Below are 288,358 nucleotides of genomic sequence, written 5' to 3'. Positions count from 1 at the left end.
GACGGTTTTAATGCCCCTCGGAAAAGTGGTAGAGGTCGCAGTAGCTTAACAAGACGCTTTTAATGCCCCTCAGAAGAGACGTGGAGGTCACAGTAGCTTAGCAAGACGGTTTTAATGCCCCTTACAAGAGCCATTCGGTACAGCATCTTAAAAATATTATTCCCATTATTGGGGAGTGGGTCTCCCACAGTCTTTGCTTATGCCTTCCAAGCAAAAGCTGACAAAAAAAAGGACGGAGGTACTTTCAATAATGGCAACACGGACCACGGTCACCCTGGTGGTATAGTGGTGGTGGAGGCTGAGGATAATGAGAAGAACATAAAACAGCCGAAATGAGGAAGCGTATACCCGTGTGTGGGTGTGAAGCGGTGCATGTGAATACACCCCCCGAAATAACACAGTGGATTTGACTTTATGTTACTCTGCTGTCATTTGGTGGTGATGAGAAGTCTGGCCCAATCCAGCCCTTGTTCATTTTGATAAGGGTCAGCTTGTCAGCATTGTCAGTTGACAGGCGAGTGCGCTTATCAGTTATAATTTCCCCAGCAGCACTAAAAACACGCTCCGATAACATGCTAGCGGCAGGGCAGGCCAGGACCTCCAAGGCGTACAGAGCGAGTTCATTCCAAGTGTCCAGCTTGGATAACCAATAATTAAAAGGCACAGAAGAATCACGGAGGATGCTGGTACGGTCGGCAAGGTACTCCCTCACCATCTTTTGAAACTTTCCACTCATTGTCAGAGTGTCTGTCCGAAGGGAGGGTCTGAGAAAACAGTCTAAGAACGTTGACAGTGTTCCCCTGTCTCTGCTGGATTGGAGTTGCGTCTCTCTCGCATGTACGCCTTGGTTGGGCAACGAACTGTGACCTCTGCCGCTAGCGTGTTCAGATGGGAATTTTTTTAACAGTTCTGCAGCAAGGGCCTTCTGGTACTGCCCCATTTTTGTAGACCTCTCCACCTCAGGAATAAGAGAGTGAAAGTTCTCCTTGTAGCGGGGGTCTAAAAGTGTCACCAACCAGTAATGACTGTCACCCAACATTTTGACAACGCGAGGGTCACGGTTAAGGCAGCGTAACATAATGTCAACCATGCATGCCAGACTGGTAACGGGCAAGACTTCCGTGTCCTCACCAAGATGACTGACTATGCTCTCCTCCTCCTCCTCCCCCCTGTCCTCAGGCCACCTACGCTGAACCGACGGTATGACAGTTGTACAGGTACTACCGTCTACAGCGCATGATACAAGCTCCTGTTCTTCCTCCTCCTCCTCCTCTCCCTCATTGTCCCCCGATGCACGTTGGTATGAGATGAGGCTGGGCTGTGTGTAATCGACCGCTACGGCTTCTTGATCCATCTCATCATACTCTGGCTGCAATGCCTCCTCTTTAATTCTCTGCAGAGAGCGTTGCAAAAGACAGACAAGTGGAATGCTGACGCTAATGATGGCATCATCGCCACTCACCATCTTGGTGGACTCCTCAAAGTTTGTCAAGATGGTACATATGTCAGACATCCAGGTCCACTCCTGAGGTCTTATGTGTGGAGTCTGACCTGAATATCGATGGCCTTGTTGCAGCTGGTACTCCACAACTGCTCTCTTCTGCTCACAAATCCTTTGCAACATGTGGAGGGTAGAGTTCCAACTTGTGGGGACATCACACACCAGTCGGTGTGACGGAAGCTGCAAACGCTGCTGAAACACAGCAAGGGCGGCGGAAGCAGTAGCAGACTTGCGAAAATGAGCTGACAGGCGGCGTACTTTGACGAGCAGATCTGGCAACTCGGGGTACAATTTAAGAAACTGCTGAACCACGAGGTTAAGCACATGAGCCAGGCATGGTACGTGTGTGATCTCGCCTCGCCTCAGAGCCGCCACCAGGTTACGGCCATTGTCACGCACGACCATGCCTGGATGTAGGTTCAGCGGTGTCAGCCACAGATCTGCCTGCTCTTTCACAGCTGTCCACAACTCACAAGCAGTGTGAGGTTTCTCACCTAAGCTTATGAGTTTCAGCACAGCCTGCTGCCTCTTGGCGGAGGCAGTACTGCAGTGCTTCCAGCTTGTAACTGATGTGGTGATATCTGAGATGGAGGCTGAACATGAGGAGGAGGAGGCGGATGCGCAGGAGCTGTACACTGTGGGGGCAACTCTGACTGACATAGGGCCTGCAATCCTCGGTGTGGGGAGGATGTGTTCCGTCCCAAGGTCCGACTGGGTCCCGGCTTCCACTATGTTTACTCAGTGTGCCGTCAGGGAGATGTACCGTCCCTGGCCACAAGCACTTATCCACGTGTCCGTTGTCAGGTGGACTCTCCCAGTAACTGCATTTTTGAGGGCACGGCAGATGTTTTGGGACACGTGCTTGTGTAGTGCGGAGATGACACACCGGGCAAAATAGTGTCGGCTGGGGACCAAGTACCGAGGGCCGGACACCGCCATAAGGTTGCGGAAGGATTCAGTCTCCACCAGACTAAAAGGCAGCATTTCCAACGCAAGCAGTCGTGAAATGTGCGAATTTAGGACTGTGGCCTGTGGGGCGTTGGCTGCGAATTTGCGCTTTCGTTCAAAGGTCTGGGATATGGACAATTGAATGCTGCGTTGGGACGTGGACGTTGATGCTATTTCTTGAGAAACTGCCATAACAAGTGAAGACTGAGAGGAGGGGGCATCTTTGCATGCAGTATGGACAGGGGATTGCCTTGCACACACAACAGGGGGTTCTATTGCATGCACAACAGCGGAAGAAGCAGGGGTGACACCCGCTGACACTGGTCGTGGACCCTGGGGTTCACCCCACAAAGTCGGGTGCTTTGCTGCCATGTGCCTGATCATGCTGGTGGTGGTCAGGCTGGTAGTTTTGTCACCCCTGCTGATGCTGGCATGGCAGGTGGTACAAATGGCCTTTTTGGGGTTATCAGCAGAGTCTTTAAAAAAATTCCAGGTTCTGGAAGACCTACAGGTTGTACTGGCAACGTCCCTCGTGTTGGTGTTACGGTGAACTGTTGCCTGCCTTCTGTGTGCGGCCACCACACTGCTTCTTCCTGCCTGTTGGGGTACTCTGCCTCCCTCACCCTGTGTGCTGCTGGCCTCGCTCTGCATGTCCTCCTGCCACGTTGGGTCATTTACTAGATCATCCACCACCTCCTCCTCTTCCACTTGCGCACCACGATCCTCCTCCTCACTCCCTGGCAATTGTGTCTCGTCATCGTCAACCTCTTGTGACAAATTGCCAGCGTCAACTTCCTGTGGCTGTGGCTGTTCAAATATTTGGGCATTGCTACATGGGATCTCCTCTTCCACCACTTCAAGCGGAGCAGGCGAGGGGCACAAATCTGGAAATGGACCAGTGAACAGCTCTTCAGAGTGTCCAAGTGTGGGATCAGTTGCTGTCTGACGACACTCGGCATGGTGGGAGGAAGGAGCATCAGGGTGAGGAGGAGTATGCGGTCGAGACTCATGGCTACTAAGAGTTGAACATGTGGAAGACAGACTGGAGGTGGTGGTGCCCAGGTCACTGAAAGTATTATCTGCTATCCAATTAATAACCTGTTCACACTGATCAGTTCGCAATACTGGTGTTGTTCTGTGCTTCCCTAGTAATTCGGTCAAGAAGTGGGAGCGAGAAGATGTGGCTGTTGGTTGTGGCACATTTTCACCTTGCCCACAGCCCCGTCTTATGCATGCACCATCACCAGAACATCCAGTTCCACGTCCCTTGCCACGCACCTTGCCCATTGTAAAGGAAGTAAAATAGCTTACACTCGCACTATCAATGGAAATAGGGCAATAAAAAGTAGATTAGAACCGTGGAAGAGGAAAACCACAGTTCTATTTCTCTGGCCTACACCCGACTATTTTAAACAATCTGAACAATCAGGGAGAAACTATTACTGTTTTTCTTTACGGAAAAAATACCAAAAGCTGAATAATAGAGATTTTTTACCGTGGAATGGCAAAACCACAGTTATTGTTTACTGGGGTATACCAGACAATTTTAAATAGATATATTTGCGGCTGAACAGTGAGCGACACTATCAAACTGTTTTTTTTTAGGTAAAAATGGCCCAAAAGTGGATAATACAGAGGTTTGAACCGTGGAACTGCAAAACCACACTTCTATTTCTCTGTCCTTCACCAGACTATTTTCAACAGATATATTTGTGTCTGAACAATCAGGAGACACTATTACTGTTTTTCTTTACAGCAAAAAATGGCAAAAGCAGGATAATACAGAAATTTGACCCGTGGAACTGCAAAACCACACTTCTATTTCTCGGGCCTACACCAGACTATTTTCAACAGATATATGTGTGTCTGAACAATCAGGAGACACTATTTCTGTTTTTCTTTACGGCAAAAAATGGCAAAAGCAGTATAATACAGAGATTTGACCCGTGGAACTGCAAAACCACACTTCTATTTCTCGGGCCTACACTAGACTATTTTCAACAGATATATTTGTGTCTGAGCAATCAGGAGACACTATTACTGTTTTTCTTTACGGCAAAAAATGGCAAAAGCAGGATAATACAGAGATTTGACCCGTGGAACTGCAAAACCACACTTCTATTTCTCGGGCCTACACCAGACTATTTTCAACAAATATATTTGTGCCTCAACAATCAGGAGACACTATGACTGTTTTTTTTTACGGCAAAAAATGCCAAAAGCAGGATAATACTGTTATGATCTGCTACAAGAACTAAGGAAAGATAGGAAAACTGTCCCTACAATAGGACTAAGCTGATTCCCTACAATGAAGCGGGCAACCTGTTCCTTGTGAACAGACCTGCCTTCGTCCTCAGCTAGTCTGAACGCAGACCTATAGATATAATGGAGGGGTCCCTAAAAGTACTAAGGACTGGGACAAAATTGGACACCTCCTAGCAGAAATTGTAGTGGAGCAAAAAGACAAACAGACAAAAATACTTAGAGGTCCAAGGACCAAGCAAACTATAGAGATAAGTACAAAGCACCTGGCTAGATTAAGAGTCAAAGTAACACTGACGCCCAGCAAAGCCAGAAGGGCGGAGCTGGAATAAATAGGCAGCAGGTCACGTGACCACAAAATAGAAAAAAACTAAGAGGAGGGTTGTAACAGTACCCCCTCTTCTATGAGGATTCTCCGGATTCTCCAGGCCCAGGCCTATCAGGAAACCTCCTGTGAAACGCTCTGATAAGTCTAGGAGCAGAGACATCATCTGCCCTTACCCAGGAGTTATCCTCAGGACCGAAACCTTTCCAAGCGACGAGAAACTGCAATCTCCCTCTATGCCTTCTGGAATTCAGGATACGAGAAATTTCATATTCACCGTCTTCCACCCCCGGAGGAACTGTGACAGTGGCATCCCTATCCGATACATCAGCTTTTTTCAACAAGGAAACATGAAACACCGGATTAACCTTCCAGGAGGAGGGAACCTCCAACCTAACAGCAGACTGGTTAACAACCTGAAGCACTTTAAATGGTCCCACAAACTTCGGACCCAATTTCTTAGAAGGAATCCTCAACCGCAGATTCTTTGAGCACAACCAAACCATGTCACCAACCGTAAACAAAACCTCTTTACATTTCCTGTTAAAATACTTCTTAGACTTATTGTTAGCCTCTTGAAGGTTACAACGTACATTAGTCCAAACTCTCTCCAAATCACCGGAAAAATTCTCCTCCTCCGGGACAGCCGACACCAATTTGGAGAACGAACCAAATGACGGATGTCTCCCAGTACAAAAAAAAACGGAGAACACCCAGCAGAAGAGGATGTATGGTTGTTAAGAGCAAATTCAGCAAGTGGCAGAAACTCAGACCACCCCTCTTGATTGTCTGCCACAAAACAACGCAAAAACTGCTCAACATCCTGGTTCTTTCTTTCTGTCTGTCCATTAGACTCAGGATGATACCCAGATGAAAATGACAAATAGACTCCCAACCTGTCACAAAAGGCACGCCAAAAATGAGCCACAAACTGAGGTCCCCTATCATAAACAATGTCGGTGGGAACGCCATGGAGTCTGACAATTTCCTTGACAAAAGCCTTAGCGAGTGTCTTAGCGCAGGGTAGTTTAATGAAAGGAACCAAGTGACACATCTTGCTAAAACGGTCCACGACCACCCAGATGACAGTGAAACCCTCGGACACAGGAAGGTCAGTAATACAATCCATTGCAAGATGCGTCCAAGGTGCTCTAGGAACCTCCAGAGGGCAAAGCAACCCCGCAGCAGGAGCATGTGAACCCTTTGATCTGGCACACACCGTACATTGACGCACCCATTTAATGATTTCCTTCTGCCACCCAGGCCACCAAAAACTGCGACTGATAAGTGTCTTAGTCTCAGAAATTCCTGGATGACCTGCCAACCGAGACTCATGATACTCCACAAACAACTCTCTCCTAAAGGTGCTAGGTACAAACAACCTCCCATGGGGAGTGTTAGACGGGGCATCCTCCTGGGCTTTCAGAATCCCATTTTCCAAAACGGAGTCCAATGCTGCTATCACAACTCCTTCCTGTAAAATGCTCTCCTCCTCCTCGGTACCAACTATGGGAGAAAAGCTGCGAGATAAAGCATCAGCTTTAACATTCTTAGTACCCGGGATGTAAGTAACAGAAAAATTAAACCGCGAAAAAAACAGTGCCCACCTAGCCTGACGAGCATTCAAGCGCTTGGCAGCATCTAGATAGATCAGATTCTTATGATCAGTGAAAACCTGAATGGGAAATTTAGCACCTTCCAAGAAATGACGCCAATGTTCAAATGCGAGTTTGATAGCCATCAATTCCCGATTACCAACATTGTAATTAAGTTCGGTTTCAGAAAATTTTTTCGAAAAAAAAGCACAGGGATGAACCCCATCCTTGTTCTCCTGAGACAAAACCGCACCGACCTCCACCGAAGAAGCATCAACCTCGACCAAAAAAGGCTTGGTCTCATCAGGCTGCATAAGGATGTGGGCGGAACTTAACCTCTCCTTGAGATACACAAAAGCTTCAATGACCTCAGTAGTCCACTGGACCGTATTCGCAACTTTCCTGGTGAGATCGGTCAGCGGCTTAACAATTATAAAAAAATTCTGAATGAATTTTCTGTAATAATTGGCGAAGCCCAAAAATCTCTGTATCGATTTTAAACCAATAGGCCTAGGCTATTCCTGCACAGCCTGAACTTTCACCGGGTCCATCTCAAAGCCCTCGCTGGAGATAATGTAGCCCAAAAAACTAATTCTCTGCACAGCGAACTCGCATTTCTCCAGCTTAGCAAAAAGTGAATTGTCACTTAATAACTGCAATACCTCACGTACGCTCTGCCAATGAGACTCCAGATCTGGCGAATAAATCAAAATATCATCCAAATACACCACCACATTCTTACCAATCAAAGGGCTCAGAATGTCATTAATAAGGTTCTGAAAAAACGCTGGTGCATTGGTAAGACCAAAAGGCATAACCAGATTCTCCAAATGACCCACCGGAGTGTAAAAGCACTCTTCCATTCATCACCCTCCTTCATTCGCAACAAATTGTATGCCCCCCGGAGATCAATTTTGGAGAACCACTTGGCCCCCACTAACTGGTTAAACAAGTCAGGAATTAACGGCAGTGGGTAGGAATTGTGTACGGTAATTTTATTAATTTCGCGAAAGTCCAGACATGGACGTAAACCACCGTCTTTTTTTTTTTACAAAAAAAAATCCAACAGCCACAGGTGACTTAGAAGGTCTAATGTGACCAGCAGCCAAGCTCGTCTGTATGTATTCCTCCAAGGCTTTTCTTTCAGGGATAGTGAGATTAAATAAGCGACTCTTGGGAAGAGTAGCTCCAAGAACAAACTCAATGGTGCAATCATAGTCCCTATGAGGAGGTAGAATTTGCGACTCCGCCTCTGAAAAAACCTTCCAAAAATTCTGAATAGGTACAGGTAATTCCCCTCTTTCCACAGCAGCAATGCGACCATTACAACATTTATCATAACACTTAGGACTCCAAGATTTAATCTCATTAGTAGACCAGTCCAGTAAAGGATTGTGCAGTTTTAACCAAGGCAAACCTAACACTACTGGAGAAGGTAAATTATTTAATACCACTAAATCAAAATTCTCTTGGTGAATACCATTAATAGTGAGGGGAAATTCAAAAACCTTGTGAGTAACACATTTCAAAGGAGTGTTATCAACATCAACCACAGAAATAGGAGATGACAAAGGTTTAGGTTCCAATTTAAGTTTTTCCAAAAATCCCTTATCAGTCACATTCAGTGTAGAACCACAATCCACAAAAACCTGAAGTTCAATCAACTCCTCCTGCAATGAGGTACTCCCTGAAAGAAATACTCCCTTAGAGTTTAAACAAGCAATATGGGCGTAACTGACCTTTTTTTTTCTTTGTTTAACAGGATCTCACAGTTCTTAACAAAATGGTCAGATTTACCACATTAAAAACACAATCCCTTGGAAAACCTGCTGTCTTTTTCCTGAGAGCGGAGTGGCATCTCCCCAATCTCCATCGGTTCTCCGTCGTCCGAGCAAACCCTCTGATGACTAGGAGCTGCCATAGCAGGAGTTTTCTCCTCATTAACCCTGGCACGCAGTCTCCTGTCCACCCGTATAGCTAATTGCATGGCTTCTTGCAAGTTTCAGGTGCAGGGAAAGCAATCAGCAGATCCTTAACCCTTCCACTTAGACCAGCAAGAAACAAACATTTTAACGCCGAATCATTCCATCTCACTTCAGAAGACCACCTTCTGAAGTGTGTACAATAATTTTCAACATCACCTGACCCCTGCTTTAAACGTCTCAGTTGTGTCTCAGCAGATGAGATTCGATCAGGATCGTCATACAACAACCCCATAGCAGAAAAAAAATCTTCCACTGATCTAAAACACGGATCATTAGGTTGGAGAGAAAAGGCCCATCCCTGTGGTTCCTTGCGCAAAAGTGACATGATAAACCCAATGTGCTGTGATTCATTCCCAGAGGACCTGGGTCTCAAACGAAAATATAATAAACAAGCATTTTTAAAGGAAAAAAAATCTTGTTGTTAACCATAAAAAAAATCAGGCAGTCCTACCTTCGGTTCAACAAAATACGCTCCAGGACAGCTACTCACGTGTTGCTGGAGCTCGGCCACCTCAGAGACAATCCCTGTAGGCGTTGAGCCAATTCCTGAACAGACACCATGCTGATCTCCGGATCTCTATACTTAGGATTTTTTCTTTTGATTTTGGGCTGGACTTACTGTTATGATCTGCTACAAGAACTAAGGAAACATAGGAAAACTGTCCCTACAATAGGACTAAGCTGATTCCCTACAATGCAGCGGGAAACCTGTTCCTTGTGAACAGACCCGCCTTCGTCCTCAGCTAGTCTGAACGCAGACCTATAGATATAAGGGAGGGGTCCCTAAAAGTACTAAGGACTGGGACAAAATTGGACACCTCCTAGCAGAAGTTGTAGCGGAGCAAAAAGACAAACAGACAAAAATACTGAGAGGTCCAAGGACCAAGCAAACTATAGAGATAGGTACAAAGCACCTGGCTAGATTAAGAGTCAAAATAACACTGAAGTCCAGCAAAGCCAGAAGGGCGGAGCTGGAATAAATAGGCAGCAGGTCACGTGACAACAAAATAAAACAAAAACTAACAGGAGGGTTCTAACAAATACAGAGATTTGACCTGTGGAACTGCAAAACCACACTTCTATTTCTCGGGCCTACACCAGACTATTTTCAACAGATATATTTGTGTCTGAACAATCAGGAGACACTATTAATATTTTTCCTTATGGCAAAAAATGGCAAAAGCAGGATAATACAGAGATTTGACCCGTGGAACTTCAAGACCACACTTCTATTTCTCGGGCCTACACCAGACTATTTTCAACAGATATATTTGTGTCTGAACAATCAGGAGACACTATTAATATTTTTCTTTACGGCAAAAAATGGCAAAAGCAGGATAATACAGAGATTTGACCCGTGGAACTGCAAAACCACACTTCTATTTCTCGGGCCTACACCAGACTATTTTGAACAGATATATTTGTGTCTGAACAATCAGGAGACACTATTACTGTTTTTCTTTACGGCAAAAAATGGCAAAAGCAGGATAATACAGAGATTTGACCTGTGGAACTGCAAAACCACACTTCTATTTCTCGGGCCTACACCAGACTATTTTCAACAGATATATTTTGTGTCTGAACAATCAGGAGTCACTATTACTGTTTTTCTTTACGGCAAAAAATGGCAAAAGCAGGATAATACAGAGATTTGACCAGTGGAACTGCAAAACCACACTTCTATTTCTCGGGCCTACACCAGACTATTTTCAACAGATATATTTGTGTCTGAACAATCAGGAGACACTATTAGTTTTTTCTTTACGGCAAAAAATGGCAAAAGCAGGATAATAGAGATTTTTTACCGCGGAACAGCAAAACCACAGTTATAATTTACTGGTGTATACCAGACTTTTTTAAACATATAAATTTGCGGCTGAACAGTGAGCGACACACTCAAACTCTTCTTTTTTAGATACAAATGGCCCAAAAGTGGATAATACAGAGGTTTGAACCGTGGAACTGCAAAACCACAGTTCTGTTTCTCTGGCCTACACCAGACTATTTTCAACAGATATATTTGTGTCTGAAAAATCAGGGAGACACTATTAGCTTTTTTTTTAAGGCAAAAAATGCCAAAAGCAGGATAATAGAGGTTTTTTTTACCGTGGAACAGCAAAACCACAGTTATAATTTACTGGTGTATACCAGACTTTTTTAAATATATATATATTTGTGGCTGAACAGTGAGCGACACACTCAAACTGTTTTTTTTTTTATATACAAATGGCCCAAAAGTGGATAATACAGAGGTTTGAACCATGGAACTGCAAAACCACACTTCTGTTTATCTGGCCTACACCAGACTATTTTCAACAGATATATTTGTGTCTGAAAAATCAGGGAGACACTATTAGGTTTTTTTTTACGGCAAAAAATGCCAAAAGCAGGATAATAGAGATTTTTTACCGTGGAACAGCAAAACCACAGTTATAATTTACTGGTGTATACCAGACTTTTTTAAATATATATATTTGCGGCTGAACAGTGAGCGACACACTCAAACTGTTTTTTTTTTTTTTTTTAGATAAAAATGGCCCAAAAGTGGATAATACAGAGGTTTGAACTGTGGAACTGCAAAACCACACATCTGTTTCTCTGGCCTACACCAGACTATTTTCAACAGATATATTTGTGTCTGAAAAATCAGGGAGACACTATTAGGTTTTTTTTTACGGCAAAAATGCCAAAAGCAGGATAAAAGAGATTTTTTACCGTGGAACAGCAACACCACAGTTATAATTTACTGGTGTATACCAGAATTTTTTAAATATATATATTTGTGGCTGAACAGTGAGCGACACACTCAAACTGTTTTTTTTTTAGATACAAATGGCCCAAAAGTGGATAATACAGAGGTTTGAACCGTGGAATTGCAAAACCACACTTCTGTTTCTCGGACCTACACCAGACTATTTTCAACAGATATATTTGTGTCTGAAAAATCAGGGAGACAGTATTAGTTTTTTTTTACAGTAAAAAATGCCAAAAGCAGGATAATAGAGATTTTTTACCATGGAACAGCAAAACCACAGTTATAATTTACTGGTGTATACCAGACTTTTTTAAATATATATATTTGTGGCTGAACAGTGAGCGACACACTCAAACTGTTTTTTTTTTAGATACAAATGGCCCAAAAGTGGATAATACAGAGGTTTGAACCGTGGAACTGCAAAACTACACTTCTGTTTATCTGGCCTACACCAGACTATTTTCAACAGATATATTTGTGTCTGAAAAATCAGGGAGACACTATTAGTTTTTTTTTACGGCAAAAAATGGCAAAAGCAGGATAATAGAGATTTTTTACCGTGGAACAGCTAAACCACAGTTATAATTTACTGGTGTATACCAGACTTTTTTAAATATATATATTTGTGGCTGAACTGTGAGCGACACACTCAAACTGTTTTTTTTTTTTTTTAGATGCAAATGGCCCAAAAGTGGATAATCCAGAGGTTTGAACCGTGAAACTGCAAAACCACACTTCTGTTTCTCTGGCCTACACCAGACTATTTTCAACAGATATATTTGTGTCTGAAAAATCAGGGAGACACTATTAGCTTTTTTTTTACGGCAAAAAATGGCAAAAGCAGGATAATAAAGATTTTTTACCGTGGAACAGCAAAACCACAGTTATAATTTACTGGTGTATACCAGACTTTTTTAAATATATATATTTGCGGTTGAACAGTGAGCGACACACTCAAACAGTTTTTTTTTTAGATAAAAATGGCCCAAAAGTGGATAATACAGAGGTTTGAACTGTGGAACTGCAAAACCACACATCTGTTTCTCTGGCCTACACCAGACTATTTTCAACAGATATATTTGTGTCTGAAAAATCAGTGAGACAGTATTAGGTTTTTTTTACTGCAAAAATGCCAAAAGCAGGATAATAGAGATTTTTTACCGAGGAACAGCAAAACCACAGTTATAATTTACTGGTGTATATCAGACTTTTTTAAACATATATATTTGCGGCTGAACAGTGAGCGACACAATCAAACTGTTCTTTTTTAGATACAAATGGCCCAAAAGTGGATAATACAGAGGTTTGAACCGTGGAACTGCAAAACCACACTTCTGTTTCTCTGGCCTACACCAGACTATTTTCAACAGATATATTTGTGTCTAAAAAATCAGGGAGACACTATTAGTTTTTTTTTTACGGCAAAAAATGCCAAAAGCAGGATAATAGATATTTTTTACTGTGGAACAGCAAAACTACAGTTATAATTTACTGGTGTATACCAGACTTTTTTAAATATATATATTTGCGGCTGAACAGTGAGCGACACACTCAAACAGTTTTTTTTTAGATACAAATGGCCCAAAAGTGGATAATACAGAGGTTTGAACCGTGGAACTGCAAAACCACACTTCTGTTTCTCTAGCCTACACCAGACTATTTTCAACAGATATATTTGTGTCTGAAAAATCAGGGAGACACTATTAGTTTTTTTTTTACGGCAAAAAATGGCAAAAGCAGGATAATAGAGATTTTTTACCGTGGAACAGCAAAACCACAGTTATAATTTACTGGTGTATACCAGACTTTTTAATATATATATATTTGTGGCTGAACAGTGAGCAACACACTCAAACTGTTTTTTTTAGCTTCAAATGGCCCAAAAGTGGATAAAACAGAGGTTTGAACCATGGAACTGCAAAACCACACTTCTGTTTCTCTGGCCTACACCAGACTATTTTCAACAGATATATTCGTGTCTGAAAAATCAGAGACACACCTCGTTTTTTGTTTTTTGGGGGGGGGACGGGGACACAAAAACGTTAATAAGACGTGTATTGGTACAGTGTGAAGGAGGAAAAAAAAAGAGGATTTAGATGTAAAAAAAAGGATTTTTCCTGGCCCCGAGACCTGGAGCTAAGTCCAGCAATTTCAGCAACAGGATCTCACAGGACTGTAATGCAGCGTTTGCTGGTATAACCACTGCGTCTCCTATACAGCCTGCCTGCTTGCCTGATATCTGGGATGGATATTAGTCCTGAGAAGGACTGTTTGTTTGATCTGGCTGCCTTTACAGACCCTACACTAACTATTTTGCAGTATATATCTCTCCCTAAATCAGCAGCGATGTCCCTACACTGTCTGATCCCAGCCATCTGTGTCCAAGATGGCGGCGCCCGGTTTTAAATACTCGAGGTGACGCTGTGTAGCCAGCCAATCAATGTAATACCCACAACCAACATGGCTGCGGCATTACAGTGACTGGCTGGCAATCCCTGCATGTTTATTGGCTCTGTAAAGAGCGCCAAAGATGCAGGGCGGAGACCCGAGCTCCCGCCCGAGTAACCCGGAAATGCTCAGTGCTCGCTGAACATTCCGAGTAGCGTGATGCTCGGGCGAGTACCGAGCAGTGTCGAGCATGTTCGCTCAACACTACTGGGTACATTTGTCCATTCATCCTTTTTTCAATCATATGAAGTTTGGCAGTGCCGCATGGTTCAAAACAGTCCCATACCATGATGTTCCCACCTCCAAACTTCACTGTTGGTATGGTGTTTTTGGATTGATATGATAATGCCTTTTAGCCTCCAAACATGATGTGTGTTATGGCATCTAAAGAGTTCAATTTTGGTCTAATATGACCAGTCTATATTCTCCCAGTATTTCACAGGTTTGTCTAAATGTTGTTGCGCAAACTTTAAACATGCTTAAACATGCTTTTTGTTCAGCAATGGAGCCTTGCATGGTGAGCGTACATACATGCCATGGAGATTGTGTGCACTACTTATAGTTTTCTTTGAAACAATTGTACCTGCTGATTCCTGGTCTTTCTGTAGCTTTCCACAGGTGGTCCTTGGCTCTTGGAGAGCTCTTCTGATAATTATTTTCACTCCTCTGTCTGAAACATTGGGGGTCACCTGGTTGTGGTCAGTTTATGGTGACATTATGTTCTTTCCACTTCCGGATTATGGCCTCAACAGTGCTCACTGGAGCCTTCAGTCGTTTACAAATTCTTCTGTAACGAATGCCATCAATATGTTTTGCAACAATAAGGTTGCGAAGGTGTTAAGACAGCACGCTGGTTTTACCCATCATGAGATGTTTCTTGTGTGGCAACTTGGTAATGAAACTGTTATGACCTGCAACATAAACTAGGGAAAGAAGGGGAGAGCTGTCCCTACAGTAAGACTAAGCTGAGTCCCTACGTTGTAGCGGGCGACCTGTTCCTTGTGAACAGACCCGCCTTCGTCCTCGGATAGTCTGAACGGAGACCTATAGAGAAAGGGAGGGGTCCCTATAAGAACTAAGGACTGGGACAGAAACTGGGACACCTCCTAACAGAAGTTGTTGCAGAGCAAAAGATAAACTGACAAAAGTACTAGAGGTCCAGAGGACCAAGAAAACTAGAGATAGATAGGCACAAAAGCACCTGGCTAGAAAGACAATCTAAACAACACTGAGGTCCAGCAAGGCCAGAAGGGCGGAGCTGGAATATATAGGAAGGTGGTCACGTGACCGCAAAACACAAGATAGAAACAAAAACAAACAGGAGGGTTCTAACAGTACCCCCTCTTTTATGAGGATCCTCCGGATCCTCCAGGCCCAGGTCTATGCGGAAATCTCCTGTGGAAAGCTCTGACAAGTCTAGGGGCAGAGACATCATCCGCCTTAACCCAGGAGTTATCCTCGGGACCGAAACCTTTCCAAGCGACGAGATACTGCAATCTCCTTCTACGCTCTCTGGAATTCAGGATACGAGAAATTTCATATTTGCCGTCTTCCACCACCGGAGGAACTGTGACAGTGGCCTTTTAACAAGGAAACATGAAACACAGGATTAATCTTCCAGGAGGAGGGAACCTCCAACCTAACAGCAGACTGGTTAACCACCTGAAGCACCTTAAATGGCCCCACAAACTTCGGACCCAATTTTTTAGAGGGAATCCTCAACCGCAGATTCTTTGAGGACAACCAAGCCATGTCACCGACAGTAAACAAAACCTCTTTACGTTTCCTGTTAAAATACTTCTTGAACTTTTTGTTAGCCTCTTGAATGTTACCACGTACATTAGTCCAAACTCTCTCCAAATCACCGGAAAAATTCTCCTCCTCCGGCACCGCCGACCCCAATTTGGAGAACGAACCTAAAGACGGATGTCTCCCAGTATAACAAAAAAAAGGAGAACACACAGCAGAGGAGGATGTATGGTTGTTAAGAGCAAATTCTGCGAATGGCAGAAACTCAGACCACCCCTCTTGATTGTCTGCCACAAAACAACGCAAAAACTGTTCAACATCCTGGTTCTTTCTTTCAGTCTGTCCATTAGACTCAGGATGATAACCAGACAAAAATGACAAATGGACTCCCAACCTGTCACAAAAAGCACGCCAAAAGTGAGCCACAAACTGAGGTCCCCTATCAGAAACAATGTCGGTGGGAACGCCATGAAGCCTGACAATTTCCTTAACAAACGCCTTAGTGAGTGTCTTAGCGCAGGGTAGCTTAATGAATGGAACCAAATGACACATCTTGCTAAAATGGTCCACGACCACCCATCCATTGCCAAATGCGTCCAAGGCGCACTAGGAACCTCCAGAGGGCAAGGCAACCCCGCAGCAGGGGTATGGGAAGCCTTTGACCTAGCACACACCATACATTGATGCACCCACTTGATGACTTCCTTCTGCCACCCAGGCCACCAAAAACTGCGACTGATAAGTCTCTTAGTCTCAGAAATTCCTGGATGACCTGCCAACCGAGACTCATGATACTCCACAAACAAATCTCGCCTAGAGGTTCTAGGCACAAACAACCTCCCATGAGGAGTGTTAGATGGGGCATCCTCTTGGGCTTTCAGAATCCCTTCTTCCAAAATGGAGTCCAGTGCTGCTACCACAACTCCTTCCTGTAAAATGCTCTCCTCCTCCTCGGTACCAACAATGGGAGAAAAGCTGCGATATAAAGCATCGGCTTTAACATTCTTAGTACCAGGGATATAGGTAACAGAAAAATTAAACCGAGAAAAAAAAAAGTGCCCACCTAGCTTGACGGGCATTCAAGCGTTTGGCAGCATCCAGATAGATCAAATTCTTATGATCTGTGAAAACCTGAACAGGAAATTTAGCACCTTCCAAGAAATGACGCCAATGTTGAAACGCAAGTTTAATAGCCAGCAATTCTCGATTACCAACATCGTAATTAAGTTTGGTTTCTGAAAATTTTTTCGAAAAAAAAGCACAGGGATGTACTCCATCCTTGTTCTCCTGAGACAAAACCGCACCGACCCCCACCGAAGAAGCATCAACCTCGACCAAAAAAGGCTTGGTCTCATCAGGCTGCAAAAGGATAGGGGCAGAACTGAACCTCTTCTTGAGATACACAAAAGCTTCAATGGCCTCAGTAGTCCACTGGACCGTATTCGCACCTTTCCTGGTGAGATCGGTCAGCGGCTTAACAATTATAGAAAAATTCTTAATGAATTTCCTGTAATAATTGGCGAAACCCAAAAATCTCTGTATTGATTTCAAACCAATAGGCCTAGGCCATTCCTGCACAGCCTGAACTTTCACCGGGTCCATCTCAAAGCCCTCGCTGGAGATAATGTAGCCCAAAAAACTAATTCTCTGCACAGCAAACTCACATTTCTCCAGCTTAGCAAAAAGTGAATTATCACTCAATAACTGCAACACCTCATGTACGCTCTGCCAATGGGACTCCAGATCTGGTGAATAAATCAGAATGTCATCCAAATACACAACCACATTCTTGCCAATCAAAGGTCTCAGGATGTCATTAATAAGGTTCTGAAAAAACGCGGGAGCATTGGTAAGACCGAAGGGCATCACCAGATTCTCAAAATGACCTACGGGAGTGTTAAAAGCAGGTTTCCATTCATCACCCTCCTTCATTCGCAACAAATTGTATGCCCCCCGGAGATCAATTTTAGAGAACCACTTGGCCCCTACTAACTGGTTAAACAAGTCCGGAATTAATGGCAATGGGTAGGAATTGCGTACGGTAATCTTATTAATTTCATGAAAGTCCACACATGGACGTAAACCACCGTCTTTTTTTTTAACATAGAAAAATCCAACGGCCACAGGCGACTTAGAAGGTCTAATGTGACCAGCAGCCAAGCTCGTCTGTATGTATTCCTCCAAGGCCTTTCTTTCAGGGATAGTCAGATTAAATAAGCGACTCTTGGGAAGAGTAGCTCCAAGAACAAACTCAATGGTGCAATCATAGTCCCTATGAGGAGGTAAAACTTGCGACTCCTCCTCTGAAAAAACCTTCCAAAAATCCTGAATAGGTACAGGTAATTCCCCTTTTTCCACAGCTGCAATGCGACCATTACAACATTTATCATAGCACTTAGGACTCCAAGACTTAATCTCATTAGTAGACCCGTCAAGTAAAGGATTGTGCAGTTTTAACCAAGGCAAACCTAAAACGACTGGAGAGGGTAAATTATTTAATACCACCAAATCCAAATTTTCTTGGTGAATGCCATTGATGGTGAGGGGAAATGCAGCAACCTTGTGAGTAATACATTTCAAAGGAGTGTTATCAATTGCAATCACAGAAATAGGTGATGACAAAGGTTTGGATTCCAATTTAAGTTTTTCCAAAAAACCCTTATCAATCACATTAAGTGTTGAACCACAATCCCCAAATACCTGAAATTCAATCAAATCTTCCTGCAATGAGGTACTACCTGAAAGAAATACTCCCTTAGAGTTCAAACAAGCAATACGGGCGTAACTGACCTTTTTTTTTCTTTACTTAAACGAAGCTCACAGTTCTTAATCAAATGGTCAGATTTACCACAATAAAAACACAATCCCTTGGAAAACCTGCAGTCTCTTTCCTGAGAGCGGAGTGACCTCGCCTCAACCTCCATCGGTTCTCCGCCATCCGAGCAGACCCTCGGGGAACTAGGAGCTGCCATTGCAGGAATCTTTTCATCATAAACCCTGGCACGCAGTCTCCTGTCCACACGTATAGCTAATTGCATGGCTTCTTGCAAGGTTTCAGGTGCAGGAAATGCAATCAGCAGATCCTTAACCCTTTCACTTAGACCAGCAAGAAAAAAACATTTTAATGCCGAATCATTCCATTTCACTTCTGAGGACCACCTTCTGAAGTGTGTACAATAATTTTCAACATCACCTGACCCCTGATTCAAACGTCTCAGTTCTGTCTCAGCAGATGAGACTCGATCAGGATCGTCATACAATAGCCCCATAGCAGAAAAAAAATCCTCCACTGACCTAAAACACGGATCATCAGGTTGGAGAGAAAAAGCCCACCCCTGTGGTTCCTTGCGTAAAAGTGACATGATAAACCCAATGCGCTGTGATTCATTCCCAGAGGACTTTGGTCTCAAACGAAAATATAATAAACAAGCATTTTTAAAGGAAAAAAAATCTTGTTGTTTACCATCAAAAATATCAAGAAGTCCTACCTTCGGTTCCACAAAATGCGCTCCAGGACAGCTACTCACGTGTTGCCGGAGCTCGGACACCTCCAGAGACAATCCCTGCAGGCGTTGAGCCAAATCTTGAACAGAAACCATACTGATCCCCGAATTTCTTTCCTTAAAGTTTTTTTTTTGTTGTTTGGGCTGGACTTACAGTTATGACCTGCAACATAAACTAGGGAAAGAAGGGGAGAGCTGTCCCTACAGTAAGACTAAGCTGAGTCCCTACGTTGTAGCGGGCGACCTGTTCCTTATGAACAGACCCGCCTTCGTCCTCGGCTAGTCTGAACGGAGACCTATAGAGAAAGGGAGGGGTCCCTAAAAGAACTAAGGACTGGGACAAAAACTGGGACACCTCCTAACAGAAGTTGTTGCAGAGCAAAAGATAAACTGACAAAAGCACTAGAGGTCCCAGAGGACCAAGCAAACTAGAGATAGATAGGCACAAAAGCACCTGGCTAGAAAGACAGTCTAAACAACACTGAGGTCCAGCAAGGCCAGAAGGGCGGAGCTGGAATATATAGGAAGATGGTCACGTGACCACAAAACACAAGATAGAAACAAAAACAAACAGGAGGGTTCTAACAGAAACACCTTTTATAGGCCATCAGTTGAACCAGCTGATATTATTTTTCACTAAGTAGCGGGATTGCTTTCTAATTACTGATATATTTCAGCTGGCATCAAGACTTCCCAAGGCTTTTTTATGTGTTCAATAATTTTTCCTTGTGTCATTTCTCATGATTATGCAACTTAATTTATTGACGTCTACAGTTTGACTTCTTTGGCTCCGTGGATTGGATGGGTTGTTACCAAAATCTGCTGAGAATTTTATGTCAATAGCACTTTTACAAATATATTTTCTTAGAAATATATTTACTTAGAAACATGGTAGTATTTATACTTATTATATATTGTACTCTTGTTATAAATCGCACCATCGCTTATTACATGGTGTCCTCTCTTATTATGTACATATAGCATCAACCTTTACATAACCTTTTCCCTTATTATGTATAGCGCATCCCTCATTACATAGCGTGCTACCTAATATATACACTAGTATATTAGTATTTACCGTATTTTTCGGACTATAAGAGACATCTCAAATTTTGGGGTGGAAAATAGGAAAAAAAATATTTTTTATAAGATGGGTGTATGGGTAATTATTTTCATTCCTGTGTCTGAAATATTGGGGGTCACCTGGTTTTGGTTGGTTTATGGTGAAATTATGTTCTTTCCACTTCCGGATTATGGCCTCAACAGTCCTCACTGGAGCCTTCAGTTGTTTACAAATTCTTCTGTAACCAATGCCATCAGTATGTTTTGCATAAATAAGGTTGCAAAGGTGTTAAGACAGCACACTGGTTTTACCCATCATGAGATGTTTCTTGTGTGGCACCTTGTTAATGAGACACCTTTTTATAGGCACGGCTCTTCCAGCTCTCAGTAAGAGACTTTCTTACATAGGCCATCAGTTGAACCAGCTGATATTATTTTTCACTAAGTGACAGGATTGCTTTCTACTTACTGATATATTTCAGCTGGTATCATGACTTTTTCACCTTTCTTTCTATATCTGTTCAATATCTTTTCCCTGTGTCATTTCTCATTATTACACATAACTTAATTTATGGACATCTATAGTTTGATTTCTTTGGCTGTGTGGATTGGATGAGTTGTTACCGGCATCTGGTGAGAATTTCTTGTCAATAGCACCTTTAGAAATATATTTACTTAGAAAATTGGTGATGTGTTCAATACTTATTTCACCCTTTGTGGTTACTCATTTATTATGAATAGTGCAACCCTTAGCATATATTGTACTCTTGATATGTATCACACCATCGCTTATTACATGGTGTCCTCTCTTATTATGTATAGCATCAACCCTTACATAACCTTTTCCCTTATTATGTACAGTGCCATCCCTTATTACATAGCGTCCGTCCTAATATATACATTGTACAGACGTATATATACAGTACAGACCAAAAGTTTGGACGCACCTTCTCATTTAAAGATTTTTCTGTATTTTCATGACTATGAAAATTGTACATTCACACTGAAGGCATCAAAACTATGAATTAACACATGTGGAATTATATACTTAACAAAAAAGTGTGAAACAGCTGAAAATATGTCTTATATTCTAGGTTCTTCAAAGCAGCCACCTTTTGCTTTGATGACTGCTTTGCACACTCTTGGCATTCTCTTGATGAGCTTCAAGAGGTAGTCACCAGAAATGATCTTCCAACAATCTTAAAGGAGTTCCCAGATATGCTTAGCACTTGTTGGCCCTTTTGCCTTCACTCTGCGGTCCAGCTCACCCCAAACCATCTCGATATGGTTCAGGTCTGGTGACTGTGGAGGCCAGGTCATCTGGCGTAGAACCCCATCACTCTCCGTCTTGGTCAAATAGCCCTTACACAGCCTGGAGGTGTGTTTAGGGTCATTGTCCTGTTGAAAAATAAATGATGGTCCAACTAAACGCAAACCGGATGGAATAGCATGCCGCTGCAAGATGCTGTGGTAGCCATGCTGGTTCAGTATGCCTTCAATTTTGAATAAATCCCCAACAGTGTCACCAGCAAAGCACCCCCACACCATCACACCTCCTCCTCCATGCTTCACGGTGGGAACCAGGCATGTAGAGTCCATCCGTTCACCTTTTCTGCGTCGCACAAAGACACGGTGGTTGGAACCAAAGATCTCAAATTTGGACTCATCAGACCAAAGCACAGATTTCCACTGCTTGTTGCCTGTCCTTAGCAGTGGTTTCCTAGCAGCTATTTTACCATGAAGGCCTGCTGCACAAAGTCTCCTCTTAACAGTTGTTGAAGAGATGTGTCTGCTGCTAGAACTCTGTGTGGCATTGACCTGGTCTCTAATCTGAGCTGCTGTTAACCTGCGATTTCTGAGGCTGGTGACTCGTTTTTCTTTACTTAGCTGCTTTTTTCTTGCCATAATACAAATTCTAACAGTCTGTTCAGTAGGACTATCAGCTGTGTATCCACCAGACTTCAGCACAACACAACTGATGGTCCCAACCTCATTTATAAGGCAAGAAATCCCACTTATTAAACCTGACAGGGCACACCTGTGAAGTGAAAACCATTTCCGGTGACTACCTCTTGAAGCTCATCAAGAGAATGTCAAGAGTGTGCAAAGCAGTCATCAAAGCAAAAGGTGGCTACTTTGAAGAACCTAGAATATAAGACATATTTTCAGTTGTTTCACACTTTTTTGTTAAGTATATAAATCCACATGTGTTAATTCATAGTTTTGATGCCTTCAGTGTGAATGTACAATTTTCATAGTCATGAAAATACAGAAAAATCTTTAAATGAGAAGGTGTGTCCAAACTTTTGGTATGTACTGTATATCTATAATATATCTGGAGATGCGTGTCTCTGTCTGAAGCCTTTATAGACTTCACAAGCGCGACACGCCTGCGCAGTCTGGCTCCAGACAGAAGACCGCATGGAGCCGTTACAGATAAGAGGAGTGTATGGCGTCGGAGATCCTCGGTATGCGTAGACACTGAACGCATACCGCGATCTCCGGCCTCATACTTACATACTTACCTTACCGGGAGGAGTGTTGCCGTGGCGCCTCTCTTCGCCGGAGACCAGGGCAGAAGTGAGGCGTCGGAATCAGTGCATGCACATAGCGCTATCCGGAGCCATTTTACTGAAGACACATTTGCAGTGTGTCTTCAGCAAAATGGGGCCGGACAGCACGGTATGGGCATGTGCGTACTCCCGTGCCACTCTCCTCCTCCAGCCTCCAGCAGAACAGAACACAGCAGCGCTGGAGCACAGGGAAGAAAGGTGAGTATAAGTGTTTATTTTTTTGTACTGTATATGTGTGCAGCGTGAAAGAGCTGAGGGGTGCCATACATACCAGGAATGGGGGGTGAGGGGGCCACACATACCAAGATTGGGGGGATGAGGGGTACCACACATACCAGGATTGGGGGGTGAGGGGACTATACATACCAGGATTGTGGGGTGAGGGGATCATACATACCAGGATGAGGGGTACCACACATACCAGGATTGGGGGTGAGGGGACCATGCATACCAGGATGAGAGATACCACACATACCATTATTGGGGGATGAGGGGACCATGCATACCAGGATTGGGGGGTGAGGGGACCATGCATACCAGGATTGGGGGGTGATGGGTACCACACATACCAGGATTGGGGATGAGGGAACCATGCATACCAGGATGAGGGGTACCACACATACCAGGATTGGGGGATGAGGGGACAATGCATACCAGGATTGGGGGATGAGGGGACCATGCATACCAGGATTGGGGGGTGAGGGGTGCCATGCATACCTGAATAGGAATGTGGGGTACCATGCATACCAGGATGAGGGATGGGGTACCATGCATACCAGAATAGGGATGAGGGGTACCATGCATACCAGGATAAGGGATGGGGTGCCATGCATACCAGGATAGGGATGAGGGGTGCCATGCATACCAGGATGAAGCGTACCATACATAGCAGAATAGGGATGAGGGGTACCATGCATACCAGGATTGGGGGATGAGGGGTGCCATGCATGCCAGAATAGGGATGAGAGGTACCATGCATATCAGGATAAGGAATGGGGTATCATGCATACCAGGATTGAGGGATGAGGAGGCCATACATACCACGATTGGGGGATGAGGGGTTCCATACATACCAGAATAGGGATGATGGGTACCATGCATACCAGGATAAGGAATGGGGTGCCATGCATACCAGGATGAGGGGTACCATACATACCAGGATAGGGATGAGGGGTATCATACATACTGGGATGAGGGATGGGGTGCCATGCATACCAGAATTGGGGGATGAGTGGTGTCATGCATACCAGGATGAGGGGTTGGGTACCATTCATACCAGGATTGGGGGATGAGGGGTGCCATACATACCAGGATTGGGATGAGGGTTGCCATGCATACCAGGATAAGGGATGGGGTGCCATGCATACCAGGATAGGGATGAGGGTGCCATGCATACTAGGATGAGGGACTGGGTGCCATGCATACCAGGTTTCTGGGATGAGGAGGCCATACATACCAGAATTGGGATGAGGGGTGCCATGCATACCAGGATGAGGGGTACCATACATACCAGAATTGGGATGAGGGGTGCCATGCATACCAGGATGAGGGATGGGGTGCCATGCATACCAGGATTGGGGGGCGACGAGGCCATACATACCAGGATTGGGGGATGAGGGGTACCATGCATACCAGAATAGGGATGAGGGTACCATGCATACCAGGATGAGGGATGGGGTGCCATGCATACCAGGATGAGGGGTACCATACATACCAGGATAGGGATGAGGGGTACCATACATACCAGGATGAGCGATGGGGTGCCATGCATACCAGGATTGGGGGATGAGTGGTGCCATGCATACCAGGATTGGGATGAGGGGTGCCATGCATACCAGGATAAGGGATGGGGTGGCTTGCATACCAGGATAGGGATGAGGGGTGTCATGCATACCAGGATTGGGGATGAGGGGTGCCATGCATACCAGGATTGGGGATGAGAGGTGCAATGTATACCAGGATTGGGGATGAGGGGTGCCATGCATACCAGGATTGGGGCTGAGGGGTGCCATGCATACCAGGATTGTGGATGAGGGGTGCCATGCATACCAGGATTGGGGATGAGGGGTGCCATGCATACCAGGATTGGGGATGAGGGGTGCCATGCATACCAGGATTGGGGATGAGGGGTGCCATGCATACCAGGATTGGGGATGAGGTGTGCCATGCATACCAGGATTGGGGATGAGGGAGCCATGCATACCAGGATTGAGGATGAGGGAGCCATGCATACCAGGATTGGAGATGAGGGGGCCATGCTTACCAGGATAGGGATGTGTGTGTGTGGGGGGGGGCGCATGCATACCAGGATAGAAATGAGGGGTGCCATGCATACCAGGATAGGGATGTTGGGGGGGCCATGCATACCAGGATTCGGATGAGGGGCCATGCATACCAGGATAGGAATGAGGAGTACCATGCATACCAGGATAGGGATGTGGGAGGGCCATGCATACCAGGATTCAGATGAGGGGCCATGCATACCAGGATAGGGATGAGGGCTACCATGCATACCAGGATGAGGTATGGAGTGCCATGCATACGCATTCCAGGATGAGCGGTACGGGATGAGAGGTACCATGCATACCAGGATGGGGGTGAGGGGTGCCATGCATACCAGGATGTGGGTGAGGGGCCCATGCATACCAGGATGAGGCATACGGATGCTTTAGTCCAGGTCTGGGAGGAGATCAAACAGGAGACCATCCGCAACCTCATCAGGAGCATGCCCAGGCGTTGTAGGGAGGTCATACAGGCACATGGAGGCAACACACAATACTGAGCCTTATTTTGACTTGTTTTAAGGACATTACATCAAAGTTGGATCAACCTGTAGTGTGTTTTTCCACTTTAATTTTGGGTGTGACTCCAAATCCAGGCCTCCATTGGTTAATAAATTTGATTTCCATTGATGATTTTTGTGTGATTTTGTTGTCAGCACATTCAACTTTGTACAGAACAAAGTATTCAATGAGAATATTTCATTCATTCATTCAGATCTAGGATGTGTTATTTGAGTGTTCCCTTTATTTTTTTAAGCAGTGTATATATTTATATATATATAAATATACACACACACAAACACTCTAGCTTTTCCCATAAAAGGAGAGTGGCCCAGACACCCTGGGCCCCAGGCTGTCAGTGTCCATCCCTGACACAAGTCCTATAACCTCCAATTCAGTTTTGCTCCATATATGATCATTATATACACAAAATATGTTTCCAAGGGAGATTGCGACATATTACATGACAGCAAAAGTACGACATGTTCCAGATTCATTGGAAAATAAAATACAAACTGATTATTTTACAGTGGCCTCAGTGACTCTATTTCCGGAAGATCAGGATCTTTTAGATAAATACACCTGACTAGTTACGTTACACATTATCTCCGCCAGAATAAGTGCAAATTCACATGAATAATCTACTATGAGTAATGAGCAAATTCAGATATGGCGTAAATGATATGAGGTGGAGTTGAGTGTTAGCACATCTGACCTTTACACATTTGAATTATGATTTTCCTCTGTAGAAATCTTCCTAGTTTAATATTAATATATTGCAGTTTAAATTTGTGTCCAGGGGTTCACTCACTGCACACAGGATCACACAATGGAGGGTGACATTTTGTGCATGACTGGGGAGTCAATGCAGGCAGTGCCGCACCGGAGGATTGTTAGAAATAAAATCAGTGAAATCTGTACTACAGCTATGACTTTTATTGAGGCTTAGTCCGTATATATGAATGTTTAGTGGTGACAAGCTTCCTTTAAAGCAGATCTGTCACCAGATTTCACAATACAAGCCACATACTAAATATATTTTTGTCTTGATGAGTCTAATGTACTTACTTTGAAAATCCATTTCAGTTTAATTCTTTATTAAAGTTTTCCTCACTGATAGTAAGATAAGTATATTATTTATCCATCTACGGCTAGACAAGCTAGATGTAATGCACACGCCCGGACTGACTGGCGTGTGCGTGTATATGTAGTGATTCCACTGGACCGTACCAGAGAGTGAATGCCTGGAGGGGCGTAACTAAGTATCCACCCGATCCGACCAAGGTCGCACGACGGCATACGACGCCAGTGCACCCAGGAGGAACCGAGCAGAGGGACCAGGTGCTACTCCAGGTCAGACCCCGGACACGGCTGTTGACCCACACCGGAGAATACAGGAACAGGCAGGTTAGGCTGGCACACAGACTGGTGGGCATAGGCAGACACGGCTGGTATGCAGACGGGTGGATGCTGGCAAGCACGACTGGTATGCAAACAGGGCGGTACTGGCAGGTACGGCCGGTATGCAGGCAGGTGGATTCTAGTAAGCACGACTGGTATGCAGGCAGGGAGGTACTGGCAGGTACGACAGGTTGGAGCACAGAGTGGATAGGTCCCAGTACAGACTGGGACTCAGGAACAGAACCGCAGATGCGGTGGACAAACACAGCAGAGTGAGGCCGCCCGGAGCGGCGAGCAAGAGCAGAGCAAGACGAGACCGCCTGGAGCAGTGAGCGAGAGTAGAGCAGGAAGAGGCCGCCTGGAGCGGTGAGCAAGAGTGAAGCAGGACAAAACTGCCGGAGCAGTGAGCAAAGGGTCAGAGCAGAGCGAGACTGCCGGAGCAGTGAGCAAAGGGTCCGAGCAGAGCGAGACTGCCGGAACAGTGAGCAAAGGGTCCGAGCAGGCAGAAACCGCCGGAGCGGTGAGCAAGGCAGAGCAGGCAAGAACCGCCGGAGCGGTGAGCAAAGGCAGAGCAGGCAAGAAACGCCAGAGTAGTGAGCAAAGGCAGAGCAGGCAAGAACCGCCGGAGCGGCGAGCAAGGCAGAGCAGGCAAGAACTGCCGGAGCGGAGAGCAAGGCAGAGCAGGCAAGAACCGCCGGAGCGGAGAGCAAGGCAGAGCAGGCAAGAACCGCCGGAGCGGTGAGCAAGGCAGAGCAGGCAAGAACCGCCGGAGCGGCGAACAAGCAGAAACCGCCAGAGAGGCGAACAAGGCAGAGCGGGCAGAAACCGCCGGAGCGGCGAACAAGGCAGAGCAGGCAGAAACCGCCGGAGCGGCGAGCAAGGCAGAGCAGAGGGGACAGGGCTCTGTTCACACGGAACAGACTGGAAGGGAAAGGCAGAACCAGATACCCACAGGGTACTTGCAGTGAAGTAGCGAGTGGACCACAAACTCACAAACGTAAGTACAGTTGTAGCACCCTGAGGATTCGGCTGCTACAGGGGTATTGCACCTCAACCCAGAGGTGTGATATTCCACTCCCGGGTAAGGATGGAGTGTGGAACTGAGCTCAGAAAGCTGCATGCACTACACACATCCCATTTCCGAGGAGCAGACCAACGGTACTCCCACTTAGAAATGTGCAGGTACGACCGAGTCTGTTCCTGGCTGGAGTGGGAGGGGGGTGGTACATCCCAGTAGTGTAGGGGCAGATAGGGGGAGCAGCCTGGGTAAAGTTAGGAGCTCATTGGGTGCTGGTCACCTGAGCTCACACATAGAGGGAGTATATAAGGTGGGCACCATCTTAGGACAGGGTCTTTTGCAGAGAGAGGTCAGTCTGTGAGAAGTCAGAGGAAGAGAGCAGAGGAGCAGAGCAGCCCAGAGAGAGAGAGGAGAGCAAGAAAGACCCAGAGGGGGAGACAGAAGGAACTCTGAGACCCCAAATACAACCCTAGGGTGAAGAGTTGGCAACAGGGTACCGGATCCCAAACTGGTGGGGGCTAAAGCACACCTCAGCCAGAGACCGGAGGCCGTGGGCAGGATCTGCCACGGCTGCCACGGCCACCCACCACATCCACCCTGAAGGCAAACCACGTTTAGGGTCAGGGAACCCAAGGCCAAGGGTCTCCCAACAGAAGGCCCGAGGGAGCTGGACCTAGGTGGATCCCTGGTGGGGACGGCCAGAAGAAAGGACAAGAAGGAGGGCTCAGGGACACGCTCCGGACTTGCTTGGGGGTTGGCTGAATCCAGGACCTGGTGGATGCAGCACGGCTCGGGTGGTCACTCAAGGCCGGAGTGACCGGAATATCTGCAGTAAGTAAACACCCTGAACTGCACAACCCGACTCTGTCTTTAATTATCATCTACGCTGCACCACCACAACCCCCATCCTCTGCACCTGACCCCCTGAGGCCATACCCCTCCCGTTGGGGGTTATACTATCCAAAGCTGCACCAACACCATCAGCCTCAGCGGACCCTGCTGCAGCGGCGGCCGTAGTGACCGCAATCCAACGGGTGGCGTAGTTGACATAACGAACTTTGTAACATCTGTAGGACTGCCACATACTCTGAGCTTGACACCCTGGGCACGGACCGGGTCACAGCCACTCGGAGACTACAACCCCCATCTGATCCGGCTCCGGGTATTCCCCTAAAGAATATGGCCCAGGGGGCGCGTCAACTTTGGCGTAGTCGGCAGGATTACGTGCCCGCAACACCCGAGTACTGCGTGCCTGAAGAAAAGAACAAGTTTACCTCAAAAAGAAGTCTCCTGCCGGTTCCGGAGGGTCCCCGCCATCGGACTCCATCACAGGTCGATTCCCGCCGGTTGTCCGCCATTAACAGCTTTTTCCCGCCATCTGCAGAGTTTCCCGCCACTGGGAGACGATTCCCGCCATTTCCAAAGGTTTCCCGCCTTGGAAGAGCGGACGCCATTATGGGCGTGCCAGAGGGTGGCAAGAGGCCACCTCCCATCGTGGGCCAGGACCGAAAATGGCGCCAAAAGTGGAAACCGCCCCCACCAACAGAGACTGTGATGCTAGAGGTGTCTGTCAGCGTGAAAGAACTGCCCCTGGAGCTGACAATCACCAAGTGGCCCCGGGACCGCCCTCGAAGTGGGAGGACTGAGAAGAAGAGAACAAAGATGGGTGTCGCCTGGAGCAGTCTGGAGAGAGCGCACCCGGAGACAAGAAGCCTAGAGCTGAGTCCAGAAGAAGCTTACCCGGAGATGGAAGAAGAGCAGAGCAGCACCGGCCCGCTGGCCAGGAGCCTGCTGGAGACAACGGAAGGAGAGCAGAGCAGCACCGACCCGTTGGTCAGGAGCCTGCTAGAAACAACGACCCCACTAGGCTTAGTGGAGGTCTTGGCACAGCTCCCCCGAGATCGGGAGTGTGCACAGACCGCGCTGGAGGGCCTCGCACGGAGGATGGCCCGGGTGCAACGAGAGACGTTGGCGGAGTGGAGCCGTGAGATGGCTCAGCAGACAAGAACTCGTCAGCGGAGCACGCCACCCGAGACGAGGAGACAGACCGCCTCTGAGGATGGCGCAGGAGGACTGAAGGCCGGAGACGGCGCCGAGAAGGGAGCCGAACGAAAGGAGGCAGGTAAAGGGGACGTCTCTACCCCAAACCGGGAAACCGCGTACCTGCCCCAGCTCCCCGTCGCAGAGCCCGAAGTACCCCCTGCCGTGCCCGTAACCGCAACGTCACCGCCACAGACTAGGCCTCAACCGGAAGCCGCAGCCGCGACCCCTGTGACGTCACACGCCTCGACCCCGAGCGTGACCAAGCAGGAAGTACCACCAGCCTGGTCGCAAGGCCTAGTACCCCCGGGCGCCGCAATACCAACAGCGCCCCCTACCTCCGCGGAGCCACCGGCCTGGTCGCAGGGCCAAGTAGCCCAGGGCGCCGCCGTCCTTACGGTGCCCTTCACTTTCCAGGTGCCCCAGGCCTGGCCGCAAGGCCTGGGCAACCCGGGCGCCACCACCACCGCGCCCATAAAACCAAGAGTGCCGCATCTGGGAGAAGATCTGTTCGCCCAACATACGTGCCCGGATGGGCAGCCCTTTATATGGCCACCGGAGTTTCACCATCCCCGACTCCGGAAAGAGAGACCCCTTGACGAGCCCCTGATTCCGGTTCCAAAGCCCATAAAAAGGACCTCGCCCCCGCTTGAGGAGGCACAGTTTGAGTGGGACCCCACCGGAGAAGACCTCATGGGGTTCACTCAGGAGACCCGGGCAGCTGCAGCGGAGCGTGCAGAGTGCTGCCGGCAGCAACTCGAGGTCTTTGAGAGGGAGCGGAGAGAGAGGCGGGTCCGGGAACAACAAGCCCAAATAAAGAGCGCGGAGCAGAAGAGCCGGGCCAGGAGGAGTCCCCGTGCAGCTCATGGTCCCCCTTCCACCGGGACTGTGATCAAGTTCAATATGCAGCACGGGTGGGGCTTCATCCGAGATCACCGCACCCCAGGCGACGTCTTCGTGACAAGAATAGACGTTGAGTCCCACCTACCGGAGGGACACAGAGGACGTGACCTGTATATAGGGGACGAGGTCACCTTCACCCGGCACAAGTGTGCCAAAGGACCCTACGCCCTCCATGTGCATCGCCTGACGGAGGAGGAGCTGCGGTGTGAGGAGGAGCAAGAGGACCCGGACGGGTCTGAAGCTAAAGGTAACCACAAAGAAAGAGCAGGAGGACGTCGTCGTTGAGTACAGCAGAGTACAAGCTGTATATAGTTGCCCGTCGGGGCACAGTGAACTGCTGCTAATATAGTCCCCGTTGGGACCAGAGAATTGAACTGTTACCCGTATTTCCCTTAATCCCTCTGACCGAGGACTGAGAGCGGTCATCCCTATTCCCATTACCTGGCCGAGGACTGAGAGCGGCCATATCCCCTTGTATATAGTTGCGCTTCCTAAAGCGCCCCCTACCGGTTTTCTAGAGGAACTGTTGCACTTTTCCCGGGCACACGTTGCACAGTGTCCGGAGGAGGAACCAGAAACAAGAATGTTAATATGAAAAGTTTTATGATGCTGCTAATATATGTTTTATATGTTTTTATTATGTTGTTTATGAAAAAAAATTGTATGTTGTGGATGTTTTATATCTTACAGCCCGAGGACGTGCTGTGATTTACCAGGGGGGAATGTAGCACCCTGAGGATTCGGCTGCTACAGGGGTATTGCACCTCAACCCAGAGGTGTGATATTCCACTCCCGGGTAAGGATGGAGTGTGGAACTGAGCTCAGAAAGCTGCATGCACTACACACATCCCATTTCCGAGGAGCAGACCAACGGTACTCCCACTTAGAAATGTGCAGGTACGACCGAGTCTGTTCCTGGCTGGAGTGGGAGGGGGGTGGTACATCCCAGTAGTGTAGGGGCAGATAGGGGGAGCAGCCTGGGTAAAGTTAGGAGCTCATTGGGTGCTGGTCACCTGAGCTCACACATAGAGGGAGTATATAAGGTGGGCACCATCTTAGGACAGGGTCTTTTGCAGAGAGAGGTCAGTCTGTGAGAAGTCAGAGGAAGAGAGCAGAGGAGCAGAGCAGCCCAGAGAGAGAGAGGAGAGCAAGAAAGACCCAGAGGGGGAGACAGAAGGAACTCTGAGACCCCAAATACAACCCTAGGGTGAAGAGTTGGCAACAGGGTACCGGATCCAAAACTGGTGGGGGCTAAAGCACACCTCAGCCAGAGACCGGAGGCCGTGGGCAGGATCTGCCACGGCCACCCACCACATCCACCCTGAAGGCAAACCACGTTTAGGGTCAGGGAACCCAAGGCCAAGGGTCTCCCAACAGAAGGCCCGAGGGAGCTGGACCTAGGTGGATCCCTGGTGGGGACGGCCAGAAGAAAGGACAAGAAGGAGGGCTCAGGGACACGCTCCGGACTTGCTTGGGGGTTGGCTGAATCCAGGACCTGGTGGACGCAGCACGGCTCGGGTGGTCACTCAAGGCCGGAGTGACCGGAATATCTGCAGTAAGTAAACACCCTGAACTGCACAACCCGACTCTGTCTTTAATTATCATCTACGCTGCACCACCACAACCCCCATCCTCTGCACCTGACCCCCTGAGGCCATACCCCTCCCGTTGGGGGTTATACTATCCAAAGCTGCACCAACACCATCAGCCTCAGCGGACCCTGCTGCAGCGGCGGCCGTAGTGACCGCAATCCAACGGGTGGCGTAGTCGACATAACGAACTTTGTAACATCTGTAGGACTGCCACATACTCTGAGCTTGACACCCTGGGCACGGACCGGGTCACAGCCACTCGGAGACTACAACCCCCATCTGATCCGGCTCCGGGTATTCCCCTAAAGAATATGGCCCAGGGGGCGCGTCACAGTGACAACGAGCAGGAGTTAGGTATGAGTTCAGACTCTTCAGAGAAAGGGAAGATATGGGCGTAGAGAGAAACGGGAAACAGGCTGGAAGATAGGGCAGGAACAGACACTGGGAAAAGACACAGACAACAGATCTAGGTATGTGGCCCCTAGAGGGCAGAAGGAACAGGCTAAGAGCGTGTTCACACGGGCCTGGAATTACAGCCTCCAGGAAAGGCAGAAAGACAGCTGGCTAGCGTGCACAGACAGGACACAGTTCAGACACGGGAACTGATACCGCAAGGCAGGAAACATAGACAGGACCTGGCACATCAGTGACTAGAAGCCAACTGACAGAACAATATGCACAGGCATGGATTCCAAGGAGGAGCTGGTTTAAATACCAGGTGACAGACAGCAATAGGCTGAGGACGCATCAGGGGTGTGTCTGCAGCAGCTACAAGAAACAGGAAGTTCAGCGGGCGTTGCCCTAAGCAGCCAGAGCAGAGCAAAGCAGACAGTATGGAAAGAAGCCAGAGTGGCAGTCTGGACTGGAAATCAAGTGCGCGCTATTGCACAGTGGGAGACGGACCACTATGCAAGGACGCCGCCAGGTAAGTTACACTAGAGATATAATAAGAGAATTAATATCTAAAAAATTTGATTGTAATGCGAGATTCGCTTTAACCAATCTGGTGATTCAATAATATCCTGCATACATAGGAAGTAATTGTATTATTCTTGAAAGGAACAGTCTATTAAAAGATTTGAACAAGAACAATTAAATGTATGAATGATTACAATAAAAGATTATGCAGTTTATACATATCAGAGGAATGAGTTGTACATAATATTTAAACGCTGTTACAATGAAGGCATACATTATTCATAACCACAATTGCGTATATATCTTACTCTGATAATAAATCTCATCTTGGGTAAATAATACTTGCTTACAACAGGCTAATGTATTACCTCAACATGGGTGTGGTCGATATTTGTGATCAGTTGTGCAGTGTGGGGGATTTTTTATTGAGGGCACAAATATATACATAGTATATATGACCTAATTATTTTCATAGCTGCAGTGATCCGTGCCGCTAAATAAATCATGACTAGTGATGAGCGAGCACTAAAATGGTCGGGTGTCCTCGTTGCTCGGGTCGAGCAATATGTAATTCTTGGGTGCTCGACCTGAGCAATGAGCCCAATATAAGTCAATGAGAAACTCAAGCATTTTTCCAGCGCCCCCCAACCCCCTCCCCGGAGATCTGCAGGGGGCCTAAAAATTGTCCAAATCGATGGGAACAGTGCTCAAATGACATGGGTACAGCATGGGGAAGACCCCTGGAAGCATTTCTGACTCCCAGGTCATTGATGTCAACAATGTTGTCAGAGGTATTACACCACTTTTACCGACTCACAATAAAACATACAAAAACTAAGCCAAAATGGATTTTCCTGGAAAAAATGTTAAGTGACATCCTTTCCAGAATAATGACTTGTATATAAGGCAAAATAAACATACAAAAACAAAAATGCTCCTCCACACCTTGGCCTATGTTCACACATACCGTTTTTGATGCGTTATTGCACTTTTCCATTGCTTTGAAAGGTGAAAAATACATTCAGTGGTAAATGTAATTTTCACATTTTACTACCTTTTCTGACCATGTGGTGTGTGAGACATGATCAGACACATCCATACAGTGCTGAAAAGACATGGGAACAGCATGGGGAAGACCTCTGGAAGCATCTGACTCCCAGGTCACTGCCTAAAACCGAGTTCATCAGACATGATCCTATATTACTGCGGTAATAATACAGACATTTGTGGCAATGTGACAAATATTAAACTCCATTTAAAATGGGCAAAGCGCGTGGCAAGGGACGGGGAAGTGGACGTAATGGTGATGGTGCACGCCAAGGCCGAGGCCGTGGGCAAACTGAAATTGTGCCTGCTGAGGAGCTCAAAAAGCACCCACATCATATCGCCCTACCTTCCTGTCCAACTTTGCAGGGGGCCATGGAACACCACTATTGAAGCCAGAGGAGTGTGAAAAGGTTGTTGGTTGGATAGCAGATAAATAAATAATGCTTCCAGACAGTTTGCCACCACCACCACCCTGTCTTCCACATGGTCCAGTCTCAGTAGCCATGAGTCTGGATCACATTATTATTATTGCGCCATTTATTCCATGGTGCTTTACATGTGAAAAAGGGGTATACATAGCGAAAACAATTACAATAATCTTGAACCAAAATGTAACGGCGACTTGTACAGGAGAATAAAGGACCCTGCTCGCGAGGGATGAGGCTACAGTAGGTGAGGTTAGAGCTGGTCGTGCAGCGGTATGGTGGAGCTGTGGTTACTGCAGGTTGTAGCCTTGTCGGAAGAGGTATGTCTTCAGGTTCCTTTTGAAGATCTCCATGGTAGGCGAGCGCCTGATATGTTGGGGTTGAGAGTTCCAGAGTAGGGGGGGTGCACGGGTGAAATCTTGTATGCGATTGTGGGAAGAGGAGATAAGAGGGGAGTAGAGAAGGAGATCTTGTGAGGATCAGAGGTTGCGTGCAGGTAAGTACCGGTAGACTAGGTCACATATGTATGGAGGAGACAGGTTGTGGATGGCTTTGCATGCTAAGGTTAGGGTTTTGAACTGGAGTCTCTGGGCAATGGGAAGCCTGTGAAGGGATTGACAGAGAGGAGAGGTCAGGGAATAGCGGGGGGGGAAAGGTGGATAAGTCAGGCAGCAAAGTTTAGGATAGATTGGATGGGTGCGAGCGTGTTAGAAGGGAAGCCACCGAGCAGGAGTTTGCAGTAGTTAAGGCGGAAGACGATGAGGGCATGCACAATTGTTTTTGCAGATTCTTATTTGAGGAATGTGCTGATCTGAGAGATTTTTTTTTACTTGGAGTCGAGATATTCCTCAGTTGTCCATCAGCTTTCAGTTCTCCCTACCCCAGTCCTTGGAACGCAAGCGCAAGGACTGGCCACAATACAAAGTGCCACATTTCTCGACTGCGTGCACTAGAAATTTTGCGTTTTAGGCTCGTGGGTGAAACTTTCCGCAACCTCATGGCGGCGGTTGTCCCTTGTTGCTCGGTCCCCAGCCGCCACTATTTCTCCCGGTGTGCTGTCCCCGCCTTATACAAGCACCATTCCCAGAACATTACCCTCAGCAACACAGTTATTGGGAAGGACCACCAAACCACAGACACTTGGACAAGTGCTTGTGGCCAGGGACGGTACATCTCACTGATGGCACATTGGGTTAATATTGCTGAAGACACTGAGTGGCAGAAGGTGCAAGTTTCTCCAGAATGACCTGTTTGTTAGATATCAGAGGGCGAACAGAATTGGGCTTTGCCAATGTACCATATTGCAGATCTTAACTCTTATAGATTGCTTGAGCCAGTCCACTGTAAAAAAAAAGCTGCCATAGAGTGTCCGAGAACCTTCACACAGGATTTTCTTAGCAAGGGCTGCTTCTCGCAGGATTGTACGGGCACACCAGAGAACCAGAGAATCCTCCGGTGGGCCCTGACTTCTCCTTCAGGAGAGTTCATAGTGCAAACATCACATATGTAAATGTAAAGTGCAGCTTTTGAAGGCTCACCTGCAATCATTGTGCTAATGCAGGCACAACTCTAGTGTGAATAAGAGTATCATTGCAGAGTATCCATCAGCGGTCTGCCGCTCATTCGAGAACCGTGGTTGCACTTCTAGTCCTGGCCCGACAATTGGCCTTCACGTGGGTTTGTAGCAGAGAGAAATTCGGAGGCGCTCCTGTTGAGGGTGGGAAAGACATCGCAAAGAATTCAGGAAAAATGTTTTGGTAGGCACTTGGATTGCTACTCAAAAACATGATATGGAATTAAAAATTATTTATTTTAAATAAAAAACACTCAAAGTGCTAGAGTGATAAGCATAAAATCGCACAACGCGTTTCTGCTCTCAAGGAGAAGGAAACCGTATCTACTCCAACTGCCATTTCTCCGCAACCAGGTTCCGGCCATTGTCACATACAACCATGCCTGGCTGTATGTTCAGTGGTGAGAGCCACAGATCTGCCTGCTCTGCTCCAGCTTTCAACAACTCTGCAGCGGTGTGCGGTTTGTCACCTAAGCATATTATCTTCAGCACAGCCTGTTGCCACTTGGCCAAGGCAGTGCTGCAGTGCTCAGTGTGTGGCAGGCAATCCCCGCATGTTTATTTGCTGTCTAAAGAGTGCCAAACATGCAGGGCGGGGACCCGACATCCCATCCGAGCAACCCGAAAGTGCTTGCCGAGTGCCGAGCATCTCTAGCAGTGAGATGCTCGGGGAAGTACTGAGAAGTTGTGATCACACTCACTCATCACTAGTCATGACTTGAACATGCCAACATGAAAGTCTGACCAGATGAAGAAGAAACATAAGAAAACAATCAGATGAGATGTCACTGGTAAGTTGCTGGATGTAAATATTGATTCTGCATCTATGCTTGTATGACTTGATGAGAGATGATGGAAGCAATACTCTTGTTTGTAAAACAACCTCCCTTATTATGTACAGCACCATCCCTTAGTAAATACAGCAGGTGAAATAAGTATTGAACACATCACCAATTTTCTAAAAGTGCTATTGGTGTGAAATTCTCACCAGATGTTTGCAACAACCAATCCAATCAAGACAGGCAAAGAAGTCAAACCATAGATGTCCATAAATTAAGTTATATATAATATTGAGAAATGCCCCAGGAAAAAGTATTGAACACGCAAACTAAAATTTACTTAATACTTCGTATAAAAGCCTTTGTTGGTTAAGACAGCTTCAAGATGCCTCCTATATGGAGAAACTAGTCGAATATGATGCTCAGGTGTGATTTTGGCCCATTCTTCCACATAAGCAGCACGGTGGCTCAGTGGTTAGCACTGCAGGCTGGGGTCCTGGGTACAAATCCCACCATGGACAAAATCTGAAAGGAGTTTGCGTGGGTTTCTTCCAGGTTCTCCGGTTTCCTCCCACACTCCAAAGACATACTGATAGGGAATCTAGATTGTGAGCCCAAATGGGGACAGTGCCAATAATGTCTGTAAATTGTCTGAATTGTAAAGCACTGCAGAATATGTCGGTGCTATATAAATAAAAAAAAGATTATTATGACCACTCTTAAAATCCTGAAGTTCCCAAGGGCTCCATCTATGAACTCTAAGCTTTATTTTTTTCCATAAATTTTCTATTGGATTTAGGTCCGGTGATTGGCTGGGACATTCTAGCAGCTTTATTTTCTTTTTCTGAAACCAATTGAGTTTGCTTAGAGGTGTGTTTGGGATCATTGCCTTGTTGAAATGTCCTCCTTCGTTTCATCTTCATCATCCTGGTAGGTGGCAGCAGATTTTTTTCAAGAATGTCTCGGTATAATTGTCATTCATCCTTCCTTCAATCATATGAAGTCTGTCAGTGCCGCGTGCTGCAAAACAGCGAAACACCATGATGTTTCCCACCTCCAAACTTCACTGTTGATATCATATTTTTGGAGTGATATGCAGTGCCTTTTAGCCTCCAAACATGGTGTGTATTATGACATCTAAAGAGTTCAATTTTGGTCTCATCTGACCAGACTATATTCTCCCAGTATTTCACAGGTTTGTCTAAATGTTGTTGAACAAACTTTAAATGTGCTTGAACATGCTTATTGTTCAGTAAAGGAGTCTTGCATGGTGAGTGTGCATACAGGCCATGGAGGTTGAGTGCATTACTTATAGTTTTCTTTGAAACAATTGTACTTGCTGATTCCAGGTCTTTCTGTAGCTCTCCACAGGTGGTCCTTGGCTCTTGGACAGTTCTTCTGATAATTCTTTTCACTCTTCTGTCTGAAATCTTGCAGGACCACCTGGTTGTGGTCAGTTTATAGTGAAATTATGTTCTTTCCACTTCGGGATTATGGCCCCAACAGTCCTTACTGGAGTCTTCAGTAGTTTAGAAATTCTTCTGTAACCAATGCCATCAGTATGTTTTGCAACAATAAGGTTGCGAAGGTGTTAAGACAGCAGGCTGGTTTTACCCAACATGAGATGTTTCTTGTGTGGCAACTTGGTAATGAGACACCTTTTTATATGCCATCAGTTGAATCACCTATTATTTTTCACTAAGTAGCGGGATTGCTTTCTAATTACTGATATATTTCAGCTGGCATCATGACTTCCCAAGGCTTTTTTAACCTTTCTTTCTTCATGTGTTCAATATCTTTTCCTTGTGTCATTTCTCATGATTACACAACTTAATTTATGGACGTCTACAGTTTGATTTCTTTGGCTCTGTGGATTGGATGGGTTGTTACCAAAATCTGTTGAGAATTTCATGTCAATAGCACTTTTACAAATATATTTTCTTAGAAATATATTTACTTAGAAAATTGGTAGTATTTATACTTATTATATATTGTACTCTTGTTATAAATCGCACCATCGCTTATTACATGGTGTCCTCTCTTATTATGTACATATAGCATCAACCTTTACATAACCTTTCCCTTATTATGTATAGCGCATCCCTCATTACATAGCATCCTTCCTAATATATACACTAGTATATTAGTATGTACCGTATTTTTCGGACTATAAGACGCATCCCAAATTTTGGGGTGGAAAATAGGAAAAAAAATATTTTTTTATAAGATGGGTGTCAGTCTTATAGTCTGAATAGGTATCTTACCTGGGGGGCGGTGGAGCGGGGGTCACAGGAAGCCGGCGTAAGTGGAGAAATGCTGCGAACCCTGGATGCAAGAAGCCGGTGCTCCAGCAGTGGGGAGTTTCGGTGGTGGTGAAGCAGGATCACAGAGCCCTCCGTTCCCTCCCTCAGGAACCCGGCGGTTGCCGCAGAAGAGGCGAGATGCTGTAGGGCCGGTCCCTGGCTGGGGCCAGTGTCTGGCTGTTGGCTGGGGGCCTGGTGCCTGGGGCTGGGGGCCTTGTGCCTGGGGGCCTGATGCCTGGTGCTGTTAACCTGGGGCCTGGTGATGGGGGCCTGGTGCTGAGAGGTGTGGCGCTGGGGGCCTCGTGCTGGGGGACTGGTGCTGGGGGCCTGGTGCTGGAGACCGGGGCCGGTGTCTTGCGTGAGCGGCGTGGCAGAGCGGTGTGAGCAGCTTCTGGTGCCCGCAGCCATCTTCCTGAAGCTAAGATATATAGGAAAATGGCTGCCAGCGTGGCAGAGCGCATGCGCCATTTTCCTGTAGATCACAGCTTCAGGAAGATGGCCGTGGCCACCAGAAAGCAGCTCACGCAGCTCTGCCTCATAGCCAGACAACGGCCCCGGTACCCGGCCAGGCCCTGGCCCCCAGCCAGATGCCGGCCCGCCTCACCTCTTCTTCTTCTTCTGCCGCCGCTGCCTTCCTGATGAAGGGAGAGAACGGAAGGCCCTGCGACCCCGCTCCACCACCACCGCACCACCGGTAAGTTATGTTCGGACCATAAGACGCACCTCCCATTTTCCTGCCAAATTTAGGGGGAAAAAAGTGCGTCCTATGGTCCGAAAAATCAGTACATATCAATATGTGACATGAAATCAGAATAAACCTTTCCCGTTTTAGGTCAATTAAGATTACCATAATTTTTAATATTTGCCAAATGTTAGAATAATGAGAGAGAGAGAGAATGAGTGAGAGTCTGAGTTAATTAGAGACACACCTGTGGATGTATTTTAATGCACACCTGAAACACACTGCTTCGTTCTTCAGGTATTGTGAAATTGTACCCAAGGATAAGCCAGACTTGTGCAAGTCCACAATTCTCTTCCTGATATCTTGGCTGATTTCTTTAGACTTTCCCATGATGCTACACAAAGAAGCAGTGTATTTCAGGTGTGCATTAAAATACATTCACAGATGTGTCTGGCATTTGGCAAATATTAAAAATTATGGTAATCCTAATTGACCTAAAACAGGAAAAGTTTATTCTGATTTCATGTCAGATATTGAGAAAAAGAATGCAAATGTGTCTTTTTGTATAGTGTATGTAAACTTCTGGTTTCAACTGTATGCGTTTGTACATCTATATCCCTTATATCTATCTATCTATCTATCTATCTATCTATCTATATATATATATATATATATATATATACAGTACAGACCAAAAGTTTGGACACACCTTCTCATTTAAAGATTTTTCTGTATTTTCTTGACTATGAAAATTGTACATTCACACTGAAGGCATCAAAACTATGAATTAACACATGTGGAATTATATACTTAACAAAAAAGTGTGAAACAACTGAAAATGTGTCTTATATTCTAGGTTCTTCAAAGTAGCCACCTTTTGGTTTGATGACTGCTTTGGACACTCTTGGCATTCTCTTGATGAGCTTCAAGAGGTAGTCACCAGAAATGGTCTTCCAACAATCTTGAAGAAGTTCCCAGAGATGCTTTGCACTTGTTGGCCCTTTTGCCTTCACTCTGCGGTCCAGCTCACCCCAAACCATCTTGATTGGGTTCAGGTCTGGTGACTGTGGAGGCCAGGTCATCTGGCGTAGCACCCCATCACTCTCCTTCTTCGTCAAATAGCCCTTACACAGCCTGGAGGTGTGTTTGGGGTCATTGTCCTGTTGAAAAAAAAATGATGGTCCAACTAAACGCAAACCGGATGAAATAGCATACCGCTGCAAGATGCTGTGGTAGCCATGCTGGTTCAGTATGCCTTCAATTTTGAATAAATCCCCAACAGTGTCACCAGCAATGCCCCCCCCCCCCACACCATCACACCTCCTCCTCCATGCTTCACGGTGGGAACCAGGCATGTAGAGTCCATCCGTTCACCTTTTCTGCATCGCACAAAGACATGGTGGTTGGAACCAAAGATCTCAAATTTGGACTCATCAGACCAAAGCACAGATTTCCACTGGTCTAATGTCTATTCCTTGTGTTCTTTAGCCCAAACTTGTCTCTTCTGCTTGTTGCCTGTCCTTAGCAGTGGTTTCCTAGCAGCTATTTTACCATGAAGGCCTGCTGCACAAAGTCTCCTCTTAACAGTTGTTGTAGAGATGTATCTGCTGCTAGAACTCTGTGTGGCATTGACCTGGTCTCTAATCTGAGCTGCTGTTAACCTGGGATTTCTGAGGCTGGTGACTGGGATAAACTTATCCTCAGAAGCAGAGGTGACTCTTGGTCTTCTTTCCTGGGGCGGTCCTCATGTGAGTCAGTTTTTTTGTAGCGCTTGATGGTTTTTGCAACTGCACTTGGGGACACTTTCAAAGTTTTCCCAATTTTTCGGACTGACTGACCTTCATTTCTTAAAGTAATGATGGCCACTCGTTTTTCTTTACTTAGCTGCTCTTTTCTTGCATTAATACAAATTCTAACAGTCTATTCAGTAGAACTATCAGCTGTGTATTCACCTGACTTCTGCACAACACAACTGATGGTTGCAACCCCATTTATAAGGCAAGAAATCCCACTTATTAAACCTGACAGGGCACACCTGTGAAGTGAAAACCATTTCCGGTGACTACCTCTTGAAGCTCATCAAGAGAATGCCAAGAGTGTGCAAAGCAGTCATCAAAGCAAAAGGTGGCTACTTTGAAGAACCTAGAATATAAGACATATTTTCAGTTGTTTCACATGTTTTTGTTAAGTATATAATTCCACATGTGTTAATTCATAGTTTTAATGCCTTCAGTGTGAATGTACAATTTTCATAGTCATGAAAATACAGAAAAATCTTTAAATGAGAAAGTGTATCCAAACTTTTGGTCTGTACTGTATATACAGTTATATGAAAAAGTTTGGGCACCCCTATTAATCTTAAGCTTAATGCTTTATAAAAATTGGTGTTTTTGCAACAGCTATTTCAGTTTGATATCTGTAATAACTGTTGGACACAGTAATGTTTCTGCCTTGAAATGAGGTTTATTGTACTAACAGAAAATGTGCAATCTGCATTCAAACAAAATTTGACAGGTGCATAAGTATGGGCACCCTTATCATTTTCTTGTTTTAAATACTACCTACTTTTTACTGACTTACTAAAGCACTTTTTTGGTTTTGTAACCTCATTGAGCTTTGAACTTCATAGCTAGGTGTATGCAATCATGAGAAAAGCTACTTAAAGTGGCCACTTGCAAGTTGTTCTCCTGTTTGAATCTCCTCTGAAGAGTGGCATCATGGGCTCCTCAAAACAACTGTCAAATGATCTGAAAACAAAGATTATTCAACATAGTTGTTCAGGGGAAGGATACAAAAAGCTGTCTCAGAGATTTAACCTGTCAGTTTCCACTGTGAGGAACATAGTAAGGAAATGGAAGAACACAGGGACAGTTCTTGTTAAGGCCAGAAGTGGCAGGCCAAGAAAAACATCAGAAAGGCAGAGAAGAAGAATGGTGAGATCAGTCAAGGACAATCCTCAAACCACCTCCAGAGAGCTGCAGCATCAACTTGCTGCAGATGGTGTCACTGTGCATCGGTCAACTATACAACGCACTTTGCACAAGGAGAAGCTGTATGGGAGAGTGATGCGAAAGAAGCCGTTTCTGCAAGCACGCCACAAACAGAGTCGGCTGAGGTATGCAAAAGCACATTTGGAGAAGCCAATTTCTTTTTGGAAGAAGGTCCTGTGGACTGATGAAACCAAGATTGAGTTGTTTGGTCATACAAAAAGGCGTTATGCATGGCGACAAAAAGACACAGCATTCCAAGAAAAACACTTGCTACCCACAGTAAAATTTGGTGGAGGTTCCATCATGCTTTGGGGCTGTGTGGCAAATGCCGGCACCGGGAATCTTGCTAAAGTTGAGGGCCGCATGGATTCCACTCAGTATCAGCAGATTCTTGACAATAATGTTCAAGAATCAGTGATAAAGTTGAAGTTACGCAGGGGATGGATCTTTCAGCAAGACAATGATCCAAAACACCGCTCCAAATCTACTCAGGCATTCATGCAGAGGAACAATTACAATGTTCTGGAATGGCCACCCCAGTCCCCAGACCTGAATATCATTGAACATCTGTGGGATTATTTGAAGAGGGCTGTCCATGCTCGGCGACCATCAAACTTTACTGAACTGGAATTGTTTTTGTAAAGAGGAATGGTCAAAAATACCTTCATCCAGGATCCAGGAACTCATTAAAAGCTACAGGAAGTGACTAGAGGCTGTTATTTTTGCAAAAGGAGGATCTACTAAATATTAATGTCACTTTTCTGGTGAGGTGCCCATACTTATGCACCTGTCAAATTTTGTTTGAATGCAGATTGCACATTTTCTATTAGTACAATAAACCTCATTTCAAGGCAGAAACATTACTGTGTCCAACAGTTATTACATATATCAAACTGAAATGGCTGTTGAAAAAACACCAATTTTTATAAAACATTAAGCTTAAGATTAATAGGGGTGCCCAAACTTTTTCATATAACTGTATATATATATATATATATAAATGAACTACATGGATCATGATATTGAAGAAATTAATGTATTTTTTTTAAAACTTATCACTAAGCATGTAATTTGAATGTTATTTTGAGATATGCACTGTTGCACTTTTTTTGTGGAATCATGGTTTTGTATAAATTAATTGTAATTATGAAATACTCTAGCTTTCCCCATAAAAGCTTGCAAAGAGGCCCCAATCTGTCAGTGTCCATCCCTGACACAAGTCCTATAACCACCAATTCAGTTTTGCCCAATATATGATCATTAAATACACAAAATATGTTTCCAAGGGAGATTGCAACATTCAGTTATATGAAAAAGTTTGGGCACCCCTATTAATCTTAAGCTTATTGTTTTATAAAAATTGGTGTTTTTGCAACAGCTATTTCAGTTTGATATATGTAATAACTGTTGGACACAGTAATGTTTCTGCCTTGAAATGAGGTTTATTGTGCTAACAGAAAATGTGCAATCTGCATTCAAACAAAATTTGACAGGTGCATAAGTATGGGCACCTCACCAGAAAAGTGACATTAATATTTAGTAGATCCTCCTTTTGCAAAAATAACAGCCTCTAGTCGCTTCCTGTAGCTTTTAATGAGTTCCTGGATCCTGGATAAAGGTATTTTTGACCATTCCTCTTTACAAAACAATTCCAGTTCAGTTAAGTTTGATGGTCACTGAGCATGGACAGCCCTCTTCAAATGATCCCACAGATGTTCAATGATATTCAGGTCTGGGGACTGGGATGGCCATTCCAGAACATTGTAATTGTTCCTCTGCATGAATGCCTGAGTAGATTTGGAGCGGTGTTTTGGATCATTGTCTTGCTGAAAGATCCATCCCCTGCGTAACTTCAACTTTATCACTGATTCTTGAACATTATTGTCAAGAATCTGCTGATACTGAGTGGAATCCATGCGTCCCTCAACTTTAACAAGATTCCCGGTGCCGGCATTGGCCACAAAGCCCCAAAGCATGATGGAACCTCCACCAAATTTTACTGTGGGTAGCAAGTGTTTTTCTTGGAATGCTGTGTTTTTTTGCCGCCATGCATAACGCCTTTTTGTATGACCAAACAACTCAATCTTGGTTTCATCAGTCCACAGGACCTTCTTCCAAAAAGAAATTGGCTTCTCCAAATGTGCTTTTGCATACCTCAGCCGACTCTGTTTGTGGCGTGCTTGCAGAAACGACTTCTTTCGCATCACTCTCCCATACAGCTTCTCCTTGTGCAAAGTGCGTTGTATAGTTGACCGATGCACAGTGACACCATCTGCAGCAAGTTGATGCTGCAGCTCTCTGGAGGTGGTCTGAGGATTGTCCTTGACTGATCTCACCATTCTTCTTCTCTGCCTTTCTGATGTTTTTCTTGGCCTGCCACTTCTGGCCTTAACAAGAACTGTCCCTGTGTTCTTCCATTTCCTTACTATGCTCCTCACAGTGGAAACTGACAGGTTAAATCTCTGAGACAGCTTTTTGGATCCTTCCCCTGAACAACTATGTTGAATAATCTTTGTTTTCAGATCATTTGACAGTTGTTTTGAGGAGCCAATGATGCCACTCTTCAGAGGAGATTCAAACAGGAGAACAACTTGCAAGTGGCCACTTTAAGTAGCTTTTCTCATGATTGCATACACCGGACTATGAAGTTCAAAGCTCAATGAGGTTACAAAACAAAAAAAAGTGCTTTAGTAAGTGAGTAAAAAGTAGGTAGGAGTATTTAAAACAAGAAAATGATAAGGGTGCCCATACTTATGCACCTGTCAAATTTTGTTTGAATGCAGATTGCACATTTTCTGTTAGTACAATAAACCTCATTTCAAGGCAGAAACATTACTGTGTCCAACAGTTATTACATATATCAAACTGAAATAGCTGTTGCAAAAACACCAATTTTTATAAAACATTAAGCTTAAGATTAATAGGGGTGCCCAAACTTTTTCATATAACTGTATTACATGACAGCAAAAGTACGACATGTTCCAGATTCATTGGAAAATTAAATACAAACTGATTATTTTACAGTGGCCTCAGTGACTCTATTTCCGGAAGATCAGGATCTTTTAGGTAAATACAGCTGACTAGTTACGTTACACACTTATCGCCGTCAGAATAAATGCAAATTCACATGAATAATCTACTATGAGCAATGAGAAAATTCAGATATGCTGTATATGATGAGTTGGAGCTGAGTGTTAGCACATCTGACCTTTACACATTTGAATTATGGTTTTCCTCTATATAAATCTTCCTAGTTTAATATTGATATATTACAGTTTAAATTTTTGTCCAGGGGTTCACATACAAGATTCACAATGCTGGGTTTCCCAATGAGAGTACGGACATATAAGACAATTGAAGATCTAGCATTTAGACATATTAGTTTTAGTCATTTTTTTTTAATTATTAGAACGAGATACTGTTAACAATTATTTTTGCTAATCAGTTTTTATTGCGGTTGCTCGCTGCACACAGGATAAGACAATGGAGGGTGACATTTTGTGCATGGCTGGGGAGTCAATGCAGCCAGTGCCTCACCGGAGGATGGTTTGAAAATAAAATGAGTGAAATCTGTACTACAGCTATGACTTTGAGGCTTAGTCCCGCATATGAATGTTTAATGGTTACAAGCTTCCTTTAAAGCAGATCTGTCACCAGATTTCACAATACAAGCCACATACTAAATATATTTTTGACTTGATGAGACTAATGTACTTACTTTGAAAATCCATTTCAGTATACTTCTTTATTAAAGTTTTCCTCACTGATAGTAAGATAAGTATATTATTTATCCATCTACAACTAGACAAGCTAGAGATATAATAAGAGAATTAATATCTAAAAAAATTGATTGTAAGATGAGATTCACTTTAAGCGATCCGGTGATTCAATAATATCCTGCATACATAGGAAGTAATTGCATATTTTTTTTAAAGGAACGGTTTATTAAAAGATTTGTAGAAGAACAATAAAAAGTATGAGTGATTACAATAAAAGATTATTTAGTTTGTACATATCAGAGGAATGAGTTGTACATAGTATTTAAACGCTGTTACAATGAAGGCATACATTATTCATAACCACAATTGCGTATATATCTTACTTGGGTAAATAATACGTACTTACAACAGGCTAATGTATTACCTCAACATGGGTCAACAAAATATAACCAAAGATTAAAAAAAGAGGGGGGGGGTGCAATTATAATTCAGTGCAAACATACGGTATTCAGAAGTGCAAATATAAAATAGGCTCCAGTAACAATAACTTTCCTATAATCAATCACATATATGAGTAGTCCTCTACTCTTTACCTAGGGCATCTATCCACTCTCCACAAATCTTGTAAAATGTATCCATGCATCTCCTCTGTCTCTCTGACTGTTTCTAAGATGAGTTACATACTTGTGCTTCGGGGCGGGCCTGTGGTCAGGTCTTTTCTTGCGGATCTGGCCTAGAGCACCAAGGAAATACCCTGCCTACAGTCCTGCCCCGGAGCACGGGCATATCATTAACTCAAAACTGCAAACACTGATTACACAAGAACAACAAGCCGGATTTCTTCACCTAAGGTATCATTTTAATCAGTGTAACAACGTCAATATGACATTGACTATAGTTTACTTAGCAAAATCCTGCTGACAGGCTCTCTTTAAATAACATAGAATAAAAAAAAATAAAAAACACCAATCTTGACTCAGGAGGCAGAAGTCCAAGTGGAGGAGGAGGTGTAGGTGGCGATATAGGTGGAAGAGGCGGAGGAGGAGGTAGCCAACAGTTTTTGTTGTTGTTTAGTTTTTGTTTTTGTTTGGGGTGTTTTTTTTAGGGAAATGACTTACAATAAAAAACACCAATCTTGAACCAGAAGGCAGAGGTACAAGTGAAGGTGGCGGTGTAGGTGGAAGAGGCAGAGGAAGAGGTAGCCAACACTGTTTTTGTATTTTTTATTCTTTTAGGGAAATTACTTAAAATAACATAGAAATAAAAATAACAAACTTGAACCAGGAGGCAGAGGTCCAAGAAGAGGAGGAGGTTGAGGAGGAGGTGTACGTGGAAATGTAGATGAAAGAGGCGGAGGAGGAGGTAACCAATAGGTAGCCAACACTGCTTTTGGTCTTTATTTATTTTAAATTTGAGGAGGCCCCAAAACATTGTGAATGGCAAATAGAATGAACAAACTGCAGTGGAGTGTAACAATGGCTGGTATACTTCTTTAGTCAGCTAAAGGTACGGACAAATCCTGTGGGATCAATGCCTGGTTTCATTTTAATGTGTGTGAACTTGCCCACATTGGCTGTGGATAGTAGGATGCGCCTGTCTGTGATCACACCCCCTGCTCTGCTAAACAAACGTTCTGACAGTACACCAAGGTGTATAGGGCAAGCTCAGACCATGTGTCCAATTTGGAGACCCAGGAGTCAAATGGGGCAGACCATCACTCAATATGTGGAGACATGTGGACACGTACTCATCCACCATGTTGGTGAAATGCTGCCTCATGGTCCAGAACTGCTACGAGATTTTGCCCGTTATCACACACCACCAGGCCGGGCTTGATTTCAGTGTCACCAACCACTCATCAATCTGTTGTTTAATCCACGTCCACAACTTCTGCGCATTGTGGGATCTTTCCCCCAAACAGAAGAGTTTCAGAACAGCCTGCTATCATTTACCCCTGGATGTGCTGAAATTGGTGGTGCAGGTGTTTTATTGACCGGATGAGGAGGCGGCGGAGGAAGTGGAGTAATAGGAGGAGGCAACATGGACATGGACAGAGAAACGTCCAGCAATCCTCGGTGGTGGTAGGACATGCGGCAGAACGCCTTCCCCCTCAGGCCCAGCCACCACTACATTTACCCAGTGGGCAGTTAGGGAGATATAACGTCCATGCCTGTACTTATAGGTCCACTTATCGGTGGTTATAGCTAGCCTGAAAAAAGTAGTGGCGACTGGGAACCACGTACTGTGGGACAGCCACTGCCATCAGTTTTATAAGGTTGTCCAACTCCACCAGCTAGAATTACAGCATTTCAAAGGCTAGGATTTTTGAAATGCTGTCATTCGGGACCAGGGCTCATGGGTGGGTAGAGGGGATACTTTCTCTTTCTCTCTAGTGTTTGGAGGACGGACAGCTGAATGCTTCCATGGAAGGGACAGTGTGAAGATGCTCGTTGACACTGCAAGTGGTGCTTTCATATCCTCTCTTTGCAGTGAGCCAGATGATCCTTTTGATTGGGAGCAGGGGGAAGAGGCCGAGACCACAGCAGAAGAGGAATCAGGAAGAGCCTCAGATCTTTCCTGGTTTTTAACGTGTGTACTCCACTGTAGATCGTGCTTTGAATTCAGATGCCTCATCATGTCGTCATGCAGGTGGTGTTCAGGTTCACAAAATTTATACCTCGCTTCAGGCTCTGATGGCACAGTCAGCAAATCACCCATCTCTTGTCGTCTTCACATTGCTTGAATAAATCCCACGGCATGGAGCTCCTTTGAGCTGGCTTTAGTGTGCTCAGTTTGTTGGTGTAGTGGGCAATAGCAGCTGATGTACTGGCTAGGATCTGGCAACTGTGTTTTGGCACCCTGCGCCCTCTTTTGCTTTTCTTCCAAAGTGCGCACGTCACTAAGATGGCCTTCACTCCATGTGGGGTCTAGGACCTCATCATCCCCCATATCATCTTCTACCCACTCCTTACCCCTGCCCTCTTTGCTGGTCTACACACTGCAGAAAAATCCAGCAGTTGTCACCTGTGTTTCATCATCATCAGAGATGTGCTTCGGTGGTCCGCTGACCGTGTGCGCTAACCCACCCATGTACACCTCCTCCAACTGAACAAGTGGTTGGGCATCAGTGCACTCAACCTATTCCACTTGTGGGGCAGGGCCAGGTGGATGGCCTACAGAACTACAGCCAGCTGAGTCATCAAAAAGGAGAAGTGACTGCTGCATGGCTTGGGGCTCAGACTTCTTGGCTGAATTGCAAGGGGGTGAGGTGGAAGACAGATGACCATGGTCCGCAGGTGCCAACTGCACTTTCTGCAGGGGACCAGGTGGAAACTAAAGGAATGGAACTGGATGCACTCTCAGCCATCCAATATAAAACCACCTCAATACATCCTGGCCTGACCATTCGTAGAGCGGTACTCGGCTCTACGAAATAATGCAGAATGTCCAGTCGCCTGGGTGCACCAGAGGAAGGTGTTTCATTTGGGCACATAGCAGGCACAGAATAACCACGTCCTCTCCCTGCAGCAGCTACACCAGCAGCAACATGACCACGTCCATGTCCCTGAGTGGATGCGCTGCTCATTTTTTCCACCCGAAAAAAGTGCACATTAGAGAAGAGAGAGAGGCTTTTTGGCAGAGTACTCACACAGCAACACATGCAGAGTACACACACAACTTTTTGCCAGAGTACTCACATAGACGCTGTAGAGTACTCACACAGTGATATGTGCAGAGTACACACATACACAGAGGCTTTTTAGCACATTACTTCTTGAGATGGGAGCAGAGTACACACACAGAGGCTTTTTGGCACAGTACTCCCACAGAGATGCGTGTGCTGCAATGCAAAGTGGAATGCTGATGCTAATGATGGTGTCATCGCCACTCACCATCTTGGTGGACTCCTCAAAGTTTGTCAAGATGGTACATATGTCAGACATCCAGGTCCACTCCTGAGGTCTTATGCGTGGAGTCTGACCTGAATATCGATGGCCTTTTTGCAGCTGGTACTCCACAACTGCTCTCTTCTGCTCACAAATCCTTTGCAACATGTGGAGGGTAGAGTTCCAACGTGTGGGGACATCACACACCAGTCGGTGTGACGGAAGCAGCAAACGCTGCTGCAATACAGCAAGGGCGGCTGAAGCTGTAGCCGACTTGCGAAAATGAGCTGACAGGCGAAGTACTTTGACGAGCAGATCTGGTAACTCGGGGTACAATTTAAGAAACCGCTGAACCACGAGGTTAAGCACATGAGCCAGGCATGGTACGTGTGTGATCTCGCCTCATCTCAGAGCCACCACCAGGTTACGGCCATTGTCACACACGACTATGCCTGGATGTAGGTTCAGCGGTCTCAGCCACAGATCTGCCTGCTCTTTCACAGCTGTCCACAACTCACAAGCAGTGTGAGGTTTCTCACCTAAGCTTATGAGTTTCAGCACAGCCTGTTGCCGCTTGGCGGAGGCAGTACTGCAATGCTTCCAGCTTGTAACTGATGTGGTGATATCTGAGATGGAGGCTGAACATGAGGAGGAGGAGTAGGATGATGCGCAGGAGCTGTACACTGTGGGGGCAACTCTGACTGACATAGGGCCCGCAATCCTCGGTGTGGGGAGGATGTGTTCCGTCCCAAGGTCCGACTGGGTCCCGGCTTCCACTATGTTTACCCAGTGTGCCGTCAGAGAGATGTACCATCCCTGGCCACAAGCACTTGTCCACGTGTCCGTTGTCAGATGGACTCTCCCAGTAACTGCGCTGTTGAGGGCACGGCAGATGTTTTTGGACATGTGCTTGTGTAGTGCGGGGATGGCACACCGGGCAAAATAGTGTCGACTGGGGACCGAGTACAGAGGGACGGCCACCGCCATAAGGTTGCGGAAGGATTCCATCTCCACCAGCCTAAAAGGCAGCATTTCCAACGCAAGCAGTCGTGAAATGTGCGAATTTAGTACTGTGGCCTGTGGGGCGTTAGCTGCGAATTTCCGCTTTAGTTCAAAGGTCTGTTATATGGACAATTGAACACTGTCAAATTTTGTTTGAATGCAGATTGCACATTTTCTGTTAGTACAATAAACCTCATTTCAAGGCAGAAACATTACTGTGTCCAACAGTTATTACATATATCAAACTGAAATAGCTGTTGCAAAAACACCAATTTTTATAAAACATTAAGCTTAAGATTAATAGGGGTGCCCAAACTTTTTCATATAACTGTATTTGTGTCTGAACAATCAGGAAACACTATTATTTTTTTTTTACGGAAAAAAATGCCAAAAGCAGGATAATAGAGATTTTTTACCATGGAACTGCAAAACCACACTTGTATTTCTCGGGCCAATACCAGACTATTTTCAACAGATATATTTGTGTCTGAACAATCAGGAGACACTATTATTTATTTTTTACGGCAAAAAATGCCATAGGCAGGATAATAGAGATTTTTTACCGTGGAACAGCAAAACCACAGTTATAATTTACTGGTGTATGTATACCAGACTTTTTTAAATATATATATTTGCGGCTGAACAGTGAGCGACACACTCAAACTGGTTTTTTTTTAGATACAAATGGCCCAAAACTGGATAATACAGAGGTTTGAACCCTGGAACTGCAAAACCACACTTCTATTTCTCTAGCCTACACCAGACTATTTTCAACAGATATATTTGTGTCTGAAAAATCAGAGACACACTTTTGGGGGGGGGGGGGGACACCAAACGATTAATAAGACGGGTATTTGTACAGTGTGAGGGAGGAAAAAAAAAAGAGGATTTAGATGAAAAAAGAAGGATTTTTCCTGGTCCCCGAGACCTGGAGCTAAGTCCAGCAATTTCAGCAACAGGAGCACACAGGACTGTAATGCAGCTGGTATCACCACTGCGTCTCCTATACAGCCTGCCTGCCTGCCTGATATCTAGGATGGATATTAGCCCTGAGAAGGACTGTTTGTTTGATCTGGCAGCCTTTACAGATCCTACACTAACTATTTTGCAGGATATATCTCTCCCTAAATCAGCAGCGATGTCCCTACACTGTCTGATCCGGAGCGACTGTGTCCAAGATGGCAGCGCCCGGTTTTAAATACTCGAGGTGACGCTGTGCAGCCAGCTAATCACTGTAATGCCCACAAACAACATGGCTGCGGGATTACAGTGACTGGCTGGCAATCCCTGCATGTTCATTGGCTCTGTAAAGAGCGCCAAACATGCAGGGCGGAGACCCGAGCTCCCGCCTGAGTAACCCGGAAATGCTTGGTGCTCGCCGAACATCCCGAGTAGCGTGATGCTCGGGCGAGTACCGAGCAGTGTCGAGCATGCTCGCTCAACACTAGTGAAGAGTACACACGCAGAGGCTTTTTGTCACAGTACTCCCAAGGAGATGGGTGCAGAGTACACACATAGGCTTTTTGGCAGAGTACTTGTAGCACCCTGAGGATTCGGCTGCTACAGGGGTATTGCACCTCAACCCAGAGGTGTGATATTCCACTCCCGGGTAAGGAAGGAGTGTGGAACTGAGCTCAGATAGACTGCATGCACTACATACATCCCATTCCAGAGGAGCAGGCCGACGGCACTCCCACTTAGAAATGTGCAGGTGCGACCGAGCCTGTTCCTGGCTGGAGTGGGAGGGGGGAGGAACATCCCATGTAGTGTAGGGGCAGATAGGGGGAGCAGTCTGGGTAGTGATAGGAGCTCATTGGGTGCTGGTCACCTGAGCTCACACATAGAGGGTGTATATAAGGTGGGCACCATCAAAGATCAGGGTCAGACGCAGAGAGGAAGTCAGATGCAGAGGACAAGCCTGCAGCAAGAGAGAGAAAGAAACAACAGCCCTGGAGAGAGAGTGGAGTGCAGAAAGACCCAGAGGGGGACAAAGAAGGGACCCAAGAACCCAAATAAGAACACCGGGTGAGGAGTCAGCAGAAGGGTACCGGAACCCAAGCTGGTGGGGGCAAAGACATTCCCCAGCCAGAGACCGGAGACCGTGGGCAGTGTCTGTCACGGTCACCCACTACATTCACCCTGAAGGCACACCACATGGAGGGTCAGGGAACCTTAGGCCAAAGGTTGCCCAACAGAAGGCCCGAGGGAGCTGGATTTAGGTGAATCACTGGTGGGGACGGCTGAAGAAAGGACAGAGGGAGAGCTCAGGGCCACGCTCCGGACTTGTTTGGGGGTTGGCTGGATCCAGGACCTGGTGGACGCAGCACGGCTCGGGAGGTCACTTGGAGCTAGAGTGACCAGGAACATCTGCAGTAAGTAAAGACCCTTAACTGCACAACCCGAGTCTGTCATCATTACCGGCTGCACCGCACCACCACAACCCCCATCCTCTGCGCCTGTCCCCTCTGAGGCTATACCCCTCCCGTTGGGGGTTATCCCACCAAGCTGCGCACCCACCATCAGCCTCAGCGGACCCTGCAGCAGCGGCGGCCACAGTGACCGCATCACAACGGGTGGCGTAGTCGACACAACGAACTTTAATAACATCAGTAAGGACTGCCACATAACACTGAGCTTGACGCCCTGGGCACGGGACCGGGTCACAGCCGCTCGGAGACTACAACCCCCCCCCATCTGATCCGGTGCCGGGTATTCCCCTCAAAAAGGAATATGTCCCAGGGGGCGCGTCAACTTTGGCGTAGTCGGCAGGATTACGTGCCCGCAACACCCGGGTACTGCGTGCCTGAAGAAAAGTGCAAGTTTACCTCAGAAAGAAGACTCCTGCCGGTTCCGGAGGGTCCACGCCATCGGACTCCATCACCAGTCGTTTCCCGCCGATTGTCCGCCATTTCCAGCTTGTTCCCGCCATCTGCAGAGTTTCCCGCCACTGGGCGACGCTTCCCGCCAAAACCGCAGATTTCCCGCCTTGGAAGAGCAGCGGACGCCATTATGGGCGTGCCAAAGGAGGGCAAGAGGCCGCCTCCCATCGTGGGCCAGGACAGAAAATGGCGCCAAAAGTGGAAACCGCCCCCACCAACAGAGACTGTGATGCTGGAGGTGTCTGTCAGCGTGAAAGAACTCCCCCTGGAGCTGACAGTCACCGAGTTGCCCCGGGACCGCCCTCGAAGTAGGAGGAGACGAAAGAAAAGAGAAAAGATGGGTGTCGCTTGGAGCAGTCTAGAACGAGCGCACCCGGAGGCAAGGTGTCTAGAGCGAGAGCACCCGGAGTCGAGGAGAGAAAGAGTAGACCCGGGAATGGAGCGGCAGCAGAGCAGCACCGGCCCGCTGGCCAGGAGCCTGCTGGAGGAAGAAGGAGGAGAGCAGAGCAGCACCGACCCGATGGTCAGGAGCCTGCTGGAGTCAACAACCCCGCTAGGCTTAGCGGAGATCCTGGCGCAGCTTCCCCGAGACCGGGAGTGCGCGCGGAGTGCCCTGGAGGGCCTCGCGGGAAGGATGGCCCGAGTGCAGAGGGAGATCCTGGCGGAGTGGGGCCGGGAGATGGCCCAGCAAGCTGGAACCCGTCCACGGAGCCCGCTCCCTTGGAAGAAGACATCGACTGCCTCTGCGGATGACGCGGGAGGACCCAAGGCCGGAGACGGCGCAGAAGAGGGAGCGAGACGCATGGCAGCAGGTAAGGGGGACGCCTATACCCCATACCGGAAGACCGCTTACCTGCCCCAGCTCCCCGTCGCAGAGCCCGAAGGTCCCCCGGCCGTACCCGAGACCGCCATGACACCGCCACCGACTAGGCCCCGACCGGAAGCCGCCGTCGCGACCCCGGTGACGTCACGCGTCGTGACCCGGAGCGTGGCGAAGAAGGAGGAGCCTCCGGCCTGGTCGCAGGGCCTAGCGTTTCCGGGCGCCGCATCCCCAGCAGAGCCATCTACCTCCGCGGAGCCTCCGGCCTGGTCGCAAGGCCAGGTAGCCCAGGGCGCCGCCGTCCTAACAGTTCCATTTACCTTCCAGATGCCCCCGGCCTGGCCGCAAGGCCTGGGCAACCTGGGTGCCCCCACCATCGCGCCCGCACCCGCAACATCAAGGGTGCCAAATCTGGGAGAGGACCCCTTCAGCCAGCTAGCGTGGCCGGACGGGCGGCCTTTCATCTGGCCCAAAGAATTCTTGGAACTGGAGCGACAAAAGAAGTTGGGGCCCTTGTGTGAGCCCCTAATCCCGGCTCCGAAGCCCGTGACTCGGGTCTCGCCTCCACTCGAGGAAGCCCAGTTCGTGTGGGACCCCACGGGAGAAGATTTGATGGGGTTCACCGGAGAGACTCGGGCAGCTGCAGCAGAGCGTACCGAGTGTTGCCGTCAACAGCTGGCAGAGTTCAAGAGAGAGCGGGAGGAGAGGCGGGTCAGAGAGCAATGGGCCCGGACCCGCAGCGCGGAGCAAAAGAGTCGGACCAGAAGGGACCCCTATGCAGCAGATCGTCCCCGTACCATCGGGACGGTAATAAAGTTTAATGCGCAGCATGGGTGGGGCTTCATAAAGGACCGGAACACCATGGGTGACGTCTTCGTTACCCGACGGGATGTCGAGTCTCACCTGCCAGAGGGTCACAAAGGCCGTGACCTCTACGTCGGTGACGAGGTAACGTTCACCCGGCACAAGTGTGCCAAGGGACCTTATGCCCTCCACGTGCATCGCCTGACAGAGGAGGAGTTGCGGTGTAGGGAGGAGGAGCCAGAAGACCCGGACGGGTTCAAGGCTAGAAGGTACTATGACTGAAATAGTACAAAGGACTGTATATAGTTACCTGTCGGGGTACCCAAGTAACCGTGGCTGCTTTAAAGTTTAGTCCCCGTTGGGACCAGTGAACTGTTTACCTGTGTGACCCCTTCCATACCAGGCTGAGGACTGTGAGCAGCCATCCCTTTCCCTTTACCTGGCCGGGGACTGAGAACGGCCAAAATTTCCCTGTACATAGTTGCGCTTCCTAAAGCGCCCCCTACCGGTTTTATATGAGAAACTGTTTTTCAAAAGACTGTCGCACTTTACCTGGTCACGAGTTGCACGGTGACCAGAGGAGGAAGAAAGAAAAAGACGACGAGAAAGTTTTATATATATATGTTTTATGTGTTTTACATGTTTATAAAAATTTGTATGTTTTGGTGTTTTTGTCTTTGCAGCCCGAGGACGTGCTGTGATTTACCAGGGGGGAATGTAGCACCCTGAGGATTCGGCTGCTACAGGGGTATTGCACCTCAACCCAGAGGTGTGATATTCCACTCCCGGGTAAGGAAGGAGTGTGGAACTGAGCTCAGATAGACTGCATGCACTACATACATCCCATTCCAGAGGAGCAGGCCGACGGCACTCCCACTTAGAAATGTGCAGGTGCGACCGAGCCTGTTCCTGGCTGGAGTGGGAGGGGGGAGGAACATCCCATGTAGTGTAGGGGCAGATAGGGGGAGCAGTCTGGGTAGTGATAGGAGCTCATTGGGTGCTGGTCACCTGAGCTCACACATAGAGGGTGTATATAAGGTGGGCACCATCAAAGATCAGGGTCAGACGCAGAGAGGAAGTCAGATGCAGAGGACAAGCCTGCAGCAAGAGAGAGAAAGAAACAACAGCCCTGGAGAGAGAGTGGAGTGCAGAAAGACCCAGAGGGGGACAAAGAAGGGACCCAAGAACCCAAATAAGAACACCGGGTGAGGAGTCAGCAGAAGGGTACCGGAACCCAAGCTGGTGGGGGCAAAGACATTCCCCAGCCAGAGACCGGAGACCGTGGGCAGTGTCTGTCACGGTCACCCACTACATTCACCCTGAAGGCACACCACATGGAGGGTCAGGGAACCTTAGGCCAAAGGTTGCCCAACAGAAGGCCCGAGGGAGCTGGATTTAGGTGAATCACTGGTGGGGACGGCTGAAGAAAGGACAGAGGGAGAGCTCAGGGCCACGCTCCGGACTTGTTTGGGGGTTGGCTGGATCCAGGACCTGGTGGACGCAGCACGGCTCGGGAGGTCACTTGGAGCTAGAGTGACCAGGAACATCTGCAGTAAGTAAAGACCCTTAACTGCACAACCCGAGTCTGTCATCATTACCGGCTGCACCGCACCACCACAACCCCCATCCTCTGCGCCTGTCCCCTCTGAGGCTATACCCCTCCCGTTGGGGGTTATCCCACCAAGCTGCGCACCCACCATCAGCCTCAGCGGACCCTGCAGCAGCGGCGGCCACAGTGACCGCATCACAACGGGTGGCGTAGTCGACACAACGAACTTTAATAACATCAGTAAGGACTGCCACATAACACTGAGCTTGACGCCCTGGGCACGGGACCGGGTCACAGCCGCTCGGAGACTACAACCCCCCCCCCATCTGATCCGGTGCCGGGTATTCCCCTCAAAAAGGAATATGTCCCAGGGGGCGCGTCATACTCTGAAAGAGACGTATGCAGAGAATACACACAGAGGCTTTTTGGCAGAGTACTTCCACACAGATGGGTGAAGAGTGCACACACAGAGGATTTTTGGTACAGTACTCCAACAGAGATGCGTGCAGACTACACACACAGAGGCTTTTTGGCACAGTACTCCCAAGGAGATGGGTGCAGAGTACACACAGAGGATTTTTGGCAGAGTACTCTCAAAGAGACGCATGCAGAGAACACACACAGAATTTTTTTCAAAGTACTCACACAGAGACAAGTGCAGAATACACACAGAGGCTTTTTGGCAGAGTACTTCCACACAGATGGGTGAAGAGTACACACACAGGAGCTTTTTGTCACAGTACTCCCAAGGAGATGGGTGCAGAGTACACACAGACCTTTTTGGCAGAGTACTCTCAAAGAGACGCATGCAGAGAACACACACAGACTTTTTGGCAAAGTACTCACACAGAGACAAGTGCAGAATACACATAGAGGCTTTTTGTCAGAGTACTTCCACACAGATAGGTGAAGAGTACACACACAGAGGCTTTTTGGCACAGTACTCCCAAGGAGATGGGTGCAGAGTACACACATAGGCTTTTTGGTAGAGTACTCACAAAGAGAAGCAAGCAGAGATCACACATAGGTTTTTTGGCAAAATTCTCACACAGAGACGGGCACAGAATACACACAGAGGCTTTTTGGCACAGTACTCCCACAGAGATGCGTGCAGACTAAACACACAGAGGCTTTTTGTCACAGCACTCCCAAGGAGATGGGTGCAGAGTACACACAAAGGCTTTTTGGCAGAGTACTCTCAAAGATACGCATGCAGAGAACACATACAGACTTTTTGGCAAAGTACTCACACAGAGACAAGTGAAGAATTCACACAGAGGCTTTTTTGGCAGAGTATTTCCACACAGATGGGTGAAGAGTACACACACAGAGGCTTTTTGGTACAGTACTCCCTCAGAGACGCGTGAAGACTACACACACAGAGACTTTTTGGCACAGTACTCCCAAAGAGATGGGTGCAGAGTACACACAGAGGCTTTTTGGCAGAGTACTCTCAAAGAGACGCATGCAGACTACACACACAGAAGCTTTTTGGCACAGTACTCCCACAGAGACGAATGCAGACTACACACACAGAAGCTTTTTGGCACAGTACTCCCACAGAGACAACTGCAGAGTACACATACATGATTTTTGGCAGAGTACTCAGACAGAGACAGGTGCAGAGTACACACAGAGGCTTCTTGATACACAGTACTCCCACAGAGACGCATGAAGAGTACATAAACAGGCTTTTTGGCACAGTACTCACACAGAGACGCGTGCAGAGTACACACACATGCTTTTTGGCACAGTACTCATACAGAGACACGTGCAGAGTACACACACAGGCTTTTTGGCACAGTACTCTCACAGATACCTATGCGGAATACACACACACAGATGCTTTTTGGCACAGTACTTCAACAGAGATGAATGCAGAATACACACAGAGGCTTTTTGCTAGAATACTCACAAAGAGACGCATGCAGAAAACACACACAAGCAGTTTGGCACATTACTCCCACACAGACGCATGCAGAGTACACAAACAGAGGCATTTTGGCACAATACTCACACAGAAACCTGTGCAGAGCACACGCAGACGCTTTTTGGCACCGTACTCCCACAGAGACGGCTGCAGAGTACACATACAGGCTTTTTAGCAGAGTACTCATACACAGTTGGGTGCAGAATACACAAAGAGGCTTTTTTGCAGAGTACTTCCACACAGATGAATGCAGAATACACACAGAGGCTTTTTGGTAGAATACTCACAAAGATGACGCGCCCCCCTGGGCCGTGGGGTACTCGATCACCGGGCCTCTGGTCGCTGGGGGATACCACGGTGGCTGGTCCGGTCCGTGACCCAGGGTGGTCAGTAAAAGGGGGATATTTATAGGGGATTTGGAAAATCCTAGGCCAGGATTTCTTCGCCAGTCAGGATCTCTTTCATCACTGCAAAGGACTCAGCCTGCTCTTTACCCCACTGGAAGGGGGGGTTCTTGCCTCTGTTGGACTGTCCCACCAGGATATCTTGCAGAGGTGCTGCCTTCTTGGTGTAGTCCTTCACAAATCTCCGGTAGTACCCGGAGGCTCCGGCCATTTCTGGATGGCAGTGACCTTCTCCGGGTCAGATGCTACTCCTTCTGGGCTGACGATGTGCCCCAGGTACTGAACCTTCTGTTTGAGCAGGTGGCACTTGGAAGGCTTCAATTTCATCCCATACCGAGACAACGACTCAAATACCTCATCCAGGTGCTTCAAATGGTCCTCATACGTCTTGGAGTAAACTATCACGTCATCCAGGTATAGCAGCACGGTCTCAAAGTTACGGTGTCCCAAACAGCACTCCATCAATCTCTGGAACGTTCCAGTGGCGTTGCAGAGTCCAAACGGCATACTGTTGAAGTCGCAGAGTCCCATCGGGGTAGTGAAAGCCGTCTTCTCTCGGTCCTCCTCAGCAACTGCTACTTGCCAGTACGCACTAGTGAGGTCAAGGGTAGAGAAGTAATTTGCAGACTTTAGTGCAGCCAGGGATTCCTCTATACGGGGCAAAGGGTATGCATCTTTATGTGTTATACGGTTTACCTGTCTGTAATCTACACACATTCTCATGCTTCCATCCTTTTTCCTGACCAGGACCAGGAGAGCTGCCCAGGGGCTACAGCTATCTCTTATTATCCCTGCTTTCTTCATGTCATGCAACATTTCCTTCTCTTTCTGGTAGTGTGCTGGTGGTATGGGCCTGTAACGTTCTTTGATGGGTGGATGGTCACCTGTGGGTATATGGTGTTGTACCCCTTTAATCCTCCCAAAATCAAGTGGGTGTTTGCTGAATACCTGTTCGTATTCCAGGACCACCCTGTATATACTTTGTTTTTGATGGACAGGAGTGGTGTCAGTCCCAACTTGGAGCTGTCGACACCAATCCTCCAACTGGGCTTCGGAGTCATTGACCTCCACTGTATCTGGTGGGGTCAAGGATTCCACTGTGTGTATGGCATCATCATTTACGGTATACAACCTGGCAACAGTGGCGTATCTTGGTAATTTAACTTCATCCTCCCCAATTTAGGGGACGTACGGGTACCCTCCCATTGCGTACATCAACCACCCCCCTGGCAGTTAAGAGTGTAGGTCTGTGCTCCGAGCTAATGGGCTCCACTACCGCCTGGTAGTTCTGTCCTTTGAGACCTATTGCTGCCCTACACCAAATCAGCATCTCACTCATTGGGGGAATCACAATGGGTATAGGGTCTGTCACCCGTACATTACCAATCTCACCACCTGTTAGCTTTACCTGTTGCTGGTACAGGAGGGCTCGTATCTCTCTCTGGAGCACCTTCCTCTGCCCTGGTTTGGCAGTGTCAGCAATCTGTTGGAGCAAAAACAACACTTCTCTCAAACAGTTACCGACAATATTTGTATCTCCACTACAATCAGTCCTTGGTCCTTTAGTTCCGCTCTCCCCACCTTCACTGTCACGTCCTTAACCCCTACCAGGTTAAGAGGAAGGCCGTTGGAGGCATACACAGAGAGATTCGGGGCAGGCGGCTGGAGTTCATCTACAGACCAGTACCTTTTGTAGAGGACATCAGGTATGATGGTTACCTGTGAGCCGGTGTCCAGCAACGCAGGTGTTGCTATCCCGTCCAGCACGATGGACAGGAAAGGCCTTCCTCCTACGAACCGATGGCACCAGCTTGATGGACCTGGCTGCTTTACTCCTGGGTGTCGGCCCTCGGCCCCAGGGTTTGCTCGTTTAAAGGACAGTTCCGCGCTGTGTGGCCTGCCTTCTGGCAGCGGTAGCAGATGAATTCTCCAGGAGGGTGACGTTGGTCGTTGGTCCTCCCACGGGGTGGCGTTGTCCTCCTCCGGGGTGGCATTGTCCTCCTTCTTCTCCTCATCCAGGGGACATCCTCAGGGCTGTCGGCGAGTAGGATCCTTCCTTCCGGCTCGGGCTCCGTCTGTAGCTTCCGGGTGCTCAGGACAGTGCCCAGAGTTTTACTTAGCTGACGCACTTCAGAGCGCAGGCTGTCCAGCTCGCTAGGGGGCACTGTTTGCATCTTTGTTTCAGCCGTTAATGAAGGAGCAGTGGGTGCTGCGGGCACTGGGTTGGCCCCACCCTGGTAACGTTGGACAGCAGTATCTGTTGTTTCCAGGGGCTGCAGACCCTTTATAGCCATGTCCTTAAGGGTGTCAAAGGTGGCATCTGGATGATCTAAGGCCCACCACCGTACAGTTCTGCTCTCCTCCTGGGACCTCAACCCCCGGATGAACTGTTCCGTCAGCATTTTATTTTCATCTTGTATGCTGGCTGGACTAACCTGTTTCAGGGCCTGCAGGGCTTCCTGTAAGCGCCAGACATAGTCCCGGATACTGTCCTCAGGTTTCTGGACACAGAGACAGAACCTCATCTGGAGATCTGTCTCAGTGCGGTTTTCAAACACAGTTTGCAGTCTCTTAAAGATGATGGATACTGATTCCTGGTCTGCGGCTGGCCAGGTTTCAACTTCCCGCTCTGCGACACCAGTCAATTTTCCCAGCACCACAGCAGCTCTCTGCTTACCAGTCATAGAATACATGTCTAGCACACCGCATATTTTTCTCTTGAATCCGGACAGGGCGTCTGGTTTGCCATTATACTGGGGAAGCCATTTCGCTCCAGGGATATACGAGCGGCCGCTCCGGCCTGTGCAGCGCCGGGCGCAGGTTGGGCATCAGGAGCGTTAACCGGTGCTCCAGTGGCTTGCTGGTCGTCGGCCATGGTTGCGCCCCCCTAGTGAACCGGAGCCTACTTTCTTCACTTCTTTTTCAGGTAGGCCTCAGCTCCGCGGGCGACGGTCTTCTTCCAGGACCTTGAGTCGCTCGCGTCTGATGTCAGAGCGTTCTCTGGGCTCCTTCCAGGACCTGACGCTTCTTAGTTCGATGTCAGGGGCGGGGCGTGTCCTGGGCTTTGCGCGTTACCAGAGGTTACGCCTCTCCGATTCCCACGGTTACGCCCCTCTTCTTCCCGTGCGGCGACAGGAAGATGGCGGACAATGGCGGGAAATCTTGGGAATGGCGGGAAACCTTCACCACAGTGAGTACTGCAGTCTTTTAAGGCGCACAGTACCCGGTGGCAACGGGCACGGAATCCTGTTCGTGACGCCAAGGCTGACGCGCCCCCTGGGCCGTGGGGTACTCGGCAGCCGGGCCTCTGTGGATGACGGTGGGAGAATATCACGGTGGCTGGTCCAGTCCGTGACCCAGGGCGGTCAGTAAAAAGGGGTATTTATAGGGTTTTTGGAAAGTTCGTGACGCCACCTGTGGAATGTGGCAAAAGGGTGCCACCGCTGTGGAGCAGTCCTCTGGAGCTGGTGTTACGGCAGCAGGGGTAGTGTGACTCTCCACAGGTAGAGCTATCTCCAGGGCAGTGTAGGGGTAGATGGTGGATGCGGGGGAGAGACGGCAGGACGGTCCCGGAGGAAAGACGGACACTCACACGAGGGTAAGCTTCAGTACTTTACTGGTGATGATGCCGGCACGGTCCAGGGTACTCCGGACGAAGGGCGCACTTTTGGACTCTCCCCAGTGAGCGGGTATAGGGCCTCCTGATCCGTGGCTTTACTCGTTAAGCTTCTGGCCTGCCTGGAACTAGGCCTAGCTTGTTTACTGTCTCTCTTTGCACCTGCTGACCTGGTGGTAGGGCCTTCTCTTGGAGATCACTCTCCCTGGTTGCTGGGGCCTCCGTGACTCCTAGCCCTGGTACTGTAATCAGCGTTTGGTGAACCTGGGACCTGTAGTCCTCCAGGGGTTCCGGTGGTTCCTACTGGGTGTAAAGGGTCCCTGTAGGCGCGGACCCGGTGTCCGGTATATATCTTGGGGTGATCCTGGTATGCTCCTCTGCCCCCTCGCTACTTCTTCCTTCTCCTCTCGCCTTCGGCCCACTCAGGGCCCTCACTAGGCCTTCACACATGCTGTAGGCCTTGGCTCGCCTAAGCACAACAGCCAGCTTGCTGCCTCTTCGCTGCTCTCTGAGCGTCAGCACGCTCTCTGCCCAACACTCTTTCTGACTCTAACTCTCTCACTCATTAACTTCTGACTGAACTTACTGAACTCACTGAGCTGCCTGGCTCCACCCTCCCTATATATATCCTTAACGGCTCCCTCTGCTGGTCTGAGGTGGTAGGGTGGAGGTGTGTGAATGTGTATATCTTTCTATTTTTCTATTATTGGGGCAAAATGTCTCATTAGATGGTTATAAAGGCTGGATAGTGGTATAGTTAGCCTCCTGACCTAAGTTAGACTCTCTAAAATGGTGAGATTAAGAGAGTCCCCCAAATTGTGGTCTGATCACCTGAACTATTGATAGTTTTTAAACAGTGAGTGGTCGGGAACTGTTGGACTTTGGGGAGCATACCGCCTTCTACAATATCAGATGGAAAATAGCTCCTGTGTGCTCTGCTGTGTGACCAGGTCTAGTTGAAATATATAACTGGCAGCCAGACACTATTTGCTGGGGTTCATATACAGTAGAAGGGTGCCCTGCCTGAGCAGAGAGCTAATTATATTACCAGCTCACTGCAGCAAAACACTGGTGAATAGGAAAAGCACAACATGTTTTAGCAATCTTAAATCTAATTTACTAGACACTGAAGTCGTCCAGAAGTAACTGCTATCTTAGTGTCTGAATGTTGAGTAATATTGATCGTTGGCCTTGTCCCTTGTGCACATGGATTTCTTCAGAATCTGAATCTTTTTATGATCTTATGTTCTGTAGATAGTGGGATGTTCAAAAACTTTGCAATTTTACATTACAGATCATATTTCTGAAATTGTTCCACAATTTTTAGATTCAGTTGTTCACAGATCGATGAGTCTCTAATAGTGATGAGCAAGTACGCCTCATTAACCCTTTCGGCGAGCACGAGTATTTTGGCGTTTCATTCATTCATTGTCGCCGTTCCTGCAAGTGACACGGCTGTTAGACAGCTGTGACACATGCAGAGATAGCCTGGCGAACAGAGTATCTCTGCATGTGTCACAGCTGTCTAACAGCCATGACACTTGCAGGCGCGGCGACAATGAATGAAACGCCAAGCACGCCACTAGTCTCTAACCATCTTTGCTTTTGAGATACTCTGCCTCTATAACATAGAGCCGGCAGCAGCATCAAAGCTAAGTGTAGAGGAAAGGGCCGTACCTGAGTCAAAACCTGTTTGAATACAGGACTTTTAACCTCAAAAGGATTGGGTGAGTGCTTCTTTTCCGTTCTTCACATTATTAACTAAAGTCTCAGCTTTTGCGCCACCGCTAAATATCCTAAAGAAGTTGCAATAGTCAGCGATCACTTTTTAAAATGTACGAATTTGGTGCCTGTTCATTTCTGTTCTACATGATACTTGTCAGGGTTCACTCACACTGGCGTATGTTCTCTCATGTGAGAGATCGGGCCGATTATTCGAATGACACTCTGTCAGAGTGTGATCTGATTCTCTCGCATGAGAGAATCACAGCACAGGTTCGGAGAAGACAGAGAACTTAATTTCTCTATGGTAACATCTGAGTGCAGTCCGATGTTTCACACGCACCCGTAGACTTGTATGGGTGTGCGTGCTCCAATCATCGGATACACCCGCAGCATGCTGCTATGGCTTTCTCATGCTGAATTGGTATGAGAAAAAAAATTGCAGATCTGCACTGCCCCATAGTATAACATTGGGCAGAGCACTATCAGATAAAACATCACATAACATTCAGCCGTGTTATACGCCAGTGTGAGCGAGCCCTAAATGTGTGTGTGTTTATGTGGGTATGGCTTGATAGGGTCCAGACACAAGTCCTGCACAGGGACCCTTCACTGTCAATGGCCGCCCCTGCTCGAGCTGTTTTTCATTGGTACTACTTTCGTTTCCAGCATTGTGTTAACTCTGTTACAACTTTTTTTTGAGATATGTTGCTGCCATTGATTTCTAAAGGAGTTATTTTTTCAAATGCAATGGAAAAATGTCTAATGTTGAACTTCTGATCTGAGCTGTATCTTCTGAATAAAATATGGTTACAAGAGATTTGCAAATCATTTCATTCTTGTTTTCTTTACGTTTTACACAGAGTCCCCACTTTTTTGGAATTGGTGTTGTAAGATTAAACAATATTATGTGAGAAATTCAGAAATATCAAACTTATTGGAACATCCACTTAAAGGTAACCTGTCACCTCTAAAAACATTATTTACCTGCAGATATAGGTTTGATCTGCACATAAATAGAGTTTCAATACAGCCTTATTCAAAGTGCAGCTACTGGTAGAAAATAAACTTATTTCCTCCTTGGAGCCACCAGCTTTCAGTCATAGGGGAATGCATGCTACAGTCATCATTCATAATACTGTGAGTGGAGGCGGTAAGCACATCACGGCACTGTGATTGACAGATGACTCTGCTGTGCATCTGTGCACAGTGTGCTGTAAATCAAAGTGTGGAGGCATACTGACAGCTGCAGCTCACATTATTGTGAGCTGTGACTCTAGCTGTTCATGCTCGCCCCTATGACTGAAAGCCGGCGATTCCTGCAAGAAAATAAGTTAATTTTCTCTCAGTAGCCTCCCTCTTTCCCTATATATGCAGGTAAATAGTGTTTTCTGAGCTGACAGGTTTACATTTATGTATCCAGTGCTAGTGGTCATTCTTGTGAGTATGTCAGTCCAGCCACCTGGATCCTTTCATATATGGAAGTGGAGTAATTTTTGCTATTGTGAAGGCCAGTCGCTTAGACACTAGAGATGACTTCTTCTCACTAGTACCAGGACACAATAGGTAGATTTAAATTAATTAGTCAACAATTATTTTACATTCAGATATATACAGCGGCATGAATTATAGCTTGAACTAACAGTCTGCCAATACTACTATAAATAGAAAAAGGAAATCATGTACAGAAGCCTTGAATTGTCACATTTACAAAACCCAATGAAAATAAGGTTTTTTTACTCCGTTTATTAATGAATACTCTTTTAAATAGAGTGTATAAGGTGGAGCATTGTTTTCACATCAAACAGATGTTAGAGAGGGCATTATGCCAACTGTTCCTAAAGGACTGAAAAAATGGAGCTGATTATATCACAGCACATTATTTGGAAACTAGCAGCATAAATACATCCCACAGTTAATAGGCAATATAATATGATGAACATTGGTGCCTGCAGTGTCCGGTCCCACCCAAAGAACCTCATGTCTAAATAAAGAAAAGATAAATTCCACAACAGACGCTCCGAGAAGTGGAAGTTGTTTGTTGAATAAAGTCTCTATAGCTGTCATAGGTGTATCAAGTGTGATAGACAGTCGCTCTGGATCTGGCAGTAGACGGTCACTGCGCTTGGCATTGCAGACGCCTTCTTGATCCTCTCATCTCTGTAGTGTAGTGATATCCTTCTTCCTTTAGGACCCACCAGTGACCTCCACCTTCTGCTGCTAATTGACACAACCTTGCTTGGTAGTTAAGAACTCTCAGTGTCTCCAGTCGCAGGTGATAGTTCCATGTTCCTCTGTCCATGCCTGGAGTACTAGTAGTTGGCTAGTTTCTTCTTGGACTTCCCTTGGAGGACAGTTGGCATTATCTCTCTGGTGTCTTTTCAAGCTAAGTATATAACCTTTGTTTGTTTTCCTTGTTGTCTTTAGTTACAGTGGGGCCTGACTAGTGTTCACCCCGTCCCCTCCCTACCTAGGGCCTAACTCTAGGGACATTCAGAGATTAGGTTTCCTGCTCCGTGATAGGTGCGGAACCTATATAGGAACGATAGGGTAGTCAGGATGATATGAGATCTGCCCAAGGGTCTCCACTCCTCCTTTCCCTAGTTGTTGGGCTCCTTTCCACCTCTTCCCGTCTTTGTACCCCTTTTCCTTCCCTCATCTTGCGTGACATTATCACCTGACAGATGATTTTTTTGTGTGCGTGTGTTTTTTTTTATCTCTCCCTTGGTTCATGGATCCCGTTGCAATGCTGGCAAAATGGCTGCACAGGAGGTCACTGGAGGTGACTGACCTTCGTTGTGAGGTTCAGCAGCAACGGCAGTGGCGGCTGACTCCTAATGTTGGGGACTCTGTAGGTAGGCCGGTCCAGCCTGAACTTAAAATGCCCTCCCGGACAGGTTTTCGGGAGGTAGGGACAAGTTTTTGCATTCAATGAAGCTTGCTAATTATATTTTAAACTTCGTCCTTACTCTTCTGGGGATGAATGGCAGTGAGGGGGATTGTGATCTCAATGTTGCAAGGAGATCTTCAATCCTGGGCTTTCTTTGTGCCACAGGGTTCTGTTTTTCTCCAGTCAGTAGAGGGGTTTTTCGGGGCTCTAGCCTTCATTTATGATGATCCTGACCGAATCTCCTTGGCTGAATCCAGGCTGCATCGCTTTCAGCAGGGGAATCGGTCAGTGGAGACGTATAGCTCCGAATTCCGTAGATGGGCAACTGATACCAAATGGAATGACCCGGCTCTTAGAAGCCAATTTTGTCAGGGCCTTACTGAAAGGTTAAAAGATGCCTTGGCAGTGTATGAAACTCGGAATCCTTGGAGGCTGCCATGTCATTGGCCATACGTGTTGATAGACGCCTTCGGGATAGGTGGGTGAGACCACCTTCTACGGAGCCCTCTTTTTGGGGTAATGCCCTTTTGCCAGGGGGGAAGCGGGCGATCTGGGGGTGAACCAGTACTTGTGGAGTTGGATGAGCCCATGCAGTTAGGGGGTGCCTCTGCGTTGTATGTTTCCCCTGAGATCCGTAAGAAAAAGGGCATGCTTTTTTGTGTGGAAAAAGGGACATTTTATTGGGGCCTGTCCCTCGATTCCTAAGCAAAAAGAAACTCGATTAACCCTTGTTAGTCTGGAGTTGGATAATCAGGTGGTGTGTTTGTCGTCAACCTGCAGTTTTCGGTTTGTCCCGACAGCAGAGGTGGTGCTAGAGAGCAGGACCAAGAAAATTTATGTATTCGTAGACAGTGAAGCTGGAGTCAGCATGGTTGATGCTGAGTTTGTGAGAACTCATGGGCTTGCTTGTTGTACTTTAGCTAAGCTCATTCCTATTTATGCCATTGACTCAGCGCCATTTGCACAGAAAGCTCTGACTCAGATGATGCATAATGTGAGACTGATGGTGGGGTCTTTTCATTTTGAGATAATTCCTTGTTATGTACTGGAGGGCCTTCCCACTCCGATTGTACTGGGTCTACCAAGGTTGGTGAAACATAATCCGATAGTGGATTGGCAATCCAGAGAGATTGTTGAATGGGGAGATTACTGCCATGAGAACTGCTTAAACATTTCCATTTTGCAGTCTCTACGGAGACCTTACCTGTGTTCTTGTCTGGTTTTGAAGACGTTTTTTCTGAGAAAGATTTGCCTCCTCATCGTGCATATGACTGTCCTATTAACCTGACCCCGGAGCTAAACTACCTAAGTCCAGACTGTATAATCTTTCTGGCCCTGAGAGACAAGCCATGAAGGATTTCATTGCGAAGAGTCTGAAGAAGGGACATACCAGACCCACATCTTGAACCGTGGCGGCAGGGCTCTTCTTCGTGAAGAAGAAAGATGGCGGTCTCTGTCCCTGTTTAGATTTCTGGTAATTGAATCAAATTACAATTTGAGACCCATACCCTCTTCCTCTGATTCCAGTTTGTTCAGCCAAGTTGTAGGAGCTAAGGTGTTCTCCAAGTTGGATTTAAGGGGAGCCTACAATCGGGTTAGAATCAGAGAAGGGGATGAATGGAAAATGGCGTTCAATACTGCCTTTCAGTCTGACCAATGGTCCCACGGTGTTCCAGCATTTTCTAAATGATATTTTCCATCATTTGGTGGGGAGGTTTGTGGTGGTCTATCTGGATGATATTTTGGTTTACTCACCTGATTTTGAGACACATTGGGGACATGTTTAAACAGGTGCTCAAGATATTAAGGGATAAAAAACTATATGCCAAACTAGAGATATGTGTTTTCGCCATCCAGGAGGAGCCATTTTGAGGGTTCCTGTTGTCATCTTCGGGTTTTTTGTATGGATCCAGAGACTATCCGTGCTGTCCTTGATTGGGACCATTCCGAGAACCTGAAGGCTTTACAGCGTTTTCTGGGCTTTACTAATTTTACCGCAAATTCATCCAAAATTATCTGGTAATTGTGAAACCCCTCACTGACATGCAAAGGAAGGGGTCTGATTTTTCTAAATGGTTGAATGCCACCCTGCAGGCTTTTTCCTCTCTAAAGAGTTGTTTTGCCACAGTACCTATACTCAGTCAACCCGATGTTTCTCAATCTTTTATCATTGAAGTTGATGCCTCGGAGGTGGTGGTTGGGGCTGTGTTTTCTCAGGGTCCGTCCCCTAGTACATGGCATCCATGCGCTTTCTTTTCAAGAAATTATCTTCGGCTGAGAGAAATTATGATGTGGTAATAAGGAGCTTCTGGCAATTAAATTGGCATTCGAAGAATAACGACATTGGTTGGTGGGGGCTGCCCATCCTATTACTGTTATTACGGACCATAAGAACCTGTCACATCTTCAATTTGCTAAACATCACAACCCTAGGCAAGCTAGATGGTCCCTGTTTTTTTACTAGATTCAATTTTCTTGTCATTTTCCGTCCAGGGGTCAAAAACATCAAGGCTGATGCTTTGTCCCGGAGTTTTCCTGGTGGTAGTGACCATGTGAACTATGCCCCGAGTTTACAGAAGGAGGTAGTCATTTTGGCGTTGTACCCCGATCGGGAGGGTGAGGTGTTGGAGGCTCAGGGGGACGCCCCTGCCTCCTGCCCTTCGGGGAGGTTATTTGTACCATCTAATCTGCGTGTAAAGTAATTAGGGAACATCATAACTTGGTGCTTCCTGATCATCCAGGTGGTAAGGCAACTGCAGACTAGTGTTGAGCCACCCCCGTAGTGTTCGAGTTCGGTTCGGTTCGTCGAACACCCGTGTGTTCGCCGAACTGTTCGTCGAACTGTTCGTCAAACACCTTCGAACACCGTTAAAACCAATGGCAGGCAAACAAAAACACATAGAAACACATAGAAAACACCTTCAAAGGTGTCCAAAAGCTGACAAACTGCTCAGAAGACACAACTAACACATGGAAAAGTGACAAGTACATATAGTCATGCGAAAAGAAAAGAGGTGGAGGAGTAAAAGGAGGGGGAGACACAGATATAGGCATGTCATGCCCTTCTAAAATCCAAAAAGTGAGAAGCCGACACGTTCAGTCCGCTCCTGCCCGTGCCACCTCCGTGTCGCCAGGTTTGTGCCAGAGCCGCGGTGAACCCTGACGGCCAGCCCCCCTCTCCCAATACTGGTGCCTGTCCGCTGGTGGGTCGAGCGAGCCCCCCTGTGGTGGAGGCAGCTCTAAGCTTTTTAATTTAAATTGTCTCTCTAATTTGAATGAATACACTTTAAATCCATTTACAAGGATCTATTGGAGGGCAAGTCTCATGCCAGCAGCCACGTAATTCCAGCTCCAGTAGCGTCCACTAAAGCTGCTGCAGTTAAAAAGCTTTTATAAGGATCGAGCTCGGCTGTCCACCGCAAGGCATCCTACTGCCAGTCCCAGCCCCTATGCCTTGGGGTGCCTCCTGATGCTCTTCACTGAGTATCCTGTGGTCCCAAAGCATTTCCTTTGAAAAAATTAAGTGTCCAAACTACAGGTGGTGTAGTTTGCTTAACAGCCGGGATAATCCACTGACTAGCAGACACTGCTACTAGGCACAAAGTATTTCCTGGGCTAGATGCAGTAAAAAATTTGTAATTAGATACTCTCGTTGGATGCTGAGAAAGCATTCCATAGAGTCTCCTGGCACGCCATATATGATTCTCTTAAAAAGCTTGGGGTAGGGGTCTAGGGGACCCTTTTATAGCCAAAATCACGGCCCTGTATCACAATACGTCACCTAGGCTGAAGATAAATGGAACTGTAGCACCCTGAGGGCTCGGTTGCTACAGAGGTATTGCACCTCACCCAGAGGTGTGATATCTCACTCTCAGGTAAGGATGGAGTGTGGATCAGGACCCGACACCTGCATGCATTACACCACATTGCCGTGGGGCAGGGCGACCAATATGCCTCTGAGATGGGCACGACAGTCCCTGTCCCTGGCTGTAGTGGGGGGAGGGAACACTGAGGAAGGGGAACCCTGTAGTGCAGGAGCAGGGAGGAAGCAGTTCCTGGGTGCATTGAGAAGGGAGTATAAAAGGTGGGCACCATCTTAGTTCAGTGCAGAGAAGTCTGAGCAGAAGTGGCAGGGAGCAGGGGCTCTGCATGAGCTCTGCTCCAGAGGCGGGCCTAGTAACAGAGGCCCAGGCCTGGAAGAGGGAGAAGGAAGGAAGAGGAGCGGAGAAGGCTCCAGGAACGAGGAATGAAGGGATCCCAGGGGTGCGGACGGTCGAGTCGCCACCGCACGCCCGAATCCACCTGCATGGAGGGGTCAGACCAAAGGGGGAGACCGGTCCCCGAAACTAGTGGAGGCAGGAAACGACCCTCAGCTAGAAACCGGAGGTTGTGACATTTTATGTGGCGCAGCCCCTCGCTACACCCGCTAGGAATGCACCACATAGGGTCAGGGAAACTGGCGCCAAGTTTACCAAGAGGAGGCCCGAGGCAGCCGGACAGAAAGGTTGGTAAGAAAGGCCAGACAAAGGACACACAAAGGGGGTCCTGTGAAGCGCTCCAAAGTAATCTGGGAGTTGTCTGAGCCCCTCACCTGGTGAGCACAGTACGACGTGGGCAGCCGTTACCTGCAGACGTGGTCTGGATAATAAGAACTGTGAGTAAAGGCCCTGGACTGCATCACTGACTCCGTGTCGTTACTGCTGCTGCCCTGCACCATCACCCCCATCCTCCGCATACACTGCCCTGAGGCTATACTCCTCCCGTGGGGAGTTATGCTACGCTCTGCTGCACCCACAACACCAGCCTCAGCGGTCTGCCCTGCAGCGGCGGTTCACTCTGACCGCAATCCACGGGTGGCGTAGTCGGACATTTAAACATCAAAACCACATAAATAGTTCCGCCACTGGTTTGACCACCCTGAGCCACGGAACCGGGTCGCCGCAACGAAGACTACAACCACCAGCATCCACCAAAAAGGGTCCGGCTCCGGGTGTCCCAAGGCCCAGGGGGTGCATCAGAACATTTTCATCACCTTTCACAATCACCAATGGGACAAGGCAGGGATGTCCTCTGTCCCCTCTGTTATACATCCTAGTGACGGAGCACCTGCTCTCATCAATTCGCCATAACCCCAATATTAGGTGGATTGAGGTGGGAGGCACCGAGTACAAGTGCTCTCTATTTGCTGATGATGTCCTAGTATATATCACTCAATCACATATATCCATCCATGCTGTTATGGCTGAAATAGATCACTTTGTTACATGGTCAAATTTTAAAATCAATGCAGCGAAGTCTGAGGCCCTCGATGTCTCCCTCCCCAAATCCATATAGGATTCCATCCAGTCCAACTTTCCCTTTGCCTGGCCCTCACAGGGTATCAAATACTTAGGAATTCCTATTCATAGAGACCTCTCCCATCTATGTTATCTTAATTTTGGGCCCTTTATTGAACAACTCCATACAGACCACGGTTGGCAAGTTAGAACTGTAAGATTCACTACGTGAACCACTGGTGTTTTGTGGAAAAGCACATGTACACTGTGTTCCAAATTATTATGCAAAAAGTGTTTAGGAGTGATAAGGGAAGAATTTGTTTGTTTGTCAGTTAAACTCATTGATGGTGATGTGTGTCAGGGCTCTTTATATCACTGTAAGCAATTGCAGACACCTGTGCTAATTAGTTTGGCAGGTGTGTCCAATGAAAGGCAAGACTACTTAAGAAGGCTGTCTCACATTATTAAGCAGCCTACATTTTCTGCCAAAATGGGAAAGAAAAAGGATGTGTCGGCTGCTGAGAAGCAACAAATTGTGGAGTGTTTAGGTCAAGGCATGACTACAATCAACATTGTGCGATGATCAGAATGAAGTGTCTTGGCAATCAAGAAGTATGTAGCTGATTCACAGTACACACGTGTGCGTGCTGATAAGGGCAAATTGAGGACTCTTTCCTACAGGCAATTACGTCAGGTTAAAAGAGCAGCGGCAAAAAAGCCTTGTCATAGCAGCAGACAAGTTTTTGAAGCTGCTGGTGCCTCCAACGTCCCCCGAACAACAAGATGCAGGGTCCTTCAGAGGTTTGCAGCTGTGCATACGCCATCCTGTCGACCTCCTCTATCCACTTCACACAAGCAGAAACGGCTCCAGTGGGCCAAACATTACATGAAGACTGATTTCAAAACTGTTTTGTTCACGGATGAGTGCCGTGCAGCGCTCGATGGTCCAGATGGATGGAGTGGAGGATGGATGGTTGATGGACACCCCACGCAAACACGGCTACAGCGCCAACAAGGAGGAGGTGGAGTAATGTTTTGGGCTGGAATCATGGGGAGAGAGATTGTCGGCCCCTTTAGGATCCCTGAAGGCGCTAAAGATGAACTCCATAATGTATGTGGATTTTCTCAAACAGCACTTCCTGCCATGGTTCAAGAAGAAGAACCGTGTATTTCACAGCAAGATCATTTTTTTGCATGATAATGCACCATCTCATGCTGCACATAAAACATCTGCATCTCTGGCTGATATGGGAATAAAAGGGGACAAACTTATGGTGTGACCCCATGCTCCCCTGACCTCTACCCCATTCAGAACCTCTGGAGCATCATCAAAAGGAGTGTCTATGATGGCGGGAGGCAGTTCACATCTAAGCAACAGCTCTGGGAGGGTATTCTGTCCTCATGCAAAACAATTGAAGCAGAAACCATCCAAAACCTGACAAATTCAATGGACGAGAGAGTTCAGAAGCTCCTTTCGAACAAGGGGTCCTATGTGAAAATGTAACATCACCTAGAATAAAGTTTTGAGTTGAAAACTGTTTGATTTCAGTTTCTAATAACCTGCTAATGCTTATAATTTCAAAAATGACCATTTTTTTGGTCTTTATTAAAATGAAAAGGTTGATCGAAAAGTTTGGGGGATCTAAGAGTGTGGCAACCCAGTAGTCATGATTACTTCGAATTCTGACAATATGAGGGTCATGTTGCAGGTAGTGCAGCAAGAAGGCACTTATGTGTCTTGCGCATCTCGGAGCCCCAAAATTATTTTCCGGGCTAGATGCAGCTAAAAATTATTATTAATTTTAAATCTGGTGGAGCTTAGTATAGATGGCCTAATAGGATCAGTGCTGCACACTGCTACAAAGCCCAAATTATTTTCCAGTCAAGATACAGATAAACATGATTAGTAATTTTAAATCTGGTGGAGCTTATTATAAATGGCCTAATAGAATCAGTGCTGCACACTGCTATAAAGCCCAAATTATTTTCCAGCCAAGATACAGCTAAACATGATTAGTAATTTGAAAGCTTAAAACGGTTGGTAGGGTGATTTTAACCAATCATCAAGCTTTTACTCTCCCCAGGATGACACAGGGGTAGAAAAGTCGTTTCGGATCCATGATTTGTTCATCTTTATGAACGTGAGTCTGTCTACATTATCAGTGGAGAGCCGCGTGCGCTTATCTGTCAGCACACCACCAGCAGCGCTGAACACACGTTCAGACAGAACGCTGGCTGCGGGGCATGACAAGATCTCCAAGGCGTAAGTGGCTAGCTCCGGCCATTTATCCAGATTGGAAGCCCAAAAAGAGCAAGGGTCCAGTGACACAGTCATGGCTTCAATGTTTACTGGGAGATACTCCTGTACCATCGTCTCTAGGCGTTGACTATGTGTCAGACTTCTTGTCTCCTGTGGCCTTGCAAAGGATGGGCTAAAAAAGTGGTGAAATGATTCCGCAAAATTGATGTTACCAGCAGATACTGTGGTTCTGTTACGGTTTGAGTGCTGAACACTTGACGGTCCCACGGTTGGCAAGTTGGAACTGTGAGATTCACTACGTGCACCACTGGTGTTTTGTGGAAAAGCACATGTAAGATTCTGCAACAGTCTCTGCTGATACTCCTGCATGCGTGCATCCCTTTCTATGGCAGGAATAATTTCTGCAAATTTACTTTTGTACCGGGGATCTAACAGTGTGGCAACCCAGTAGTCAGGATTATTTCTAATTCTCACAATTCGAGGGTCATGTTGCAGGTAGTGCAGCAAGAAGGCACTCATGTGTGTTGCGCATCCAGGAGCACCAAGTCCCTGTTGTGTTGGTGGCGAGGTAACAATCATGCTTCCTTCCTCTGTCCTCTCCCCCCAACCTCGCACAACAGAAATGTGATCAAGGTCTCCCTCATCTGATGAGTCTTCCATCAGTTCGTCCTCCACTTCTTCCTGGGCTCCTGCACCTTCCTCACTAGTTTGGCTGCTACCATGCGCCCTGGTAAAACCATCTCCCCCACCCTCACATGCCTGCCGCCTTAGTGCTGCCGACCGTCTGGACCTTGCAGATGTTAGCCCTTCCGCATACAACTCCTCCTCCTCTACTTCCTCCACCTCCTCTTGTGCCACCACCTGACTCCGAATTCTATTTAACATGTGCTCCAGCATGTAAATCACCGGAATAGTCATGCTGATAATGGCATCGTCAGCACTAAACATCTTCGTCGCCATTTCAAAACTGTGCAGAAGGGTGCATAGGTCCCTGATCTGAGACCACTCCTCCAGCGTGATTTGCCCCACCTCTGGATCTCGTTGGCCCAGGCTATACGTCAGAACGTATTGCACCAGGGCTTGTCGGTGCTGCCACAGTCGCTGCAACATGTGCAGAGTTGAATTCCACCGGGTAGGCACATCGCATTTTAGCCGGTGAAGTGGCAGGCCCAACGACTTCTGTAGAGATGTAAGTCGCTGAGCTGCGGGATGCGAACGGAGGAAGTGAGCACACAGCGACCGTGCCCTCTGCAGAAGGCCATCTAGTCTGGGATAGTGGGCTTAAAATTGCTGGACAACCAGGTTCAACACGTGAGCCATACAACGCACGTGTGTGACATTGCCCCGGCGAAGGGCCGCACCCAGGTTTGCAGCATTGTCGCACACGGCCTTCCCTGGTTTCAGGTCCAGTGGAGACAACCATTCATGAAATTGGTTCTCCAGAGCTGACCACAACTCCTCAGCTGTGTGACTCACATTTCCCAGACATTTCAAAGTAAAAACCGCCTGATGACGTTGAGCCCTACTACCAGCATAGTAAGGAGGTGTGCAGGATCCCTTCTGCGCAGTTAGAAAGCTTGTGGCATGACCAGACAGGCTTTGGGTGCAGGTGGAAGACCGAGAGGAGGTTGAGGAGGCAGAAGCAGTGGAGGAACTTTGACATAAAGAGGATTGACGCACAACTCGTGGGGACGGCAAGACTTGGACAGCAGCCAATTGTCCTGCTGTCACCATAGTTACCCAGTGCCCAGTCAGCGACACGTAACGCCCCTGTCCATGCCTACTCGTCCAAGTGTCTGTGGTGAAATGCACCCTGTCACACACAGAGTTTCTCAAAGAAGCGGTGATGTTGTGTGTGACATGCTGGTGGAGCGCAGGCACACCTTTCTTTGAGAAGAAGTACCGACTGGGCATCTGGTACTGGGGCACTGCGACGGACATAAGGTCTCGAAAATCCTCTGTGTCCACCAGGCGGAAAGGCAGCATTTCTGTAGCCAAGAGCTTGCAGATGGTGAAATTCAACCTCTTAGCTTTCTCATGGCTAGGAGGAAATGGTCTTTTACTTGTCCACATCTGAGGGACCGAGGGCTGGCTATTGTGCTTAGACAGGGTTGATAAGGGTGTCCCCGGCAAACTGCCAGTCTGTGAGGAAGATGCAGGCGGACATGTTAGGTTGCCTTGATCCAAAGGTGGTGCTATCGATGTCGGACAGCGCTCAACACCAGCTGGTGTTACCACCTCCAAATAAAATGATGACCTGCCAATCACGCTGGCTGTTGCGGGTAAAGAGGTGGCAGGTCTGCGCCCCAAAACAGGTGTGACTGCTGTCCCCCCAGTCACAGAGGATGAAGAGGCCGCGGATGCACAAGATATGGCAGACGGTGGTTGGCCCGGCCGGCTAGGCCGCATTGTAGCACACTGAGCTTCCCACTGCAACTTATGCTTCATGTCCATGCGCCGGTTCATGCATGAAGTACTCAAACTATGTATTTTTTGGCCTCTACTTAGCTTTTGCTGACAAATGTTACAGATAACACGAGTTGGGTCATCTTTATCGATCTGAAAAAATGCCCAGGCTATGCAAGGCTTAGCACCCATGCGACCTGAAGAGCCACCACGACTTGTGGTGAGAGGCAGAGTTGTGTTTGAGGATGCAGTTGTTGACGTGCTTCCAGTACTACGTCTCTGTCCAGGAAGGCACAACCTGACCTCGTCGTCACTAGCATCTTCCTCCACCTCCTCTGCTGACCTCATCTCTTGGCTGACTGTGGGTTGACAGTAAGTGGGATCTCCAACCTCATCATCATCACCCTGTGCGTTATCACACCCGTCGTCCTCAAAGCCAACCTGTTCCTGCCCTGACAAAAAACTAAAGTTGTCGCTCCAATCAGGTATTTGAGTCTCATCATCGTCTTCCTCATTGTCTCCACCAACAGGAGTTACAGTTTGGGAATGAGGGTCTACATTATGGTCAGAACCTTCTGCGTCTGGTCCTGGATCCGACTCATAAAGATTCTGGGCATCAGTGCAGATCATTTCCTCGTCTGGATTCACAGAAGCGATGGAGTCGACCTCTGATTCCCAGGCTATAGTATGAGTAAACAGCTCTGCAGACTCAACCATCTGTTCTACCTCATACTCAGATGGGCAGCTGGAGATTTGGGAGCTGTGAGGAAGCAAGTGCGATTGGGGTGACACCTTTGAGGACTGGAGTATTTGTGATGTTGAAGTTGATGTGGAGGAGAGCCCACTTAAAGGAGCACTTGATATCCGTTGAAGCACCTGCTGTTTTTGTGCCTCATCTGGAATTTGTAGCGATTGGCGTGGCCGTAAGAAAGGGATCTTATCACATTGTCCGCTAAAAGAAGTAGACATTTTAGTTTGGCTGGAAGATGGTCTTTCCTCTGCAGATGTTACTGTTGCTTTAACACCTACCCCACGTACACAACCTTTTTTCCCCTTCCCAACACGCCTATTCCCCTTTCCACCAGCAGCAGGCCTTTTTCCACTCATTTTGGTGGTTAACTAATTCACAACTCTGGAGTTGTTTGCACAAAAAAACAATGGATGGGAACTGAGCAGAGCTGAGTGGCCAAACTGTGGTATTAGGCCAAAACTATTGGCTGGGTTAGATACAGAAAAAAATTATATTCAATTTGCAACCTGATGGAGGTCAGTATAGATGGACTAATAGAACAAGTCCCACACACAGCTAGAAGCCCAAATATTTTTTCAGAGGTAGATGCAGAAAAAAATTGTATTCAGTTTGCAACCTGATGGAGGTCAGTATAGATGGACTAATAGAACAAGTCCTACACACAGCTAGAAGCCCAAATATTTTTTCAGAGGTAGATGCAGAAAAAAATTATATTCAGTTTGCAACCTGATGGAGGTCAGTATAAATGGACTAATAGAACAAGTCCCACACACAGCTAGAAGCCCAAATATTTTTTCAGAGGTAGATGCAGAAAAAAAATATATTCAGTTTGCAACCTGATGGAGGTCAGTATAGATGGACTAATAGAGAAAGTCCCACACACTGCTAGAAGGCCAAATATTTTTTCAGAGCTAGATGCAGACAAAAATTATTTTGAATTTGCAACCTGATGGAGGTCAGTATAGGTGGACTAATAGAGCAAGTCCCACACACTGCTAGAAGGCCAAATATTTTTTCAGAGCTAGATGCAGAAAAAAATTATATTCAGTTTGCAACCTGATGGAGGTCAGTATAGGTGGACTAATAGAGCAAGTCCCACACACTGCTAGAAGGCCAAATATTTTTTCAGAGCTAGATGCAGATATAAATTATTTTTAATTTGCAACCTGATGGAGGTCAGTATAGATGGACTAATAGAGAAAGTCCCACACACTGCTAGAAGGCCAAATATTTTTTCAGAGCTAGATGCAGAAAAAAATTATATTCGGTTTGCAACCTGATGGAGGTCAGTATAGATGGACTAATAGAACAAGTCCCACACACAGCTAGAAGGCCAAATATTTTTTCAGAGGTAGATGCAGATAAAAATTATTTTTAATTTGCAGCCTGATGGAGGTCAGTATAGATGGACTAATAGAGAAAGTCCCACACACTGCTAGAAGGCCAAATATTTTTTCAGAGCTAGATGCAGACAAAAAATTATTTTGAATTTGCAACCTGATGGAGGTCAGTATATATGGACTAATAGAGAAAGTCCCACACACTGCTAGAAGGCCAAATATTTTTTCAGAGCTAGATGCAGACAAAAAATTATTTTTAATTTGCAACCTGATGGAGGTCAGTATAGATGGACTAATAGAGAAAGTCCCACACACTGCTAGAAGGCCAAATATTTTTTCAGAGCTAGATGCAGATAAAAATTATTTTTAATTTGCAACCTGATGGAGGTCAGTATAGATGGACTAATAGAGAAAGTCCCACACACTGCTAGAAGGCCAAATATTTTTTCAGAGCTAGATGCAGAAAAAAATTATATTCAGTTTGCAACCTGATGGAGGTCAGTATAGATGGACTAATAGAACAAGTCCCACACACAGCTAGAAGGCCAAATATTTTTTCAGAGGTAGATGCAGATAAAAATTATTTTTAATTTGCAGCCTGATGGAGGTCAGTATAGATGGACTAACAGAGAAAGTCACACACACTGCTAGAAGGCCAAATATTTTTTCAGAGCTAGATGCAGACAAAAAATTATTTTGAATTTGCAACCTGATGGAGGTCAGTATAGATGGACTAATAGAGAAAGTCCCACACACTGCTAGAAGGCCAAATATTTTTTCAGAGCTAGATGCAGACAAAAAAATATTTTTAATTTGCAACCTGATGGAGGTCAGTATAGATGGACTAATAGAGAAAGTCCCACACACTGCTAGAAGGCCAAATATTTTTTCAGAGCTAGATGCAGATAAAAATTATTTTTAATTTGCAACCTGATGGAGGTCAGTATAGATGGACTAATAGAGAAAGTCCCACACACTGCTAGAAGGCCAAATATTTTTTCAGAGCTAGATGCAGAAAAAAAATATATTCAGTTTGCAACCTGATGCAGGTCTGTATAGATGGACTAATAGAACAAGTCCCACACACAGCTAGAAGGCCAAATATTTTTTCAGAGGTAGATGCAGATAAAAATTATTTTTAATTTGCAGCCTGATGGAGGTCAGTATAGATGGACTAATAGAGAAAGTCCCACACACTGCTAGAAGGCCAAATATTTTTTCAGAGCTAGATGCAGACAAAAAATTATTTTTAATTTGCAACCTGATGGAGGTCAGTATAGATGGACTAATAGAGAAAGTCCCACACACTGCTAGAAGGCCAAATATTTTTTCAGAGCTAGATGCAGATAAAAATTATTTTTAATTTGCAACCTGATGGAGGTCAGTATAGATGGACTAATAGAGAAAGTCCCACACACTGCTAGAAGGCCAAATATTTTTTCAGAGCTAGATGCAGAAAAAAATTATATTCAGTTTGCAACCTGATGGAGGTCAGTATAGATGGACTAATAGAACAAGTCCCACACACAGCTAGAAGGCCAAATATTTTTTCAGAGGTAGATGCAGATAAAAATTATTTTTAATTTGCAGCCTGATGGAGGTCAGTATAGATGGACTAACAGAGAAAGTCACACACACTGCTAGAAGGCCAAATATTTTTTCAGAGCTAGATGCAGACAAAAAATTATTTTGAATTTGCAACCTGATGGAGGTCAGTATAGATGGACTAATAGAGAAAGTCCCACACACTGCTAGAAGGCCAAATTTTTTTTCAGAGCTAGATGCAGAAAAAAAATATATTCAGTTTGCAACCTGATGCAGGTCTGTATAGATGGACTAATAGAACAAGTCCCACACACAGCTAGAAGGCCAAATATTTTTTCAGAGGTAGATGCAGATAAAAATTATTTTTAATTTGCAGCCTGATGGAGATCAGTATAGATGGACTAATAGAGAAAGTCCCACACACTGCTAGAAGGCCAAATATTTTTTCAGAGCTAGATGCAGACAAAAAATTATTTTGAATTTGCAACCTGATGGAGGTCAGTATAGATGGACTAATAGAGAAAGTCCCACACACTGCTAGAAGGCCCAATATTTTTTCAGAGCTAGATGCAGACAAAAAATTATTTTTAATTTGCAACCTGATGGAGGTCAGTATAGATGGACTAATAGAACAAGTCCCACACACAGCTAGAAGCCCAAATATTTTTTCAGAGGTAGATGCAGATAAAAATTATTTTTAATTTGCAACCTGATGGAGGTCAGTATAGATGGACTAATAGAGAATGTCCCACACACTGCTAGAAAGCCAAATATTTTTTCAGAGCTAGATGCAGACAAAAAATTATTTTGAATTTGCAGCGTGATGGAGGTCAGTATAGATGGACTAATAGAACAAGTCCCACACACTGCTAGAAGGCCAAATATTTTTTCAGAGCTAGATGCAGAAAAAAATTATATTCAGTTTGCAACCTGATGGAGGTCAGTATAGATGGACTAATAGAACAAGTCCCACACACTGCTAGAAGCCAAATATTTTTTCAGAGCTAGATGCAGAAAAAAATTATATTCAATTTGCAACCTGATGGAGGTCAGTATAGATGGACTAATAGAATGATGCTATGCCCAAAAGATTTTACTTCACTAGGTGCAGTAAAAAAATTGGTATTCTATACACAGGTGGTATATCTTGCAACACAGATAGGCTACTCCACTGACTAACACACTCTGCAATAGGCCAAAAAGGATTAGCTTTGCTAGATTCAGCCAAATGCTGTGAAAAAAACTTGCACAGCACTGGCACAGACCTGCCTGGCAAAAACTGATAGGAACTGATGTAACCTAGTCCTGAAAAGGACTGCAATTACAATTAGTCTTTACTCCCACAATCTATCTATTTAAGAGCACAGACCTGCCTGATAAAAGTCGTAGGAAATGCTGTAACCTAGTCCTTAAAAGGACTGCAATCACAACTATTCCCTACTCCCAAGCTATCTGTAGATTTGTGCGAAAATTGGCTTGAAATTAACAAGGTATAGCGCACACAGCAACAGTGGTGCCGTCTAACACGCAGCTGCAGCAGTGAGAAAATGGTGGCGACGGGGAAAATGGCTTGGTCTTATAGGGCAAGGACATGTGACATACACTGCCAATGACACATGCCCTTGCTTGTGTGAAAAAAAGCACTTCGCTCCGTGTGTGCGCTGCTGATAGGCTGACAGATTGCACCTCCCCACTGTAAATGCGGGAAAGAGAAAAAAAAATGGAGATCTTCATTATTCCTGCAGAGATCCATCCCCTGCCCCTCCCCCCACCCCGCTGTACACTCAAACTGCGTATTAACATTAATTTTCATCATTACTGAGAAAAAATCCAGTTATGATTTTGGTGCACGAACAGTTATCGAACATAACCTCGAACAGCCGAATTTTTCTCAAATCGTTCGTGTTCGCCGAACGGCTCGAACACCGCCCAAAACAGCTCGAATTTGAGATTGGCGAACAGTTCGAGTCGAACAACGCTCATCTCTACTGCAGACCTCCTTCCTCATCATTTTTGGTGGCTGGGGTTGCATTAGGATGTGGTTGAACATATGTCTCCTTGTAGTGTTTGCACACGTTCTAAAGTATCGCATACCCATCCGTCTGGTCCTCTTCTTCCACTAACAATTCCTAGCAGGGCATGGACACACTTGTCCATGGATTTTATTACTGGTCTACTGGTATCTGCAGGCAAGACTGTAATTCTGCTGTTTGTAGATATGTTCAGTAAAATGGTTCACTTCATTGCACTACCGACACTTCCGAATGCCAAGACTCTTGCTCAGATATTTCTAAATGAGACTGTGAAGCTTCACGGGGTTCCCTCTGATGTGGTGTCAGATCGTCGAATCCAGTTTGTTTCTAAATTCTGGAAAGCTTTCTGTACTCGACTGGAGGTGCAGGTATCTTTTTCTGCCTTCCATCTTCAGTTAAATGGACAGACTGAGCGCATTAATCAGAATTAAGAGACTTACCTCAGGTGTTTTGTCTCCGAGAACCAGGAGGATTGGGCATCTTACTTACCGTTGGCCGAGTTTGCTATTAATAATCATCGCCAAGAATCTACCGGTAGGTCACCGTTCTTTGGTGCATACGGTTTCCATCCACAGTTTGGTACTTTTAGTGGGGAGGGGCTTCGGGAGTTCCTGAGGAGGAACGTTTTGTTTCCTCGCTCTCTGTGTGGCGGGGGGTTCAGACTAATTTGAATATCATGGGAGACAGGTACAAACGTATGGAAATGCTCGCCAGGTCCGGATCTATGTGTGAATGACTTTGTGTGGTTGTCTACCAGAAATATCAAGTTGCAGGTTCCTTCCTGGAAGCTGGGACCTAAATTTATTGGTCCCTATAAAATATCCACCGTATTAACTCAGCAGTGTTTCGTCTTGAGCTACTTCAGGCCCTTAAGATCCACAATGTGTTTCACAGGTCTTTGGTCAAGAAATATGTAGAACCTCTTGAGTCCTCTCCCCTGCCGCTGCCCCCTATCATGGTTGATGGTAATTTGGAGTTTCAAATTTCGAGGATTGTGGATTCTCGTCTCCAGCGTCATTCCCTACAGTACTTTGCGCACTGGAGGGGTTATGGTCCAAAGGAAAGAATGTTGGTTTCGGCATCAGAGGTGAACGCCCCTCGGCTGGTTCATTGATTCCACATCTCTCATCCTGAGAAACCTGGTCCTGAGTGTCCGGAGGCCACTTGTAGAAGGGGGGATACTGTCACGTGTGTTTCAAGTGTGACAGACAGTCGCTCTGGATCCGGATGTAGAAGGTCACTGTGCTTGGCATTGCAGACGCATTCTTGATCCTCTCATCTCTGTAGTGTAGTGATATCCTTCTTCCTTTAGGACCCACCAGCGACCTCCACCTTCTGCTGCTAATTGACACACCCTTGCTTGGTAGTTAAGAACTCTCAGTGTCTCCAGAGAGTCGTCGGTGATAGTTCTATGTTTCTCTGTCCATGCCTGGAGTACTAGTAGTTGGCTAGTTTCTTCTTGGACTTCCCTTGGAGGACAGTTGGCATTATCTCTCTGGTGTCTTCTCAAGCTAAGTGCATCCCCTTTGTTTGTTTTTCTTGTTGTCTTTAGTTACAGTGGGGTCTTACTAGTGTTCACCCTGTCCCCTCCCTACCTAGGGCCTAGCTCTAGGGACATTCAGGGATTAGCTTCCCTGCTCGGCGAAAGGTGCGGAACCTATATACAGACGATTGGGTAGCCAGGGTGAAATTAGATCTGCCCAGGGGTCTCCACTCCCCCTTTCTCTAGATGTTGGGCTCCCTTCCCCCTCTTCCCTTTGTTGTACACTTGTTTCTTCCCTACCTTTGTGTGACAATAGCTTTTTTCACTTTTTGCAGTATATTTATTTTTTCTTGCTGATTATCATGGCATTACAATTGTTTTACTCCTTTACTCCTAATATTTCAAGGGATTATCCTTTCATGTGATATTGATGGCATAACTGCAGGGTAGGTTATCAATATCAGTTTGATGGGACTCCAACACCTGGGCTCCCCATAGATCAGCTGCTATTAGCAGTGGCGGCCAGATGTAAACATGGAACGAGCTGCCCCTCACAGTGTAACGCTGATGGGTGTGGACCCACTGCACCACAGGACAGGCTTATCGTGGAGGGATGTGACTACCTAGTGTTCGCTAAAGCCTCTGGTGGTGAGGTTAGGCTTGACCACAGGAAGTCACCAAGTACCACTCCAGGGCAGTCTCCGGGTCTGCAGCAGCTGTGGGCAAAGACAAAGTGTGGTCAAACGGTCCAAGGTTGGAGCAGGCAGCATAGGATCAGTATGAATAGCCGGGTTGAGGAGTCGAGAGGTCAGACAGGACGGAAAACTAGCCGGGTTAATAACGAGAATCAGAATACCGGATCGCATGCATGGGAACAAACGAGGTAGGAACCAACATTCGGACGAGGAATGGTGGGGAGGAGATGCTTTAAATAGAACCTGCTCTTATGGGATAAGCTGGGGAGCCAGATCTCTGTAGAACACAGTAGGTTTAAATTCCTGCAGCGACCACCCATGCTCCCCTAAGGCCAGATGGAAACACCATGCTGTAGAAGCTGTGCAGGAGGAAACAAACTTTAGCGAAATGGCCTGCCATGAGCAGAAATCGCACAATGAGTGGCGCGGTGCTGAGGAGCCATGCATGTTGCCGCCATGACACACAGCTCAATTCAATATGGAGCAGCTGCTGTTATTACATTTCATCCAATGGATGGATTCAACAAGAAAAAACTTGGATCTTAAAGGTCATTACAATTTACTTATTCTATATTCAGTTCTATGGCAGATTATAGCCATATAACAGAAAGAAATTTGTAAATGCTAATATCCATATCTGGTGTGGGTTCCATCTTTATTCTCACAGAGAATTGCAATTAGTGATGAACAAAGAAATTTAAGCCTTTAAGGGTGTGTGCAGATGATCCGAAGCCGCTGAGAGTTTGACGCTGCGGATGTATGCAGCTTCAAACCCGCTGTGGCCAGATGTTACAGCATAGTGGATGGGATTTGTAGAAATCCCATGTCCACTATGCGTATCTGGGCACCTGTGGATCACCTGCGGAAACTGACATGGGGCACGTCTTTCCAGACCACAGAATGTCAATTTCTCTGGCAATCCGCATGTGGGCTTTCCACATAGACCTAACCTCTATGAGGAAAGTCTGCATGTGAAAAAAAAAAAAAGCTGCCGCTCATTTGCATAAAATGAGCGGAAGCCGCAAGTTGCTCTTCCACAGCGTCTGGGCCGCAGGCCCGGACGCATCATGAGCACATACCCTAAAAGATTACATCAGGAGGAAATGTGAATAAACACCTTTGCTCTTTAGGCAACGACCCCACTATCAGTATTTGGTCAGTATTGGGTCAGTATTTTTTCTCAGGAGTGGGAGCCAAAACCAGGAGTGGGTGATAAATGCAGAATTGGTGACTTGTTTCTGTTATACTTTTTCTCTGATTGTTCCTCACCTGGTTTTGGCTCCCACTCCTGAGACAAAATACTGACCGAATACTGACCAAATACTGATAGTGGGACCGTGGCCTTAGCCTCATTTACTTGTCTTAATTGATGCTTACCTGCAAAACGAAGCACAACACATAGTTATAGAATGAAGCTTGTTGTGGGGGAAATAAACATACTTTTTTATGTCATACAACCCCCCTATAAACACCAATTTGCAGTGCTTTGTATTTGATTGTTAAATAGGTTAAATATGTTTCCAAGTGAGATTGCAACAAATTACAGGACAGCAAAAGTACATGTTCCAGATTCATTGGAAAAGAAAATAGAAACTCTATTTTACTGTGGCCTCAGTGACTATTTCCTGCAGATCAGGATCTTTTAGGTAAATACAGCTGACGAGTTACACGTTCATCTCCGTCAGAGAACAAATGTAAATTGATATGCATAATCTATTATGTGCAATGAGCAAATCCAGGAAACATGTAGTATTTATGCAAGATTAAAATCTTTGCTATATTCCAAAAGAAAATGTCTCCACTTAATAGAGTAGCTACCCGGAAGAGGGGAGTGGAAAAAGGAGGTGGTCACCCCAGGCCACATAATTTGAGGGGCTCACAAGGTAAGACCAGCACTCTTAACAGAGTGCTACCATTCTCTCTGTTCTGTAGCTGCAGGTTGCTTTAGGGTGACGTAATGAATGAGTCCCGGTTAGGGGTGCAGCTACTTGATAACATCATCGCACCCGGACTCTGACCTCTTGTGTGCCCCGGTACAATGACATTACTATGTTGGTCCGCTCGCGCCTTGCCCCTTTCTGCCAGCAGTTTTGCCAGGAACTGGTGATGGGTGATGTTTATTTTTTATTTTAATAGTACTTGTAGGGGAACTGTGGGGTCATCATACAGTGTGGGGAGTACTGTTGGGGTCATGAATACAGTGTAGGGGGAGACATTATACTGTGTGAGGACTACTGTGGGGTACAGTATAGGGGGCATTTTACTGGGTATGGAAGCTATGTGGGCAAGATAAAGTGTATGGGGAGCTGTAGGGGCCCCACACTGTATATAGGGAGCTGTGTGGACATTATACTGTATATATTGGTTTGTAGGAGACATCACACTGTGTATAGGGGAGATGTGGGACCATCATTCAGTGTATGAGGAGCTGTCACAGCCCCATATTATATGTAAGGAGCTGCGGCGGCATCATCGGACACAGACAGAAAATGTCCCCTGTGCAAGAACAACATATGGGCCCTTTGCAGTCCAATAGCTTATCATAATGCACAATTTTACATGTTTTAAAGGTGGAAATTGGTCCCCTTACCTCTTGGACCTCTTTGCAGCTGCACAGGTTGCACCAATGATATGTCTGTCCCAGTGGGGAGCTGCGGGGACATCATAATATATAGAGGGATCTATATGCCCATCATACTTTGTATAGAGAGCTGTGTGGACATCATACTGTATATAAGATAGAGGTGGAGACATTATACTATGTATAGGGATCTCTGGGCCCATCTATCTGTGTATAGAGGAGCTTTTTGCCCATCATACTATGTATAGAGAGCTGTGTGGACATCTTAATGTATATAGGGTGCTGTGCAGCCATCAAACTGTATATAGGATAGAGGTGGAGGCATCATACTATGTATAGGGATCTCTGGGTCCATCTAACTGTGTATAGGGGAGCTTTGGGCCCATCATACTATGTATAGGGAGCTGTGTGGACATCATATCATGTATGGAGAGCTGTGTGGACATCATAATGTGTAGAGGGAGCTGTGTAGCCATCATAATGTGTATTGGGAGATATGGGACATCATACTGTGTATGAGGGAGCTGTGGGGACTAGAGGTGAGTGAATACATTTTAGTGGAAGTGAATCCTACTCGAATTTTAGAAAAATCTCCATTCGACAAAATGCGTTTTTTTGTTATTCGCATTCTCGCGAGCTCCGCAAAATGGAAGCTGTGGGCCACCATTTTTGTGAACCATAATGAGCCATCAAAAGAGTAAAAAAAAATGTTATATTCACATCACCGTTCACCCCTTCTCCCCTCCACTTCTCACCACCCCCCATCTGGTCCTCATCACATCTTCTGATCTCACACTGCTCGCAATGGAATCTTTGGACCTCTTTGTTGAACTTCCAGGTGTCATGGAGCCTTGGTGACTTCTGTGCACGTGCATGAAAGCTCATGGTGCCTGATGTGACATCATGATGTATTTGACTTTCCGCATGCTTGTGCAGAACCCTTCAGGCTGCCATGACACCCGGATGTCCAGTATAGTGTGACAGTGCGAGAGGACGGAAGATTCCAATGAGAGAGGTGGGGCATCACAAGATGTGGCGAGGACCGGATGGGTGGTGGTGAGTAGTGGAGGGGCCGGAGAGGTGAGTAGAGGGTAAGTATAAAGATTTTTTCTATTATTTAAATATTACGTTGATTATGCTCTGGGTTCTGGAGAGTGTTATACCCTGTGCAGAGGGTTCCAGCAAGACTGACACCAAAACAGCAAGCCACAGATGCATTTGGCACAAGCTGCCCAGCTAGGCGAGCCTTTGAAGGCTGGGAATACTCTTCACCCAGCTCTCAGTAGATGGAAGGGGGACTTTGGCAGAGTCCTTCCCAGGCCCACTGTCACCAGGCAGCTGGCTTCTGGTGATGCAGCTGGTGCCTAGTCAATAACCAGGTGAGTACCTCTGCAAGAACCCCAGGAAGTGAAACCAGAAGAGAAAATGAGAAAACCCCTGAAATATAGCAGCACTAATGCTAGCACCACTCACCTCCAAGCACATAGGAACAGCAATAAACAGCAAAGGACTGAGCAGGGAGCAAGATTAAAGAGCCCGTCTAATGATCAGGTGTTGAATACCTCCCAATCATCCCCAGACAGCCACTAGTTGAACAGTTGAATGGACAACATGCCACTATTGCATAGTGCCAGACACAGCAGTGTCCTGCGTTGCCTGGCAGCCTGAGAAATCAGTGAGAGACACGGCGTCCCGCATCCTCACACATCCTACAACACCATTTTATTGAAGTCCTGTACACAGGATGCCGGCTCCCACTGCACACAATGATGGAAGTGGCACAGAATTTTAAAAAAGAAGCAGGTAACAGAATAATCATTGACCTGCACAAGAAACATTGGAGGCTGGTGGGGGGCAGAGAACAAGAAGAAGACCCTGCCCCAACGTCCCGCCCTAAAGCACACTGGAGCACAGAAGACGTCATTTTCTGAAAACTTCATAAGGTGAGTATTCTGCAGCCACTGAGCAAATTCCTTCACATCAGGTATCATATTAATCAACATCACAGTGCAATTATAGCCATGCCTTTAGTTTATAGGGCTAAATCCTGCTGACAGGTTCTTTTTAACCATACAATTATTAAAGTTGAAATGATAGAGAATACAAAATTCTTTTTTTTTCCATAATTTTCGCAGTGTTTATTTTTAAGAGTTTTTCTCATGTCATCAGTAGAAATACTCATAGCCCCTGGTGATATAGCTTCCTTGTTAAATATTAGTGAGTAGGTAAACACAGTAATTTAGTTCAACTACAGAGTATGTTTCACTCCACCCACTTTTGACATCAAACAAAGAGACCTATTAGTCTTAGGAGGTAAGGAAATACACTACTTTCTTTTTCGGCCAGTCCTGCAGAGTAAGTTTTTAGTTTATTTAGTGGGCTGCAAAAGATAGATGGCAATGAATGGTGTATCTAGGAGGCCCAGCCTGGGCATTTGCCCCAGGTGCTGCTTGCAGGGGGGGGGCGCCGTTGGGCCGCTTGATGCACTGGTTCAAGGCATCTCCCAGGCAGCTGCATTTTGCCACCTCCGGAGTGGGATTCGGTCATTCTCTGAACCAGCTGTCAAACACTGACTCCCATCATTCAATTGTGCTCATGTCTCTCAGACATAAGTACAATTGAAGCCCTGACTGCCACTACTTCCGGGCCAGGGCAACTTCATCAGTGTGATTAGATCATCTGATAACATTGCTGACTTCACTCTCCAGCACCGCATAGGTGCGGTGAACATCCGTAGGCTAAGCGCTTCAGTGGAGCTGAAGAAGCCAAAGATTTACTGTAATTAGGAATCTTGTGAGGGGGCAGTATAGGAAGGGAGGAGAAGAGTTTGAGGAGACAGTATTGGGAGGGAGAAATCTGTGAGGAAACAGTATGGGGAGTAGGGAGGAAGTGTGTGGGGTCAGTATGGAGAGGGGGAAATGTGTGAATAGACAGTATGGGGAGGGTGTGGGAACGTGTGATGTTACAGTAGGGGAGAGAGATATGTGAGGGGTCAGTAGTTAGGGGAATAGTGTAGGAAGACAGTATAGAAAAGTGTGAAGGAGCACAGTATAGAGATTTTGTAGTGTGTGGAGGATAGTATAGAGAGGGGGCAGCATGAGAGGACAGTATGCAGAAGGGGTTTGTGAGAAGGGGGCACAGTATAGAGACTAGGCAGTATACGGGGGTGCACAGTGCAAGTGAACAGTGTGAAGAGGGGGCCCTGTATGGAAAGGAGAGGGCAGTGTGGAGGGCATATGCCATAATATGGACAGTATGTGAGTCATATTTTGTGCAGGGAGTGTGGTGAGGGGCAATCATCTATTCAGGGGCAAAGTGTTAGGAAAATATTTTTATTCAGCAGCATTATAATGACACTGCTATTTTTAAAGGTGCCTAGTTGGGATATGCTGCAGAAAACTGGAGAAGAGGGAATCCTGCAGAGATGAGCTGTAGATGTGAAAAGTCATCATGGCGTCTAGACAAGACGAAGATGAAAAGAAAGAAAATTACTCCGTCATCACATTGCATCAGAGAAGATGTCACCAATAAGGTCACTGGATGAAAATGTTTTTTTGTGATACTGCCTGCGTCTTATCAGTACTGTTGTTCCTATATCGTTCACAGTCTACTGATGGCTGGTAACAACAACTTACAATATCTGCTTACCATTATTAATAAAATAACATAATGGGAGTTTTCATGTGCTACAATTGATTATGGGGCTGATCAGAAATTACAATTGATCGCTGTAGTAAACTTGGTGGTGTATTCAAGTACTGATGGTGGTTTTGGTGATGTATTAATGTACTGATGGTGGTTCTGGTAATGTACTTCTGTACTGATTGGGGTTATGATGTTTTATTTCTGTACAGATGGTGGTTCTGGTGCTTTATTCATGTAATGATGGTAGTTCTGGTGATGTATTCATATACTGATGGTGGTTTTGGTGAAGTATGGATGTATTTATGATGTTCTGGTGCTGTATTCATGTACTGATGGTGGTTCTGGTGCTTTATTCATGTACTGATGGTGGTTCTGGTGATGTATTCATGTACTGAAGGTGGCTCTGGTGATGTATTTCTAAACTGTTTGTGGTTGTGATTCTGTATTTCTGTACTGCTGATGGTTCTGCTGCTGTATCCATGTACTGATTGTGGTTCTAGTGATGTATTTCTATACTGCTGGTGGTTCTGGTGCTGTATTCATGTACTGCTGGTAGTTCTAGTGCTATATTCCTGTACTGCTGGTGGTTCTGGTGGTGTATGTTTGTACTGATGGTAGTTCTAGCGGTAGTTTCTGACCCTGTACACATGAAGCAATCCATAACTTGTCAGACAGTACAATACTTTATTGACATGACCATGTATCACATAATCTTACAAGTTATAGGTTACTACATTTGTATTTATGTTAGGACTCGGAGCATTAAAAAGGTTGTCCAGATTTGTGATGAAAGTCTGCAGTCATTCTACATAACTGCAGACTTCTGAATCCTCACAGCCTGTAGCTTACTGTTCCCCTCACCGCCGCGGTCCCGGTCTGGCGTCTTCCTGTTCTCCTGCTGTTAAGGCGTGCACTGCACGCAGCTTCCCGGGCACTGTGCTTAGGGCACGCGCTCCCTCCCTCTTAAAGGGCGCTGTCCTAAAGAGTCCCCAGCCAATGGCCAGAGGACTACCCCTATATTAAGCACCTCCTCCAAAATGGAGGTGCCTGTGCAAGGTTATTGTTTGTGTGCTATCACTCTCCTCAGCCCTAAGGTTCCTTGCCCGCCAGTCTGTCTAACAGTCTTGCCCACCAGTCTGTCTATCATCCGTGCCCGCCAGTCTGCCTACCTGCCATGCCTGCCAGCCTTCCTACCCGGAGCACCTGCCAGTTACCTGCAGTGCCCGCCAGCCTACCTACCCGGAGCACCTGCCAGTTACCTGCCGTGCCCGCCAGCCTGCCAACCCGGAGCACCTGCCAGTTTACCTACCGTGCCCGCCTGCCTGCCTACCCGGAGCACCTGCCAAGTTACCTGCCGTGCCCACCTGCCTACCTACCCGGAGCACCTGCTAAGTTTCCTGCCGTGTCCGAATGCTCGTTTACCCGGAGTTCCTGTCTGGCTATCCGTCGTACCCGCCTGCTTGTCTACCCGGATCACCCGCCAGCCTATCTGCCGTGCTCATCCACTGTACCAGTCAGCTTCTGTCATCTGACCCGTGGGAGTCACCTGCTCTCACACAAGGTTGGTCCCAGAGTGGCACCTGGTTCACCTGCCCGGTCCCTCCTTTGTTCACGGAGTCGACTAAGCCGCCGTGTGACCTGGGTCGGTCCGAGTAGGCACTTAGTTACGCCCCTCTGGTCCCTCCTTGCATCAAAGCACAGAGGTTCCACCACCCGGATCTGTAACACTTACTCTCAGGATTCTCCTGTGCTGGCAGCGAGAGTGGGAGGTCATGTAACTGCAAGAATGCAATTTGCATAAATGTAGACCCTTGCTGACTAGACGAGCACTGCATTGCATATTTCATTTAATTCACTTATATTGGGAATGGCCGTGCACGTATAGTCAGAATATGGCTGGAAGTATACTAATCACATACTTAATGTCACATGTCTGTCCTGTCTCCGACATCACGGTAGAATCCTTCCAGCATGCAGTGTCTTTGGATTAAGCCTCTAGTGTTCTGTGTTTGGTGTGCTATACCTATTGAGCTCCAAATTTCTGACCCTGCATACCTACAGCTCAGCAGGTTAACCTTTGCTCTGTCAGCCATGTTGGCTGTGGCATTATAGTGATTGGCTGGCCGCACAGCGTCATCAGGTCTATATCAGACCTGGCACTGCCATGCTCATCACAGTCTACTCCAGAATCAGGTAGTGTAGGGAGAGGTGAAAGGTTTATTCTGCCTCTCAGGTTCATGCTTCTACTAAGGGTTCAGTCTCTCTGCCCTTATCCATATGTATGTCACTTGACAAATGGTAAGGTTTTAATATTAGAGTTAAGACTGTCCCATAAGGGTTGCAGTGACGTGGCGGGATGGCTTTTACATTATTTTGATCAAAATTTACACTACCGTTCAAAAGTTTGGGGTCATTTAGAAGTTTCATTATTTTTTAAAGAAAAGCATTTTTTTTCAATGAAGCTAACATTAAATGAATCAGAAATACACTCTATACATTATTAATGTGGTAAATGACTATTCTAGCTGCAAACGTCTTGTTTTTATTACAATATCTACATAGGTGTATAGAGGCCCATTTCCAACAGCCACCACTCCAGTGTTTTAATGGTACATTGTGTTTGCTAACTGTGTAAGAAGGCTAATGGATGATTAGAAAACCCTAGAAAACCCTTGCACAAGTATGTTAGCCCAGCTGAAAACGGTTTGGCTGATTTGAGAAGCTATAAAATTGACCTTCCTTTGAGCTAGTTGAGAATCTGGAGCATTACATTTGTTTGTTCTATGAAAGTCTCAAAATGGCAAGAAAAAGAGAACTTTCATGTGGAACTCGACAGTCTATTCTTGTTCTTAGAAATGAAGGCTATTCCATGTGAGAAGTTGCCAAGAAACTGAATATTTCCTATAACGGTGTGTACTACTCCCTTCAGAGGAGAGTTCAAACAGGCTCTAACCAGAGTAGAAAGAGAAGTGGGAGGCCCCGCTGCACAACTGAGCAACAAGACAAGTACATTACAGTCTCAAGTTTGAGAAATAGACGCCTCACAGCTCCTCAACTGGCAGCTTCATTAAATAGTACACGCAATACGCCAGTGTCAACGTCTACAGTGAAGAGGCGACTCAGGGATGCTGGCCTTCAGGGCAAAGTGGCAGAGAAAAAGCCATATCTGAGACAAGCTAATAAAAGGAAGAGATTAATATGGGCAAAAGAACACATACATTGCACGGAGGAATATTGGAAAAAAATTTATGGACAGACGAATCAAAGTTTGAGGTGTTTGGATCACACAGGAGAATATTTGTGAGACGCAGAACAACTGAAATGATGCTGGTAGAGTGCCTGACGCCATCTGTCAAGCATGGTGGAGGTAATGTGATGGTCTGGGGTTGCTTTGGTGCTGGTAAAGTGGGAGATTTGTACGAGGTAAATGGGATTTTGAATAAGAAAGGCTATCACTCCATTTTGCAACGCCATGCCATACCCTGTGGACAGCTCTTGATTGGAGCCTATTTCATCCTACAACAGGACAATGAGCCAAAGCACACCTCGAAATTATGCATGAACTATTTAGGGAAGAAGCAGGCATCTGGTAGTCTATCTGTAATGGAGTGGCCAGCGCAGTCACCAGATCTCAACCCCATTGAGCTGTTTGTGGGAGCAGCTTGACCGTATGGTACGCAAAAAGTGCTCATCAAGCCAATCCAACTTGTGGGAGTGGCTTCAGGAAGCATGGGGTGAAATTTCTCAAGATTACCTCAGCAAATTAACAGCTAGAATGCCAAAGGTCTGCAATGCTGTAATTGCTGCAAAAGGAGCATTCTTTGATGAACGCAAAGTTTGAAGGAGAAAATTATTCTTTCTAATAAAAATTATTATTTCTTACCTTGTCAATGTCTGGACTATATTTTCTAATCATTTTGTAACTCATTTGATAAATAAAAGTATGAGTTTTCATGGAAAACACAAAATTGTCTGGGTGACCCCAAACTTTTGAACGGTAGTGTATGTTAACTAAATACCCTTTATCATTATTTCTATGGACTGCGCGATTTATCCATTTACTTTTAGGTATTAGTGTATTTAGCTTTTGTCTTTGCTTTTTTTTTCTGTGTAATGGCCTTATGTGAACATTTACATTTTGAATGCACATCAATTTACGATTCAGTTCAGACTCCCAAGTTTTTTCTTTGTAGTCTAATGTGCAGTAGTGCATATAAGGGTGTGGCCGCCCTTTGCCTGAGCTGAAAGGTTCATTCTGCCTCTCAGGTTCATGCTTCTACTAAGGGTTCAGTCTCTCTGCCCTTATCCATATGTATGTCACTTGACAAATGGTAAGGTTTTAATATTAGAGTTAGAACTGTCCCATAAGGGTTGCCGTGATGTGGCGGGATGGCTTTTACATTATTTTGATCAAAATTTATCTTAACTAAATACCCTTTATTATTTAGCATTATTTCTATGCACTGTGCGATTTATCCATTTTCTTTTAGGTATTAGTGTTTTTTTTGTTTTTTTCCTGTCTAATGGCCTTATGTGAACATGCATTTACATTTTGCATGCACATCAATTTATGTTTCAGTTCAGACTCCCAGGTTTTTTCAGTGTATGGAGAGGTGCTGTTGAACTAGGGAGAGATTCGCTTGTTTCTTAGTTAGTGTAGGTATACCACAACATATTCTACACATATCCATCTCAACTAACAGTCCTTCTGAGGACTAATCCAGCTGCATAGATATCAGTGCTAGGCAGGCAGGCAGTGTATGTGGCAGACTGCAGTGCATATAGCAAGAGGGTCCATTCCAGTTCTGTCTGCTGGTGCTTTTACAGATATTTCTAGAAATAGCTCCAGGTATCAGGGGCCAGGAATAATTTTTTTTGGATCTTAATCCTGATTATTTGCTTAAAAAGCAATCCAGAAAACACAGTTTTTCTGCGCCATTTGCTTCTTTGCACTGCAGAATACAGCCAGATACTTTACACATTACAATGCTAAAAATCCATCTATTTAAAACTGTGGTTTGTCCGTCACTCGGATCATATATAATTGCACTGAAAATTCTGCCATTTCTGGCGTCCGTTGAAATTTTGCTGCAGCGTGTCAGCAAAGTTATTGACACGAGGTCGCTGTTAAAAATAGTTACCTACAGGCCAGCTCTTTAAAACTGTGGTTTGTCCGTCACATGGATCACATAAAATTGCACTGAAAATTCTGCCATTTCTGGCCTCCATTGAAAATTTGTTGCAGTGTGTCAGCAAAGTTATTGACACGAGGTCGCTTTTAACCCCTTTACAACCCAAGGTGGTTTGCACGTTAATGACCAGGCCAATTTTTACAATTCTGACCACTGTCATTTTATGAGGTAATTACTCTGGAACGCTTCAACGGATCCTCCTGATTCTGAGACTGTTTTTTCGTGACATATTGTACTTCATGATTGTGGTAAAATTTCTTCGATATCACTTGCGTTTATTTGTGAAAAAAATGGAAATTTGGCGAAAATGTTGAAAATTTAGCAATTTTCAAAATTTGAATTTTTATGCCCTTAAATCAGAGAGATATGTCACACAAAATAATTAATAAATAACATTTCCCACATGTCTACTTTACATCAGCACAATTTTGGAACCAAAAATTTTTTTATTTGGGAGCTATAAGGGTTAAAAGTTGACCAGCGATTTCTCATTTTTTCAACAAAATTTACAAAACCATTTTTTTAGGGACCACATCATATTTAAAGTTACTTTGAGGGGTCTTTATGACAGAAAATACCCAAAAGTGACACCATTCTAAAAACTGCACCCCTCAAGGTGCTCAAAACCTCATTCAAGAACTTTATTAACCCTTCAGGTGCTTCACAGGAATTTTTGGAATGTGGAAGAAAAAAATTAATATTTAACTTTTTTTCACAAAAATGTTACTTTAGACCCAATTTTTTTTATTTTCGCAGGGGTAACAGGAAAAAATGGACCCCAAAATTTGTTGTGCAATTTCCCCTGGGTACGCAGATACCCCATATGTGGGGAAAAACCACTGTTTGGGCGCACGGCAGGGTTCGGAAGGCAAGGAGCGCCATTTGACTTTTTGAATGTAAAATTTGCTTGAATAATTAGTGGACGCCATGTTGCATTTGGGGAGTCCCTGATGTGCCTAAACAGTGGAAACCCCCCACAAGTGACACCATTTTGGAAACTATACCCCTCAGGGAACTTATCTAGATGTGTGGTGAGCACCTTGAACCCCCAGGTGCTTCACAGAAGTTTATAACATTGAGCTGTAAAAATAAAATTTTCACATTTTTCCCACAAAAATGTTTTTCAGCCCCCACTTTTGCATTTTAATAAGGGTAACAGGAGAAATTGCACCATGCAGTTTGTTGTGCAATTTCTCCTGAGTAAGCAGATACCCCATATGTGGGGGAAAATCACTGTTTGGGCGCACGGCAGTGTTCGGAAGGGAAGGAGCGCCATTTGACTTTTTAAATGTAAAATTTGCTTGAATAATTAGCAGACGCCATGTTGCATTTGGGGAGCCCCTGATGTGCCTAAACAGTGGAAACCCCCCACAAGTGACACCATTTTGGAAACTAGACCCCTCAGGGAACTTATCTAGATGTGTGGTGAGCACCTTGAACCCCAAGGTGCTTCACAGAAGTTTATAACGTTGAGCCATAAAAATAAAATTTTCACATTTTTCCCACAAAAATGTTTTTCAGCCCCCAATTTTGCATTTTAATAAGGGTAACAGGAGAAATTGCACCATGCAGTTTGTTGTGCAATTTCTCCTGAGTAAGCAGATACCCCATATGTGGGGGAAAATCACTGTTTGGGCGCATGGCAGTGTTCGGAAGGGAAGGAGCGCCATTTGACTTTTTAAATGTAAAATTTGCTTGAATAATTAGCAGACGTTATGTTGCATTTGGGGAGCCCCTGATGTGCCTAAACAGTGGAAATCCCCCACAAGTGACACCATTTTGGAAACTAGACCCCTCAGGGAACTTATCTAGATGTGTGGTGGGCACCTTGAACCCCCAGGTGCTTCACAGAAGTTTATAACATTGAGACGTAGAAATAAAATTTTCACATTTTTCCCACAAAAATGTTTTTCAGCCCCCACTTTTCCATTTTCATAAGGGTAACAGGAGAAATTGCACCATGCAGTTTGTTGTGCAATTTCTCCTGAGTAAGCAAATACCCCATATGTGGGGGAAAACCACTGTTTTGGCGCACGGCAGGTTTCGGAAGGGAAGGAGCGCCATTTGACTTTTTAAATGTAAAATTTGCTTGAATAATTAGTGGACGCCATGTTGCATTCGGGGAGCCCATGATGTGCCTAAACAGTGGAAACCCCCCACAAGTGACACCATTTTGGAAACTAGACCCCTCAGGGAACTTATCTAGATGTGTGGTGAGCACCTTGAACCCCCAGGTGCTTCACAGAAATTTATAACATTGAGCCGTAAAAATAAAATTTTCACATTTTTCCCACAAAAATGTTTTTCAGCCCCCACTTTTGAATTTTCAAAAGGGTAACAGAAGAAATTGCACCATGCAGTTTGTTGTGCAATTTCTCCTGAGTTAGCAGATACCCCATATGTGGGGGAAAACCACTGTTTGGGCGCGCGGCAGGGTTCGGAAGGGAAGGAGCGCCATTTGACTCTTTGATTGTAAAATTTGCTTGAATAATTAGCGGATGTGCCCCTGATGTGCCTAAACAGTGGAAACCCCCCACATGTGACACCATTTTGGAAACTAGACCCCTCAGGGAACTTATCTAGAAGTGTGGTGAGCACCTTGAACCCCCAAGTCCTTTACAGAAGTTTATAACATGGAGCCGTGAAAATAAAAAAATCTAACTTTTTCCACAAAAATGATGTTTTAGCCCCAATTTTTTTATTTTCTCAAGGGTAGGAGGAGAAAATGGACCCCAAAAACTTTTGTGCAATTTCTCCTGAGTACGCCAATACCCCATATGTGGGGAAAATACAGTGTTTGGGCGCACGGCAGAGTTCAGAAGGGAAGGAGCACTGTGTGACTTTTTGAACGCAAAATCGGCTGGAATCGAGAGCGGACGCCATGTCGCGTTTGGAGAGCCCCTGATGTGCCTAAATAGTGGAAACCCCCCACAAGTGACCCCATTTTGGAAACTACACCCCTCAAGGATTTTATCAAGTTAACATTTTGAACCCAGAGGTACGACACAGAATTTGATAACATTAGGTCATCATATTGAATAAGTTGTCATTAGTCTTGAGCGTAAGTGCTCACTACTTGAGTTTGCATCGAGTACTCAGGTATGCACTATGTATCACGGGTGCTCAAGTGAAATGCTCGAGTCCCCACCCGCATGTTTCACGGTTATTAGACACCCCGAAAAAAAAGGCGGGGATCGCTCGTGCATGGCAGGCAATCCCCGCGAGGTTTTTTTGGCCGCGAAGCATATGGGGCGGAGACTCGAGCACCCGCGATACTCAATGCATACCCGAGCACCCGATGCAAACTCAAGTAGCGAGCACTTGCGTTCAACACTAGTTGCCATATCGTTATCTTTTTTTTTTTTTTTTTACTTTTGAAAAAAAAACCAACCCTAACCCCAACCCTAACCCCAACCCTAACATTAGCACAACCCTAACCCCAACCCAAGCCCTAGCGTTTATTTTTTACGCCGTTCCTAGTGCGGTGTAAGTGATTAGACGACCTTATTCTTCGGGTCGGTGCGACTACAGAGATACCAGAATCATATCGGGTTTTTATGATTGACAGCTGTCACACACTGAAAGACACATATTTTGTAAAATCTAGTTTTTGCATCGCCATATTTTGAGAGCTATAATTTTTCCATATTTTGGCCGACAGAGTCACGTGATAGCTTGTTTTTTGCGGAATGAGTTGACGTTTTTATTGTTGCCATTTTCAGGCATGTGACATTTTTTGATCACTTTCTATTTCAGCTTTTGGGAGGCAGAATAAACAGAAAACAACAATTCAGGAATTTTTTTTTTTCAATTTTTTTTATTCTACTCTGCGTGTGGTAAAATTGATAAGGTACCTTTATTCTTCGGGTCAGTACGTTTACAGCGGTACCACATTTATATAGTTTTTCTATGTTTTGGCGCTTTTACGCAATAAAAGCTATTTTATAGAAAAAATTTTTTTTTTGCATCGCTTTATTCTGAGAGCTATAACTTTTTGATTTTTCGGATGATGGAGCTGTATGGTGGCTTGTTTTTTGCGGGACAAAAGGACGTTTTCAGCAGTACTATTTTTATTTAAATTTGTCTTTTTGATCGCGTGTTATTCCATTTTTTGTTTGGCAGTATGATGATAAAGCATTGTTTTTTGCTTCGTTTTTTATTTTTATTTTTTACCGTGTTCACTGAAGGGGTTAACTAGTGAGAGAATTTTATAGGTCAGGTCGTTCCGGACGCGGCAATACCAAATATGTGTACTTTTATTGTTTTTTTTTCATAATAATATTTATTGATGGGTACATTATATTTTTATTTTTGGTGGATTATTTTTTTTATTTTTATTTTTAATATTTTTACAAAATGCTTTTATTTATTTTTTTTCACTTTCTGAGAGTTTTTTTACTTTTTTACTTTGTCCCACTATGGAACTTTCACTTTTTTTATTCTGATCGCCTGCATAGCATAGGGATGGAGCACCATCCCTGTGCCATGCAGGCAGTCAGCGCTGCACAGTGAGAAGATAGTTTGGTCATGTACTGCGCATGACCAAAAAATCTTCCTGCCGTCTGGTGACCCGGATGTTGTCATGACGACATCGGGTCGTCATGGCAACACCCGGGAAGCCGCGGCAGACAGCGCTGGAGGCCGGAAGAGGAGGTGAGTATTGCGATCACCTCCCTTTAGCCACCGCAATGCTGCAATCGACCTCGATCGCAGCATTGCGGGGGTTAATGTGCCGGGAGCTGTGCGGGACCGCTCCCTGCACATAGTACCGGGTGTCAGCTGTGACAATCAGCTGACACCTGGCGGCGATCGCGCCCGCACAGCCTGTGTGCGCGCGCGATCGCCATGACGTACTAATACGGGTCAGGCTCTTAAGTCCCAGGGCACAGACGCGTATTAGTACGTCATGGGCTTTAAAGGGGTTAAAAATAGTTACCTACAGGCCAGCTCTTTAAAACTGTGGTTTGTCCATCGCACGGATCACATATAATTGCATTGAAAATTCTGCCATTTCTGGCCTCCATTGAAATTTTGTTGCAGTGTGTCAGCAAAGTTATTGACATGAGGTCGCTGTTAAAAATAGTTATCTACAAGCCAGCTCTTTAAATCTGTGGTTTATCCTTCACACAAATCACATATAATTGCGCTGAAAAATCTGCCATTTCTGGCCTCCATTGAAATTTTGTTGTAGTGTGTCAGTGAAGTTATTGACACGAGGTCGCTGTTAAAAATAGTTACCTACAGGCCCTCTCTTTAAAACTGTGGTTTGTCCGTCACACGGATCAGATATAATTGCGCTGAATATTCTGCCATTTCTGGCCTCCATTGAAATTTTGTTTTAGTGTGTCAGCGAAGTTATTGACACGAGGTCGCTTTTAAAAATAGTTACCTACAGGCCAGCTATTTAAAACTGTGGTTTGTCCGTCACACGGATCACATATAATTGCACTGAAAATTCTGCCATTTCTGGCCTCCATTGAAATTTTGTTGCAGTGTGTCAGCAAAGTTATTGACACGAGGTCGCTGTTAAAAATAGTTATCTACAAGCCAGCTCTTTAAATCTGTGGTTTATCCGTCACACAAATCACATATAATTGCGCTGAAAAATCTGCATTTCTGGCCTCCATTGAAATTTTGTTGTAGTGTGTCAGTGAAGTTATTGACACGAGGTCGCTGTTAAAAATAGTTACCTAAAGGCCCTCTCTTTAAAACTGTGGTTTGTCCGTCACACGGATCAGATATAATTGCGCTGAATATTCTGCCATTTCTGGCCTCCATTGAAATTTTGTTTTAGTGTGTCAGCAAAGTTATTGACACGAGGTCGCTTTTAAAAATAGTTACCTACAGGCCAGCTATTTAAAACTGTGGTTTGTCCGTCACACGGATCACATATAATTGCACTGAAAATTCTGCCATTTCTGGCCTCCGTTGAAATTTTGTTGCAGCGTGTCAGCAAAGTTATTGACACGAGGTTGCTGTTAAAAATAGTTACCTACAGGCCAGCTCTTTAAAACTGTGATTTGTCCGTCACACGGATCACATATAATTGCACTGAAAATTCTGCCATTTCTGGCCTCCATTGAAAATTTGTTGCAGTGTGTCAGCGAAGTTATTGACACGAGGTCGCTTTTAAAAATAGTTACCTACAGGCCAGCTATTTAAAACTGTGGTTTGTCCGTCGCACGGATCACATATAATTGCATTGAAAATTCTGCCATTTCTGGCCTCCATTGAAATTTTGTTGCAGTGTGTCAGCAAAATTATTGACACGAGGTCGCTGTTAAGAATAGTTACCTACAGGCCCGCTCTTTAAAACTGGTTTGTCCGTCACACGGATCAGATATAATTGCGCTGAATATTCTGCCATTTCTGGCCTCCATTGAAATTTTGTTGCAGTGAGTCAGTGACTTTATTGACACGAGGTCGCTTTTTAAAATAGCTACCCACAGGCCAGCTATTTAAAATTGTGGTTTGTCCGTCACACGGGTCACATATAATTGCATTGAAAATTCTGCCATTTCTGGCCTCCATTGAAATTTTGTTGTTGTGTCAGAGAAGTTATTGACACGAGGTCGCTGTTAAAAATAGTTACCTACAGGCCAGCTCTTAAAACTGTGGTTTGTCCGTCACACGGATCAGATATAATTGCGCTGAAAATTCTACCATTTCTGGCCTCCATTGAAATTTTGTTGCAGTGTGTCAGCGAAGTTATTGACACGAGGTCGCTGTTAAAAAGTTACCTACAAGCTAGCTTTTTAAAACTGTGGTTTGTCCGTCACACGGATCACATGTAATTGTGCTGAAAATTCTGCCATTTCTGGCCTCCATTGAAATTTTGTTGCAGTGTGTCAAAGAAGTTATTGACACGAGGTCGCTGTTAAAAATAGTTACCTACAGGCCTGCTCTTTAAAACTGTGGTTTGTCCGTTACACGGATCACATTTAATTGGCCTGAATATTCTGCCATTTCTGGCCTCCAGTGAAATTTTATTGTCAGTGAAGTTATTGACACGAGGACGCTGTTAAAAATAGTTACCTACAGGCCAGCTCTTTAAAACTATGGTTTGTTCGTCACATGGATCACATAAAATTGCGCTGAAAATTCTGCCATTTCTGGTCTCCTTTTAAATTTTGTTGCAGTGTGTCAGCGAAGTTATTGACACGAGGTCGCTGTTAAAAATAGTTACCTACAAGCCAACTATTTAAAACTTTGATTTTCCGTCACACGTATCACATATCACTGCGATTCAAATCCAGCCATTTGTACTGAACGTGGAAAATATGGTCCTCCATTTAAAATGGGCACGGCGCGTGGCAAGGGATGGGGACATGATGGTGATGATGGTGCATGCAAAGGACGAGGCCGTGGGCTAGCTGAAGTAGTGCCACAACAAACACTGTTATCTTCTCGCTCGACCTTCCTGTCCCAATTAATAGGGGACCGCAGAACACCACTATTGAACACAGAGCAGTGTGAAAAGGTTATTGGTTGTCTTCCACACGGTCAAGTCTCAGTAACCATGAGTCTGGACCACATTATTATTACTCTTATTATAGCGCCATTTATTCCATGGCGTTTTACATGTGAAAAATGGGTACACATAGTGAGTCTGGACCGCATATTCCTCACCCTGATCCTCCTTCCTCCCACCATGCTGAGTGCCCGGAGACAACTGATCCCACAATTGGACACTCCAAAGAGCTGTTCACTTTTCCATTTATAAATTCGGGCCTCTAGCCCGGTCCAATTAAAGTGGGGCAAGAGGAGATCACATGTAGCGATGCCCAAATATTTGAGCAGCCACGGTCACACGAAGGCAACGGTAGGAAACTGTCACAAGAGGTGGACGATGCCAGAAAGTCAGGAGGAGGACCAGGGTGCAGAAGTGGAAGACGAGGTGGTGGATACTATAGTAACTGACCTAACCTGGTAGGGGTACATACAGAGCGAGGACAGCAGCACACAGGGGGAGGGAAGCATAGCACCACAACAGGCAGGAAGAAGAAGTGTTGTTGCCGCAGACAGAAGGCGGGCAACCATTCCCCGTAACATCAACACGACAGAAGTTGCCAGCACAACTGGTAGGTCTTCCCGAGTCTGGTTGTTTTTTAAAGACTCTGCCAATAACCCCTAAAAGGCCATTTGCACCACCTGCCAGGCCAGCATCAGCAGGAGTAGCAAAACTACCAGCCTTACCACCACCAGCATGATCAGGCATATGGCAGCAAAGCACCCAACTAAATGGGCCAAACCCCAGAGTCCAGGAACAGTGTCTGCGGGTGGCACCACTGGTTCTTCTGCTGTTGTCCGTGCAAGCCAATCTTCTGTCCATGGCGCATGCGAAGATGCCTCCTGCCCTGCACCTGTCATTGCACAATCTCAAGTAGCACCATCAGCAAGCACGTCCACGTCCTTGTCCCAGCGCAGCGTTCAGTTGTCCCTACCCCAGTCCTTGGAACGCAAGCGCAAATACGCAGCCAATGCCCCACAGGTCTCACTACTAAATTCACACATTTCGCGACTGCTTGCGCTCAAAATGTTGCCTTTTAGACTCGTGGAGATGGAAGCTTTCCACAACCTGATGGCGGTGGCCTTCCCTCGGTACTCGGTCCCCAACCACCACTATTTCTCCGGGTGTGCCGTCCCCACATTACACGAGCACGTGTCCCAAAATATTAGCCATGCCCTTAACAACACAGTTACTGGGAAAGGCCACCTAACCACGGACACGTGGACAAGTGCTTGTGAGCAGGGACGGTACATCTCGCTCACGGCACACTGGGTTAACATAGTGGAAGCCGGGACCCAGTTGGATGTTGTGGCGGAACACGTCCTCCCGACGCCGAGGATTGCGAGCCCTGGGTCAATCAGGGTTGCTTCCACATTCTACAGCTCCTGCACCTCCTCCTCCTCTTAAGCATCCATCTCCGAAATGACCACATCAGTCGCAAGCTGGAAGCACTGCAGCACTGCCTCGGCCAAGCGGCAACAGGCTGTGCTGAAGCTAAAATGTTTAGGTGACAAACCACACAACGCTGAAGAGTTGTGGACAGCTCTGAAAGAGCAGGCAGATCTGTGGCTGACACCGATGACCCTACAGCCAGGCTCGGTTGTGTGTGACAATGGTCGGAACCTGGTGGTGGCTCTGAGGCGAGGCGAGCTCACACATATACCATGCCTGGCCCATGTGCTTAACCTCGTGGTTCAGCGGTTTCTCAAAATCTACCCAGAGCTGCCGGATCTGCTTGTCAAAGTATGCCGCCTGTGTGCCCATTTTAGAAAGTCACCTACAGCCGCCACCCTTGCCATGTTGCAGCAGCGTTTGCAGCTTCCGGCTCACAGACTGGTGTGTGATGTCCCCACGCATTGGAACTCTTCATTGCAGATGTTGAGAAGGATTTGTGAGCAGAAGAGGGCAGTTGTTGTCTACTAGCATCAACAAGGCCTTTGGTATTCAGTTCAGACTCCACACATAAAACCTCAGGAGTGGACATGGATGTCAGGCATATGTACCATCCTCCAAAACTTTGAGGACTCCACCAAGATGGTGAGCGGCGATGAAGCCATAATTAGCTTCACCATCCCGCTTCTCTGTCTTCTGAAACGCTCTCTGCTCACAATCAAAGACGATGCATTGCAGGCGGAGCACAATGAGATGGAGCAAGGAACCATACAGGGTGATTACACACAGCCCAGCCTCATCTCATCCCAACGTGGATTGGGTGACAATGAGAATGAGGACGAGCTAGTTTCATGCGCTATAGACAGTACTACCTGCACAACTGTCATACCGTCTGTTCAGCGTGGATGGCCTGAGGACAGAGAGGCGGAGGAGGAGAGCATGGTCAGTCATCCTCTTGGTGAGGACACGGAAGTCTTGCCTGTTAGCAGTCTGGCGCGAATAGCTGAGTTTATGTTACGCTGCCTTTCCCGTGACCCTCGCGTTCTCAAAATTTTGGGTGACAGTCATTATTGGTTGGTGACACTTCTAGACCCACGCTACAAGGAGAACTTTCCATCTCTTATTCCTCAGGCGGACAGGTCTACTAAAATGGGGCAGTACCAGAAGGCCCTTGTTGGGGAATTATTAAAAAAATTCCCATCTGAAAACGCTGGCGGCAGAGGTCACAGTTCGTTGGACAAATAAAGAGTACAGGCGAGAGAGACACAACTCCAATCCAGCAGAGGCAGGGGAACACTGTCAAAGTTCTGGGACAGTTTTCTCAGACCCTCCCTTCTTATAGGCCATGAGGCACAGGGTGCTTGCACAAGGATTGCAAAGTTTGGGAAGATGGTGAGGGAGTACCTAGCCGGCAGAGGTCACAGTTCGTTGGACAAATAAAGAGTACAGGCGAGAAAGACACAACTCCAATCCAGCAGAGGCAGGGGAACACTGTCAAAGTTCTGGGACAGTTTTCTCAGACCCTCCCTTCTTATAGGCCATGAGGCACAGGGTGCTTGCACAAGGATTGCAAAGTTTGGGAAGATGGTGAGGGAGGGAGTACCTAGCCGACCATACCAACGTCCTCCGTGATTCCTCTGTGCCTTAAAATTACTGGGTATCCAAGCTGGACACGTGGAATGGACTGGCTCTCTACGCCTTGGAGGTCCAGGCCTGCCCTGCCGCTATCATTTTATCAGACTGGGTTTTTAGTGTCGCCGGTGGAATTATAACCGATAGGCGCATCCACCTGTTAACTGAAAATACTGACTGGCTGACTCTTATGAAAATGAACAAGGGCTGGAATGGGCCAGACTTATCAACACCACCAATTGATAGAAGCGTAACATAAACTCAAATCCTGTGTCTTTTTTTGGGAGGTCTATTCCCATGCACCTCTTCACACCTACACATGTGTATACACTTCCTGATTTTGTCTATTTGCTCTTGTCCTCCTCATTCTCATCATCCTCCATCACCATATCATTCACCACCATATCTACCATATCACCTCCTCTACGTGTCTTGCAAGGGGCACTGGAGTTCCTCCAAATTTTTGGTAGCTTTTGCATTCACTGTATAGGCAAAAACTATGGGAGACCCACTTCCTAATAATGGGAACATTGTTTTTAGGAGGCTCTCCGACCTCTACGTCTCTTCTAAAGGGTATTGGAGTTCCTCCAAATTTTTGGCAGCTTTTGCATTCACTGCATCGGCAAACACTCTGGGAGACCCACTTCCTAGTAATGGGAACATTGTTTTTAGGAGGCTATCCGACCTCTACGTCTCTTGCAAGGGGCATTGGAGTGGCTCCAAATTTTTGCCAGCTTTTGCATTCACTGCATAGGCAAACACTATGGGTGACCTACTTCCTAATAATGGGAACATTGTTTTTAGGAGGCTCTCCGACCTCTACGTCTCTTCCAAGCGGCATTGGAGTGCCTTTAAATTTTTGGCAGCTTTTGCATTCACTGCATAGGCAAATGTGGCGCCCTTGAGGGTTCAGTCGCCCCAGAGGTACTGCATCTCACCCATAGGTGTGGTGTCTCCTTATCTCAGGTAAGGAGGGAGTGCTGCCCGAAACCCCAAACACCTGCATCCAACACTACACTGCTCCAGGCCGGCTGAAAGGGCAAGACGCAATGTATGTTTCCTGCTGAGCCCTGTCCCAGGCTGGAGTGGGGGGAACCCAGAGGTAGGGGGAACCAGTAGTGGGTGTGGGTGGAGGAAGTAGTTAGGGGGAGCACTTTGGTAGGAAATATAAATAGGGAAGCCATCTTAGGGTGGTAGGAACAGTAGTGAGAGGACAGTTCAGAAGAACAGTCTGGGAGCAGAGTCTCAGTAGGAGCTCTGCTCCACAACACGGGCCTAGTGGCAGAGGCCCAGGAGGGGAGCAGGGAGTAGGCTCCGTTCTAAGAAGGGATCCTAGGGGGTGCGGCGAGTGAAGGACGGCACCCGTACGCCCCGCATCTGTCAGAAGACAGAGGGATCATAGGCCGCAAGAAGGGGACCAGCCCCTGGCCTAGTCGTGTACTTCAAGTCCCAGCAGGAAAAACCAGAGACTTCTGGCTTATATAGTCAGTTGCCGAAGCCGCATTCTAATCCCCGTGAGGGTCAAGCAGGTCTGTGAACTCCGACGGACAGAAGGGACTTCAGAGCACCCGAGCGAGATTGAGAGTGGGCAGCGCAGGACAGGAGGGAGAAAGACCCAGCGTGAAGTCGGTCTAGCTAGGAACAAGAGAAAGTGGGGTTCTGCCAGGTACTCCTAATCTGCCTGAGGAAGAGCTGAACCCCTGCCTGGTGAACACAGCGCTATGCGGGAGGTTGTAAGCTGACAGTGCACCCTGAGGAACTAAAGAACTGTGAGTAAAGACTCGGATGACTGCACCGCACCGCCTCTGTCCATTATTCCGTCTGCGCCATCTTTCCCCCTGCACTACAACACCCAGCGCAACCTTCACCGCCCTACACTTCCCTGGAGCAAGCTCTACCTGTTGGTGGAGAGCCACACCATCCCTGCTGCCGTAACACCAGCTCCAGAGGACTGCTCCGCAGTGGCGGCTCCCTTTAGCCGCATTCCACAGGTGGCGTCACGACAAATCCCCTATAAATAATATCCCCCTTTTGCACCGACCGCCCTGCGTCACGGACCGGGCCAGCCACCGTGATATCCCCCAACCGGCATCCAGAGGCCCGGCTGCCGAGTACCCCACAGCCCTGGGGGGCGCGTCACAAACACTATGGGAGACCCACTTCCTAATAATGGGAACATTGTTTTTAGGAGGCTCTCTGACCTACGGAATGCTCTGGGTAGTACGAACTGCCGGTTTTGCCCTCCTTTACGATACAGGATACCGTCTTCACTGAGGTAGAGCTTCGTCCATTCTTTAATTAAGACAGATACTAGATTGTCTCTCTCCCGTTTACTTGGAAACCGATTTTGGTCCGCATAAAGTAGTATTCTACCAATTATCTGATCTTTCCATTGTGCTCTACGGATTTTTCCTTTTGGTAGTTGTTGAATAGACCGGGGGTGGTTTCCACCGTCAACGGACACCACAATGGTGTCTCTTCCGCCTGATAAGCTTGTACTGCTTGGGTAGTGCTCTCAATTGCTTCCAGACTGACTTCCACCGAGCATTCTTGAATGAACTCCTCACGCTCTAGTGGCATTCTTGACAATCCGTCATTGCATTTTCCTGGCCTGCACTTGATGCTGAAATTGAAGTCAGCTAGTTCAGTGACCTATCTCTGACCCATTGCATTCAGTTTGGCTGTAGTAAGGACATAGGTCAAAAGGTTGTTGTCAGTGTATACCTCAAACTTTTTGCTGTAGTAGAGATAATCTCTAAATCGTTCACAGATAGCCCATTTCAATGCCAGGAACTTATATGGGGGCCAGGATTCAGTATGGGGCCATATATGGGGGCCAGTATTCCGTATGGGGCCTTATATGGGGGCCAGTATTCCGTATGGGGCCTTATATGGGGGCCAGTATTCCGTATGGGGCCTTATATGGGGGCCAGTATTCCGTATGGGGCCTTATATGGGGGCCAGTATTCCGTATGGGGTCTTATATGGGGGCCTGTATTCCGTATGGGGCATTATATGGGGGCCAGTATTCTGTGTGGAGCGATTCGCTGGTTTCTGAGCTATTGTGGAATTTACAATAGATATCGCTCATGTAATGTAAGAAGTGAAATCTTTGCATTGTACTATATATATACAGTACAGACCAAAAGTTTGGACACACCTTCTCATTTAAAGATTTTTCTGTATTTTCATGACTATGAAAATTGTACATTCACACTGAAGGCATCAAAGCTATGAATTAACACATGTGGAATTATATACTTAACAAAAAAGTGTGAAACAACGGAAAATATGTCTTATATTCTAGGTTTTTCAAAGTAGCCACCTTTTGCTTTGATGACTCCTTTGCACACTCCTGGCATTCTCTTGATGAGCTTCAAGAGGTAGTCACCGGAAATGGTTTTCACTTCACAGGTGTGCCCTGTCAGGTTTAATAAGTGGGATTTCTTGCCTTATAAATGGGGTTGGGACCATCAGTTGTGCTGTGCAGAACTCAGGTGGATACACAGCTGATAGTCCTACTGAATAGACTGTTAGAATTTGTATTATGGCAAGAAAAAAGCAGCTAAGTAAAGAAAAACGAGTGGCCATCATTACTTTAAGAAATGAAGGTCAGTCAGTCCGAAAAATTGGGCAAACTTTGAAAGTGTCCCCAAGGGCAGTTGCAAAAACCATCAAGCGCTACAAAGAAACTGGCTCACATGAGGACTGCCCCAGGAAAGGAAGACCAAGAGTCACCTCTGCTTCTGAGGATAAGTTTATCCGAGTCACCAGCCTCAGAAATCGCAGGTTAACAGCAGTTCAGATTAGAGACCAGGTCAATGCCACACAGAGTTCTAGCAGCAGACACATCTTTACAATAACTGTTAAGAGGAGACTTTGTGCAGAAGGCCTTCATGGTAAAATAGCTGCTAGGAAACCACTGCTAAGGACAGGCAACAAGCAGAAGAGACTTGCTTGGGCTAAAGAACACAAGGAATGGACATTAGACCAGTGGAAATCTGTGCTTTGGTCTGATGAGTCCAAATGTGAGATCTTTGGTTCCAACCACCGTGTCTTTGTGCGACGCAGAAAAGGTGAACGGATGGACTCTACATGCCTGGTTCCCACCGTGAAGCATGGAGGAGGAGGTGTGATGGTGTGGGGGTGCTTTGCTGGTGACACTGTTGGGGATTTATTCAAAATTGAAGGCATACTGAACCAGCATGGCTACCAAAGCATCTTGCAGCGGCATGCTATTCCATCCGGTTTGCGTTTAGTTGGACCATCATTTATTTTTCAACAGGACAATGACCTCAAACACACCTCCAGGCTGTGTAAGGGCTATTTGACCAAGAAGGAGAGTGATGGGGTGCTACGCCAGATGACCTGGCCTCCACAGTCACCAGACCTGAACCCAATCGAGATGGTTTGGAGTGAGCTGGACCGCAGAGTGAAGCAAAAGGGCCAACAAGTGCTAAGCATCTCTGGGAACTCCTTCAAGATTGTTGGAAGACCATTTCCGGTGACTACCTCTTGAAGCTCATCAAGAGAATGCCAAGAGTGTACAAAGCAGTCATCAAAGCAAAAGGTGGCTACTTTGAAGAACCTAGAATATAAGATATATTTTCAGTTGTTTCACACTTTTTTGTAAAGTATATAATTCCACATGTGTTAATTCATAGTTTTGATGCCTTCAGTGTGAATGTACAATTTTCATAGTCATGAAAATAGAGAAAAATCTTTAAATGAAAAGGTGTGTCCAAACTTTTGGTCTGTACTGTATATTTCTCTGTGGTATCTGTGCATTATGAATCGTGGTATGTATTAAAGGGACCCACTGAGACTCTTTCGCCCGGGGCCCAGAAAAACCTGGAGCCGGCCCTGCCTGCTGATGATGGCCTGGCAGGTGGTGCAAATGGCCTTTTTGGGGTTATCGGCAGAGTCTTTAAAAAACAACCAGACTCGGGAAGACCTAACAGTTGTACTGGCAACTTCCTTCGTGTTGGTGTTACGGGGAACGGTTGCCTGCCTTCTGTCTGCGGCCACCACACTGCTTCTTTCTGTCTGTTGGGGTGCTCTGCCTCCCTCCCCCAGTGTGCTGCTGTCCTCGCTCTGCATGTCCTCCTGCCAGGTTGGATCAGTTACTATATCATCCACCACCTCGTCTTCCACTTCGACACCCTGGTTTTCCACCTGACTTTCTGGCAATTGTGTCTCATCATCGTCCACCTCTTATGACATTTTCCCACCGTCGCCTTCGTGTGACTGTGGCTCCTCAAATATTTGGGCATCGCTACACGCGATCTCCTCTTGCCCTGCTTCAAGTGGACCGGGCGAGAGGCCTGAATCTATAAGTGGAAAAGTGAACAGCTCTTCAGAGTGTCCAAGTGTGGGATCAGTTGTCTCCGGGCACTCGGCATGGTGGGAGGAAGGAGGATCAGGGTGAGGAATATGCGGTCCAGACTCACGGCTACTGAGACTTGACCATGTGGAAGACAGGGTAGTGGTGGTGGTGGTGGTGGCTAAGTGACTGGAAGCATTATCCGCTATCTAACCAACAACCTTTTGACACTGCTCTGGGTTCACTAGTGGTGTGCTGCAATCCCCTAGGAATTGGGACAGGAAGGTCGGGCGAGAAGATGTGGGTGTTTGTTGTGGCACAATTTCAGCTTGCCCACGGCCTTGTCCTCGGCCTCTGCATGCACCGTCACCATCACGTCCAGTTCCCCGTCCCTTGCCACGTGCCTTGCCCATTTTAAATGGAGAACAGTATCTTCCACGCTCACTACAAATGACTGAGTTTGGAGCGAACTTATATGTGATTCATGTGACGGAGAAAACATAGTTTTAAATACCTGGCCTGTAGGTAATTAGTTTGAACAGCAAACTGGTGTGAATTGCTTCACTGACACACTGAAAGAAATTTTTAATGGAGGCCAGAAATGGCAGTATTTTCTGACAACGTATATGTGATCCGTGTGACGGAGAAAACAGAATGTTGATTACCTGGCCTGTAGGTAACTAGTTTGAACAGCAAACCGGTGTCAAAAACTTCGCTGACACAGTGAAAAAAAATTGGAATGTAGGCCAAAAAAGGCAGTATTTTCTGAAAACGTATATCTGATCCATGTGACGGAGAAAACACAGTTTTAAATAGCTGGATTTCTAGCGCTGTAATATGGAAAGGACCTGGCTGTATTCTGCAGTGCCAACAAGCAAATGGTGCAGAAAAACGGTGTTCTCTGGATTGCTTTTTAAGCAAATAATGAGGATTAAGATCCAAAAAAAAGTATTCCTGGCACCTTAGACCTGGGCCTTTGTATAGAAATATCTAACAGCAGCTGAAGGCAGAATTGTAATGGAGCCTCTTGTGCTATATGCACTGCAGTCTGCTATATACACTGCCTGCCTATGTACCCTGCCTGCCTGATATCTCTGCAGATGGATTAGTTAGTCCTCAAAAGGACTGTTTGTTAAGATGGATATGTGTAATGTACGGTTTTTCTCCCTACACTACCTAATACACAAGCAAATCTCTCCCTGACGCAGCAGCACCTTTCCCTACTCTGCCTGATTCCGGAGTGACTGTGACGAGTACAGCGGCGCCAGGTCTGATATAGACCTGATGACGCTGTGCGGCCATCCAATCACTGTAATGCCACAACCACCATGGCTGCGTCATTAGAATGAGTGGCAGGCAATCCCTGAATGTTGATTGGCGCTCTAAAGAGCACCACACATGCAGGGAGGGGACCCGAGCTCCCGCCGAGCAACTCCGGAAATACTCGGCGAGCACCGAGCATCTCGAGCAGTGAGATGCTTGGGCGAGCACCGAGCAGTAGCGAGCATGCTCGCTCATCACTAATTTTAGTACCTTCTAGTATTAAATTTATTTCTTGATTATTTTGATCTCTTTTAAATATAAATTTATTATGTTCATCCCAGGACCTATTATGAACTTCAGCAGCATCATGATACATGGTTGATACTGTCACCTGGCGCTTTCATCATTATAACAACCTCTGTAGCCAGCCTGGTTTCTAAGTATAAGGAGGAGCATTTTATTTTTTCTGCTTAATGTCGTTTTTATAATCATATACACACGGGTATAGCAGGTACATTGATGACCTCTTACTTTTATGGAGGGGGTATGTGTCTGATATATCTCTATTTATAGAATATATCAAATCAAATTCTTACAATTTACAGTTTACTTGTTTTCATCATGACAACCCGATTACCATTTCGGTTTAAATTTACATAGTACAGTAGAAAAACCAATTTCCGCTGCTATTTATCAAAACCTACTCTGGGAAACCTTGTATTCTTAAATCCGTCAAGCCAAGACTACTAAAAAAAATCACTAGGCAATAATCAGCAAATGGTTTTAAAATAATAAAATGAGGCATACTCATCTACATGAACCACTATGGGTCCAGCATTGGCAGCTCCGGTGGTCTGCGCAGAAATTAAGATGTCCCATTCACTTGACCTCTTAGGCCCTTGATTGGCTGCAGTGGTAAGGTGACTGGAACAGGATGTCATCAGGTGTAACTTTTTTTCACAAACCCATTCACCTGAATTGACAAGTGGGGTCCACAAAAGTGTTTTTTTATACACAAAAAATGGACATATTGAATTTGAAATGTCAGTACACAGATGATAAAAAAGGTTGAGAGAATGACGCCTAAGACCAAATGTAACATCAATTAATATGTTATATGCTGGTTGATTTTAACAAGCAAAGAGAAAAATAAATAAAGACTATAAATATCTTTAAAGGGGTTATCCAGGACTATTTTAATTTTTTTCTATGGATATAGCAACTACCTAGCTGTTAGTTCTTAACTACTTGCCTGTTGTACCCGGCTCTGATTTCTGCCAGCTCAGAGCAGTCACTCACTGCTTCTGCTGGCAATTCTGTGGCTTTGCTGACGTCACATCGACAGAGCAGCGGCTTCTCTTCTGCTCCTCTCTGTTGACGGGGCATGACTGCTGATCTAATGCTGATTGACAGCTAGCATAACCGCTGTGAAAAAGCATGATATAGGCAGTTACGCCCCTTTGACAAAGCAGCCCGGAAGGAGAAGAGCCTCTCTGTTGATATGGAGCAGATGAATCGCCAGCAGGAGCAAGGAATGACCGCCTTAAGCCAGCGCTGGATAGAACAGCCAGGTAGTTAGCAACTTGGCTGTTATTTTTTTTTTATAAGAGTCAGCAATTGCTTCCCTAAGAAATCTGACAATAAGATACAGTATACAGACTGAAAGCAGGGCACCAGGGATAATGACGTAAATCCTTTATTTTTAACAAATTAATTTATCATTTTTATTACGATATGTTAATATTCTTAATAATAGAGGCCACATTATTATAAGAGGACAGTGTCTCCATTCAGTGATAACAAGGCCAACTGTTTTGCCCTTACCCAACCCCACACAACACAAAATGTACCACAATTTTAGCAGTTCCTTATATTTATTTGGCCTCGATTTCAACCAATAGGCAAGCCATTGAGGAGCATCTCCTAATTTTCTAAAGCATCCAAAACATTAAAGATCTCTGGCAGTTGTGTATGTACACTGACAAACAGATGGAGCAGACTTTGTCCCCAGGTGAACCTGTGTCTAACATTTACCTTCAGATGCTGAAATACAGTCTTGACATTATCATTTAGGAGTGCACAGTTTTTCATATCTGGTTATCATGAACTTTGAGCACATCATCAACCATTCGAGATATGCCGTATATGATATGGGTTGGAGTTGACTGTTGACACATTTGACCTTTACACATTTGGATTATGATTTTCCTCTATAGAACCCTTTATAGTTTAATATTGAAATATGACATTTTCACTTGTTGCCCGGGGGTTGACTTAAGACTTATTCTTTACATTGAAAGCTGTCATCTAAGGGAATGTATATACAGTGTTTTGAAAAAGTATTAATACTTTTCCATATATGTTCACATTATACCCACAAACTTAAATGTATTTTATTGGGATTTTATGTGATATACCAACACAAAGTAGCAAGTATTTTGGGAAGTGTGAAGGAAATGATATATGGTCTTCTAAATATTTAAAAAATATAAATCTGAAAATTGAAATGTGCATTTGTATTCTGTGACCCCCCCCCCCCCCCCCGCCAAGTCAGTACTTTATAGGACCACCTTTCACTATAATTACTGCTGCAAGTCTTTTGGGGAATGTCTCTACCAGCTTTGCCCATGTAGAGGCTAACATTTTAGCCAATTCTTCTTTGCAAACTAGCTCTAGCTCAGTGAGATTGGATGGAGGTATCTGTGACCAGCAATTTTCAAGTCTTTCCACAGATTCTCAATGAGATTTAGGTCTGGACTCTGAGTGGGTCATTCAAACATATGAATATGCTTTGATTTAAGCCACTCCATTGTAGTTTTGGCAATATGTTTAGGGTCATTGTCCTGATGGAAGTTGAACTTATGCCCATATTTGGCAGCCTCTAACAGGTTTTCCTCCAGGATTGGCCTGTATTTAGCTTCATCCATCTCCCCATCATCTCTAACCAGCTTCCCTGTCCCTGCTGAAGAAAAGCATCCCCACAGCATTATCCTGCCACCACCATGTTTGACGGTGTTTTAAGGGTCAAGAGCAGTGTTATTTTTTAGCCACATGTAGCTCTTTTCATTTAGCCCAAAAAGTTCTACTTTGGACTCATCTGACCAGAGCACTTTCTACCACATGCTGCCAAGTGAGCTGTGGATCTCTGCAGCTCCTCCCGAGTGACCATGGGCCTCTTAGCTGCTTCTCTAGTTAGTGCTGTCCTAGCTTGGGATGCCAGATTAGGTGGACGGCCATGTCTTGGCAGGTTTGCAGTTGTGTCATACTCTTTCCATTTTTGGATGATGGATTGAACAATGCTCCATGAGATGTTCAGAGCTTGGGGTATTTTTTTATAACCTAACCCTGCTTTACTCTTCTCCACAACTTTATCCCTGACCTGTCTGTTGTGTATCTTGGTTTTCATTATGTTCTCAATTAAACCTCTGAGGCCTTCACACAACAGCTGTAGCTATATACGGAGAATAAGTTACACACATGTGGACTCGGTTCACTGATTGTGTGGCTTCTGGAGACAATGGGTCAGTCAGGATTTTATGAAGGAGTATCAGACTACAGGGGGGCTGAATACAAATGCATGTCACAATTTATAGATTTACATTTTTGAAATAATTAGAAAAGCATGTATAATTTCCTTTACTTTTCACAAATAGTTGCTACTTAGTATTAATATATCACATAAAATCCCAATAAAATACATTTAAGTTTGTGGGTGTAACATGAACAAATGTGGAAAAGTTCCCTGGGTATGAATACTTTTTCAAGACTTTGTATGAGCTACTATAAATAAGGTTGAAGATCTAATATTTAGACATATTATTTAAATGCTCACACTATTAGCCCTAAATTTGTCACCTCATTTTTATTTTACTGAACAAAAACAGATACTGATAAATATTCTGTTTATGAATCTTTTTTGGGGGATCGGATTATAGATTTTTTTGAAGAAACATTCCCATTAAATTTTTTATTTATTAAATGTGTGTATATGTGCATGAGATGTAGCGTGAGTATATTAATATACTAACCTACCGCTGCTTTCTCCTGTGTCCAGCGCCTCCCTTCTCTTCTGAGTGATGTCCCTGCAATTGTGACTAGCTGGCTCACTCTATGTTCTGTGCGTGAGTTGGATGTTTCTTTTACAATGTAAGTCTATGGAGCATCATTCTGACACTCCATAGGCTTACATTGTTAAAGCCACTTCCGGATCACACAGAACTCAGTGTGACACAGACAGTCTGCAGAGTGTTGATGTCACTCAGAAAAGGAGCAGAACTGCGCTGGTTCCTGGAGAGAGCAGCGGTAAGCGAGTATATTATGCACTCACACTACACTACATGCAAATATACACAAATTTAATGAATACAAAAACGCAATAGGAGTGCTTCTTTTAGTTCTACTTTCTATATATGATGGTGGAGGCCACTATCTTTTTGAAACTGCTATTAATGTTGTTTCACCTACTTGAATTAGCTCAGGGTAAGGAAATAACAGGGTAAGGAATAACCCTACAGACTGGCAGCACTCCACTGCGCTAGCTGCTGTGTTCTCACATCAGTCTTGGAGCATGAACATCCGGGGGGTGTGAGGATGGGAGGGGCCTAACATTACTACTGCAACCAATCAGTAGTCAATGATCAACTGCAGTGTTCAAATTCCATCCAAGCAAGCTTCTTACACTTAGAGAAAATATGAAGGCTGCAGCAGTCACCTGACCCCCTTCTGGATGTTGATACCCCAAAACAAGTTGGGGACACAGTGTATAGTGCAGAGAAGCAGCACTGATACGGAATGTGTGTACAGCATAACATTTTTATTATCACGCCCTGAGCCCATTCAAAATAACTTTTAGGCTGGATTCACACATCTGTGTTTCATGGTCAGACTATAAACCACAATGCACACACTAGCTATGAGTCTACTGACCAGAACCTGATATATGTTGGTAAGGCTGTTGAGTTCATTCCAGTAAATACATGGGTGGGCCATGCATTGTGGGCCGTACTCGGACAGGGATGTGTAAATCTAGATTTGAACTAGATGAAAAAACTCTTCAACTCCTTAACAACCTGTGAAATACATTTTCGTCAGAGGCCACACGCAGGGTGTATGGAGCAGGCTTAGGAGCTCTATACCGAGCAAATGCTTGCTGTTTTACACAGCTGTCATTTATTTTTAACAGCAGTGAATCGAGCTAGGTCTGATCAATGCTGTTTAGTCAATTATTTGCCATTGTCAATCTATGATTGAATGATTTTAATGGAACTAATCATGACAGCATTCTTGATACTCCTGTGAAGCCACAGACTGGGATTCATAGGAGACCATCATTTATACTATATACTGCAATACTATATACTGCAACACTCAATCAAGTGTTGAGCTTACATTCAGCTAAATGTTAAAGGGCAGCTTTCACATTGTTCATGCAGTCCGATCTGTGGACAGCATGGTATATAGAAGGAGTAGTTGACCAGAATGATATATAGCTTTTTTGGAAAATATTCGGCAATACTTGTATTTCATTCATTGAAATCCCTGATATTTGTCCTGTGGGTGGTGCTACTAGTGATTGACAGATGTCTCTGCATGCACAGTCATACAGACTTACAGGGATGACTGAGTAAGACCATACAAATACAGTAGGACATACACTTCAGCAGGGATTTAAATAAATAAAATATACGTAAGTTTTACTGAAATTTTTCCCACTAAAATGTTGATCAATCTGATCAGCTACTCTTGCTCTATAATATCTCGCCTGCCGAACAGATACCATTTTCAACAAATCAGGTTCCCTTTAAGCAGTAGATCTTGAGGCCTGGTGCTGGCCTTAGATGTGTGCAACCTGCATGGCTGTACAGTGCACATTATTTGCTGATGACATGATGGCCCATGAACAGTCCTAGTTATTGTGGTGCACTGTTATTAGATTATGTTTAGCATAGTTATTTGGGTCACTATAAGTTAATATTATTTGAGTTTTGTATGGTGGCACTCATTCACTTAGGGTAAGCTCACAAAATGATTACCCTTGGATTTTGGCGCACATTCCACTCATGAAATTCACATATTATACATGCTGGTGGTGTTTCCACGACCACATTCACATGCAGAAAAAAAACAATTTGCAAGAATGAGTAGCATGCCAATTATTCCTGCAGATTCTACGTAAAAAAGCTGGAGGATTAGTCTGATGTATATTAGTCCTATTAAAACACTCCTTTAGTGATCCTCTGACAAGTTTTATTTCATCCACCATGCCATCAGGAGTAATGGACAAGACTATAAGGGCCACTGGGATAAGACCCATCTCTATTGCTCTATCACTGCTACTTATTTACACAGATTATGATGTTACAGTGTTACAGATTGATAGTTTAGTATCTTAACACAATCATTGCTTTATTACTTTAGACTTTACTTTATTGCTTTACTTCAACAACTTGACACAAAATTATCTTATATGTTAATCATTAAATAAGCAGGAACCTATAAATACTGTATCAATTACTATTAAAAGCTAAGGCTACACTCTCACAAAGAGTATTTGGTGAGTTCTTGATATTGCAGATTTTCAGCAGCATTTCTGCACCTATTAGCTCAATTAGTTTACTTAGTTGCGTTTTTTCATTGCATTTTCTACTTGCGTTTTTATCACGTTTTTAACCCTAAGGGTAAAATCCGCAAATAAACTCAGTGTACCTGCAAGTGAAATTAACGTGTTGCAGACTTTAAACATGTGCGCGGAGACCTGAATGAGCCCTAAGACGATGCGCGTTTGGCATAGCGAAAATACACAGCATCAAAACTCACCAAAAACTCATCGTGGAAACTTAACCTAATAGGCAGGCTTTTGTGGTGGAAACTCTACCTAAACCCAAATTTGATACTAACTAAATAAATATTTTTGAAAAGCTAAAAAAGAAGTCAGGAGAACATTCAGTATTGTAATAGAAAATTAATGAATGCACTGTATGTAAATCCATTATTTACGCCACCAGGGTCCTGAAATTTCAAATAGTTAATCCATTTGACTTCCTCTCTCAGCAATACCAAATCAAGGCTGTTTATACTACTACGGTAGAGCTACAAATGATGAGAAACCTATGCATACTGGAGAGTCTTAAAAGGAATGTGTCACAAAATGTTTTATTTTTTTAAGTATTATTGTTTTTTATGGGGTTTTTTCCCCAGCCACTGGTAGCTGCTGTTTTTATTCGTAAATGTGTAATGTGTCAGTGCACACAGCAAGTACGGCACAAAATGGGCATAGGAGACTAGGGTTGGTCGCCGACTCCATATCCTATGCTATTTCCTTATGGGACGTGCACTCTGCAGTTCACAACAGAAGGGAAAGACAAGCGGAGCTATGTGCTTAGCTCCACTGAACCTCTGGAGGCCAGGTCCTGTAGGCAGAATACATTTTGAGAGTGCCTGTTTCCACCTATACCGGTCTCCACTGATGCATAGAGGGATTTTGTTATAGAAGGGTTGTTGCAGTGGATTTGTGGCAGTGATGAGATCATGTGCTTAGTATAATCCATTGGCCACTTTAGAGTACTGATACGGAGGATGATTTATACTACAAAGTCTGTGATCATGTAGCGATGTCCAAACAATACCACAAGGCAGGATTCAAGTATGACACTACAGATGATGAGGCAGAAACAAAACATCGGCTTTATTGTGTAAGAAGTGATTATATGCCGGGAGATAAGAATAACAGTATTTACAATGATAATATTAATAACATGAATATAAGAAGAAATAGATGAAGCGTGTTACAAAACTATGCTCCAGCTATGGCAATGAAGGCTCAATAAAAACAGTACAAAGCAAATTTCACAGACTACTCTAGGCTAATTCTCTATCTGGCTTTCCACTAATCATGACATGCTGCTACATCATTCTAACTAAAGAAAACTGCTCTAAACCCTAACACAGTTCACCACCGGTGAGTCACTCACAATTGTGCAGGTCAGGAACAGATGATAGCTGTCGCTTAGTACTGATGTAGCTAAGCCGGGTGAGTTGCACTTGAGTTCTTTCTCCTGCATATTGGATCTCTTTCCCCTGTATATTGGATCTCTTTCCCTCTGCAGGTCAGGCATGTCTTGTTTCACTTTCAATGATGAAGGATGGCTGGCACCCTGTGTTATCTGTTACTTCAGGTCACAAATCTTCAGGGAAGCTGTTCTACAGAAAGGATGAAGTTCTCTACTTTTGGACACAGTCCTGTCAACAAATCTTGCAATAGTCCAAACTTTATCTTTCCAGAGAATATCAGTTCCTCTTATAGTCTCTCCTTATCAGGACACCGGCAGAAGTCTCTCAGTTACCTCAGACACACACGAGGTCTCTCACTTTCTGTTTTTTCTCCCTCCAACAGCACATTTCAAAACCAACAGGGGGGAGGCGACTAGTCTAAAAGCAAAACCCAGAGGGGAGCATGGTCTCTTAAAACCACAGTGTCATTCAATCTCCAGTAGTGTTGAGCCACACCCGTGTGTTCGCCGAACTGTTCGTCGAACTGTTCGTCGAACACCTTCAAACACCGTTAAAACCAATGGCAGGCAAACAAAAACACATAGAAACACATAGAAAACACCTTCAAAGGTGTCCAAAAGCTGACAAACTGCTCAGAAGACACAACTAACACATGGAAAAGTGACAAGTACATATAGTCATGCGAAAAGAAAAGAGGTGGAGGAGTAAAAGGAGGGGGAGACACAGATATAGGCATGTCATGCCCTTCTAAAATCCAAAAAGTGAGAAGCCGACACGGCCAGTCCGTTCCTGCCTGTGCCACCTCTGTGTCGCCGGGTTTGTGCCAGAGCCGCGGTGGACCCTGACGGCCAGCCCCCCTATCCCAATACTGGTGCCTGTCCGCCGGTGGGTCGAGGCCCCCCACGGTGGGGGGGGGGGAGTAACATCTGCAGAAGAAAGACCATCTTCCAGTCAAACTAAGATGTCGACTTCTTTTCGTGGACAATGTGATACGATCCCATTCTTACGGACACGCCTATCGCTACAAATTCTAGATGAGGCACAAAAACAGCAGGTGCTTCAACGGATATCAAGTGCTCCTTCAAGTGGGCTCTCCATCACCTCAATTTCAACATCACAAATACTCCAGTCCTCAGAGGTGTCACCCCAATCGCACTTGCTTCCTCACAGCTCCCAAGTCTCCAGCTGCCCGTCTGAGTATGGGGTAACACAGATGGCTGAGTCTGCCCAGCTGTTTACTCATACTATAGCCTGGGAAACGGAGGTCTGCTCCAGAGCTTCTGTTAATCCTGTTAATCCAGATGAGGAAATGATCTGATCCGATGCCCAGAATCTTTATAAGTTGGATCCAGGACCAGATGAAGAAGGTTCTGAGCATAATGTAGACCCTTGTTCCCAAACTGTAACTCCTGTTGGTGGAGACAATGATGAAGACGATGATGAGACTCAAATACCTGATTGGAGCGACAACTTGACTTTTCGGTCAGGGCAGGAAGAGGTTGGCTCTGAGGGCGACGGGTGTGATAACACACAGGGTGATGATGACGAGGTTGGAGATCCCACTTACTGTCAACCCACAGTCAGACAGTCGATGAGGTCAGCAGAGGAGGTGGAGGAGGATGTGACTAGCCCTGGGGATGGGGATGACTCGGTACCCGGGCATTTGCCTGGCCTTGGGGATGTCGCGGTGGTCGGCTCCCTGGCCCGTACCCTGGGGTCTCTCTTTAAAAGGGTGGATAATTGTTAATTTTATAAGAGTTCATGACGCCACCTGTGGTATCTGGTGACAAGCACCAGCGCTGCAGCAGTCCACTGAGGCCGGTGATAAGGCAGCTCGATGGTATAGCTCCCCACAGGTGGAGCTAGGTCTCAGGGCAGCGTATGCAGGGGGAATGCAGGACAGGCGAGACCCAGCTGGGTCAGAGCAAGAACGGGAACGGACACGGTAGTCACTTCAGTACCTTTTACTGGTGGAAATTCAGGCACATCCCGGAGCACTGTAGGGTGAAGGGTGCATATCAGGATCCTCCCCAATGAGCGGGTGTAGGGCCTCCTGTTTCTTGCCTCTGCGTAGTAAGTTTCTGACCTGCCTGGAGCTAGGCCTAACTTTGTCTCTGTCCTGCGCTGGCTGACCTTGTGGTAGGGCCTTCTCTTGGAGTTCACGCTCCCAGTATGCGGGGCCTAAGCGTCTCCTGACTCTGTTACATATCAGCACCTTAGCGATCCTGGGACTTGTAGTTCTCCAGGGATTCCGGTTATGCCTTACTGGGTCATAGAGATACCGGTAAGCTCGGATCCTGTGTCCGGTAAATGCTTCGGGGTGAGCTGGTTAAGCTCCTCTGCCCCTTATGTACTAACTCGCCACTCGCCTTCGGCCTACTCGGGCCCTCACTAGGCTATACACCCTAACGGCAGCTTGCCGCGCTTCACTGATCTTACGGCACCGGCACACCTTAAGCTCTATCTGGGCTCCCTGAATCTAGCAAGCAGGAGCCTCGTGCTCCACTGCTGAACTATTAACTGCGTTCTCTAGACTAGACTGAGCTCCACTGCAGACTGACCTCTCTTAGGCTTCTCTACTGCAGGAACTCTTCAGAGGAACTGAACTGCCTAGCTCCACCTTCCCTATTTATATCCCTAAAGGGCTCCCTCTGCTGGTCTGAGGTGGAAGGTGGAGATGTGTGAATGTTTATGGGGGCCTCTTGTGGAGGATTCCATCAATGCACTCTTGTAGGATCTGTGATACCAAGCGCAGATGCTATTGACGACGAGGATAGGTTGCGCCTTCCTGAACAGAGACGGAGTACTGGAAGCACGTCAACAACTGCATCCTCAACCACAACTCTGCCTCTGACCACAAGTCGTAGTGGCTCTTCAGGTCACATGGGCTCTAAGCCTTGCATAGCCTGGGCATTTATTCAGATCGATAAGGATGACCCAACTCGTGTTATCTGTAATATTTGTCAGCAAAAGCTAAGTAGAGGCCAAAAAATACATAGTTTGAGTACTTCATGCATGTACCGTCACATGGATATGAAGCATAAGTTGCAGTGGGAAGCTCACTGTGCTACAATGCGGCCTAGCCGGCTGGGCCAACCACCGTCTGCCCCATCTTGTGCATCCGCAGCCTCTTCATCCTCTGTGACTGGGGGGACAGCAGTCACACATGTTTTTGGACGCAGACCTGCCACCTCTTTACCCGCAACAGCCAGTGTGAATGGCAGGTCGTCAGTTCATTGGGAAGTGGAAACACCTGCTAGTGTTGAGCGCTCTCCGACATCGAGAGCACCACCTTTGGATCAAGGCAACCTAACATGTCCGCCTGCATCTTCCTCACAGACCGGCAGTTGCCGGGGACACCCTACTCAACACCGTCTAAGCACAACAGCCAGCCCTCGGTCCCTCAGATGTGGAAAAGTAAAAGACCATTTCCTCCTAGCCATGAGAAAGCTAAGAGGTTGAATTTCACCATCTGCAAGCTGTTGGCTACAGAAATGCTGCCTTTCCACCTGGAGGACACAGAGGATTTTCAAGACCTTATGTCCGTCACAGTGCCCCAGTACCAGATGCCCAGTCGGCACTACTTCTCAAAGAAAGGTGTGCCTGCGCTCCACTAGCATGTCGCACACAACATCACCGCTTCTTTGAGAAACTCTGTGTGTGACAGGGTGCACTTCACCACAGACACTTGGACGAGAAGGCATGGACAGGGGCGTTACATGTCACTGACTGGGCACTGGGTAACTATGGTGACAGCAGGACAAGGGGCTGCTGTCCAAGTCTTACCGTACCCACGAGTTGTGTGTTAATCCTCTTTATCTCGAACTTCCTCCACTGCTTCTGCCTCCTCAACCTCCTCTCGGTCCTCCACCTGCACCCAAAGCCTGTCTGGTAATGCCACCTGCTTTCTAACTGCGCAGAAGGAATCCTGCACACCTCCTTACTATGCTGGCAGCAGGGCTCAACGCATCAGTGTTTACTTTGAAATGTCTGGGAAATGTGAGTCACACAGCTGAGGAGTTTTGGTCAGCTCTGGAGACCCAGTTTCATGAAAGGTTGTCTCCACTGGACCTGCAACCAGGGAAGGCCATGTGCGACAATGCTGCAAACCTGGGTGCGGCACTTCGCCGGGGCAATGTCACACACGTGCCTTGTATGGCTCACGTGTTGAACCTGGTTGTCCAGCAATTTTTAGCCCACTATCCCGGACTAGATGGCCTTCTGCAGAGTGCACGGTCGCTGTGTGCTCACTTCCGCCGTTCGCATCCCGCAGTTCAACGACTTACATCTCTACAGAAGTCGTTGGGCCTGCCAGTTCACCGGCTGAAATGCGATGTGCCGACACGGTGGAATTCAACTCTGCACATGTTGCAGCGACTGTGGCAGCACCGACAAGCCCTGGTGCAATACGTTCTGACGTATAGCCTGGGCCAACGAGATCCAGAGGTGGGGCAAATCACGCTGGAGGAGTGGTCTCAGATCAGGGACCTATGCACCCTTCTGCACAGTCTTGAAATGGCGACGAAGATGTTTAGTGCTGACGATGCCATTATCAGCATAACTATTACGGTGATTTACATGCTGGAGCACATGTTAAACAGAATTCGGAGTCAGGTGGTGGGACAAGAGGAGGTGGAGGAAGTAGAGGAGGAGTCGTATGCGGAAGGGATAACATCTCCAAGGTCCAGACGGTTGGCAGCACCAAGGCGGCAGGCATGGGAGGGTGGGGGAGAGGGATTAACCAGGGCGCATGGTAGCAGCCAAACTGTTGAGGAAGGTGCAGGAGCCGAGGAAGAAGTGGAGGACGAACTGGCAATGGGCATGGAAGACTCATCAGATGAGGGAGACCTTGATCACATTTCTGTTGTGCGAGGTTGGAGGGAGAGGGCAGAGGAAGGAAGCATGATTCTTACCTCGCTACCAACACAACAAGGACTTGGTCCTTCTGGATGCGCAAGACACATGAGTGCCTTCTTGCTGCACTACCTGCAACATGACCCCCGGATTGTCAGAATTCGAAGTAATCCCGACTACTGGGTTGCCACACTCTTAGATCCCCGGTACAAAAGTATATTTGCCAAAATAATTCCTGCCATAAAAAGGTATTGACGAATGCAGGAGTATCTGTTGCAGAATCTTACATGTGCTTTTCCACAAAACACCAGTGGTGCACGTAGTGAATCTCACAGTTCTAACTTGCCAACGGTGGGACTGTCGAGTCTTCATCACTCAAACAGTAACAGTAACACAGTATCTGCTGGTAACAGCAATTTTGTGGAATCATTTCACCACTTTTTTAGACCATCCTTTGCAAGGCCACAGGAGACAAGAAGTCTGACACATAGTCAATGCCTAGAGAGGATGGTACAGGAGAATCTCCAAGTGAACATTGAAGCCATGACTGTGTCACTGGACCCTTGCTCATTTTGGTATTCCAATCTTGAAAAATCGCCGGAGCTCGCCACTCACGCCTTGGAGATCTTGTCATGCCATGCAGCCAGCGTTCTCTCTGAATGTGTGTTCAGCGCTGCTGGTGGTGTGCTGACAGATAAGCGCACGCGGCTGTCCACTGAGAATGTAGACAGACTCACGTTCATAAAGATGATCAAATCATGGATTCGCAAGGACATTTCTACCCCTGTGTCATCCTTGGGAGACTAAAAGCTTGGGGATTCGGTAAAATCACCTCACCAACCGTTTTAAGCAACAGTGGGGCAATTGATGCCACTTAACCCTAGAACACATGACCATAAAAATCTACACTTTCACATACCTGGGGCCCTTTAGGCCCGTGTACAAATAACATGGAATAACTCAAACTCAAATGACAAACAACTATATACATGAAGAATACCTAGAGTTTCAAAATTCTAACTAAAGCAATCTTGCAGAAAATAGAAAACAATTAACTGGGCGGGCCTGCAAGGCCACAGGTATGCGTTCTAGGGTTAAGTGGTGTCTGTGCCACAATTTTGGGAGTCCCCTTGCTGTGTCTTACGTGACGTTGGCATCGTCAATTTCAGGTGGGTTGGGTCGCACCCCCCCCTTTTAACTGTAAGAAACTACATACACTATGGCTTGGGGTAACACAGATGGTTGAGTCTGAAGAGCTGTTTACTCAGAGGTCTGCTCCAAATCTTCAGTGTCTGCTAGTCAGCGTAGAATTTTTAACTGCATCTAGCCTAGGCAATACTTTGGGCGTAGTAGCCCAGCTGCGAAGCAAGCTGCACCGCCTGTGTATCTAATAAGAATTTTTAAATTAATCTAGCCTAGGCAGACTGTGGGGACCCCCAACCAAACCCAGATGCTCAGCCCCCCTACCGCCCCCCTTTCATGGACAACCCAATAATGTAACTCTTACAACTGGATGGGTGAGGATCGGTCACAGCTTTATTAACTCTTTATACTCATTTCATTAGAAAGGCATTTTATTTCTAAAATAATTCAGCTTGTTGCAGCATGCCCTGGGTCCCCACTCCGGCAAGTTGGCCAACAAGTGTAACTCTCCAACATGTCCTTTCTATTTCCAGGCCACGGAGGATCCAGCGTACTCGTATGCAGGACTCTGACCCCCACCCATCACTCTTAACACTTGTTCCACTCCGTCCTGGAGTCCTGACAGGAATATGTCCAGTCCAATATCTATTAAGTGAACACCGTCGGGCCGTATGAGGCCTGCTTTATCTCCTTCCAGTTGTCGGTGTCGTATCACTACACCGCCTCTGTCTCTTCTAAATTTTGCCATCCGAATATTTATTACCCGCCTTGTCCATTCGATGGCCGTGATGTCTTGCGCACCTTGCCATACCGCTATCGGCACAATCTCTGACCATACTATAGCTAATTTTGTGAAAAATTCTCTGAAGCGCTCAGTGTCTAGTTTCATTATTGCCATTAGTTATGCGCTCTTGTGATGACCTAGGTTGTTTCCCCCGGCCTGTATAACTAAGATGACCGGACCTCTTGCCTCTCTCCCTACCTTGATTACCTCCATTAGTACCTGTGGCCATAGCAGGCCTCTAATACCTCTCCAGTTGAAATATGTGTTATGAAACTCTAATTTCCTCCCGCCTGGGCGGACTTTCACCCTTTTTTGTGCCCAATATATATACGAGTGGCCTATCACTCACACTGTTGGCTTAGCGTCACCTGTAAAAGAAACAAACCACGTTAGGATAACAAGTCCGGTCTTATGTATCTCGCCAAACACGTGGATCGCCATCTCCCTATCCTCTGAACTTCCGTTTCTGACAGTCCTGCTCTTGCTGCTTCCGTGGCCGCACCTATGCGGAATGAGTGTGTCCCGTAATCTTTGGGGTGGTTCCCTGCCGATGTTATGCATTTATTAAATATAGCTTGGAACAGGTATCTTGATAATGGCGTTCCATCAATGTGTGATACGAAGAAATTACTTTGTGATCTGATGGTTAGATATGTTTTTACTATTGTTACCCGAATCAGTGTACCGTTTGTGGGTTGTAGAAGTACCCAAGAACCCCTGCCCGCTGGAACCGTTTTCGATTGGTGTATGCGTACACGTATTGCATTATTGGCTATGACTACTTCCTGGTGTAATAAGCGTCCACTGGTGGTAATTTTGGATTGAGGGACTAATTCGCTTATACATAGCGCCCCGAAGAAGGCGATCACAAATGCAGTAGACATTAGTGTTGCTTCAAATTGTGAGTGTCATGTTAATGGTGTTAGGGATAAGATGTGAGAAATCAGTTTTAGTGACACGGGACGGGACGTCTACATTCCTGACTTGGCTGACCCCTTTTCCACCCTTTTGTGGATTGTCTGATGATGAATCTTTGTCACATCTCCCCAATTCAATAGTTGGAAGTGAAATGCTACTCCGGTCAGACACCGCTGCGCTGACGCCCCTGATATGCCCCTCATCATTAGCTGGTGGAGAAATTCTATGGTGACTTGTGATCTGGCTTGTTCACATTGGTCAACCCGTCTGCCTGCTACTAGTCGTGTCCACTCTTCCCATGCCTTACCGTATGCTTGCCACGTTGACGGGGCAACTGACGCTCTGATTAATGGCATCAACTATTCGCCACTAGATCCCATAGGGAGGGTGGGCAACTGTTGCCCGATGGGTGGGCATTGTGGAAGAGCTCTGTGAAAATCTGCCAATTGAATTGTTATAAAGCGTTAGCAGCAGCTTTATACCCCTCAGCATAGTGGCTAGCGTGGACCCATACATTGTGTTTTAGGCACAGGAATACTAGCCTGCGTAGTAGGCCTAGCACTGGGAGAGACGATGATGCCATCTTATTAATGCAGTGCGCTAGGCTGGTGTTTTGTGTTATGAAGCGTATATTTTTGTTAGCCAGGCGCGCGCCCCATATTTCTATTGCTACCACTATTGGGAAAAATTATTTTCAGGGCTAGATGCAGCTAAAAATTATTATTAATTTCAAAGCTGGTGGAGCTTGGTATAGATGGCCTAATACAATGAGTCCCACACACTGCTAGAAGCCCAAATATTTTTTCAGAGGTAGATGCAGATAAAAATTATTTTTAATTTGCAACCTGATGGAGGTCAGTATAGATGGACTAATAGAGAAAGTCCCACACACTGCTAGAAGGCCAAATATTTTTTCAGAGCTAGATGCAGATAAAAATTATATTCAATTTGCAACCTGATGGAGGTCAGTATAGATGGACTAATAGAGAAAGTCCCACACACTGCTAGAAGGCCAAATATTTTTTCAGAGCTAGATGCAGATAAAAATTATATTTAATTTGCAACCTGATGGAGGTCAGTATAGATGGACTAATAGAACAAGTTCCACACACAGCTAGAAGCCCAAATATTTTTTCAGAGGTACTGTAGATGCAGATAAAAATTATTTTTAATTTGCAACCTGATGGAGGTCAGTATAGATGGACTAATACAACAAGTCCCACACACAGCTAGAAGCCCAATGTTTTTTCAGAGCTAGATGCAGACAAAAAATTATTTTGAATTTGCAACCTGATGGAGGTCAGTATAGATGGACTAATAGAGAAAGTCCCACACACTGCTAGAAGGCCCAATATTTTTTCAGAGGTAGATGCAGAAAAAAATATATTCAGTTTGCAACCTGATGGAGGTCAGTATAGATGGACTAATACAACAAGTCCCACACACAGCTAGAAGCCCAATATTTTTTCAGAGGTAGATGCAGAAAAAAATATATTCAGTTTGCAACCTGATGGAGGTCTGTATAGATGGATTAATAGAACAAGTCCCACACACAGCTAGAAGCCCAATATTTTTTCAGAGGTAGATGCAGAAAAAAATATATTCAGTTTGCAACCTGATGGAGGTCTGTATAGATGGATTAATAGAACAAGTCCCACACACAGCTAGAAGCCCAATATTTTTTCAGAGGTAGATGCAGAAAAAAATATATTCAGTTTGCAACCTGATGGAGGTCTGTATAGATGGATTAATAGAACAAGTCCCACACACAGCTAGAAGCCCAATATTTTTTCAGAGGTAGATGCAGAAAAACATATATTCAGTTTGCAACCTGATGGAGGTCTGTATAGATGGATTAATAGAACAAGTCCCACACACAGCTAGAAGCCCAATATTTTTTCAGAGGTAGATGCAGAAAAAAATATATTCAGTTTGCAACCTGATGGAGGTCAGTATAGATGGACTAATACAACAAGTCCCACACACAGCTAGAAGCCCAATATTTTTTCAGAGCTAGATGTAGACAAAAAATTATTTTGAATTTGCAACCTGATGGAGGTCAGTATAGATGGACTAATAGAGAAAGTCCCACACACTGCTAGAAGGCCACATATTTTTTCAGAGGTAGATGCAGAAAAAAATATATTCAGTTTGCAACCTGATGGAGGTCTGTATAGATGGATTAATAGAACAAGTCCCACACACAGCTAGAAGCCCAATATTTTTTCAGAGGTAGATGCAGAAAAAAATATATTCAGTTTGCAACCTGATGGAGGTCAGTATAGATGGACTAATACAACAAGTCCCACACACAGCTAGAAGCCCAATATTTTTTCAGAGGTAGATGCAGAAAAAAATATATTCAGTTTGCAACCTGATGGAGGTCTGTATAGATGGATTAATAGAACAAGTCCCACACACAGCTAGAAGCCCAAATATTTTTTCAGAGGTAGATGCAGATAAAAATTATTTTTAATTTGCAACCTGATGGAGGTCAGTATAGATGGACTAATAGAGAAAGTCCCACACACTGCTAGAAGGCCAAATATTTTTTCAGAGCTAGATGCAGATAAAAATTATATTCAATTTGCAACCTGATGGAGGTCAGTATAGATGGACTAATAGAACAAGTCCCACACACAGCTAGAAGCCCAAATATTTTTTCAGAGGTACTGTAGATGCAGATAAAAATTATTTTTAATTTGCAACCTGATGGAGGTCAGTATAGATGGACTAATACAACAAGTCCCACACACAGCTAGAAGCCCAATATTTTTTCAGAGCTAGATGCAGACAAAAAATTATTTTGAATTTGCAACCTGATGGAGGTCAGTATAGATGGACTAATAGAGAAAGTCCCACACACTGCTAGAAGGCCAAATATTTTTTCAGAGCTAGATGCAGAAAAAAATTAGATTCAGTTTGCAACCTGATGGAGGTCAGTATAGATGGACTAATAGAGAAAGTCCCACACACTGCTAGAAGGCCACATATTTTTTCAGAGGTAGATGCAGAAAAAAATATATTCAGTTTGCAACCTGATGGAGGTCTGTATAGATGGATTAATAGAACAAGTCCCACACACAGCTAGAAGCCCAATATTTTTTCAGAGGTAGATGCAGAAAAAAATATATTCAGTTTGCAACCTGATGGAGGTCAGTATAGATGGACTAATACAACAAGTCCCACACACAGCTAGAAGCCCAATATTTTTTCAGAGGTAGATGCAGAAAAAAATATATTCAGTTTGCAACCTGATGGAGGTCTGTATAGATGGATTAATAGAACAAGTCCCACACACAGCTAGAAGCCCAAATATTTTTTCAGAGGTAGATGCAGATAAAAATTATTTTTAATTTGCAACCTGATGGAGGTCAGTATAGATGGACTAATAGAGAAAGTCCCACACACTGCTAGAAGGCCAAATATTTTTTCAGAGCTAGATGCAGATAAAAATTATATTCAATTTGCAACCTGATGGAGGTCAGTATAGATGGACTAATAGAACAAGTCCCACACACAGCTAGAAGCCCAAATATTTTTTCAGAGGTACTGTAGATGCAGATAAAAATTATTTTTAATTTGCAACCTGATGGAGGTCAGTAGAGATGGACTAATACAACAAGTCCCACACACAGCTAGAAGCCCAATATTTTTTCAGAGCTAGATGCAGACAAAAAATTATTTTGAATTTGCAACCTGATGGAGGTCAGTATGGATGGACTAATAGAGAAAGTCCCACACACTGCTAGAAGGCCAAATATTTTTTCAGAGCTAGATGCAGAAAAAAATTAGATTCAGTTTGCAACCTGATGGAGGTCAGTATAGATGGACTAATAGAGAAAGTCCCACACACTGCTAGAAGGCCACATATTTTTTCAGAGGTAGATGCAGAAAAAAATATATTCAGTTTGCAACCTGATGGAGGTCTGTATAGATGGATTAATAGAACAAGTCCCACACACAGCTAGAAGCCCAATATTTTTTCAGAGGTAGATGCAGAAAAAAATATATTCAGTTTGCAACCTGATGGAGGTCAGTATAGATGGACTAATACAACAAGTCCCACACACAGCTAGAAGCCCAATATTTTTTCAGAGGTAGATGCAGAAAAATATATATTCAGTTTGCAACCTGATGGAGGTCTGTATAGATGGATTAATAGAACAAGTCCCACACACAGCTAGAAGCCCAAATATTTTTTCAGAGGTGGATGCAGATAAAAATTATTTTTAATTTGCAACCTGATGGAGGTCAGTATAGATGGACTAATAGAGAAAGTCCCACACACTGCTAGAAGGCCAAATATTTTTTCAGAGCTAGATGCAGATAAAAATTATATTCAATTTGCAACCTGATGGAGGTCAGTATAGATGGACTAATAGAACAAGTCCCACACACAGCTAGAAGCCCAAATATTTTTTCAGAGGTACTGTAGATGCAGATAAAAATTATTTTTAATTTGCAACCTGATGGAGGTCAGTATAGATGGACTAATACAACAAGTCCCACACACAGCTAGAAGCTCAATATTTTTTCAGAGGTAGATGCAGAAAAAAATATATTCAGTTTGCAACCTGATGGAGGTCTGTATAGATGGATTAATAGAACAAGTCCCACACACAGCTAGAAGCCCAATATTTTTTCAGAGGTAGATGCAGAAAAAAATATATTCAGTTTGCAACCTGATGGAGGTCAGTATAGATGGACTAATACAACAAGTCCCACACACAGCTAGAAGCCCAATATTTTTTCAGAGCTAGATGCAGAAAAAAATTATATTCAATTTGCAACCTGATGGAGGTCAGTATGGATGGACTAATAGAATGATGCTATGCCCAAAAGATTTTACTTCACTAGGTGCAGTAAAAAAATTGGTATTCTATACACAGGTGGTATATCTTGCAACACAGATAGGCTACTCCACTGACTAACACACTCTGCAATAGGCCAAAAAGGATTAGCTTTGCTAGATTCAGCCAAATGCTGTGAAAAAAACTTGCACAGCACTGCCACAGACCTGCCTGGCAAAAACTGATAGGAACTGATGTAACCTAGTCCTGAAAAGGACTCCAATTACAATTAGTCTTTACTCCCACAACCTATCTATTTAAGAGCACAGACCTGCCTGATAAAAGTCGTAGGAAATGCTGTAACCTAGTCCTTAAAAGGACTGCAATCACAACTATTCCCTACTCCCAAGCTATCTGTAGATTTGTGCGAAAATTGGCTTGAAATTAACAAGGTATAGCGCACACAGCAACAGCGGTGCCGTCTAACACGCAGCTGCAGCAGTGAGAAAATGGTGGCGACGGGGAAAATGGCTTGGTCTTATAGGGCAAGGACATGTGACATACACTACCAATGACACATGCCCTTGCTTGTGTGAAAAAAAGCACTTCGCTCCGTGTGTGCGCTGCTGATAGGCTGACAGATTGCACCTCCCCACTGTAAATGCGGGAAAGAGAAAAAAAAAATGGAGATCTTCATTGTTCCTGCAGAGATCCATCCCCTGCCCCTCCCCCCACCCCGCTGTACACTCAAACTGCGTATTAACATTAATTTTCATCATTACTGAGAAAAAATCCAGATATGATTTTGGTGCACGAACAATTATCGAACATAACCTCGAACAGCCGAATTTTTCTCAAATTGTTCGTGTTCGCCGAACGGCTCGAACACCGCCCAAAACAGCTCGAATTTGAGATTGGCGAACAGTTCGAGTAGAACAACGCTCATCTCTAATCTCCAGTAAGGGGTGACCCCCTGCAATCATTTTAAACCAGCTGTGAATAGATCCTGTGTGCTTTGTACGCCCCTTTTATCAGTTCACTGCCATGTGCCCTGTTTCACTGAGCTCCTCCAGTATGCTAATCTGGAGTTGCTCAAAACTTTACAATACAAGTCAATGGGAAAGCTCAAAATAATGTTTTGCCATTGATTTTGCTTGAAAAACCAATAGGTTCTTCATAGTTGAATGAAGTTAAAAAAAAAAAAATTTCCGCTGCGGATTATCATTGCGGAAAAATCCGCAGCACGTCCATTATTTTTGCGTAAATGCAGAGTAATGGCCACCATTGATTTGCATTGAATCGCTTAATATCCGCATGACTACATGTGCACATGCGGATATTAAGCGATTCAATGTGCGGATGGTACCTGGGTCTGGAGAAGAGGAGACTTTCCTCCAGACCTGGGTACCATAGTACCTGTTAAAAAAAAGAATTTAAAATAAAAAATATACATTATACTTACGTTCTGATGGCCCCCTGTCTCCTGTACGGTGCGTCCTTGCTCCCCGGCGGCTTGCAATGGTATAAGAGGACCTTCCATGACCTCATTTAGTCATGTGATGTCAGTGGTTGTGACGCACCCCCTGGGCCATATTCTTTAGGGGAATACCCGGAGCCGGATCAGATGGGAGTTGTAGTCGCCGAGTGGCAGTGACCCGGTCCGTGCCCAGGGTGTCAAGCTCAGAGTATGTGGCAGTCCTACAGATGTTATAAAGTTCTTTATGTCGACTACGCCACCCGTTGTATTGCGGTCACTACGGCCGCCGCTGCAGCAGGGTCCGCTGAGGCTGATGGTGTTGGTGCAGCTTTTGATAGTATAACCCCCAACGGGTGGGGTATAGCCTCAGGGGGTCAGGTGCAGAGGATGGGGGTTGTGGTGGTGCAGCATAGATGATAATTAAAGACAGAGTCGGGTTGTGCAGTTTAGGGTATTTACTTACTGCTGATGTTCCGGTCACTCCAGCTTCAAGTGACCACCCGAGCCGTGCTGCGTCCACCAGGTCCTGGATTCAGCCAACCCCCAAGCAAGTCCGGAGCGTGACCCTGAGCCCTCCTTCCTGTCCTGTCTTCTGGCCGTCCCCACCAGGGATCCACCTAGGTCCAGCTCCCTCGGGCCTTCTGTTGGGAAACCCTTGGCCTTGGGTTCCCTGACCCTACACGTGGTTTGCCTTCAGGGTGGATGTGGTGGGTGGCCGTGGCAGATCCTGCCCACGGCCTCCGGTCTCTGGCTGAGGTGTGCTTTAGCCCCCACCAGTTTGGGATCCGGTACCCAGTTGCCAACTCTTCACCCGGTGATGGACTTTGGGTTCTCAGAGTCCTTTTCTTTCACCCCCTCTGGGTCTTTCTTCCTTTCTCCTCTCTCTCTCTCTGGGCCTGCTCTGCTCTTCTGCTCTCTTCCTCTGGCTTCTCTGCAAAAGGCTGACTTCTCTCAGACTGACCCTGTTCTTAGATGGTGCCCACCTTAAATACTCCCTCTATGTGTGAGCTCAGGTGACCAGCACCCAATGAGCTCCTATCTTTACCCAGGCTGCTCCCCCTATCTGCCCCTACACTACTGGGATGTACCACCCCCCTCCCACTCCAGCCAGGAACAGACTCGGTCGTACCTGCACATTTCTAAGTGGGAGTACCGTTGGTCTGTTCCTCGGAAATGGGATGTGTGTAGTGCATGCAGCTTTCTGGGCTCAGTTCCACACTCCATCCTTACCCGGGAGTGGAATATCACACCTCTGGGTTGAGGTGCAATACCCCTGTAGCAGCCGAATCCTCAGGGTGCTACATTCCCCCCTGGTAAACCACAGCACGTCCTCGGGCTGTAAGATATGAAACACCAAAACATACATTTTTTTTTTCATAAACATATAAAACATCATATAAAACATTATATATATATATATCAATAAAACTTTTCATATAAAACATTCTTGTAGACTTTTCCTCGCTTCTAGCTTCTCCTCCGGACACTGTGCAACGTGTGCCCGGGAAAAGTGCAACAGTTTCTCTAGAAAAATGGTTTTCCTATAAAACCGGTAGGGGGCGCTTTAGGACGCGCAACTATTTACAAGGGATATGGCCGCTCTCAGTCCTCGGCCAGGTATTAGGGAGGAATGACCGCTCTCAGTCCTCGGTCAGTGGGATTAAGGGAAATACGGGTAACAGTTCAATTCTCTGGTCCCAACGGGGACTATATTAACAACAGTTCACTGTGCCCCGACGGGCAACTATATACAGCTTGTACTTAACGACGGCGTCCTCCTGCTCTTTCTTTGTGGTTACCTTTATCTTCAGACCCGTCCGGGTCCTCTTGCTCTTCCTCACACCGCAGCTCTTCCTCCGTCAGGCGATGCACATGGAGGGCGTAGGGTCCTTTGGCACACTTGTGCCGGGTAAAGGTGACCTCGTCCCCGATGTAAAGGTCACGACCTCTGTGTCCCTCCGGTAGGTGGGACTCAACGTCTCTCCTGGTCACGAAGACGTCGCCTGGGGTGCGGTGGTCTCGGATGAAGCCCCACCCATGCTGCATGTTAAACTTGATCACAGTCCCGGTGGAAGGGGGACCATGAGCTGCACGGGGACTCCTCCTGGCCCGGCTCTTCTGCTCCGCGCTCCTTATCTGGGCTTGTTGTTCCCGGACCCGCCTCTCTCTCCGCTCTCTCTCAAAGACCTCGAGCTGCTGGCGGCAGCACTCTGCACGCTCCGCTGCGGCTGCCCGAGTCTCCTGAGTGAACCCCATGAGGTCTTCTCCGGTGGGGTCCCACTCAAACTGTGCCTCCTCTAGCGGGGGCGAGGTCCTCTTTACGGGCTTTGGAACCGGAATCAGGGGCTCGTCTAGGGGTCTCTCTTTCCGGAGTCGGGGATGGTGAAACTCCGGTGGCCAAATAAAGGGCTGCCCATCCGGGCACGTATGTTGGGCAAACAGATCTTCTCCCAGATGCGGCACTCTTGGTTTTATGGGCGCGGTGGTGGTGGCGCCCGGGTTGCCCAGGCCTTGCGGCCAGGCCTGGGGCACCTGGAAAGTGAAGGGCACCGTAAGGACGGCGGCGCCCTGGGCTACTTGGCCCTGCGACCAGGCCGGTGGCTCCGCGGAGGTAGGGGGCGCTGTTGGTATTGCGGCGCCCGGGGGTACTAGGCCTTGCGACCAGGCTGGTGGTACTTCCTGCTTGGTCACGCTCGGGGTCGAGGCGTGTGACGTCACAGGGGTCGCGGCTGCGGCTTCCGGTTGAGGCCTAGTCTGTGGCGGTGACGTTGCGGTTACGGGCACGGCAGGGGGTACTTCGGGCTCTGCGACGGGGAGCTGGGGCAGGTACGCGGTTTCCCGGTTTGGGGTAGAGACGTCCCCTTTACCTGCCTCCTTTCGTTCGGCTCCCTTCTCGGCGCCGTCTCCGGCCTTGAGTCCTCCTGCGCCATCCTCAGAGGCGGTCTGTCTCCTCGTCTTGGGTGGCGTGCTCCGCTGACGGGTCTCGGTCTGCTGGGCCATCTCACGGCTCCACTCCGCCAACGTCTCTCGCTGCACCCGGGCCATCCTCCTTGCGAGGCCCTCCAGAGCGGTCTGCGCACACTCCCGGTCTCGGGGGAGCTGTGCTAGGACCTCCACTAGGCCTAGTGGGGTCGTTGCTTCTAGCAGGCTCCTGACCAACGGGTCGGTGCTGCTCTGCTCTCCTTCTGCTGTTCCCGGCAGGCTCCTGGCCAGCGGGCCGGTGCTGCTCTGCTCTTCTCCCATCTCCGGGTAAGCTTCTTCTGGACTCAGCTCTAGGCTTCTTGTCTCCGGGTGCGCTCTCTCCAGACTGCTCCAGGCGACACCCATCTTTGTTCTCTTCTTCTCAGTCCTCCCACTTCGAGGGCGGTCCCGGGGCCACTTGGTGATTGTCAGCTCCAGGGGCAGTTCTTTCACGCTGACAGACACCTCTAGCATCACAGTCTCTGTTGGTGGGGGCGGTTTCCACTTTTGGCGCCATTTTCGGTCCTGGCCCACGATGGGAGGCGGCCTCTTGCCATCCTCTGGCACGCCCATAATGGCGTCCGCTCTGACAAGGCGGGAAACCTTTGGAAATGGCGGGAATCGTCTCCCAGTGGCGGGAAACTCTGCAGATGGCGGGAAAAAGCTGTTAATGGCGGACAACCGGCGGGAATCGACCTGTGATGGAGTCCGATGGCGGGGACCCTCCGGAACCGGCAGGAGACTTCTTTTTGAGGTAAACTCGTTCTTTTCTTCAGGCACGCAGTACCCGGGTGTTGCGGGCACGTAATCCTGCCGACTACGCCAAAGTTGACGCACCCCCTGGGCCATATTCTTTAGGGGAATACCCGGAGCCGGATCAGATGGGAGTTGTAGTCGCCGAGTGGCAGTGACCCGGTCCGTGCCCAGGGTGTCAAGCTCAGAGTATGTGGCAGTCCTACAGATGTTATAAAGTTCTTTATGTCGACTACGCCACCCGTTGTATTGCGGTCACTACGGCCGCCGCTGCAGCAGGGTCCGCTGAGGCTGATGGTGTTGGTGCAGCTTTTGATAGTATAACCCCCAACGGGTGGGGTATAGCCTCAGGGGGTCAGGTGCAGAGGATGGGGGTTGTGGTGGTGCAGCATAGATGATAATTAAAGACAGAGTCGGGTTGTGCAGTTTAGGGTATTTACTTACTGCTGATGTTCCGGTCACTCCAGCTTCAAGTGACCACCCGAGCCGTGCTGCGTCCACCAGGTCCTGGATTCAGCCAACCCCCAAGCAAGTCCGGAGCGTGACCCTGAGCCCTCCTTCCTGTCCTGTCTTCTGGCCGTCCCCACCAGGGATCCACCTAGGTCCAGCTCCCTCGGGCCTTCTGTTGGGAAACCCTTGGCCTTGGGTTCCCTGACCCTACACGTGGTTTGCCTTCAGGGTGGATGTGGTGGGTGGCCGTGGCAGATCCTGCCCACGGCCTCCGGTCTCTGGCTGAGGTGTGCTTTAGCCCCCACCAGTTTGGGATCCGGTACCCAGTTGCCAACTCTTCACCCGGTGATGGACTTTGGGTTCTCAGAGTCCTTTTCTTTCACCCCCTCTGGGTCTTTCTTCCTTTCTCCTCTCTCTCTCTCTGGGCCTGCTCTGCTCTTCTGCTCTCTTCCTCTGGCTTCTCTGCAAAAGGCTGACTTCTCTCAGACTGACCCTGTTCTTAGATGGTGCCCACCTTAAATACTCCCTCTATGTGTGAGCTCAGGTGACCAGCACCCAATGAGCTCCTATCTTTACCCAGGCTGCTCCCCCTATCTGCCCCTACACTACTGGGATGTACCACCCCCCTCCCACTCCAGCCAGGAACAGACTCGGTCGTACCTGCACATTTCTAAGTGGGAGTACCGTTGGTCTGTTCCTCGGAAATGGGATGTGTGTAGTGCATGCAGCTTTCTGGGCTCAGTTCCACACTCCATCCTTACCCGGGAGGTGCAATACCCCTGTAGCAGCCGAATCCTCAGGGTGCTACAGTTGCATGACCTGTCACATGACTAAATGACGTCAAGGAAGGTCCTTTTACACCACCGCGAGCCGCCCAAGACACTGGACGCACCGGAGAGAAGACTGGGGGCCATCAGAAGGTGAGCATAATGTTTTTTTTTATTTTTTACCAGTTTTATTCTTTTTTTAACTATTAACTTGATCACACTATATAAATCCATGCCGGTTGCATGTTCCTCGATTACCTAGATCAAAGGCCATGGATACTCAGAATGAGGCTCCATAGGCTTTGAGCAGCAGCCTCTCCCGGCTCACACGATGGGTGGTGACGTCAGGAATCCGCACAGAAGACTTCAGCATACTTGCAAGAGAAATTGACATGCTGCATTGTGGAAAAATGCACCGCAGCTGAGTTTACGCAGCATAAGGCTGTGTGCCCACTATGTGTTTTTTAAGCGTTTCCGCAGCGGCAATTCGGCTGCAGAAGCGCTTAAAAAACGCTTGGTAGAAGGTCTGTCATGTTTCCCAATGATAATCCGCATGTGCTATGCACATGCTGCGGAAATTTCCGCTGCAGATTATCATTGCGAAAAAATCCTCAGCACTACCAATTATTTTGCGGAAGTGCGGCGTTTTCGCCGCCATTGACTTGCATTGGAACGCATGGAATCCGCATCACTGAATCTGTACATGCGGATTCCATGTGTTTCAATGTGCGGATTGTACCCGGGTTTGGAGGACAGGAGACTCTCCTTTGGACCCGGGTACCATAGTACCTGTAAAAAAAATAATAAACTAAAAAATAAATATTATACTTACCTTCTGATGGCCCCCGGTGTCCTTGTCTCGGCTTGCCGTCATCTCACAGTAGACTAAAGGACCTGCGGTGACGTCATATAGTCATGTGACGGGTCACGCGACCGCTGACGTCAACAGGTCCTTTAGTCTACCGCGAGCTGCTGGCAAGCCAAGACAAGGACACCGGGGGCCATCAGAAGGTAAGTATATATTTATTTTTTATTTTTTACCATTCTTTCGGTCACACTATATAAATCCATGCCGGTTGCATGGATTTATACAGTGTGACCAAGTTGTCAAGCACTTTTCCAAGTGATGCCAAAATCGCTTGGAAAGCTCTTGACAACCTGCATGCGGAAATGCATGTGAAGAACGCTTCACATCCGCATGTCCCTGGCAGGAAAAACGCATGTACAATCCGCATGTACAATCCGCATGCGTTTTTTCTGCCAGGGAGATGCAGAAACTCACAGGAAAAATCCGGAGTATTTCTGCATCATGGGCACATAGCCTAAAAAAGAAGCACACTGAACATGAGATTTCAATTAATCCCATCAACTTTATTTGTACTGTAAAATGCAGCATTTTGGATGAAGTGAAAATACGCTAGTAACACTGATCATCATGTGAACGTACCCTTACAGACTCTCCAACATGCACAGCATGGAATTTAATCAAATTGTAATGTCCAAATCAGCTAATGCTTAGTCATATTTCTCTGTCAAAACCCAAGATAGAAAAAAACTGAATGTATACCTTGTTGAAGGTAAGTAAAAATCAAGGGTACACCTTGTCATTTGTGGGATGGCTTTTAATACTGCCAAAAAATAGCTCTTTTCAGAGCTGAAGACTCACAACAAAGTCAGAGTACATGGGAGAGCTTGTGTATTAGCTAGGGAGAGGATAAAGTATTCTTCCAGTGTCCATCTTATACAGCTCTTGTCAGAGGCAAAGCAATATTCTTCCTGCACACACAGAATTAGCATTGTGTGCTGCCTTTTTTTTAGCACTGGTCTATTTTCCCTGCCTTCTGTCCATATTAGTGTACGTAAAAAATCTTTGATTGCCCTGCACAAAGCAGTAGTCCAAACATTTCCTACTGCCTGCTATAAACAATCACCAGGCCATTTTAACCACTATTTTGGGGTGTCAGCCTGACATCTGTCTGTATTAGTCTACGTAAAAAATCTTTGATTGCCCTGCACAAAGCAGTAGTCCAAACATTTCCTACTGCCTGCTATAAGGCACACACCAGGCCATTTTAACCACTATTTTGGCTGTGACAGCTAGCTTGGTTTGTGTCATCAACATCTGAAAATCTGTCAACAAAACCCAAAATGCCAAAAAAGCCTGTTGTTAAGGGACGTGGACATGGTGTTGTCCGTGGTGGGCAAGAAGGCACTCAGTCTGTGTCAGGTCAGAAGCTTGATGCATCCACTATGTTCCTGGAAAAAATTCCCGGTCTGGAACATAAACATGTGTGGAAGCCAGAAGAGCGAGAGCAGATTTTGTCTAACACACAAGGCCTCTACGCATTTATCAAGCAGCAACAAAGCTTCCATGACCATACAGTCTACTTTGAATACACAGAAGGCTGGCCCATCCAATCCTGAAGCTGGTTCTCCTTCCTACCACCATTATCAGTCACAGGAGACATATGACCCCAAGCTTGGCCACTCCGAGGATCTGTTTGGTACGTATCCTTTGGTTGGCTCTGGCCTATCACCGTGCAGCATTGAAGAGGGACAAGAGGAGGTGGTGTGCATTGATGCTCAAGTATTTGAGGACCTACGGCCAGAAGAAACCAACTTGGCGGACTGTCATTTACTGTCTCCAGAGGTGGAGGCTGCTGATGATGAGACACAGTTGCCATCAGGTCAGCCTACAATGTCAACTGGGAATGACGATGAGATGGAAGACGAGGTGGTTAATGATGAGTCCACTGATCTGACCTGGACCGTTGGCATGCATATCCATGACAGCAACACAGAGGAAGATATAGGATATGGATATGTAGCACCAACACAGGCACCAAGGGGTTGTGGTTTGAGAACTGGGTCAACTGTTCCCAAGAGCACCCCCACTGTGCGCCAAGTCAGGGCTGCTGTGTGGAATTTTTTTTCTGAAAGTCCTTCAGAGAAAAACATTGTAGTCTGTAGCATCTGCCATACCAAGTTGAGCAGAGGCCAGAGCAAAGGCAACCTAAGCACCACCAGTATGCGACACCACATGGCAGCCAAGCAGCCCAGAAGGTGAGCCGAACACCAGGGTACCAAATCTGCATCTGCGGGTCAAATCAATGCTGTGTCATCTGGGCTATGTCCTTCAGAATCTGCTCTTCAGGAAGCAGGCGCTCATACCTTCTGCCCACAAGCTGTGATTGCCAACAAACATCAACCACACTCGCTTCCTTGTCCCAGCAAAGCGTTCAATTGTCCGTGCCTGAGAGCTTGAAAAGACAGCGTAAATACCAAGCCACGCACCCACAGGCACAAATACTAAACTCGCAGACTGCCAAATTGCTAGCTGTGGAGGTGTTGCCGTTTAGGCTTGTGGGAACACAGTCTTTCCGTGATCTCTTGGCTGTGGCTGCCCCACGATACAGTGTTCCCAGCCGCCACTATTTTGCCCGGTGTGCCATCCTTGCAATACACAAGAACGTGTTAAACAATCTGAACCATGCTCTCACCAATGCCGTAACAGGGAAGGTCCACCTAACAACAGATACCTGGACAAGTTGTTGTGGACAGGAACGATACATTTCTGTCAAGGCACACTGGGTGAACCTGGTGGAGGGTGGGACAAAGGCGCAAAAGGGAGCAACACACATCCTACACACGTCAAGAATAGCGGGCCCAACTTCTGTCAGGGTTTCTGCCTCTTCATATTCCACTTCCTCTCTCCCCTCCTCCTGCTCCTCATCCTCTGCTGAATTACCCTCCCCATCACTGCCAAGCTGGGACCTGTGCAGCAGCACATCGGTAAAGCGGCAACACGCTCTGCTGAAGCTAATCTGTTTAGGTCAGAAAGCACACACTGCACCAGAACTGTGTCAAGCTTTAAAACAAAAGACCGATCAGTGGCTCTCCCCGCTGCACCTCCAACCCGGTCTGGTCGTCTGCAATAATGGGCGTAACCTGGTGGCGGCTTTAAAGGTCAGCAAGCTGGTACACGTGCCATGCATGGCTCATGTGCTGAACCTAGTTGCTCAGAAATTTCTGAAAACTTACCGTGACTTGCCGTACTTACTTGAGATCGTATTTTCGACCATTTCCGCCATTCCTCTACCGCTTTTGCTGCTCTTACAGCGCTGCAAAAGCACTTGAATTTGCCAAGTCACCGACTCATTTGCGACCAGCTCACGCAGTGGAACTCCACCTATCATATGTTGGCAAGGATTAGTGAACAGCAGAGGACAGTAGCTGAATACCAGCTTCAGCATGCCCATCAGACTGAAAGTCAGCCACCACACATAACAACTGTTGAGTGGGTGTGGATCACTGACATTTGTGAGGTTCTTGAGAACTTTGAGTACTGCACCAACCTCGTGAGCGGTGATCAGCGTAAACATCCCACTGCTGTGTCTCTTAAAGCAATCACTGCAGAATCTCAAAGAGGAAGCTTTGAGTGCCCAGCATGTTGGTATGGAGCCAGATTTTCCAATGGGTGATACTACCCAGCTTAGCCAATATTCTTAGACAACATTGGGTGAAGAGGAGGAAGATGAGGAGGATGAGGAGGGAGAGAACTTGCTTTTATGTGCTACCGAGGGGACTTGCAATGCTACAGAGGGGACACCCAACCCAAGCTTCATGTCTGTCCGGCCGGGATTGGCTGGAGAGGAGAAGAGGAAGTGGAAGAGGAGGCCAGTCAGCGTGAAGAGAGGATGGGTAATGTTTCTACTGTTGGAGACACAGAATATTTGCCTTTTTGCAGTTTGGCCCACATGGCACAGTTCATGTGTAAGTGTCTGTGGCAAGAACCCTCGCGTAAGTGTTTGTGGCAAGACCCTCATGTGATACACATTTTATTCCACAACCTATACTGGTTGGCCACCTTTCTCGATCCATGGTACAAAGAGAAATTTCCTTCTCTCCTTCTGGAGTCACCAAAGAGTTTTACAATGGAATCGTTCAAGAGGACCGTTGTAGATCAGTTTCTGAAAACAGCACCCTCAGACAATGCTGGTGGCAGAGGTACCGGCTCTTTTCAACACCAAGGGATAATGGGGAGGGACACGAACACCAGCTCCAACAGAGGTGGGGGGAAAATGTGCACAAATTGGGCAATTTTCAATAATCCAGCACAACAGCAAGGGCTATCTTTGCCTATAACTATGCCAAGGAGGGATAAGTTACAGAACATGATCAAGGGTACTGAAGTGACCATACGTGCGTCCTTTCTGACTCTTCAGTTCCCTTTAATTATTGGGTGTCTAAGCTGAACACTTGGCCCGACCTCTCCTTATATGCCTTGGAGGTGCTGGCCTGCCCGGCTGCTAGTGTGTTGTCAGAGCGTGTTTTCAGTTCCGCTGGGGCAATCATCACTGATAGGCGCACTGCCTCTCCACGGAAAATGCAGACAGACTTACTCTGATTAAATTCAACAAGGACTGGATATCTCCACAGTTTGTAATCACTACAGATGATAGCAAGCCAACCTAAATTCACCAAAAAATGCAGATTCATGCTACTGCTGTTAACATCACCCCTTCCCATAAAAAAAGTTTCCTTCCTTCATCAACCATGACTCAGCCCAGAGGGCTATTTTTAGAAACCCTATGCACATTGTGCAGTGGACAAACCAAGGCAGTATTCCTACTCCCGCCTAACTACTATTTGTGATTGGAGGCCTTTGTGATGATGGCTTTCTGCTTCAACCATGACTCAGCCCAGAGGGCTAATTTTTAGAAAACCTATGCACACTGTGCAGTGGACAAAGCAGTCCAGAACAGTATTCCTACTCCAGTCTAACTACTATTTGTGATTGGAGCACCATATATCCTTTGTCCTTTGACTTGCACAAGTGATATATTTGATATTGCATTTTTGGCCTGTTACATGCAATTTAGGTTAGGTTTGGTAGTTGCTCTTGTGTGTCTGTAAAAGTGGCGTAACACTGCGACAAACTTATTCCCAGAAACCATATGTGAGTCAGAAATGCATGCAGGCACATTCTCCAGGCTCTTCCCATTCTGTTTTATCTCTTTCCCATCCATTTCAGCCTTTTCCTCAGGCCCCCAGTACTCTTTGTAGGATCCAGCAGAAAATTACTCTCATTTCCCATTGACTTAGATTGTACTCACTATTCGGAACGAATACGCGATTATTACAAAGTACTCGTTACGAGTATAGCGATTACGAATATTATGGTACTCGCTCATCACTAGCTACCATGTGTTACTTTGCCAAAACGCAGACCTGCTATGATGTTTCTGTCATTGTCACTTATTTAGCTGTCCAGTTGTAGTTAACAGTCAGCCATCAAGTATGACATTTGATACAACATTCTGTCTTATTGTTGGTGGGGACAGGAAAATGTCCATTGAGGAGGATGCGGAAGAGGTGAAGCAGGTGCATAAGCATCAACTGAAACCAGACCCAGAACTAATGCCCAACTATGGATTTGTCACCACCTGGACTACTTGTAGTAGAACATCATCACTGTTCAAAATATTGACCCATTGGGCAATAAAAGACATGTACTGGCCATGGTTGCAGCTGTGGAAAGAAATGTGCTTCCTTGCAGCACAATGACAAGGCAAATGCCCATGATCTCTGACAAATGAGAGTAAAAAGGTGTTTTTTTCTTTGAGAAATAATTGTGACTAGGTATTCTCCATCGAGGCTAAGCGCTTACCATAATTTTGCAAAAGATAGTTAAATCCACTTTGCACAGAAACAACTTTGAGGAACTTAGACATGTGGGAGTTGAGTTTCCACATAAAAAGTCGACTTAACATGTATTGATGATTCTTGGCCACACATATGAATAACTGATGGTGCAACAGAGAAAGAGGAGGAAGAATACAGAAAGCAATAGATATGGTGATGATGACAACAATTAGGGCAACTTGAGGATGCAGCCTGACTGTCAGAAAGACAATCACAATAAGAAAAAGGACAGTTTGATTCTTGTTCTTAATGCTGGCCAGTTTGTCTTTTCCACATGTGGTGCCACTTTATGTGCTGATGGAGGGCCATATTGCCTAGTAGACTTGTGTCAGGAGGCCCACAGCTTATTTTGTGGCTGCAGTGCTAACACACTGCAATATACTAGTCAACCATAAACAAAGAAAAGAACTCTCAAAGCTAAGATGCCCACACAAAGTCACCACCAGAGGTTTCAGGCATATTTGAGTCTACTCCACCAATAGCAGCTGTGACTTTGCCTGCTGCCAAGCTGACCACGGCAATAGCCGACCTGCCCATGGAAGATTTTGATCATTTGGACGATTGACCGTTGGATCATTTAGATCCTCCTCCTCTGATATGCCACCACCTCCTAGTCCCCCTGATCTGGTTCTGGGTCCTGTCTACCACACAATCATCATTATAGTAATCTTCATCATCATCACCCCTGACAAGTCAAACAGTTATCTCAGTGTGGGAAACTTTCTGAACTCATTGCCACCCTCCTGATTACAACTTCTAAATTTGCCTGACTCTGAGTGATACTACTGACGCGCCCCCTGGGCCAGTGTTGTTTGGGGAAAACCCGGAGCCGGATCAGATGGGGGTTGTAGTCTCCGAGTGGCGGTGACCCGGTCCGTGCCCTGGGTGTCAAGCTCAGTGTGTGGCAGTCCTACAGATGTTGCTGGATGTTCTTTAGTGTCGACTACGCCACCCGTTGATTTGCGGTCAATATGGCCGCCGCTGCAGCAGGGTCCGCTGAGGCTGGTGGTGTGTGTGCAGCTTCTGGTAGTATAACCCCCAACGGGAGGGGTATAGCCTCAGGGGTTCAGTTGTAGAGGGTGGTGGTTGTGGTGGTGCAGTGAGGATGGTATTAAGACTCAGAGTCGGGCTGTGCAGTTCAGGGTTTTTACTTACTGCTGTTGTTCTGGTCACTCCGGCCTTGAGTGACCGCCCGAGCCGTGCTGCGTCCACCAGGTCCTGGACTCGGCCAACCCCCAGGTAATTCTGGAGCGTGATCCTGAGCTCCCTTTCTGACATTCCTTTTCTCTGGCCTTCCCCACCAGGGATCCACCTATGTCCGGCTCCCTCGGGTCTCTTGGTGGGTACACCTCTTCTGGGTTCCCTGACCCTATACTTGGTCTGCCTTTCGGGTGGATTTAGTGGGGGGTCGTGGCAGATCCTGCCCACAACCTCCGGTCTCTGGCTGAGGATTAGTGCCCTCCACCAGCTTGGGATCCGGTACCCTTGTGCCAACCCTTCACCCTGTTGCTTGTATTTGGGCTCTTGGGGTTCCCTCTTCTTCCCCTCTGGGTCCTTCTGACTCCTCTCTCTCTTCTTTCAGGACTGCTTGACCCTCTACAACAGACTGACTAGTAGCTGTCTGCCTGTCTGACCCTGATCTAAGATGGTTCCCACCTTATATACTCCCTCTATGTGTGAGCTCAGGTGACCAGCACCCAATGAGCTCCTAGCTTTACCCAGACTGCTCCCCCTATCTGCCCCTACACTACTGGGATGTTCCACCCCCCTCCCACTCCAGCCAGGGACAGACACTATCGTACCTGCACATAAACTGGTGGGAGTACCGTCGATCTGTCCCCCGGAAATGGGATGTATGTAGTGTATGCAGCTAACTAGCTCAGTTCCACACTCCATCCTTACCCGGGAGTGGAATACCACACCTCTGGCTTGAGGTGCAATACCCCTGTAGCAGCCGAATCCTCAGGGTGCTACACTACAAACTGGTTGCCTCTGCCAGCACCCTACAACTACAACTGCAAGTGTCACCACTAATATCACCATCAACAAAGCTAGGAGTTTTATCCTCCACCTCCTCCACCCTCGTCTCCTCCAAGTCCAAAGGCTGACTGTTCTCATCCAACGTATCAAATGGAAAAAGTTTTTGTGAAATATCTTCCTTAGGCCCTAGAGTGCTGTGGCTTATGGGTATAAGTGTCAGAAAAGACAGAGATTACATTGATTAAATTGAAAGTCTGCAATGGAAAATAGTAACTATTATGGTGATGGAGGATGGGAAATATTCACAACACTGACTCAAGCTGATGGTGTCCGCGTTAGAGGTAGCATTATCCTGCTGTGACTGCAATGAATGACTTGCCATATAGCTTATAATGTCCTCTGCTGCTTCCCCACTACCAGCTGTCCTCTATGAGGCCCTTCCTAGCCCTACAATACAGACTTGATCTGATCTTCTATCTTTATCTATCTATCTATCTATCTATCTATCTATCTATCTATCTATCTATCCATGACATCTGTATTATTCTCATTTCCTTCATTACACACTGCACAGTTTCCTCAGAGTTGCATTGCTTTCTCTCCCCCATCTCCATGGACAAGGTTTTGAGTGGGACATCATCTCACTATCCAGATTCACCACAAAATGGCTGCTGCATTTCATGATTCTGTTTTTACGCAAGGCATTATGGGAAGCCCACTCAGCCACATGTGAGGTCATGTGACCCTTCTCTGGTTGATTCAATCTCCTGCAATGTGTAAAATGGAGCAAATCACTTAGTGCTCGAATTTGCCAGGTTCAGCAAAATCTTAAAAATTCAAAACCTTTTGGCACAGTAACAAAAAACCTTCAAAGGTTTATTCCTCCATTTACTGAATTCAAGCACCATTTTTATTCCCCCCCTTACTGCAGTTATAATTTTTTTTTTCAATTTAAATTTGTTGTCCTAAACTAGGTGAATTATATTATCATATTATATGTTTACCTATTTAATTTAATGATCTAACCACTTTTCTAAGAAACCTCAGTTAAAAATTCCCTACCGTTCCTTTTTTTCCCTACTTCTGAAAATTATACGTTTGAGCCTCCCAGCATGCACTGGGTATTCACTAATGGATAGTCATTAGGGTGAAGAGACTGCTGTCACTCCTACTGCTTCCATTTCCATCCTGACACAAAACTTCTTTAAGGGTTAGCGCTGCAGTCAGTTACCACTGATTCTATCGCCACCATCCCCTGATGATGTCCTGTTTAAGCAGCAGTGATGAAGAAGAAAAAAAAGCACAGTCAGAAAGTTAGAGTAGAGAGAGAAGGGTAAGGAATTTTTAATTGAAATACATTTAAAAAGTGGTTAGATAAAGGTGTGATCAGAGACTAACATTTATTTTAATCTTAAATGTCTGTCTATTCAATGTCATAATCTAATTGGCAAGCAGACATCACATGTGGGGGTGGCGCTGGTCTCTGCTCACCAGGCTTTCTCCTTACAGTGCATACTGACAGTGCGCTCTCTTACTGATTCATCACTTCTCAGCAGAGCTGGTGAGGGAGGGCACTGTCACAGTGCATTAAAAAGAATATTGCACAGTGCAAGGTGCTACTGAGCATACATCGGAATTAACAATCAACATGTGCTCAACAGACCAGGGACTAGCCTAGTCCCTCAAACGGTTGGCACTTATGACTCTTCGTTTCAGAGATCTGATGATGACTCATTTGAGTATCCCAAATGTAGAGTCATCAAACAAGAAGTAGTAAATAAAATAAAACAGATAGCGCAGTGATGGAATGATAAGGACTTTATAATTAAAGCATATGAAAAAAAGAAATTAGATTATGACATTAAATGGACGGACATTTAGGATTAAAATAAATGTTCGTTTCGGACCACGCCTTTGAATTAAATAGTTACACATATGGTATGAAATTCACTTAGTTTGGACAACCCCTTTAAAGGGAATCTGTCTGCAGGTTTTTGCTACCTTATCTGAGATCAGCATGATGTAGGCAAAGAGTCCCTGAATCCAATGATGTATCACTTAGATTACTGGCTGCAGCCGTTCTGACAGAATCAGAACATTTAGATTTAGTAATGAAGCAGAGCTAAAAACCTCCACTCACACCAGGCTCTGTATGTATATAGTCTATAGACAATGAGGTGCCTGTCACAGGAGGGGTCGTGTGGGACCAAGGGTCACACAATCAGCTAGTCATAGCAATAATAAGCTACTGGTGCTAAAACAATCATTGTAAGCAAACAAAACCTTGGAGCTTAATAAGAGAGGCATCTCTGAAATCTGTGTTTTTTTTTTTAACAATACTTTTTATTGAAATTTTCACTTTATACAACTGTATTCCAAGTATTGGACTCTTGATACATTAAGGTACATCTCTCGCAAAGGTAACATCGTTGATCAATAGTATTATTCCGGATTTTTGAATATCATGTTCAGTGAGAAAAAAAAAAAAGAAAACAATTTAACAGAATAATCCCCAACTGCCCTCCCTCATCCCAGACATACAGGAATACCTATGTACAGCGACCTTGTTAGTTCTGTCTTTATTTCAGTGTCTTATAGCTCCTCTCACCTATGCGACACGTTCTATAGCTTCCTTCCCTTCCACATTTGGATCAGCAGTTTTTAACCTACCCAATGTTCCACTCATGTCTTCTACTATATACCAGCTAGTACACAGAAATGGCTTCACAGCTCCTTGAATTTCCTCATTTGTGTAATACTTCAATAGAAAACCCTTCCACTTTGTCATGAGTGCTTTTACATTTTTTTCCCTATCCCGCTCGGCTTCCAGCTTTTCCGAGCGAAACAGGGCTTTCAATTGGGCTATGATTTTGTTCGGACTTGGAATAGAGTCAGACAACCAATGTTTTAATAAAATTCTTTTAGCTATTAAACACACTGTATGGAACATTGGGGCCAAAACATTCCCACCCTTCTGTTGTGCATTTTCTTCAGTATCCCAAAAATGAAAAAGAAACGGTAGCGGATGTAGATCTATATTGTGGACACCTAAGTTCTCTAGTATACTTTTTGTATCCATCCAAAATTTTTCCACTTTGGGGCAGCTCCACAACCCGTGCAGTAGGTTAGAACTTTTGAGCTTGCACTTTGGGCAGTGTGTCAGGCAGTCTATCATATTTTTGGAAACTGGTATATTAAAGGCTATAATTGCTCTATGCATAATTATCCCACAAAGGCAAATCCCTAGATATTTTCCTTGACAATTTTAGTCGCTTTCTAATTTCCTTCCATGTTGCTATAGTGTCCCGGTATATTATTGAATTCTTAATTTTGCTAGGTAGTAAATTTAAAGGTGTATGTAGCAGGGCAACTAAGTTCCAGGGCCCTGCATAATGTTTTTCCAGGTTCGTGTCAGAATATTTACTAGTATCTTTCAACCAGTCTATTATGTGTCTAGATATGTGTAGCGCCCCGAGGGTTCGGTCGCTACAGAGGTATTGCTTCTCACCCAGAGGTGTGATATCTCACTTCCAGGTAAGGATGGAGTGTGGCTCAGGACCCTAACACCCACATGCACTACACCACATTTCCGGGGGGCAGGGCGACAATGCTCCCAAGAGTAAGCACAACTGCCCCTGTCCCTGGCTGGAGTGGGGGGAGGGAACACCTAGAAAGGGGGAACCCGGTAGTGTGTGGGTGGGGAGAGTAGATCCAGGGTGCACTGGAAGGAGGAGTATATAAGGTGGGCACCATCTTGGAGTCAGAGAGAAGTGAGGGAGAAGAGAGAGAAGAAGACTGGGAGCAGGGGCTCTGTACGAGCTCTGCTCCGCGGGCAGGCCAAGTCACAAGGCCTGGGCCTGGAGGAGAAGAAAGGAGAGGAGAGGAATGGAGGAGGCTCTAGGAGTGGAGTGAAGGGACTCCAGGGGTGCGGACTGGCCAGTCGCCACCGTACGCCCGCCGCTACCAGAGTAGTGGTGTCAGGCCAAGAAAGGGAACCGGATCCCTCATCTAGTGGAGGAGAGCAACTACCCTCAGCTAGTAACCAGAGGCCGTGGCATTGCACGTGTTACGGCCCCTCACTACACCCGTTAGGAAGTCACCATATAGGGCCCAGGGAAACGGAACATACGTTTGCCGCCAAGGCCCGAGGCAGCTGGACAGAAACATGGTCAATTGTGGGGTACGACAGGCCAGAGAAAGGACACATGAAGGGGGGTCCTGAAAGCATTCCAAAGGTACCTGGGAGTTGGCCGAGCCCCTCACCTGGTGAGCACAGTACGACGCGGGCAGCCATTACCTGCAGAAGTGGCTTGGAGTGTAAAACTGTGAGTAAAGACCCTGGACTGCATCACTGGACTCTGAGTCATTACTGTTGCTCCCACGCACCATCACCCCCACCATCTGCACTCACTGCCCTGGGGCTATACTCCTCCCATGGGGAGTTATACTACCCTCTGCTGCGCACACAACATCAGCCTCAGCGGTCTGCCCCGCAGCGGCGGTTCTCAGTGGCCGCAATCCACGGGTGGCGTAGTCGGACATTTAAACATTAAAAAACAAATAAACAGATCCGCCACTGGTTTGACCACCCTGAGCCACGGGACCAGGTCGCCGCCACGGAGACTACAACCACCAGCATTACACAGAGACCCGGCTCCAGGTATTCCCCCACACCCGGCCCAGGGGGCGCGTCATATGCATGCCAGATTGTACCCTCTTATGTCTGGTAGATTGGCACCTCCCTCATTCCTTGTTGCCATCAATGTTTTCAGTTTTATCCGAGGTCTCCGACCCTTCCATATGAATTTCCTAATAGAAGAATTTATCCTTTTCACATCTACATGTTTTAAAAGAGTTGGTATATTTTGCAGTGGGTACATGAGTTTTGCAGTGCTCATCATATTTATTAGGTGTATCTTGCCTAATAGGCTCAGGGGCAAGTTTTGCCATCTTTCTAGTTCTTGCTGTATTTTAGATATAATTGGGGGAAAGTTTAAGTTATATACTGACTCTGGTCTCCTACCCAGTTTGATGCCCAAATAGGTTATGTATGCTCCTGCTATCGGTATATCATGCAGCTCTTTTCTCACTGTGTGCCCTCTTCCTTTTTCTTTTAATTCCAGTATTTCACACTTATTTTTGTTTAGCGCAAACCCTGAGCATTTCCCAAAAGCCTCCAGAAGATTCAACACTCCTGGTAAATCTCTTTCTACCTCTGCCATATAAAATATTATGTCGTCTGCAAAGTACGTGGCCTTAATCTTCTCGTCTCCTATTTTCAGCCCTTCAAATACTTCATACTGCTGCAGATAGCATGACAAAGGTTCAAGTGCTAAATTAAATATAAGTGGCGACAAAGGGCAGCCCTGGCGTGTTCCTTTTTCCAACAAGAAGCTAGCGGAAAGGTGCCCAGGGGTTTGAATTTTCGCCATGGGATTATTGCATAGGGCTTTTATAAGGTTTCTAAATTTGCCCATCACCCCCATTTTGTCTAGGACTTGTTTAACCAGGACCATTTCACCTTGTCAAATGCCTTCTCTGCATCTAATGTAACTAAGGCCGGGTCTTTACTCTTATTGTCTCCATTCCTTACTGTGTCTAATGCTAGTAATGTACGCCTGATGTTTCTGACTGCGCTCCTGCCCTTTACAAAGCCCACTTGTGCTGCTATTTCTGCTAGCCTGTTCGCCATCAGTTTGGATATAATTTTAATATCCTGATTTATCAGGGATATAGGTCTGTAGGCCGCTGGATCCTCCCCATCCTTCCCTTCTTTTGGTATCAAACTTATATAGGCCATGTTGGTTCCCCCAAACAATTCACCACCCTGTAACAACTCATTATACCATTTAGTCAAAATAGGAGCTACTTGATGGGACATGACCTTAAAAAAATCTCCTGTGAACCCATCAGGCCCAGGGGCTTTACTGCCCGGTAGACCTCCAATAGTGCTTTTCACTTCTTCCTCTGTTACCGGCGCATTTAACATGTAAAGTTGTGACTCAGTTATGGCAGGCATTTTAATTTTACTGAGGAAGGTCATTCCCATATCCTCCTTGCAGCCATCTTCGGAGTATAAAGCCGCATAGAATTCCCTTAAGACACGGCTTATCTCTTTGGGATTATCTACGGCTATCCCCTTCTTGTTCTTAAGTTTCAGTATGCCTTTCCTCCTCTGTCTTCCTTTTGCTAAGTTTGCCAGTAGCCGTCCCGCTTTATCCCCAAACCTCCTTAGTTCAATTTCCATTTGTGACATCCTAAATCCTTCTTTCTTCTCCGCCCATTCATCAAAGTTTTTTTTGGCCTCCTTCCAATCTTCCCTTGCCCTTTCCGTTTTTAATTGTTGGAAGAGTACGTATTTTCTCCTCAGATCACCGCTAACCTCTTCGTATTTTGTGTTAGTTTTTTCCTTCAGTGTATGGACATATGCCATCAGTCTCCCTCTCAAAACAGCTTTCCCTGCTTTCCAGAATGTTTGTGTCTTTAATTCGTCTGATGAATTGTGGAAAGTGTATTCCTCCCACCATTGCTGTAGTGTAATGATAAAATGTTGCTCTCTAAGTGTTATGTTCTGCTACCAGAGCTAAGGAAAGAGAGGAGATCTGTCCCTACGATAGAACTCAGCTTGATCCCGACGATGTAACAGGGGACCTGATCCTGCGATCAGACCTGCTAAAGTCCTCAGCTAGTCTGTACGGAGACCTATAGATGTGGGGAAGGAATCCCTACAAGTACTAGGGACTGGGAGCAAAATGGACACCTCCTAACAGAAATAGTAGCAGACAGACGAACAAACAATAAATATAGAACACAGAGGTCCGAAGACCAAGCAAACTAACAGAGTAAAATACTGAGCACCGGCTAGCTAAAGAGTAGTAATACAATGAAGTCCAGCAAAGCCAGAAGGGCGGAGCAGGACTAAATAGGCCAACAAGGTCATGTGACCAGCAATAGAAAAAACCTAAGAGCAAGGTTCTAACAGTACCCCCCCTTCTAAGAGGATCCTCCGGATCCCCTAGGACCAGGCTTATCAGGAAATCTCCTGTGAAACGCTCTGATAAGTCTGGACGCGGAAACATCATCCGACCTCACCCATGAGTTATCCTCGGGACCGAAACCTTTCCAGGCCACGAGATACTGCAAACTACCTCTATACCGTCTAGAATTAAGGATGCGAGAAATTTCATATTCCCCGTCCTCCACCACCAGAGGAACAGAGGCAGAGGCGTCACAATCCGACACAACAGCTTTTTTCAACAGAGAGACATGAAACACGGGATTAATTCTCCAGGAGGTAGGAACCTCCAACCTAACAGCAGATTGATTGACAACCTGAAGCACCTTAAAGGGCCCTACAAACTTGGGACCCAATTTCTTAGAAGGAATCCTCAACCGCAGATTCCTAGAGGACAACCAAACCATGTCACCAACAGCGAACAAAACCTCCTGTCGTTTCCTATCAAAGTAGTCTTTAGATTTTCTGTTAGCCTCCTGAAGATTACCACGCACATCCGTCCAAACTCTCTCCAAATCGCTGGAAAAATTCTCCTCCTCAGGCACGGCAGATACCAACTTGGAGAACGACCCAAACGACGGATGTCTCCCAGAACAACAAAAAAAAGGCGAACAACCAGCAGAAGAAGATGTATGATTGTTCAGAGCAAATTCAGCAAGTGGCAGAAACTCAGACCACCCCTCTTGATTGTCTGCCACAAAACAACGCAAGAACTGCTCAACATCCTGGTTTTTCCTTTCTGTCTGGCCATTAGATTCAGGATGATATCCGGATGAGAACGACAAATGAACTCCCAACCTGTCACAAAAGGTGCGCCAAAAACGAGCCACGAACTGAGGTCCCCTATCAGAAACAATGTCAGTAGGAACGCCATGAAGTCTGACAATTTCCTTGACAAAGGTCTTAGCGCAGGGCAGTTTGACGAAGGGAACCAAGTGACACATCTTGCTAAAACGGTCCACGACCACCCAGATGACAGTAAAACCCTCAGAGGGGGGAAGGTCAGTTATAAAGTCCATAGCCAAATGTGTCCAAGGAGCACTGGGAACCTCCAGAGGGCAAAGCAACCCCGCAGCAGGAGTATGTGAGGACTTAGATCTAGCACATATAGTACATTGACGCACCCACTTAATGACTTCCTTCTGCCATCCAGGCCACCAAAAACTGCGACCCACCAGTCTCTTGGTCTCAGAGATTCCGGGATGACCTGCCAACCGAGATTCGTGACACTCAACAAACAAATCTCTCCTAAAGGTCCCAGGCACAAACAACCTCCCATGGGGAGTATTAGATGGGGCATTCTCCTGTGCTCTAAGAATCTCATCTTCCAAAACGGAGTCCAAAGCAGCTATCACAACACCTTCTTGTAAAATGTTCTCCTCTTTCTCAGCACCGACTATGGGAGAAAAACTGCGAGACAAGGCATCCGCCTTAACATTCTTAGTACCTGGGATGTAAGTAACGGAAAAATTAAACCGCGAGAAAAACAGTGCCCACCTAGCCTGACGGGCATTCAGGCGCTTGGCAGCATCAAGATATATCAGATTTTTATGATCCGTAAAAACCTGAACGGGAAATTCAGCACCTTCCAAGAGGTGGCGCCAGTGTTCAAATGTGAGTTTAATAGCCAATAATTCCCGATTACCAATATCGTAATTCAGTTCAGTCTCCGAAAATTTTTTTGAAAAAAAGGTACAGGGATGTACTCCTTCCCCGTTATCCTGAGACAATACTGCGCCAACCCCCACCGAAGAAGCATCAACCTCAACCAAAAACGGCTTAGTCACATCAGGCTGCATAAGGATGGGAGCAGAGGTGAACCTCTCCTTGAGATACACAAAAGCTTCAATGGCCTCAGAAGTCCACTGAACCGCATTAGCACCTTTCCTGGTGAGATCGGTCAGAGGTTTGACAATAATAGAAAAATTTTTAATGAATTTTCTGTAATAATTGGCGAAACCCAAAAACCTCTGTATCGATTTCAAACCAATAGGCCTAGGCCATTCCTGCACAGCTTGAACTTTCACCGGGTCCATCTCAAAACCTTCGCTGGAGATAATGTAGCCCAAAAAACTAATTCTCTGTACAGCGAACTCACATTTCTCCAGCTTAGCAAAAAGCGAATTGTCAATTAATAACTGTAATACTTCACGTACGCTCCGCCAATGAGATTCCAGATCCGGCGAATAAATCAAAATGTCATCCAAATACACAACCACATTTTTGCCGATCAAAGGTCTAAGGATGTCATTAATAAGATTCTGAAAAAATGCAGGAGCATTAGTAAGACCAAAAGGCATAACCAAATTCTCAAAATGACCCACAGGAGTGTTAAAAGCAGTCTTCCATTCATCACCCTCCTTCATGCGCAACAGATTGTATGCCCCCCGAAGGTCAATTTTAGAGAACCACTTGGCCCCCACTAACTGGTTAAACAGATCAGGAATCAATGGCAGTGGGTAAGGATTGCGTACAGTAATTTTGTTAATCTCACGAAAATCCAGACAAGGACGTAAACCGCCGTCCTTTTTTTTTACAAAAAAAAATCCAACCGCCACAGGAGACTTAGAGGGCCTAATGTGACCGGCGGCCAAACTTGTCTGTATGTATTCCTCCAAAGCCTTTCTCTCAGGAATAGTAAGGTTAAATAAACGACTTTTAGGAAGAGTCGCTCCAGGGACAAATTCAATAGTACAATCATAGTCTCTATGGGGAGGCAAAACCTGCGATTCCTTCTCAGAAAAAAACTCTCCAAAAATCCTGAATAGGAACAGGCAATTCCCCCCTATCCACAGCTGCAATACGCCCGTTACAACACTTGTCATAACATTTATGGCTCCAGGATTTAATTTCATTGGTAGACCAATCCAGTACAGGATTGTGCAATTTTAACCAGGGCAATCCCAACACCACCGGAGAAGGCAAGTTATTCAAAACTACCAAATCCAAATTCTCATGGTGAACACCATTAATAGTGAGGGGAAATTCACAGACCTTGAGAGTAACATTCTTCAAGGGGGAGCCATCCACAGAAACCACAGCAATGGGGGATGACAAAGGTTCGGGTTTTAAATTGAGTTTTTCCAAGAATCCCCCATCAATTACATTCAGAGTAGACCCACAATCGACAAACACCCGAAATTCCATTAATTTTTCCTGAGCAATAGTGGAAGCAGCTAAAAATACACCCTTGGAATTTAAACAGGCAATACGGGCATGACTGACCATTTTTTTTTCTTTCTTCATACGAAGCACACAGCTTTTAATGAAATGACCAGAATTTCCGCAATAGAAACACAAACCTTCAGAAAATCTGCGGTCCTTTTCTTGAGAGCGAGGTGCCATCGCTCCAATCTCCATCGGCTCTCCACTGTCAGTACACACATTCTCATGACCAGAAACTGACATAGCAGAGGATTTGCTCTCATTAACCCTTGCACGCAGTCTCCTATCCACCCGTATAGCTAATTGCATAGCCTGTTGCAAATCTTCAGGTGTGGGATAAGCAATTAGCAGGTCTTTTACCCTTTAACTAAGCCCTGCAAGAAACAGACTCTTCAGAGCAGAATCGTTCCACCCTATTTGAGTAGACCACCGACGGAAATGAGTACAATATTTTTCCACATTACCTGATCCCTGTCTCAAACGTCTCAACTCAGTCTCAGCAGATGAGACACGGTCAGGATCATCATATAATAGCCCCAAAGCAGAAAAAAAACTATCCACTGATCTAAAGCATGTATCACTAGGTTGCAAAGAAAAGGCCCACTCCTGAGGCTCTTTGCGCAAAAGTGACATTATGAACCCTATGCGCTGGGATTCATCCCCAGAGGACCTGGGTCTCAAACGAAAATACAATAAGCAAGCATTTTTAAATGAAAAAAATTCTTGATGTTCACCAAAAAATAAATCAGGCAAACGTACCTTAGGCTCCAAGAAATGTGCTCCAGAACAGTTACTCACGTGCTGACGGAGCTCGGCCACCTCCAGAGAGAGTCCCTGCAGGCGTTTAGCCAAATCCAGAACCGACACCATGATGGAACAGAAAAATCTTTCCTTAAAGAATTTGCGGGCTGGACTTACTGTTATGTTCTGCTACCAGAGCTAAGGAAAGAGAGGAGATCTGTCCCTACGATAGAACTCAGCTTGATCCCTACGATGTAACAGGGGACCTGATCCTGCGATCAGACCTGCTAAAGTCCTCAGCTAGTCTGTACGGAGACCTATAGATGTGGGGAAGGAATCCCTACAAGTACTAGGGACTGGGAGCAAAATGGACACCTCCTAACAGAAATAGTAGCAGACAGACGAACAAACAATAAATATAGAACACAGAGGTCCGAAGACCAAGCAAACTAACAGAGTAAGATACTGAGCACCGGCTAGCTAAAGAGTAGTAATACAATGAAGTCCAGCAAAGCCAGAAGGGCGGAGCAGGACTAAATAGGCCAACAAGGTCATGTGACCAGCAATAGAAAAAACCTAAGAGCAAGGATCTAACACTAAGAAGAAAGGCAGGGAATTTCCATATATAGTATTTTTCTAGGAGGTTTATCGAGGTTGGCGCATGGTCCGAAATAACCAGTTCCTCTATTTTAGTCTCCTTGCACCTATCTAGCAATTCTCTACTGACAAGAAGATAGTCAATCCTGGACCAAGTCTGATGCGGGTGGGAAAAGTGTGTGTGAATTCTCGCTCAATGGGGAATTCCATTCGCCACACGTCTGATAAATTTGTGTCAGCTATCAAGTCAGCTAGCAGAGTTGATTTCCCATTCGGTCTAAGTTTTACATCCCCTAAACTTTGTCTGTCCTCCTCCTCACGGTGAGTATTGTTAAAGTCACCTCCAATTACTATTTTCTTGGTCGTATTTTGCAGTAAACTAGTGCGCAAATGTTCGAAGAATGGTTTCTGGTTTGCGTTTGGTGCATAAAGATTAATTATACTCAGCTCCCCCTCATTCCCCTCAAGCTGTAGCATTATATACCTTCCCTCTGCGTCGTGTTCTACCTGTGTCACTTTGTATGTAAGGTTTTTGTGCAGCAATATTAACACCCCCGCCTTCCTCCCGATCCATAAGCCTCCCCCACCCACAGTTTTTTCATTCTAAACAAGTCTTCCTTCCTCAGATGGGTTTCCTGCAGCAGTGCTATGTCCATTTTTAACCTTTTTAAGTGTCTTAGAACCATCATTCTCTTGGTTGGGGCTCGGAGCCACTTTACGTTCCACGAGACTATCCGCATACTATGTGTTTTATCACTTCTGGATTATAGATTGAACTGACACTCCTTAATACTTTTGTTCCTTCCTGTACTTGAGCAGCATTCTGTATGTCTTTCCCTTTAATAAACCTCCCCTTAACATTAACATATAACAACATATAAACAAACAATGACGTCTTCATCTTTGTAATGTCCTTTTTTCTGGCAGCTTCTCCCCATATGCTCCTCCCTGACATTTTGTTATTACTAAATCATGTCTCTGTTCTTTAAATGATCACCCCCTCAAGTGAGTGTGGCGCCCCTGAGGGTTCAGTCGCCACAGGGGTACTGCACCTCAGATAGAGGTAAGGATGGAGCATCTCACAGGACCCCACTTCACCACTCAACACTACACCACTCCTGTCCTGTAGGGGACCTCAATGCACCAGGGTGCTGCCCCAGCCCGGGATAGAGGAGATGGGGGGAACCAAAGATAGGGGGAACCATGTAGTGGGTGAGGGTGGAGGACACACTGTTAGGAAGCACTTATTGATTCATATTTAATCTACGGCCATCTTAAGTTCAAGGTCTTTTGATTGTGGTCTTCTGTCAGGGTCTAGCAAGAGTCTGCAGCTGGCTGAAGATACACGGTCCTCGTACTCTGGTCTTGAGACGAGGAGTGGGTCAGAGTTAACCACTGTCTCTACCCGGTCAAGGTCCTGTCCTAAGAAGGCCTTGGAGGGGAGCAGAGGAGATAGGCTCCACAGGCAAAATGATCCCAGGGGGATACGGACGGAGCGCAGTCGCCACCTGTATTCTTTACTCTGGCTTAGCCAGAGGGATTCCTGCTGCAAAAGGGGTGACTGGCCCCCCGATATCTGACTGTGTACTTCACGTCACTGTTGGAAAGGCCCGGCGGCTTAGTGGATCCCAGGGAGGGACACAAGCGGGAAGAGAAGGAGACGGAGAAGGAGAGGAACACACTGACGGGGTCTTGACAGGTGCTCCTGATCTACCTGGGAAGTGCTGAACCCTCTTCCCGGTGGCCGCAGTACGCCGTGTGTAGCAGAGAGAAGCTTTGCAGCTGAAAGTTCATCTAAAGTGAGTAAAGACCCGGATGACTTCATTCACCGCCTCCGCTTGATTATTCCTGCGTGGCACTGCACCCACCATACCTCCACACGGTTTCACCAACCACTGCCCTGAGGCCTACTCTGCCTGTGGGGAGTAGCACCAACCTAACTGCCCAAAAACACCTGCCTCAGAGGACTGTTGCAGCGCTGGTGGCCTTCACCAGAAACTGCAGGTGGCGTAGTCGAATAACCACTCATCCTAAAAGAAGCCCATTATTTTCATGTGACAGCCCTGGGCATGGAACGGGTCTAGGCCACGACTGCATCCCCGCGACCCCTACACTGACCCGGCTCTGAGTAAAACCATTGCTCAGGGAGGGCGAGGTGTCACATGAGTAAAATCAAGAGAGTCCATGGGTTTCCAGATTTTTTGAGATCTCTCTCTCTTAAAATGTTATCCCCTCCCATATGGTCCACTTATCTTAACTAGAGTCCGCTGCCGGGGATCCCCTATGTTTTTGGGGCGATCTTCGTCTTTGGGTTTGCGCTGCTGACTTCCGTCCCACAGATTCTTCATCCGACTCTGCGTCCTGTTCCGTTCTTCTCTCCTGTCGTGGCGAAGCCCTCTTCTCCTTTTCTTTTGGTACGTCTTTTTCCACAATCCTGGAAACATACTCCTCTGCCTCCGCTGGGTTCTGAAAGCTCTTTACCAGTCCGTCCCCCTGCCTTACTTTCAGGGTGGCTGGGTACACAAGCTGAAATTGGATTCGGCCATGGAATAGCTTTGAGCAGCAGTTGCTGAACATCCTCCTCCTTTTAGTGACCTCTGCGGAGTAATCATTGAAGATAATAATTTTGTGGCCTTGGAAGTTTAGCGGTTCTTTACGCCTTCTGAAGGCACGCAAAATAGCCTCTTTATCATTAAAGTCTAGGTATTTGGCGATGGCTTGTCTGAGTCTCTGATTCATTTCTGGTTCTGCGGCAGCACTTGGCCTAGGCGGCCCTATTCTGTGCGCTCTTTCCACTCTCATTTTTGGCGCTAAACCCAGAGCTGATGGCAGATCCTCCTCGAATAGCCTCTGAAGTTGTCCGGGCTTTATCGCTTCAGGCAGGCCCACTACGCGTACGTTGTTTCTGCGTGACCGGTTCTCTAGGTCCTCAATGCGGTCAGCCATAATGTACACTTATTTCTGCAGTAGGTTAACATCCTTTTCTATGTGCTCTGTTTTATCCTCCACTTTCCTTGTTCTGTCCTCAGCTTCATCCAGTCTCTGCCCCTGCTGTGTAATGTCCTCTTTAAGGGCAGCCAGTGACTGCTGTATTATGCTGGCTAGAGAGGCAGTGATCTCTGGGACAAGGTGTTTTGCTACTTCTTGTGCCACATCCTTATAGTTCATGCTGTCAGAGTTTATTGCACCAGCCACCAGTGAAAGCTTCTCACACTGATCTGCTTTTCTGTTCATTTGGCAATGATCTACCTCTCTGACACCAGCATCGGCTTGGAAATCTGTGTTTTAACCAGGGGCGTAATTATCACATTCACAGAGGTCACCACAACGACTGGGCCGGCAGGTGAGGGGCCCAGTAACGCCAGCAAATTCTTCAGATGGATGTGCATCCTCGGACGCACTTTCAACTGAAGTGCATTGCGTAGCACAGATCAGTCAGGTCTGTGCACGGCAATACACACTGCTGACCAATTAAAGGCCAGCAGCTGATGTCAGCGTGCACGTGATTGGGGGCACATGGTAGTGATTTCAGCTTCAGAAGAGGATGCCTTGCGGCTGGGGAGCGGATGGGAGGTGAGTATAATGGTTTATTTTTTTCTATACATTAAACAGCGGCGGAACGAGGGACATATACCAGGATGGCGGATATATATATCAGGATGGGGCCCTGGAAAATAAGTATTACACTGGCCATTTTGCAAGGTTTCCCACCTACAAAGAATGAAGAGGTCTGTAATTTTTATTGTAGGTACACTTCACCTGTGAGAGACAGAATCTTAAAAAAATCACATTGTATGATTTTTACATAATTAATTTGCATTTTATTGCATGAAATAAGTATTTGATACAATAGAAAAACAGAACTAAATATTTGGTACATAAACCTTTGTTTGCAATTACAGAGGTCAGACGTTTCCTGTAGTTCTTGACCAAGTTTGCACACACGGCAGCAGTGATTTTGGCCCACTCCTCCTTACAGATCTTTTCCAGATCTTTCAGTTTTCGGGGCTGTCACTGGGCAACATTGAATTTCAGCTTCCTCCAAAGATTTTCTATTGGGTTCAGGTCTGGAGACTGGCTTGGCCACTCCAGGACCTTGAAATGCTTCTTACAGAGCCACTCTTTAGTTGCCTTGGCTGTGTGTTTCAGGTCATTGTATGCTGGAAGACCCAGCCACGACCCATCTTCAATTCTATTACTGTAGAAAGGAGGTTGTTAGCCAAAATCTTGCAATACATGACCCCATCCTTGCGCCCTTCATTAAGGTGCAGTTGTCCTGTTTCCTTTGCAGAAAAACACCTCCAAAGTATGATGTTTCCCCCACCATGCTTCACGGTTGGAATGGTGTTCTTGGGGTTGTACTCATCCTTCTTCCTCCAAACACAGCGAGTGTTGGTACAAAAGAGTTCTATTTTGGTCTCATTTGACCACATGAGCTTCTCCCATGCCACCTCTGAAATATCCAGATGGTTATTAGTGAACTTCAAATAGGCCTGGACATATGCTGGAGTGAGCATGCCTGCATGCCCTGCAGGATTTTAATCCATGCCAGCATACTGTGTTACTAACGGTAATGTTTGAGAATGTGGTCCCAGCTCTCTTCAGGCCATTGACTAGGTCCTCCCGTGCAGTTCTGGGCTGATTCCTGACCTTTCTCAGAATCATCCTTACCCCACGAGTGGAGATCTTGCATGGAGCCCCAGACTGATGAAGATTGACAGTCATCTTCTGTTTCTTCCATTTTCTAATAATTACGCCACCAGTTGTTGCCTTCTCAACAAGCTGCTTGCCTATTGTCCTGTAGCCCATCCCAGGTTTGTGCTGGTCTACAATTTTGTCCCCGGTGTCCTTAGACAGCTCTTTGGTCTTGGCCATGGTGAAGAGGTCGGAGTCGGATTGATTAAGTGTGTGGAGAGGTGTCTTTTATACAAGTAGCAAGTTCAAACAGGTTCAATTAATGCAGGTAATGAGTGCAGAGTAGGAGGGCTTCTTAAAGGAAAACTAACAGGTCTGTGAGAGACAGAATTCTTGCTGGTTGGTAGGTGATCAAATACTTATTTAATGCAATAAAATGCAATTTAATTATTTAAAAATCATACAATGTGATTTTCTGGTTTTTGTTTTTAGATTCTATCTCTCACAGTTGAAGTGTACCTACGATAAAAGTTACAGACCTTTCCATTCTTTGTAGGTGGGAAAACTTGCAAAATTGGCAGTGTATCAAATAATTATTTTCCCCACTGTATATATCAGAATGGGGCCCAGGATAAGGGACATATATACCAGGGAGGGGCCCATGATAAAGGACATATATACCAGGATGGGGGACTTACAGTATATGCCAGGGTGAGGGTCATACTGTATATACCAGAATGGAGGGTATATATATATATATATATATATATATATATATATATATATAGACACGCCAGGATTAGGGACATATATATTATATATATTAGAATGGGGGGGGGGACTGGTCCAAATCTTGCATCGGCGCCCATCAGACTCTAGTTACGCCACTGGTTTTAACCCCTACAACATGCTGTCTTCAGCTTACATAGCAAAAACCTGCTGATAGATTCCTTTTAAACCAAATTATCCCCTCTGAAAAACCAATAAGCACACTGTGCCATGCGTTTCAATGACCCCCTTATGTCCCCCATAGTTTTCATTCTTGAGATTTTGTATTTAGGAAACTAGCGATGTTCTTGTAAGCAAGCGATTTATGTGCAGCTCTCTGCTCTGTTAGCAAGTTCAGTTCAAGAAAACAGGAAGCGCTTCCCTGCATCGCAGCATAGACCATGTGAGTTTATAAAATGTTATAAAAGTCTGTTTTGCATATTTCTCACTTCCTGAAGAAGAATTCTTGACATAGGATAAGGAAGAGCAAGGTCCTGTCCTCACAGCATGTGGCTTTCTGCAAAGCAAAAGAGCCCCAGGGAAGAGGTCAGTAGCTCCAGATAACTGTATTATTCTTGGTTGATTCTTTAAGAAAAAATAGACAATGTTGTGTTGTACAATATTATAAGATACATGTGAGGAAATCACATTGGCAAAGCCTGCGAGCTTGAGTCATAACTGACTTGTAGAAAGAAGGGGTAATGCTTTCAGTAACAGTAATCTTACAACAGTGCCAAAAAAATACATTTTGTGGGGAAATTCAGACAAAACTGTCTTCTGCATTATGTCAAATACATGTAATAGGATCATCTCAGCAGCCAAAATTAGTACTACTATTTGTTTTTTTTACTTAGATACTGACATTTTTGACATTGCAAAGATAATGTTTGCAAATATGACAAGAAGGAGTGCAGCCATATTGATTCGTACTTTTAAATTTGCTTCTAAGAAACAGATAACTTTCTGTCATTTTTTCAACATGTTGTAGCTTTTATGCAGTCACTAAAAGAACAAGAAAAAGCTAACCGACAACACACGCCATAGCAGTAGCTTCTTATCTATCATTCATGAGTTTATAACATGGGTGGGGAACCTTTTTTCTGTCTTTTTTTGGATTTTTATTATTGTTCACGGGCCGTACAAAATTATCAACTTAAAAGTGATCCTCCTATATTTGGTCAAACATTTACATAACTCTCCCCTAATGAGATGACTGGAGCTGCTTCTCTTAGGTGTGTGATGTAAGATAGCATTCATGACGTTGCTACTCGCAACTGCTTTTCCAGGTTTGCGTTGGTCAGTCTGGAGTGCAGTCGTCTTTATGTGATGTTAAGTCTTGTAAAGAACTGCACACAGCAGTAAGTTGTTCCGAACACAGATGCATATTTTAATGCAATGTCTGCTCAAAATGAGAAATTCATCACTGCTTATATAATGTATCTGGAACTCGAGCAGTAAGAAGTCTACTGTACACTGTACATCACATAGGAAAAACTGGGACACCTGTATACACCTTACATAGGGGACACAGAGAATCTGCTGTGTATACATCACATAAAATATACTGAGACTGCTGTATATACATCACATAGGAGGAGACACTGCGACTGCTGACTATTAATCAAATAGGCTACACTCAGACTGCTGTATATGCATCACATATGATACATTGAGACTGCTGTATGTATCACATAGGTTACACAGAGACTGATGTACACACATCACACGGGAGACACTGAGACTGCTGTATATACATCACATAGGATACATTGAGACTGTTGTATTTACATCACATAGGATACACTAAGACTCTGCTATATATACAGTACAGACCAAAAGTTTGGACACACCTTCTCATTTAAAGATTTTTCTGTATTTTCATCACTATGAAAATTGTACATTCACACTGAAGGCATCAAAACGATGAATTAACACATGTGGAATTATATACTTAACAAAAAAATGTGAAACAGCTGAAAATATGTCTTATATTCTAGGTTCTTCAAAGTAGTCACCTTTTGCTTTGATGACTGCTTTGCACACTCTTGGCATTCTCTTGATGAGCTTCAAGAGGTAGTCACCGGAAATGGTTTTCACTTCACAGGTGTGCCCTGTCAGGTTTAATAAGTGGGATTTCTTGCCTTATAAATGGGGTTGGGACCATCAGTTGTGTTGTGCAGAAGTCTGGTGGATACACAGCTGATAGTCCTACTGAATAGACTGTTAGAATTTGTATTATGGCAAGAAAAAAGCAGCTAAGTAAGGAAAAACGAGTGGCCATCATTACTTTAAGAAATTAAGGTCAGTCAGTCCGAAAAATTGGGCAAACTTTGAAAGTGTCCCCAAGTGCAGTTGCAAAAACCATCAAGCACTACAAAGAAACTGGCTCACATGACGACCGCCACAGGAAAAGAAGAGCAAGAGTCACCTCTGCTTCTGAGGATAAGTTTATCCGAGTCACCAGCCTCAGAAATCGCAGGTTAACAGCAGCTCAGATTAGAGACCAGATCAATGCCACACAGAGTTCTAGCAGCAGACACATCTCTTCAACAACTGTTAAGATTAGACTTTGTGCAGTAGGACTTCATGGTAAAATAGCTGCTAGGAAACCACTGCTAAGGACAAGCAACAAGCAGAAGAGACTTGATTGGGCTAAAGAACACAAGGAATGGACATTAGACCAGTGGAAATCTGTGCTTTGGTCTGATGAGTCCAAATTTGAGATCTTTGGTTCCAACCACCGTATCTTTGTGCGACGCAGAAAAGGTGAACGGATGGATTCTACATGCCTGGTTCCCACCGTGAAGCATGGAGGAGGAGGTGTGATGGTGTGGGAGTGCTTTGCTGGTGACACTGTTGGGGATTTATCCAAAATTGAAGGCATACTGAACCAGCATGGCTACCACATTATCTTGCAGCGGCATGCTATTCCATCTGGTTTGCGTTTAGTTGGACCATCATTTATTTTTCAACAGGACAATGACCCCAAACACACCTCCAGGCTGTGTAAGGGCTATTTGACCAAGGAGGAGAGTGATGGGGTGCTACGCCAGATGACCTGACCTCCACAGTCACCAGACCTGAACCCAATCGAGATGATTTGGGGTGAGCTAGACCGCAGAGTGAAGGCAAAAGGGCCAACAAGTGCTAAGCATCTCTGGGAACTCCTTCAAGATTGTTGGAAGACCATTTCCGGTGACTACCTCTTGAAGCTCATCAAGAGAATGCCAAGAGTGTGCAAAGCAGTCATCAAAGAAAAAGGTGGCTTCTTTGAAGAACCTAGAATATAAGACATATTTTCAGTTGTTTCACACTTTTTTGTTAAGTATATAATTCCACATGTGTTAATTCATAGTTTTGATGCCTTCAGTGTGAATGTCCAATTTTAAAAGTCATGAAAATTCAGAAAAATCTTTAAATGAGAAGGCGTGTCCAAACTTTTGGTCTGTACTGTACATCACATAGGAGACACTGAGGCTGCTGTTACACATCACATAGGACACATTGAGACTGCTGTATGAATCACATAGGCTACAATGAGACTGCTGTATATACATCACATAGGATACACTGAGACTCTGCTATATATACATCACATAGGAGACACTGAGACTGCTGTATACATATCACATACAACACATTGAAACTGCTGTATAAATCACATAGGCGACACTGAGACTGCTGTATAGGCATCATAGAACACATTGAGACTGCGGTATAAATCACATAGGCTACACTGAGACTGCTGTGTATACATCACATAGGATACACTGAGACTCTGCTGTATACACATCACATAGGAGACTCAGATTGCAGTATATACATCACATAGGATAGACTGAGACTGCTGCATATACATTAAATAGGAGAAACTGCAACTGCTGCAAACACTCCATCGGTCAAAGCCCAGAGCACACTAACTCCAACAACACACAACTGGCACTGACCAGCATCTAAAGTAATCCAGTATTATGTGAGTCATTTTTTTATTAGTGAAAGCTGCCTAGACATGCTCTACAGAAAAATTAAAGGACCAATAGCTGGAGCAATGGGATCAGCAGCTCATGCACTGTGATTAACCGTTAATCTGCCCGAGTGACAGATAAAATGACATCATTCATGAGCAACAAATGGCCCGTGGGCCGGAGATTCCTCTCCTTTGGTTTGTAGCATCAAAATTCAAGTCAACTTTCATGTGGTGTGAGCTATAAATCAGCACAGAGGAGTTCAGTAAAGGATAGAAAAAATAGTCTCAAAATCCATGTCAAAACAAGCCGGCTGATGGATTCTCAGTTAAGTCATTCATCAGCCAGCAATGTGCAGGGGAACAAAGAGCCTGTAATAGGCAAGTGGAGCAAAATTTTTAATGAAACCAAATGCAAAAATTATTTTTTAACCCAAAATATATGCATTGAATTAAAAAATGTCCTGAAGGTGTCTATATTCTTAAATGTAATGAAAAAAGAATAGTGATAAGCGAGCATACTCGCAAGTACTCGGTACTCGCCTGAGTATCTCAGTACTCGAGATTCTCGGAGCTCGCCGAGTATTTGCGAGATGCTCGGGCGGATGCTCGGGTCCCCTCCCTGCATGTTTGGCGCACTTTAGAGCGCCAATCAACATGCAGGGATTGCTTGCCACTCATTATAATGCCACAGCCATGGTGGTTGTGGCATTACAGTGATTGGCTGGCCGCACAGCGTCATCAGGTCTATATCAGACCTGGCGCCGCTGTGCTCGTCAGTCTACTCTGCAGTCAGGCAGTGTAGGGAGAGGTGCTGCTGCGTCAGGGAGAGATTTGGTTGTGTATTAGGTAGTGTAGGGAGAAAACAAGTACATTATACATATCCATCTCAACAAACAGTCCTTCTGAGGACTAATCCATCTGCAGAGATATCAGGCAGGCAGTGTATATAGACAGGCAGGCAGTGCATATAGCAGAAGAGGCTCCATTCCAGTTCTGCCTTCTGCTGCTGTTTGATATTTCTAGACAAAGGCCCAGGTCTCAGGGGCCAGGAATATTTTGTTTGGATCTTAATCCTCATTATTTGCTTAAAAAGCAATCCAGAGAACACCGTAGACTGGCACTGCAGAATACAGCCAGGTCCTTTCCATATTACAGCGCTAAAAATCCAGCTATTTAAAACTGTGGTTTGTCCGTCACACGGATCACATATAATTGCGCTGAAAATACTGCCATTTTTGGCCCCCATTCAGATTTTTTTTCAGTGTGTCAGCTAAGTTTTTGGCACTGCTTTGCTGTTCAAAATAGTTACCTACAGGCCAGGTATTTAAAACTGTGGTTTCTCCATCACACAGATTTCATATAACTTTGCTCCAAATTCAGCCATTTGTAGTGAGCGTTAGGTCTTCCCGAGTCTGGTTGTTTTTTAAAGACTCTGCCGATAACCCCAAAAAGGCCATTTGCACCACCTGCCAGGCCAGCATCAGCAGGGGTGGCAAAACGAGCAGCGTGACTACCACCATCGTGATCAGGCACATGGAAACAAAGCACCAGACTTTGTGGGCCGAACCCCAGGGTCCAGGAACAGTGTCTGCGGGTGGCACCATTACTTTTTCCGCTGTTGTGCATGCAAGCCAATCCCCTGTCCATGGTGCATGCGAAGATGCCTCCTGCCCTGCACCTGTCATTGCACACTCTCAAGTAGCAGCATCAGGAAGCACGTCAATGTCCTTGTCCCAGGGCAGCGTTCAGTTGTGCATACCCCAGTCCTTGGAACGCAAGCGCAAATATGCAGCCAACGCCCCATAGGCCACACTACTAAATTCTCACATTTCAAGACTGCTTGCGCTCGAAATGTTGCCTTTTAGGCTCGTGGAGACGGAAGTATTCCGCAACCTGATGGCGGCGGCCGTCCCTCGGTACTCGGTCCCCAGCCGCCACTTTTTATCCAGGTGTGCCGTCCCTGCATTACACAAGCACGTGTCCCAAGACATTAGCCGTGCCCTCAACAAATCAGTTACTGGGGAGGGTCCACCTAACTACGGACAGGTGGACAAGTGATTGTGGGCAGGGACGGTTCATCTCGCTGCAGGCACACTGCATTAACAAAGTGGAAGCCGGGACCCAGTCGGACCTTGGGACGGAACACGTCCTCCCGACGCCAAGGATTGCGGGCCCTAGGTCAATTAGGGTTGCCCCCACGGTCTACAGCTCCTGCACCTCATCCTCCTCTTCAGCCTCCATCTCCGAAATGACCACATCAGTCACAAGCTGGAAGCACTGCAGCACTGCCTCGGCCAAGCGGCAACAGGCTATGCTGAAGCTAATATGCTTAGGTGACAAACCACACAATGCTGAAGAGTTGTGGACAGCTCTGAAAGAGCAGGCAGATCTGCGGCTCACACCGCTGAACCTACAGCCAGGCATGGTCATGTGTGACAATGGTCGGAACCTGTTGGCGCCTCTGAGGCGATGCGAGCTCACACACGTAACATGCCTGCCCCATGTGCTTAACTTCGTGGTTCAGCGGTTTCTCAAATCCTACCTGGAGCTGCTGCTTGTTAAAGTACTTCGCCTGTGTGCCTATTTTACAAAGTCACCTATAGCTTCCGCCGCCCTAGCCGTGTTTCAGCAGCGTTTGCAGCTTCTGGCTCACAGACTGGTGTGTGATGTCTCCACGCATTGGAACTCTACACTGCAGATGTTGGGAAGGATTTGTGAGCAGAAGAGGGCAGTTGTTGTGTACCAGCATCAACAAAGCCGTCGGTATTCAGTTCAGACTCCACACATAAGACCTCAGGAGTGAACATGATGTCAGACATATGTACCATCCTCCAAAACTTTGAAGACTCCACCAAGATGGTGAGCGGTGATGATGCCATAATTACCGTCACCATCCCGCTTTTCTGTCTTCTGAAATGCTCTCTCCTCACAATCAAGAGGTTGCATTGCTGGCGGAGCACAATGAGATTGAGCAAGGAACCATAAAGGTTGACTACACACAGCCCAGCCTCACCTCATCCCAACGTGGATTGGGTGACAATGAGGAAGAGGAGGAGGAAGAACAGGAGCTAGTTTCATGTGCTATAGATGGTACTACCTGCACAGCTGTCATACCATTTGTTCAGCGTGGATGGCCAGAGGACAGAGAGGAGGAGGAGGAGGAGGAGAGCATGGTCAGTCATCCTCTTGGTGAGGACACCGAAGTCTTGCCTGTTAGTCTGGCACGCATGGCCCTCGCGTTCTCAAAATTTTGGGTGACAGCCATTACTGGTTGGTGACACTTCTAGACCCACGCTACAAGGAGAACTTTATATCTCTTATTCCTGAGGCGGACAGGTCTACAAAAATGGGGCTGTACCAGAAGGCCCTTGTTGCGGAACTATTAAAAAAATTCCCATCTGAAAAGGCTGGTCACACTTCGCTGGACAACCAAGGAGTGCAGGAGAGAGAGACACAACTCCAATCCAGCAGAGGCAGGGGAACACTGTCAAAGTTCTGTGAGAATTTTCTCAGCCCCTCCCATCGCACAAGCCCTGAGGCACGGGGTACTCTCATAAGGAGTGCAAAGTTTGGGAAGATGCTGAGGGAGTACCTTGCTGACCGTACCAACGACCTCTGTGATTCATCTGTGCCTTATAATTATTGGGCATCCAAGCTGCATACGTGGAATGAACTGGCTCTCTATGCCTTGGAGGTCCTGGCCTGCCCTGCCGCCAGCGTTTTATCAGAGCGGGTTTTTAGTGCCGCTGGTGGAATCATAACTGATAAGCGCATCCGCCTGTCAACTGAAAATGCTGACAGGCTGACTCTTATAAAAATGAACAATGGCTGCATTGGGCCAGACTTCTCAACACCACCGAATGATAGCAGCGTAACATAAACTCAAATCCAGTGTCTTTTTTTGGGAGGTGTATTCCCATGCACCTCCTCACACCCACACATGGGTATATGCTTCCTGATTTTGGCTATTTGCACTTGTCCTCCTCCTTCTCCTCATCCTCATCCTCCGCCACCATATCACCAGGGTGAACATGGTCCATGATGCAACACCCACATAATTTTTTTAAAGGGTGTTTATAATAGCGTAAAAAAATTTTTTTATACAGTATGTTCATGTATATCCCCCAGGGGTAAATGTTTGTCAGCCCATACACTTAGTGCATGGGCATTACAAGTATAGGAGGCCCGCTCCTTTCTAACGGGAACATTTTTTTATGAGGCCCTCCTCCACGTCTCTTCCAAGGGGCATTGGAGTGCCTCCCAATTTTTGGCAGCCCTTGCATTCACTGCATAGGCAAACACAATGGGAGACCCACTTCCTAATAATGGGAACATTGTTTTCAGGAGACCCTCTGACCTCAACATCTCTTCCAAGGGGCATTGGAGTGCCTCCAAATTTTTGGCAACCCTTGCATTCACTGCATAGGCAAACACAATGGGAGACCCACTTCCTAATAATGGGAACATTGTTTTCAGGAGGCCCTCTGACCTCCATGTTTCTTCCAAGGGGCATTGGAGTGCCTCCAAATTTTTGGCAACCCTTGCATTCACTGCATAGGCAAACACAATGGGAGACCCACTTCCTAATAATGGGAACATTGTTTTCAGGAGGCCCTCTGACCTCAACATCTCTTCCAATGGGCATTGGAGTGCCTCCAAATTTTTGGCAACCCTTGCATTTACTGCATAGGCAAACACAATGGGAGACCCACTTCCTAATAATGGGAACATTGTTTTCAGGAGGCCCTCTGACCTCCATGTTTCTTCCAAGGGGCATTGGAGTACCTCCAAATTTTTGGCAACCCTTGCATTCACTTCATGGGCAAACACAATGGGAGACCTACTTCCTAATAATGGGAACATTGTTTTCAGGAGGTCCTCTGACCTCCACGTCTCTTCCAAGGGGCATTGGAGTGTCTCCAAATATTTGGCAACCCTTGCATTCACTGCATAGTCAAACACAATGGGAGACCTACTTCCTAATAATGGGAACATTGTTTTCAGGAGGCCCTCCTCTAAGTCTCTTCAAAGGGGTATTGGGGTGCATCCAAATTTTCAAAGTGGTATTGGGGTGCATCCAAATTTTAAGCAGCCCTGCCACTCACTGCATACACAATTACAGAATAGGAGACCCACTCTTTAGTATCGGCTGACAAAAATTTACCCCTGGGGGGTATACATGAACATACTGTATAAATTTTTTTTTACGGGCATCATAAACACCCTTTAAAAAAATCATGTGGGTGTTGCATCACGGACCACGGTCACCCTGGTGATATGGTGGTGGAGGATGAGGAGAAGGAGGAGGACAAGAGCAAATAGCCAAAATCAGGAAGCGTATATCCATGTCTGGGTGTGAAAAGGTGCAGGGAATACACATCCCAAGAAAAGACACTGGATTTGAGTTTATGCTATGCTGCTATCATTCGGTGGTGTTGAGAAGTCTGGCCCATTCCAGCCCTTGTTCATTTTTATAAGAGTCAGCCTGTCAGCATTTTCAGTTGACAGGCGGATGCGCTTATCAGTTATAATTCCACCAGCGGCACTAAAAACCCGCTCTGATAAAACGCTGGCGGCAGGGCAGGCCATGACCTCCAAGGCATAGAGAGCCAGTTCATTCCACATATCCAGCTTGGATACCCAATAATTATAAGGCACAGAGGAATCACGGAGGACGTTGGTGCAAGGTACTCCCTCAGCATCTTCCCAAACTTTACTTGTGCGATGGGAGGGGCTGAGAAAATTCTCACAGAACTTTGACAGTGTTCCCCTGCCTCTGCTGGATTGAAGTTTTGTCTCTCTTGCCTGTACTCCTTGGTTGTCCAACAAAGTGTGACCTCTGCCGCCAGTGTTTTCAGATGGGATTTTTTTAATAGTTCCGCAACAAGGGCCTTCTGGTACAGCCCCATTTTTGTAGACCTGTCCGCCTCAGGAATAAGAGATATAAAGTTCTCCTTGTAGTGTGGGTCTAGAATTGTCACCAACCAATAATGACTGTCACCCAAAATTTTGAGAACGCGAGGGTCATGGGAAAGGCAGCGTAACATAAACTCAGCCATGCATGTCAGACTAACAGGCAAGACTTCCGTGTCTTCACCAAGAGGATGACTGACCATGCTCTCCTCCTCCTCCTCTCTGTCCTCTGGCCATCCACGCTGAACAGACGGTATGACAGCTGTGCAGGAAGTACCATCTATAGTGCATGAAACTAGCTCCTGTTCTTCCTCCTCCTCCTCTTCCTCATTGTCCCCCAATCCACTTTGGGATGAGATGAGGCTGGGCTGTGTGTAATCACCCTGTATGGTTCCTTGCTCCATCTCATTGTGCTCCGCCTGCAATGCATCCTCTTTGATTGTGAGCAGAGAGCATTTCAGAACACGGGATGGTGACGCTAATTATGGCGTCATCGCCACTCCCATCTTGGTGGAGTCCTCAAAATTTTGGAGAATATGTCTGACATCCATGTCCACTCTTGAGGTCTTATGTGTGGAGTCTGAACTGAATACCGACGGCCTTGTTGATGCTGGTTCTCAACAACTGCCCTCTTCTGCTCACAAATACTTCCCAACATCTGCAGTGTAGAGTTCCAATGCGTGGGAACATCACACACCAGTCTGTGAGCCGGAAGCTGCAAATGCTGCTGAAACACGGCAAGGGCGGCGAAAGCTGTAGGTGACTTTCTAAAATGGACACACAGGCGGCGTACTTTAACAAGCAGATCTGGCAGCTCCAGGTAGGATTTGAGAAACCGCTGAACCACGAGGTTAAGCACATGGGCCAGGCATGGTACGTGTGTGAGCTCGCCTCACCTCAGAGCCTCCACCAGGTTCCTACCATTGTCACACATGACCATGCCTGGCTGTAGGTCCAGCGGTGTGAGCCACAGATCTGCCTGCTCTTTCAGACTCTTCAGCATTGTGCGGTTTGTCACCTAAGCATATTAGTTTCAGCACAGCCTGTTGCCGCTTGGCCGAGGCAGTGCTGCAATGCTTCCAGCTTGTGACTGATGTGGTCATTTCGGAGATGGCACCCCTGCCGATCACCTGCTATCGGAGATGACGGCGGCCGCCGGCCGGAAGTCCTTTCTAGAGGTGATTGGCCGTCCATCTGTAGTGGCCGCCGTGGTGTACTGCACATCCGTCTCCCATTCAATTGATTCCATAATTTTTTCCTTCTGCTTGGTTTGAAAAAAATTACCCTTACTGAGTACCACATTTTTTATCTTGATTTATTTTAGTGTTTCTTAAAGCCCTAAAGTTGCCATTTGAAATGACTTTAGTTTTGTGCCATGTCTGTGATCTGCCTTTTTTCAACAACATTAAACAACTGAATGAACATCCTCCGAGCCCGGTGATTCCATAATTTTTGCCAGGGTTGTGTATATATATATATATATATATATATATATATATCAGAACTAGGCAGGCAGGCAGTGTATGTGGCAGACTACAGTGCATACAGCACAAGAGGCTCCATTCCAGTTTTGTCTGCTGCAGCTGTTAGAGATATTTCTAGAAATAGCCCCAGGTATCAGGGGCCAGGGGTAATTTTTTTTTTATCTTAATCCTGATTATTTGCTTTAAAAGCAATCCAGGGAACACCGTTTTTCTGCTCCATTTGCTTGTTGCACTGCAGAATACAGCCAGATCCTTTTCATATTACAGCTATAAAAATCCAGAAATTTGTAGTGAACGTGGAAAATATTGGCCTCCATTTAAATTTTGTTGCAGTGTGTCAGAGAAGTTATTGACACCAGGTCGCTGTGAAAAATAGTAACCTACAGGCCAGCTATTTAAAACTGTGGTTTTCCATCACACGTATCACATATAAGTTCACTTCAAATTCAGCCATTTCTGGCCTCCATTTAAATTTTGTTGCAGTGTGTCAGTGAAGTTATTGACACCAGGTCGCTGTGAAAAATAGTAACCTACAGGCCAGCTATTTAAAACTGTGGTTTTCTATCACATGTATCACATATAAGTTCACACCAAATGTAGCCATTTCTGGCCTCCATTTAAATTTTGTTGCTGTGTGTCAGTGAAGTTATTGACACCAGGTCGCTGTGAAAAATAGTAACCTACAGGCCAACTATGTAAAACAGTGGTTTTCCGTCACACGTATCACATATAAGTTCACTCCAAATTTAGCCATTTTTGGCCTGCATTTAAATTTTGTTGCAGTGTGTCAGTGAAGTTATTGACACCAGGTCGCTGTGAAAAATAGTAACCTACAGGCCAACTATGTAAAACAGTGGTTTTCCGTCACACGTATCACATATCACTGCAGTTCAAATCCAGCCATTTGTAGTGAACGTGGAAAATATTGTCCTCCATTTAAAATGGGCAAGGCACCAACACCGAGGATTGCGGGCCCTGGGTCAATCAAGGTTGCCCCCTCATTCTACAGCTCCTGCGCCTCCTCCTCTTCAGCATCCTCTCTGAAATGACCACATCTGTCACAAGCTGGAAGCACTGCATCACTGCCTCGGCCAAGCGGCAACAGGCTGTGCTGAAGCTAATATGCTTAGGTGACAAATCATACAAGGCTGAAGAGTTGTGGACAGCTCTAAAAGAGCAGGCAGATCTGTGGCTGACACCGCTGACCCTACAGCCAGGCATGGTCGTGTGTGACAATGGCCGGAATCTGGTGGCGGCTCTGGGGCGAGGCGAGCTCACACATGTACTGTGCCTGGCCCATGTGCTTAACTTCGTGGTTCAGAGGTTTCTCAAAACCTACCCGGATCTGTTGGATCTGCTTTTCAAAGTACGCCGCCTGTGTGCCCATTTTAGACAGTCAGCTACAGCTTCCGCCGCCCTTTCCGTGCTTCAGCAGCATTTGCAGATTTTGGCTCAGAGACTGGTGTGTGATGTCCCCACGCATTGGAACTCTACATTGCAGATGTTTGAAGGATTTGTGAGCAGAAGAGGGCAGTTGTTGACTACCTGCATCAAGGCCGTCGGTATTCAAGTCAGACTCCACACATAAAACCTCAGGAGTGGACATGGATGTTAGACATCTGTACCATCCTCCAAATCTTTGAGGACTCCATCAAGATGGTGAGCGGTGATGATGCCATAATTAGCGTCACCATCCTGCTTCCCGTTAAGAAACAAGCATTCCTCTCATGTATTAAAGCTGTCAAACAGTCGCAAATGATGCACACGGGAGTGATTCAAGCATATCACTGAGCACGCTGAAGATACTCGGTACTCGCCCGAGCATACTCGCCAAAAGGGTTAACCAAACATACTCGCTCATCACTAGTCACAGTTCGTTGGACAACCAAGGAGTACAGGCGAGAGAGCCACAAATGCAATCCAGCGGAGGCAGGGGAACACTGTCAAAGTTCTGGGACAGTTTTCTCAGACCCTCCCATCGCACAGGCCCTGAGGTGAGGGGTACTCTCACAAGGAGTGCAAAGTTTATGAAGATGACGAGGGAGTACCTTGCTGAACGTACCAACGTCCTCCTTCCTCTGTGCCTTATAATTATTGAGTATCCAAGCTGGACACGTGGCATGAACTGGCTCTATACGCCTTGGAGGTCCTGGCCTGCCCTGCCACTAGCGTCTTATCAGAGCAGGGTTTTAGTGCCGCCGGTGGAATTATAACCGATAGGCGCATCCGCCTGTCAACTGAAAATGCTGACAGGCTGACTCTTATAAAAATGAACAAAGGCTAGATTGGGCCAGACTTCTCAACACCACCGAATGATAGCAGTGTAACATAAACTCAAATACAGTGTCTTTTTTGGGGGAGATCTAACTCTATTCCCATGCACCTCTGTCTTCAAACCCAGACATGGGTATATGCTTCCTGATTTTGTCTATTTGCTCTTGTCCTCCTCCTTTTCCGCATCCTCATCCTCCACCACCATATCACCTTTCTACGTCTCTTGCAAGGGGCATTGGAGTGCCTCCAAATTTTTGGCAGCCGTTGCTTCACTGCATAGGCAAACACTATGAGAGACCTACTTCCTAATAATGGGAACATTGTTTTTAGGAGGCTCTCTGACCTCTACGTCTCTTGCAAGGGGCATTGGAGTTCCTCCAAATTTTTGGGAGCCGTTGCTTCACTGCATAGGCAACCACTATGGGAGACCCACTTCCTAATAATGGGAACATTGTTTTTAGGAGGCTTTCTGACCTCTACATCTCTTGCAAGGGGCATTGGAGTGCCTCCAAATTTTTGACAGCCCTTACAGTCACTGCATACGCAATAACAGTATAGGAGACCCACTGTTTAATAATGGGGACAACAAAGCATAGCCGGCTGATGGCTCTCTAACAATAGCCAGGGCCGACTGCTGGCCCATTAAGAATTGTAAGGGCCACCTTATGGCCCTATAAAAATAAGCTTTGTGACTTTCAGAGTCCCTCCATCATAAATGAAACAGGATGTGTCTGATGATGTGTCACACACATGGCCAGATAAGGTTGTAAAACGGTAAAATGACATTTCCTGGTGAATGCATTTGTCTTAAAAAATAATGTAAAAGAAAAAAAGAAAAAACACAGTAGGATCTTTCTTTAGTATAAAAACCACAGTCGCCAATGTAACCTCAATGTAATCACATTGTTCAGTTCCTGCACCTCCTCCTCCAGTTCGGCCTCAATCTCTGAAATGATCACATCAATCACAAGCTGAAAGCACTGCAACACTGCCTTGGCCAAGCGGCAACAGGCTCTGCTGAAGATAACATGCTTAATGCTTAGATGACGAACCGCCTACCGCTGCAGAGTTGTTGAAAGCTGTAACACAGCAGCCTGATCTGTGGCTCTCACCACTGAACATACAGCCAGGCATGGTCGTGTGTGACAGTGGGCGGAACCTGGTGATGGAGAAGTGACAGCCCGAGTAGATATGGTTTCCCAAAAGTTAGTCCGTTCACCGAGCTAAAAAATATGGCTGTGTTGAAATGCAAATCACCGACAAGCTGTGTAATGGCTCCGTACCATTCCTGGCCACATTCACTTGTCCACGTGTTTGTGGTTAGGCGGTCCTTCCCAGTAAGTGCACTGGAGAAGGCACGGGTAATGTTGTGGGACCCGTGCTTGTGGAAGGTGGAGACGATACCAGGAGAAATAGTGGCGGCTGGGGACAGAGTATAGACTCCCGGCCGCCGCCATAAGGTTGTGGACAGCTTCCCCCTCCACGAGCCTAAAAGGCCACATTTCAAGTGCAAATAGCTTTAGAGGACTTCCTGGGAGAAATGACAGCTGGAGTAGATATGGTTTCCCAAGTCCTTTCACCAAGCTAAAGAATATGGTTGTGGTGAAATAGAACTCACCGACAAGCTGTGGACTGGCTCCGTACCGTCCCTGGCCACTTTCACTTGACCACGTGTTTGTGGTTAGGCGGTCCTTTCCAGTAAGTGCATTGGCGAGGGCACGGGTAATGTTGTGGGACCAGTGCTTGTGGAAGGTGGAGACGATACCAGGAGAAATAGTGGCGGCTGGGGACAGAGTATGGACACCCGGCCGCCGCCGGCATGAGGTTGTGAAAAGCTTCCGCCTCCACGAGCCTAAAAGGCCACATTTCAAGCGCAAGCAGCTTTAGAGGATTTCCTGGGAGAAATGACAGCTGGAGTAGATACGGTTTCCCAAGTCCTTTCACCAAGCTAAAGAATATGGCTGTGGTGAAATACAACTCACCGACAAACTGTGGACTGGCTCCGTACCATACCTGGCCACATTCACTTGACCACGTGTTTGTGGTTAGGCGGTCCTTCCCAGTAAGTGTATTGGCGAGGGCCCAGGAAATGTTGTGGGACCAGTGCTTGTGGAAGGCGGAGACGACACCAGGACAAATAGTGGCGGCTGGGGACCGAGTATGTACACCTGGCCGCCGCTGGCATGAGGTTGTTAAAAGCTTCCATCTCCACGAGCCTAAACGGCTACATTTCAAGTGCAAGCAGCTGTCAAAAATTTGGCAGTATAATATTGTAGCCTGTGTGTGGGTGGCTGGCTGCATACTTGCGCTTGCATTCCAAGGGATGGGGTAGGGATATCTGAACGCTGCGCTTGGACAAGGACGTGGAGGGTGATTGTTGCTAGTCTGCAATGACAGGTGCATGTCGGGAGGCATCCTTTCATGTGCCAAGGATCACTTATGATGGGCACACTTTTAGGCAGTGACCTGGGTGTCAGAGATGCTTCCAGGGGTCTTCCCCATGCTGTTCCCATGCCTTTTCAGCACTGTATGCATGTGTCACACACCACATGGCCAGATAAGGTTGTAATATGTTAAAATTACATTTCCCAGTGAATGCATTTCTCGTGGTTGAAAGCAATGCAAAAGTGCAAAAACACATCAAAAACGCTACGTGTGAACATAGCCCAAGGTGTGGAGGAGCATTTTGTTTTTTGGTTATTTATTTTGCCTTATATACAAGTCATTACCCTGGAAAGAATGTTCTTTAACATATTTCCCAGGAAAATCCATTTTGGTTTCGTTTTTGCATGTTTTATTGTGAGTCCACAAAAGTGGCGTAATACCTCTGACAACGTTGTTGACCGCAGTGACCTGGGAGTCAGAAATGCTTCCAGGGGTCTTTCCCCATGCTGTTCCCATGTCATTTAAGCACTGTTTCCATCTATTTTGCAATTTTTAGGTCCTCTGCAGACCACCGGGGGGAGCCGCCTGAAAAATGCTCGAGTTTCCCATAGACTTACATTGGGCTCATTACTCGGTCCAAGCACTCGAGTATTCCAATTTGCTCGACTCAAACAACGAGTACCCGAGCATTTCAGTGCTCACTCATCACCAGGGCCGGACTGGAACTGAAATTCAGTCCTGGCATTTGAGAACACACAGGCCCACTTGTGCGGTTAAAGCACCAGTCCAGCCTTTTTTTTTCAGCGCTGGAGTAGTGCTACTAATCTAAGGTCCCATATCATAGTATTATACTTACCTGCCGCTGTCTTTACCTTTTATCAGCACCGATCCAGTCCCACGATGCCATTTTGTGACCCCAACTTCTGACTGACAGGAAATCAGAGGTAACAGCCACAAGCGCTCATTGTAAGTCTATGAGAGCCGGAACAAGGCTCTCATAGATTTAAATTGAAAAGCGACCTTTTTTCCCCCCAGCAGCTTTCTCATAGAGGACACAGGAGCACTCGGCTGAAAGAGAGCTCCTGTGTATAGGAAAGTCAGCTGAGATGGCTGTCGCAGAAGCAGCGTTTGGGCAACACCCACCTAATGTGTATGGCCGGCCTTAGTGTCAGGAACAGCAGCAACATGAGACACATCATTGGCAATCAGTGTGCTGGGTATATTAAAACCATTTACAGAAACTGCAAGGTTTAACCTCTTCAATGCCTACCTAAACACATTGTTTTCTCAGTCAACTATAAGGAGGCAATGAAAGGGTTAACCCCCCCTGTCTTGAACACATATATTTTATTACCACAGAATTGTGATAAGGGGTTGTTTAGTGACAAGAGAGCAGCCCATCTTCAAAGTGTAGGACCTGCATTTATTCTTCTATGTTTTTAATGTTTAAAATAAAATGTGAATTTTTACAGCAGTTCCTGACGCTGGACTTTCTATTTCTTCGCCTGCATTTGATAGTCTCTCTTCACTTGTGCAGTATGTCCCCAAAGACAGAAAAAAGCCCTCTACTCACCCACTGGAATGTGGGAGGGCTGGGAGTCTGTATTCCAAGGAGACCAAAGCAAAGGCAGGATCTACTGCCTGCTCCTGAGTCCTTGGAACATGACAGTCTCAGCCGGCTCTTGCTGGGCTGGCTGTGCATTGCTTGTGGTGATGCTGACTGATAGTGTCAGTGTGGCCACTGTTGCTTCCTTCCTCCTTCAGATCGTGACTGTGAATTGGAGGAAAATGACATCACATGGGAGAGTGGGTTGTGGTAAGGACACCGTGCTGGAGTCGATCCCTGCGCAGCAGCAGCAGCACAAAGATCTAAATGTTAAATCATTGGAGGGACATGTGGAGCACTTCTCTAGGGAGACTGAGTGGCCCACTGTTGGTACCAGCCCATCTGGCATTTGCCAGAATTGCCAGATGGCCAGTCCGGCCCTGCTCATCACTAATTGGGACATGCTGTTAGATCAGTTACTACTATAGCAGCAAGTTTTCTGTCTTCGATAATAGTGTTCTTGTTGCTCTATGCCTTAACAATCATGAATCTATGTTCCTTGATACAATTTGCCAGTACATTGATTACATCATAACTTTAAAGTGTGATCTTAGGAAAACATTGACTATTATTGCATCACTGCTGCATAAATATAACTTTGTACGTGTTAATGATTGTTCATGTTCTCCTAAGGATTAGCTCCTATGATAATAATCCGGTGTGTTTTTTCCGCTGCGTATTTTTGTGCACCAATAATTCTGTGTATTACAGTTCCAAAAACTTGATATGCTAAAAAGAACAAAAACTACAGCGGAAAAATATGATAAAACCACATGTAAAAAAAACACCTTTTATCAGCTCCGATCCGGTCCCACGATGCTATTATGTGACCCCCAACTTCTTACTGACTGGAAATCAGAGGTAACAGTCACAAGCGCTCATTGTAAGTCTATGAGAGCCGGAACGAGGCTCTCATAGATTTACATTGAAAAGCGACCTTTATTCCCCCCAGCAGCCCCGCTCTTTCAGTCATAGGGGTGGGGTGGTGTCGGTACGGTTTCAATCACCGCTCTGAGCATAGCGAGAAGTGGCTGTAATCGCGCCCCCAGCACTGACTGACAAACGACTCAAATTAAATGGGTGCGATTGGTGCTAATACCAGTTGTGGCCATTGCAGCAGGGTGTCACCTGTGATATACAGCTGACACCTGCTGATGATGGTGCCAATTCTCCTTGTGATCTAGAGCTATCATCGCACCATACATGTATGGCGGTTTGCAGGAAGTCACCTCCTATTGCATCTTACATGTACAACAGGTTTCGGGAAAGGAGTGAAAAAACAAACAAGCTCCTCTCCATATTCAACTACGACCAGCAATCCAGCAGCACAGAAAAAAGATGTGCAAAGCTCCAACACACTACGCTCTAGGACAATGTCATTAGTGGATGGTGGGCGCTCCTCCTTCAGCCTGCTCGCTGCTTCAGGAGCTCCAGTGCCCTACAGGCCACAGATGACAGCTTCATGGAAAGCATTAGGCCGTTGAACTAAGGATTAGTTCCTATGATAAGAATCTGGTGCGTTTTTTCCGCTGCGTATTTTTGTGCACCAATAATTCTGTGTATTACAGTTCCAAAAACTTGATATACTAAAAAGAACAAAAACTACAGCGGAAAAAATATGATAAAACCACATGTGAAAAAACACACTCAAAAATTCAATGAAAAATGCAAGTAACCTAACTAGCTAACTGAAAAAGAAATAGTGGCAAAGGTCTGCAGCATCAAAAACTCAACAAGTACCCATCATGGGAACTTGAACTTGTATTTAATGAGCTTTTGATGTTGCAGATTTTCTGCAGCATTTTTGCACCTATTAGGTAAATTAAGTTATTTGCTTTTTTTTAACATGTTTTTAACATGCGTTTTATTGCAGTTTTGACCCTTCAGTGTTTTCTCTTTGTGATATGTACCGTAAATTTTTAAATTAAACTGCGTTGTTTTTGATACTTCCAGGTAATGGCTTTGACTAAACTGTATTGATACAGTTAAGTGTAGATCACATCCGTTTTTAGTGCATTTCTCCAGCGGTAATGCACTAAAAACGCATATGAGTTTTTTGCCTGCATATTTTTCGCTTCTAATGCAACAATTTTTTTATGCAAGTTTGACGAATATTTTGAAAAGTGGTTAGAGCTTTCCAAAGGGTGTGCCACCAAAGTAGGGTACATTATGATAGAAATATTGTCCAGTTGGTAAAGTGAATCCTCTTCAGTCATTGGCGCACAATAGCTGAAAGGTGCACTAAAGTCATTAAGAAGATTGCGCACCTTAATAAATTTACTGCATCTCCAATGGAGCTTAGATAAACAATGGAATACAAAACTTTAGTTTTGATGAATCGGCCCAAGACACTTTCTTAGGCCACATTCACATGTTCAGTATTTGGTCAGTATTTTACATCAGTATTTGTAAGCTAAAACCAGGAGAGGGTGATAAATACAGAAGTGGTGACGTGTTTCTATGATACTTTTCCTCTGATTGTTCCACTCCTGGTATTGACTTACAAATACTGATGTAAAATACTGACCAAATACTGAACATGTGAATGTGACCTATCTTTATCCTCTCATCTCCATATAAAAAAAGGCATAGGCTCATATTACCATCACAGCATATGTAGTATGTCCTCCACCGTGTCAATTTTACATAAAAAAAATTTCACACAAGCCACAAATTGTAAATTAATACTCCAGAATAACAGGCTGTTCCCTAGGCACACAGCCATTTCACATTACTAAGTAAGAACAATTTCCAGGATACATATTACTTGTTAACAAGCAGTTCAGGTATAATAAACCTTCTATAAAATGACGCCACATTAAAACCTAGTGAAACCAGCCGTGTGCAGGAACGGCATAACTATATAGATTTACCAATCAAGAGGTGGAAAAGAGGGTTGACAACCCCTTATGACTTCACCACCTCTCCCATGGATAGGTCATCAGTAATTCAGTCCTGGACCAACCCCTTCAACTATAGTTGCCAAGGTGATTCTGAAGAGTGACATACAATGTCGACTCACAAAATTGTTCCTCATGTCTTGCCTAATTTCATAGGACATGCCCCCAACACACAGTATAGGAATCATACATATGACATGAGGCCACCCCCGACATAATCCAAGATGAATACAGACCATGTATCAGATCCCCTAAATAAAAAAACAAATCTCCTTTACATAGACACAGTCCTTTATACAGATACCAGACTGCATGTATACAGACCTCAGACCAGACCTCCTCTATACTGATGCCAGAGTAGACTTGATTCGCCCAGGGAGATATGGGGGGGAAACTCGGTACCCAGGCCGTTACCTTCTATGGGATGTCACGGCAGTCGGCTCCCGGGCCCGTACCCTGGGGTCACTCTTTAAAAGGGCTTTTGTTTGTTACTCGATGGGATGAATAACAGTTCTGTCTCGTGACGCCACCTGTGATTCCCGGTAATGGGTACCGGTGCTGCTGCAGACCTCTGGAGCAGATGTTAGGGCAGCTGGGTTGGCAGAGCACAGCTCCAGGGCAGTGTAAGTGCATATGGTGATGCTGGGCGTTGTAGTGCAGGAGGGATAACGTGGTAGAAATAACTGACAGAGACAGTGGGGTGCAGTTGTGTCACCCCAGGCCTGGATGCCACAAATATTAAAGGCTGTGTCTGACAGCAGGAGGGAGGTTCCCTGGTCAGGGACCATTAGCATGCAGCACCCCCTGTCCCAGGCCAGTAGGGGGAGCAGGCTGCCCCTATAAAAGCTGGAACTGAGGGCAGGGTTAGAGAGACCAGGACCCACTTCTGAAGCATCCAGAAGGGTTCCCAGAAGAAAGGGACAGGTCAGCAGCAGCTGAGGAGTCCGGGAGGCAGAGGAGCAACAGCAAGCCAGGGACAGAGGCGACGAGAGCCGGTCCTGGCTGAAAGAGAACTACACAACCGGACACTGGGGTCCGAGGCTGTCAGGGTTGCAAGCCCGGCAGCTGATAACCAACCTGCGAGGGATTTCAGGTCCTTTGGCCTGAGAAGCCTGGAGGCTCCGCCACACAGAGGGACCGGTACAGCACGGAGAAGCAACAGGTACCTAAGGCCCGAGTCGCAAGCCATACAGGCGTAGTACACGGCCAGCTCAGGGACGTGGGCTATCACACCACGAAAAGGGGGATAGTCAGCAAGGGCAGAGAGAGAACGGTAGGCCTACCCACTCACCCTGACCAGTGGGGCTTGCCCAAATGCTCTCAGACACCCAGGCCCATTCCTACCCTGTACTCCTGTTGGGTCATTAGTACTAACTACAATAAAGACCCTGGACTATTTGAAGCAGAATCTGAATCCTTATTATTGCGGCTTGCACCTATCCTGAGGCTACACTCTTCCCGTGGGGAGTTATCCTATCCCTGTGCTGCATACCAACATCAGCCTCAGCGGTCTGCCTTGCAGCGGCGGTCATCCCTGACCGCAATCCACGGGTGGCGTAGTCGGACATTCAAAACCCTACAAATAGACTGCCACAGCATTTGGTCTGACCACCCTGAGCCACGGGATCGGGTTGCCACTACTACCCCCATCATCGCACTAAAGCCAGGTTATGGGTGCCCCACGGCCCAGGGGGCGAGTCACAGTCATCCGAGTTTACTCAGTTATTTAGGTTCTTCAGGTGGCACTGTACAGGTGTCTGCCTCCCACGTCGCACTGCGTTTACCAGGCAGGGGTTCAGCACTCCCTCAAGTATATCAGAAACACTTAACGGGACCCCCTTTCTGTATATTCCTTCCTTAGCCGACTTCCCGCGCTGGGTCTTCTCCCTCCTGACCTGAGCCCCGCCACACAAAGTCTCGATCGGGGATCTTGAGATCCCTCTGGGCAACCTGAAGTTCCCGGACCTGGCTTGGTGCCCTTCACGGCGGCTTAGGTGTGGTTGTGGCAACTGCACCATGAAAGTGCAGAAGCCTCCGGTTTTCCTGCCGAGACCTGAAGTAACTCGTCTAGTCCAGGGACTGGCTCCCTTCTTGCGGCCTGATCCCTCTGACACTTGGCAGATTCGGGCGTACGGGTGCCGTCCTGCACTCAACGTACCCCCTGGTATCCCTTCTATTCCTGGAGCCTTCCTCTCTGACTCCCTTCTCACTCTTGGGCCTCTCTTACTAGGCCCCACTCTGGAGCAGAGCTCCTGAAGAGACTCTGCTCCCCTCCTCTTCTCTTCTCTCTCACTGAATAACCTCCTACTCTAAGATGGCTCCCCTTTATATACACCTCCTATTCAAGTGCTCCCCTGTTCTGCGTCCTCCACCCACACCCACTACTGGTTCCCCCTCACTTTTAGTTCCCCCCACTCCAGCCAGGGACGGGGCAGCAGAAGAAGTGCATAATGCCCATCCAGCCAGCCTGGAGTAGTGTAGTGTTGAGTGCAGGTGTTGGGGTCCCGGGCAGTACTCCATCCTTACCTGAGAGAAGGAGATGCCATACCTCTGGGTGAGGTTCAGTACCTCCGCGGCGACTGAGCCCTCAGGGGCGCCACAGACTCACTATATAAATATTCCAGTGCACAACTCACTGTACACAGACCCACAGACCAACCCATCAAGATACCTAACTTAATTTATACAGATTCCATGGTTGGCCTTTAAAAAGATCCCTGTGGATCTGTATTCAGACCCCAGACTAGACCCTTATCTACTGTATACAAATGCCATATCTGTCCTTAGTACAGAATCCGTATCAGACTCCCGTCAAATCTCAGACTGGAACCCCCAACAAAACAGGCCAGATCCTAAATGGTCAATGCAAATGAGTCATTATAATGTTAATTTCATCAACCGTTAGAGAAGAAATAAAATTTTAGAGGACAAACCTCCAAATGATAAAAGTATTCTTTAAAAACTAAAATAACTTAATATGCACCATTCCAAATTATTATGCACAGCAGAGTTTCCAAATGTTTTATACGTTGTAAAAAACTGAAAATGGTCAGTTGTTAAATTTGCTGCATTAAAAGGCCACAAAAGCTTTTTCAATCAAGAATATCTTAACAGGCCAAGCTACATGTTAACATAGTACCCCTTCTTTGATACCATCTTCACAATTCTTGCATCCATTGAACTTATACGTTTTTTGGACAGAGCTGCTGTTTTGATGTGAACTGCCTCCCACCCTCATAGATCTTTGCGTGAAAATATACTCCAAGTGTTCTCAATAAGGTTGAGGTCAGGGAAGGATGGTGGTCACACCATGAGTTTCTCTCATTTTATGCCCATAGCAGCCATTGACCCAGAGGTATTCTTTCTACAAAAATATTGAACATTGAACATGTTACATATCCAGGTTGGGAACAAAGGTACATAAACCCCCTATTTAACCTCTTCACCCCCCAAGCCTGTTTTCTCCTTCATGACAAGGCCAAATTTTATAATTCCGACCAGTGTCACTTTATGAGGTAATAACTCTGGAATGCTTCAAAGGATCCCACTGATTCTGAGTATGGTTTTTCATGACATATTGTACTTCATGATATGGGTAAAATTTCTTTAATATGACTTGCGTTTATTTCTGGGGAAAAAATGGAAATTTGTCAAAAAATTTAGCAATTTTGCAATTTTTTAATTTTTTTGTCCTTAAATCAGAGAGTTATGTCACACAAAACTGTAAATAAATAACATTTCCCACATGTATACTTTAAATTAGCACAATTTTTAAAAGATAATTTTTTTTTGTTAGGAAGTTATAAGGGTTAAAAGTTGACCAGCGATTTCTCATTTTTCCAACAAAATTTACAAAACCATTTTTTTCAGGGACCACATCACATTTGAAGTGACTGTGAGAGGTCTATATGACGGGAAATACCCAAAAGTGACAGCAAAAACTGAAAATCCTCAAGGTGCTCAAAACCACATTCAAGAAGTTTATTAACCCTTTAGGTGTTTCACTGGAAATAATGGAATGTAGAAGGAAAAAATAAATATTTAATTTTTTTCACAAAAATATTACTTTAGACACAATTTTTTAATTTTCACAAGAGTAACAGGAGAAAATAGACCCCAAAAATTGTTGTGCAATTTCTCCTGAGAATGCCGATACTCCATATGTGGGGTAAAACCACTGTTTGGGCGCACGGCAGGGCTCGGTAAGGGAAGGAGCGCCATTTGACTTTTTGAATGTAAAATTTGGAATAATTAGCAGACACCATGTCGCGTTTTCAGAGCCCCTGGTGTGCCTAAACAGTTGAAACCCCCCTCAAGTGACACCATTATGGAAACGAGACCCCTCAGGGAACTGATCTAGATGTGTGGTGAGCACCTTGAATCCCCAAGTGCTTCACAGAAGTTTATAATATTGAGCTGTAAAAATAAAGAAATCACATTTTTCCACAAAAATGTTTTTTTTAGCTCCAAATTTTGCATCTTCACAAGGGTAACAAGAGAAATTGCACCATATAATTTGTTGTGTGATTTCTCCTGAGTACGCAAATACTCAATATGTGGAGGAAAACTACTGTTTGGGTGCACGGCTGGGCTTGGAAGGGAAGGAGCACAATTTGACTTTTGGAATGTAAAATTGGCTGGGATAATTAGCGGATGCCATGTCGCATTTGAAAAGCCGCTGATGTGTCTAAACAGTGGAAACACCCCACAAGTGACACCATTCTGGAAACTAGACTCCTCAAGGAACTTATCTAGATGTGTGGTGAGCAGTTGAACCCCCCGATGCTTCACAGAAGCTTATACCATTGAGCTGTGAATAGAAAAAAAATCAAATTTTTCCCACAAATGGGTTTTTAGCCCTGAATTCTTATTTTCACAAGGATAACAGCAGAAAGTGAACCCCGAAATTTGATGTGCAATGTCTCCTGAGTAAGTAGATATCCCATATGTAGGGGAAAACTACTGTTTGCACGCACGACAGGGCTCAAAAAGGAAGGAGTGATGTTTTGGAACGCAGACTTTTCTGGAATGGTCTGCGGGAGTCATGTCGTGTTTGGAGAGCCCCTGTTGTGCCTAAATAGTGGAAAACCCCCACAAGTAACCCAGTTTTGGAATCTAGACCCCTCAATGAATTTATCTAGACATGTGGTGATCACCTTGAACCCACAGGTGCTTCACATAACTTTACAACATTGATCTATGAAAAGGAAAAAGATATATTTTTCCCACAAAAATGTTCTTTTAGCCCCAAATGTTTTCATTTACAGGAGATGTAAGTGGTAAAATTTATTTGATATGACTGGCGTTTTTTTGTGAAAAAATTGGAAATTTGGAGAAAGTTTTGAAAATTTTGCAATTTTCAAACTTTGAATTTTCATGCCCTTAAATCAGAGAGATATCTCACACAAAATAGTTAATAAATAACATTTCACACATATCTACTTTACATCAGCACAATTTTGTAACCAAAATTTTTTTTTGTTAGGAAGTTATAAGGGTTAAAACTTGACCAGTGATTCTTATTTTTCCCACAAAATTTACAAAACCATTTTTTAGGGACCACATCACATTTGAAATGACTTTGAGGGGCCTTTATGACAGAAAATGCCCAAAAGTGTCACCATTTTAAAAACTGCACCCCTCAAGGTGCTCAAAACTAGTGTTGAGCGAATTTGTTTGGCATTTCAAATTCAGGTTCATGTTTGGGGTTCCAGCTTGTTCGCACAAAAAAACGGCTCCGACCATGAACATCCCTGATTTGCCACACTGTCACGCAGGTGTTATGTTACTGCACCCCTCAAGGTGCTGTGCTCAAAACTAGTGTTGAGCGAATTTGTTCGGCATTTCAAATTCGGGTTCGTGTTTGGGGTTCCAGCTTGTTCGCGCCAAGAAATCGGCTCTGCCCATGAACATCCCTGATTTGCTGATGTTATCTGTGTGACAGCGTGGCAAATCAGGGATGTTCATGGGCAGAGCCCATTTTATGGCGCGAACAAGCCGGAACCCCGAACACGAACTTGAATTTGAAATTCCAAACAAATTCGCTCAAAACCACATTCAAGAAGTTTATTAACCCATCAGATGCTTCACAGGAATTTTTAGAATGTGGAAGAAAACAATGAACATTTAACTTTTTTTCACAAAATGTTACTTTATACCCAAATTTTTTCATTTTCGCAAGGGTAACAGGAAAAAATGGACCCCTAAATTTGTTGTGCAATTTCTCCTGAGTACACCGCTAGTCCATATGTGGTCGAAAACTACTTTTGAAGCACAGTGCAAAGCTCAGAAGAGAGGATTTATCTAGGGGTGCAGTGATCATATTGACACCACAGGTGGGTCACAAAATTTTATACCATTGGGCAGAGAAGAAAAAAATAATTACATTTTTCACACCAAAATGTTGTTTTAGCCCCAGATTTTACATTTTCACACTGGAAAATGGGTAAAAATGACACCAAAATTTGTCCCATAATTCCTGCTGAGTGTACAAAATACCCCATATGTGGCTGTGCAGTACTGCTTAGCCACATGGCGAGACTCAGGAGGGATGGAGCACTATTTGCCAGCTGGAGTGCAGATTTTCCTAGAACAGTATGCAGGCTCCATATACAGAGCCCTTAAGTGCTAGAAGAGCAGAATCCCCCCTCAAGTGACCCCATTTTGGAAATTATATTCCTTTGGAACAATTTTGACTCCATGGGTGTTTCTCCAGAAACATACAGCAGTGGATGTTGCTGAGTGAAAATTACAAACTGCCATTGTGGTGACCAGTATGTTATGCCCAGCTCATGCTTCTGGAGACATACACCCATAAATTAGGTGAAATGCCAGAAATGACAAACATGTGGATGCTAACTGTGGTTTAGGCACACTGGGGCTCAGAAGGGAGGGGGGCATTTGGATTTGGGAGCGCAGAATTCACTGCATTTCTTTTGAGGGGTGAAAAGAGCCTATGTACTACCAGTAACGTAGAAGCTCCCTATATTTCCAATAACAGATGTCGGACCAGAGTGGGGGCTTTCTTTGTGGATCGGGTTGAAGTTTTTGTTTGGAACATTTTACATAACGTTTGGGATGACATTTATCCGGCGCTCTACGCTGAGCACTTACATCAGGGTTTCCATTTAAATCTCATAGCGACGTGATTCAGATGAAACCCCCGAGGGATCCATTCACTATAATGAGGCAGCAGAGTTACTCTGTTACTCATTTTTTTCAGAGGTGCACAAAACTGTGGCTGACAGTGCTTTTATGTTTGTCTAAAAAGACGGACACCACCGGATCACAGGTCAGACGGCGTCCACAGTGTCTCCATCTGCCTCATTATAGGAAATCTTCCGCTAGGGTTTCTGTCTGAATCACGTATTTCAGAGATTTACACAGAAACCCCGGTGTAAGCTCTCAGCGTAGAGCACAGGATAAATGTGCGCCAAGCCTTACTGCGATCTTTGGGAGGCAGAATGAATAAACAACATCAGGTGAAGAATTGGTTTTATTTATTTTTTACGACGTTCCTCATGCGGTAGAAGTGAGTAGACGACTTTATTCTTCAGGTCGGTGCGATTACAGTGATACCAAATTTATATCAAGTTTTTATGTTTGGCTGCTGTCACACACTAAAAGACGCTTTTTTTTTTGCAAAAACTAGTTTTTGCACCAACATATTTTGAGAGCTATAATTTTTCCCTATTTTCCAGACAGAGTCATGTGAAGACTTATTTCTTGTGGGACGAGATGACGTTTTTATTGGTACCATTTTTTGATCGCTTTCTATTCTGATTTTTGGGAGGTAGAATGAACAAAAACCAGCAATTCAGGATTTTTTTTTATGTCATTCCACATGTGTAAAATTGATAAGGCAGCTTTATTTTTCTGGTCAGTACAATTACAGCGATACCACATTTATATCTTTTTTTATGCTTTTTTGCTTTTCCACAATAAAAACTATTTTGCAGAAAAAACATCTATTTTTGCATTGCTTTATTGTGAGACCTATAACTTTTTTATTTGTCTGCTGATGGAGCTGTATGGTGGCTTGTTTTTTGCGGGGCAAGATGATGATGTTTTCAGTGGTATCATTTTTATTTACATACATCTTTTGGATCGCGTTTTATTCCACTTTTTGTTCAGTGGTATGATGATAAAGTATTATTTTTTGACTCGTTTTTTTTATCCTTTTTTTTTTTACGCTGTTTACTAAAGGGGTTAACTAGTCGGACAGTTTTATAGGTTGGTTCATTCCGGATGCGGTGATACCAAATATGTGTTACATATATTTTTTTTTTTCCCATAAAAAATATTTATTTATGGGTACAATATGTTTTTATTTTTTTAAATATTTTTACAATTTTTTTCACATTTTTTTTTCTTTTACTTTTTCTTACTTTTTTACTTTGTTCCACTATGGGACTTTCCCTTTTTGCAGGCTGATCACTTGCATTCCTATACTCTACAAACTGTCAGTGCTGAACTGATAGACAAACTTGTTAAATTATGCACTGTGCATGATCTACCTAGTTTGGTAGCACTGGTGACCCAGATGTTGTCATGACATGGCTTTGCTCCTTCTGCCTGCTCACTAAATGCTGCACATTTAAGGGGTTAAAGTGCGGGGAGCAGAGTGGGCACTGCTCCTGGCACTGAGTGCCGGGTGTCAGCTGTCAGTATCAGCTGACACCCGGCCGCGAACGCGCGCACATAGCCTCTGTGTGCACAAAATCGCCTGGACGTATCCATACATCCAAGGTTGGCAAGAACCTACCGAGCTGGACTTATGGATAAGTCCAAGGTCGCAAAGGGGTTAATATTAAAAATCATATATGGATAAACGGTGAAGTATACCTATACATTAACCTCTTTACCCCCGAGGGTGGTTTGCACGTTAATGACCGGGCCTATTTTTACAATTCTGACCACTGTCACTTTATGAGGTAATTACTCTGGAACGCTTCAACGGATCCCACTGATTCTGAGAATGTTTTTTCGTGACATATTGTACTTCATGATAGTGGTAAAATTTCTTCAATATCACTTGCGTTTATTTGTGAAAAAATTGGAAATTTGGCGAAAATTTAGAAAATTTCTCAATTTTCAAAATTTTAATTTGTATGCCCCTAAATCAGAGAAATACAGTACAGACAAAAAGTTTGGACACACCTTCTCATTTAAAGATTTTTCTGTATTTTCACGACCTTGATGAGCTTCAAGAGGTAGTCACCGGAAATGGTCTTCAATCTTGAAGAAGTTCTCAGAGATGCTTAGCACTTCTTGGCCCTTTTGCCTTCACTCTGCGGTCCAGCTCACCCCAAACCATCTCGATTGGGTTCAGGTCTGGTGACTGTGGAGGCCAGGTCATCTGGCGTAGCACCCCATCACTCTCCTTCTTGGTCAAATAGCCCTTACACAGCCTGGAGGTGTGTTTGGGGTCATTGTCCTGATGAAAAATAAATGATGGTCCAACTAAACGCAAACCGGATGGAATAGCATGCCGCTGCAAGATGCTGTGGTAGCCATGCAGGTTCAGTATGCCTTCAATTTTGAATAAATCCCCAACAGTGTCACCAGCAAAGCACCCCCACACCATCACACCTCCTCCTCCATGCTTCACGGTGGGAACCAGGCATGTAGAGTCCATCCGTTCACCTTTTCTGCGTCGCACAAAGACACAGTGGTTGGAACCAAAGATCTCAAATTTGGACTCATTAGACCAAAGCACAGATTTCCACTGGTCTAATGTCCATTCCTTGTGTTCTTTAGCCCAAACAAGTCTCTTCTCCTTGTTGCCTGTCCTTAGCAGTAGTTTCCTAGCAGCTATTTTACCATGAAGGCCTTCTGCACAAAGTCTCCTCTTAACAGTTGTTGAAGAAATGTGTCTGCTGCTAGAACTCTGTGTGGCATTGACCTTGTCTCTAATCTGAACTGATGTTAACCTGTGATTTCTGAGGCTGGTGACTCGGATAAACTTATCCTCAGAAGCAGAGGTGACTCTTGGTCTTCCTTTCCTGGGGCGGTCCTCATGTGAGCCAGTTTCTTTGTAGCGCTTGATGGTTTTTGCAACTGCACTTGGGGACACTTTCAAAGTTTGCCCAATTTTTCAGACTGACTGACCTTCATTTCTTAAAGTAATGATGGCCACTCGTTTTTCTTTACTTAGCTGCTTTTTTACTGCCATAATACAAATTCTAACAGTCTATTCAGTAGGACTATCAGCTGTGTATCCACCAGACTTCTGCACAACACAACTGATGGTCCCAACCCCATTTATAAGGCAAGAAATCCCACTTATTAAACCTGACAGGGCACACCTGTGAAGTGAAAACCATTTCCGGTGACTACCTCTTGAAGCTCATCATGAGAATGCCAAGAGTGTGCAAAGCAGTCATCAAAGCAAAATTTTCACATTTTTCCAACAAAAATGTTTTTCAGCCCCCTATTTTGCATTTTCATAAGGGTAACAGGAGAAATTGCACCATGCAATTTGTTATGCAATTTCTCCTGAGTGAGCCAATACCCCATATGTGGGGGAAAACCACTGTTTGGGCGCACGGCAGGGTTCGGAAGGGAAGGAGCGCCATTTGACTTTTTGAATGTAAAATTTGCTTGCATAATTAGCGGATGCCATGTTGCGTTTGGGGAGTCCCTGCTCTGCCTAACTTTTGGAAACCACCCCCCCAGTGACTCCATTTTGAAAACTACACCACTCCAGGATTTTATCAAGGGGTATAGTGAACATTTTGAACCCAGAGGTATGACACAGAATTTGATAACATTAGGTCATCATATTGAATAAGTTGTCATTAGTCTTGAGTGCAAGTGCTCGCTATTTGAGTTTGCATCGGGTACTCAGGTATGCACCAAGTATCACAGGTGCTCAAGTGACATGTTCGAGACCCTGCCCTGCATGTTTCACGGTTATTAAACACCCAAAAAAAAGCATACGGGGATCGCTCGTGCATGGCAGGCAATCCCCGCAAGTTTTTTTTGGCTGTATAACAGCTGCAAAACATTTGGGGCTGAGACTCGAGCATGTCACTCGAGCACCCGCTATACTAGGTGCATACCCAAGCACCCGATGCAAACGCAAGTAGCGAGCACTTGCGCTCAACATTAGTCGCCAAATCGTCGTCATTTTTTTCCTTTACTTCTGAAAAAATCCCAACCCCAACCCTAACCTTAGCCCAACCCTAACCCTAGCCCAATCCTTGCCCAACTCTAACCCTAGCCTAACCCTAACCTAACCCTAACCTTAGCCTAACCCTAGCACAGCCCTAACCCTAGCACAACCCTAACCCTAGCACAACCCTAACACTAGCCCAACCCTAACACTAGCCCAACCCTAACCCTAGCACAACCATAATCCTGACCCTAGCCCAACGCTAACCCTAGTCCAACCCTAACCCTAGCCCAACCCTAGCCGAACCCTAACCCTAGCACAACCCTAACCCTAGCCCAACCCTAACCCTAACCCTAGCACAACCCTAAACCTAACCCTTGCACAACCCTAACCCTAACACAACCCTAACCCTAGCACAACCCTAGCCCTAAACCTAGCACAACCCTAACCCTAAAGTTTATGTTTTACGCCGTTCCTCGTGCGGTATAAGTGATTAGACGTCTTTATTCTTCGGGTCGGTGCAATTACAGCGATGCCAGATTCATATCGGGTGTTTATGATTGACAGCTGTCACACGCTAAAAGACGCATTTTTTTGCAAAGACTAGTTTTTGCATCTCCATATTTTGAGAGCTATAATTTTTCCATTTTTCGGCCGACAGAGTCATGTGATGGCTTGTTTTTTGCGGGACAAGTTGACGTTTTTATTGGTGCCATTTTCGGGCACGTGACCAACAATTCAGGAATTGTTTTTTTGTTTTTTTTATGCCATTCTGCGTGTGGTAAAATTAATAAGGCAGCTTTATTCTTCGAGTCAGTACGTTTACGGCGGTACTGCATTTATATTTTTTTTTTAGATTTTGGCACTTTTACACAATAAAAAATATTTTATAGAAAAAGAATTGTTTTTGCATCGCTTTATTCTGAGAGCTATAACTTTTTTATTTTTTGGCAGTTGGAGCTGTATGGCGGCTTGTTTTTTGCGGGACAAGATGACATTTTCAGCAGTACCATTTTTATTTACATTCGTCTTTTTGATTGCGTTTTATTCCGTTTTCTGTTCATTTTTTTGTTTGGTGGTATGATGATAAAACATTGTTTTATGTTTGTTTTTTTATTTATTTTTTTTACCGTGTTCACTAAAGGGATTAACTAGCAGGACAGTTTTATAGGTCAGGTCATTCCAGATGCGGCGATACCAAATGTGTGTACTTTTATTGGTTTATTTTTTTTTACATAAGAATACCATTTCCATTATTTATGGGTACAATATATATATTTTTTTATTTGTTTCTTTTTTTGATAATTTTTTTTATTTTTGTTAAATTTTTTTTCAGTTTCAGACATTTTTATTACTTTTACACTTTGTCCCACTATGGGACTTTCACTTTTTGCAGCCTGATCGGCTGTATGGCACAGGGATGCTATGCAGCCTGTCAGCTATGCATCCCTGTGCTATGCAGCCTGTCAGCGTTGCACAGGGAGAAGTTACTTTGGTCGTGCACTGCGCATGACCAAAGCAACTTCCTGCCTCCTGGTGACCCGGATGTTGTCATGATGACATCGGGTGACCATGGCAACATCCGGGACCGGACTCAGACACCACGGGACGCCGGCAGAGAAGGTAAGTATAGCGCTTACCTCCTCTTGCCACCGGAATGCTGCGATCGATTTCAATCGCAGCATTTTGGGGGTTAATGTACAGGGAGCAGTGCGGGACCGCTCCCTGCACATAGCACCGGGTGTCAGCTGTAACAATCCGCTGACACCCGGCGGCAATCTCGTCCGCATCACTTGTGTGTGGGCGAAATCGCCAGGGTGTACTAATACGTATCTGGCCCATAAGGCCCAGGGCACAGATATGTATTAGTACGCCCTGGGCCAGAAAGGGGTTAATAAAACCCATAAACAAACAAATGGAGTAGCCATGAACCACCAACAAAATTATTAAAGCAACATTTTATTCATAAATATTACAAATTACTGTCAAAGATATACATGCAGGTCTAGTTAGGAGGAAATGGTAGGGATAGCATCAATATCCAAAAAAATTCAGCGTAGCAACTGCCTGAATCATATAAACAGTCCATATGTTACAGTAATTAGAGCACATGCGTTTTTAGTGCATTTCCGTGGCATAAATGCATCAAAAACACATGTAATCCGCAACTAAGTATATCAATAAAGTTTTGTCAAAGCCAAATACCAGGAAGTATCAAAAGCAAAGCAGCTTTATTTAAAGCATGGCACACCAACAAAAGACAGAAAAGCATAAAAAACTTGATAAAATTGCATGTTAAAAAAACGCACCCAAAAACACAATGAAGAAACACAAGTAACCTAATTTAAATAGGTGGAGACATTTTGCAGCGTCAGGGAACTCACTAAAAGCTCATCTTAGGAACGTAGCCTAAGACATTCAGGGTTCCAACCAAGGTGAAGTTGAGCACACCCAAAGACCTCACCTAGCAATAATAAAACACCATGTTTTGTATCACAGTATAAGAATGATAAATGCAGTAGATCACATAATAAAAACACGTAAGATATCAAAGACACCATACAATCAAATTGACAAAGTGAATATACATAAATATATATATATAATATATATATAAATATACTGCCATATATTTTGCAGCGTGCAAAGTGAATACTAAGTCAGGAGAATAACGGAAACATAAGAAAGAGCTATGTAAAGTGCAAATACAACGTGCTACAATAGCCAGCAATCTTGTCACTTTGTATAAACTCATTATGTTGCTTGCTTCTTATGTTTCCTTTTTTTCTCCTGTCTCACTATTCATTTTGCACATTGCAAACTATATGGCTGTATGTTTATATACACTTTGTTAATATAAAATAAGGTATTTTAACCCCTTAACAACCAATGACGTACATAGAATCTCATGAGCAGGTGTCAGTTCCCGCAGCATGACGTGCTATGTCCATCATGGATTAAAACTGTCACTGTGTGAAAACACACAGTGACAGCTCTGTGCCGACAGCAGTCAATGACAGCTGACTAGCATGGCCAGAAATGCTGGGACCCATTTCAGCACTTCCCGCTATCTGATTGCTTCGAGGTACACATATTTGGTATCGCCGCTTCCGGAATGACCCATTCTATAAAATTGTCAAACTAGTTAACCGCTATAGTGAACGTCGTAAAAAGAAGCAAAAGTGGCACTATGCTTTTTCATCATACTGCTTGAAAAAAAGTGCAATAAAACATGATCAAAAAGATAAATGTAAAAAAAAATGGTATCGCTGAAAACTTCATCTTCAGCAAAAAACAAGCCGCCATACAGCTCCATCAGTGGAAAAGTAAGTAAGGTTTGGCTCACATTTATCATGCGCTCTATGCTGAGCACTTAAACCGGGGTTTTAGTGTAAATCTCTGAAATACATGATTCAGATGCTGTCACGAGTCCACCTTTCTGTGTGTCTGGATGCAGTACACACCTGAGCCCCACAATGTGCCTAAACCTTAGTTAGCGTCCACATGTTTGGCATTAACGTAGTGAGCAGAGCCCACTTTATTTACGGAGTGCAAGCCTCCAGAGGAACAAGCTGTGCATAAAGTATGGGCACTACAATGTACGGGCACTAAAATGAAGGGGCACTACAATGGCTTGTTTGTGTGAAACACCCATAGAGTCAAAATTGTCACTATACCTGTAGATAAATTCCTAGAGGGGTGAAATTTCCAAATTGGGGTCAATTGAGGCAGATTTCTGTCCTTCTGGCACTTAGGGGCTCTGTAGATGGAGTCTGCAAACTATTCTCCAAAAATGTGTTCTTCAAGAGTCAAATAGCGCTCCTTCCCTCCCGAATCTCGCCAAGTAGCCAAACAGTAATATACAGCCACATATGGGGTATTGCCTCGTTCATGAGAAATTGTGTTACAAATTATGCTGTTATTTGTAACTATTTCCCCTTGTAAAAATGTAAAATCTGTGGCTAAATCAGCATTATAGTGGTAAAAATTATCGCTCAATGGCATAAAATTTTGTGAAACACATGCAGTGTCAATATTCTCACTGGACCACTAGATGATTTCATTAAGAGGTGTAGTTTGTAAAATGGGGTCACTTATGGGGGAAGTTCTGCTGTTCTGGCACCTCAGAGAATCTGCCAATGTGACCTGGCACTCAGAAACCATTTTGGGCTAATCACTACAATATGGCACTCCTTCCCTTCTGAGTTTTGCACTGTGCCTAAAAAGTATGGGGCATTGCCGTACTCAGTAGATATTGCAAATTGTGTGGTCCATTTTCTCCTATTAGCCCTTTTAAAAATTGAAACTTGGGTCTAAAACAACATTTTAGTGGAAAAAATGTAACGTTTCATTTTCACAGCCCAATGTTATACAATTCTGTGAAATACCTGTGGGCTTGAAATGCTCACTACACCCCTAAGGAAATTCTTTAAGTGGTATAGTTTCCAAAATGGGGTCACTTGTGGGCTGGGGCGTACATAGAAATCATGGGGCCCCATACCAGAAGCTCTAATTGGGCCCCCCCCCAAAAAATAAACAAATATTTGTCTGTCACAGAAGAGCAGATCTCACAACTTTCCAGCCTTTACATACTAATTTTCCTCCTGCTGAAGTCCTAGATTCCTCTTTAATTGCCCCATAAAGTATGATGCCAATAAAAGTGTCCCCCAAACACAGTATGATACCACCATGATGCGTTCCTCCACATTAGCCTCCACATGCACAGTATAATGACCCTATTGTACCCCACTTCAACTCCCAAGGCAAAGTATGGTGACCCTAACCCAGTATAATCATCCAACTGTGACTCTCACACAGCCCTCCATACACTACAATGGCCCGCACTAGCCCTCCAAACAGTATGATGGCCCCACACAGCCCTCCAAACAGTATGATGGACCCCACACAGCCCTCCAAACAGTATAATGGCCCCACACAAACCTTCACACCATATAATTGCTTTCATACAGTATAATGGCCCCCCACATAGCCCTCAAAATATTATAATGGCCCCACATAGACTTCCATACAGTATAATACGCCACCCATAATCCTCCATATGGTATAATACGCCACCCATAATCCGCCATATAGTATAAAGCGCCCCCCATAATCCTCCATATAGTACAATAAACTTCCTATGGTCCTCCATAGAATATAAGGCACCCCATAGTCCTCCATACAGTATATTACACACCCCATAGGGTAAAATGCAGCCCCCATATAGTATAATGCACCCCACAGTCCTGCAGTATTATGGGCACCATGTACTCACTGAACTGCCGGGGCAGTTCCTCTGGTTGCAGGGGGAAGACAGACTGCGAGCACAGGAATCAGGTGACCAGGAAGTTAGGGGCGTGTCCAGAGCCAGAGCTCAGGGGTCAGGTGACCGGGTAGCTGGGGGGGCGTGCATAGGAAGAGGGAGAAAAGGAGTTTTGCGCGGGAAAGCGGAGAGTTGACAGTTAGGGTCAAGCCCCGCAAGAGGGAGATGAGACGCAGGGTCCGTGGAGCCGAGCAAGTGAGGCACAGTGTTATGGACTAGGGGCTCAGCGGGTCAAACCAGAGACCGCCCGCTGCCACCAGAAGACGGAGCATTGTTTAGGCGGGGAAGCCAGAAGAAAACAAAACCGGCATCAGCCGGCAACTACCTTGTGGGGAACAAGAGTCGGCTAGGTGTAAAACTGCCGATTACAACCGTGTCGAATCTGCTACATCTAGCAAAACTGTGAATTGTCGGTTATAATCTGTTACCTGCTACTCCCCTTGTTGTTCTCATATTTCCCCATATTTCCCCTGTTACTCCCTGCGTGGAGATTGACCCTGTTACAGTAAATCCCCCCTGTTTATTAACCCTGTACTAGCTGCTCTGTGTTTCTGTGTCACTGCATTTAAAGTACCTGTGTTACACTGGCACACCAGTATTACTGGAAGCCGGCTGGCTCTTAGGATGAAGAAAGTTAATTTTCTCTCTGGAGCCGAGCTTTTCGAATGCAGGCCAGACACTTTTCTAATGCTATTTGCCTGCATATCAACCCCATATGTGCAGGTGAATAGCGTTATCTGTTATGACAGGTTCCCTTAAAGCATACGCATACAACATACAGCACATATACTCTATTTCTTTCTACTTGATATACTTAAGGGAACCTGTCATGTGTAAAAATGCTATTTGCCTGTAGATATAGGGTTAAACTACAGATAAATGGTGTTAAAATGCTCGCTGGTCACTTTAATAAAAGCAAGATTATCAGTAAGCAATGAAGTTATATCCTCCTGGGAGCCGCTCGCTGTCAGTCATAGGGGCATACATGGAGCGATTACAGCACTGGTGAACACAGTAAGAAGAATGACTCCATGCAAGAACAATATATGGGCCCTTTGATGTCCAATAATAATAATAATCTTTATATAGCGCCAACATATTCCGCAGTGAATTCAGAGGTTCACATACAACAGTCATGAGTAACAGTTAAAGATAATACAATAATGAAAGCAAAAATAATGACGACCCTGCTCGTAAGGGCTTACAAGCTACAATGAGGTGGGGGTGACACAAAGTACAGGGGCTTATTTAGAATGCAGGTCCAGCCATCTCAAGGGGATAAGGGATAGCTGCATGAGCTCATCACCAGACAGTATTTGTAGTGCTTTTGGGTGCGGTGGAGTTTGGTGGAGACTTATGTTTGGAGAAATAATGAATGGTCTATAAAAATATAAAAAGGACTTCGATAAGGGAACGTGATAAGTCACCCTAAACATATGTGTTTTTGGGAGCGCCTAAATCTGTGTAAGTTGTGGTTCGTCTTAATTTCTTGGGGTAGAGCATTCCAAAGAATAGGTGCAACTCGGGAGAAGTCTTGGAGCCGGGAGTGGGAGGTACAGATTAGTGCGGATGTTAGTCGAAAATCGCTTGCGTAGAGAACGGGTAGGCCGATAAACAGAAATGAGGGAGGAGATGTAGAGGGGTGCCGCACTGTGGAGAGATTTGTGGGTGAGAACAAGCAATTTAAATTGGATCCTGTAATTCATGGGCAGCCAGTGCAATGACTGGTATAGCGCGGAAGCGTCTGAGTAAAGATTAGCCAGATAGATGACCCTGGCTGCAGCACTAAGGATGGACTGGAGAGGGGAAAGTCGAGTGAGGGGGAGGCCAATTAATAGAGAGTTACAGTAGTCAAGGTGGAAATGTATGAGAGCAACAGTGAGGGTTTTTGTTGCTTCAATGGTGAGAAAGGAGCGGATTCTAGAGATGTTCTTCAGGTGCAAGCGACAAGAGCGTGCAAGAGATTGTATATGGAAGGTGAAGCAAAGATTGGTGTCAAACACAACGCCCAGACAGCGCGCCTGCTGGCTCAGCGTTATTGTGGTGCCACACACGGAAAGGGAGATGTCAGATTGCATTAAGGATCATCATACTGCACAATTCCACCTGCTTTGTAGGTAAAAGTTGCCCTCTTACCTTTTGGGCCCCTGTGCGGCTGTATAGGTCTGCGCCTGGATTACAGTCATTGCTTACTAATGTGAACTGCGCAAGTAATCACACCCATGCACTTTGATTGACAGCTAGCTCTGCAGCCTATATGTGCAGTGCAATCTGTCAAAGTTCCAGGGAGTGCTCACAGTGAGCGATGACTGTAATTTGGATTGTAAGCCCCAATGGGGACGGTGATGTCTATGAATATGATGGAGCTATATAAGCGAGTAAAATAAATAAATAATGGCTCTGTGCACGACCCTATGACAGAAAGCGAGCGGCTAAGTTTATTTCCTCCCAGTACTCTAGCTTTCAGTAAGGCAGCCAGGCAGCATGTTAATGCTGTTTACCCACAGATTAACCCCACATCTGCATATCTTTAACAAATGTATTTCCCTTTTCTTTTGAGATATTTCAATTGGCTTGTACGACACATGCACTTTATTTATTCATTTGTCACATAATATGTTATCTATACAGAAATTGATACTTATTTTTCTTTATTTATATGCAGTACATACGGGCATCATATTGCTTAATATTAATCCACCTAGATATAGCCATACCTTTATATTACTATTTTCTTTGCGATACCACCATCATTACTTTTTTGTATGGTTTAGGTGTTGATGCTCCTCCATTGGACCCTGTTGATGTCATTTTCAATATCCACTGTGGTATTTTTTATATTGTGTGTAATGGAGATTATTTACTCTGCTGCGTATGAGCTCTATTTAATGATGTGCTCGTGTTTCAAGTTTACACCTATTATTTTATTCACTATTTATGTACATTATTATTATTCACATACATGTATTGCTGTCAGCTGCGTTGGATTCATATGCACTGCTCTTGTGTTTTGTCCTGTATGAATATATTAGTCGGTGTGTCATGCTGTTAAGACTTTCGATTATTAGGCGTGCCTGACTTGTTTAGTGATTACATATATATTTTAAAAAGGCAGCACCCAAAAGATTTGCTTTTTCTTCCTGGAGAACTCCCCCTTTTTTTCCAGCAGTATCCTGAAGATTTGCTAAGTATAAATATGGGTGAAAAATAAATGCTGCCGAAAATGGCAATGAAAAATGTGTCCAAACACAAAGGTTTTAAATATTGACGTTAAAAAATAGAATTTTTTAATTCGTTAAAATTGGCTGAAATGACTATGAGAAATTCATGACAATTTGAGAAAGATTTCAAGGACTTCAAGGTCATTTATGTTTGTTCTCTAAACATTTGCTGTAGGTGACTGCGGAATATGCGGCATCAGGGAAAATATCTGCCTTTCCTGTCACTCCTGTAAATTAGCACCTCGTGTAGAAGCAGTTCAGGTACTTTAATACTATTTCTTGGCTAGCGAGCTTAATGAGACGTGAGGTCGTGAGATCTGATTGGCTCCCGCCCTGTCTATTTCTTGACGTCCTGTAGGGAGCAGCTTTCTCGCTGTGTGAATCTCACAGGCTGTGACAGTGACAGAGAGTGCAAGGTGTGTGAGCATCTCCTGTGTGAGTGCAGGCAGCCCAGCTCTGCGGCGATCAGGGCGGATACGTCTAGCACACGGCTGATGTATAATCACTAGTAATAATAATGTCTTCTTTTCAGGTTTCCTTTATGTTGTGATGTGCAGCATCTGTAGAACCATTAAGTCTATCCTGAGTGACTGTAACCAGCTCTCTACATCACACACATAATTAATATCCAGCTGGATCCTTCTTCCCCACCTGTCTCTGGAAACCTCAGGTATGTACAATTATCTACAGAATGAGCTTGTGCAAGCATAGATGTAGCGGAGCTGAATTTGTCATTACATGTCCATATTTAGTCACTTTGATAACATTAAATAATCTACGTGAAAATCACAATGAATTGTGCCAAATGACAAACTCAGCTCTGCTATAATTTGACTGTATATCCTAGTATCTCATTGAAGTGCATGCATTATTTTCCGAGATTATGCTATGAGTACTTGATATTTTAATGGTTTTTATCACAAGCGACATTATGATTAGACTTTTAATTCTGAACTTTTTAGGTTACCATCACACACTGGTTTGTAGAATTTTTTGATACTTGTAAAAAATCCCATGCATTTCATTGTCTTCTTTTTAAAGTTTTTTTTTTTGGTTGAGCTCTTCTTGGTCACACACCATTGATTGTTTAGGTTTTTTTTTAGCGATAGACAGAGGCAGGGGAGTACATAGGAATCATGGGGCCCCATAGCAGAAGCTCTAATTGGGCCCCCCCCCCAAAGAAAATGTAAATAATAGTCGGGGTCACCAAAGATCAGATCTCACAACTTTCCATCCTTTACATAGTAATTTTCCTCCTGCTGAAGTCCTAGATCTCTCTTTCATTGCCCCATAAAGTGTGATGCCAATAAAAGTGTCCCCCAAACACCGTATGATACCCCCATGGTGAATTCCTCCACATACGCAGTATAATGACCCTACTATACCCCACCTCAACTCCCAGGGCAAAGTATGCTGACCCCAACACAGTATGATCCCCCAACTGTGAGCCCCTAGAGCTAGAGAGGATGGTACATAATAAGGGAGGGTGTTATACATAATAAAAGAGGAAACTATATAACTAAGGATGGCTACACGTAATAAGTGAGTACACTATATACTAAGGGACTGTGCTATACATAATACGGCTACATTCCTGCATCTGTGTGCAGTGTTGGTGTGCTGCCCGGTTTTACCGACGCATTGAGCATGTCCTATTCTAATCCTCAAAATCGGATCAGAACAGGACATTCTCTGACCCTCTTAGATCTCATTCTCAGATCCGTGATTTTCATGGATGTGTGAATGGATCTATAAAACTCTACGAGTCCGTAGACCATCCTATAAAAAAATCTGGCAGCATACGGACATTTCACACAAATGTGAGAATGTGGCCTAAGGGATTTTACAGATAACATTATCACTCCAAGTCACATAGTGCAGATACAGAATAATATTTACATCCAGGCACTTACCGCTGACGTGTCATATGATCAGAGTCGGTTTCTGCTGCTTCTTCTCCATCTGGTCAGACCTTCATGTCGACATCTCCCAGCCACGTCTCGTCTTGTCACGATGATCTCCAGCCTAGAAAATAATAAGGTCACATATTGTATGCATACACGTGTCTCCCCCGCTCTGCGTCCTCGAATACAGATATGTACCCCCCCATAAATATACTATTAGCCACTTAGTAATCAAAATATAAAGTGATAAGCAGCACTGTGCCCCCCATTAACTATAATCTCCACCAGCCAATAATATAAATTATTCAGTCTCTGTGACTCTCCCCAATTAACTGTAAGGCTATGTGCACACGGAAAGCATACAAGGCTTCACAGTACAAGCAAAGTGAAACCCCCATAATTGCTCTCTCCCAGCAACCCCATCATTGCTCTCTCCCACCACCTCCATCATTGCTCTCTCCCACAACCTCCATCATTGCTCTCTCTCAGCACCCCCATCATTGATCTCTCCCAGCACCCCATCATTGCTCTCTCCCAGCACCCCCATCATTGCTCTCTCCCAGCACCCCCATCATTGCTCTCTCTCAGCACCCCATCATTGCTCTGTCCCAGCACCTCCATCATTGCTCACTCCCAGCCCCCCCATCATTTCTCTGTCCCTGCAACCCCATCATTGCTCTGTCCCAGCACTGCCACCATTGCTCTCTTCCAGCCCCCCCATCATTGCTCTATCCCAGCACCTCCATCATTGCTCTCTCCCAGCACCCCCATCATTGCTCTCTCCCAGCACCCCCATTATTGCTCTCTCCCAGCACCCCCATCATTGCTCTCTCCCAGCAACCCCATCATTGCTCTGTCCCATTACCTCCATCATTGCTCTCTCCCACCACCCCATCATTGCTCTCTCCCAGCACCCCCATCATTGCTCTCTCCCAGCAACACGTCATTGCTCTCCCCTTCCCCACCATCCCCATCATTTCTCTCCCCAGCCCTATCAGCCCCATTATTGCTCTTCCCAGCCCCATCATTCCTTTCCCCAGCCCCATCATTGCTCTCCCCAGCCCCATCATTGCTCTCCCCAGCCCCATCATTCCATCATTCCTCTCCCCAGCCCCATCAACTCCATTATTCCTCTCCCCAGCCCCATTATTGCTCACCCCTGCCCCACCATCCCATCATTGCTCTCCCCAGCCCCACCATCCCCATCATTGCTCTCCCCAGCCCCCGTCATTCCTCTCCCCAGTCCCATCATTGCTCTCCCCAGCCCCACCATCCCATTATTCCTCTCCCCAGCCCCATCATTCCTCTCCCCAGCCCCATCAGCCCCAATATTGCTCTCCCCAGCCCAACAACCCCATTATTTCTCTCCCCAGCCCCATCATTCCTCTCCCCAGCCCCATCAGCCCCATTATTGCTCTTCCCAGCCCCATCACTCCTCTCCCCAGCCCCATCAGCCCCATTATTGCTCTTCCCAGCCCCATCATTCCTCTCCCCAGCCCCATCAGCCCCATTATTGCTCTTCCCAGCCCCATCATTCCTCTCCCCAGCCCCATCAGCCCCATTATTGCTCTTCCCAGCCCCATCTTTCCTCTCCCCAGCCCCATCAGCCCCATTATTGCTCTCCCCAGCCCCACCATCCCACCATTGCTCTCCCCCCACCTCCCCTCCCCAGCGTTTCAGTAAAAAAATAAATAAATAAAAACAACTTACCTCAGCTCGCTCCCCTGCAACATCCTCCTGGTTGCCGGCAGCTTTCTTCCTGAAAGAGGCACGTGCTGCATGATGACGTCATCAAGCTGCGCGCGCCTGGGTCAGGGAGGAAGCAGAGGACGAACCCTCCAGCTCCGCTGCTATTCTCCTCCTTACAGCGGCAGAGCTCCAGGGATCGCTCACTGACTGCCATGTGCAGGGAGCAGCTGCACCTTGCGGACCCTTGGTGCAGCTGCATGGTGGGGACCCGGCGCTGCTGCACCGGCGGCGGTATGTCCACCCCTGGACTGCTATGGGGCCCCCCCGGCTCACGGGCCCCATAGCAGTCGCGTGGTCTGCCGCCATTGGCGGTACGCCACTGGACAGAGGTCTATAGAAAAATGCTAGAAAAGTCCTACCTAGATTATGTTTTATTTGTAAAAAAAAAGCCAAAAACTTTAATAATGTGCAATTATACAAATTTGCAATATTCATATTGCATTTCAGTCCATGATGTTAGAGCTCTTTCAAGCAGTCATTCATTTCCTCATTTGTTCATATTTTGTGAGTGTACTTTTTTCATGTTTTTGAAGTCCTATAGAGTAGTAGCATATAGAAAAAAATAGCAGAAAAAAAACGCCATACCTCGAGCATACTGCATTTGCAAAATAAAAATGCAGCAAAACACCATAAAATAGAGATGGGCGTTTTTATTTGATGCAAATAGATTTTTGTGTCAAATTTTTAGGTATTTGCTGAACCAGATGAATTTGAACAATTTGAGATTCACTTCATACAAATTGCCTAAACTTTTAAACATTCCACAAGATACCATCAGCCAGAGAAGGATTACATGATCTTTGGCGGGTTTCCCATAATGCCTTAAAGAAGCACTGCCATCAAATTTTTATCCTCTTAATATATTGTAATCATCATATTATATACAGTTAGGTCCATATATATATATATATATATATATATATATATATATAATTATAGCCATCTTTAAGCTGCAAAAACAGAAAAAACCCATCCGAGAAATTGCTACAATATTAGGAGTGGCAAAATCTACAGTTTGGTACATCCTGAGAAAGAAAGAAAGCACTGGTGAACTCATCAATGCAAAAAGACCTGGGCGCCCACAGAAGACAACAGTTGTGGATGATCGCAGAATAATCTCCATGGTGAAGAGAAACCCCTTCACAACAGCCAACCAAGTGAACAACATTCTCCAGGAGGTAGGCGTATCAATATCCAAATCTACCATAAAGAGAAGACTGCATGAAAGTAAATACAGAGGGTTCACTGCATGGTGCAAGCCACTCATAAGCATCAAGAATAAAAAGGCTAGACTGGACTTTGCTAAAAAACATCTAAAAAAGCCAGCACAGCTCTGGAAGAACATTCTATGGACAGATGAAACCAAGATCAACCTCTACCAGAATGATGGAAAGAGAAAAGTATGGCGAAGGCGTGGTACAGCTCATGATCCAAAGCATACCACATCATCTGTAAAACACGGCGGAGGCAGTGTGATGGCTTGGGCATGCATGGCTGCCAGTGGCATTGGGTCACTAGTGTTTATTGATGATTAGAGATGAGCGTTGTTCGACTCGAACTGTTCGCCAATCTCAAATTCGAGCTGTTTTGGGCGGTGTTCGAGCCGTTCGGCGAACACGAACAATTTGAGAAAAATTCGGCTGTTCGAGGTTATGTTCGATAACTGTTCGTGCACCAAAATCATAACTGGATTTTTTCTCAGTAATGATGAAAATTAATGTTAATACGCAGTTTGAGTGTACAGCGGGGTGGGAGGAGGGGCAGGGGATGGATCTCTGCAGGAATAATGAAGATCTCCATTTTTTTTTCTCTTTCCCGCATTTACAGTGGGGAGGTGCAATCTGTCAGCCTATCAGCAGCGCACACATGGAGCGAAGTGCTTTTTTTCACACAAGCAAGGGCATGTGTCATTGGCAGTGTATGTCACATGTCCTTGCCCTATAAGACCAAGCCATTTTCCCCGTCGCCACCATTTTCTCACTGCTGCAGCTGCGTGTTAGACGGCACCGCTGTTGCTGTGTGCGCTATACCTTGTTAATTTCAAGCCAATTTTCGCACAAATCTACAGATAGCTTGGGAGTAGGGAATAGTTGTGATTGCAGTCCTTTTAAGGACTAGGTTACAGCATTCCCTACGACTTTTATCAGGCAGGTCTGTGCTCTTAAATAGATAGATTGTGGGAGTAAAGACTAATTGTAATTGCAGTCCTTTTCAGGACTAGGTTACATCAGTTCCTATCAGTTTTTGCCAGGCAGGTCTGTGGCAGTGCTGTGCAAGTTTTTTTTCACAGCATTTGGCTGAATCTAGCAAAGCTAATCCTTTTTGGCCTATTGCAGAGTGTGTTAGTCAGTGGAGTAGCCTATCTGTGTTGCAAGATATACCACCTGTGTATAGAATACCAATTTTTTTACTGCACCTAGTGAAGTAAAATCTTTTGGGCATAGCATCATTCTATTAGTCCATCTATACTGACCTCCATCAGGTTGCAAATTGAATATAATTTTTTTCTGCATCTAGCTCTGAAAAAATATTTGGGCTTCTAGCAGTGTGTGGGACTTGTTCTATTAGTCCATCTATACTGACCTCCATCAGGTTGCAAACTGCATATAATTTTTTTCTGCATCTAGCTCTGAAAAAATATTTGGCCTTCTAGCAGTGTGTGGGACTTGTTCTATTAGTCCATCTATACTGACCTCCATCACGCTGCAAATTCAAAATAATTTTTTGTCTGCATCTAGCTCTGAAAAAATATTTGGGCTTCTAGCAGTGTGTGGGACTTGTTCTATTAGTACATCTATACTGACCTCCGTCAGGTTGCAAACTGAATATATTTTTTTTCTGCATCTACCTCTGAAAAAATATTGGGCTTCTAGCAGTGTGTGGGACTTTCTCTATTAGTCCATCTATACTGACCTCCATCACGCTGCAAATTCAAAATAATTTTTTGTCTGCATCTAGCTCTGAAAAAATATTTGGCCTTCTAGCAGTGTGTGGGACTTTCTCTATTAGTCCATCTATACTGACCTCCATCAGGTTGCAAATTAAAAATAATTTTTATCTGCATCTACCTCTGAAAAAATATTTGGGCTTCTAGCTGTGTGTGGGACTTGTTCTATTAGTCCATCTATACTGACCTCCATCAGGTTGCAAACTGAATATAATTTTTTGTCTGCATCTAGCTCTGAAAAAATATTTGGCCTTCTAGCAGTGTGTGGGACTTTCTCTATTAGTCCATCTATACTGACCTCCATCAGGTTGCAAATTAAAAATAATTTTTATCTGCATCTAGCTCTGAAAAAATATTTGGCTTTCTAGCAGTGTGTGGGACTTTCTCTATTAGTCCATCTATACTGACCTCCATCAGGTTGCAAATTAAAAATAATTTTTTGTCTGCATCTAGCTCTGAAAAAATATTTGGCCTTCTAGCAGTGTGTGGGACTTTCTCTATTAGTCCATCTATACTGACCTCCATCAGGTTGCAAACTGAATATATTTTTTTCTGCATCTACCTCTGAAAAAATATTGGGCTTCTAGCTGTTAGAACCTTGCTCTTAGGTTTTTTCCTTTGCTGGTCACATGACCTTGTGGGCCTATTAAATCCTGCTCCGCCCTTCTGGCTTTGCTGGACTTCATTGTATAACTACTTTCTAGCTAGCCTGTGCTCTGTATCTAACTCTGTTAGTTTGCTTGGTCTACAGACCTCAGTGTTCTATATATTTTGTTTGTTTTTCTGTGTGCTACTATTTCTGTTAGGAGGTGTCCCATTTTCCTCCCAGTCCTTAGTACTTGTAGGGATTCCTTCCCCACATCTATAGGTCTCCGTACAGACTAGCTTAGGACTTTAGCAGGTCTGATCGCAGGATCAGGTCCCCTGTTACATCGTAGGGATAAAGCTGAGTTCTATCGTAGGGACAGATCTCCTCTCTTTCCTTAGCTCTGGTAGCAGAACATAACAGTAAGTCCAGCCAGCAAATTCTCTAAGGAAAGATTTTTCTGTTCCATCATGGTGTCGGTTCAGGATTTGGCTCATCGCCTGCAGGGACTCTCTCTGGAGGTGGCCGAGCTCCGTCAGCACGTGAGTAATTGTCCTGGAGCACATTTCTTGGAGCCTAAGGTATGTTTGCCGGATTTATTTTTTGGTGAACACCGAGAATTTTTTTCATTTAAAAATGCTTGCTTATTGTATTTTCGTTTGAGACCCAAGTCCTCTGGGGATGAATCCCAGCGCATAGGGTTCATAATGTCACTTTTGCGCAAAGAGCCTCAGGAGTGGGCCTTTTCTTTGCAACCTAGTGATACATGCTTCAGATCAGTGGATAGTTTTTTTTCTGCTTTGGGGCTATTATATGATGATCCTGACCGTGTCGCATCAGCTGAGACTGAGTTGAGACGTTTGAAACAGGGATCAGGTAATGTGGAAAAATATTGTACTCATTTCCGTCGTTGGTCTACTCAAACAGGGTGGAACGATTCTGCTCTGAAAAGTCTATTTCTTGCTGGGCTCAATGAAAGGGTTAAAGACCTGCTAATTGCTTATCCTACACCTGAAGATTTGCAACAGGCTATGCAATTAGCTATACGGGTGGATAGGAGACTGCGTGCAAGGGTTAATGAGAGCAAATCCTCTGCTATGTCAGTTTCTGGTTATGAGAATGTGTGTACTAACAGTGGTGAACCGATGGAGATTGGATCGGTGGCACCTCGCTCTCAAGAAAAAGATCGCAGATTTTTTGAAGGCTTGTGTTTCTATTGCGGAAAATCTGGTCATTTGATTAAAGGCTGTGAGCTTCGTATGAAGAAAGAAAAAAAAATGGTCAGTCATGCCCGTATTGCCTGTTTAAATTCCAAGGGTGTATTTTTAGCTGCTTCCACGATTGCTCAGGAAAAATTAATGGAATTTCGGGTGTTTGTTGATTGTGGGTCTACTCTGAATGTAATTGATGGGGGATTCTTGGAAAGACTCAATTTAAAACCCGAACCTTTATTATCCCCCATTGCTGTGGTTTCTGTGGATGGTTCCCCTTTGAAGAATATTACTCTCAAGGTCTGTGAATTTCCTCTCACTATTAATGGTGTTCACCATGAGAAATTGGATTTGGTAGTTTTGAATAACTTGCCTTCTCCAGTAATATTGGGATTGCCCTGGTTAAAATTTCACAATCCTGTACTGGATTGGTCTACCAGTGAAATTAAATCCTGGAGCCATAAATGTTATGACAAGTGTTGTAACGGGCGTATTGCAGCTTTGGATAGGGGAGAATTGCCTGTTCCTATTCAGGATTTTTGGAGAGTTTTTTCTGAGAAGGAATCGCAGGTTTTGCCTCCCCATAGAGACTATGATTGTTCTATTGAATTTGTCCCTGGAGCGACTCTTCCTAAAAGTCGTTTATTTAACCTTACTATTCCTGAGAGGAAAGCTTTGGAGGAATACATACAGACAAGTTTGGCCGCCGGTCACATTAGGCCCTCTAAGTCTCCTGTGGCGGTTGGATTTTTTTTTGTAAAAAAAAAGGACGGCGGTTTACGTCCTTGTCTGGATTTTCGTGAGATTAACAAAATTACTGTACGCAATCCTTACCCACTGCCATTGATTCCTGATCTGTTTAACCAGTTAATGGGGGCCAAGTGGTTCTCTAAAATTGACCTTAAGGGGGCATACAATCTGTTGCGCATGAAGGAGGGTGACGAATGGAAGACTGCTTTTAACACTCCTGTGGGTCATTTTGAGAATCTGGTTATGCCTTTTGGTCTTACTAATGCTCCTGCATTTTTTCAGAATCTTATTAATGACATCCTTAGACCTTTGATCGGCAAAAATGTGGTTGTGTATTTGGATGACATTCTGATTTATTCGCCGGATCTGGAGTCTCATTGGCGGAGCGTACGTGAGGTATTACAGTTGTTAATGGACAATTCGCTTTTTGCTAAGCTGGAGAAATGTGAGTTCGCTGTACAGAGAATTAGTTTTTTGGGTTACATTATCTCCAGCGAAGGTTTTGAGATGGACCCGGTTAAAGTTCAAGCTGTACAGGAATGGCCTAGGCCTATTGGTTTGAAATCGATACAGAGGTTTTTAGGTTTTGCCAATTATTACAGAAAATTCATAAAAAATGTTTCTAGTATTGTCAAACCTCTGACCGATCTCACCAGGAAAGGTGCTGATGCGGTTCAGTGGTCTTCTGAGGTCATTGAAGCTTTTGTGTACCTCAAGGAGAGGTTCACCTCTGCTCCCATCCTTATGCAGCCTGATGTGACTAAGCCGTTTTTGGTTGAGGTTGATGCTTCGTCTGTGGGGGTTGGCGCAGTATTGTCTCAGGATAACGGGGATGGATTACATCCCTGTGCCTTTTTTCAAAAAATTTTTCAGAGACTGAACTGAATTACGATATTGGTAATCGGGAATTATTGGCTATTAAACTCGCATTTGAACACTGGCGCCACTTCTTGGAAGGTGCGGAATTTCCCGTTCAGGTTCTTACGGATCATAAAAATCTGATATATCTTGATGCTGCCAAGCGCCTGAATGCCCGTCAGGCTAGGTGGGCACTGTTTTTCTCGCGGTTTAATTTCTCCGTTACTTACATCCCTGGTACTAAGAATGTTAAGGCGGATGCCTTGTCTCGCAGTTTTTCTCCCATAGTCGGTGCTGAGAAAGAGGAGAACATTTTACAAGAAGGTGTTGTGATAGCTGCTTTGGACTCCGTTTTGGAAGAGCAGATTCTTAAAGCACAGGAGAATGCCCCTTCTAACACTCCTCATGGGAGGTTGTTTGTGCCTGGGACCTTTAGGAGAGATTTGTTTGTTGAGTGTCACGAATCTCGGTTGGCAGGTCATCCCGGAATCTCTGAGACCAAGAGACTGGTGGGTCGCAGTTTTTGGTGGCCTGGATGGCAGAAGGAAGTCATTAAGTGGGTGCGCCAATGTACTATTTGTGCTAGATCTAAGTCCTCACATACTCCTGCTGCGGGGTTGCTTTGTCCTTTGGAGGTTCCCAGTGCTCCTTAGACACATTTGGCTATGGACTTTATAACTGACCTTCCCCCCTCTGAGGGTTTTACTGTCATCTGGGTGGTCGTGGACCGTTTTAGCAAGATGTGTCACTTGGTTCCCTTCGTCAAACTGCCCTGCGCTAAAACTCTCGCTAAGGCCTTTGTCAAGGAAATTGTCAGACTTCATGGCGTTCCTACTGACATTGTTTCTGATAGGGGTCCTCAGTTCGTGGCTCGTTTTTGGCGTGCCTTTTGTGACAGGTTGGGAGTTCATTTGTCCTTCTCGTCCGGATATCATCCTGAATCTAATGGCCAGACAGAAAGGAAAAACCAGGATGTTGAGCAGTTCTTGCGTTGTTTTGTGGCAGACAATCAAGAGGGGTGGTCTGAGTTTCTGCCACTTGCTGAATTTGCTCTGAACAATCATACATCTTCTTCTGCTGGTTGATCGCCTTTTTTTTGTTGTTCTGGGAGACATCCGTCGTTTGGGTCGTTCTCCAAGTTGGGATCTGCCGTGCCTGAGGAGGAGAATTTTTCCGGTAATTTGGAGAGAGTTTGGACGGATGTGCGTGGTAATCTTCAGGAGGCCAACAGAAAATCTAAAGACTACTTTGATAGGAAACGACAGGAGGTTTTGTTCGCTGTTGGTGACATGGTTTGGTTGTCCTCTAGGAATCTGCGGTTGAGGATTCCTTCTAAGAAATTGGGTCCCAAGTTTGTAGGGCCCTTTAAGGTGCTTCAGGTTGTCAACCAATCTGCTGTTAGGTTGGAGGTTCCTACCTCCTGGAGAATTAATCCGGTATTCTGTTTCTGCCTCTGTTCCTCCGGTGGTGGAGGACGGGGAATATGAAATTTCTCGCATCCTTAACTCTAGACGGTATAGAGGTAGTTTGCAGTATCTTGTGGCCTGGAAAGGTTTCGGACCCGAGGATAACTCTTGGGTGAGGTCAGATGATGTTTCCGCGTCCAGACTTATCAGAGCATTTCACAGGAGATTTCCTGATAAGCCTGGTCCTAGGGGATCCGGAGGATCCTCTTAGATGGGGGGGTACTGTTAGAACCTTGCTCTTAGGTTTTTTCCTTTGCTGGTCACATGACCTTGTGGGCCTATTAAATCCTGCTCCGCCCTTCTGGCTTTGCTGGACTTCATTGTATAACTACTTTCTAGCTAGCCTGTGCTCTGTATCTAACTCTGTTAGTTTGCTTGGTCTACGGACCTCAGTGTTCTATATATTTTGTTTGTTTTTCTGTCTGCTACTATTTCTGTTAGGAGGTGTCCCATTTTCCTCCCAGTCCTTAGTACTTGTAGGGATTCCTTCCCCACATCTATAGGTCTCCGTACAGACTAGCTTAGGACTTTAGCAGGTCTGATCGCAGGATCAGGTCCCCTGTTACATCGTAGGGATAAAGCTGAGTTCTATCGTAGGGACAGATCTCCTCTCTTTCCTTAGCTCTGGTAGCAGAACATAACACTAGCTGTGTGTGGGACTTGTTCTATTAATCCATCTATAGAGACCTCCATCAGGTTGCAAACTGAATATAATTTTTTTCTGCATCTACCTCTGAAAAAATATTTTGGCTTCTAGCTGTGTGTGGGACTTGTTCTATTAGTCCATCTATACTGACCTCCATCAGGTTGCAAACTGAATATAATTTTTTTCTGCATCTAGCTCTGAAAAAATATTTGGCCTTCTAGCAGTGTGTGGGACTTTCTCTATTAGTCCATCTATACTGACCTCCATCAGGTTGCAAATTAAAAATAATTTATATCTGCATCTAGCTCTGAAAAAATATTTGGCCTTCTAGCAGTGTGTGGGACTTTCTCTATTAGTCCATCTATACTGACCTCCATCAGGTTGCAAATTAAAAATAATTTTTTGTCTGCATCTAGCTCTGAAAAAATATTTGGCCTTCTAGCAGTGTGTGGGACTTTCTCTATTAGTCCATCTATACTGACCTCCATCAGGTTGCAAACTGAATATATTTTTTTTCTGCATCTACCTCTGAAAAAATATTTGGGCTTCTAGCTGTGTGTAGGACTTGTTCTATTAGTCCATCTATACTGACCTCCATCAGGTTGCAAACTGAATACAATTTTTTTCTGCATCTACCTCTGAAAAAATATTTGGGCTTCTAGCTGTGTGTGGGACTTGTTCTATTAGTCCATCTATACTGACCTCCATCAGGTTGCAAATTGAATATAATTTTTTTCTGCATCTAACCCAGCCAATAGTTTTGGCCTAATACCACAGTTTGGCCACTCAGCTCTGCTCGGTTCCCATCCATTGTTTTTTTGTGCAAACAACTCCAGAGTTGTGAATTAGTTAACCACCAAAATGAGTGGAAAAAGTCCTGCTGCTGGTGGAAAGGGGAATAGGCGTGTTGGGAAGGGGAAAAAAGGTTGTGTCCATGGGGTAGGTGTTAAAGCAACAGTAACATCTGCAGAAGAAAGACCATCTTCCAGCCAAACTAAAATGTCTACTTCTTTTAGCGGACAATGTGATAAGATCCCTTTCTTACGGCCACGCCAATCGCTACAAATTCCAGATGAGGCACAAAAACAGCAGGTGCTTCAACGGATATCAAGTGCTCCTTTAAGTGGGCTCTCCTCCACATCAACTTCAACATCACAAATACTCCAGTCCTCAAAGGTGTCACCCCAATCGCACTTGCTTCCTCACAGCTCCCAAATCTCCAGCTGCCCGTCTGAGTATGAGGTAGAACAGATGGTTGAGTCTGCAGAGCTGTTTACTCATACTATAGCCTGGGAATCAGAGGTCGACTCCAGCGCTTCTGTGAATCCAGACGAGGAAATGATCTGCACTGATGCCCAGAATCTTTATGAGTCGGATCCAGGACCAGACGCAGAAGGTTCTGACCATAATGTAGACCCGCATTCCCAAACTGTAACTCCTGTTGGTGGAAACAATGAGGAAGACGATGATGAGACTCAAATACCTGATTGGAGCGACAACTTTAGTTTTTTGTCAGGGCAGGAACAGGTTGGCTCTGAGGACGACGGGTGTGATAACGCACAGGGTGATGATGATGAGGTTGGAGATCCCACTTACTGTCAACCCACAGTCAGCCAAGAGATGAGGTCAGCAGAGGAGGTGGAGGAAGATGCTAGTGACGACGAGGTCAGGTTGCGCCTTCCTGGACAGAGACGTAGTACTGGAAGCACGTCAACAACTGCATCCTCAAACACAACTCTGCCTCTCACCACAAGTCGTGGTGGCTCTTCAGGTCGCATGGGTGCTAAGCCTTGCATAGCCTGGGCATTTTTTCAGATCGATAAAGATGACCCAACTCGTGTTATCTGTAACATTTGTCAGCAAAAGCTAAGTAGAGGCCAAAAAATACATAGTTTGAGTACTTCATGCATGAACCGGCACATGGACATGAAGCATAAGTTGCAGTGGGAAGCTCAGTGTGCTACAATGCGGCCTAGCCGGCCGGGCCAACCGCCGTCTGCCATATCTTGTGCATCCGCGGCCTCTTCATCCTCTGTGACTGGGGGGACAGCAGTCACACCTGTTTTGGGGCGCAGACCTGCCACCTCTTTACCCGCTACAGCCAGCGTGATTGGCAGGTCATCATTTTCTTTGGAGGTGGAAACACCAGCTGGTGTTGAGCGCTGTCCGACATCGATAGCACCACCTTTGGATCAAGGCAACCTAACATGTCCGCCTGCATCTTCCTCACAGACCGGCAGTTTGCCGGGGACACCCTTATCAACCCCGTCTAAGCACAATAGCCAGCCCTCGGTCCCTCAGATGTGGACAAGTAAAAGACCATTTCCTCCTAGCCATGAGAAAGCTAAGAGGTTGAATTTCACCATCTCCAAGCTCTTGGCTACAGAAATGCTGCCTTTCCGCCTGGTGGACACAGAGGATTTTCGAGACCTTATGTCTGTCGCAGTGCCCCAGTACCAGTTGCCCAGTCGGCACTACTTCTCAAAGAAAGGTGTGCCTGCGCTCCACCAGCATGTCGCACACAACATCACCGCTTCTTTGAGAAACTCTGTGTGTGACAGGGTGCATTTCACCACAGACACTTGGACGAGTAGGCATGGACAGGGGCGTTACATGTCGCTGACTGGGCACTGGGTAACTATGGTGACAGCAGGACAAGGGGCTGCTGTCCAAGTCTTGCCGTCCCCACGAGTTGTGCGTCAATCCTCTTTATGTCAAAGTTCCTCCACTGCTTCTGCCTCCTCAACCTCCTCTCGGTCTTCCACCTGCACCCAAAGCCTGTCTGGTCATGCCATAAGCTTTCTAACTGCGCAGAAGGGATCCTGCACACCTCCTTACTATGCTGGCAGTAGGGCTCAACGTCATCAGGCGGTTTTTACTTTGAAATGTCTGGGAAATGTGAGTCACACAGCTGAGGAGTTGTGGTCAGCTCTGGAGAACCAATTTCATGAATGGTTCTCTCCACTGGACCTGAAACCAGGGAAGGCCGTGTGCGACAATGCTGCAAACCTGGGTGCGGCCCTTCGCCGGGGCAATGTCACACACGTGCCTTGTATGGCTCACGTGTTGAACCTGGTTGTCCAGCAATTTTTAGCCCACTATCCCAGACTAGATGGCCTTCTGCAGAGGGCACGGTCGCTGTGTGCTCACTTCCGCCGTTCGCATCCCGCAGCTCAGCGACTTACATCTCTACAGAAGTCGTTGTGCCTGCCACTTCACCGGCTAAAATGCGATGTGCCTACCCGGTGGAATTCAACTCTGCACATGTTGCAGCGACTGTGGCAGCACCGACAAGCCCTGGTGCAATACGTTCTGACGTATAGCCTGGGCCAACGAGATCCAGAGGTGGGGCAAATCACGCTGGAGGAGTGGTCTCAGATCAGGGACCTATGCACCCTTCTGCACAGTTTTGAAATGGCGACGAAGATGTTTAGTGCTGACAATGCCATTATCAGCATGACTATTCCGGTGATTTACATGCTGGAGCACATGTTAAACAGAATTCGGAGTCAGGTGGTGGCACAAGAGGAGGTGGAGGAAGTAGAGGAGGAGGAGTTGTATGCGGAAGGGCTAACATCTGCAAGGTCCAGACGGTCGGCAGCACCAAGGCGGCAGGCATGTGAGGGTGGGGGAGATGGTTTTACCAGGGCGCATGGTAGCAGCCAAACTAGTGAGGAAGGTGCAGGAGCCCAGGAAGAAGTGGAGGACGAACTGATGGAAGACTCATCAGATGAGGGAGACCTTGATCACATTTCTGTTGTGCGAGGTTGGGGGGAGAGGGCAGAGGAAGGAAGCGTGATTGTTACCTCGCCACCAACACAACAGGGACTTGGTGCTCCTGGATGCGCAACACACATGAGTGCCTTCTTGCTGCACTACCTGCAACATCACCCTCGAATTGTGAGAATTAGAAATAATCCTGACTACTGGGTTGCCACACTGTTAGATCCCCGGTACAAAAGTAAATTTGCAGAAATTATTCCTGCCATAGAAAGGGATGCACGCATGCAGGAGTATCAGCAGAGACTGTTGCAGAATCTTACATGTGCTTTTCCACAAAACACCAGTGGTGCACGTAGTGAATCTCACAGTTCCAACTTGCCAACCGTGGGACCGTCAAGTGTTCAGCACTCAAACCGTAACAGAACCACAGTATCTGCTGGTAACATCAATTTTGCGGAATCATTTCACCACTTCTTTAGCCCATCCTTTGCAAGGCCACAGGAGACAAGAAGTCTGACACATAGTCAACGCCTAGAGACGATGGTACAGGAGTATCTCCAAGTGGATCAGGGAAATGCTGTAGATATAGTATATCTTGACTTCAGCAAAGCATTTGACAAAGTATCTCACACCATCCTTATTGAAAAAATGACCAAGTATGCAATGGACCAGGCAACTGTTAGCTGGATTCATAACTGGCTTAGTGATCGGACTCAAAGGGTGGTTGTAAATGGCTTCACATCCAGCTGGATCAATGTCTCAAGTGGGGTACCACAGGGCTCCGTACTGGGACCTGTATTGTTCAACATCTTTATCAATGATTTAGATGAAGGAATTGAGGGTAAACTGATTAAATTTGCTGATGACACAAAGCTAGGAGTGATAGCTAATACTAGAGAAGAGAGAGAGAGGATTCAAAAAGACCTAAATAAACTGGAACAGTGGGCAGCAACCAACAGAATGGTTTTTAACAGGGAAAAATGCAAAGTACTACATCTGGGCAATAAAAATGAAAAAAGCATATACAGAATGGGAGGAATAGAGCTAAGCAACAGTACATGTGAAAAAGACTTAGGTATACTAATAGATCATAGACTGAACATGAGTCAACAGTGTGATGCAGCAGCAAAAAAGACAAATACAATTCTGGGATGTATTAACAGAAGCATACAGTCTAGATCACGTGAAGTCATTATCGGTCTTCACTCCTCTTTGGTCAGACCTCATCTGGAATACTGTGTACAGTTTTGGGCACCACATTTTAGAAAAGACATAGACAAACTGGAGCAAGTTCAGAGAAGAGCGACCAGAATGGTGACTGGTCTGCAAACCATGTCCTATGAGGAACGGTTGCAGGATTTGGGAATGTTTAGCTTGCAAAAAAGAAGACTGAGAGGAGACTTAATAGCTGTCTACAAATATGTCAAGGGCTGTCACATTGTAGAAGGATCATCTTTATTCTCATTTGCACAAGGAAAGACTAGAAGAAATGGGATGAAACTAAATGGGAGGAGACACAGATTAGATATTAGAAAAAACTTTTTGACAGTTAGGGTGATTAATGAGTGGGACAGGCTGCCACGAGAGGTGGTGAGTTCCCCTTCAATGGACGTCTTCAAACAGAGGCTGGACAGACATCTGTCTGAGATGATCTAGTGAATCCTGCTTTGAGCAGGGGGTTGGACCAGATGACCCAGGAGGTCCCTTCCAACTCTACCATTCTATGATTCTATGATTCTATGAAGTAAACATTGAAGCAATGACTGTGTCACTGGACCCTTGCTCTTTTTGGGCTTCCAATCTGGATAAATGGCCGGAGCTAGCCACTTACGCCTTGGAGATCTTGTCATGCCCCGCAGCCAGCGTTCTGTCTGAACGTGTGTTCAGCGCTGCTGGTGGTGTGCTGACAGATAAGCGCACGCGGCTCTCCACTGATAATGTAGACAGACTCATGTTCATAAAGATGAACAAATCATGGATCCGAAACGACTTTTCTACCCCTGTGTCATCCTGGGGAGAGTAAAAGCTTGATGATTGGTTAAAATCACCCTACCAACCGTTTTAAGCTTTCAAATTACTAATCATGTTTATCTGTATCTTGGCTGGAAAATAATTTGGGCTTTGTAGCAGTGTGCAGCACTGATCCTATTAGGCCATCTATACTAAGCTCCACCAGATTTAAAATTAATAATAATTTTTAGCTGCATCTAGCCCGGAAAATAATTTTGGGGCTCCGAGATGCGCAAGACACATAAGTGCCTTCTTGCTGCACTACCTGCAACATGACCCTCATATTGTCAGAATTCGAAGTAATCATGACTACTGGGTTGCCACACTCTTAGATCCCCCAAACTTTTCGATCAACCTTTTCATTTTAATAAAGACCAAAAAAATGGTCATTTTTGAAATTATAAGCATTAGCAGGTTATTAGAAACTGAAATCAAACAGTTTTCAACTCAAAACTTTATTGTAGGTGATGTTACATTTTCACATAGGACCCCTTGTTCGAAAGGAGCTTCTGAACTCTCTCGTCCATTGAATTTGTCAGGTTTTGGATGGTTTCTGCTTCAATTGTTTTGCATGAGGACAGAATACCCTCCCAGAGCTGTTGCTTAGATGTGAACTGCCTCCCGCCATCATAGACACTCCTTTTGATGATGCTCCAGAGGTTCTGAATGGGGTAGAGGTCAGGGGAGCATGGGGGTCACACCATAAGTTTGTCCCCTTTTATGCCCATATCAGCCAGAGATGCAGATGTTTTATGTGCAGCATGAGATGGTGCATTATCATGCAAAAAAATGATCTTGCTGTGAAATACACGGTTCTTCTTCTTGAACCATGGCAGGAAGTGCTGTTTGAGAAAATCCACATACATTATGGAGTTCATCTTTAGCGCCTTCAGGGATCCTAAAGGGGCCGACAATCTCTCTCCCCATGGTTCCAGCCCAAAACATTACTCCACCTCCTCCTTGTTGGCGCTGTAGCCGTGTTTGCGTGGGGTGTCCATCAACCAGCCATCCTCCACTCCATCCATCTGGACCATCGAGCGCTGCACGGCACTCATCCGTGAACAAAACAGTTTTGAAATCAGTCTTCATGTAATGTTTGGCCCACTGGAGCCGTTTCTGCTTGTGTGAAGTGGATAGAGGAGGTCGACAGGATGGCGTATGCACAGCTGCAAACCTCTGAAGGACCCTGCATCTTGTTGTTCGGGGGACGTTGGAGGCACCAGCAGCTTCAAAAACTTGTCTGCTGCTATGACAAGGCTTTTTTGCCGCTGCTCTTTTAACCTGACGTAATTGCCTGTAGGAAAGAGTCCTCAATTTGCCCTTATCAGCACGCACACGTGTGTACTGTGAATCAGCTACATACTTCTTGATTGCCAAGACACTTCATCCTGATCATCGCACAATGTTGATTGTAGTCATGCCTTGACCTAAACACTCCACAATTTGTTGCTTCTCAGCAGCCGACACATCCTTTTTCTTTCCCATTTTGGCAGAAAATGTAGGCTGCTTAATAATGTGAGACAGCCTTCTTAAGTAGTCTTGCCTTTCATTAGACACACCTGCCAAACTAATTAGCACAGGTGTCTGCAATTGCTTACAGTGATATAAAGAGCCCTGACACACATCACCATCAATGAGTTTAACTGACAAACAAACAAATTCTTCCCTTATCACTCCTAAACACTTTTTGCATAATAATTTGGTACACAGTGTACATGTGCTTTTCCACAAAACACCAGTGGTTCACGTAGTGAATCTTACAGTTCTAACTTGCCAACCGTGGTCTGTATGGAGTTGTTCAATAAAGGGCCCAAAATTAAGATAACATAGATGGGAGAGGTCTCTATGAATAGGAATTCCTAAGTATTTGATACCCTGTGAGGGCCAGGCAAAGGGAAAGTTGGACTGGATGGAATCCTATATGGATTTGGGGAGGGAGACATCGAGGGCCTCAGACTTCGCTGCATTGATTTTAAAATTTGACCATGTAACAAAGTGATCTATTTCAGCCATAACAGCATGGATGGATATATGTGATTGAGTGATATATACTACCGTGTTTCCCCGAAAGTAAGACCCCCCCGAAAGTAAGGCAGGGTGGGGGGTTTCGGGGGGGTCCGCCAATGTAGGGCACCCCCCGATTGTAAGGCAGGGTAGCGGGGGGGGGCCGGGGAATGTAAGGCTGATTCGTCACAGGCTCCCTAGCCGGCTCGCAGCTGATTGGCCGATCAGCCTGTTCGTCACAGGCTCCCTAGCCGGCTCGCAGCTGATTGGCCGATCAGCCTGTTCGTCACAGGCTCCCTAGCCGGCTCGCAGCTGATTGGCCGATCAGCCTGTTCGTCACAGGCTCCCTAGCCGGCTCGCAGCTGATTGGCCGATCAGCCTGTTCGTCACAGGCTCCCTAGCCGGCTCGCAGCTGATTGGCCGATCAGCCTGTTCGTCACAGGCTCCCTAGTCCCTGCTGGCCATCAGCTCGAGTGTGATTGGCCAGTCAGCCGGCTCGCAGCTGATTGGCCGATCAGCCTGTTCGTCACAGGCTCCCTAGCCGGCTCGCAGCTGATTGGCCGATCAGCCTGTTCGTCACAGGCTCCCTAGCCGGCTCGCAGCTGATTGGCCGATCAGCCTGTTCGTCACAGGCTCCCTAGTCCCTGCTGGCCATCAGCTCGAGTGTGATTGGCCAGTCAGCCGGCTCGCAGCTGATTGGCCGAATCAGCTGCGACGTCACCGCCTGCAGGCTCGCTCCGATTGGTCCAGCTTCCCCGGCATCCGAATCGTCAGCCCGGCACCGCAGAGGAGATCGAAACAGAAGGAAAGTAACGGTAAGTTCCGAAACTCTCTCTGTGTGTGTGTGTGTGTGTGTGTGTGTGTGTGTGTGTGTGTGTGTGTGTGTGTGTATACGATATGTGTACGGTATGTGTATGGGTGCCGTATGGGGCTGTGTGTGTGTGTGTATACGATATGTGTACGGTATGTGTATGGGTGCCGTATGGGGCTGTGTGTGTTTGTGTGTGTGTGTGGTGGCAGAGTGGGGGGCAGAACCACTGTATGGGGAGGCTGCATACTGTTCAGCCTGTTTTTTTTCCCAATGTAAGGCCTCCCCCGAAAGTAAGGCAGGGTGGGACTTTTGGGGGTAAAATTAATGTAAGACAGGGCCTTACTTTCGGGGAAACACGGTAGGACATCATCAGCAAATAGAGAGCACTTGTACTCGGTGCCTCCCACCTCAATCCACCTAATATTGGGGTTATGGCGAATTGATGAGAGCAGGTGCTCCGTCACTAGGATGTATAAGAGAGGGGACAGAGGACATCCCTGCCTTCTCCCATTGGTGATTGTGAAAGGTGATGAAAATGTTCTGATGCACCCCCTGGGCCTTGGGACACCCGGAGCCGGACCCTTTTTGGTGGATGCTGGTGGTTGTAGTCTTCGTGGCGGCGACCCGGTTCCGTGGCTCAGGGTGGTCAAACCAGTGGCGGAACTATTTATGTGGTTTTGATGTTTAAATGTCCGACTACGCCACCCGTGGATTGCGGTCAGAGTGAACCGCCGCTGCAGGGCAGACCGCTGAGGCTGGTGTTGTGGGTGCAGCAGAGCGTAGCATAACTCCCCACGGGAGGAGTATAGCCTCAGGGCAGTGTATGCGGAGGATGGGGGTGATGGTGCAGGGCAGCAGCAGTAATGACACGGAGTCAGTGATGCAGTCCAGGGCCTTTACTCACAGTTCTTATTATCCAGACCACGTCTGCAGATAATGGCTGCCCACGTCGTACTGTGCTCACCAGGTGAGGGGCTCAGACAACTCCCAGATAACTTTGGAGCGCTTCACAGGACCCCCTTTGTGTGTCCTTTGTCTGGCCTTTCTTACCAACCCTTCTGTCCGGCTGCCTCGGGCCTCCTCTTGGTAAACTTGGCGCCAGTTTCCCTGACCCTATGTGATGCCTTCCTAGCGGGTGTAGCGAGGGGCTGTGCCACATAAAATGTCACAGCCTCCGGTTTCTAGCTGAGGGTCGTTTCCTGCCTCCACTAGTTTCGGGGACCGGTCTCCCCCTTTGGCCTGACCCCTCCACGCAGGTGGATTCGGGCGTGCGGTGGCGACTCGCCCGTCCGCACCCCTGGGATCCCTTCATTCCTCGTTCTTGGAGCCTTCTCCGCTCCTCTTCCTTCCTTCTCCCTCTTCCAGGCCTGGGCCTCTGTTACTAGGCCCGCCTCCGGAGCAGAGCTCATGCAGAGCCCCTGCTCCCTGCCACTTCTGCTCAGACTTCTCTGCACTGAACTAAGATGGTGCCCACCTTTTATACTCCCTTCTCAATGCACCCAGGAACTGCTTCCTCCCTGCTCCTGCACTACAGGGTTCCCCTTCCTCAGTGTTCCCTCCCCCCACTCCAGCCAGGGACAGGGACTGTCGTGCCCATCTCAGAGGCATATTGGTCGCCCTGCCCCACGGCAATGTGGTGTAATGCATGCAGGTGTCGGGTCCTGATCCACACTCCATCCTTACCTTAGAGTGAGATATCACACCTCTGGGTGAGGTGCAATACCTCTGTAGCAACCGAGCCCTCAGGGTGCTACAGTTCCATTTATCTTCAGCCTAGGTGACGTATTGTGATACAGGGCCGTGATTTTGGCTATAAAAGGGTCCCCTAGACCCCTACCCCAAGCTTTTTAAGAGAATCATATATGGCGTGCCAGAAGACTCTATGGAATGCTTTCTTAGCATCCAACGAGAGTATCTAATTACAAATTTTTAACTGCATCTAGCCCAGGAAATACTTTGTGCCTAGTAGCAGTGTCTGCTAGTCAGTGGATTATCCCGGCTGTTAAGCAAGCTACACCACCTGTAGTTTGGACACTTAATTTTTTCAAAGGAAATGCTTCGGGACCACGGGATACTCAGTGAAGAGCATCAGGAGGCACCCCAAGGCATAGGGGCTGGGACTGGCAGTAGGATGCCTTGCGGTGGACAGCCGAGCTCGATCCTTATAAAAGCTTTTTAACTGCAGCAGCTTTAGTGGACGCTACTGGAGCTGGAATTACGCGGCTGCTGGCATGAGACTTGCCCTCCAATAGATCCTTGTAAATGGATTTAAAGTGTATTCATTCAAATTAGAGAGACAATTTAAATTAAAAAGCTTAGAGCTGCCTCCACCACAGGGGGGCTCGCTCGACCCACCAGCGGACAGGCACCAGTATTGGGAGAGGGGGGCTGGCCGTCAGGGTTCACCGCGGCTCTGGCACAAACCCGGCGACACGGAGGTGGCACGGGCAGGAGCGGACTGAACGTGTCGGCTTCTCACTTTTTGGATTTTAGTAGGGCATGACATGCCTATATCTGTGTCTCCCCCTCCTTTTACTCCTCCACCTCTTTTCTTTTCGCATGACTATATGTACTTGTCACTTTTCCATGTGTTAGTTGTGTCTTCTGAGCAGTTTGTCAGCTTTTGGACACCTTTGAAGGTGTTTTCTATGTGTTTCTATGTGTTTTTGTTTGCCTGCCGTTGGTTTTAACGGTGTTCGAAGGTGTTCGACGAACAGTTCGACGAACAGTTCGGCGAACACACGGGTGTTCGACGAACCAAACCGAACTCGAACACTACGGGGGTGGCTCAACACTATTGATGATATGACACAGAACAGAAGCAGCCAAATGAATTTTGATGTATTCAGAGCCATACTGTGTGCTCAGATCCAGCCAAATGCAGCCAAACTGATTGGTCGTCGTTTCATACTACAGATGGACAATGACCCAAAACATAAAGCCAAAGCAACCCAGGAGTTTATTAAAGCAAAGAAGTGGAATATTCTTGAATAGCCAAGTCAGTCACCTGATCTCAACCCAATTGAGCATGCATTCCACTTGTTAAAGACTAAACTTCAGACAGAAAGGCCCACAAACAAACAGCAACTGAAAACCACCGCAGTGAAGGCCTGGCAGAGCATCAAAAAGGAGGAAACACAGCGTCTGGTGATGCCCATGAGTTCAAGACTTCATGCAGTCATTGCCAACAAAGGGTTTTCAACCAAGTACTAGAAATGAACATTTTATTTACAATTATTTAATCTGTCCAATTACTTTTGGTCCCTTTAAAAACAGGGTGGCACATGTTAAGGAGCTGAAACTCCTAAACCCTTCATCCAATTTTAATGTGGATACCCTCAAATGAAAGCTGAAAGTCTGAACTTCAACTGCATCTGAATTGTTTTGTTTAAAATTCATTGTGGTAATGTCGAGAACCAAAATTAGAAAAATGTGGTCTCTGTCCAAATATATATGGACCTAACTGTAGCTCTTTGTACTTACAATTGTTCATTTTGCCTTTCTTCCCGGTTAATGCTTCTGTTTCCATTAGGTCTATGACATCACTTAATTACCGTAATAACTGACTAGAGAAACAGGAGGTCAATTTTCTCTGCACAAGTCATGAGTCACTGCAAAAGTCTATGGAAGGGGGGAGGAGGGGGCAGCTGGGTCAGAAGTTGAAGAGGGGAATGAGTTATACAGGGGCAAGATACTGTTTCTACAAAAAGCCGAGAAAAGAGAATAATTAACTGAATAGAAAGTAAAAATGAGCAATTGTAAATACGCAGTGCTATATAAAATGATGATTGAAATATATTAGAGGATAAAAAGTTTGATGGGAATGCTTTTTTAAAGCTATCACATCACTTAGTATAGCCCAGCCAATCAAAAGGTACTATCATAGCCTGCATAAAATCAGATTCAGGGAAGGCAGTAACTATTATATAGTAAATCTGAATAGTGAGAGGATATAACAGCTTAGCAATAAAGATAAAGAGAGACAAAAAACACTGAAGAAACTGTATAGATAAGTCCCAATTCTAGCGCTGGTGTTGTAAATACCAGCTTTAATTAACAGTACTGCTGGAATAAAGTGCACGTAATACTTTGGGAGGCACATGCCAGTTGTAAGGTTCACTAAATTCATTAAAGTGCTTGTCCACAACTCAGACAACCCCTTTTGAATCCCTAAGTTTCCTCCAGTAAAATAATAACACTTAGGGCACAGTCAGACGGCTGCATAGAAATACATGCTGTCACGCTCGGGTCAGAAGAGACTACAGCCAGTCCGAACATTGCGATGTGATCGCCGTCTGCGTTATATGGCCGTCTGACTGCTCCCTTTTACTCTACTCTGGTGTGGATGCTGTTTCAGCGGTGACGGCACTGACACTCATATGGATTGCGTGACATTGTTATGCAATCCCTGCGGCCAGTCAGTGCTCGCTTCACTCTCTCCTTCTTTGGACAAATCAAAACATCTGTGAGAGAGCAGCTGCAACTCTCACTTCCTCCGAATGTCAATTACGTCCCTAGGAAAGGAGAGTGAAGCCAGTGCTGATCACCTAGAGATCCAGTGCCGATACTGCTGGAATGGCGTCGGCACAGAAGCTAAGCATAGGTGTTATAATTTCACTGGTGGGAAACATATGGATTCAGAAGGGGTTGTCCCAGTAGTGGACAACTCCTTTAAGAAGCGTGTACCACTGCTAGAAATGTTACTCCAGGGGCTGGAGAACATTCCTGGATAAATTCATGCCACTATAGTGGTGTGAATTTTAAGTTATTAGACAGGCAATTTTTGCTTCGCCCCCATTCCACCGATGCTCTGCCCATTTTGGCATTTCTAAACTCGTGTAAAAACACCAAAAGTTGATACATTTTGTTGCAGCTTTGGTAAACTGGTGTAAACACCTTCATGAGTCAGGGCCACAGAGTGTGACAGCACTGCAGTAAAGAAGAAAAAAGTGTCATACACATTCTTCATGCCAATTGGTGGCTTAGCAGTACTTTTGCTTTACAGTGAATCAATTTTTTTGGAAAACTTCCACAAATCTTTCAAATTTGAATTTCAGAAGATTCCCTCATCTCTACTAAAATTCAAATTGCTGAGAATCCAGAATCGTTGAGCACTTTAGAACCATATGAGATTATTATTCACTTGGATCTAGTGAGCATACAAATAATCCATTTGTGGCCTGCAATAGATATATCAAGTAAATTAGTGGATATGTTACACAAGGCTCCTAATGTTTTTTTGGGGGGGCTTTGAAGTGCATTGACCTCATAGAAATAAGTTATTTTTTTTGCTATAATTATTAAAAGGGTATTTTCAAGTTTGGAAGTTATTCCCTATCCAATGGAATATTGTATAACTTTCAAATCTTTTAGAACCCAATCGATCTTGAGAACCTGGGCTCTGAAGATCCCTTTGTGAATGGAGTGGAGGTCAATCATGCGTACTGCCATTCCATTCATTCTTAATGAGAGTGCCGATCACCAACCAAGCGCTGCGATCGGCTATCTACATTAAGAATGAATGGACTGAAGTGGCAGAGTGCATGATTGACCACTGCTCCATTCACATGAGGATCTTCTGAGCCCTGGTTTTCAGTATCAGTGGGAGTCCAGCGGTGGTGGACTCAGAGGTCAGACCCCTAGCAATCGGGAAGTTATGCATAGGAAACATGAAAAGGAGGACAACAGCGGGATCTTTAGAAATTGAGACTACTGTCATCTCAAGGATAACCTTAAAGACTGTGACTCGCCCCCTGGGCCTGTGTCGTGTGTGCACGTGTATGCGGGGAATACCCGGAGCCGGATCGCTGGGGGTTGTAGTCTCCGTGGCGATGACCCGGTCCGTGCCCAGGGTGGTCAAACCAGTGGCAGACTTAGTAGTATTATAATTGTCCGACTACGCCACCTGTGGATTGCGGTCAGTGGGGACCGCCGCTGCGATGCAGACCACTGAGGCTGATGTTGTATGCGCAGCCAAGTATGGGACGACTCCCCACGGGAGAAGTATAGCCTCAGGGCAGTTAGTGCGGATGATGGAAGTGATGGTGCACGAGCGTCCCAGCACTGGTGGTGCTGGTGCGGCGAAGAAGCACAGAGACGTGTGGTTGCAGTTTCCAATGCTTTACTCACAGTTCTTTACTGGTCCTAGTCACCTCGGCACCGGCGGTGACTGCCCAAGCCGTGCTGCGTCCACCAGGCAAGGGGCTCGACCAACTCCCAGGCAATTCCAGAGCGTGGCACAGGGCTCCCTTCTCTTCCCTTCTCTGGCCGTGCCCCACCAGTGACTCTACGTTTGTCAGGCAGCCTCGGGCCTTCTCTTTTTATGCTGATTTCTGCGTCCCTGACCCTATGTGGTGTGCCTTCCTGGTAGGTGTAGTGAGGGGTCGCACCGAGATATAGTCACGACCGCAGGTCTTTGGCTGAGGATTAGTCGCCTCCACCAATTTGGGATCCGGTACTCTGTTCTGCCAACCCGTCACCCGCAATCTCCTGAGCCTATGGGGTTCCTTCTTCTCTCGTGTCTCTGGGCCTCTCTTAATGTTCTGTTCCTTGTTTCCTTTCTCTTCTGTTCCTGTTCTCTCTGCTGTTTCTGGCCTCCACTCCAGGCCTGCCTCATGGAGCTGGGCCCAGACTGAGCCACAGCTCCCTGTCACCCCTCTCTGGCTGAACTCCTCTCTGAACTCACTCCCCCGGACTGAACTGAACTCTGTTCTAAGATGGTGCCCACCTTATATACCTCCCTCTATGTGTGAGCCCAGGTGACTAGCAACCAATGGGCTCCTACCTATGCCCAGAGACCCACCCCTATCTGCTCCTACACCACTGGGTTTTCCTTCCCCTTCCCACTCCAGCCAGGGACAGATGCTGTCGTGCCTGCACTTCTGTCTAGTGGGAGCACCGTTGAGCTGTCCCTCGAAAATGGGGTGTGTGTGGTGCATGCAGCTTACTGAGTCCTGGTCCACACTCCATCCTTACCCGGGAGTGGAATATCACACCTCAGGTTTGAGGTGCAATACCCCTGTAGCAGCCGAGCCCTCGGGGTGCTACAACTGCATCCCCAAAATTTTGTATGTTGAAAATTTACATTAGATATGCATCATCTTTAGCCCTGCCATTCCACAATGCCAATATTTTGGTATTAAGATTAGCAGCAGTCTTTTGATAAGATTTTGCAGAATGTTTCCTGTGCCTTTGTAACAATTACAGTTTATGTGATTCAGTTCAGTTCTTCTGCTTTGCCAGAAATCCTTGTGTGTCACCCTGGCCTGGATGCCACAAATGTATAATAAAGCTGTGTCTGAGAGCAAGGGGGAGGTTCTCTGGTCAGGGACCATTAGCATGCAGCACCTCCTGTCCCAGGCCAGTAGGGGGAGCAGGCTGCCCCTATAAAAGCTGGAACTGGGGGCAGGGTTAGAGAGTTCTGGACGACCTGTCTCTGAAGTGAGAGGTGTCCCAGAGAAGGGAGAGCCAGTTCAGCTGAGGCTGAGGAGGACGAGTGGCAGTAGAGGAGCCACGAGCCAGGGACGGAAGGCGAGGGAAGCCTGTCCTGGCTGAGAGAGAAACTGAACTATCGGACTTTGGTGTCCGAGGCTGTTAGGATTCCTAGTCCTACAGCAAATAACCAGTCCACAGGGGATTGTATGTCCCTTGGCGTAAGAAGCCCGGAGGTTCCGCCACAGCAGAAGGGACCAGCAAAGCTGCACCAGGCCAAGAATAGAAAGGAACCCAAGTTGCAAGCCATACGGGCGAGAAGACACGCCGAGCTCAGGAACGTGGGCTGTTACACCACCAGGAGGGAAATAGCCAGAAAGAGCGCAGAGAATACGGTAGGCCTTCATCCTCACCCTGACCAGGGCCAGCTTCCCACTTGTTCTCAGACTTCCAGGCCCCCTCCTAGCCGGGATGGTTTTTCGGTCGTCTCACCTGTTCTAATAAAGACCCTGAACTGTTTAAAAGGCCTCCGTCTCCTGGCTATTGCGACCGGAATCATCCCCTCCATCATCCATCTATATACTGCCCTGGGACCATACTCCTCCCGTGGGGAGTTATACTACTTAGTGCTGCACACCTACATCTGCCCCAGTGGTCTGCACTGCAGCTGCGGTTAACCCTGACCGCAATCCATGGGTGGCGTAGTCGGACATTTAAAACCTTACAAATAGACTGCCACAACGTTTGGTCTGACCACCCTGAGCCACGGACCGGGTTGCCACTACTACTCCCAATATTGCCTTGTTGCCCGGCTCCGAGTGCCCCACGGCCCAGGGGGCGAGTCACTTGCATATGGGAAAGACCAACAATTTACATGTAGCTGAAATGTCATTCCAGGGTGGGGGCAGTTGGAAAACCAGCACATATACTCAAAAGAAGAAAGTCACCTATGAAAGTCAAAGTGTTGGGAAGTTGAAAAGCAAAAATGTTGGAGCTGTGAGTTCTCATAGGTCTAGCATATAGTGTGTGATCGATCAAAAAAAATGTAGGAGAGGGGACGTAAGCTCCCACCCTCTGTTATTTAATCAAACCATATAGGTTGTTTTTTAGTGCTGCTCAGGAAGGAGTTACCTGAGGGACCTGGTGAGGAGAGTGGATTGTTAGTGGGGTCATTGGGTCTTGTACATCAATAACTGAATCCCTTACTCCAGGTGAGGATAAGATGATCTAGATGAGATGGGTGCTATAGGACATGAGGATGCTGTCTTAGACTTTGAGAGTCAATGTCCATGGAGGTGCTGTTACGGATCCATGGCATAAATCTTGTGCAATGTGAATCCATAACTTCGGCTCAGAATAGTGAAATAGGTTGAATACTCTGGTTTGGGTTGCTGCTGGGTAATAGAGACAGCAATAATGTAGGTCCACTCCATCTGGATCATTAGGTCTGATAGATACTTCTCAGCAGAACCTTGAGCGTCGAGGTGACTATACAAAAGATTCAAAGCAGCGCTGAATCCGAATCCAAAATTATGAAGGGATGCAGATAGAGATAGTCTGCAGCAAGTACACCAGTCTGGGCAGAAGGGTCATTTTGAGGATGCTGATCTTGCCCAAGCATGAAATCTCACCAATGCTCCAAAATTGCAAGTCTTTGTTAAATCTGGATAATAGAGGTGGAATTTCATAGTGAAATTTTTGAAAGGTTTGAAGGGATTTTAATTTTCAGGGAAGTAATCCCATTTGGAGGACAGCAGAAGGGAAAATTCAGCTTCAGGTTGTCCACTAATTGTGTGGGAGAAGGGTGAGGTGGGAAATGTTCACCTCCCCTGACTTGGAGAAGTTAAAGGGGTAGTCCCATCTCCAAGATCCTATCCAAATATGTTGTAAATGTAATAATAATAATATTATCAAATACCTCCAATTTGAAATATAGGATAGATTTTCTGATTCGCTATGTCTCTTTCCTCATGTGCAGGCATTGCAGGACCTTGGATTTCCATGGTTGCGGACACTACCAACTATCTAACTAACTGTCATTTTATCAGTGGATGTAACTATGGATACCTAAGGTCCTGCAATGCCTGCACATGAGGAAAGAGACATAGTGAATCAGAAAATCTATACTACATTTCTAATTGGAGGTATTTGCTAATATCATTATTACTACACCTACTACATATTGGGATAGGGTCTTGGAGATGGAAATACCCCTTTAAGCTTAAAGTTGGACTCTTCCTCAAATCACGCCAACTCAGACGCCAAGGAATGGAAAGATTTATTCAGATACATAATATAGACTAAAAGGTCATAAGCAAATGTAGAGCACTTATATTCATGATCAGCAACACTGATGCTGCCAATGTCGCCATGAGATGCTCCATAACAAGAACCTATAAAAGGGGGTATAGGGGCAACCCCAATGAGTGCTATTGTAATGGAAGGAATCTGATAAAGAATGACTGATTTTAAATTTGACATAGGGGCATTGGCAAAGTGCCGTGACTTCAAATGAGATCTCAGGGTCTTGGCCTATATGTGGCAGGGTCTGGGCAAGGGAAAACCAAGAGATCCTTTCAAATGTCATTTCAGCATCTAAAGATAAAATCGTGTACCCCTTCGTATGCTACATGGCTTCCACATTGTCCTCTACTATAGAATATTGCCTCCACACTGTCCACCCTATAAACTATAACTGCCACACTGTCTCTATCTTCAGTGTTCGCCCTGCGCTGCTCCCTTTTCTTATTGTCCCTTCACACTGTGTCCCCCTATACTGTCCAATCCTCACCCCACCTCACAATTTCTCCCCTTACTGACCCCTCACACTATTTTCTCCCCTGTTTCCCTCAATACATGTCGGATCTCTGTTTCACCATTAGATTTAGCTTTATCTGTGCCCTTAGCACACAGATTTTATTTTATTTTTTAAATTTATTTTACTCACTTATATAGCACCATTAATTCCACAGCGCTTTACAGACATTATGGGCACTGTCCCCATTGGGGCTCACAATCTACATTCCCTATCAGTATGTCTTTGGAGTGTGGGAGGAAACTAGAGAACCCGGAGGAAACCCACGTAAACACGGGCAGAACATACAAACTCCTTGAAGATGTTGTCCTTGGTGGGATTTTAATCCAGGACCCCAGCACTGCAAAGCAACAGTGCTAACCACTGAGCCACTGTGCTGCCCATACATAGATGCAGTGGAACAGGCCATTTCCTCAGATTGCTGCATGAGGCAAGATGCTAATCTCTCCCCATGGTGGAGGATGACACCCCCTGCTGACTGCATCTGGGGCAAATTCCCCACCAGTCCCCCTAGTGTCGCCCCTGTGCGAAACTGCGGCTGTTTGTTATGCAGCATATAAGTCCATCTACATCTATATACAGTTGTTTTAAAAACAATGTATCTGTTTATTTTTATTCTTTTACCAGCTATATTTACTGGAAGAAACAGGAAAACATATAAATCTTAGACATATTGAAACATGCTGCTATACATACAATGCCAGGTTGTATGTTACTTGTGATACTATGAACAGCCTGCATGGCCTATATGTGCTACCATGGTCTGCAACATCTCCGGACTTGTCTCCCATTGAGCACATCTGGGACATCATTGGTCGGCAATTGCAAAGGGAGCTGCCAGCAGCAAATCTTGATGGTTTATGTGCCCAAATGCATACAGTATGGCAGAACATTCCTCAGACATCCATGAATAACCTCATAAGTGTTGCGGACATAGACATAAGAGGGCCCCTGTGCATGGGATCGCAATTGCTAGCCCTAACCAATGAAATAAAGACTAATAAACCATACAGAATTTGGTAGTAAAAGGCCGCAGTGTTTATTTTGGTTAACAAACAATTTCATTAAATACTTCATAAACCTTCAATTATAAAACCATGAATAAATATCATATTAAACTCATTAAACCAAATGTCCACCAAGTGTTATCTGGGCGACTACCCACAGATAAACACCGCAACAGACATACAGGTGCATCGCACTAAATTAGAATATCATCAAAAAGTTAATTTATTTCAGTTCTTCAATACAAAAAGTGAAACTCATATATTATATAGAGTCATTACAAACAGAGTCATCTATTTCAAGTGTTTATTTCTGTTAATGTGGATGATTATGGCTTACAGCCAATGAAAACACAAAAGTCATTATCTCAGTAAATTAGAATACGTTATAACAACAGCTTGAAAAATGTTTTTAAAATCCAAAATATTGGCCTACTGAAATGTATGTTTAGTAAATGCACTCAATACTTGGTCGGGGCTCCTTTTGCATCAATTACTGCATCAATTCGGCGTGGCATGGAGGTGATCAGCCTGTGGCACTGCTGAGGTGTTATGGAAGCCTAAGTTGCTTTGATAGCAGCTTTTAGTTCGTCTGCATTGTTGGCTCCCTGACGAAGCGAGCAGCGTTGGAGTGGTGTGAGGGGGCCGGGGTATGTTTCCAACCTTACTTAAATATAAGCCTAACAGGGGCGGGAAGATGTTCTTCTTCACACTCCTGAGATAACACTGCCAGGTCAGTTGCAATCCTATGGGCCCCTTTTTGTAGGCATCACAGGGGCTTATCAAGAACAATATATGGGCCATTTGCAGTCCAATAGCTCATTTCCATAATTTCACCATTTTTCCTTCTTGGTGTTGCAATTTCAACATTTGTTGAAGGCTCAGCTAATGTACTAATTTTTCACCTTGCTTTTGACTGGCACCTATTGGAGACAATGAGTATTGACACTGCTGATTACAGTACTTATATTTTCTAAAATGCTGTGTATTGGGTGTTATGCGCAACGGCAGCAACTGATCTACAGAGACTGGAATAGGACCTTTTTTGTGGCTACAGAAATTATATTCAGGATTTGATGATTATACCAAAAACGCAGAATTACTCTCTGAACTTACAAAAAAAAGTGTGTGTGTATGTATATACAGTGGTGTGAAAAAGTGTTTGCTCCCTACCTGATTTCTTATTCTTTTGCATGTTTGTCACACTTAAATGTTTCAGATCACAAAACAAATTTAAATATTAGACAAAGATAACACAAGTAAACACAGAATGCAGTTTTTAAATGAAGGTCCTTTTCTGAAATTCTGTGTTACTTCTACGCCAGATGTAATGGGACATACACCTTCCAAAAGGTTCAACTTTTGTCTCGTCAGTCCACAGAGTATTCTGTCAAAAGTCTTGGAGATCATCAAGATGTTTTCTGGCAAAACTGAGACGAGCCTTTATGTTCTTTTTGCTCAGCAGTGGTTTTCATCTTGGAACTCTGCCATGCATGCCATTTTTTGCCCAGTCTCTTTCTTATGGCAGAGTCATGAACATTGACCTTAACTGAGGCAACTGAGGCCTGCAGTTCTTTGGATGTTGTTGTGAGGTTTTTTGTGACCTCTTGGATGAGTTGTCGCCGTGTTCTTGGGGTAATTTTGGTCGGCCGGCCACTCCTGGGAACGTTCCATTGATTTGACCAATTTTTACACCCTCTCCAGACCTCCAGGGTGGCCGCCTGAAAAATACTCGTGACTTGCATTATACTCGTTACTCGGTTCGAGCACCCGAACATTACGATTTTCTCGACCCGAGTAACAAGTACCCGAGCATTTTAGTGCTCGCCCATCACTATTCACCACTGTTCCATGTTTTTGCATTTTGTGGATAATGGCTCTCACTGTGGTTTGCTGGAGTCCCAAAGCTTTAGTAATGGCTTTATAATCTTTTTCCAGACTAATAGATCTCAATTACTTTGTTTCTCATTTGTTCCTGAATTTCTTTTGATCGCAGCATGATGTACAGCTTTTGAGGATCTTTTAGTCTACTTCACTTTGTCAGGCAGGTCCTATTTAAGTGATTTCTTGATTGAGAACAGGTGTGGCAGTAAGCAGGCCTGTGTGTTTCTAGGGAAACTGAACTCCGCTTCCCACAGTTAATTTATGTTTTAAGCGGGAGAGAGATCACTTTTTCCACAGGGCACTGTAGGTTTGGATTTCTTTTTCTCTTAATAATAAAGACCTTCATTTACAAACTACATTTTGTGTTCACTTGTGTTATCTTTGTCTAATATTTAAATTTGTTCTGTGATCTGAAACATTTAAGTGTGACAAACATGCAAAAGAATAAGGAAGGGGCAAACACTTTTTGACACCACTGTTGATATAGATGTAGATACATACAGTTAGGTCTATATATATTTGAACAGAGACAACATTTTTCTAATTTTGGTTCTAGACATTACCACAATGAATTTGAAACAAAACAATTCAGATGCAGTTGAAGTTCAGACTTTCAGCTTTCATTTGAGGGTATCCACATTAAAATTGGATGAAGGGTTTAGAAATTTCAGCTCCTTAACATGTGCCACCCTGTTTTTAAAGGGATCAATAGTAATTGGACAGTCATGTTTTATGTAAAGGCAGTTTTTCAAGCAGAAGACCTTTTTTTTAGTGATTTTTCAGGTGGGTTCCTGTGCAGTCTCAGCTGAAAAATATATCCTATGCCCATACCTTAACCCTCTAAAACTTTGTTATAAAAAAATCTTAAAAAGAATTATACTAAGAAATTAGGAATATCAGTATCAAAGAGGCCAAAATATACAAAAGAAACACAGGGAAACCGACCCCAAAGAGGATGCATCAGAAGCTGTGTGGAAAACTCCCACTCATACAATAATGTACAACAAGAGAAACAGATCAATTGGCGTAAAAAAATCATATTTTATTAATAATATCCCATGACATATAGTGTCAGAGTAAGGATTAAGAATATACAAGAGACAACAAAGTGCAGAGTGCCAGCAGCATACAGGGAAATAAGGACGGTCTGCCATTAATTAGTAGTACAAAATGTTAATGAACATAAAGAAACAGCAGTGAGCGCCATACATAGACAGTGTTACACAAACACATTGCCATGAAGTAATAGTACTGCCTCATGTGAGGTCAATCAAGAGTCAAGGCACATACAAGCTTACCAAAAGTCAGGCACTGTCTGAAAAAAGACCCTCTAATAGGGGGGTGATGTGAGGAAATGCCTCGACGCGCGTTTCGCCGATGGGGTGCGCAGCTTTTTCAAGAGGAAAAGAAATTAGGAAGCATAAGCCTGATCTACTGTAGTGCAGTTTATACAAGCAACTTTCAATGGGACAGTTGATATAACCATTTATTATATGCACGTGTTTCATTACAGCAATGGTGTTTCTTGCTGGGAAGATTTCATGGCTGGCCTTCAACATTGGCATACTAGTTGGCTTCTTCTCCATATTTCTCCTGATACACAACATGACTATAAGTTCCAGAACTGAGGAACCATTAGAAATTCACTCTTGGAAAAATATTGATGACCTTTATCTGATGGAGAAGCTTCCCCATACTCACCAGCCAGGTAATCATATAACATTATCATTAAATAATTAAAAAGTTCCAGGTTGTTTGTTTGATTCAATTAGCGGTAAGGCTGGATTCACACGCAGCTGTTATGCGACCCTGAAAGCTGCAACAGCTCTATATTGCTGCAGTCTTCCCATTGTTTCCCTGCAGAATCACCTAATCTTGCATGACAAAAGCTGTTTCACCTGTAAAACCATGCGGCTGATCAAATTGGCCCGATGGTTTTGCAGGTGAAACAGTTTTTTCTGAAACAATACTGAGGGCACTACTAATACAATTAAGATCAGCCAACTGCACACCAAGGCTGAGCATGTACAGTGGCATGTAAAAGTTTGGACACCCTTGGTCAAAATCATTTCATCTTCAAGTTGCTTAACTGTTCATAATAACAGTAATTTTGACCAGGGGTGCCCAAACGTTTACATGCCACTGTGCATATTGAAAGAAGTGTGCAAAGCAGTTAGGATCATCAAATATAATCAATAAACAAAACTTTATTTACAAGACATGAACAAATGTAGAAATATTTATAAAAGTAATTAAAAAGCCCCCCATCCAATATGCACTCCAAAGTAGCCCAAAAACAAAATAAGCTAACAGTCACTGTACATATATAGAACACACTAGAGCAAAGTAACAACCCTCTATGGACAGCCTGATATATGCCTAGGGTATGCTGTCATGAAAAACAATCAAGTCAATCATAGACTGATAAAATATTAGTCCCATTTGTATATCTAATAGGTTCTGCAGAGTAACAGAAAAATCTGGGTAATGCTTCAATAAAGTTATATGTACAGATAAATACAAAAGCTACAGATCAAGCATGTAGAGCTGTGCCTAATGGACACAGGAAAGAAGGGTGGAGGAAATTCTCAGAGTGAACAATAAGAATGACTGTAGACCTAAAAGGTTAAATCATGCATCAGTGGGTCCTGAATGCAGCAACAAAGATGTAAGGAGAGGAATCCCACACGTTTCGCCACCAAAAGCGTGGCTTCATCAGGAGTAATTGTGGAGTCCGATGTTTTGCACGCACCCAGATGTATGGCTGCTCGCCATCAGATATAAGCTGCCAATCACAGAATGCGGCGATTTCTTTTCTCATGCCGACTCGCAATTAATAAATAAACGCTAGTTGGCACTGCTCCATAATATAACATTGGAGCGAATGCTATCCGATGAACGATCATCATTTTACATACCGATATAAAATACTGACCAAATACTGAACATGTGAACGCGGGCTAAGTCTGAGTTCACACGAGCATATAAAAAATCATACAGAAAGCTTGAACAATTTTTTTCTAACTTGTAATCCATATACAATATGTCTTTTTACAGTAGCAATTATTAATAATTTACAAGACTATTTACAATTTTCAATGTTAAAGTTTTGCAATGTGTCCATAAGAGAATGGATACTATACTGATGTTCCATATGGAATCCATTTTTTCTGCACACCCATAATCTTGAATGGACGAGTCTGACCCGACAAATGAAAGAAACTAGTGCATGCTATGATTTTTTTTTCACAAGACTTATGGCCTATTCCTGATGCAGCGTCACCTTGACAGGTCCTCTGGCATCTTAAAGACGTTGTGTGCACATAGCCTTATCAGGCTATGTGCATATAGTGTCTGCTAGATACTGGATCAGCTGCCAAATTTTCCCAGGCAAAGGATATAAATAAAAATTAAAGGCTATAAATGTGATATTGTTGTTGACGCGCCCCCTGGGCCGTGGGGTACTCGGTTGCCGGGCCGGTCATTGCTAGGGGAGATGTCACAGTGGCGGTGACCCGGTCCGTGACCCAGGGCAGTCAATAAAAGGGGATATTTTATATGGTTTTTGTATTTAGTGAAATGTTCGTGACGCCACCTGTGGTATGCGGCTATATGGAACCGCCGCTGCGGAGCTGGTCCTCTGGAGCTGGTGTTTAATGCAGCAGAGATGGTTTGGCTCTCCACAGGTAGAGCCTAGCTCCAGGGCAGTGTAGATGTTATAGCTGTTGTAGAGGATGCTGGGCAGTGTAGTGCAGGTGATGGCGCAGATAATAATCACAGAGATAGTGGGGTGCAGTCTTCAGGGTTTACTCACAGTTGTTAAGTTCCTCAGGTTACACTTTCCGGATTATAGCCGCCCACGTAGTCCTGTGTTCACCAAGGAAGGGGTTCAGCAATCCCTCAGATAATTCAAGAGCACTTAACGGGACCCCTTTCTGTGTGCCTTTCTCAGTCGTCTTCCTGCGCTGGCTCTCACCCTCCTGCCCTGCGCCTCACAATCAGTGTCCCAAGCCGGTAGCCTCGGATCTTGTCGGGCGACCTGCAGTCCCATGGACCCTCTGTGGCCACCTTTTCGGCGAAGTAATTGTGGCTGTGGCAACTGCACCCTAAAAGTACAGAAGCCTCCGGTTTCTAGCTGAGCCTTGTAGGTCTCCACTAGTTTAGGGGCCGGTCCCCTCTGCTGTTTGATCCTTCCACGTCCTGGTAGATTCGGGCGTACGGGTGGCCTTCAGCACTTCCTGTACCCCTAGGATCCCCTCGTTCCTTCTGGAGCTTTCCTTCCTGCTCCTCTCCTCAGTCAGTCTCACCTCCTGGGCCTCAGACTAGGCCCGCTCCGCCTGAGCAGAGCTCCTGCAGAGCTCCTGCTCCCACTCACTCTCTCCTCACTGTTCCCTCAGACTGTTCTCACCACTCCCAAGTTGGCTTCCCTTTATATACTCCTCCTGAAGTGCTCCCTTAAACTACTTCCTCCACCCACACCCACTACATGGTTCCACCCTCCAGCTAGGGACCAGGGACTGTGCTCTCCCTTAGGAGCAATCTCGCCCTGCCCTCTGAAGTGAAGTGTAATGAATGCAGGTGTTTGGGTCCCGGGCAGTACTCCATCCTTACCTGAGATGGAGATACCACACCTCTGGGTGAGATGCAGTACCTCTGTGGCGACTGAACCCTCAGGGGCGCCACACTGTAATTATACTAACCAAATGAATAATGTTATCATTTTACTAATGTCGCAGGTAAGCGGCATTAAAAAAACAACAACTTAAAAACATTTACAGAATTGCTCTTTTCTGTTCATTTAAAATCAGAATTAAAGGTAGTCAAATAATGTTATGTATTAAATGATACTAATGAAAAATCTCATCCCACAAAAAATAAGCCCCCCACTCAGGTATATAAATGCAAAAATAAAAAAGCTACGACTCTCAGAATATAACGACACAAAAACATAAAAAAAGTATTGTGTTTAAGAAGTAAAACAAAGCAAAATGAAATTTGAAATCTGCTATCACCATAACTATACTTACCCAGAGTCACTTATGTCACAAGATAGGGAACACTTAAACAACACAATGTAACTCCAAGTCAATAACACTTCTGCGAAATCTACCTGTCCAGTTATGAAGCAACACTGATTGTGAATCAATTTCTCCTGCTGTTGTGCAAATGGAACAGACAACTGGTAGAAATGATAGGCAATTAGCAAGATACCCCCTATAAAGGAGTGATTCTGCAGGTGGTGACCACAGACCATTTCTCTGTTCTCATCCTTTTTGGCTGTTGTTTTGGTCACTTTTTCATTTTTCCATTGCTCTCACCCCTAGAGGTACAGTAGCATGAGGCGGTGTCTACAGTACAACCCCCAGAAGTTGCTCAGGTAGTGCAGTTCATCCAGGATGGTACATCAGTGCGAGCTGTGGCAAGAAAGGTAGCTGTGTCTGTCAGCACAGTGTCCAGAGCATGGAGCAGATACCAGGAGATGTGGAGGGAGCCATAGAAGTACAACAACCCAGCAGCAGGACCGTTACCTCCTCCTTTGTGCAAGGAGGAACAGGAGGAGCACTGCCAGAGCCCTGCAAAATGACCTCCTGCAGGCCACAAATGTGCATGTGTCTGCACAAACAGTTAGAAACCGACTCCATGAGGGTGGTATGAGGGCCCGACGTCCACAGATGGGGGTTGTGCTCACAGCCCAACACCGTGCAGGACGCTTGGCATTTGCCACAGAACACCAGGATTGGCAAAGTCGCCACTGGCGCCCTGTGCTCTTCACAGATGAAAGCAGGTTCACACTGAGCACATGTGACAGACGTGACAGTCTGGAGACGCCATGGAGAGCGATCTGCTGCTTGCAACATCCTTCAGCATGACCGGTTTGGCAGTGGGTCAGTAATGGTGTGGGGTGGCATTTCTTTGGAGGGCCGCACAGCCCTCCATGTGCTCACCAGAGGTAGCCTGACTGCCATTAGGTACCGAGATGAGATCCTCAGACCCCTTGTGAGACCATATGCTGGTGCGGTTGGCCCTAATGCAGGACAATGCCAGAGCTCATGTGGCTGGAGTGTGTCAGCAGTTCCTGCAAGATGAAGGCATTGAAGCTATAGACTGGCCCGCCCGTTCCCCAGACCTGAATCCAATTGAGCACATGTGGGACATCATGTCTCGCTCCATCCACCAACGTCACGTTGCACCACAGACTGTCCAGGAGTTGGCAGATGCTTTTGTCCAGGTCTGGGAGGAGATCCCACAGGAGACCATCCGCAACCTCATCAGGAGCATGCCCAGGCATTGTAGGGAGGTCATACAGGCACGTGGAGGCCACACCCAATACTGAGCCTCATTTTGACTTGTTTTAAGGACATTACATCAAAGTTGGATCAGCCTGTAGTGTGTTTTTCCACTTTAATTTTGGAGGTGACTCCAAATCCTGGACTCCAATGGTTAATAAATTTGATTTTCATCGATGATTTTTGTGTGATTGTTCTGTACAAAGTTGAATGTGCTGACAACAAAGTATTCAATGAGAATATTTCATTCATTCAGATCTAGGGTGTGTTATTTGAGTGTTCCCTTTATTTTTTTGAGCAGTGTATATATATTTTTTTAAAAAGTGTTACGAACCTTAAAATAATATGAATGAAAATGTGAGTTCCTCCTGCAATAAACAAGTCCCTTACAAGGAAGGCTCAGGCAAAGGGAAAATAAAAATAGATGGCTCGTTGCATATGGCAACAATAAAAAAACATGATTTTTTTTTTTTTTAAGATTTTCTTCCGTAAAAGTTGTAAAACGTAATAAACTGATATCATTTTCGTAATGCTGAATCGTATGAATCAAGTCACTGTGTCTGGTATACCATGTTATACCGTGTACTATGCACAGCGAATCCTGTAAAAACAAAAACAAAAAACTGTGTTTTTATGATACTACAATTGAAACAAAATTTGTCCTATAAAATAATAAGTTCTTATATAGTTATGTCGATTGACAAATTAAAATGTTATGACTTTCACAACACAGTGATGTAGGGGCCAAAACTAATTCATACACCCAGCGCTTTTCCGCCAAAAATCCTGCATAATCAATTAAAACATAATTCTTCAAATTTCTGAAAATGTTTCTGTCTACATTTATTGGCTGTGAAGAGTCATCCTTGCAAGTTATTAGTGGCTGAGTTCTACTCTGATTAGAATCCATTTAGCTGATAAACTACATAATGTCACATGCAGAAAGACTGAATTTCAGTTACAATGGCTCCCAAGAAGAACAGAGAGTCTATTCTCATTAACATACCTGTCTGTTCCACGGGTCTCAAACTATAGATGATGTGGTTTCAGGACCTTACATCATAATGATTGAGATGTGGGGGGACCAAATGAGATTGTTTCCCTCATTTTTGAACAGACCTGTAAATACCTGGCCTGAAATGTACCTCTCATTTCCTTAAAGGGAACCTGTCACCATGAAAATACAGTCTGCAAGCCCCATGTTATAGAGCCGGGGGAGAAGACTACATGGATATATAGTTTTGTGAGAAAAGATTCAGTTTAACCTGTGTTTTCATGATTTAATCCTCTGCTCTTTTTTTGGATCCTTGGTCCAGTGGACAGTCCTACCAATGACTGATAGCTATCTTTATGCACTCTTATACAAAGAAAGCTGTCAGTCACTGATAAGACTGCCCACTGGACCGAAAATCCCAGAAAGAAGATTAAAGGATAAAAACACAGGTTATACTGAATATTTTCTCAAAAATCTATATATCCATCTGCTCAGCTCCCCCGACTCTATAACATGGGACTTGCAGATTGGAATGCATGTTCAATGTGACAGGTTCCCTTTAACTTTTGTGTAGCTCATTGTTTGAGGAATATCGCAATCTTGAACATATTGAATTCACAGAAATTAAAAGACATTTTGTAGCAGACAGAAAAGTGTAGTACAGTAGTTGGAAGATTCCATTTAAAGCTTTTTTTGGAAACATGACTAATTTTAGGTTAAATTAATATACTGTATATTGAGACAAAATGCAACAGGTCTATTCCTCCAGTCACCACAATATATTATGGGATCTATTAGATCCCAGTCTTAGCCTCTCACCTAGCCAAATCAGATCTCAAACTTTGCACTGACGATTGGCAATACCCTGAAACACTGTGTCTGCCAATGGGGATTCTGGTTTGGCTTTTATCCTAAGTCATATTGCAAAGCTCGTTAAAGGGTCGATTTTGACTTGTAGGATTGCTGCTTCCTGTAGGTGGCACTAGATTTCAAGTCCTCTTCCTCTCTGAAGAAACTATTTGCATACACAATATATCATGAAACTTGTAAAACGGGGAGATAAAAACAATGAAGTGATGTGAAATTGCCTCTGAAAAGTGCCAAGCTTAAAAGCAGTCCAACTTCTCACGTATCTATAATATGGCAGAAGATACAATAAGTTACAGTATGGTGGAATTATCTTTGAAGGTTTTAGATTAGAGAGCACCACTGATGTTATATTTTTATGTGAATCCATAACATTATGAAAAATAAGTTTTGATGGAATTATTCTTGAAGTAAAATTATTAAATTAATCCATATTCCTGTTTTTTTTCTCCGGTATCTGTCTTTGTAGGTAGCAGCAAAGTGAGTGATGATCTTTCACGTAAAGTCAGAATACTTTGCTGGATCATGACCGGACCAAAGAACTTAGAAACCAAAACCATTCATTTAAAGTACTCCTGGACTCGGCACTGCAATGTTGCTCTATTTATGAGTTCCACCACCAATAACAGCTTCCCTACTATCGGTTTAGACACCAAAGAAGGACGGGATCAGCTTTACTGGAAAACAATTCGAGCTTTTCAATATGTACACAAGAACTATATTGATCAAGCTGACTGGTTTTTTAAAGCAGATGATGACACTTATGTTGTTGTGGAAAACTTACGTTGGATCCTCTCAAATTATACTTCTGATCAGCCAGTTTATTTTGGCAAACGCTTCAAACCATTTGCCAAGCAAGGCTACATGAGTGGTGGAGCTGGTTATGTACTTAGTAAGGAAGCTCTTAACAGATTTGTGGATGGATTCCATACTGGAGTCTGCCAACACACCACATCTGTGGAGGACTTAGCACTTGGTCAGTGTATGGAGAAAATGGGGGTTATAGCTGGAGACTCTAGGGACACTGAAAAAAGGGAGACTTTTCACCCATTTCCACCTGAATCCCACCTTACAGGACACTTTGATAAGAGTTTTTGGTATTGGAGCTACTGTTTTTATCCTATTGTGGAGGTAAGTACATGAAGAATTACTCCTAAATAAAGAAGAAAAGGTAAAAATAGGAATTTGGGATTAAGTATGTCTAGTATATATTTTAATTAGATCAGATAATACCAAGACTTTAGGTCTTCACAAGAAATGTTCCATTATTCACATGTATTATATCTATATTATATTAATTCAAAGGAAAGGAATGTGGAATAGATGTTGCGTTGCTGATAATAACTCTGAAAGCAAATAGGGTAGAATCAATTGCAGTTTATTCTTAAACCATTTCAAAGTCACACCGACTTCTTTCCCAAGAGAACCAGAGCTTCTGTAAATGATGCACAGTACTGTGCAAATGTATTAGGCAAGAGTGGAAAAATGCTGCAAAGTAAGAATACTTACAATTGATTTGGCATTAGTTTAATTTTATCAATTAAGAAAATGCAAATCAAAAATCTAACTCAAATCATTATTTGGTATTATCACTTTGTATCTTCAAAATGGCTTCAAAGCATCAATTTTTCTAGGTACACTTGCACACAATTCTTGAGAGAACTTGGCAGATTGGTTGTTCTAAACATCTTAGAGAATTTACCACAGGTCTTCTTTTGATGTAGGCTTGTGCGAATCCCAGACTGACTCAATGATGTTGAGACCAGGGCTTGGTGGGGGCCAAATCATCACTTCCAGGACTCAGAAAGGGCTCCTCTAGCAAAGATTTCAAAGTAGACTAGGGTTTCAAGATGTGCTGTTCAACCTATTTTGAAAAAACATCAAGAAATGGGCAACGTTGAGGACTGTAGACATAGTGGTCATTGAAGGAAACTTAGAGCAAGAGATGAAAGACACATCATGCTTACTTCCTTTCAAGATGTCAGGCAGTGCCATTGACTCAGAACTGGCAGCAACCATTGGCACCCAGCTTCATCCATCTACTGTTCTGAGGTGTCTGGCCAGAAGTGTTCTTCATCTAAAAATTGCAGCCAAAAAAGCCATTCAACATGGAAACAAGGCCAAACGACTCTTTAAAATATAGAAAATGGGAAGCAGAAAAATGTCAGCGGGTGCTCTGTATTGATGAGTCAAAATGTGAAATATTTGGCTGTGACTCAAGGCAGTTTGGTCACCAAATGGCTGAAGAGCAGTACAATGATTGGTGTGTGCAGGCAACAGTGAAACATTAATCCCATATGTCCAAAAAAGTAAGGCATTCCAACAATAGAATTTAATTAAAATTTGTTTGCTTTATTAATTTAATTCATAAAAACAATTAAGAAAAAACTTCATAATAACAGACAGGGTTATTATGATGTGCTTTCTTATTTCTGTTTATGAATGAAATTAATAAAGCAAACACATTTTAATTAAATTATGAAGAAATTCTATTGTTGGAATCTCTTCGTATCTGATGGCAAATACCGGTACAGATTATGGTGTAACAGTGAAACATTGTTGAGGTTCCTTGCAAGTGATGGGCAGCATTTCAGCAAATTAAGTTGGGGATTATGTCAAGATTATTATCTTCAATGCTGAAAAATACAGGCAGATATTTATCCATCAGGCAATACCATCAGGGAAGTGTCTGATTGGCTCCAAATTTATTCTGCAGAAGGACAATAACCCCAGACATACAGTAAATATAATTAAGAAATATCTTCAGCTTAAAGAAGAACAAGGAGTTCTGGAAGTGTTGATATGCTTCCCCCCAAGCCTTATTTCAACATCAAGTCTGTCTGGGATTATATGAAGAGACAGAAGGATTTACGAACAACCGTTTGTCGAGTTCTTTCACAAAGTGTATGCAAGTGTACCTAGAACAATGGATGCTGTTTTGAAGGTAAAATTCGGTCACACCAATATTGATTTAATTAAAATTTTCATTTTGTTAATTGACAGAAATAAACTATTAACATTTTTATTTTTGTAACCATATTTACTTTGCAAAAGTTTTAGGCGGGTGTAAAAAAAAAAATGCTTCAAAGTACTGTATGTAGTCTCATATGTTTGTGACTTTTTGTTCTTCAGGGTCCCCAGTGCTGCTCAGACCTGGCCATATCCTTTCATTACGTTAACCCTGAATTGATGTACGTGCTGGAGTACTTTGTGTACCACTTGAGGGCGTATGGATATGAATATCGTTACAAGCCAGGAGTACCAGAAGCTGCAGAACGACTGCCAACACATCACATGCAGAAGCCCACAAATGAAGTCAAAGCAGTGAAAACAAATGAAACTGTTTCATCATAGACTTGATGATGTCAGCTGTTGAAAAGAATCAATTGACACTTAAAAGAGCTTAGTGACTTTTCCCTCTCAAAGGCATTTATGTTGTGCACATAAGCCTAGGACAACAGAATTTAGGTCAAGTTTCCATGCAGACATGTAAACTTTGTCAGATTAATTTATTTTTATGGATATTTTTGCATCTAATAATCTATTTTTATTTTATATAGCGTCAACATATTTTACTGCCCTTTACTTTCAGAAATTACATGAACAGAAAAAATCCGACCAAGTAAGCAATTCTAAAACTAGGAGTGAGGGCTCATATGGCATGCTTACTATCTATAAGGAAATATTCGTGACAAAAATGATATAAAGTTCTTGTATTGTGTGATCCAGCCATCTTTTTTAAAAAACAAGGCAGTACATTTGTGTACACACATATATATAATGTCTTGTGGTACAAGGAGTGTGGGAGATACTATTGAAAAAGAAGTTGAACTTAAAGGGGGTCTGTAATCCTAAAAATGCTGATTAAACCACTTACATAGGTATGTAGGGGACTTAGCCCATATAAAATCATACCAGTAGTAAGTTATAGTTGTTTAATTAGCATAAATATGAAAGTATTCATTTTGTATGTAAATAAAGGGACTTCGGTGCACCCTTGGTGTGGCCAAATAGTTCAGTGAACTGTTTCACTCCCTCAGTTTGCATACTGAACCCTGTCACATCCTGATTGACAGAGCTCCAGGGAGTCCTGTCTGAACTCTGCAGCTGCACTCACATAATATTATTTCCAGCTCTCATTGGTGGCTCCTGTTTGTAGTCCATTATTGACCGTCAGCCGCAGACAGAAGCCAGTGATGACACTTTGTGAGCACAGCTTCAGTATCCATATGGAGGTGCGGAGCCTCTGCCACACAGAGGATATAGAAGGTAAACGTTGAAATTTTTGTTGATAAAATCCAATTCTGAAAATGATTTTTAGCCAAGAATACATGCATTTAGGTAAGAAAAAAAGTTGCACCCAAAGGTAATCAATCTTTTGCCCTTTAAGGTGGGCAACTTGTAAAGCTAAAATATAAATTAATTTACTGAACTTTGAAAAAGAAATGTGAAAGCTTGAAATAACTTTTTTGTTGTTGAGCTACAAGAACCCTGCTCTGTCTGCATTTTGTGGCCCTTCTTTTTTTTTTTTTTTTTTTACGCTAGCCCACATCCCCCATAATAAGAAGGACAGGGAAATTACATTAAAAGACATCTTAAAGCCAATGCATCTTGGAAAATCCATAAATGGAAGCTGAAATGCTACAGTATACTAATGCTAGACGTACAGTACATCTACTTGTAACAGTAATAAAACGTGTATATACAGACAACTGATGTCTTAAAATAACAACGTGACGTAAACCCCCGAAGTATGGCGTATTGTCAATAGGAAATACATATTATTTCATGTGACCAGCAAGTGGCGGAGCTGGACTAGTCTCGTCTCCGGCTATGGTACATGGCCAGATCTTCATCGATTGACCCCATCAATCTGATGTGGATGACTTATCTTAAGGGGTCACACGGCAGTAGATTCTCTCATTCAAGAGAATCAGGTTGACAATACTAATGACACTCCGATCAAACTCTGATCCGAGTTTGATCCGAGCCTCAGCATAGTGTGATCCGATTCTCTCTGATGAGAGAGCCACCGTAGCACACTGTGAGGAGAAGATGGAAAACAGAATTTCTCCATCTTCTCCATTGTGTGAGTTCATGGAAATCAGACTGCACTCAGATGTCATCCGAATGCAGTCCAATGGTTTCCATGCACTTATTGACTTGAATGGGTGAGTGTCTTTTGATTTCAGAGTGAAATCACTGAATGCTGCGATTTTTTTCACAGACAGATTCTGTCAGTGTAAGAAAATTGGTCATCAGCACTGGTCCATTAAAAAACATTGGTCCGAGTGCTATCCCATAAAAAATCTTATAGCACTCACCCGATTTACAATGGTGTGAAAAAGTGTTTGCCCCCTTCCTGATTTCTTATTCTTTTCATGTTTGTCACACTTAAATATTTCAGATCACAACAAATTTAAATATTAGACACAGGTAACACAAGTAAACACAGAATGCAGTTTTAAATGAAGGTCTTTATTATTAAAGGAAAAAAAAAATCCAAACCTATAGGGTCCTGTGTGAAAAAGTGATTGACCCCCCCTTAAAACATAAATTAACTGTGGTTTATCACATCTTTGGGAAGCTGAGTTCAATTTCCCTAGCCACACACAGGCCTGATAACTGCCACACCTGTGCTCAATCAAGAAATCACTTAAATAGGACCTGCCTGGCAAAGTAAAGTAGACCAAAAGATCCTCAAAAGCTAGACATCATGCTGCAATGAAAAGAAATTCAGGAACAAATGAGAAACAAAGTAATTGAGATCTATCAGTCTGGAAAAGGTTATAAAGCCATTACTAAAGCTTTGGGACTCCAGCAAACCACAGTGAGAGCCATTATCCACAAATGGCAAAAACATGGAACAGTGGTGAATAGTGATGGGCGAGCACTAAAATGCTCGGGTACTCGTTACTCGGGTTCGAGCAAATCGAAATGTTCGGGTGCTCAAACCGAGTAACGAGTATAATGCAAGTCAATGGGAAACCCGAGTATTTTTCCAGCGGCCACCCTGGAGGTCTGGAGAGGGTGTAAAAATTGGTCAAATCGATGGAAACAGTGCTGAAATGGCATGGGAAAAGCATAGGGAAGACCCTTGGAAGCATCACTGAATCCCAGGTCGCTGCTGTAAACAATGTTTACACTTTTATGGACTGACAATAAAACATACAAAAACTAGGTTAAAATGGATTTTCCTGGAAAAAATGTCAAGTCTGATCAAGTCCTATCAGTTTAATTAAACACAGCTGGACTCCAATGAAGGAGTAGAACCATCTCAAGGAGAATCACAAGGAAATGGACAGCTTGTGACTTAAATATGAGTATCTGAGCAAAGGGTCTGAATACTTATGACCATGTGATATTTCAGTTTTTCTTTTTTAATAAATTTGCAAAAATTTCTACATTTCTGTTTTTTTCAGTCAAGATGGGGTGCAGAGTGTACTTTAATGAGAAAAAAAATGAACTTTTTAGAATTTACCAAATGGCCGTAATGAAACAAAGAGTGAAAAATGTAAAGGGGTCTGAATACTTTCCTTACCCACTGTATGTCACCAGAATGAAGACTCATTTCCAGCAGATGTTACCTAGCACCTATCCCTATACTAAATGCAGCTAACAGCAATATTAATATGGAATAGAATATACTTTTTTTTTTCCGCTTGCAGTACCAATAACTGTTAGTTCATTAGTCCTGCTAGGGAATATAGTGGAGCGTTTCGCATCTACTCAGCCTGATATGGAGGAAACCAGGATCTTCTGTACTTACTGTACAAAGTCTCCCGGCTGTGAAATCCTTTATGCAGTGTGAGAACTCCCTATGTGACGACCACCTGACAGCCCACAACAAGGCACTGGTTCATATACTAATAGAACCCACCGGCTCTTTCGGCTTCCAAAAATGTTCCCAATACTAGAAGGTGGAGCCTCCGAAATATTTTTTTTCCTATTACTAAGGAGTGGGTCTACTAGACTGACGAAGCGTATTGTAAGGCAGCACTAGTCATCATAATGGGGGATACTCGCTGCACCGGGTAAATTAGGCACACGTGCAATGTCCTTCCGGTATTTTCTCAATACAGCAGTTTATTATCTTATCACAAACCGCATATCACACAGTCCTTCTTAGTATATCACCGGCATGTTTACACACTTCACATCCGGGAGTCTCTCAAGTAGCAGACAGGCCCAATTGGCCCAAGTTACAGCCTTCAGCAAGGTAACACTATAGCAATGTCTATATAAGTGTCCATATAACAAAGTGTATTACCTTTGCCGGGTTTAGTTGCTGCAATCCATTTAATCCGCCATCACTGTGGCTTTGCGGCTTCCCAGGTAAGGGTCTCCAGCCGTCGTTCCCTCAAAGGCCACTGACATCCACACAGGATCCAGGCTCTGCCTTTCAGGACTCTTCCTCAAGCCTCTGCCTTCCAAGGCCACTAGCATCCACACAGGATCCAGTCTTTGCCTTTCAGGCTGCCAGGCTTCACTCGGCCTCACTAGGCCTCTCATAAACGGTGTTCCACACACACGGAGCACAGGCCTCACGCCTCACACCGAACACACCTGTCTCCCATCAAGCAGGGTTTATATATGCATCCCGTGCACACACACACACATACTGACAGGACCTTGCTGATGTCACAGTCATGTGATCAGACAGACATTCTGTGCGTGCAGGACCTGTGCTATGTCACAGTCATGTGACCAGTCACCTGAGGGGGAAGGTACATGGTCAGGTAAAACACATCCTGGACCATTACCGTAATGCCAGCAAGTCGCTGCATTACAGTATGCACTAAGTGCAAAAGATGCCAAAAATTAGAAAGTGGCACTCCGCCTTTGAAGAGACGTAGTGGAGGGTCTCAGAAATTTTTTTTTCCCCATTATTAAGGAGAGGGTATCCTAGACTGGTAACGCCCATGCACTAAATGCATGGGCTGAAAAACATTTACCCCTGGGGGTATACATATATATATTAAAGAATGTTAGAGGTAGGCCTCTAAAAATTATTCATGCGGGCATCATAAACACCCTTAAAAAATTAATGGGGGGTTGCATGATGATCACCCTGTTGATATGGTGGTGGAGGATGAGGAGAAGGAGGAGGATGATATAAAAAAGCAAAGTCCTGCAGCATATACCCATGTCTGGGTGGGAAGGGGTGCACGGGAATAGACTAGAAAAAAAATGGATTTGAGTTTCTGTTCCGCTGCTGTCATCCGGTGGTATTGAGAAGTCTGGGCCAATCCACCCCTTGTTCATTTTGATAAGAGTCAGCCTTTCAGCATTTTGAGTTGACAGGGGGATGCGCCTATCAGTTATAATACCCCCGGCGGCAATAAAAACCTGCTCTGAGAAAACGCCAGCGACAGCGCAGGCCAGGACCTCCAAGGCGTACAGAGACAGTTCATGCCATGTGTCTACCTTAGATTCCCAATAGTTGTAATGCACAGAGGAATCACGGAGGATGATGGTACAGTCGGCAAGGTTCTCCTTCAGCATCTTCCAAAACTTTTCCCTCCTTGTCAGAGTACCCCGTGCAGCAGGGCCTGGGCGCTGGGAGGGTCTGAGAAAACTGTTGCAGACCTTTGAGAGTGTTCCCCTGCCTCTGCTGCATCTGGTATGTGTCTCCCTCACCTGTACTCCTTGGTTGTCCAAGGAACTGTGACCTCTGCCGCCAGTATTGTCAGATGGGAATTTTTTTTAATAAATCTTCATTTAAGGCTTTCTGGTACTGCAACATTTTTGTAGACCTCTCCGCCACGTGAAGGAGAGATGGAAAGTTCTCCTTGTAGTGTGGGTCTAGAAGGGTGACCAACCAGTAATTAGCATTGGCCAAAATGCGAATAATGCGAGGGTCACGGGAAAGGCTCCGGAACATAAACTCAGCCATGTGTGCCAGATTGCTAACAGGTCTGACTTCCCTGTCCCCGCCAAGAGGACGACAGTCCATGTCCTCCTCCTCCCTCTCCTCCTCCTCTTCAGGCCATCCACGCTGAACAGACAGGATGAAGGTGGTGTGGAGAGTACTGTCTGTAGCTCAGGCAACCAGCTCCTGTTCCTCCTCCTCTTCATTATCACCCAGAGACGATGAGATGAGGCTGGGCTGTGTAGCATCACCCTGTATAGTTTATTACTCCATCTCAACTTGCTCTACTTGCAAATCCTCCTCTTTAATTGTGAGCAGTGAGCATTTCAGTAGACAGAGAAGCGTGATGGTGACGCTGATTATGGCGTCATCGCCGCTCACCATCTTGGTGGAGTCCTCAAATTTTTGGAGAAAGGCAGAGATGTCAGACATCCATGCACACTCATCAGCTCTTATGTGTGGAGGCTGATCGGAATACTGATGGGCATGTTGGAGCTGGTATTCAACTACTGCCCTCTGCTGCTCAGAAAGCCTTGCCAACATATGTAACATTGAGTTACAAAGCGTGGTGACATCTCACATCCGTTAGTGAGCTGGAAGTTGCAAGCGCTGCTGAAGCACTGCCAGGGAGGCGGAAGCTATAGCTGAGTTGCGGAATTGGGCACACATGTGGCATACTTTCACAAGCAGCTCAGGCAGATCACGGTAGGTTTTGAGAAACCACTGAACCACTAAGTTTTGCATGTGAGCCCGGCATGGTATGTGTGCGAGGTTGCCAAGCGTCAGAGCCACCACCAGATTATGGCCATTGTCACACATGACCTTGCCTGGCTGTAGGTTCAGGGACGAGAGCCACAGATTAGTCTGGTCTCTTAGACTCTTAGACCTTTCAACAATTTTGCGGCGGTGTGCGGTTTGTCATGTAAGCAGATTAGCTTCAGCAGAGCCTGTTGCCGCTTGGCCAAGGCAGTGCTTTCAGCTTACGACTGATGTCGTTTCGGAGATGGAGGCTGAGAAGAAGGAAGAGGTGCATGAACTGCTGTAGAAGGTGGGGGCAGCCCTGATTAAATGAGGGCCCACAATCCTTGGCGTTGGTAGCATGTGTTCCATCCCAGGGTCTGACTGGGTCCCGGCTTCCACAATATTCACCCAGTGTGCCATAGGGAAAATGTAGTGTCCCTGGCCACAAACACTTGCCCACATGTCCATGGTTAAGTGGACCTTCCCACTAACTGTTTTGGTGAGGGCATGAGTAATGTTATGGGACATGTGCTTGTGTAAGGTGAGGACGGCACACAAGAAGAAATAGTGGTGGCTGGGGACCGAGTACCAAGGGATGGCCACCGCCATGAGGTTGTGGAAAGCTTCCATCTCCACAAGCCTAAAAGGCAACATTTCCAGGGAAAGCAGTCTGGAAATGTGGCCATTTAGTACTGTGGCCTATGGGTTGATGGCTGCCGATTTGCGCTTGCGTTCCAAGGACTGGGGTAGGGATAACTGAACGCTGCACAGGGACAAGTATGTGGACATAGTTGCTGATGGCGGCTGCAGGTGTGCAATGACAGGTGCAGGATGGGAGGAATCTTCACCTGCATCATGGATTGGTGTGCGCGTACAACAGGGGAAGAGACAGTGGTGTCACCAGCAGACACTGTTTCAGGACCCTGGCGCTTGGCCCAACTAGTTGGGTGCTTTGCTGTCATATGCATGAGCATGCTGGTGGTGGCCAGGCTGGTAGTTGTGCTGCCCCTGCTGATGCTGGCATGGCAGATGTTGCAAATGGCCTTTTTTGGGTCAACTGGACAGTCTTTAAAAAAGCGCCAGCCTTGGGAAAACCCTAAACCTTGGACTGGCAACTTCCCTCATGTTGGTGTTCTGGGGAACAGTTGCCCACCTTGTATCTGTGGCCACCACACTGCCTCTTCCTGCCTGTTGCAGTGCTGCGGATACCTCCCCCTCTGTGCTGCTGTCCTTGCTCTGCATTTGACCGTCCCCAGTTGGGTCAGTGACTTCATCGTCCACTACCTCGTCTTACACTTCCGCACCTTGGGCCACCTCCTGCTGACTTGCTGCCAATTGTGTCTCATCATCACCCACATCTTGTGACAGTAATTGCAGTTTCCCACCGTTGCCTTCTTGTGACCATGGCTGCTAAAATATTTGGTCATCGCTACATATGATCTCTTCATGTCCCACTTGAATTGGGCATAGCGAGAGGCCAAAATCTATCAACGGAAATGTGAACAGCTCTTTCGGAGTTTCCAAGTGTAGGATCACTTGTCTCCGGGCACTCGGCATGGTGGGAGGAAGGAGGATCAGGGTGAGGATTATGTGGTCCAGAATCACGGCTACTGAAACTGGGCCACATGGAAGAAAGGGTGGTGCTGGCAAACTGACTGGAAGCATTATGTGTAGTGATGAGCGAGCACTAAAATGCTCGGGTACTCGTTGCTCGGGTTGAGTAAATTGGAATACTCGGGTGCTCGACCTGAGCAACGATCCCAATGTAAGTCTATGGGAAACTCGAGCATTTTTCAGGCGGCTCCCCCTGGCGGTCTGCAGAGGGCCTAAAAATTGCCCAAATACATGGGAACAGTGCTCAAATGACATGGGAACAGCATGGGGAAGACCCCTGGAAGCATTTCTGACTCCAGGGTCACTGCTGTCAACAACGTTGTCAGAGTATTACGCCACTTTTACAGATTCACAATAAAACATACAAAAACAAAACCAAAATGGATTTTCCTGGGAAATATATTAAGGAACATCCTTTCCAGGGTAATGACTTGTATATAAGGCAAAATAAATAACCAAAACCAAAAATACTCCTCCACACCTTGGGCTATGTTCACACGTAGCGTTTTTGATGCGTTTTTGCACTTTTGCATTTCTTTCAACAAAGACAAATGCATTCACTGGGAAATGTCATTTTAACATTTTACAACCTTATCTGGCCATGTGGTGTGTGACACATCATCAGACACATGCATACAGTGCTGAAAAGACATGGGAACAGCATGGGGAAGACCTCTGGAAGCATTTCTGACTCCCAGGTCACTGCCTAAAAGTGTGCCCATCATAAGTGATCCTTGGCGCATGCCAAGATGCCTCCAACCATGCACCTGTCATGGCAGACTTGCAACAATCACCGTCCACGTCCTTGTCCCAGTGCAGCGTTCAGTTGTCCCTACCCCATTCCTTTGAATGCAAGCGCAAGTATGCAGCCAGCCACTCACCCACCCACAGGCTGCAATACTATACTGTCAAATGTTTGACAGCTGCTTGCACTTGAAATGTGGCCTTTTAGGCTCGTGGAGGCGGAAGCTTTTCACAACCTCATGCCGGCGGCAGCCAGGTGTCCATACTCGGTCCCCAGCCGCCACTGTTTCTCCCGGTGTCGTCTCTGCCTTCCACAAGCACGGGTCCCACAACATTACCCGTGCCCTCCCCAGTGCACTTACTGGGAAGGACCGCCAAACCACAAACATGTGGACAGGTGAATGTGGCCAGGGACAGTACGGAGCCAGTCCACAGCTTTTTTTGCTGAGTTGTATTTAGCTCGGTGAAAGGACTGGCATAGAGGGAAACTGTATCTACCCTGGGTGTAATTTCTCCCAGGAAGTCCTCTAATGCAGCTTGTTGCAGAAGCAATGGCAGCCCATCCAACATCAACTCGCACTTGTCGGTGGTGCTTTGACACACAAACATCTTTCTTTGCGCATTTAATTTCATGAATATAGAGTTGGACAATGGCCTGATCTGCGATGCGGTTTAAGAAATAACATGCATAAACATGTCCGATCCACATTAAAAAAGCAGCCATAGAGTGTCCGGGAACCTATCCCCACACTTTTCTTAGCCAGGGCTGCTTCTCGGCAGGGTTGGACGGGCCCACCAGAGAACCAGAGACTCCTCCGGTGGGCCCTGGCTTCTCCTTCAGGAGAGTTCATAGTGCCGAGGTGAGGCCATGATGATGATAGAGGCCACCATCTGCTTAGTTTTCTGTTACTTGGAATGCAAGCGTAAGTATGCAGCCAGCCACCCACCCACAGGCCGCAACACTAAACTGCCAGATTTCTGGGCAGCTGCTTGCACTTGAAATATGGCCTTTTAGGCTCGTGGAGGCGGAAGCTGTCCACAATCTTATGGCGGCGGCGACCGGGTATCCATACTCGGTCCCCAGCCGCCATTATTTTTCCAGGTATCGTCTCTGCCTTCCACAAGCATGGGTCCCACAACATTACCCGTGCCCTCCCCAGTGCACTTACTGGGATGGACCGCCTACCCACAAACACGTGGACAGGTGAATGTGGCCAGGGAAGGTACGGAGCCAATCCACAGCTTTTTTTGCTGAGAGTTGTATTTAGCTCGGTGAAAGGACTGGCATAGAGGGAAACCGTATCTACTCCGGCTGTCATTTCTTCGTCACCAGGTTCCGCCCATTGTCACACATGACCATGCCTGGCTATATGTTCAGCGGTGAGAGCCACAGATAAGGCTGCTCTGTTACAGCTTTCAACAACTCTGCAGCGCTGGGCGGTTTGTCAATTAAGCATTAAGCATGTTATCTTCAGCACAGCCTGTTGCCGCTTGGCCAAGGCAGTGCTGCAGTGCTGTCAGCTTGTGACTGATGTGGTCATTTCGGAGATGGAGGAGGAGGTGCAGGAGCTGAACAATGTGATTACATTGAGGTTAAATTGGTGACGCTGTTTTTTATACTAAAGAAAGATCCTATTGTTTTGTTTTTTTTACATTATTATTTAAGACAAATGCATTCACCGGGAAATGTCATTTTAACATTTTACAACCTTATCTGGCAATGTGGTGTGTGACACATCATCAGACACATCCTGTTTTATTTATGATGGAGGGACTCTGAAAGTCATAAAGCCTATTTTTATAGGGACATCAGACGGCCCTTACTATTCTTAAAAGGCTAGCAGTCGGCCCTCGCTATTGTTAGAGAGCCATCAGCCGGCTATGCTTTGTTGTTCCCATTATTAACAAGTGGGTCTCCTATACTGTTATTGTGTATCCAGTGACTGCAAGGGCTGCCAAAAATTTGGACGCAACCCAATACCCCTTTGAAGCGACATAGAGGAGAGTCTCAGTAAAGGAAATGTTCCCATTATAAAGGAGCGGGTCTCCTATAGTGGTAATGCCCATGCTGTGACTGCAAGGGCTGCCAAAATTTGGGAAAAACAAATGCACAGGCAACCAGCACTACAGCGACTCAGTCCTTGTGCAGAGACTCCAGAAGCTCGACCTCATCAGCTGGAGCAATCAATCTTACCATAGGGTGCAACTCCCTCCAGAAACAAAGTAAGTCACAATTCATACATGAAGAAAGTGAGGTGGCACACCGATGTAATAAAATCTTCTTTTATTCCATTTCCATTAAAAATGCAGGGAAGCGGCACCTTTTGCGGACGACGGCTGTTTCGCGTGTCTATCACGCTTCCACGGGTCCAGGCATATGGTCATGGGGGTGTGCAGGGGTTAAATTACTCCCGACCCCACCCCCTGGACCAAACAGCCATACAAAATGTTACAACAAAAAATACAAAATTAAAAACAATTGTTTTTAAAAAACATTTTTTTTACAAAATATTCATGGAACCATCATAAAAATACTGCCATGTCTAGCTTGTCGTTTAAGCCAAGGGGTCCCTGGGCATTAGTTCGGAGGATCCATTTCGCCTCCCTCTGTAAGAGAAGCTGACTCACCCCCTGGGCCGTGGGGCACCCGGAACCGGGCTTCTATGCGCTGCTGGGGGTAGTAGTGGCAACCCGATCCCGTGGCTCAGGGTGGTCAGACCAAATTGTGGCAGTCTATTTAGCAGTGTTTTGAATGTCCGACTACGCCACCCGTGGATTGCGGTCAGAGATAACCGCCGCTACGAGGCAGACCACTGCGGCTGGTGTTGGTGTGCAGCACAGGGGTAGGACAACTCCCCACGGGAAGAGTGTAGCCTCGGCAGTGTAGGTGAATGCTGGGGGTGATAGTGCAGGCCGCAATAGTAAGAGTTCAGAGTCCGCTTCAAACAGTCCAGGGTCTTTATTGCAGATGTTATTACTGACCCAACAGGAGTACCGGTTAGGAATGGGCCTGGGTATCTGAGAGCATTCGAGCGAGCCCCACTGGTCAGGGTGAGTGTGTAGGCCTACCGTTCTCTCTTTATGCTCTTGCTGACTATCCCCCTTTTCGTGGTGTAATAGCCCACGTCCCTGAGCTGGCCGTGTACTTTGCCTGTATGGCTTGCGACTCGGGCTTTGGGTACCTTTTTGCTTCTCCTTGCTGTACTGGTCCCTCTATGTGGCGGAGCCTCCAGGCTTCTTAGGCCAAGGGACCTTGAATCCCTCGCGGGTTGGTTCTCTGCTGCTGGGCTTGCAACCCTGACAGCCTCGGACCCCAATGTCCGGTTGTGTACTTCTCTCAGCCAGGACCAGCTCTCGTCGCCTCTGTCCCTGGCTCGCAGTCTCTCCTCTGCCTCACGGACTCCTCAGCTGCTGCTGACCTGTCCCTCTTCTCTGAGAACCCTTCTGGACTCTTCAGAAGTGGGTTCTGGTCTCTCTAACCCTGCCCCAGTTCCAGCTTTTATAGGGGCAGCCTGCTCCCCCTACTGGCCTGGGACAGGAGGTGCTGCATGCTAATGGTCCCTGACCAGGGAACCTCCCTCCTGCTCTAAGACACAGCCTTTAATATTTGTGGCATCCAGGCCTGGGGTGACACAGATCCTATTGTGGTTTCCTCCCTTTCGTGGCGATTCCACTTTTTCTAATCCTATGAAGCGCATGACTTCAGGATTACCCCTATGCTCAGTGCGAATATGCTCTATTAACCTTTTAGAGACCTTCCCTGAAAGGATTGAATTGAAATGCTCTCTGAACCGTGTGAACAGGGGTCTAATTGTTTTGCCTATATAGAACCTTCTACACGGGCAAAAAATTGCATAAACCGTGAATTTGGTTCTACATGTAATCAGATCCCTGATCACATGGTGTACCCCTCCAAGTTCTATTTGCCGGGCATTCTCATGAAAACTGCAAAAATTACACGTACCACATTTGTGGTTGCCCGTGATTACTGATTTATTTAACCAATTCCTCGCCGAGTTACCCTCTATGCGATTCTTTAGAAGCTTGTCTTTCAAATTTGGTCCCCGGCGGTAAGTAATCAATGGGTTTCCCACTCCCACCTGGAAATCCCTGTCTGCAGTGACAAGATGCCAGTTTTTCAGAATTGCTGATCTAATTTTTTTTATCCATAGGACCAAACTTAAAATTGAAAATGAATCTCTTAAACTTATCTGTATTGTCCTCATTTTTTGGGGGGATTTAATAACGAGGTCTGAGGAAATTGGCATACCCTTTGATAGGCATTATCTATGATATCGTCTGGATATCCTCTTTGTTTAAACTTCATTTTCAGATTTCGTGCTTCTCTTACAAAGGAGGCAGTATTGTTATTAATTTTTCTCAAGCGTAAAAATTCACTGTAGGGTAGAGACTGCTTCGTGTGTAAAGGATGCGCACTCTGATAGTGAAGCAGTGCATTACAGGATGTGGGTTTTGAAAAAGATTCTGTGGATAGATTGCCATCCACAATTTTAAGTTTTACATCCAAAAAATTTAATTCCGTGTTTCCAAACACTGAGGTGAACGACATGTTCATGTCATTGTCATCATTCAAATACTTGACAAAGGAGTCAAAATCACTCCTATTGCCTGACCAGACAATGAAAATTGTCGTCCACAAATCGGACATAGAATTTAAGGAATTGGGAGAAACGGTTACTACTGGAGAAGATTAATTTTTCTTCAAAGGAAGCTAGGAACAAATTAGCCAGAACGCAAGCCGCCGGGGTCCCCATCGCTGTCCCAGTGCACTGAACGTACCACTGGTCCATAAATTTAAATGAGTTGTAACTCAAAATAAATCCTATGGATTCACACACAAACAATATAAAATTTTCACTCCTGTTTGTGTGGGAGAGAATGTCGCGAACAGCCCCAATATTTTGATGATGTGGGATCCTCGTATAGAGGCTCTCCACATCTATTGAGGCCAAGGCAAAATCCTCCTGTCATTCAAAATCCTTTAAGGACTTTAAAAAATCTCCTGTGTCCTTAATATATGATGGAATCTCCCTCAGCAGAGGCTGGAGAAGCCAGTCAATATATCTGGACAACGGTTCAGTAAGCGAGCCAATGCCCGCAATGATGAGGCGACCCGGCGGCTGCGTTGTGGATTGGTGGACCTTCGGTATAAAATACCAATTAGCGGTCTGTGGAAAATCCGGATACAATTTGTTCGCTTTTTTATCCGTAAGAATTCCTTTTGCAACATACTTCTCCAATAGAGACTTCAATCTCAATTGAAATTTTGTTAAGGGATCGAATTTGAGGGGTTTATACGTATTTTTATCTGACAGCTGGCGGTGTGCTTCGTGTATGTAATATTCCTTAGTCATAAGCACAATATTCCCCCCCTTGTCTGCCTCTCGTATTACAGTGTCCTCCCATTTCTGAATCTCTTTTAAGGCCTCCCACTCTCCTTTTTCTACATTTTTGGGTAATTCAGGATATATTAAAGCCTCTACATCCCTGATCACGGCTTCCTGAAATAAATCGATGTTATTACCAGGAATTATGGGGGGCATAAAGGTTGATGTAACACCCCCCTGAAAAGCCTCTCTACTAGTCTGTGTGGAGTGCGCCCCAATTGTGTCATCATTAGTGTTGAGCGAGCATGCTCGACACTGCTCGGTACTCGCCCGAGCATCACGCTACTCGGGATGTTCAGCGAGCACCGAGCATTTCCGGGTTACTCGGGCGGGAGCTCGCGTCTCCGCCCTGCATGTTTGGCGCTCTTTACAGAGCCAATGAACATGCAGAGATTGCCAGCCAGTCACTGTAATGCCGCAGCCTTGTTGTTTGGGGGCATTACAGTGATTGGCTGGCCGCACAGCGTCACCTCGAGTATTTAAAACCGGGCGCCGCCATCTTGGACACAGTCGCTCCGGATCAGACAGTGTAGGGACAGCACTGCTGATTTAGGGAGAGATATATCCTGCGAAATAGTTAGTGTAGGGTCTGTAAAGGCTGCCAGATCAAACAAACAGTCCTTCTCAGGACTAATATCCATCCCAGATATCAGGCAGGCAGGCTGTACAGGAGACGCAGTGGTTATACGAGCAAACGCTGCATTACAGTCCTGTGTGCTCTTGTTGCTGAAATTGCTGGACTTAGCTCCAGGTCTCGGGGGCCAGGAAAAATCCTTTTTTTTTCATCTAAATCCTCTTTTTTTTTCCTCCTTCACACTGTACAAATACCCGTCTTATTAACCTTTTGGTGCCCCCCCCCCCCAAAAAAAAAAAGTGTGTCTCTGATTTTTCACACACAAATATATCTGTTGAAAATAGTCTGGTGTAGGCTAGAGAAATAGAAGTGTGGTTTTGCAGTTCCACGGTTCAAACCTCTGTATTATCCACTTTTGGGCCGTTTGTATCTAAAAAAAACAGTTTGAGAGTGTCGCTCACTGTTCAGCCGCAAATATATATATTTAAAAAAGTCTGGTATACACCAGTAAATTATAACTGTGGTTTTGCTGTTCCACGGTAAAAAATCTCTATTATCCTGCTTTTGGCATTTTTTGCCGTAAAAAAAAACTAATAGTGTCTCCCTGATTTTTCAGACACAAATATATCTGTTGAAAATAGTCTGGTGTAGGCCAGAGAAACAGAAGTGTGGTTTTGCAGTTCCACGGTTCAAACCTCTGTATTATCCACTTTTGGGCCATTTTTACCTAAAAAAAAACAGTTTGAGTGTGTCGCTCACTGTTCAGGCGCAAATATATCTATTTAAAATTTTCTAGTATACCCCAGTAAACAATAACTGTGGTTTTGCCATTCCACGGTAAAAAATCTCTATTATTCAGCTTTTGGTATTTTTTCTGTAAAGAAAAACAGTAATAGTTTCTCCCTGATTGTTCAGATTGTTTAAAAGAGTCGGGTGTAGGCCAGAGAAATAGAACTGTGGTTTTCCTCTTCCACGGTTCTAATCTACTTTTTATTACCCTTTTTCCATTGATAGTGTGAGTGTAAGCTATTTTACTTCCTTTACAATGGGCAAGGTCCATGGCAAGGGACGTGGAAGTGGACGCTCTGGTAACGGTGCGTGCAGAGGACGGGGCCGTGGCCAAGGTGAAAATGTGCCACAACCAACAGCCACATCTTCTCGCTCCCACTTCTTGACCGAATTACTAGGGAAGCACAGAACAACACCAGTATTGTGAACTAATCAGTGTGAACAGGTTATTAATTGGATAGCAGATAATACTTCCAGTTACCTGGGCACCACCACCTCCGGTCTGTCTTCCACACGGTCAACTCTTAGTAGCCGTGAGTCTCGACCGCATACTCCTCCTCACCCTGATGCTCCTTCCTCCCACCATGCCAAGTGTTGTCAGACAGCAACTGATCCCACACTTGGACACTATGAAGAGCTGTTCACTGGTCCATTTCCAGATTTGTGCCCCTCGCCTGCTCCGCTTGAAGTGGTGGAAGAGGAGATCCCATGTAGCGATGCCCAAATATTTGAACAGCCACGGCCACAGGAAGTCAACGCTGGCAATTTGTCACAAGAGGTGGACGATGACGAGACACAATTGCCAGGAAGTGAGGAGGAGGATCGTGGTGCGCAAGTGGAAGAGGAGGAGGTGGTGGATGATCTAGTAACTGACCCAACGTGGCAGGAGGACATGCAGAGCGAGGCCAGCAGCACACAGGGTGAGGGAGGCAGAGTACCCCAACAGGCAGGAAGAAGCAGTGTGGTTGCCGCACACAGAAGGCGGGCAACAGTTCCCCCGTAACACCAACACGAGGGACGTTGCCAGTTCAACCTGTAGGTCTTCCAGAGTCAGGAATTTTTTTAAAGACTCTGCTGATAACCCCAAAAAGGCCATTTGTACCACCTGCCATGCCAGCATCAGCAGGGGTGACAAAACTACCAGCCTGACCACCACCAGCATGATCAGGCACATGGCAGCAAAGCACCCGACTTTGTGGGGCGAACCCCAGGGTCCACGACCAGTGTCAGCGGGTGTCACCACTGCTTCTTCCGCTGTTGTGCGTGCAATAGAACCCCTTGTTGTGTGTGCAAGGCAATTCCCTGTCCATACTGCATGCAAAGATGCCCCCTCCTCTCAGTCTTCACTTGTTATGGCAGTTTCTCAAGAAACAGCATCAATGTCCACATCCACGTCCCACCGCAGCGTTCAATTGTCCATATCCCAGACCTTTGAACGAAAGCGGAAATTCGCAGCTAACGCCGCACAGGCCACAGTCCTAAATTCACACATTTCACGACTGCTTGCTTGGAAATGCTGCCTTTTAGGCTGGTGGAGACGGAATCCTTCCGCAACCTTTTGGCAGTGGCCGTCCCTCGGTACTCGGTCCCCACCTGACACTATTTTGCCCGGTGTGCCATCCCCGCACTACACAAGCACGTGTCCCAAAACATCTGCCGTGCCCTCAACAACGCAGTTACTGGGAGAGTCCCCCTGACAACGGACACATGGACAAGTGCTTGTATCCAGGCACGGTACATCTCCCTGGCGGCACACTGGGTAAATATAGTGGAAGCCGGGACCCAGTCGGACCTTGGGACGGAACACATCCTCCCCACACCGAGGATTGCGGGCCCTATGTCAGTCAGAGTTGCCCCCACAGTGTACAACTTCTGCGCATCATCCTCCTCCTCCTCCTCATGTTCAGCCTCCATCTCAGATATCACCACATCAGTTACAAGCTGGAAGCACTGCAGTACTGCCTCCGCCAAGCGGCAACAGGCTGTGCTGAAACTCATAAGCTTAGGTGAGAAACCTCACACTGCTTGTGAGTTGTGGACAGCTGTGAAAGAGCAGGCAGATCTGTGGCTGAGACCGCTGAACCTACATCCCGGCATGGTCGTGTGTGACAATGGCCGTAACTTGGTGGCGGCTCTGAGGCGAGGCGAGATCACACACGTACCATGCCTGGCTCATGTGCTTAACATCGTGGTTCAGCGGTTTCTTAAATCGTACCTCAAGTTGCCAGATCTGCTCGTGAAAGTACGCCGCCTGTCAGCTCATTTTCGCAAGTCGGCTACAGCTTCCGCCGCCCTTGCTGTGTTGCAGCAACGTTTGCAGCTTCCGTCACACCGACTGGTGTGTGATGTCCCCACACGATGGAACTCTACCCTCCACATGTTGCAAAGGATTTGTGAGCAGACGAGAGCAGTTGTGGAGTACCAGCTGCAAAAAGGCCGTCGATATTCAGGTCAGACTCCACACATAAGACCTCAGGAGTGGACCTGGATGTCTGACATATGTACCATCTTGACAAACTTTGAGGAGTCCACCAAGATGGTGAGTGGCGATGACGCCATCATTAGCGTGAGCATTCCACTTGTCTGTCTTTTGCAACACTCTCTGCAGAGAATTAAAGAGGAGGCATTGCAGCCAGAGTATGATGAGATGGATCAAAAAGCCGCAGCGGTCGATTACACACAGCCCAGCCTCATCTCATCCCAACGTGCATTGGGGGACAATGAGGGAGAGGAGGAGGAGGAGGGGTAGGAAGAACAGGAGCTTGTATCATACGCTGTAGACGGTAGTACCTGTACAACTGTCATACCGTCGGTTCAGCGTGGGTGGCCTGAGGACAGGGGGGAGGAGGAGGAGGAGAGCATGGTCAGTCATCATCTTGGTGAGGACACGGAAGTCTTGCCCGTTACCAGTCTAGCACGCATGGCTGACTTTATGTTACGTTGCCTTAACCGTGACCCTCGCGTTGTCAAAATGTTGGGTGACAGTCATTACTGGTTGGTGACACTTTTAGACCCCCGCTGCAAGGAGAACTTTCACTCTCTTTTTCCTGAGGTGGAGAGGTCTACAAAAATGGGCCAGTACCAGAAGGCCCTTGCTGCAGAACTGTTAAAAAAATTTCCATCTGAACACGCTAGCGGCAGAGGTCACAGTTCGTTGCCCAACCAAGGCGTACATGCGAGAGAGACGCAACTCCAATCCAGCAGAGGCAGGGGAACACTGTCAACGTTCTGGGACAGTTTTCTCAGACCCTCCCTTTGGACAGACCCTGAGGCGCGGGGTACTCTCACAAGGAGTGGAAAGTTTCAAAAGATGGTGAGGGAGTACCTTGCCAACTGTACCAGCGTCCTCCGTGATTCCTCAGTGCCTTTTAATTATTGGGTATCCAAGCTGGACACTTGGAATGAACTCGCTCTGTACGCCTTGGAGGTCCTGGCCTGCGCTGCCGCTAGCGTGTTATTGGAGCTTGTTTTTAGTGCCGCTGGGGGAATTATAACTGATAAGCGCACTCGCCTGTCAACTGACAATGCTGACAAGCTGATCCTTATCAAAATGAACAAGCGCCAGACTTCTCATCACCACCAAATGACAGCAGAGTAACATAAAGTCAAATCCACTGTGCTATTTTGGGAGGTGTATTCACATGCACCACTTCACACCCACACATGGGTATACGCTTCCTCATTTTGGCTGTTTTATGTTCTTCTCCTTATCCTCAGCCTCCACCACCACTATACCACCAGGGTGACCGTGGTCCGTGTTGCCATTATTGAAACTTCCTCCGTCCTTATTTTTGGCAGCTTTTGCTTGGAAGGCATAAGCAAAGACTGTGGGAGACCCACTCCCCAATAATGGGAATAATATTTTTAAGATGCTGTACTGTATGGCTCTTGTAAGGGGCATTAAAATCGTCTTGTTAAGCTACTGCGACCTCCACCACTTTTCCGAGGGGCATTAAAACCGTCTTGTTAAGCTACTGTGACCTCCACCACTTTTCCGAGGGGCATTAAAAGCGTCTTGTTAAGCTACTGGGACCTCCACGTCTCTTCTGAGGGGCATTAAAAGTGTCTTGTTAAGCTACTGTGACCTCCACCACTTTTCCGAGGGGCATTAAAACCGTCTTGTTAAGCTACTGTGACCTCCACATCTCTTCAAAGGGGCATTAAAAGCGTCTTCTTAAGCCACTCTGAACTCCACAGCTCTTCCAAGGGGCATTGAAATGTTGTTTTTAATTACCTCTAACCTCCACGACTCTTCCAACGGGCATTGCATTTCCTCCTAATTTTAGTCAGCTTTTGCTTTTCAATGCAAAGGCGAAAACTAAGGGAGACCCACTCCCCAATAATGGGTAGAAGGTTTTTAGTACGCTGTAATCCACGTCTGTTTCAAGGGGCATTGCAGTTCCTCATAATTTTTGGAAAGCCTTCCATTCACAGCTTAGGCCAACTGTTATGAGAGGCTACAAGCACTAAGGAAAGACAGGAGATCTGTCACTACAATAGAACTAAGCTAGATCCCTACGATGTAACGGGGAACCTGATCCTGCGATCAGACCCGCTAAAGTCCTCAGCTAGTCTGAACGAAGACCTATAGATGTGAGGGAGGGATCCCTACAAGAACTAGGGACTGGGAGAAAGATGGACACCTCCTAGCAGAAATTGTAGCAGTAAAAAGACAAACACACAACATAGAACATAAAGGTCAAAAGACCTAGCGAAACTGACTGAGAAAGGTTACAAAGCACCTGGCTAGCTTAAGAGTAGAAATTACAATGAAGTCCAGCATGGCCAGAAGGGCGGAGCAGGATTAAATAGGCAAAAAGGTCATGTGACCAGCAAAATAGAAAAAACCTAACAGGAGAGTTCTAACAGTACCCCCTCTTCTAAGAGGATCCTCCGGATCCCCTAGGCCCAGGCTTATCAGGAAACCTCTTGTGAAACGCTCTGACAAGTCTGGAAGCAGAAACATCATCCGCCATCACCCATGAGTTATCCTCGGGACCGAAACCCTTCCAAGCGACGAGATACTGCAAACTCCCCCTATACCGTCTAGAATTAAGGATGCGGGAAATTTCATATTCCCCGTCCTCCACCACCGGAGGAACAGTGGCAGTGGCGTCTCTATCTGATACATCAGCTTTTTTCAATAGAGAAACATGAAACACCGGATTAATCTTCCAGGAGGTAGGAACCTCCAACCTAACAGCAGATTGGTTAACTACCTGAAGCACCTTAAAGGGCCCTACAAACTTGGGACCCAATTTTTTAGAAGGAATCCTCAACCGCAGATTCTTAGAGGACAACCAAACCATGTCACCAACCGTAAACAAAACCTCTTGACATTTCCTGTCAAAGTACCTCTTAGATTTTTTGTTAGCCTCCTGAAGATTACCACGCACATCCGTCCAAACTCTCTCGAAATCACCGGAAAAACTCTCCTCCTCAGGCACAGCCGATACCAATTTGGAGAATGACCCAAAAGAAGGATGTCTCCCAGAACAACAAAAAAAAGGCGAACACCCAGCAGAAGAGGATGTATGGTTGTTAAGAGCAAATTCAGCAAGCGGCAGAAACTCAGACCACCCCTCTTGATTGTCTGCCACAAAACAACGCAAGAACTGCTCAACATCCTGATTCTTCCTTTCTGTCTGGCCATTAGACTCAGGATGATATCCAGATGAAAACGACAAATGAACTCCCAACCTGTCACAAAAGGCACGCCAAAAAAGAGCCAAGAACTGAGGTCCCCTATCAGAAACAATGTCAGTAGGAACACCATGGAGTCTGACAATTTCCTTGACATAGGCCTTAGCGAGTGTCTTAGCGCAGGGCAGTTTGATGAAGGGAACCAAGTGACACATCTTGCTAAAACGGTCCACGACCACCCAGATGACCGTGAAACCCTCAGAGGAGGGAAGGTCAGTAATAAAGTCCATAGCCAGATGTGTCCAAGGTGCACTAGGAACCTCCAGAGGGCAAAGCAACCCCGCAGCAGGAGTATGAGAAGACTGAGATCTAGCACACACAGCACATTGACGCACCCACTTAATGACTTCCTTCTGCCATCCAGGCCACCAAAAACTGCGACCCACAAGTCTATTGGTCTCAGAAATTCCTGGATGACCTGCCAACCGAGACTCATGACACTCAACAAACAAATCTCTCCTAAAGGTCCTAGGCACAAACAACCTCCCATGGGGAGTGTTAGATGGGGCATTCTCCTGTGCTTTAAGAATCTCATCTTCCAAAACGGAGTCCAATGCAGCAATCACAACACCTTCTTGTAAAATGCTCTCCTCCTCCTCAGCACCGACCATGGGAGAAAAGCTGTGAGACAACGCATCAGCTTTAACATTCTTGGTACCCGGGATGTAAGTAACGGAAAAATTAAACCTCGAAAAAAAAAGTGCCCACCTAGCCTGACGGGCATTCAAGCGCTTGGCAGCATCAAGATAGATCAGATTTTTATGATCAGTGAAAACCTGAAAGGGAAATTCAGCACCTTCCAAGAGATGACGCCAGTGTTCAAATGCGAGTTTAATAGCCAGCAATTCCCGATTACCAATATGGTAATTAAGTTCAGTCTCAGAAATTTTTTTTGAAAAAAAGGCACAGGGATGTACTCCATCCTTGTTTTCCTGAGACAACACCGCACCGACCCCCACAGAAGAAGCATCAACCTCAACCAAAAATGGCTTAGTCACATCAGGCTGCATAAGGATGGGGGCAGAGCTGAACCTCTCCTTTAGAAACACAAACGCTTCAATGGCCTCAGTAGTCCACTGAACCGTATTAGCACCTTTCCTGGTGAGATCGGTCAGTGGTTTAACAATAACAGAAAAAGTTTTAATGAATTTTCTGTAATAATTGGCGAAACCCAAAAACCTCTGTATTGATTTCAAACCAATAGGCCTAGGCCATTCCTGCACAGCTTGAACTTTCACCGGGTCCATCTCAAAGCCCTCGCTGGAGATAATGTAGCCCAAAAAACTAATTCTCTGTACAGCGAACTCACATTTCTCTAGCTTAGCAAAAAGCGAATTGTCAATTAATAACTGTAATACCTCACGTACGCTCCGCCAATGAGACTCCAGATCAGGCGAATAAATCAAAATGTCATCCAAATACACAACCACATTTTTGCCGATCAAAGGTCTAAGGATGTCATTAATAAGATTCTGAAAAAATGCTGGTGCATTGGTAAGACCAAAAGGCATAACCAGATTCTCAAAATGACCCACAGGAGTGTTAAAAGCAGTCTTCCATTCATCACCCTCCTTCATGCGCAACAAATTGTATGCCTCCCGGAGATCAATTTTAGAGAACCACTTGGCCCCCACTAACTGGTTAAACAAATCAGGAATCAATGGCAGTGGGTAGGGATTATGTACAGTAATTTTATTAATCTCGCGAAAGTCCAGACAAGGACGTAAACCGCCGTCCTTTTTTTTAACAAAAAAAAATCCAACAGCCACAGGTGACTTAGAGGGTCTGATATGACCGGCGGCCAAGCTCGTCTGTATGTATTCCTCCAAAGCCTTTCTCTCAGGAATAGTAAGATTAAATAAACGACTTTTAGGAAGAGTCGCTCCAGGGACAAATTCAATGGTACAATCATAGTCTCTATGGGGAGGCAAAATTTGCGACTCCTCCTCAGAAAAAACTTTCCAAAAATCCTGAATAGGTACAGGTAATTCCCCTTTATCCACAGCAGCAATGCGCCCGTTACAACACTTGTCATAGCACTTAGGGCTCCAGGACTTAATTTCATTAGTAGACCAATCCAGTACAGGATTGTGCAATTTTAACCAGGGTAACCCCAAAATTACTGGAGAAGGCAAATTATTTAATACTACCAACTCCAAATTTTCTTGGTGAATACCATTAATAGTGAGGGGAAATTCATAAACCTTGTGAGTAACACATTTCAAGGGAGAGCCATCGACAGAAACCACGGCAATAGGAGATGACAAAGGTTTGGGTTTTAATTTAAGTTTTTCCAAGAATCCCCCATCAATCACATTCAGAGTAGATCCACAATCCACAAATACACGAAATTCATTTAATTCTTCCTGAGCTGCAGTAGTAGCAGAAAGAAATACCCCCTTAGTGTTTAAATAGGCTATAGGGGCGTAACTGACCTTTTTTTTTTTTTCTTTGTTCATGCGAAGCACACAGTTCTTAATGAAATGGTCAGATTTACCGCAATAAAAGCACAAACCTTCAGAAAACCTGCGGTCTTTTTCCTGAGAGCAGGGTGACATCGCCCCAATCTCCATCGGCTCTCCAATGTCAGTACAGACCCTCTCAAGACTAGGAGCTGACATGGCAAAGGATTTACTCTCATTAACCCTTGCACGCAGTCTCCTGTCCACCCGTATAGCTAATTTCATTGCCTCCTGCAAGTTTCCAGGTGTAGGATAAGCAATAAGCAGATCCTTAACCCTTTCACCTAGCCCCGCAAGAAACAAATTTTTCAGAACTGAATCGTTCCACCCCACCTGAGCAGACCACCGACAGAAGTGAGTACAATAATTTTCCACATTACCTGATCCCTGTCTCAAAAGTCTCAATTTCGTCTCAGCTGATGAGACACGATCAGGATCATCATACAACAACCCCAAAGCAGAAAAAAAACTATCCACTGATCTAAAGCACGGATCACTAGGTTGGAGAGAAAAGGCCCATCCCTGAGGTTCTTTGCGCAAAAGTGACATTATGAACCCTATACGCTGTGATTCATCAAACGAAAATACAATAAACAAGCATTTTTAAAGGAAAAAAAATCTTGTTGTTCACCAAAAAATAAATCAGGCAATCGTACCTTTGGCTCCACAAAATGCGCTCCAGAACAGCGACTCACGTGTTGTTGGAGCTCGGCCACCTCCAGAGAGAGTCCCTGCAGGCGTTGAGCCAAATCCTGAACCAACACCATGATGGAAACTGGAGGTCTTTCCTTAGAGATATTTTTGGGCTGGACTTACTGTTATGATAGGCTACAAGCACTAAGGAAAGACAGGAGATCTGTCCCTACAATAGAACTAAGCTAGATCCCTACGATGTAACGGGGAACCTGATCCTGCAATCAGACCCGCTAAAGTCCTCAGCTAGTCTGAAGGAAGACCTATAGATGTGAGGGAGGGATCCCTACAAGAACTAGGGACTGGGAGAAAGATGGACACCTCCTAGCAGAAATTGTAGCAGTAAAAAGACAAACACACAACATAGAACATAAAGGTCAAAAGACTTAGCTAAACTGACTGAGAAAGGTTACAAAGCACCTGGCTAGCTTAAGAATAGAAATTACAATGAAGTCCAGCATGGCCAGAAGGGCGGAGCAGGATTAAATAGGCAAAAAGGTCATGTGACCAGCAAAATAGAAAAAACCTAACAGGAGAGTTCTAACACCAACAGTGTGCAGGAGACCCAGTTGCTATAAATGGAAAAAATGGTTTAGTTAAGGCCCTCTGACATCCATGTCATTTCCAATGGGCATTGGAGTGCCTCAAAATTTTTGGTAGGCTTTGCACTCACTGTATTCCCTATAACTGTGTAGCCGAACCGCTCCTTTTGTTACAGAAACATATCCTACAAGACATATGTGGTTGACTGGCCTGATATTGATGTGAATGGTCCCTGTTCCTCCTGCTCTTTCTCCTTTGCCACTACCTCATCCATTATTTATCACCTGAAGCTTTGTTTTAACGGGAGTCATAGAACTGGGATAGTAGCAGGAAAACATCCAGCAATCCTCAGATGAGGTAGGATATGCGCCAAAACGCTGACCACCTCAGGCCTAGCCGCTACTACATACATGCGCTTGCATTCCAAGAAAACAAAGCAGATGCTAACTTCTATCATCATCATCATGCTCCTCACCTTGGCACTCTCAACTCCCCTGATGGAGAAGCCAGGGCCCACCGGAGCAGTCTGGTTCTCTGGTGGGCTTGTCCAATGCTGCCCTAAAGCAGGCCGGGCTAAGAAAAGTGTGTGTGGGGAAGTTGACAGGAGAAATAGGGGTGGCTGGGGACCGTTTATGGACACCCGGCTGCCCCCAGGCGGCTGGGGACCATGTGTGGACTCCCGGCCGCCGGGCGGCTGGGGACTGAGTATGGATTCCAGGCCGCCAACGCAGCCATGACGTGGTGGCCAGATTCCGCCTCCACATGCCTAAAAGGCCCAATTTCAAAGGCAAGCAAGCAAGCAGTATGGTATTGCAGCCTGGGGGTGGGTGGGTGGCAGGCTGCACACTTACGCTTGCATTCCAAGAAAACAAAGCAGATGCTAACTTCTATCATCATCATCATGCTCCTCACCTTGGCACTCTCAACTCCACTGATGGAGAAGCCAGGGCCCACCGGAGGAGTCTGGTTCTCTGGTGGGCTCGTCCAATGCTGCCCTAAAGCAGGCCGGGCTAAGAAAAGTGTGTAGGGGAAGTTGACAGGAGAAATAGGGGCGGCTGGGGACCGTTTATGGACACCCGGCCGCCGGGCGGCTGGGGACTGAGTATGGATTCCAGGCCGCCAAAGCAGCCATGATGTGGTGGCCAGATTCCGCCTCCACATGCTTAAAAGGCCCAATTTCAAGTGCAAGCAGTATGGTATTGCAGCCTGGGGGTGGGTGGGTGGTTGGCTGCATATTTGCGCTTGCATTGCAAGGAATGGGGGGGGTACAATTGAACAATGCCCTGGGACAAGAATTTGCATGGGGATAGTTGCAAGTCTGCATCTTCTGATGCGGCAAGGATGACTTCTGAAGGGCACACTTTTAGACAGTGACCTGGGTGTCAGAGATCCTTCCAGGGGTCTTCCCCATGCTGTTCCTATGTCTTTCCAGCACTGTATGCATGTGTCACACAGCTCATGGCCAGATAAGGTTGTAAAATGTTAAAATGACATTTCCCGGTGAATGCATTTGTCACGGTTGAAAGCAATGCAAAAGCGCATAAAAAATGCTACTTGTGAACATAGCCCAAGGTGTGGAGGAGTATTTTTTTTTTTTGTTATTTATTTTACCTTATACACAAGTCTTTACCCTGGAAAGGAACTTCCTTAACATATTTCACAGGAAAGCAGTTTCAGTTTCATTTTTGAACGTTTTATTGTGAGCCCTTAAAAGTGGCTTAACACCTCTGACCACGTTGTTGACAGCAGTGACCGGGGGGTCAGAAATGCTTCCTGGGGCGATCCGCATGCTGTCCCCATGTCATTTGAGCACTGTCACTATCGTTTTGGGCACTTGTTAGGCTTTTAAAAGACTGCCGGGGGTGCCGCTGCAAAAATGCTCGGGTCTCCCATAGATTAACATTGGGCTCGTTGCTCGGGTCGAGCACCCGAGTATCACGGCAAGCTCGGCACGAGCTTCGAGCACCCGAGCATTTTAGTGCTCGCTCAACACTATTGGACATATTCATATTATACTTTCCTTCAAAGAATGCTAGAAATAAATTAGCAAATGTACAAGCCACCGGCGTCCCCATGGCTGTACCAACGCACTGGTGGAACCATTTCTGTTCAAACATGAACGAATTATGAGACAAAATAGAGTCTAAAGTGTCAGCAATAATTGAGATGAGAGCAGGATCTTTTTGTTGGCACTGTAATATAGTCCATTAAACCTTATATCCTGGGGTATCCAGGTGTACAAGCTCTCTACATCAATGGATGTCAGTTTCCAGTCTTCTTGCCACTGTAGGTCATAAATTAATTTTTTAAAAAGAGCTAGTGTCTTTTAAATAGGAGGGAACATTAGCCAATAAAGGATGTAACAGCCAGTCAATATATTTTGACAAAGGTTCTGTAATAGAACCAATACCCGAAACTATTGGGCATCCTGGTGGCGAAGACTGCAATTTGGGAAATTTAGGTATATAGTACCAAAAGGGTTTTCTAGGGTACTCTGGTAATAATTTTGTCGTTTTTTTAGATATCAAGCCTTTTTCGACCTGCTGCCTTAGGAAAGTTCTTAATACATTTTTGTATTTATGAGTGGGGTCTCCTGTTAACAGAGTATAAGTGGTGTTGTCTGACAGTTGCCTATGGGCTTCTGACATGTAATCCGTTTTTTTCAGGAGAACCAAATTTCCACCTTTGTCTGCTCTTCCTATTATGGTGTCAGACCTAGTTTGAATTTCTTTTAAGGCTTCCCATTCTTTGTTGGTCAAATTTTTATCTGGTGTTTGATATACTAGTGCTTGCATATCTTTCATAATGAGATCGCTGAACAGATCAATAGCGTTGCCAGAACTAATAGGTGGCATAAACTGCGATTTTGTCCCTCATGTAAAAGGTCGCGTTTTTGAGTCAAGATTATATGTTTTAAATAATTTGGGATCAGTTCCATCAAGACTGACAAGTAGATCAATATCATGCTGGAAGTCATCGTCAATATTTGCCCATGCACTGAAGCCTAAGGCTTTGGGGTGAACTGGTGTTTCGCCCAAAGGTATGTTTCTATCAGTATTGCTACTTGAGTCCTTTTGTTTAAACGCCTTAAATAAGTGCATCTTTCTTGTCGGTGCAAAAAGATCGATTTTGAAAGAGGTTAAATTGAATTCGGTAGAGATACAGTAATTCAGCCCGTTGGCTAAAAGAGAAAGATGATTGTCATTTAATTCATGATCCGTCAGATTGACAATATTATGAATTGTAGCAGGGTTTAGTTCTTCCTTGACACTTGTTTTCTCTTTGTACCAATATTTCTACGGTCTCTTCTTTCTCCCCCTTCGTGTGTGTTTCCTAAAGGGATCTGCTGCTATGTGGAGGTATTTGGAGTATTGACAAATTGCATATTACGGTCCACCATGAAGTCATCAATGGCGCTAGAGTCCGAATCCGTCGTCCATCCATCAAGATTTGACTGTTTTTTTTTTATTAAAAGATGTTGTAAATTTATAACTTTTCTTATAAGTGTTATAGGCTCTCTCAGGTGTTTCCGTGCGTTTATTCATGTTTTTGTTCCATGAGAAAATTTGCTGGTTATCAAAATCGTATTTATCTCTTAGAAATTTTTCTTTCTTTGTTTCATTTCTGCTTGTTCTGGGACTAATTTTTTGTCTAATTTTAGAAGAAAGGTTTTTGATTGAGCTTCAGTTAATCTAGTTTTTAATTCATTTTTAGATTTATCCAAGAGAGTAAGTAGATTGGAATTGGAATATTCCTGTTCATTCCTGGCAAGGACAAGATGTAATAATTTCTGGGAACATTCAAAGTGAATACGTTCTCATTCCATACAGAATGCAGGATCATCTTGAAATTGTAAGATTTCGTTAATTACTCCCAAATAGAGATAAGCCAATGTTTCAATGTTCGGTTCAGATTATGATGGTCAAATTTGCAATATTCGCCGATTTATTCATCGAATATTCGCCGAACATTACCGAACACCATTGGATTCAATGGGGGGCAAAAACAAACACATACCCAACACCTTCAAACGGGCCCAAAAGCTGCCAAAACACATCAAATTCAGGGTAGACATGAGGAAAGTGCCATCACTGAGAGTACAAGTAGTATAATTATTATTATTTATTATTATAGCAACATTTATTCCGTGGCGCGTTACATGTGAAAAGGAGTCACCGACTGGTACAAGAGGAGAGAGGACCCTGCCCACGAGGTCACACAAACAATCTACAAAGGATGGGTAAGGATACAGTAGGTCAGGGTACAGCTGGTCGTCTAGCGGTATGCTGGAGCGAGGGTTATTGCAGGTTGTACGCTTGTCAAAAGAAGTGGGTCTTCAGCTTCCTTTTCAAGGTTTCCACGGTAGGCAAGAGTCTGATGTGTTGGGGTACATAGTCACACAGTATGGGAGATGCACAAGACTAATCTGCTGAGAGCCTAAACAAAGGTAAGCTTCCAGGAGTTCACAATTGAGCAGATTAACCCCTGCACTGCTAAAAGAAACCTGCACCGATTAATGTGAAGGCGAAAGGCTTCTAATGAGTGCAGGAGTAGGAGGAATCAGACGCTGCGGTCTTCTGGCTCCTCTCTGTCACAGTAAACCTGTGACACCTTGCAAGCTTCAACACAATGTTCACAAGCAAAAAAGAAGCAAGACAAAAATATATCTCATACCCTACCATAATTATATATAAATGTAAAGCAAAGTTGCATAATAAATATAGGGTACTTAGTGAACTATTTTTGATCAAAAAAAGTATACAAGCCGTCCCACCAGCGGCAAGGTGACCCTAAATTGGGACGGTACCTATACTGCCTATATTAAAAACCTGTCCTATTTGTCTACCCTTTTATATGCATTGCTTCAACTTTGATATACAGTAAGGTTTTTAATATAGGCAGTATAGGTACCGTCCCAATTTAGGGTCACCTTGCCGCTGGTGGGACGGCTTGTATACTTTTTTTGATCAAAAATAGTTCACTAAGTACCCTATATTTATTATGCAACTTTGCTTTACATTTATATATAATGATGGTAGGGTATGAGATATATTTTTGTCTTGCTTCTTTTTTGCTAGTGTGAACATGCCTCTGTTTCTTGTATGTCTGCCATCTTAGACCTCAGTTCACATTGTCTGGTTTTTTGACTTGTTTGCATTCTGTGCAATTTAAGGGTGTGGCATGCCCTTTGTTGAGCTGATTGGTATATATGTAGCTTACCACGGGCCTAGGTGGTCTGGAGTTGGGACCCGGTCCTATTTGTCTACCCTTTTATATGCATTACTTCAACTTTGATATACAGTAAGGTTTTTAATATAGGCAGTATAGGTACCGTCCCAATTTAGGGTCACCTTGCCGCTGGTGGGACGGCTTGTATACTTTTTTTGATCAAAAATAGTTCACTAAGTACCCTATATTTATTATGCAACTTTGCTTTACATTTATATATAATTATGGTAGGGTATGAGATATATTTTTGTCTTGCTTCTTTTTTGCTAGTGTGAACATGCCTCTGTTTCTTGTATGTCTGCCATCTTAGACCTCAGTTCACATTGTCTGGTTTTTTGACTTGTTTGCATTCTGTGCAATTTAAGGGTGTGGCATGCCCTTTGTTGAGCTGATTGGTATATATGTAGCTTACCACGGGCCTAGGTGGTCTGGAGTTGGGACCCGGTCCTATTTGTCTACCTTTTTATATGCATTACTTCAACTTTGATATACAGTAAGGTTTTTAATATAGGCAGTATAGGTACCGTCCCAATTTAGGGTCACCTTGCCGCTGGTGGGACGGCTTGTATACTTTTTTTGATCAAAAATAGTTCACTAAGTACCCTATATTTATTATGCAACTTTGCTTTACATTTATATATAATTATGGTAGGGTATGAGATATATTTTTGTCTTGCTTCTTTTTTGCTAGTGTGAACATGCCTCTGTTTCTTGTATGTCTGCCATCTTAGACCTCAGTTCACATTGTCTGGTTTTTTGACTTGTTTGCATTCTGTGCAATTTAAGGGTGTGGCATGCCCTTTGTTGAGCTGATTGGTATATATGTAGCTTACCACGGGCCTAGGTGGTCTGGAGTTGGGACCCGGTCCTATTTGTCTACCCTTTTATATGCATTACTTCAACTTTGATATACAGTAAGGTTTTTAATATAGGCAGTATAGGTACCGTCCCAATTTAGGGTCACCTTGCCGCTGGTGGGACGGCTTGTATACTTTTTTTGATCAAAAATAGTTCACTAAGTACCCTATATTTATTATGCAACTTTGCTTTACATTTATATATAATTATGGTAGGGTATGAGATATATTTTTGTCTTGCTTCTTTTTTGCTAGTGTGAACATGCCTCTGTTTCTTGTATGTCTGCCATCTTAGACCTCAGTTCACATTGTCTGGTTTTTTGACTTGTTTGCATTCTGTGCAATTTAAGGGTGTGGCATGCCCTTTGTTGAGCTGATTGGTATATATGTAGCTTACCACGGGCCTAGGTGGTCTGGAGTTGGGACCCGGTCCTATTTGTCTACCCTTTTATATGCATTACTTCAACTTTGATATACAGTAAGGTTTTTAATATAGGCAGTATAGGTACCGTCCCAATTTAGGGTCACCTTGCCGCTGGTGGGACGGCTTGTATACTTTTTTTGATCAAAAATAGTTCACTAAGTACCCTATATTTATTATGCAACTTTGCTTTACATTTATATATAATTATGGTAGGGTATGAGATATATTTTTGTCTTGCTTCTTTTTTGCTAGTGTGAACATGCCTCTGTTTCTTGTATGTCTGCCATCTTAGACCTCAGTTCACATTGTCTGGTTTTTTGACTTGTTTGCATTCTGTGCAATTTAAGGGTGTGGCATGCCCTTTGTTGAGCTGATTGGTATATATGTAGCTTACCACGGGCCTAGGTGGTCTGGAGTTGGGACCCGGTCCTATTTGTCTACCCTTTTATATGCATTACTTCAACTTTGATATACAGTAAGGTTTTTAATATAGGCAGTATAGGTACCGTCCCAATTTAGGGTCACCTTGCCGCTGGTGGGACGGCTTGTATACTTTTTTTGATCAAAAATAGTTCACTAAGTACCCTATATTTATTATGCAACTTTGCTTTACATTTATATATAATTATGGTAGGGTATGAGATATATTTTTGTCTTGCTTCTTTTTTGCTAGTGTGAACATGCCTCTGTTTCTTGTATGTCTGCCATCTTAGACCTCAGTTCACATTGTCTGGTTTTTTGACTTGTTTGCATTCTGTGCAATTTAAGGGTGTGGCATGCCCTTTGTTGAGCTGATTGGTATATATGTAGCTTACCACGGGCCTAGGTGGTCTGGAGTTGGGACCCGGTCCTATTTGTCTACCCTTTTATATGCATTGCTTCAACTTTGATATACAGTAAGGTTTTTAATATAGGCAGTATAGGTACCGTTCCAATTTAGGGTCACCTTGCCGCTGGTGGGACGGCTTGTATACTTTTTTTGATCAAAAATAGTTCACTAAGTACCCTATATTTATTATGCAACTTTGCTTTACATTTATATATAATTATGGTAGGGTATGAGATATATTTTTGTCTTGCTTCTTTTTTGCTAGTGTGAACATGCCTCTGTTTCTTGTATGTCTGCCATCTTAGACCTCAGTTCACATTGTCTGGTTTTTTGACTTGTTTGCATTCTGTGCAATTTAAGGGTGTGGCATGCCCTCTGTTGAGCTGATTGGTATATATGTAGCTTACCACGGGCCTAGGTGGTCTGGAGTTGGGACCCGGTCCTATTTGTCTACCCTTTTATATGCATTACTTCAACTTTGATATACAGTAAGGTTTTTAATATAGGCAGTATAGGTACCGTCCCAATTTAGGGTCACCTTGCCGCTGGTGGGACGGCTTGTATACTTTTTTTGATCAAAAATAGTTCACTAAGTACCCTATATTTATTATGCAACTTTGCTTTACATTTATATATAATTATGGTAGGGTATGAGATATATTTTTGTCTTGCTTCTTTTTTGCTAGTGTGAACATGCCTCTGTTTCTTGTATGTCTGCCATCTTAGACCTCAGTTCACATTGTCTGGTACAATGTTCACAAGGTAGACAGCAGCGGTGGTCAGTCTCTTAGACAATGAGCTAACTCCTTTATGATGATAGAGACCACTATCTCCCTAGCTTGCTGCTGGTACTTTTCTGTGGGAATGAGCTTGTCTCCAACCAGCCAGGAATATTTCCAGTGAATTATGGCACACCATGGTATTAACAGTGCACCCAGTACCAGAAGCAAAGCCATCCACAATTTCCTTCTCAGGAATTTTATTTGGTAGACTGAGTGGCTGCCCGAACATTAGTTTCTCACAAAGGAGCTGAAGACACTGAGTGGCAGTAGGTGCAAGTTTATCCAGCATGTAAGATATCTGAACAGATAAAGCAGCACGGTGGCTCAGTGGTTAGCACAGCAGCCTTGCAGCACTGGGGTCCCTGGCTCAAATCTCACCAAGGACAACCTCTGTAAGTAGTTTGTATGTTATCCCCGTGTTTGCGGGGGTTTCCCCTGGGTTCTCCGGTTTGCTCCTCAGTAAAAAAGCAGCCATGCAGTGTCCGGGAACCTTCACACAGACCGGAGAATCTTTTGGTGGGTCCTGGCTTCTTCTTCAGGAGAGTTCATAGCGCAAATCTTGCAGCTGCTATATGGCTCTTGAGCGGGGGAGAAAGGTGGGCCCTCAGAATCAAACCCTCCAGTGGGCCCAATGTTCTTCAGTCTTACACTGCTTCTCGGTGACAGTTGTATTTCACCTCAGCCATATTCTTTAGCTCATTGAAAGGACTTGCATAGAGGGAAACCGTATCTACTCCAGCTGTCATTTCTACCAGGAAGTCCTCTAATGCAGCTTGTTCCAAAAGCAATGGAAGCCTGTGCAACATCATGTCACACTTCTCTGTGGTGCTTAGTCACACACAAAGATCTTTCTTTACACCTTGAAGTCATGACTACAAAGTTGGGAAATGGCCTGATCTGCAATGTGTTTTGAGAAATAACGTGCATAAGCAAAGCCATGGTTTAGGCTACTGAAGGTCATCATTAAGCGAAACTCATACAGCTTTCCCACAGACTAAAAGAGGGGTATTAAGACTTCCAAGACAGGCAAGACTTCCCTGTCCTCACCAAGATGACGACTGTCCATGTTCCTCCTCATCCTCCTCCTCCTCATTATCACCCAATCCTTGTTGAGATGAGATGAGGCTGGGCTGTGTAGCATCATGGTGTGTAGTTCCTTGCTCCGCCTGCAATGCATCCTCTTTAATTGTGAGCACTGAGAATTTCAGTAGACAGATAAGCGTCATCGCCGCTCACAATCTTGGTGGAGTCCTCAAAGTTTTGGAGGACGGCACAGATGTCAGAAATCCATGCCCACTCATCAGCTCTTATGTGCGGAGGCTGACTTGAATTCCAATGGGTCTGTTGAAGCTGGTACTCAACAACTGCCATCTGCTGCTTACAAATCCTTCCCAACAGCTGCAACGTTGATTTCCAATGTGTGGTGACAATGCAAAACAGACGTTGAGCTGGCATCTGCAAACACTGATGAAGCACTGCCAGGGTGGCGTAAGTTGTAGCTGACTTTCTGAAATGGGCATACACACGGCATACTTTAACAAGCAGCTCTGGCAGATCTGAGTAGGTTTTGAGAAACCGCTGAACCACTAAGTTGAGCACATTTAGTTACTAATGTGTACCCCTGTATGGAGAACAATATCAACATTAAAGAATTAAAAGATGAAATGTAGCCTGCTTTATATACCACGGTACTAAGAAAATCAATTCTGAATATATCATGTGTACCCCTGTGGCAACAATGTCTGCACCAAAGAATTAATTTCACTAGAGTATAACTAGTATAATGAGGACCAACAACTCTTCCACTACAGCCAACCCAGCAGATGGAGACCCAACCAGGAGTGTTCACAATTCAAAAAATTTGGGCCTGACACCACCATTTCCATGGCCAACAGATTGGAGATGGTGAAGAGTCAATATAGGGATGGTAGTTGAGATAGGGTGACACTAGACCAGACTAGCAGGTCTCCACTCCACCCTTTCCCTAGTGTCCGGGCTCCCTTTCCCTCTTCCCTTTGCATTGAACTAAGTCTTTCCCACATCCTGCGTGACAGGGGACCAACTCCTCTTACACTACAGTAGATGGAGACTCAATCAGGAGTGTTGACATTTCCCTAAATTAGGGTCTAACACCACCAAAGTGGCATCAATTTTACCAGAATAGAAGTAGTTTAATGGAGACCAAAACCTTTTCCACTACAGCCAACCCAATAGATAGAGACTCAATCAGGAGTGTCACATTTCTCTAAATTAGAGCCTAACACCACCAAAGTGGCATCAATTTCAATACAGTAGAAATTGTAGAATTAGGAATGACACCTCTTCCACTACAGACAACCCAATAGATGGAGACCCAATCAGGATTCTCCACATTTCCAAAAGTTTGTGGCAGACACCACCAAAGTGGCATCAATATCGGTACAGTAGAAATTGTAGAATTAGGAATGCCACCTTTTCCATTACAGCCAACCCAGTAGATGGAAACTCAATCAGGAGTGCTCACATTTCCCTAAATTAGGGCCTAACACCAGCAAAGTGGCATCAATTTCATCAGAGTAGAAGTAGTTTAATGGAGACTAAAACCTCTCCCACTACAGCCAACCCAATAGATGGAGGAGACTCAATAAGGATTCTCCACATTTCTAAAAATTAGTAGCAGACAACATCAAAGTGGCATCAATTTCAGAATAGTAGGAATTGTAGAATTAGGAAAGACACCTCTTCCACTACAGC

The 288,358-nt window shown here is 45.4% G+C and overlaps 1 protein-coding gene across 7 annotated transcripts; it reads left to right on the top strand.

Moving 5' to 3' along the window:
- Positions 1-88,038: 88,038 nt before the first annotated feature.
- LOC141200243 (glycoprotein-N-acetylgalactosamine 3-beta-galactosyltransferase 1-like) lies at positions 88,039-255,763 on the top strand. 7 transcript variants are annotated; one of them, XM_073663279.1, is made up of 7 exons: positions 88,039-88,054; positions 92,124-92,284; positions 207,590-207,675; positions 207,947-208,084; positions 242,727-242,921; positions 249,831-250,492; positions 252,494-255,763. In XM_073663279.1, the coding sequence occupies exons 5-7, from the start codon at positions 242,729-242,731 to the stop codon at positions 252,713-252,715; spliced, it is 1,077 nt and encodes a 358-aa protein (XP_073519380.1). In that variant the 5' UTR covers positions 88,039-88,054; positions 92,124-92,284; positions 207,590-207,675; positions 207,947-208,084; positions 242,727-242,728; the 3' UTR covers positions 252,716-255,763. The 7 variants fall into 7 exon arrangements, with proteins under 7 accessions (XP_073519380.1, XP_073519379.1, XP_073519378.1 ...); XM_073663278.1 differs by lacking the exon at positions 88,039-88,054 and adding an exon at positions 91,045-91,065; XM_073663277.1 differs by lacking the exon at positions 88,039-88,054 and adding an exon at positions 91,071-91,107.
- The last annotated feature ends 32,595 nt before the right edge of the window (positions 255,764-288,358 follow it).

Source organism: Phyllobates terribilis, unplaced genomic scaffold (genome assembly GCF_046119375.1).
Source record: "Phyllobates terribilis strain yellow unplaced genomic scaffold, ASM4611937v1 Scaffold_2__4_contigs__length_985480577, whole genome shotgun sequence".
NCBI classification, from domain to species: Eukaryota; Metazoa; Chordata; class Amphibia; order Anura; family Dendrobatidae; genus Phyllobates; species Phyllobates terribilis.
The sequence above is the reverse complement of the archived record's forward strand: the minus strand, read 5'-3'. Positions and strand labels throughout refer to the sequence as shown.

What these genes read in the sequence shown, in the direction of transcription:
- LOC141200243 (XM_073663279.1), top strand. Translation starts at nt 242,729, where the DNA reads ATGGTGTTTCTTGCTGGGAAGATTTCATGGCTGGCCTTCAACATTGGC. An exon ending in TCCCCATACTCACCAGCCAG is followed by an intron (nt 242,922 to 249,830) that starts GTAATCATATAA and finishes CTGTCTTTGTAG; the next exon opens with GTAGCAGCAAAGTGAGTGAT. An exon ending in GTTTTTATCCTATTGTGGAG is followed by an intron (nt 250,493 to 252,493) that starts GTAAGTACATGA and finishes TTTGTTCTTCAG; the next exon opens with GGTCCCCAGTGCTGCTCAGA.